The 228,712-nt window shown below is 33.4% G+C and overlaps 2 protein-coding genes across 5 annotated transcripts; one reads left to right on the forward strand and one right to left on the reverse strand.

Moving 5' to 3' along the window:
* The first annotated feature begins 11,169 nt into the window (after positions 1 to 11,169).
* LOC143232333 (putative glutamate receptor) lies at positions 11,170 to 46,513 on the forward strand. The gene is made up of 11 exons (XM_076467622.1): positions 11,170 to 11,295; positions 18,459 to 18,599; positions 20,391 to 20,455; positions 22,871 to 22,961; positions 23,122 to 23,280; positions 32,225 to 32,387; positions 33,742 to 33,956; positions 34,235 to 34,503; positions 38,234 to 38,457; positions 45,121 to 45,268; positions 46,366 to 46,513. The coding sequence occupies exons 1-11, from the start codon at positions 11,233 to 11,235 to the stop codon at positions 46,511 to 46,513; spliced, it is 1,686 nt and encodes a 561-aa protein (XP_076323737.1). The 5' UTR covers positions 11,170 to 11,232.
* A 9,699-nt stretch (positions 46,514 to 56,212) lies between these two features.
* Positions 56,213 to 175,581, reverse strand: LOC143245754 (protein phosphatase 1 regulatory subunit 12B-like). Of its 4 annotated transcripts, none has more exons than XM_076492024.1 (23): positions 175,253 to 175,581; positions 146,515 to 146,645; positions 130,465 to 130,583; positions 117,915 to 118,077; positions 116,400 to 116,544; positions 112,815 to 112,889; positions 106,760 to 106,946; positions 103,911 to 103,991; positions 103,357 to 103,433; positions 102,811 to 102,975; positions 101,159 to 101,205; positions 99,913 to 100,029; positions 99,517 to 99,607; positions 96,614 to 96,820; positions 93,429 to 93,618; positions 93,095 to 93,204; positions 86,938 to 87,033; positions 77,662 to 77,823; positions 77,217 to 77,324; positions 70,882 to 70,920; positions 68,522 to 68,572; positions 62,434 to 62,520; positions 56,213 to 58,759 (listed from the first exon to the last, which is right to left on the reverse strand). In XM_076492024.1, the coding sequence occupies exons 1-22, from the start codon at positions 175,505 to 175,507 to the stop codon at positions 62,434 to 62,436; spliced, it is 2,703 nt and encodes a 900-aa protein (XP_076348139.1). In that variant the 5' UTR covers positions 175,508 to 175,581; the 3' UTR covers positions 56,213 to 58,759. The 4 variants fall into 4 exon arrangements, with proteins under 4 accessions (XP_076348139.1, XP_076348146.1, XP_076348140.1 ...); XM_076492031.1 differs by lacking the exon at positions 175,253 to 175,581 and adding an exon at positions 153,454 to 153,609; XM_076492025.1 differs by lacking the exon at positions 62,434 to 62,520.
* Positions 175,582 to 228,712: the final 53,131 nt, after the last annotated feature.

Here is a 228,712-nt window from a genome sequence, read left to right on the forward strand (position 1 = left end):
TTTAATTTTGCGCAAAACTACACAAGGGCTATCTGCGCTAGCCATCCCTAATTTTGCAGTTTGAGACTAGAGGGAAGCCACCTAGTCATCACCACACACAGCCAACTCTTGGGCTACTCTTTTATCAACGAATGATGGGATTGACCGTCACATTATAACGACCTCACGGCTGAAAGGGCGGACATGTTTGGTGAGACGGGGTTTTTAACCCGCAACCCTTGGATTACGAGTCGAACGCTTCAACCTACCTAGCCATGCCAGACCGCTTGTTCAGCAACTATTTATATCATACAAGTTGTTTATTAACCCAGTTTATCTCAACAGAAATGTTTCATAATAAACTTCAGTTTGCCTTAAAAATTAAGAATAACAATAATACACCATTAGTGACTCGTTATAAGGGCAACAAATGATATACTGTCCAAAATCACCAGTCAATTATTGCTTCATTCTAGCCCCCACTCCTCTGTTTTCAGTTTTAGTAAAATATTATTAATTAGTGCTGTCATATATTATATTTAGCCTAAATTACCGGTCATTCCTTCCAGTCTTAAAAGTTTAACATTTCACTCATGATTTTGATTTCATTTTAAGCATCAATAATCTTTATCTGACTTATTATTATTGTTGTAACTGAACAATGTTTCAGCCTTACAGTACATGCAGTTTCATCTTCTAGGTCTTTTTGCCTATACAGGTCAATGCTAGTCGTATGGATATGAAGGACATGTGCTGATTTTGGAGACGATTATATATATACGAGTAATAATTAACTTAATAGAATAATTAGCCACACTTACCCAATAATGTGTCACTGAATATCAGATAGCAAACAGGATTGTATCTTCAAGTGTTTGCAAGATTACAATAAATAAATAAAGAATGCACTTGTCTAACTTCATCACAAAATTAGCTTATGATGCTCATAAGATTTCTGATGTGTAGTACTTCTCGAATAATTTTTCACCTCCTGTGATTATATATTTTTAGCACTATTACTGTCCTTTCTCGCAACGCAAGTCTGCAGCTCTTCATCTGTGAGAAACTTTAATCTTTCTCCATATTAATACATTCATTTTATGAGTTTGAGCAAATTATATATTTAGACCTAAATCAGTCAGCGTGTTTTCACTAATCTACAAAAATTGTTGTTTATAAAACTCTGCTGCAACATTCATGAGTTTTGACTGACTTTTCAAGGCAATATCTACAATATTTCATGTCATGTTTCTTCTCTCATTTTGTCCTACTTCACTAAGATGACAAAGATGAGTGGGCTAGAGCTAAGAGCACTTATCCGACTGTTTATGAGGAAGATGAGGGAACAATAGATACAGAAGCGATATTCAGCTCCAACGGTCCATTGTTAATGCACAGTATTGTGCAAAAGTTTGAGGACAAGATAATGTTTTGTCATTCTTTCCATTTTATAAGACTAATTCTTCTATGTCATTACAGAATGTAAATTTTAACACTACGGAAATGTTTCACTGATCCATGTTGTCATCCAAATGAGCCAGTGTGAGAATTCTTATTATTCTTTAGAATTTCAACATACTTGTACTGATGACATGTCGTTAGGGTTCTGCTTGAATGTACCTACGGATCAAATTTTGGGTTTGAAATAATTGTCATGGTATCCCATGCAGTGTTTTAAATATATAAAAAGAAGCTAGAATATGGTACTCGTATATGCTAGAATAAATCAATTTAACAGCACCCCACATATAAACCTTGATACAAACAATGTTTAACACTATATAATAAGTTTTGTTGTCATAATAAAACTCGTAGAGAATCTAAATTATGGATGGCTAGCGCAGATAGCCCTCTCATAGCTTTCCACGGGCCCGGCATGGCCAGGTGGGTTAAGGCGTCCGACTCGTAATCTGAGGGTCGCGGGTTCGAATCCCGGTAGTACCAAACATGCTCGCTTTTTCAGTCGTGGGGGCGTTATAATGTGACGATCAATCCCACTACTGGTTGGTAAAAGAGTAACCCCAGAGTTGGCGGTGGGTGGTGATGACTAGCTACCTTCCCTCTAGTCTTACACTACTAAATTAGGAACGGCTAACGCAGACAGCCCTAGAGTAGTTTTGCGCGAAATTCAAAAAACAAACAGCTTTGCGCAAAATTAAAAAACAAACATATAAAGTTTAGGGTCGGATTTGATACATTGTTCTTGTAAAGTCTAAAAAACACAGAGCAGAGTTTTGTTTTCTAATGTGAATAGTTTGCTAACGTTTTTCTTTTTTTCATTTTATAATGTAACAAGAGAGTAATGTCTACAATATAGCTGTGCATACCACTACTGCACATTGAGTGATGTTTTCTGTGTTCTTGAGTCCTATCTCGGGAAACAAGGTGAATATCTTATTCACAACATTTACTCTAATATTACTTCTCCACTGAAGGAGAAGAAAATTTCTCGATATATTTTTTTCAATGTTAACATTATTGGGAAACCAATACGAGTGTTTATAGAAAAAAAAGCACCGTGTATGAAACCTTTAAATCCACACATCATCAACAACAAATACCTAGAACCAGAAAGTGTTTATAATTCGAATCACATTTGACACATGCACCCCCTTTCAACAATTTAAACAGTGAATAAAAATGGCCCTGAAAGAAAAGAAAATAATCAGTGAAACCAAGACAAAGAAACCATGATACATTTGATCTAAAAAAAGCCATGATACATTTGATCTAAAAAAAACCATGATACATTTGATCTAAAAAAACACATAAGACAATAAACAAACAAAACTTGATGACAAACATCCACAGCTTGGTTGTTGGTTACTCTTCTGGAGTTGTCGGAATACCGCTAAATTCACCTGTACGGTGAACAAAGTGTGAAATTGTTTATTGAACACATTAGCGACACTCTTGTTGGCATATGGAAACGTCTCATCTAAAACACGACATTAACATAAACTCTTTAATCATACAAAATATTGGTATAAAATAAAGAATATTCTTGGAAATTATTCCAAGAAAAAGGACAACAGAAGATAATACATCAAATCAAATGCGACACATATGAATGATTTATATTGGTGAAAACTGTAAGAGAACTGAACACATATATTAAGTAACACTATAATTGATTGTCCTAGAATTTTTGAACGTTTAAAAGAAGCAAAATACTCTATATCTCCCTTCTAAAAACACTATTAAGTTATAGGAATAAAACTGATATAAACAGAAGAAAAAATTCAGAGATTATAATGATTAAAAAGTGAATGAATATTGCGAATATTTTCTCTATTTGTTTTTAGTGATTATCACATAATGCCAAACTAATTCGATACTTTTATATATGTTTTGTGTTCGAGTCAAAGGTTAAAATACATTTTTAGCCCGCTACCAAGCATCTCGAATCTTCTATATACAACGACCATAAATATTTCCCATATAAAGAAGATTTTTCACATTTCTGTATAGAATACTTTGCAAATAACCTTTCTTAGTACACCTGAAGTAATAATAGTATCCTTGGTAAAAAATAACTCTTAATTTTGACATATGTAGAGTAATAACATAGTTATATTTAAGTTGAAGCGTTAATTAGTTTATTTTTCTAGTAAATATTATTAAATACACAAATTTTTGAGTAACGATATAAATATTGGTAAGTAAAAGTAAAATAAAACCTATTTTTTGTCACATGATAATAAAGGGCACTTATTTTAAGAATGCATTTCATTTTTTGAAACCGTTCGATAAGATATAAAAAGAGGAAACTCCAATGGGTTATTAAATAGAGGGTATAAGAAAGTTACATTGCTATAGAACTAATTTATCAGAAAAGTAACAGTCTTCAGAAGTTCGCGTGTCTGGCTGTAGATTAAAGGATTACAAGTTGGAGTTATTATGCCGCTGTATAATCTCCCCACTTTCATCTCTAAGCGAATTATAGAAGTGAAAGTTAATCTCGTTATTCGGTTGAGAGACTGGACAACTTTCCCATGACAGTGAGAGCTGTAGTCCGGCTGCCCCACCTTTGGTCAAAATGAGGGACGTCTGTATCCGAATTATAGGTGTATTTGAACTGAGCACTTTGAAATGATACGCATAAGGTTCTGTTCAGATTGAAAATTCATATGTGTGGTAATAGTGGATTCTCACTTGTAACAAGACGCTATACTGAGGTACGACTTCTTGCAGGTCTTTTTTTTCAGTGGTTCTATTAACTAAAATTGATCCATTCAGATTGAAAATTCATATGAGTAGTTTTCTGCGTCACATTCACACATCCATTTTCATCTTTGATTTTAATTTTAGAAGTAGGTCTTGCTAGCACATTTATTTATCAATACAGAATTCCTCATAAAAATAACAAACAAACAGCAAATCGGTTAGTTTGTTTGTTTTTCTATAGCTCAAAGCTACGCAAAGAGGTTTCTAAACAATGTTTAGAACTGGAAATGGAATCCAGATTTTCATAATATTGTATGTCTTTAAAATTACTGCTGATCATTGAGAGACAAAACGGTCAGTAAAAAATTAAGCTTAATGTGACACTTGGCAGTGATTTTAGTTGATCATTTGTTTGATTGTCATTAATCTTCTATGATCAAAATATTTTTACATTTTACGTTATTTTTAACTCATTGTTAAAGTAGAAAAAATAGTAACATTAAGAAGAAATATTGAGGATATAATGTATTTTATAGCTAACAAATGTTGCCTTCTTTATTATGTGGTAATATCAACAAACTAACAAGTTATTGCAAAGCTTTAAGTATAGCATTAGCTCTAAAATTGCGTGTTCTTTCTTTGCACGACATATTTGACAGCATATGATTTTAATTCATAAGTGAAATATCAGATATGGGTTTTCGTTGTTCACAATACGTTAGCAGATTGCCTAAATACACACCTATACTGACGGAAATGCGTTTTCTATAAAATATGCTTCATATATTATTTGTCTGTCAACAATATTCAATCTGAGGCAAGATTCAACCAAGCAAAACTCTACAGTTTTGTTGACGGTGAAACTATTGCTAACCAAAACTATTGGATCTAATTGACTGACTTTAGAGAACTCTTATTGGGCGACTCAGAGCAAGTGCGGCTGCTCTCTATATAGCTTTAATTCAAATGTAAGGCATAGGTTTAGCCATGCTGAAGAAACTCGTCTTAGCGTATTTCTTAAGTGTCTATGTGTACTCGTGTTCTGCGAAGTCCACAGAATATGCTAGTCCAACATGTCATCCTCATTATATATTAAGTGAGGTTATTAGAGATATTGTGAAGCGGCTTAATCTTCGACATATTGATGTTATTTATTCTAGAAAAGATAAGTGTAACCTCTTGGTTGTTTCATATTTATTAGTATTTCAGCTTTAAAATCTTAAGTTTAATTTATTTTTTTTTCCTCGTAGAATTCTTGATAAATTTTAAGAGTATAAAATTAAAAATAGAATGTAGAATTATGGGCTACTGAAAATGAAGTGTGATATAATTCGTCACTAGTTTTTAAGATAACTTTATATCACAATTCCTGTTCTGTTTATGAGTAGAGTTTGTGATTGGTAAGTCTGCATAGTGAATTTTTTGAGAGAGGAGGTTTGAAAATGTTTATAGTAGTCTGTGACATCAAAGATACTGCCTTAAAGGAATAAGCTTGCAGCTTTCTTTATAAAAGTTTAATTTACTTGCATGTGTAAGGGCTGGTTGGTAATAGATTTAAGTTGCATTGATGCAGTATGAAATATTACATAGTTTAAACGTGGGAACTATTTCGTAAGGCAAATTCATCAAAAAGAAACATTAGAAGAACAACAATCTATCAAAATTAAATGCTTAAAAACTGTTTTCAAGATTTTGTATAAGTAGTGGAAAGAAGTTAACATGTTTTTATCACTATTTTTTATTATGGTAATTTTTTTCCACGTGAACAAGAAACATTATTATGTTCTCTCCTGTTTATTTGTTTCATTTGAGAAGACTTAAGAAAATGCAATTTTATCATTCTAGGTTAATATAACATAGAATATTTTCTTTTTTTAATGTTAGAAAACTCGTTTGGAAACTAAAGTTCTATGTAAATATAAAATAGAATATTTTTGTGTCATAAGAATTGTTTATAAATTAATTTCTGATATAATGTGTAAAACAACTATAACCATGCAACAGAACAATATTAAATTCCTTTAGTTTATTATTAGTCTGGGTTCTACTGAGAATGTAACACTGACATGCATCTTTCTTCACACTGAGCCCATCACTTGCCCAAAAGATGAAACGCAATATTTATGAAACGGTTTCTAGTTGAAGTATAGTTAAATATGATTCCAGAGTGCAATAGTTTTCAATATACTCATAACTTTTAAAAAATGTCTCCGAAGCTGTACGTTTTTAACACAAAAGCAACGCGCTTTAAAAATGAAGTTATGAACAACTAATATTTTGATATACGAATTTTACTAGTTTAGACATTTGTTCACCTCTGTTCGGAAAAATACAATGCTGTGAATGACTTTGCACTAAGCCTATACAATATATGTATGTGATTTATAAGAAAACCAAACTGAGCTGTGTTCACCCCGAGGAATCGAACCTCATATTTTAGCATTATAAGCCCGTAGCCTAAACGCTCTCTCACCAGGGAACTACAGGTAGGATTAAAATGCAATGAACTGAACGTAAAGTGTTTTGTTTATAGTGTCATTAAAGTGTGTTACATGAATTATGTTTACATTGCAGCTAACAGATGTCTCATAATTTCTCATAATTTGACATGCACTTGAGAAAACGAGTATGAAACAGCGGGGTTTCTCATTTTTCCTTTTCATATAATAAATATAAAATGTTAAAGAATAATAGATAAAAAACATGTTAATGGATTTGTAACAAGAAAGTCGTTTATATTATTCCATCGTACATACTTAGAAATATTTAATTTATATCTTAAAAATGTATATCAGTGGATTAGCATATTTCTTTGATAAATGCGATACATTATACCTCAATGAAAGAGAAAAAATATTATTTTTAATGTAAATAAAAATAAGACATTGGTTTTAAAACATAATTAAGATGCAAAAAATTCCCTATAATATTAAGAAATATTTGATCACATTTATTTCTAAATGGGCATCCACCCGGGTCAATTTGGCTGTTTCTAGTAAATGAAGCAGATATTATATCTTTTAAAAATCAGTAATGTTTCACACTATACGCAAGATAGCTATCTTTAGGAATGAAATACCATGAAAATATGCTTGCTTCACTAAATATGAATGTTAACAAAAAGAAAATATAAGTATTCACGAAACTTTATTTTCAGGCAATTAATATGAAAGAAAATTATGTGGTAAATTGAGGATTATACTACTTTATGACAAAATTCTCCAAGTCGTATTAAAGTGTAATCACATTTAAAATAGAAGAATGTTGTTTATTTCTAAAGCACAAAATAATATTATAAAACTGAAGAATTTTTTACAAATAACGAAAGTAATAAAAGCCGATAAAAAAGATAAATAAAGTAAATAATGATTTTGAAAAGGTACTAATATTTTCCTACCTAAATTAAGCCTAGCAAACAAAATTTTGGCAATATCCTAAGATTTACTTTAATTTGGAAATATTATTACGCCTAAGAATATAACCCTGTTACCTTCAGCATGATTGGAAAACTAGAAAATTCTAAGGTGCAGAAAAATGCCAGTTTCGACTTTTAAATTTTAATTTTTAACTGATAATTTAAAGCTGAATTAATTTTTCTTTTAAAAATTTTAGTTACTTCAGATAATTCGGTAACAAAATATTTTTAAAAAGGAAATATAATGGTGTTGTTTTTCGGCACTTTTTAAGGTAATAACCTATTTTCTATAAACAAAAAAACTTACTCATGCCAGAAACTGGCCAACCTAGCCTTAGACAGACCAAGAGGTCTGAGTAACTTACAACGTTTTGATATCATAGAGGAAACTGTCGGAGAGTTAAATCGTTTCTTCTAGCATCTACTCGTATACAAGTATAATATAATTTCATGTCTACTGTAATGACACTTTTAAATATATCCATTACGATGGTATAAAGATTTGTAGTCAGAAAAATAGCACAAGTTTATTTATAAGTTTAATTTAATGTCTCACCTGCTTCAATTTGAAGCCTTTTTTTCCTCCAGATTTAAACACTTACAAAATTAATACCAAAAAAGCTTTAAAAATAGTTTTTTTAAGAATCTAAGAAAGCTGGGTTTTCTTATAAAGAGCCTTAAAATAAATCATGAAATATATATATATATATATTGATAAGACGGAGGTTAATAAATGGATTTTTCTGCAACACAAGTAACTGAGCTTGTAATACAAAAACTTCATGAAGCAGGAGTGACGACATCGTTCTTCACCTTGAATTTTTCCGATTCTCTGATTCCACCTCAACACTCTGGTCTCTATCTGCCGAGTAAGAAAGTAGTTCTGGGAATGTTTGACAGTATAACAAATTATGAAGCCTTGAAAGAGGTAAAAATGTTTCGAAACGTTTAACAGTATGAAAATGCATTAATGTTTATAATCAAGATATTTAGAAATTAAGAAACACCCATTTTCCTGGAAAATGCATTCATTGTTAGCATATTTACATATTTACATGTATATCACACACTCAAAATTCTGAAAAAAATATTTAATACTCTAGGATGTTAGAAAACACAAAACGTGAACACACTAGAAAATAATAATATGTATTAGAACATATTAAAAACTGGAAAATACGCTACATAAAATATATTAGAATATATTAAATTCTTCAGGTTGGAAGTTGGATGATATATTACAGTCAACAAACTAAGAGTTAAAATAATAAAGCTAGAAAACATATTAAATGCAACCCACTAACAGTTGTAAACATTTTACAGTCAGTGGTATAACATATTACATTCAGCACGATAAAAGCTGAAAAATCGTAGAGAGTAAATTAGAAATTTTGAAAACATTACAGTAACTACAAGAATATTGGAAAACACAATACTGAAAGGTAAATTACACGCAATGTTCAAAACATAGCAAAAATATATTACCGTTAATGGAGTAAAATATATTACATTTATCGTGTTATTTTTAGTACAACGACATTAAAAAAATTCACAGTCCATAAGCTGAAAGTTGTATATTCCAATACTTAAGAAAAGTACGAAAAGTTTGTTGTTTGTTGTTGAAGTTCGTGCAAAACTGCACGAGGTCTAGCTGCGCTAGCTGTACCTCGCTTAGCAGTATAAGTCTAGAGAGAAGGCAGCCAGTTATCACCACCCACCGCCAACTCTTGAGCGATTCGTTTACCAACGAATAGAGAAATTTACTGCAACATTATAAAGCCCCCATGGCTGAAACGTTAAGCATGTTTGCTGTGATGGATTTTCGAATCTGTGACCATCAGGTTGTGAGTAAAGCGCCCTAACCACCTGGCCATGCCGGGCCAGAATGAAATGAAAACCCTAAATTTGTGTTTTGAAGCATACGATTTTTATTCTGTGTATCAAATCATCTTGTGTAAGTTTATGAAGATAAGTCACTTCATTGTTAATGTTAATTTAATTGTTTCTTCTTATTTTACACAAACAAAAAATAATACCACGAGTGAGTCGAAGAAAAATTAATAATTTCTCGAACACCCCGGTATTAAACCTAAATATTTATCATCAAAATTGGAATTGGATAATTAATGTACTTCAAAAACTTCAGTTAAATATAACCAATTTATGAACTTATTGAATGTTTGACTCTGTAAAATAATTGCTTCAGTAAATTTGATAGTATGATGTTTTCCTTTATTATTTATACACAAAGGCTTCATTACAATACATGAGACCTAATTAAATTTCTTATGCAAACGAAAAATTAGCAGTCTTTCTGAATTTATTGATTAGCATTATCTAGCAATGAATTTCCAAACATTTATAGATTATTACTGATTTTAAAAAAATGAAGAAAATTGCATATTTGTACACTAAAGTCTCTATCGAAACGTTTATTGTGTTTCTAGTTTGTTTGTTTTTTACCTGCGGTAAAGATTATATTAATTTCCAGAAGATCAGCGATTGGTCTGTCGTACAAATAACTTCCAACTATAACACAGACGAATCTTTCGGCTCTTATTTTGTAAAATCATCGTTCCACTCGCCAATACTGTCTTAAACTAAATTGTTCATCTAAGTTCAAAAACTCTTGAGTGTGAAAAGAACGGTCAAGTGTTTAGCATGCCGGTCTGTGTATTTAAGATTTTGCAGTCAGCGTCTTGATAAAAAATTGAATAAATAAAATCATGCTCCGTGTTTAGGAGCTGGGATGCGTCATGAGAGGGATGATCAAATCTTGCTATTCTATTAGAGTAACCCACGGGTTAGCAGTGTAGTGACTTCAAAATTAGAGATAATGCATATGTCAACAACCATTTAGCTAAATCAGCTATGGGAATACGCGTTAAAAGCTCCGTTGTGAAATATCGTAACAGACTTCATAATTTCGATATTTAACAATTTGGCCTGGCATGGCCAAGCGCGTAAGGCGTGCGACTCGTAATCTGAGGGTCGCGGATTCGCGCCCGCGTCGCGCTAAACATGCTCGCCTTCCCAGCCGTGGGGGGTGTATAATGTGACGGTCAATCCCACTATTCGTTGGTAAAAGAGTAGCCCAAGAGTTGGCGGTGGGTGGTGATGACTAGCTGCCTTCCCTCTAGTCTTACACTGCTAAATTAGGGACGGCTAGCACAGATAGCCCTCGAGTAGCTTTGTGCGAAATTCCAAAACAAACAAACAAACAATTTAACAATTTATAGGACCGGTATGGCAAAGTGGCTAGGGCGCTCGATTCACAATCTGAAATTCGCGGGTTCGGGTCCCTCTCATACCAAACATGCTCGTTCTTTTAGCTATGAAATCGTTATAATATGACGGTCAATCCCACTATTTGTTGGTAAAAAAGGAGCTCAAGAGTGGGCGGTGGATGGTGATGACTAGCTACCCTCTCTCCAGCCTTACACTGCTAAATTTTCTCAAAATTTAAATTAAACCAAACGATTTAGATCTCAAGATAGGTGTTATTAGGACTACAAGTTAAACTTACAAAATATGGACTTATATATTTATATCTATAATGACTCAGTTTTCCCTTCCTGTAAATTAATTTTAACAGCTGAAAAAAAAAATCCATCTTTTCGGTTAAAACAAAGCTGGTGCTCGTTGGAACAGAAGATTTAAGGAAGGACATCATGGACATTGTAACAGAAGGAGACCAGCTTGTGTTGATAACAGAAGAATCACAAAATAGATCAGTAAGTGAATGAAACATTCTCAGTTTTCATTTTTTTTTAAATAAAATCACAGCCACCACAATTTGTTGTTACGCACAAAGCTACACAATGTGCTATCCATGTTATGACCACCACGGGTATCGAGTCCAGTTTTTAACGTACAGTTGAGTCACTGGGGACACCTTCATAAAGAACATCTCAATATTTACCCCAAGCACAACTGATAAACTCATATATCTTTACTGGTCTAGTGCTGGGTAAGCCACAGAAGAAACATAATATCTTGATTTCTAATTACGAGTGTATTATCTCTTATGCTATGATCTCCTTTAAACCGAGGTGCACATATGACACGACAAAATAGTTTCCTTGTTTCTGGACGTTATCATGACAAAAACAATAATTATAGCAATGTAATTTGTCTTATTCACCAGTATTTATTTATCAGTACAATGGGTTTTATCAATATTATAATGGAATCTGAATGTTTCTTGTAGTTTTAAGATTTATACTTACAGATGCTGTTTCTTTTTAAATTGCTCATTTTAAAACTCAAACACTTTATCATGTTTCACACACTTATGTATCTCTGTATATTTCAGGTGCATGTCTGGTACTCAGAGCACAATTTTTGTGTCACGTGACCAAAATCCGGCGCTGAACGTGCTCTTCTTTTCAGTTTTGAGGTTTTATTATATGGCGAATAATCTCACTATTCGTTGGAATAGGAAAGCCCAAGAGTTAGCGGTGGGTGTTACCTGTCGGATACTTCTCATGTGATCGATGATTCAAAATCGCCTTATCAGATTTCCAATAAACAAACAAACAAACATGTTTACTTAAACCCAGGTTTTCTAGTGAAAAATTAAACTTAATTAAATATATTCAGGTTTCTAATTTACCGTTGTGTCTTCAAAACCAGAGAGAAAAAGGCATTTAGTGTTACACTACACATAATGATTTGACACCATTTAATTTCTCACATTTGTAATATGGCCCAGTATGGTCGAGTGGTTAAGGTACTTTACTTGTAATCCGAGGGCTGCGTGTTTGAATCCCCGTCACACCAAACATGCTCACCTTTTCAGCCGTGAATGTGTTATAATGTTACGGTCAATCCCACTTTTCGTTGGTAAAAGAGTAGCCCAAGAGTTGACGGTGGGTGGTGATGACTAGCTGGCTTTCCTCTAGTCTTGCACTTTTAAATTAGTGACGGCTAGCGCGGATAGTCCTCGTGAAGTTTTGCGACGAAATTCAGAAACAGACGAACAAACATTTGTAAAACTGTATAGAGAAAACTGAATAAGTGTAATAAAATATAACATTATAAATATTGCACTAACGTTAAAAGACTGTCTGCAGTGTCCACCGAGGGGAATCAAACATCTTATTTTAGCATTGTAAATCCGTAGACTTACTGCTATCCACGTATGGCTTCGCTAACGTCAGAACTAAGGTAAATGAAACAAATTTAAAATGCTTAAAACCATTCCTATTGTAATACCTTAAAATGGCATAGGTTATGACATCTAGTTTGTAACTGTCATCAAACAAAATGAAACGAATTATATTATCTACGTGTTAAAGAACAATAAAAATTTTATAGTTTTATATGGTCACTTATCACTGTTCACCGATAGTGGTAATTATTCACTTTGTATAATATATTTCTTTGATGGCGCGGTGGTGTTTCTAGGCAGAAGCGAGAGAGAGTAAGAAGAATCAAAGTAATTTTGGGGCAGTAAGCCCCACTGTAAAAATAAATAAATATTTTCATATCAGTGGGTGTCAGAGTGTAGAGGGGATCTAAATATATTATAGGATTAAATCTGACATCTCACCTATCTCATCACAGCTCGGGCATGGACAGGTGGTTAGGGCGCTCGAGTCGTAACCTGAGGGTTTCGGGTTTGAAACTCGTCACACCAAACATGCTCTCCCTTTCAGCCGTAGGGGTGTTAAATTGTTACGGAAAATCCCACTATTCCCTGATAAAATAGTAGCTCAAGAGTTGGCGGTAGGTGATGATGACTAGTTGCCTTTACTCTAGTCTTTCATTAATAAATTAGTGACGGCTAGCACAAATAGCGCTCGTATAGCTTTTCGCGAAATTCAAAAACGAACAAACAAACTGTCCCCCCACCATCTCGGTGGAAACGCTCCTGTACCAGTGAGTGCTTGTGTAATGTATTTCAGACTTAAGAAATGCTAATTTCACATATATTCGAGCAAATGCTATAACATTGTGCATGCTAATTGTTTAGCAATTTAAGAGCACGTATGTGTTCTATAGTTTGCATGAAAGGTGTCACGCAATAGTTGTTAGTGTGTAAAGCGAGTTTCGATCTGGTATTAGAAGTATCGAACATGTCATAAAATACTTTATTACATATTAGTTTATAAGGTGAATACTCGTATGCCGAATTAAGTATGAACTTTACTATTTCAAATAATAATATGCGCTGTAAACATTAATTATATAAATCAATCATTTCTATCACAACCAATTTCAACATTCACATAAAAGTTGCATTGTTCTAATTTCTTTTTCACAGGTATAAATCTTATATATAAATAAAAGGCTCTTTTTTATTGTTACTTCTTTAATATAATATTGATATTTTTAGAAAGATTTAAATTGCTGGAGATTTATTACTCAACTCTGTTTCGATTTATTGATGGTTGACGTTTATTTAGTTTGTTGGTTTGTTTGTTTTTGAATTTCGCGCAAGGTCAAACGAGGGCTATCTGCACTAGCCATCCCCAATTTAGGAGTGTAAGACTAGAGGGAAGGTAGCTAGTCATCATCACCCACCGTTAACTCTTGGGCTACTCTTTTGCCAACGAATAGTGGGATTGACCGTAACATGATAACGCCCCCACGGCTGAAAGGGCGAACATGCGACGGGGATTCGAACCCGCGACCCTTAGATTACGAGTCGAACGCCTTAACCCACCTGGCCATGCCGGGCCCGTTTATTTGGTCATAGTTCTTTGTTCGTTGTCGAAATTATACATTATTTCGATGTTATTTTCATCTACAGTCTCGTCTCATTCTTGATCTAGTGATGACCAATATTATTGCATTGGCTTCTGTATGTTTTTACAAGACAGAGCAGTGTGTAAGTGTTAGAAATAGTATAAAACAATTAAGGACAATTTGTGGTCTAAGCTGACTCATATTTCAGTCATTCAAACACGTATAACCATCTTTATTAACAAATAATTGACATATATGAAAATGTTTTTTTAAGGATGAAAACATAGATTTAAAGATAAAGCCATTAATTTATTGTAGTGGGCAAAAGTAGCCACAGAGTCTGTCTCTTGCATTTTATTACCCGTTACCTCACAGCATTTTTTTACTAGAATGGGGTTCTTGGCTGTTGGTTGATTTATTCTCTGTAAGATTGTCTTTCCCCTTAAGCAGTTAAATGAAACCTAAGTTGTCGTTTTTATGCACATAGACAGAAATTTTCTTTTTTATTTCAGTTCTACTGCCTAGAATTCATGGACATTAAAACCCCTTTTTCGCTATGGAACAGAATTATCTTGGAATGTCCACTGGTCAACTTCATGCAAATTATCTCCAATTGTTAGATTAAACAGAGAGTCGAGTATCTCGATGTACTTGTCGACGTTAACAGTGCCATTCGCAAAATGCAGGCGTCCTACACCCCCATCGCTTGACCATAAAGATGCTACATGGTTGCATTAAAACATACTAGTTTGAACATGTATCCATATCTATGTCGTACAAAGTGCTTCCAATCAGACTCGTGCAGATTGAATTTTAATTCGTCTGAGAAGACCATTTTGGACAACATTTTTTCATTCTGATCAGCATGCTCTTTGGCCTAATTGAGCCTCATCATATTGGTAAGAATGACTTTCTTTCTTGGTCATACTGCTGGAAGACTGGCCAAATAATGCACATAATGACAGTGACTTCTGAAGTTTCTTGCTATGCTCTTTTAACGTACAAACATCACAACAACAGTGACAACTAGTTTCTCAGTAAGAGAGAGTAAACAAAATATCTCGTATCCAATGCTGTGTCTTCAGTGAATTTTAAATCCTGTGGCCCACTTTTACGGCCTGCTGCAAACTAAAACATAACTTTTGCTGCTTTACACACCCAGTCCTTCTATATCATTGCACCCAGTGGCTCACAGTAGACTGGTTGAATATAATTTTTCTAGCAATCTGCCTTAATCTTTATACTTTGTTCTTTATTGGAACTATATATTATTTCAAAGTTATTTTCGTTTAGAGTCTCATCATAGTCTTGGTATAGTGGTAGAAAATATATGATGTCATCAACTTTTCTCAAACTTTTCTTGCTTTCTGTAGTTACTCCTGTTATCAATGAAAATATAACTTTTCTTTGTCTAGTTTTTTTTTCATTCTTGCAGGAAAAATAGCTTGTGGTATCTCATTTTTCACTGTTTTCTCTATCAGCGAATCTGGAAGTGGTTTAGCTGCCTTCCCTCTAGTCATTACTTCTCATCGCCAACTCTTGGACTACTCCTTTACGAGCGAATAGTTGAACTGACCGTCACATTAAAACGCCCCCATGGCTGAAAGGGCGAGCATGTTTGGTGTGACGGAGATTCGAACCCGCGACTCTCAGATTGTGTTTTGAGTGCCTTAACCATCTGACCATGGCTGTCCCAGAGCAGAGTAGAGCTAGGGCAGGTATTTTGGTTTAAATTTAAACGACTCCAAGCTGAAGTGTAGGGGTACACATAAGTGGGGGCGCTCAGAAGTTTCGTTTATTTTCATTCTGCTCATGATTAAAATGTCCTTGTGAGCGTAATATTAACAAAAATTGCAGAAAAAAATACAAAAATTTAAAAACAAGGATGAGACTAAGATAAAATTGTAAACGGGAATAGTATTAATATAATATAATAATAATATAATACTAATATTAGCTTGAAGCAAACAAATAAAGATGGAAAAAACCGACCACAAAATCAACAATTGATGTGGGACTTAAGGTTCTTCAGAGCGACTAGGGATCTGTAGATCCTATGTCAAGAACTGGATGTGGGGAGAAATGTAAGGAACTTGAGAAAACCCACTTTCACTAACTGACATCCATACTGCTGGGTAGTGCTCTGTGAAACCTGACGTGGAATAGAAGGAAGGACTTAATGACTGGACGTGTTGTTGTATTTTTAATTTATTGTGATGTACAAGTCTCTAAATCGAGGTTTAGAATAAGTGGTGCAGTGAACTATGTTGTTCTCTTCACAATCAACGGTCGTGGGCTGATAACTGGAAAACTTGATGTTTGGTTACACTGAGTTGTTGGGTGTTGACAGAAGCTGTAGACATGGAGAGGACTTTAACTGTTGCAATATGTTGGTTGTCGGGATGGAAGTAGTCAGGAATTTTAACATGGAAGAAACGAAGGCTGGATGTCGAGGAATTTGGAAGTATGAATGGATTTTTACCTACGATATGGTTTGGTCTGCGTGGATTGTATGACGAGGGTGTAGACGTCGGTTATTGTTGATGAGTCTGAGGTTGATGGGGTTTCGATTTGGGTAGACTGGTTAGAAAATGAAGTTTACTTGGAGGTTGGAAATCGTGCTGTTAACGTGGAGAAGCTGACTAGAGATGATGGTATGTGACTGGTTGTTAGAATTGTTCAATTAGATTGGCTTGTGGGTCTGGGGTACAGCGTCTTATATCTTAAATACAGTGATCAAAGGTCACGTGGACGATAATTAATCATTCCGTGAACGAACTGGTTATTTGTGTATTATTGCTGTTTTGTAGTTGAAACCAGTACTTTTTGTTAAATAATTTTTTTAAGATTTCGCAACTTCAGACTTTACTTACCTGTAAAGTTTCGTTATTGTTAACTTAGTAGAGTTAATGTTAATCTTTAGTTTAACTTTATTTCAGACTTACAGGGAGGGCTCACACTGGATTAGTAAGAAGATTTATCAACATGTTCCGATTTCTCTTGCCAGTTGAACACACTTCTGAAAAAAACAACACTTGCCCTTATTTTATTTATAGTGTATTTTATTTCTCTGTGATTGTGTTTTGTGATTTAGGATTGTTGTGCGTTACTTAACTTCTTATCACAAACTTTGTCATAGTTCAAAGCAGAAGAAAAACACAAACACATCGGTATTGTGGTATTTTTCGAACCAAATTAAACCTTTATTTAGCTGACCATAAATACCCTCTCACCGGGTCATCCGTGTGGTCATATGCCTTGTGTAATATTTCATAGAATATAGTATTGTGATACAGGAGGGACTTATATGACTAGATTGAGAAAACAAAAAATATTAAATTAGCATTATTACTAAAACGTCCAATAAGCATTCGCGTTTATTTAGTCTCACAACGTTGAAAATAATATGAATTACAGGTTTAAAACAAAGTTTGATTGAATTAGACCAACAATATAGTTAAACAAACGTTCAATGCTATGAGTGTTGTGGAGTGAACATTTGTTTAACTTATATTGTTGGCCTAATTCAGTCAAAACTATATTCTAAGACTGTAACTGGTCTAACTCTTGGCTTCAAGCTTATATTGTTATTAGTTTTAAATATAAAAATTTATAATTTTCTTGTGACAACTGAAGCTGAGAAAAGCAAGGGACTTCTTCACCCAAGGAAGATTACAAAGGTTGTGTTTACATCACGTTTTCGAGATATCACATAATTTTAGATCACTCTTGGCATTCATCATTTTGATTATATATTTTTCGAAGAAATTAACTTCTAGTTGGTGCAATCCTCTGCACCACTTCTTCACTTGAATGTCACCCAAATCCCCAGAGATATGTGATGCAGAGGTTATGTACCAGAGTAGCTATTCAAAAACAGCTCTTGCTCTTTTTAATGGCTACTGTGGTATGTAGCATTAATATAAGGAAACAATTAAGGCAAGTTTAAACTATTACATTATGTTCAAAGGGAAGTTAGCAAACTGCAGAACATCTACAAAACTTCGTCAACATACATGTGTAAAAGTGTATTATTTTTCTAGTTATAGATATAAAAAAATCCATCAGATTTTACTAAGTACAATGATTCAGAAAGTTTAAGTTTTGTTCTTTCTCGTTGCATTGGTACTCTGGTAGCATTTACATTAGTCTAAGGTTTAATAACCTTAACTTCCTACAGTTCAACTTCTTTTTTTCGTTCTAGAATTGTGGTAGTTTTCTCATCGAATCCCTGATTTGGAAAAACGACGGAAGCGCTACCTTTACAAATGCTCAAGATCGTAAAATTATTTTTCCACCATCTCAAAAAAACTTTGGAGGGCGTACTTTTCGTGCCACGCTTTTAGTAAGTTATCAACCGATGTTAGAATACACGTACTGCGCACATTAAGAATATTCATTCCTATTGTTTCATTGTCGTGGAAGGAATTAAAGCAGTAACGTATTATTTTTATATAATTTGTTCATTTGTTTGTTTTTTTGAATTTCGCACAAAGCTACTCGAGGGCTATCTGTGCTAGCCGTCCCTAATTTAGCAGTGTAAGACTAGAGAGAAGGCAGCTAGTCATCACCACCCACCGCCAACTCTTGGGCTACTATTTTACCAACGAATAGTGGGACTGACCATCACATTATAAAGCCCCAATGGCTGAAAGGGCGAGCATGTTTGGCGCGACGGAAATGCGAACCCGCGACCCTCAGATTACGAGTCGCACGCCTTAACACGCTTGGCTATGCCGGGCCTTTTTAAATAATATCAAGAGAGTTTCTCTAACAAAAGCATATGAATTATCAATGCCCCCTCTTCCAGTAGCATAGCAGTTTGTCTGCGGACTCACAACGCTAGAAACGGGGTTTTGATACCCATGGTGGGCAGCGCACAGATAGCCCATTGTGTCGCTTTGTGCTTAACCATGAAATAAAAAAACAATAAAGTAAGAGCATTAAAATAATTATTTTTTGTATGCCATGGCTGGTGACGATATTTGTTTGTTTGTATCTGTGTATAATCCTGACTGATTTTGAATAAACAGAACAGACGAAAGATAATTAGTCAACAGTACCTAAAATATTTACATATTAGGATTTTATTATAACGATAGTGGAACAACCTTGTTCTTATTGTGTTTTAGCGCAAAGATACACAATAGGTTACCTGCTCTCTGTCCACCACAGGTAATCGATCCCCGGAGACAAACTAGTTGTTAATATGTTAAAGTTTATTCTTTTTTAAAGCAGATTTCAGTGGTATACGTTCATTTTTAATTTGAGTAGTAAACTCTGATTTGTATATTTTAACTTTCATATTTCAGTAATACGGCCATTTTTAACGTGAGCTTTATTTATTCGATAAGAAACGTTTGTTCACTTAAACGACATCTTATATGCACAATAAACTAAGCAGCAAAGTCAGAGATGCCTATTGTGCAGGCATAACAGTCCCTATTTCAGAACTGTAAACCAAAGGAAATGCAACCATTTAGCAACATCTAGCGTCTGAAGCGGCAACTCCTAACTGAATAGCAACATGGATTGTCACTCTTATAACAGATAGCTGGAAGCAGGAAAAGTGTTTTATAGTATCACGACTTGAACAAAAGACCCTCCGATCCATACATTTGGGAAACGTTTGAAATAAGAACATTGTACCTCCTGATTAGAGGCCTTTTCAGAAGTGCAGAGAAGATCGAGCCACTTTTATCTTTTAGAGACCCTGACTAAAATTTAAAAAAAATGATGACACATGCAAAGAAAATAAGACAATAATTAATTCCCCTCAAGAAGTGGACCCATAATTTGAATATTTAACTTATACGTATAATTTGCAGCTCTAAGTTGAGAGTGTATATTACATTTGAGTCTGATTAGGAAGCACATAAAAACAAGTTGCGACATTTAAAAAATGCAAAACAGACCAAATATTTAAAGATTAAGTCCTCTTTCAGCTTGAAACCCAGACAAACTGACCTTCCTGCCTCATTCTCTCATCTAATTGGACCTACTGCTAATATGTAACTTTCAGATAAATATTTTAAGTTTAATCTAACTGATATTTAAACGTTAAAAATTATGAGTAATAACAGATATACGTAATTATTAAACTTATTTTGTTTCGTTTCTGTGTTTTCTTTTACAGAAAAAGAACAATGACAGACTAGCGATTAAGGTACTTGATGTTTTATCACAGGTTCTGAACTTCAGGTGAGTATTCACTTTTTTAATTATAATTAGAAATATATTTACAAAATGTGTGACAAACGTTTAAGTTTAAACAAACTGATAGCTTATAGATGTTGAACACTGTGGATGAAAATACCCATACTTAGTCACAGAATTCCTTTAATTGTACTGAGTAGATTTGACTCTGATGATTTGATCTGAGAGTACTCTGATATAAACTGGAATCCCATTTCTTAAAGCCTCGTATACTTCTGATAATGAACTTGTAACTCTGTTGTGATTCTTGCAACGCCGTGTGAGTGAACGGAAGACGTCTTGCTTCTATTATGTTTATAATTACTTTACGTTGTCTCGCATTACGACCATGTAAGTTATTTTTTTTTTATTTGGGGTGAGTTATGTCCTACTAATCTCTCAGTTAGTGTATAGGTAATTGCATAACTGAAAACAACGGAAGAAAATAAGTACTAAACAAGTCTGTGAAACGTAACAGGTTTTACTCCATGTTCACGTTGTGTTGACTGTATTCGTAATTCGTTTTACATCTAACTATAACGTGCGAAGAACTTAAAAAAAAAGGAACATAGCAGTAAAAAATTACTCTAAAGTCAGGCACAAACGAACAAGTGGTACTTAAAACTCATTCTATGAATTAATTAGAAGCAAATGACGTACCGTGGGTTGCGTTTCTCTATTTTCTGTGCTGAAAGTAAGGGAACATATAGATAAAACCCCATGAAGCTTTTCACGTAACCCTCGAAGTTCTGACATTTTAAGCATGAAGATGGTACAAGAAATCTTGTGGAAGAGGCTTATTGCTTTTATTCACTCAGAATGGCATCCAAACTGTTCCTGAATGTTATTGTTGATTGTGTCTACCTCACAATACCTGAGAGATAGGAACTATATAAAAAAAAAGAACAATCTGACACAACTGTATTATTTCAAGCTTGTTTTACAACAGTAACATTTGTTATCTTCCTTGGTCAACACTGTCAATCTAACTGAGCCTGTTTCAGGTGAACCGGAAGGCACATTTCTCAATATAATTTTTAGCCGACGTATAATGCCAACTTCCAAATCTATATTTCTCTACAAGTGTGATATGATACAGAATCGCCTTGAGAGGTTTATTCCAAGACCAATATAGATAACCATCCAAGAGAAAGATAGTCTATTAGGCAACTGTGCTGACAAAGTGAACAGTCATTATATAACATTATGTAACAAAATTTTTACTTTTTCTTGTTCCTGGGCAGAAAGTGTAATTTTCCAATTGTTTATGCCTGAAGTAAATGGAAAAGACCTATTTTTATCTTCAAACTTTGCTTTTGTGACCTGAGATCGTATGACGGAAACATGATGGGAGACTATATTTGGGAGCTGATACATGAAAGTGATTTACATTACAGTCGCAAATTTCGAAAAACTACTCAACTCTAAGTATTTTTGTTCATTTTTGTATAACTTTAGTTTAAGTAGATGTACATTTTGATTCATATGTTGTTTTATTCAGACTTTATGCAAATGAAAATGTGCAAATTTGTCCGTTTTTACATAAAAAACAGGTTAATTTCTAAATTTCATTATCCAAGTCACAAAAGCAAAGTTTGAAGGAATAATGGGCATTTTCTGTACTTTTACAACATAAGCAATTAAGAAATAACACATACTATCCAGGAACAAAATTTGTGTTACATAGTGTAATTTACCATGAAGCCTGTAATACACCTGCCGTATAAGTTTTGCAATCTACTCTTTCATTTACAAACACCCCCGCTTGTATAGAGGTAAGTCTACGGATTTACAACACTAAAATTAGGGGTTCGATTTCCCTCGGTGGGCTCAGCAGATAGCCCAATGTGGCTTTGCTATAACACAAACATACATTTACAAAGAAGCCTTGTACAAAGTAATAAATATGACAAGTAGTTTTCGAAACGTTTTACGTAAATAATTCTTATCTTGCCATCGTGTAACCTTTGTTTCTTATAATGAACTAATACATGTTAAAACTAGAACTTAAGCGCTGGATTTAACTGAAGTTCTAAAACATTTTCGGAGTATCAAGGAAATTCTTATTAATTTTACTATACTATTTAGTTGACGTAAGTATACTTGTAATAGAAATTAAATTTCCTCAGATGTCTGATATTTACTATTTTTAAACTTTTTTTTTGTTTTCGTAATTGACGTTTCAAAACTCCTTTTTTATATGAATGCGCATCACGAGCTGCCTTTCACTTGAAATTAAAATGTAAATTTCGAAGATTCCTTTAAGATTTCTCTAGTTTCTATAATATTTTTATGTAAACCATGTTATCTGTTTTTCTCATAAAGTAAGAATAGGTAAGCAAAAAAATTCGTCTCTCAGTTTATATTTTTGTGTGATGAAGAACAATCCTAAAACTGATGAACACGTTTCACTGTTCACAGCCTCACATTCCCAGATCCACCGGCTGATTCCTACGGAACTAGAGATGAAGCAGGTGAATGGGGAGGAGCAGTTGGTGAATTAGCTCGCAAGGTAAAGAAGAAGAGATCCTTTACTTTCAGTCAACCACTGAGAGGTATTAAATGTATGAATTCCTTTTACAAGGACCTGCTCATTGTTTAGGTAGTATCGAAACATACTGTTCTATTTGTATGTGTGTTATAATACGATTTAATCTTTTGTTCTATATAAGGAACGAGACGTTGCCGCTATTCAGTTGTCCTGGACTTCAGAACGAAACGCTGTCATCGATTTTGTCGAGTTTTATCAGCTTGCTGCGTTGATGTTCAGTACCAGAACCCCACGCCAGTTCCCACGTTCTGGCGCTCTCTTCCGGCTGTTCGGTGTAGAAGTAATTAACCCTAATTTCTCACAATGAAATAACTGATCCAATAATAAAACACACGGAGATATGACAATTAGATTAAAATTTTTCACAAAATTATGTTTACTCAAATTTTTATCAAACTTTATTCTTAATAATTTAAAAATAAATAAACGAACGTGATTAAAAAATAGGTTTAAGACACTGGTAAAAATCTATTGTATTCGTGAAGTGTGTTCGCTTTTAAGTATAATCGAAAATTAAAAATATGTTTATTGCGAGATGCAGTGAATATTACGCACTGTTATAATCTTTAAAGGTGTGTGTTTAACAGTATACGTAAAGGTGACTTTTGTTGCAACAAATATTACGGTATTTCTTTCTTATAAACTTTATTCTAAGATTTTTAGGTTTTCTTAGCCGGTTGAATATATATTTCAACGATACTAGTACAGGACAGTTCAAAAATATGTTATCTATTTAAAGTTCAAAAATTAAATAAATAAGGAAATAAAACCAAGCAATTTTCAACATTTTGTAGCCTAACTTTAACAGTTTTTAATGGCATGTCTTCGGACTTGTACACCATTTGTGGGTATCAGCACATCTAACTGACATTTGATTCAAGTCCACGTTCGTTGTAACATGTTCACAGTTACATTTGCAATGTCGTCGGTTACCTCGGTCTTTAGCTTCGTGACGTTTGTTGTAGGTGTACAATGCACGATATCCTTAACATATTCCCCCAAGAAAAGATATCTGGCAAACACGAAGGTTTCAGAACTGTCACACCCCGACCGCAGAACTGTAAGATCTAGGAAGTGTCTGTCCAACAAACTCCAGTAAATGTCTGATGTAGGAGGTGTAGGTGTATCGAACTCCATAGAACACTATTTTGCTCAATGATTATCAGTGATGTATTTCCTACACAAATTATTCTGACAACTTTACCTGTCATAAAATACCTTATCGTCAACAATACAAGGGGCCCGGCATAGCCAGGAAGGACCAGTAATCCCGGGTTTGAATCCCTGTCACACCAAACATGTTCGCTCTCTCAGCCATGGGGGAGTTATAATGTGACGGCCAGTCCCATTATTCGTTGGTAAAAGAGTAGCCCAAGAATTGGCGGTGGGTGGTGAGGACTAGCTGTCTTTCCTATAGTCTTACACTGCTAAATTAAAGAAAGCTAGTGCAGATAGCTCTCGTGTAGCTTTGCGCGAAATTCAAAAAACAAAGAAGCAATAAACGAACAAGAACTACGCTGCCTTCATCTATGCTATCCACGAGGTTCTTCGCAAAAGTATTGCACTGTGGTCTGTCATCTGGTTGCAATGCCTATACCCACTGAAGTGTGTAGATGTGAAGAATATCTCATTTATGAATGACACGGAGCCGGGGTGTTTTGGTATGTTAAGTTCTCGTGAAGCACATTGAAGCGATTTTCGTAGGATATGCTTAAACGATTCTCGTACTTCTTCGATACATTCATCACTGACAGAGGGCCTTCCAGCAAAGGCATACGGTCCAAGGAAGCAAGGGAAGCAGTGTCTCCCCCATATATGTCAAAAAAATTAATTTTAAAATATAAGCTAAATATGACGTTATGAACTTGCAATTGATTCATACGGAAGCACTCTACTCTACCGTATATAAACAGTAACCACCTTCTACGGGAGAAAACATTGTTGGCAAAAGTCTGGGCTGCAACTCGCAAAATATTTCCTTTTTGAGTTGATTTTAGCTCTTTTCTTACTAGAAAAGGCTTTATTTCTAACTAAATTTTTCTATGACCTAATATATTATTTAAACTATAAAATGTTTCTTACATGAATAATTTTTTGAATAAAATATTTCAAATTCGTATTTGTATTTTAAAAAGCAAAACAAACATATCTTGAATATTATTTTGGCCTCTTCTGTGCCACGAAGGAAAGAATGACCAGTTCATCTTATTTCAAAATAGACGCAAAATTGGAACTTATTGACAATCTAAAGTCTATATATTAAATTATTTAAATCACTAAAAACTTTAAGTGAAATAAATAATTTATAAATAAGTTAGCGTATCACAAATACTATTTTATAAATTAAAATGTACAATAAACAAATTAAATATAATAAGAAAAAATAATAATTTATAGTTATTTTTCTTGCGATATTTGGAAACTTGTTATTTCACGACCTGCACCACGCGCTTGTGGTTGCTTGTTCCCTCCATGATGTCAAGTGATGTGCATGTGCTTCGGGCTTTGTGTTAAATTATACTGTTATTTTTTCTATGCATAAAGTTTTTTGTGAAGTGTCACCCTTCAGATTTGAATATGTATTCAAAATATAATAGGAAAAAAATTGTAACTGTATAACTGAAAGCTTATTAGTGAACATGTTTGGTACAAAGAGTTTTAGTGATAAAGAAAGCATCATCAGAAATGGTAGCCTCGCACCAACTGTAAGCCTGACTGTAAGAACAAAGCAGTGCGTTTGAAAATTTAATGTAAACCAATATGATAGGGCATCTTGGTTAACTTCTTGTCCTAGCTTGCAGAAGCTTTTTTGCCGCCCGTATTTATTATTAAACAGTGAATTTGGAACATGGAACTGAAGTGGCTTTGACGATTTAAATAATAGGAAAAAATTGTAACTGTATAACTGAAAGCTTATTAGTGAACATGTTTGGTACAAAGAGTTTTAGTGATAAAGAAAGCATCATCAGAAATGGTAGCCTCGCACCAACTGTAAGCCTGACTGTAAGAACAAAGCAGTGCGTTTGAAAATTTAATGTAAACCAATATGATAGGGCATCTTGGTTAACTTCTTGTCCTAGCTTGCAGAAGCTTTTCTGCCGCCCGTGTTTATTATTAAACAGTGAATTTGGAACATGGAACTGAAGTGGCTTTGACGATTTAAATAATATACATGAAAATCCCTCTAGTCATATATTTTCAAAACTAGGCCTAGCTAGATTTGAAAAATCACGGATTGAATTTTCCAACTAAATAGCCAACATAAAATACATGTAAAAAATTCACAATGAAAAGCTGAAGGATAATAGAGGCATTGTGAAAACATTAATCGACGTAATACGCTATTTGGGTGAACAACAGTTAGGATTTAGAAGTCATCATGAGTCACCAGAGTCTGTTAACCGTGGCAATTATGTGAAATTGGTAAATTTGTACAAGAAATATGATCCATTATTGAAATCCCGTTTAGAAAAATAGAGTATTTTTTTCTGACCTGTCAAATAGAATCCAGAATGACCTCATTAATTGTATAGAGGAAGTATTGTTGAATAAAATGAAAAGCGAAATAAGTGATTATCCGTTTGTGGTTCTTATCTTAGATGAAACAACTTATGCAAGAACCATTTTTCAACTTTCAGGTGCTGTGCGATATGCGACTAAAGATTATGAAATTTGCGATGGATTTCTGGAGTTTACAAATGTTTCTGTAGACAGAACAGATGTAGATATATCCAAGATAGTGTTTAATTTAGTCCATGGTTTACTTATTGGGTCAAGATTTGTTGCACAAACCTGTGATGGGGCAAACGTCATGTCCAGTAAACTGAATGGGTTTCTAAAGGAAGTAAGATATAAATATCCAAAAGACGTTTTCATCCATTGTATGGATTGAATTTAGTGTTATCGCAATCCACGACGAAGATAAAGTTATGTGACAAATTCTTTGCGAAACTTAAATCATTCTCTCTGTTTTTGGCAAAATCAACAAAGCGTGTGCACCTTTTAGATACCGAAGTGAAGAATAGATTACCGAAAGTGGACCCGACTATTTAGAATTATAACCATTGTCTTGTTAAAACTGTCCTGGAATACAAGGAAGAACTCGTTGACTTACTTCAAAATATTGTTGAAACTTTTAGCAACTGCGATACTGAAACCTTTACCTGTGCTCAAGCACTTTCATCGAATCTCAGAGATTTTGAGTTCAATTTCTTGTTAAATATATTTGACAGTATTTTTTCATATAAAATCTTATATCTGATGTTCTATAGAATAGGATATTCAACATATCCTACTTTATGAATAAAGTAAATGAAATGATGACTTTTCTGCAAAAAAAGAAACAATTTCGATGTATTTTGGGCAACAGTCGATGGATTATACCTCCCTACTAAGCGAATAATGTGTTTGTGAGTTTTTCTTTCAACAAAGCCATACAAAGCTATCTGCTATGTCCACCAAGGGAAATCGAACCCCCGATTTTAGCATTGTAAATCCGCAGACTTCCAGCTGTTCCAGAGAGAGACACTAAGCGGTTTGTTTGGTTTGGTTTGGTTTGTTTTAAATTTTGCGCAAAACTACTCGAGGGCTGTCTGCGCGAGCCGTCCCTAATTTATCAGTGTAAGACTAGAGGAAGGCAGTTAGTCATCACCACCTACCACTGTCAGTCAACTGAAGTTGGTCTTTCCAGTCCTGGTTCAAAGTTATTTGACGTTATGGCCATTTTAAAATAGTAAAGTAATAAAAGATTTAAAAGACTTGTAGCAAAATTTTAATAATAACTCACCAGGATGATTAACGGGTAGTTCAAACAGCAGCGTTAGTCACCTGATATTGGCCTTTCCAGTCCTGGTTCCGAGGAATTTGACGTTATGGCCATTGTCAAAAAATGTGCGTGTGTGTGTGTGTTTTCTTATAGCAAAGCCACATCGGGCTATCTGCTCAGCCCACCGAGGGTAATCGAACCCCTGATTTTATCTTAGCGTTGTAAATCCGGAGACATACCGCTGTACTAGCGGGGGACATTGTCAAAAAGTAAAGTAATAAAAGTTCGAAAAGACTTGTCGCAAAATTTTATTAATAACTCGCCAGGATGACTAACGGGTAGTTCAAACAGTGGCGTTACTCACCTGAAATTGACCTTTCCAGTCCTGGTTCCAAGTTATTTGACGTTACGGCTATTTTCTAATTTCAAATCGAACTAGATGGACTTTGATTTTAAAAGGGAATCACATTAAAAAAGGTCTAATGTATAAACTTAAACACTTAAAATGCATTAAAAAGAGTAATGGCCTTTAAAAAACTAAAAAATTTCCAAGGTAGACAGTGTCACCATAACCAATAATACTGTCTAACGTTATGGATAAACCTTGGGAAAGAACATGTTTAAAATGGTGCCGTTGTTGTGAGTCATAACGACGGCAAGACAGTAGAATGTAGCTTATTGTGATCTGAGTGTCACACAGACTACATATTGGTGCATCAGTTCCAGATAAAAGAAAACGTTCAGTTAAAAAACTGTGACAAATGCGCAGTATAGTTAAAACAACTTCCTCTTTCCAATCCTTACGGTAGCAAGACGGCCAAAGTTCAATATCGGGTTTTATTTGGAAAAGCTTGTTTTCACGTTGCTCACTCCAAGTCGACTGCTAGCTGGCATGGAGCCGAGCCTTGAATACAGGACCATAGTCCATGTTTGGAATAAGGCACAGCAATGAAAGTGTCAGAGCAGATAGATTTAGCTGCGTTGTCGGTGAGCTTGTTCCCGCGAATGCCAACGTGGCTCGGTATCCAGAAAAACTGGATAGAAGTAGATGTTAAAGAGAAATGGAGCAGTTGGTTTTGAATATCGGCGAGAACAGGGTATGAACTAATGTGAAGCGATTCCATGGTCAGTAGAGGACTAAGCGAGTCAGTATAAATAGTGCAGTTTGAGTACTGCTCAGTTTCTATGTGATCCAGGGCAAGAGAAATGGCGTATAGTTTAGTAGTGAATACAGAATCTATAGAGGGGATTTTGCGCACAACCACTAAACTAGAACAAACCATGGCAGAGCCATAAAAAAAGTCGCCTGATTTCGAACCATCTGTATAAATAGGAATGGAAGGATGGTTGAAAGCTGTTCAGCAAATAACAGACAGTATTTTCAATTGTAACTATCTGCTTTTCTCAAATGACTTAAAGATAGGTCACATCTGGGGAGTGTAATAAGCCAAGGTGGAATGGGCTAACCAGTGAATACAGCAGTGTATCCAAGGACAGACCCAATTCATTCAACTGTGCCAGGATACGAAGACCAACAGGAGCAATGGCAGATCATATGTTCTGAAAAATCATGGCCCACCAAGGATGGAAGCACAACCCAAGATGGAATGCTTTGGTAAGGAACGAAGTTTCGAAGCATACAGTAAAGACAGTTGGAAACGGCAAAGGTTCAAAGAAGGTTCACAAGACTTCATGTATAAGCTTTGAACTGGGGAAGTGTAGAAAGCCCAAGTGCAAAGCCAAAGTTCTTGATGATGAATGGGGTCCAGAATCTTTAAGGCCGAGGTCCTGGCAGAGCCATACACCAGTGATCCATAGTTGAGTTTCGATCGAATAAGAGCATGATATTTCTTTAGCATAGAACATCGATCTGCTTCCCAAGTGGTGGAAGAGAGGACATGGATGATGTTCAGTGCTCTTGTACATTTGACCCATAGCTGCTTGATGTGTGGTATGAAGGACAGCTTACGGTCAAAGATAAGCCCCAAGAACTTTGTCTCAGGGACCACAGGCAGCACAATTTTACCAATACGGAGTTAAAGATCAGGGTGAATATCCCGTTAGCGGCAAAAGTGCATGCAAACAGTTTTAGAGAGAGAGAAGTTAAAGCCGTTTGCTGTAGTCCACTTCAGTAAATGGTTGAGGGCAGTCTGTAGCTGCCATTCAATATACCTCTTGTTTGACGACTGACGTGAGATGTGAAAGTTGTCGACATAGAGCCTGTTTGCAACAGTTAGAGGGAGTTGTTCAGTGATGGCATTAATCTTTATACTGAAAAGTGTGACACTCAAAACACAGCCCTGAGGGACTCCAAGTTCCTGTACAAAAGAAAAGAAAAGTGCCGAACCCACACGAACTTGGAATCTCCTGCCCATTAAAAATTGTTTAATAAAAATGGGCAAATGGCCATGTAACCCATATAAATGGATGTCTCATAAGATGCCATACCTCCATGTTGTATCATAAGCCTTTTCAACATCAAAGATAATTGATGCAATATGTTGTCGTTTGAGAAAGGCTTCTCTGATTGACGTTTCAAGTCGAATCATGTGGATGAAATATTTTTTTGCAAAATGCCAAATTAGATACAGCCTTGCAACAACTTATAAAGTTGTGTGAGTTAACCTTGACTCTTCCAGCCACCAGCACCTCAGCTGAGCGTTTTTCTCTCATTTAAAAGAATACACAGTTACATCAGAAATGCGTTGTTTGTGTGTTATCGTATAGCAAAGCCACATGGGGCTATCTGCTGAGCCCACTGAGGAGAATCGAACTCCTGATTTTAGCGATGTAAGTTCGTAGACTTACTGCTGCACCAACGAGGGGCACCAAAAATGCACAACGATAAAAAAATTGCAAGTTTAGTGTTAATCGTGATTTAGAAAAAGCTTCTTAAGGAAATAAAGATGATAGCTTCTTTGAAGATGTAATAAATGTATTCAATGAAAAGGAAAGGAGGATTGACTTTATATAAAAACAAAGTAAATAGCTGACTATGTCTTGTTTTTATCTTTAAATGTAAGTACTTAGTTTTATATATGATTAATGACAAGAGGTAATTAATTTTATCTTTAGTACCCACACTGTACATTTTTTTTTTAATTTTATAATGCAATCCACCTTTTTTTACTTTTCCTTCCTCATCAGGACAAATCACCACACGTCCCTGCCTTTCAGCTGCCGGTTGTTCTAACACAATTCTCTTTCCGAAAGCTTCTTCATTCACTGCTGAATAGTTGGTTTTGATGGTGTGTGTATTTTCTTTCTTGTATTGGAGGTTATAATTATGGTACTCCACAATCACTGATTTGGTGCCTCACTCCCGGGCCCTGCATGGCCAGGTTTGTTAAGACGTTCGACTCGTAATCTGAGGGTCGCGGGTTCGAATTCCCGTTGCATAAAACATGTTCGCCTTTTCAGCCATGGAGGCGTTATAGTGTAACAATCAATCCCACTATTCGTTGGTAAAATAGTAGCCCAAGAGTAGGCGGTGGGTGGTGATGACTACCTGCCTTCCCTCCAGTCTTACACTGCTAAATTAGAGATGGCTAGACCAGATTACCTTCGTGTAGCTTTGCGCGAAATTCAAAACAAACAAACTTACTCCCCATTGGCGCAGCGCTGTGTCTGCTGACTAACAACGCTATAAATTGGGTTTCGATACCCGTGATGAATTGATCAGAGATAGTCCATTGTGCTCCGGCACGGCCAAGTGCTGAGGTCACTCCACTCGTATTCCGAGGTTCTCGAGTTTGAATTCCCGTCATACCAAACATGCTAGCCCTTTCAGCCGTGGGAGCATTATAATGTGACGGTCATTCCCACTATTCGTTGATAGAAAGAGTAACTCAAAGGACGGTTAGCGCAGAAAAAAATGCCATTGTGTAGCTTTGCGCAAATTTCAAAAGTACATCAGAAACAAATAGTTCACTGTGTATCTTTGTGCTTAATTCCAAACAAACAAGATTTGGTCTTTGCAAGCCAAACGACACATTGAGAATTTTCTTGCATAGTTACTATTTTAAAGAGTAACACTATTCACTGGGGTGAAAAACAAAACACAAAAAAATAAACTGTTTAAGTTGGGTTAAAAGATGGTAAAAATTCACGGTTGTATTTCAGTAGCTCTTTTACTGTTAAATGTTAAAATACCAAAGATAATCTTGAACTACTTTGGCGAGAGATATATGAGAACTTATGTATACCAAATAAACCATACTTCCCTTCATCAACTTTCTTTAAAAGTGCTCTTAATTTGCAACTATTTAGTCTTATAACTACAACGTTATCAAAGTCGTGAAATAGTAAATAAAGAAAAAGAGTAAAGGAATACGAAATTCAGTTATATGTAAATTACGAAGGGGCTTTATCGATTTAACTTTTATCGTTTATCGTGATTGGTTTGAGTTGTATATATATATATAAAAAAATTTTCAACGTCCTGTAATGCCTTTTCTAGGTCTGGATAGCTTACTTTTTTGCCAGTTTATTATCGGGAGGAATAGTAGCAGCAACTTGGATATTCTATTCATTTACAATTAATCCAAAGGATGGCGCTACTTCACCGTTTTCAATTCTTAAATTATCATTAGAAGCTACACTGAAGATTTCTCTTTGGCAAGGTGATAATACTTTTCCGTAAGTTATCTTTATTAATATGTTGACAAACAACGATTTATAACTGTGATAAAGTGATTTATTTTGATAGGAACATACTTCGTATTTCTGCAGAACAATTCTTTAGGCATAGACAACAACCTAAAGGCAGAACAAGAAAGACAGGCTAAAGCTCTGACAAAACATGTAGTATATTCCCATAAAAATAAATCACTGTTTTATGTTTATAAATCATTGTGTGCCAACTTATTATTACATTAGCAAAATATGTTTTCTTACTCAAGAATAGGCTATTTTTGCCATCATTTGAAATATTTTAATAAATATTCGTAATATCTGTTACTACACTGCGGTGAAGTTGAGTGATTTGTTCAATACGCCTACATGACACTTTATTATGCTTTCGTTATGCAGTCTTTCCGCTGCACGACTTTCAGTTAAGCTCGAAGATTAGTTTTGTTTGTTTCTGTTTGGACCTGACTTTAAAAAACAACAACAACTACGAACTCGATAAAGTATACATATACTTGCGTGTGATCTCAAATACGTATGCGTTTAAGATCTGCATTTATTGTTTTATGTAATACATTCAGTTTTTATCATTCATAAGGTAATATGTGTTTGTTTGTAGTTAGGCAGAAGAATCATAACGATTATCGAAACCCGGATTTTAGCGGCGTGAGCCTTTAGGTTTACTGCTGAGCTACTGGGGAGGATTATAATGAAAAACAATCTTTTTCAAAATATAACAGAAAGGAGTCATTTATCAGTTTCGTTATATAGTCACTATTTTAGTATAAACCTATTATATTGTGGTTATGAAAGAAATCTAGTAAGCTATTTATTATTATGATAAAACTGTGTGTCGTTTTGAGGTTTCCGATGTAAACTTTTGTTTGGCAAATTTATACTTCATATTAGTCGTTAAATTATATTTCAAATATTTCTTTTGAATTATATATGGTCATTTTCTCCAGCAGAGGGATTCTGAGTGAATAGCCAAGTTTATTACTTACTTTCATTCTTATTACTAATTCATTTCTGCAGAATATCAAATGTAACGGAAAGGAAGATAATAAGGTTGAAATAAACATTCCTATCTTTTTGTACACACATTTATTTGTCAGGCTTCAACTGCGACACCTGTTTGTTGTTACTAGAAGTTTTATCTAGAAGAAGAAAACAGTTTAAGTATGTGAAATTCCAATTTTAAATGTTGTAGCTTTGGTGCAAATGAAAAATGGAAAATAAAGTTGATTTCAAATGCAGTCAGAGTTACTGTCTGAATCAATATTACAAATTTGTATGAACAACAAGGTTTGCATTATTAATATTACAATCTGTGTTATTATTTTACAGGAGTAGAGAAACTTCCTAAAAATATTGGATCAAGAATTGTTTTTACCATATGGGCTGTTGCATGTCTAATTGTTCTGAGTGTATATTGTGGAAACATCCGGGCATTTCTAAGCATCAAAGAAACTGAGAAGCCATTGGATACAGTTGATGACGTCTTGGAAAACAACGTTCCAGCGTATTATTATCCTGGTACCTCAACTGAATCATTTTTGAGGGTAAAATATTTATTCGTATATAAGCCTTAAATTGCGTCATTTCTTAATTTCTTAAACATTGTATATTTCTATACAAGCTCTTCATGTACTAATTTATCTAATGACCAACAGATCGAGAAACTTGCAGCACATTAGCGATTATTAACGTCACCATGTGAAATGTATCTTTCTCAATCCTTTAAATAAATTATATTACGAAAAAATATCGACACATATGTACCTTAATTTAAACATGTTTCCACTTACGTATATTTAAATTTTTGACTGTACTTGTATAGGAAACATCGTTTAGTCTCGTTCATGAACTGTGGAAGAAGAATAAACATAATAATAAAGAAAGGATGAATCCTAACCAATACTTGGATCTTATGACCAATGGAGGCATTTTACTTGCAACAAACGTTAACCTGGAAAAGATCTTTCAGCAACATAATGGAAGTTCTAGAATGTCCTGCCCATTTCGTCTTGCAAAGCAACGATTAAAGGAGGACTATCTGTGTCTTGGACTTCAGAAAAATAGTCCATTTCTGGAACCAATGAGCTATAGGTGGGTATGAAGAGAGACGTGAGAATAATTTGAGGCACTGATACGTTTCACACAGCAAAATTATTTCATATTTAAGTTTGTATTGAATACGGGGGATATTTTCTGAATTATTTATCATCAAACAAAAGCTGCGTAGTTTCCTGTATCTCGTTATCTCAGTTACTCTTACATATCATTCTCTTTTACTCTAATACAGTGGTTCTTAATCTTGTTGGAGATACTGAACCCCGGAAGTTTTGTATTTGCATTCACTAAACCCTTTGTAATTGGAAAATTAAAATATATATTTTTTTCAAATTCAAAACATAAGTAGATATTTTATTAGTGCAACTGATGCAACAAAACCAACAAAACATGAATTTGACACAAAAACAATAACATATCTCAATGAATATTTACTGCAAATCAATGTGACTTTTGCTGTTGCCTTTCAGAGACAAGTTCAGAAATGTGCGGCTTCACCTTGGCAAGTGCCACTCTCATATCATTTTCACAAGAAAGTCTGTTCCTTTTCTTCGTTTTTACGTCTACCATCCTTGAAAAAGATTGCTCGCAAAGATATGTTGTAACAAACGGTGTGAGTACCTCAAGGGCTTTCTTAGCAATAAGAGGGTACGTTACGATTTGGTGACACCAAAACGTTGAGAGCGTTGTTGTTCTGAAAAGTTGATGTTGAGCCTGGCTCTGCTGAAGTTCAATGATTTTGTTGAGGTATTCATCGTTGACAACTGCTGTCGCAACGCTAAACGTGAACGGCTGTCTCACTCATGCTGGATATAATTCTCTGGTGGCGAAGTATCCGTCGAGAGAACTTGCAAGCTCATCTAAGTTCATGGCAATTGCTTGCTTCAGTTCCCGGGGTAAAGAAATGTCTCCGACTTCAGACACATCTTCAATCTTACTTATACAGTCGTCCAGCAGGGGAACGTTTGCGAAGTTATCATTCTCTGTTCGTCGTTTCCATTACGGTAGCTTTTTTTGAAAAATCGTCAGGTTTTTTTCCGCTTCGATGATGTTGACTCCACCGCCCTGCATCTGTTGATTGAGATGACTGAGAGCATTGAAGATATCGGCCATGTACGCCAAAATGAGAATGAACTCAGATTTTTCGAAGCAATCTGCATGACAATGTTGGTGCTCTCGCAAAAACAGAGCTAATTCCACAAGCATGGCAAAAACACGATTCAGCTCCTTTCCCCGAGATAACCACCGAATGTTAGAATGGTACAGAAGTACCTTGAATTCAGAGACCATTTCGTTACACAGCTCTTTGAAGATGCGTTGCTTCAGGGCACTATTTCGCACAAAGTTCACGCATTCCACTACAATTTTTAATACTTCTGCCAATTTTGAAGGCAAGGTTTTTGTTGCCAACGCATGCCTGTGCAAAACACAGTGCGTTACAATGATGTGTGGTGCATCGGCTTTCACCAGAGCACCACAACCAGAGTTTCGTCCAAGCATAACTGGAGCTCCGTCAGAACAAACTGCAGAAACCATATCCCACAAAAGATCGTTGTTTCTCAAGAAGTCATCCACATGTTTCTTCAGGTCAGCTGCCTTAGTTGTTGTTGTAAGAGGCTTACAAAATAAAAAAAAATCTTCTTTTATCTCGTCGTTCTTACAAAGCGCACGAATACAACAAGCTGGCTTAGATTGGAAACGTCGGTGGTCTCGTCGAGTTGAAGCTTGAATTTTGGTGGGCTTGAAATCAGATCTGCAACTACTTGAGGCAAGATGTCATCGCTCATATCATCTATTCTGCTGCTGATGGTGTTATATGAAAGAGGAATTTGAGATAACTTATTTTCAGCAGCTTTTCCCAGCATTATATTGTTTGTTTGTTTTTTTTTTTTGAATGTCGCACAAAGCTACTCGAGGGCTATCTGTGCTAGCCGTTCCTAATTTAGCAGTGTAAGACTAGAGGGAAAGCAGCTAGTCATCACCACCCACCGCCAATTCTTGGGCTACTCTTTTACCAACGAATAGTGGGATTGACCGTACCATTATAACGCCCCCACGGCTGAAAGAGCGAGCATGTTTGGCGCGAAGGGGATGCGAACCCGCGACCCTTAGATTACGAGTCGCACGCCTTAACACGCTTGGCCATGTCGGGCCCGCAAGATATTCGCCATCTTCAACGCAGCTGGTTTTATGAGTGCTTCACCAATGGTGTGTGGTTTGCCCTGCTTTGCGATCAAGTACGCAACTTCGTACGATGCTGTGAGGATCGGTTTGTCGATGGGTACAAAGCCGAGAACAGGCAAAGTAGCCTTTTCATCGAACCTGACTCTCTTTACCTTGAATTCAGCAAGCGTTGTGCGTTTGTATTTTCCATCTCCATGCAGTTTTAGGAGTGTTCTCTTAGTTTTGTCGGAGCTAGACTAGAATTGCTCAATTTGGTATTGCAAATCATGCAGTGAGGATGCTAACTCCCATCATGTTCCGTTATACACGTGAATCCATATTGTACGTATTCGTCCGACTACTTTCTGTTTTTGTTCGACATAGTTAGTATGAAGGGATTGGAAGATTAGGAAAAAAATCACAAATGATGCACGATTACTACAGTCACAAGTCGACTGCTGAGCGCATGAAGTTCCCTGCAGCACAGATATTAAGGCCAAATGATGTGACATGATCAGCCGCAGCCAATGACGGCTAAGTGGAGCATGACGTCACGAATCATAAGAGTGGGGTGAACGGAATGGACACACACACAGTGTATGTGTCTTGACTTCCGCCGAACGCCTGAGACTAACTCACCGAACCCCTGTGGTTCGATTGAACCCAGGTTAAGAACCACTGCTCTAATATATATGAGTAAAATGCTGTTTGTAAGTAGACGAATTTTATTTTTTACTACACCGCACGACATACAATGTTTCAAATGTTAATTTGTGTGATACTAAATGCCTCTTGACTTGTTCCTTTTTAAACCTTACGATTATCTGAGTATCAAACCTTCAGAACAAAAAGTAAATGAAAGTTTCCACAGTTTACAGATTACCTATTTGTATAAAATACATTATAAAGATACTTTTGTTGACCTCTCCAGGAATAGGTAATGATATTTAGTCTCTCCAGTTTCAACTAATTAACATTTACCATGTTCACGCCCTCAAGTAACCTCGTGATTGCTCAGTGGACAATTCTGTTTGGAAATGAAAGCTGTGCTTTTATATCATTTCTTGTTGAATTTACAGCTAGAGAATCAAACATTACATACCTTGTCATGATTATTGGCCCGGCATAGCCAGGTGGGTTAAGGCGTTCGACTCGTAATCTGAGGGTCGCGGGTTCGAATCCCCGTTGCATCCAAAATGCTCGTCCTTTCAGCCGTGGGGACGCTATAATGTCACGGTCAATCCCACTATTCGTTACTAAAAGAGTAGTCCAAGAGTTGGTGGTGGGTGATTATGACTAGCTGCCTTTCCTCTAGTCTTACACTGCTAAATTAAGGACGGCTAGCGCAGATAGTCCTCGAGTAGCTTTGCGCGAAATTCAAACCAAACCAAAGCCATGATTAATTATAAGAAATAAATAGATTTAACGAGCATTAATTTGAACGTAAAAATTAATTGCTGTCTATAGCCCTATTAAAGCATATACAAGTATCAAGAGTTGTTTTGTGTTAGTTTATTATACTCTAAAGATTAGTATTATGTGGCCATCTTCTTCGTCAAACTACACATTGTTGATTGAATAAATTTTAATTTTGCTTTTGTAGAATTCGAGACTTTAAGAGAGGAGGAATAATCCAGTTTTGGCAAAAGAGGATCATAGAAGAACAGGTAATAAAAGAGGGATCATGTGATCCAAGACTTAGAAGTAACAAAGATCAGACAAATTATCTGTTGTCCCTTTCTCTGAATGACGTAGTTGTGTCATTTAAGCTCCTTTTGTCAGGTTATGTTATGTCGACAGTTATTTTCTGTGCAGAATACCTTATTGGTAGTTTTAAAAAGAATAAAAATGTACTTAAATAAGAACATGTCATGCATACATACAAAAATAGTTTTATTGTTTACGTACATGCATTTTTAGTTTATATAGTTCTAATGTATATGCTTACAATGAACGTAAACTATTATATCTACATAAAACATAGAAGAAATTTATTGACAATGTGTTAGAAAAAGTGTAAACGAAAAATTTATACATAATACTTTTTTAAAATTACTTTCATTAAACATTATTTTATTTGTACTACCCGAAAGAATATTAGTAGATGTTAACCTTTGTCTGGCGTTTGGAGCTAAAATAAAAATAATAGCAGCTGTTGTTCAATATAAAATCACGTAAAAAATGTTTTTTCAACTCAACAGCTTTACGTTGTGGTCCTGTATTAGGTAATGTTATCTGGTTAACTGTGGTTGTATTGTTACGTTAAAGTTCGTTTAGCTGTAAATCAGTTGTATTACTATTTCAGGTAAAGCTAATTCCATTAATGTTGGATTGCTTGGATCTATGTAAATCTATTCTACTAATGTATAAACTTAGCATCTAAACGTTGTAAAGTACTGGCGTTATTTTAAAGTATTATGAGCTTGGTTATGTACTAACTATGTAAGTTATGAAAATACAGATACTTTATAGTAAGTTAACGGTATTCAAATAAAATTTCAGTATGTACACAATTAACCTAGTATTCACACGCTGCACACAGTTTCACTTTTTAGGAATGTAAAACATAGTGTTCTTGTTACAAGCTTCAATTCAAAGTTATCTACCCAGTATAGTATTTATTAACTCAAATTCTGTGTAAAAATAAACTTTGATTTTTCAGCTATGTTAGATTCATTTTTGTTCATTGTATTAAAGCAAAGGCAATTACGCGTGACCATCAATAAGTATCTTCGTGTTTACAACAACACTGACATCAATATCATGTCTTTTAACGTGAAACTAAAACAACATGTTATACAGCTAAAAAAATATTCTTAAGAATGTAAAATTTACGTTAAATAAAACTTAAAGTAGTCTCAATATAAATAATGAGTTAACGATACATGTCGAACGTTTAGTATAACAAATAATACTCATTTAATCTATACATGCCGGCTATAGATTACGATTAAAAATGATCATTTATTTCTTTAAGATATTTAGTTTAACACCCTGCGGTAGGCCTGGCTTGGCCAGGTGGTTAAGACACTCGACTCGTAATCCAAGGGTTGCGGGTTCGAATTCCTGTCACACCAAACATGCTCGCCCTTTCAGCCGTAAGGGCATTATAATGTGACGGCCAGTCCCACTATTCGTTGGTAAAATAGTAGTCCAAAAGTTGGCGGTGGGTGATGATGACTAGCTGCCTTCCCTCTAGTCTTACACTGCTAAATTAGGAACGGCTAGCGCAGATAGCCCTCGTATAGCTTTGCGCAAAATTAAAAATAAAACCTTAACACTTTGCGTTTTACCATTTTATTAACTTATGACATGTTGTATTAATTTATGTGTGTATCTTTAAAATAATGATTATAACGGATAGAGGTGCTTTGATGGCTTATGATTTTTAGCTAGAGTTTAATTACATAACTTCAGTTTTTTTGAGGTTTTTTTTTGTCTAATATCTTATGGTGCTAATATCTCGCTAGCCCTATAGGACTTTAAACATCATGTAAACATATGTCATTGATCAATATATTGACAAGTGATCGTGCTATTAAAGAGTAAGACAAACTAAACCAACATGTCTTAATTTAAAAATAGTGATAAAACTTTAATCACACACCAACGAAAATAGTAGGAAAAGATTACGTAACTTCCATGATGATACAATTTATGTTTCAACGCCACAAGCTGACAAATGTCAGCTGTGCCGAAAATGATGAAACAGGTGTATTCACAAACGAGCATAGTGCTCATTACAACAATACAGAATAAAATAAAACTAATAACAAAAATCAGAAATTTAAAACACATAACAGCGTCTAACATAAAATGATCAACACGAAAAATAAAGGTAGCTAAAAAGCAACTATGTTAAGAACTGTACTAGAGAAAAATTAATTTGTTTAGTTCATAAAAATAGTACAATAACAAAACTAAAATCAACAGTTTAAAAACAGAAAATAAAAGCCAATAACATCTGCAAAGTTAAAAACAATATCAAGGTGGCTAGTGCCCTCATTCTCAATGAATATGACTAGGGTATAATTTACATTACAGGGGTTGGCAGAGAAGTGTGTGACTGTCAAATGAGCGTAATATTACTCATACATTGGTTGGCTATTTTCCAGGGTGAGAGATAAATACATAATAAACCACAGACAGAGAAGATCATTCCGAAAGCAGTTACTTTCTATGAAACCTGTAGACATTAAATGGCCAATATTCTTCCATTTCTTCAATATGTAAAATAAAATAGTTTGCTGTTTAGTTCAAAACTTTTTGCAACCTGAATGAAGCCATGTCTTAAGTGTAAGTTTAAAATACGTGTATGGAATGGGCAAAACAGAATGAACTGGCTGAAACATCAGTCAAAGAACCTCTTTTTTTTCCTTAAAGTGAACAGCAATCTAACTATCTGAACAACCTATAATAGTAACACTAACTAAATCAATCTGCCTAAGAATAATTGAACCAGTTTCTCGAGAAAACGAAATAAAACAGTATGTATACTAATGTAAAACAATTTCCAGGTCTCTAACGAGCTAACAAAGTCTGTATAGATAGTGCAGTGTCTGTACATCTTGGGTTCTGTGTAATCTGAAGTAAATGATATTGTACAGAACTCTGCAATGAAACAAAAGTCACTGTGGATTTTATAAGTAAATATAGAGATACAGGTGACCTTAGTGGGATTAACCAAATTCCATGATATGGATCCATTCGTAAACACGAGAAAAAGAATGAATAACACATTCACTGTTCTTCGAAAACAATAAGTTTGTGTTTCGAATCACACATATTTAATTTTTGCTGGAAAGGCTAAAACAGGTTACAGATGTACGTGGTAAGAACTGCATTAAAAGACCGAATCTTCCCACACACAATCTGTTTAAATATGAACATCAAATACAGTATCAAGCAGGATATTTCATTATAATTCAGAGAAAAGAAGATACTTCTGCACTGTTAAAGACCTGGCAGTATGTAGTTTGTTTATCAGAAGGATGACCAGGGTGACATTGAAACAAACGTTAATTATGTGCTGGTGAGAACACGATATGAAGAAGCCAAAAGATATAGATGCTGAGCAGTGTTCACACGCATGACAGAAAATGCGTGACAGAAAAGAAAGGAAAAACACAACATCCCGCCTTCTGAGCGCATTTGTGGCTGACGCGAAACTCTCAGTTTCTGTGGCTTTGTCATCTCTAGCTGGCTGAGATACAAACTCATCCCTCAAATGCTGTACCAGAAGAACCTGATGCATAGACAGTGATGCATCAACAGCATCACTGGTAACACAAGACACTTGTGTAAATGAATGCTTATAATTTATCATCTGAGAAGAATTATCGCCATCAACAAAAGATGAAAAGAAGCAGCGCAGTTCCACTAAATGAAGGACCTGAGGTCTTGATAAACCTAAAGGAAGCCCACTATAGCTGGCATTTGTAAATATATAAATTTTCTATAGATGTATTTGTAAGTGCATATATACATAAATATACTTGCTATATGTGTAGCGCCAAACATGCTCGCCCTCCCAGCCGTGGGGGCGTTATAATGTGACGATCAATCCCACTATTCGTAGGTAAAAGAGTAGCCCAAGAGTTGGCGGTGGGTGGTGATGACTAGCTGCCTTCCCTCTAGTCTTACACTGCTAAATTAGGGACGGCTGCACAGATAGCTCTCGAGTAGCTTTGTGCGAAATTCCAAAACAAACAAGCTATATGTGTATGTACATATATGCTAATATCTTTCTATTTATTTTAAGTAGTATATGCATCTTGTCTACTTTTGGGGTTTCGTATACTTCATTTGGATTTTTCTCATCCTCTGTTGGGCATTGTAACGTACAAATAACAAATACAACATTGTTGTTAAATTAATACACATACACGTAACAGACTAAGAATTATTTATGTTAGTTCCTCAGTTTAATAATATTAATTATAAGTTACGTACTCATGACTTACCAAAATATATTATACAAAAACATTCCTTTGCAGTATAGATCTATTTAAGGAAGAAATTAAAAGAAACATTTTCATCATATATTTATAATGCCTGTAGTAGATGATTAAAAAGGCTTGTGTTCTTTTTTTTGCTATATTATTCTAGATTTTGTAAATGTGTATATTTTTGTATTTTGATTTCGTTTCTACTTCATCTATTTTTAACGTTATTCTATGTTAGTCACATTAGTTTTATTTCTGTATTATTTTTCTTTAAAAGTCTGATTTTCGTAAACCCGTAACTTAAGTTTTAAAAAGCCATCATTTGATGTATTATTATTTAGTAATTTGCGTTTTAATAGTTTGAGACAAACTACACCAATCTTTCACAAGAGTGGGCACGCGTCTGAAAGAATCAAAACCTACTGAAGGAGTCTTGTTTGTGTCGCAAACACTGTTACTTCTGCTGATAATACAATCAAATAAATAAATACAAGTTGATCTTCAGTTGTCTCCACGTTGTAACTTCTTAGTTTTCATCACTCTACTATTCCGTTTCTTTTTTTTCAGGAAATAAAGTGTGTTTTGTATTCTGAGTTCAACGCCACGCCTTCTCTTTTTCATTTTATACATCTTTCCTTCTACATAATAAAGTATGGTATGGTACTTGATATAATCTCTAAAGGAATAAGAAAGGATACAAATAGCCAGAAAAAATCAACTTAAAGACTTTCTTGAACACATTATGCTAAAAGTGAACATAACTAGAATAATAATAATAAAAAATGTTCATAACTTGGCTTTAATTAAAATATTTTTAATTGTGTACCTATTTTAACGTTGTCTAGGAAGCTTTTTCACAAAGGTAATGTTTGAATAACTGACACTGAGGGGAATGAATAATGAAAAAAGTATTCACGTAAAAAAACCCCAAAAGAAAACAGATATGTTGTTAAACTTCCTTCAAACACTTTCACACCTTATCATCAAAAAATCCCTGTATATTAAACGACAATTATACCATCAGAGGTTGAAACTCTAGTCGCAAAAATAATAGAAGCGAAAGATAAACAAAATAATGTATTTAAAGCACAGCAGAACAAAATCCTGAAAACCCCAAACAAAAAGTCGTACACTATCATTTTTAGAGGTACGTTACAGTTAACTGGTAATCTCAAAAGAAGATTTTACCAAAGGTGAATCATCTCACTGAATGACCCAAAATTCCTCTTCAAATTATTTCTAGAATATTACCGGGGATGAGGCCACCAGTGGATTCCCTCGCCCAATTTAATTAATGACTGTAAAATCTACATTTGTACACTTGAAAATTAATGTTGTTAATTGTAGATAATTACTTTATTCTTAACCATGGAAATGTAATGAAGCATTGTGGAAAATAGTAAAATTGCGTATCAGCACTTTAATCCAGTGATTTAAATTAGGTTGAGTGCCTCATAAGTTGTGATCAATGTTTTTAGCCTAGGTTTTGTGAAAGTTGAAAACTTGAGTGCTTGGAAAACAAGGTTTAAAATAAATTTCATTTACAATTGATAATCGACAATAGCTACGTATTTCCTAACTGTGTAGCTAAATTGTATCAAGCATTACATTTATTTATTTAAAGAGTAATCATTTTACCAATTTACTCATTCACCAAGTTCATCAATGTTAACTATTGCAGAAGGAAGCCATTTCATGTATTACTATAAACACTGAAGTACACCTTTGCTGAACAGAGGTGTACGTCAGAACCATTGAGTTCTTTATTTATCGCCCACTGTTAAGCATGGTATAGTGATTAACGAGATGGTTCGTGAATCTCAGAGCTCATGATACAAAATACGATTTTGCACTTTAGAACCGTGAATTATAAGGGTATGGTCAAATTTGATTTACAGGAATAGCTTTTGCAGATAAACATTATATAGTTTGCTCGAATACATAAAATATGCAATTTATTGTACAAACATCACGAGATTCATAGAATAATCAGTCGCGTTTGCTTAGCATCATCATAATATAAAGTAAGTTCTCATTTCAGTCAGTTTGGTCAAATTTTACAAACTTGACAATCATGTAGTTGACAGTCTGAACCCGTTTTCAACCAAACTATCAGACTAAGAACGATTTGGTGAAGTGAATGCTTTCACAATATTCAATACTAAAAACAAACAACTGTACGTACACACAATTTATTAACTTATTCATGTAGACCTCTCTAGGTGCTCTGAATCATGTTCAACAACACGTGTTGTCATATGGATAAGTTTTTTGGCACTTGGTGAAGAAATTACAAAATCACCGTGCACCAATTACATCTCTGCTCTAAACAGAAAACGAGCTTACACTTAAGACGATTCTCTCTAGAGGGAAACCTACAACTTTCAACATGACCTTAGAGTATTATCTTGCACTATACCAACTGAATAGTCTCCTGGCCATCCATAAGAATTACAGGGAAATATTAGGATGCCAATTGCTTGCTTGGCTTTAATCTTTTTGCGGCAAACTTCAATGATCATATGCATCTTACTACTATCCTTAGTGACCCCAGATTGTATCTACTATTACGTGGGCTGGTTAACAAAAACTCAAAGTTCATATCTAGACCACCTCAAGGAATCTCTGAAGAGCGAGGTTTATCATCATAACCATGACCCATCTTTACCGCCTTATTTTCCTGTTTATAGGAGGTAATTATTCTAGATGAAGTTTCAGTATCCAAGCTTTTCCTCTAGTCAAATAAAAACCTTTCAGTCTTGAGAAGAACTGAGAATAATTTCTCTTGCGTTGAGCTATGGGCTGCTCTCAGCCAATAAAGGTAGCTGATGGATATTAGGGAATCACATTTTTTATAGATGTAGCAATAACATCTTCATGGATCATAAGACATTACATTTAATGTTGCTGTCGCATCTGATGCAGTGACTGGTGATTTTCTTGAAAACAAAAGCAGCCAATATACGCTGTATTTATATACAAGTTTGTGCCATTATTTATTTGCTATTATATTTTGCCTTTTAAAATATGCTAGGGTAAAAACTGTAATCAGAAGTTTAGTGCTGCCGGAGCTTACTTGATCGTCACTCCAGCACTTGAAATTTGTGTGGAAAAATTCTTAAGTTTCATTAAACTATGCAGAAATGAAATTAGAGAAAGGGAAGTACCAATGAAGTCACCATACACGTAAGACGGGTGAGGGTTGATAGTAACATTTATTGCAAGTGGAAAGTTATTTGGAAAATATATATTTGTCATTCCTCAGAGCTATGCCGGACAAATATTTATGTGTTAAGGTTTAATGTGTGGATTTCTTTATTTGTTTATAAACGTTTACCACCATACTGTTTGATTTTATTCATTTTCCCCAATACCCATAGTTGGAAAATGTTACTAGTTCTGATTTCTCTTACTAGATACGTTGATCGGTTTGTTTGTTTTTTTGTGTGGTCATTCAGATCAAAGTGTTAATTGTACCAGAAGTGTTTGGTAGGTGTCACATGTTGTGATATAGGTTTAATCCACTTATGTTTAACCTCGCATTGTCCCTGCGAGGCCATTAGATATTTACAGATTTCTATGTACCTAACATTATACGTGAAGTAAAAACCCTGTAATGTTAATCCGAGTGCTTTCAAAAAGTCCACCTTTCGAAAGCGTTCGGATTATAAGATGTTTTATTTCTTTTCTATGAAAAGATAGAACATACGTCTTTTTCTAACATCATGAATGTACCACCATGTGAGGGATATGAACCTAATTCAGGAAAGTATACTCTTTTATTTTCTAGCATAAACATTTCAGGTGATTCAATGCTTAAGTACCTAGACGAACAATTAACCTTTATTAATGGACACCTCATCCTCTTAAAGTCCGTTACCGGAGCTAAAATAAACGATGCCATAGACATGACCAGTTCTCTTCCCGAATCTGTCTGATTTCTCATAAGTCATTTTTGTACTAATGACCTGAAACAATCCGATAAGAATGCTGAAGGCTGTTTTTCATCACTTAAAAATACAGTAACATATTTTCAGCCTCAGGCCACACATTAAACTGGCTATTTGTAGTGTAGTCTATAGACATGTTAACAGACACATGTTCACTGATTACAACGTACAAAACAGCACAATAATTAATCAACTCAACAATAAAGTTTAACATTTTAATGAGTTAACCAAACATCTATGCAGACTTAACCTTAATCTAGCCTTCATTAACTACACAAACTCAATACCACTCACTAATTTTCTTGCACGATATGGACTTCACTTCAATTTTTTTGGTATTTTTACCCTGACTTCAAACTTCAAGTACTTTATTTCCTGTAACCCTCACCCACTGTTGTCGTCTTCTTCTCAGTTACCCTAATCATCTCATATTCCTACTTCTAATAATCCTTCTACACTTCCCTGTTTAAATGGTATATTTCTCCCTATCTCAGCAGCTACCAAAGTCTCTCACAATAATGATCTATCACTCTCTCTACCCCATCAAGAAACTCATTTACTCTCTCACAGTGATCCTACAAGTTTCGCTCCAAAAAATAAACACAAATCACACTTTCCCCAAAACATCACATTCCACAAATAGCAACATTTGGTTTTCTTATGCTTCCGTTGTTCATTCTTGTTTACCCACAAACCCTTTCACTCAATTATTTCCAAGACCACACCAAACCACTGCCAACGTAAACGTCATATGTTTCACGCTACAATGTTCAACAGTCGATCAAATTTTTTATAGATTGTTTGTTTTAAATTTCACGCAAAGCTACACGAGGATTATCTGAGCTAGCCGTCCCTAATTTAGAAGTGTAAGACTAGTGGGAAGGAAGCTGGTCATCACCACTTACCATTAGCTCTTGGGCTATTGTTTTACCAATGTATAGTATATGACCGTCACATTATAAAGTCCCCATGGCTCAAAAGGCAAGCGTGTTTGGTGGAACAGAGATACGAACTCGCGACCCTCAGATTACGAGTCGGGCACCCTAATCACCGAGCCATGCCGAGCTATCTCTTGTAGAATTACCTTCATTAGTACACAGTAGTCTTTCATCTGTTAGTGGCCCGGCATGGCCAGATGGTTAAGGCACTCGACTCGTACTCTGAGTGTCGCGGATTCGAATTCCCATCAAACCAAACATGCTTGCTCTTTCAGCCGTGGAGGGTTATAATATGACAGTCAATCCCACCTATTCGTTGGTAAAAGAGTAGCCCAAGAGTTGGCGTTGGGTGGTGATGAGTAGCTGCCTTCCCTCGAGTCTTACACTACTAACTTAAGGACGGCTAACGCAGATATCTCTTGAATGGCTTTGCGCGAAATTCAAAATAAACAAACCTTCATCTGCTGGAATAAATTCTCAGAACGACCAGCAGTGCATTTCATACTCTGAAGAAGATAGTTACTTCCGTCTTCCATCCTTAAACTTAATCATCTTCTATCTCACGATCACAACTTCATCACACAAATATCTGTCAACATTCAACATGAATCATTTAGTTATATCAAAAAACAACTATTTCAAAAACTTGGAAATTTCACTGAGAAACAAATGAAACATTATAAACATTCCAAGTCGCTAGTATATAACATAAAAAAACAGAAACGTACCTTAATCTCTCGCATTAAAAGCACCGATAACAATAGGAACACATGATCAGTACTTCTGCAAGAAATGGAAACAAATCCTTGAAAACACCTCCCTAGAACTCATGAATATCATTAAAATCTTCTGTCAAAATTCTGTCGATATTCTAGATAAAAAAAAACTTCCCACTATTATTACCTTTACAATCATTCGCTGGAAGGAAAAGATCTAAAAAAATTAGAAACTGATGCATTCCTTCTTTAAAATATTAGCAAAAATTAACTTTCTACTAATAACACCAATTCACAATTCATCAGTTCACCAAATAATACACCATTCATTTTTGTCATAAATAAACTACCATAACATTGAGCAGTCTACCAGAAACAATAAAGTTCCTTTATCTCATAACGTTTGTTTGTTTGTTTTGAGTTTCGCGCAAAGCTACACGAGGGCTATCTGCGCTAGCCGTCCCTAATTTAGCAGTGTAAGACTAGAGGGAAGGCAGCTAGTCATCACCACCCTTCGCCAACTCTTGGGCTACTCTTTTAGCAACGAATAGTGGGATTGAGCACGTTATAACGCCCCCACGAGTGAAAGGGCGAGCATGTTTGGTGTGATGGGTCGAACCCGCAACCCTCAGATTACAAGTCGAACGCCTTAACCACCAGACGATGCCGGGCCATCTCACAACAAATACCTTAAAAAAACGTTAAAAAACACTTTATACTCTAATACGAATAAGCCTTCTCAAACAAACAAATCTATCGAAAATAACAGTGATCTTATGAAACGTACAGATAACGATGAACACTTCCGACACACCTCTAACATTGTTAATCTTGCAAACATAACTCAGTCTCCTTGGTAAAGGTCTCAACTTCTACCCAAATAGCAGCAATGTTAATTTGCCCGAACTACTTTCTGACCTTTATCAATTCTCTAGAACAGTGGCGGCGCCAGGAAGGGGGGGGGGTTGAGCCTCCCAAATGAGCCAGGCCTTTCCAGTCCCCTAATATTGTTACCTACATATGTTTTGAAATAATATTGACTATAAACACAACATGATGAAAGATAGCTAGCGTGATAGTGACCTTACTTTTCCTCAAAGTGTATTAACTTCATATGGGATAATTCGTTTCTGCTATGTAAACTATATCTTTATATTATATTTCTTTTGATTTGTAGTTTTACTCTTAATGGTATATTAAATGTTCAATCTAAACTAATCTTGATTTTCTTTATAATTATGTATTACCTTGGGTGGAATTTAGGTGAGCTTCCTCTTTTACATATACACATATTTTCTTAAACAGATTATTTCTACTTTGTAATAATGAATTATTAATCAGAGTATGAGTTTCCAATGAAAACTGCATTGAAAACACAGTTCAAAATAGCACACCTTTCTGTAATGTATCTTGGTATTTACATTATTATAATTTATCATCCATACTTCATATTGATGGCATTTTGGGAAACAACTCCACAGTTTACCTCAGCCCCACAATAAACGTTTTTGTGAATACCTCCACCAAATAGAGAACCGCATTAAGAGAGTTATATTAAAACCGTAAAAATGTAACATAATACACAGATTAAAATCTTCCAAAAGAGACTCCCAGTTCGTCCCTAAGGTTTGTTTGTTTTTGAATTTCGCACAAAGTTACTCGAGGGCTATCTGTGCTAGCCGTCCCTAATTTAGCAATGTAAGACTAGAGGGAAGGCAGCTAGTCATCACCACCCACCGCCAACTCTTGGGCTACTCTTTTACCAACGAATAGTGGGATTGACCGTAACATTATAACGCCCCCACGGCTGAAAGAGCGAGCATGTTTGGCGCGACAGGGATGCGAACCCACGACTCTCAGATTACGAGTCGCACGCCTTAACGCGCTTGACCATGCCGGGCCTCGTCCCTAAGGAACAAAGGTCCACATTTTGAAAGCGCTCGTGTGATAGAGTTTTTATTTCATTTCTGTCGAAACTTCTGGAACCTGCGTGTTTTTCTAAGACCAATAATATCATACGAGACAAATGTACAAAGTTAATTGATTTACATTCAAATACCAAATACCACAATCAAAACATGTTTCGTGCGAGAAATACGAGTTTCCCTTCTCATATACAACGAAAGTTTTTGTTTGTTTTTAGTTATTCGTGTTTGCAGACTAATGTCCTAAAACTGTAATTGAAGGAAACTGAGTATATAGGATACATGTATGTGGTACTCAGATAAACATATTTTCTATGCTGCCTAATTTAAACAAATCTGAGTTGATTTGCGTGTGTTTTCTGAGCAATATATCCGTAACAAAGTTAATAATCAATCACATAAGCAATCTCAAACATTTAGCGCTGCATTCCTTTCACTCTTTGAAATGAGGTCACAAAAATTAAACTTAAGTTTTGAATAACGAGATCTTTAATCTGATAGTGACGTCGCACGTCTGATAAATTTTGGTAAAACGCCGACACTATAAAATATAGCACTAAGCTACTGACTATAGCTAAAGCAAAACAACCTCTGTAATAAAAGTCTATTTATTGACAGAATGAGACCAGAGCCAGAGAAATTCAACTATGAGTTATTGCCGAAATTAATTGATATAACAAGAAATTCAATCAACATAATAAATACACCGTTTTATTCTATCATAATGATTGGTTTAGTTTGTTTTGAATTTCGCGCAAAGCTACACAAGTGTTATCTGCGCTAGCCATCCATAATTTAGCAGTGTAAGACTAGAGGAAAGGCACCTAGTCATCACTCTCTACCGCCAACTTTCGGGCTACTCTTTAATGAACATAGATTGACTATAAGTTTATAACGCCCCCACGGCTGAAAGGACGAGCATGTTTGGCGCGAAGGGGATTCGAACCCACGACCCTCAGATTACAAGTCGAACGCATTAACCCACCTGGCCATGAATTGATTTGTTTTAATGGTCATTTTATTAAAGCTTTAGACCAACTTCAGTTATTTAATTTATCGCCTTAAAATTTTCTGTCCTCTAAATGGAAAACCTGCTTTATCCAGTACCATAACCAATAAAGAACTATTTCAACTCTCTCTTGTAAAGCTAGATCAATGATAATGACTTATACCGATTTGGAATCAGCTTACTTGGTGTTAGGTGTCAGACACATAGCTTTGTATAAATACTGTTAACGTTCAAACAAACACTTTTTTATTGTATTCTGTACCATGATAAACAAACTTCGAGTAATAACTACAGTTACAAAGTTATGTAGCCTCAAATTAGGTTTTTCTGTTAAAGTGTGCTTTGAACAAAATCTACTTTAAGTAACCTGCCACACATATAACTCATTTCAATATTCTTTACACTATAATTTAGCGAACTGATGAGAACTAATATGACTGTAGTATTCAGGCGATCACGGTTTGCGATTTGTTATTCAACATTAGCGATACATTTTATCTTCCAATCTATTACCTCCAACCTTTATTTCTAAATAAAGTGATTAACAGTGAATACTTCAATTGGCATAAGGACATCGACACAACGTTATTGAATATGATGCGCTTTTCAAATGTTTTAATATCCCTTTTTCTACATTTAAAATAATGTTCCAGGTTAATCCTGATCAAAACAGAAAATATGTTTTGTTCGAGTTCCATTAGAGGTTCCTAAATATCGTTCAGGCGGTCAATCAGTAATGTTTTTTGATATCATATTTGTTTACCTGTGGCGCATATCTCTAATCAGACTGATCAACAAATTTTAAATTTTAAATTATTGATAGGGTCCAAATTTTTGTCTAAACTGTTTACACACTAAATTGCCTTTGAGTGGATCATTACAACATATGAGGCAAAAAACCGTTTGTAAACAAAACTAACATTAAAATTGCAACCAATTATATTGATTAATATAGGGGACCTCTATGTACTTTACATAGAAAAACCGAGTAATTTTATTGTATTTTATTATCTTCTTCACATTAAGTGTTAAAACATGTAATACCTAAATTTTAGTGATGTCGAGAAAATCCACTTCTAGAGAGAAATATATATGTAAAAACGACTCGTTTGGGTTGAGAAATTTTTTTACGTAGAAATAAAATTTTTATTTTTTCGACCTTTTTCGATCATCATCAGGTTTACAAAGAAAGAAAGGGTTTGAAAAGGGTTGTGTAACTGAGTGTCGGAATGTAGAGGGCGCGCGTAGATTTTTCAATATATAATTTTATGTTATTTACAATTATTATTTATTATTTTATTTTTAATATAGGTTTAAAGGTGTTCCTTTGTATTGGTTTATTTTAGGCTTGATTTGTTGTATAAGTAAGGCTTCTTTAATTTTGCGTTTGTCTCTTTATTTAGTATTTGAGTGTTTTCTATGGTTATATTGTGTTTATTTGACTTGCAGTGTTCGAAAACGTGTGAAGATGACTTTTTATGTTCTTTGAATCTGGTTTCTATTTTTCTACTTATTTCTCCAATATAGAAGTCGTGGCAGTTATCACATTGTATTTTATAAATAATGTTGGTGTGGTGTTTGTCAGTGTAGTTTTTACATAGTACAGACCTCATTTTTGCGTCTGGTTTTTGAATAAATTTGGTATTAACTGGAATGTCATATTTTGTTACTAGTTTTTGCCAAATGTTGGTTATGTTTTTTGCTGATGTCGGGAATATATGTTATGCAGCAGTATTTGGTTTCGTGATTTTTTGATTCGTGAGATATATTTACTTTTCATGGTTGATTTTGCTTTGTGTCTAGGTGTGTGCGTATAATATTTTCTACGGTTTGTGGAGGAAACTTATTGATGTTGATGAAGTATTGTTTTATTTGTCTAATTCATCATTAATTTTATCTGGTAAGCATAGTTTTATGGCTGTGTTTATTTGGTTTCTTAGTATGTTGAGATTTTATGTTGTTTCATGTGCCGAGTCCCAAGGAATGTATAATCCAGTATGGGTGATTTTTCGGTGGATTTCTGTTTAAATTGTGTATCTGTTCTTGTAATTTTGAGGTTAAGGAATGATATTTGATTGCTTTCTACTTGTTCACATGTAAAGTTGATGTTGGGATGTATAGCGTTAATGTGATTGAAAAAATTAAGTGTGGGTTCTGTAGATGTGAATCCTGCAACCGTGTCATCTACATATCTGTACCAGTATAGTGGTGGATGTAATGTTGTGTTAATTGCTTGTGTTTCAATTTGTGTCATAAAAATATTGGCTAGAACTGGTGATACCGGGTTGCCCATGCTTAGGCCATTTGTTTGTATATAGTTTTGGTTGTTGAACATGAAATTTGTTTTCATCGTGGTGAATTCTATGAGGGTTGCTGAGAATGTCTATAGATGGGTTAGGGTCTCTGGTTCTAAGACTCTCTTGCAGGCTTCAGTAGTTGGAACTTCTGTAAAGAGGAATATAACATCGAAACTGGCCATTAAGGCTTCATGATCAAGTTGATTAAAATTAGACTTGAAATTAAAAGTCTTTGATGAATGAGCTGGCTGATGTTACATATTTGGAGAATGCCCATGCTATCTATTTACCAAGATTGTAATTAATCGATTCATATGTGGACATTATTGGTCGTAATGGGCAATCTGGTTTATGAGGTTTGGAGATGCCGTATATTTGTGGTGTGCGAGAGTCGGTTTTACATAGGTAGGAATAAAGTGTTTGTGAAATTGTGTTGGTTTTTTCCTTTTTAGTAGTATTTTGTTTAGTTGCGTTTCATGTGTCTTTATTAGATGTGTGTGTATTGGTTTAAATTTGTTAGTGTCTGATAGGATGTTTTTCATTTTTTGGATGTATTCATTCGTGTTCATTATGACTATAGCGTTTCCTTTATCTGGTTTCAGAATTTTTATGTTTTTGTCTTGTTTTAGGTTTTTTATGGAAATTAATATCTCTTTTTGTAAGACTGTTTTTCAGCTTTCTGTTTTGTGAAATTATGTTGATGGTTTTGTGATAAAATTCTTTGAAAAAATCGTTTAAGATGTTGTTTCTAAGTGTTTATGGAAAATATAAATTTTTAATTTTTCCTGGGAAGTTTGGCTGTTAATAAAATTGTCTAAGTCGTCCTCTTTCTGTTGGTTGTTTTTCTTTTCTGTGGAAAGTATCACAAGTCTCCTGGCTAGATCTTCTAAACATGTTTTGATTTCTTAGGTTGGAATGTACCTAGGTGCTATTGCAAAGTTGAGTCCTTTGTTAAGTAGATATATCTCGTCTGTGCTTAATTGTCGGTCGGATCTGTTAATTATGAGGTTAGTCAACGGTTTGTCTTGGTGTCTTTTCTGTTGTTTTCATCTTAGTTTTTCTAGTTTTTTGTTGTGCCAGTTATTTTTGTTTTTATCTCTCATAGTGTTGATTTGGTTTATATTTCGTTGTATAAGTCCGTAAATCTCTGGTTTAATGCAGCATGTCATTTGATGGTATATGTTCATTTTTTGTTTTTGTAAGACATGTAGTTCTTTGTATTTCGTGTTCAACATGGCTTTAAGTACATTTTCTGTAAATTTTGGATAATGCTTGTGTATTTATTAAAAATTTTTGACAGTTTTACCTTTACAAAATTAGAGGTTTGTTGTTCCTTTCTACATTGTTGAATGAAATAGATGTCATTTCTTCTGTTGGCAATTCTTTGGTTTAAATGTCTTAGTTTCTTAACGATCGTATGAGCATGTACTGTTGATAGTGGTGTAAGGTATGTTAGTTCAGATATAATGGTAACAGATAAGTGCAAATACACAAAGATTTACACTTCTCGTACAATCGCCGTGATGAAATAATAATCAGTGATGTCGAGAAAACCCACTTGTAGAGAAAAACATACGTGTAAAAACGACTTGTTTGGGTTAAGAAAATTTTTTACGTAGAGCAGTGAAGAACGTTTCGACCTTCTTCGGTCATCGTCAGGTTCACAAAGAAAGAAAGAGGGAACTGACCGGAAGCTGACATTCTGAATTGAAATTTGAATTCCTTGCGCTTCCTGTAATTTGAATTTCCTCGCAGTTCACACGTTTCCAGGTTTTGAGGGAGTAAAACCCATACCTTCATCCAAATTTCCACACACATTGTGCAACACAAGAATTGGTTTCTGAGATCTAAAAAGCGTTTTCTCCCTGTGATTTTTACATGTTTTGTCAATAGAAACGGCCGAGAAAATCTCAGTTAAGTTCCCTTGTCACTCTGGCCGAATATGAATTCTATTTCGTATAAGATAAACACAATCCCATAAGTTCTACACATTTGTGACAGAACTATATTTTGTTTCACTGAAGTATATTTTTGTATTTAAAAGATAGACTTTTTTAACATACTGTTTTTTTTTAACTTGAATACCAAAACCCATAATATCCTATGCAGTACACGCAAATTCGTCTTTATTATTTGTTTCCGATACAACAAAATACAAAGGATATTCCTGTACTGAAAATACCAAATCTCCTAAACGAAAATATCTTTATGATATAAATGCATAAAGATTGCGTGTCCAAAAAGCTCTTACTCTTCTATAAAAAAAAGAAAAGAAAAGCAATCAATTTTCTGTGGCGTACTCAAAGTCGTTTCAACATAAAATACTCAGCCCTTCCTAGTCACGAAAACCATGAAGTTAATAATTACACATATTCCCAGATTTTTAAGAGACCAACAAAATTTTAAAAACAAAATTATTCGACTTTCTTGTTTGACTGGATTAATAATTACTACTTATTTGAATCTCCTGATGCCTTATCAATCAAGTGCTTGGTACCATGTTATTTTACGAATATTGAAAACAAAATGAAAAATTTGATTTTAGATTTCAGCCCTATGAAGTTTCCAAAATACTTGTTATCCACATTAAATCATTGCATGAGAAAAATATACAAATAATCTATGCTGTAAATGTAAAATGAAGGAACTTTAACAAAACCAAATGTGACATTATTCCATACTTCAAATTACCCTTCTTTCCAAAAAGATTAGTGTGATCAGAGACTATTTAACATAATGACTACAATATATTTATGATATTACACAACTTTAAATTTGTAAACTATCAGACACACCCAAAGGTCAAATGTAAAGATATTTATTTAAGATGTTCTACACACTGTTCTGTACATGTGATAATACTTTTGTTTAGAGATTACAAAATATAATAAATACTAAAATTTTTCATACAACAATGCAAACATGACAAAAGCACTAATTTCTATAGAGAGGTTCCAAGCTTTGATAACAATGTATTGAGCTAATATTGTTGTTAAATGAATCCTGAAGCAATAAAAATGAGTAAATTCTCAATGAATAATTCTTAGTTTTCTTTTTTTTTTTGTAAATAAAAAAACTTGTGATATAAGGCACCTTACCTGATACAACAATGATGATTCAAGTTTATTATATGAAGTTAAAAAGATTTCCTTTACTGTACAGGATGTCTTGATTTGACAAATGCAGGCTGTGTGATTACAGCATCATGATCACAACATTTGCAACTAGTAAAATCATATTAAACACAGTAGCTTCAATTAAATTACGTTTAGATGTAAAAAGTAAAACCAGTTAGAAAAATGGATCTGTTACTTATCCTTCCTCTCATAATTTTAATAATGGCTACAAACAAGTTTCTAAAACTGACAAATTTATAATAATCACCATTTATACATAGTTAAAGAGTGGAGTGTCAGAACTTTGTTCTGCTAGCAGAATGAATAAAAACAAATCCATACAAGATAACTTTATTAATATTTTTAAACTACGTAAAGTCCCTTTCACAATCGTTAATTCACATAATACTACACATACAGATATAAGTACCTTGGAAGTATCTTTAAGATACTGGCATATTACCTTTTTAAAGGTGCTGTTATCATCAAATGTTATGGTAGCTTTTGTGTATAAAAAGATTGACACCTATACAGTATCATCATAAAAAAAAAATGACATTTTACTTATTTGTTGTTAACAAATCAAATTTTGTTAGCTTTTATTTTTTCTGATCAATAGAGAGCATTAGTTCATCCCTCAATAATGTAAGATAAAACATACAAAAATGATGTACTAGTTGACAGCAGGTCAACATAAAGATAACTTTAAAATATTTGTGTATATACATATATAAATGTATATATATTTAAAAGTATCCACAGATCCTCACTGTATAAACAGAAGTAACAAGGTATTAAGATCATTTCTTTTACACTTTCCTTAACAATAACTTTCTTTCTACTATAAAATGTACATATAACAAATAGCTCTTTCAGCCTTGAAATCTATTTAAATTTTCTTCTAACTTACTTATGAAACATGCACACAATTTGTTTCTTAGAACTAATTACATTCTATTGTGGGCATTCAACTCAGTAGCACACCTGTACAAAAAAATTTGGAACTATTTGGTGCAAACTTCAAATCTCAACTCACATTTTGCTCAAGTCCAAAAATAACTACTACAGAATACATTCTTCTTCAAACTTTAAATCTTAAGAAAACAAAATCATAATCACAGTTTACTCAATTTAGACACAATATAAAATTAGCTTTCACTGTTTGCTTCATGTGATAAAAGTTTTAAAAAACTGATGCATCTCAGATTCTACATTAATAATAACTTCTGAATGTTGGCATTGCTTATTTAAAAAAAAAGAAGAAGAAATTAATTATTAAATAAAAATATTTTTTCCTTTTTAAGCTATATTACATTTAAGCTTCATTATTCATTAATAAGATTTAAGTTAGAAAAGTACTAAATATCAGGAAATGACTATTGTATAGAGATGTTTGTTTTACCACAACTGTTTCTTTTTTGTAAAAAAACGTAAGTGAAAAGAAAGTCAAGGATAACAAAGATTATTTTCATGTATACAATTTTCTTAAGGTACTTGGGAAAGTTTAGTCACAAAACAAGAATGGCCTTTTCTTTATTCTTTTGATACTTATATGTTTAACAGTCCTCTAAACGCTAAAAATGTTAGGAGCTGAATTTTCTCATCACTCCTTTTAGATAACTTTGAAAAATGCATACGATTTTGATACAAGAGCTTTCTATGAACTGTCCTCATAAAAGCTAAATGTTGAAACACAGAACCAAACTTGGAACTTGTACAACCATTTCTCATGCAAATGTGTGGCACTCATGGTGTAACATGTTTTTTCTTTCTTTGTTAAGAAAATACAAATTGAGACTCTTAAAATCAAATATTTAAAGGTAGAAGAAATAATGTAAATGCACTCATGAACACACATGGATGACTGTAAACATACCGAAGGTTTGAGAGGTTAAATTAAAGATGGAATCATACAGACTAGATGACAGTAACAAAATGCTGACTAAAGTTCATTATTCAACTGAAACCACAGTAAAAAAAAAAAAACTAATTAAAAAAGCTAAAATTGTAGATTTAAACTAAGGTGAGAAGTGTATCATCACAACAATGTTCATCACACTCTAGAAAGTGGTATTTTTTGGAGTTAGATGCGATTTTGGTTCTACTCCTCTGCTGGAAGACATGTAAACCCAAACTTTGTTTACTTCTATTTTGACAATTTACTGATGACTCTGATGAGGGCACCATTCTCATCTCGTAACCGCTGGTTCTCAGCCTTCACCTGTTCAAGTTGCTAGAAGAATGAAATCAATATTTTAGTATATAAAACACTAAGAAAAATAGTTAGTTAAAATCAGAAAAGATACTTAACTTGAAACATTCATATAGACAATTCTCTCAGATTTCAGATTTGCATATAAATTGTGCTAATGCAATCCTAAATAACTTGACAAACTCTTTCAAGAAACTTGACTTACTGATAGAATTTTAAGCATTTGTTTACACTACAAAAATACATCTAAAATTAAAAACCTAATTCTTCATTAGTAAACTAAGATAGTTGTCTTCAAAGCTATAGAGAATCAGACATGAAATTTGATATTTTATAAGGTAATATCATCAATGCAGTATTCTGCATTATTGTACACTTCCACAGAGAAGTTTTAAAGTTGAGCTAAATAATTATTACGTACATGTAATTGTCTAAATTACTTTTAAAACTGTATCCAGTACAAATGAAACTTGATTCATTATCCAATCTTTGGAAAGATATTCTGAAGATATTTGTTTCACTTGGCACCATTTTAATATGTAAACAATATAGTTAAATGGATTCAGTGGCAATCAGTGGAATTTTCTAACTGAATCACTAATTATATTCAACTAATTGATTACAATCATGAGACTAATCTTTCTACTTTCAGATTCTTGCTCTTTTAAAGAGATTTAAGATATTTTCATTTTGTATGATAGACATCTTCAAGTACAACAATTTAGGGACTAAGATTCATCTATAATCCTAAACAGTTTATGTGAAAGATATAAACACAATGTAGAACAAATCCAGTAACAAGTAGAAACTGCAGTTAATTATTATTCAGTGTCTTTCTCCTTGCACATTTTCACAAGACTACTAAAATCAATGAATTTTTGTTGATAAGAACAAACTTTACTTTGTGACATCAATTATAACTCTGAAAAAAAAAATCAAACATAATAGTGAGTAGTGAGATTACTGTTACGTACAGGCTAAAAAAATATATATGTTATGTTTACTTTTGGAGATCAAGCTTTTGATTTTATACCAACTATACACCTATATCAAGGTGATAAATCATGGTGGTGAAGAGAATATACACAATTACACCTAGATAAATAAGCATCAGATTCTTCAGGTGCATCTCCTCTGTACATATGGACAATAAACTTATTAGAATATGCCATTTATCTTGTCAAAGACTGGAATGATTATCATAGTAATTATTTTGTACACAACAATATTTCAGTGTAAAGAAAGTTGAAAATTTATTTTAAATCAGTAAAATGTCAATTAGACACACCTCTATTCTTATGTTATTTGTTATTGTAAATGATAAAGACTACATTAAAGTTGATGTACTTTACACAGACAACCAATCGTGAAATAGATTTTAATAATATTACCATAAATGGTATAAAATACAACATTGATTAAGACGTATATATGTTATATTTTCATTTTGTTACCATATATAAAATGATTGATACTTGCAAATTTTAATGCAATATTAACTTATTGATTTTGTTACTGTTTACTGAAAATTGCTTGGTATGTCTACGTGTATAATTTATGGTGATTCAGGAGCCATGGATTCGTGTTTCCATGAAACATGTTTATCCTTTAAGCTGTAGTGGCAATATATTTGCTTATTTTATTCCAAGTTATGGCAAAGTTACTAAAGCTACCTGTCTTTGTACCCAATTTTAAAATCATGATCAAACAGAAGGGAACAGACCAATGACACCCACCAACAACTCTTGGGCTACTCTTTACCAATGAAAGGGATTGACTTTTACATTGTAACATCTCTGGACTGACAAAGTACTATATGGTTAATGTAATAATTTATTTAACTGTAAAGTTACAGATGTGATACTCCATACCACTATATATTTTCATCCTTTCAGCCATATGGATGTTATAATATCACTTCAATTCCACTACCTGTTGGTACAAGAATAGCACAATATTTACCAGTGGGTGCTTTTGGCAGCTTGTATGCCCTCTGGTTAGCAGCTACAAATTGAAGTCAGTAGTAGATAACTTCAGTAGTTGTTCCATGATTCAAAACCAAAAACATAAATACAATGCCTCCAAATCTGAAAGACAGAGCACCTTAAGTAGCAAAGCCCAGAAATTGAGCCCATGACTCTTGAATCATGAGGTAGCATCTTATTCACTGGACCATGCCCTCACCTGAAGCTCAAAAAAGTATATAGTCAAAAACAGTAACAACTAGAAATATAAATTTTCATTAATTAATTATTTTCATGGTATTAATATATTTAACTATCATTTCAACTAACTAATAGTTCTCTTTGACACTAACACTAATCAATTAATCACCAATCTGTTTCTCAGTAATTATTTCAAACCTATTTAATAAATCAGTGCTTCCCCAAAAATGTGTAGTAAAATATCTTACTTTCTTAGAATAACAGTTTAGGCTTTAATGATCACTGTCTATTTCTAAGGTGTTTGCAAGTGTGTGCTTTATTCAAACTTTATAATTACTGATTTGTCATTTTGTCTTTAGTGACTCCAGATGTATCTTGTAGGGATACACAAACATTACATATTTTCAGTATAACATTAGGTGTTCTGATCTGAAATTAAAAATTAATACCTTTAAAATGAACTCTAATATAAATGTGCTTTATTCAAGACACTTATTTAAACTTTTTTTCATTTCTGGCATACTTTAAACTAGAATGTCCTTAGTTGTTGTTTTTTTTCACAAAGCTAGCTTTTAGTTATATAATTAAATTTTAATTTTAATTTGATAATACCATCTGCAATTTGTATAAAACACTTTGATCTTAGATAGTCTCTTAAAAAACTGTCAACAAATTTATCAAAGAAAATGTCATTACTCAGCCACTCATTCTGAATTACTTATAAAACCTACTTAGAATTTCAAAAAGTCTATTGATCTACATATCTATGTAATTAAATACTTTATTTATCAGCAACTGTAAAATCTGTTGAAGTTACTCTTGAAGTTTGTTTCTAAATCCAAGTTACTCTTGTATACAATTTACATATCTTGGAGAGAATAAAAACTCATTGATTAATCAAATTTATTATTATACACATATTAGGTGCAAATAAATATTTTTTAGAACTTTGGAAATAAAACTACAGTAGATAATTACAACTCAAGAATATTAAGCATTAAATATTGTGAAAAGTGTTACATGTTTAGTTCATTTATGATTCAACATGAATTACTAACAACCACTTGAAAACTAATACCATTAAGTATGGAGTATATATACTACACACCAACAGTATTTAATTCATTTATATCAATTTTAACTTACTTGAAATATAAAAACCTTGATATATACGTTTCCTCAGTAAAATACAAAGCTTATTCATAGATTTTCAAAAAGATAAAAGTACTGATGAAGAACAGTATTAACAGGTCAGCTTCAAACAAGATTCAGCACAGGTGAATGAATAACTTACAAAAATTTCTGAATGTTCCCACTGGACAGCTATATTTCACAGTTAAACTAAATATTCTGACTTACTCCAAACTCACATTTTATTATACAAGCAGTTTCCAACAGAAAAATCACTGATGCTCTTCTTTAGAACTTCAGAAAATCTCACTAATTCCAACACACAATATAATGGAAAACTTGCTGATTTCTACTTAAGGTGACTAATGGCATGCACATTTCATATACCAGAGAGATTACCTATTTGGATAATTTTGAAACCACTCGGGTGAGAGCTCTGTTTTCAGCTTTAAGCTTTTCATTCTCTGTCTTAATTTTGGCCATGTTCTGCAAGTAAACACAGTAACAGTACAGGCATTTGTAAAGGTTAACCATCAGCTAATTGGTAGCAACTGTGGTCCAAACACTCATAACATTAGATGATAATGATTTTCATCATTCAACTCTACTAACTGTGTCTTCATGAAACAGAATTGAGGACTTGTGACATTTGTACAAAAGTACTGATGCTAATTAGAAATAACAAAAAGAAATGCAAACATTTAAAAATGTCCTTTTTTACTGACATCCTGAACTTTCTTTACACAAAATTTTTGAATAGACTTATTATAATGATTTTCTTAGTAATTTCTGTAAAAACATTTACACACTTTTGTTCTTCAGTATAATACTCTTGAGTCTTGAAGAGATTTGTTTCACTTGGCACCATTTTAGTAAGTGAACAAGAGTTAAATGGATTAAGTTTGCACATTTTTACCTTGTCAATAAATCTTACTTTGTACAGGTTATTACTTAATACAAGTAATAAATTCTAACTGTTAAAAGTTATTGTTTAAACACTGAAAGCTGGCAAAGTATTAGAAGCCAAAATCCCTAAATATTATTATAACAGATGAAAAACAAAACATGAACAGTTAAAGTTGATTTTTTATAACAAATTCTAATCATGTTTGTTACATGTGTCCACAGACGTACAACACAAAATATTACAATTAAACTTTCGTTATCTGTAGATGTGTTGAAATTTTGTTGTATGATTAATTATTTACCTACATCCTGCAGACTGATGATTTTACTAATTGCTACAGAATCTTGTCATTATTTGTAATTATATCTTTGAAACTTATTTTAATTATATGAATGCTACATCAGAATCTAAGTAGTCTTTACAAAAATCTTTAAAAGGACAGATAAATACAGGTATCTGTTTCTTCTTTTTTTGTATGTGTTTTTTTTACATAATACCTTAAAATGTTGTTGTTTTAATGGGAAGAAGAAGAAAATAGCCATCGTAAGTATCAGTAAGAGAGGATTTTACAAGTTAGAAGTACTCTTTGTCACAAAATTATATGAGAGAAGTTTATGAAAATAATGTTATTGTTAACAAAACTATTAACAAACAGTTAATACATAAAAACACAACTTTACTGGCTTGTGAAAATTGCATGCCATTATCATCAACAAAAACTAAGTGCATACACAAAAATTCTAAAAACAGTGCACATAAAACAAGTACAGGAGCTAAAATCAAATGATTTGACACTTGTACTCTTTTGATTTATATCAGTGATTCTCTTCATGATTTTAACAAGAGAATAGTATAGTTGATTATCAAGTCATGTTATACGAATATTTAATCCTGTAAACAAAACTGTTTGTTTTTGAATTTCGCACAAAGCTACACAAGGGTTATCTGCTCTAGCTGACCCTAATTTTGCAGGGTAAAACTAGAGGGAAGACAGCTAGTCATCACCACCCACCGCCAACTCTTGGGCTACTCTTTTGCCAATGAATAGTGGGATTGACAATAACATTATATGTCCCCATGGTTGAAAAAGCAAGCATGTTTGGCACGACGGGGATTCGGACCCACAACTCTCGGATTATGAGTCGAACACCTAAACCCACCTGGCCACAAAACAGTGAACAATGATGGAATTACTCTTATTGATAAGGATAGTTATGTTAAAATTAGTGAAACTGATTATTTAACCAAATGAACATCCTTCAAGAGAAAAAAATGTAACGTACCCACGAGACTGCATATAATTGCTGTTTTTTCAACACAGATTTGCAGCCAATTAAAAGAGACCAAACAAAAAACTTTGAAAGATTTTCAAATTTTCCTGAAATTTAATAACTAATTACAATAAAAAATTGAAAAGCTGTTCTACTGAAACCCTCTTATAAATGTGTGGGGGGTGAAAAGTGGTTAATCAGTGTTTTAAAAGTATGGCACAATAATTGGCTGTACATACTAAAAACATTTAGATACAAGTCAATGGATAGTTGATCTAGAATACAACAAGCATTATGTGAGTAAAACACTACAACCAATGCAAAGTAATCACTAAAACTCAGGATATCATAAATCCTCTACTTTAAAGGAACAACATTAATTTAAAAAGAACAAAAAAAAAAAACAATGATGAAAAAGTCAATATTTTTTTTATTTTGAATATTTATTTACAATAGTTACCTCTTCTCACACAAAGCTATCCTGATTTTCTATCTGCTACCTAAGCATTGCTAAAATTTATTGTACTCGGTGCACCAGGATATGTGCCCCATCAAGTTCATGCCATTTTTGAACATACAGATATCATATGACTATTCTCCACCAATAGTATTGTGCCACCTATACTAACTCTCTTTGTTATTCCTGCTCAATCTTCACTTTCAAGAAATGCAGTCTATAAAAGAAGGAAATCAGTCATGGGGAGAAAGTGTGTGAAAGGAGGCAAGTACCTATTGGAAATACATTTTTAGTATAAGAAAAGTGTTAGCTTCCCATATTATCTTACCTCACACACACAATACTAGAATTCCACAGTGCAAAAGTGGAGAGGCTTGTTTTCGCACATTACATTCAAAGCAAGTAAAAAGCAATCACCTGGAATGAACTGGTGTGTTTAAAAATGAAAATAAAGCACACTACTTTTCACCTATGAAGTAGAAAATAAATCTGAAATGGGCAGAGAAAAAAAGTCAGTAATAAAGTTTGTTTCAAGAAGTGCAATCCATAGGAAAATATAAACAGAATTAGCTATGTACATGCACAAACCTAAATGAAAATATACGGTTTTATAACTCATCCTCAATATTAGGAGTTAAAAAAAAAAAAAACAAAAAAAACTGTAACATAAACATGGTAGCTAGGATATGTGAGCCATGCTACATACACTCAACAACCCTAACTGTAAGTAAACGGCATCATATGTCAAGCAACAGGAATTATGAGGCAAAAGGTAGCTTCTGGCTGAAACCAGACAAATTCCCAAAACAATCATAGATGCAAGAAGTACAACAAACCAAATCTAGCATTACGGGGTTGAGGTGTTGCCTTGACTCAACCATAACAATGTGGCAATCCCTGTAAACCATATTACAAGCAGAAATTGGTCATGTATAAATGCAAAGAAGAGATATTTTACATCTGGAATCAGGAGGATAACATGGAATACTTGCAAAACATTAATAACAGTGTAATCACATGCCGTTTCCAGCATTACGAGACAGACGAAGTCCCCCAAACTCAACCACAAGAGCAGGGAAAAAAAAGCCTCCTGAAAATGAAAGTAAGGAGAGGGACCGTTACTACACACAATTATAAGAAAAAGGTGTAGTCATCTAAACCCTGGTATTACAAGAAGAATCCCACATAGGCTGGATCTGATTTATCCAACAGTTGTTCAATGGTAAAAACATCCAAGGAAAATGTGAAAAAACATGTCTAAACAATGTTGTGCCAATAGAGAATGTTAAGGATTGAGAAAAAGTACTAGAGGAATCTAGATGCACAAATACAGATGGTTCAATACTATTGGTGGAAAGTAGTCAAGTTAAATGTACATGTTTAAAAATGGCACAAAATTGATGGGGTACATAAGACTGGTGTGTTAAGTGTGAAAAGTTTTATCAATGCATAGAGAGAAGATTGAAATAGCTTTATTTCAGAATGTGAGACTGTTTTGGAAGCTTTAATTTTGCTTAACCAAGGTTGCAACTCTTCTTTAAAAACAGACTGAGAGCAAAAAACATTAGACTTTCATTTAAGAAATAGCAAACATTAATACTGCATTCTAAGAGGTCTATAGTTGTCAATCATAGAAGTGCTCATACACTGAAGGAGAGCAATATGTTTTAGATCTTATTTCTGTCACAAAACTGTTCTTACTACATCAAGAAAACTGGTCATCAGTCTAAAAACTTCAAAAATAATAAGTGGGTTAATCATAACAATATGATACCAAGTCATGCAAACCATGTCATCAATTATTAATCTACTCCACACAATAATTCTTACAGCCAAAAAAGTTTAAAAGAAAGAAACAAGAAACAAAGAAAAAGCAAGAACAATTCTTTTGTATTATTAACATATATATACACACACAGACACACTATGTCACTATAAAAAGAAAATGCTGATGAAAATACACATCTTAAGTTTAATGTTTACAAAATACAAAAAACTGCAATTCTTACATTTAAATGTTTACATATGTATATTTTTTAATATTACAGCATAAAAGTTATAATATTGTACTTGTCACTCATATATGTACAAAACTAATGTTTATAAAGTATTAAAGTAAAATATCATTTTTTTCCACATGATATACAGAATGTTTTTCATTTTTAATGATATAAAAGTTCTTTAAAATATCTGTAAATTACAAATATAAATGTCCAATATTTTTGAAAGTTTAATAAATCTAGTTTTAATAATGTTTCCTCAAATGTTTTATAAATATTTTTTACACTGTGGTACAAATATACTGCACTGGCTCCATGTGCTAAATTAAAGAATTATTTACAAGCATTTAAAAAAGTATAACATAATAACAATATTCATCACATTTACCTTTTATTCCCCTATTATTCCATGAAGATAAGATTTCAATTCTAGTCCTTAATATAATTTTAATTTATTAAGGATGAAAATCAACAATACAAGGTGTTTACACTGAAAGTTTGCCTAGATTACTTTTAATTTTATTCAGTTTTACTTCTGCTTTGTAGCAGTAATTTTTCTTTTCTATTTCTTTTATAAAAGTTTCACATTAATCTAGATGTGTATTTGATTTATAATTTCTTCTTAAGGCATTTTAAGTCACACTTAGACAAAAATTAAAAGAGGCTTTTTGTTTCCTTTTTATTTTTAACCTGTGTAATAAAGGTTTCTAAAAGTAGTTTTCCTAACGTTGCTAGGCAAATGTAATAAGTGTACTTTGAAGTTAAAAGACGTAAAAATAATGAAGAAGCTTCCACGGCTTCCATGCATTATATAAAACACTCAGTATCTAAGATTCATCCAGTGATAACATATTTTAATATAACACAAATTTTAAAAGTGTTTGTTTTGTCCAATTTTGCACAAAGCTATTCAAGGATTACCTGGCACTAGGCATCTGTAACTTTGAAGTGACAGACTAGAAAGAAGGCTGTCAAGCTATCTGATTAGTGCTTTACAGTCAGATTTGAATTGTTCTATACTTACTAGGCTTTAATACACTTATAATTTAACCTTTTTTATTATTTTATTATTTAGTACCACCATATTGCACACAGTACATATACAGTGGGATGTTTTTTCATTCAAATTAAAGCTTTTCAGAATGCTAATTCTGATAGTGTATTCTCAGTTGTTAATTGTTTTACATTACCCATAAACTTGGGTGTGAACAATTAATATCTTGCATTTTTTATTGTTTTATTAGTTAAACATGTTAATGAGTCAAATTTTAATGATGTTATATAACTCTCATGCCTAGAAATTGTTTTTAAGGAGATGAAGAGATAAAAACTCTTAATATCAATAAGATTTCAACTATGCAACTTCAGTTAGGGATAATTATATTATAACAGATGTTATTTTCATAAATCATGCATCTTCACAGATTTTCTATACCTACCAATGCACACGTTTTATAATGGTAAAAACTAAAAATTTTATTTTACCTACAACACTGCATAACAAACCTAAACTAACATGTACTAAAATCAGCAGAAGTAAAATACAGCTATAAATTAGTCAACAAAATTATATTGTAATACTGTCACTCAAAATTCCATGCCTAACTACAAATATCAATGAAACAGTGACTTTAATGTCAAATTAAATGTGAAATTGTCTGCTTATTCATACAAAGTTTATTATAGCATTATAGCTCAATGTACCCAATGTATTTATATCAAGGAAATATGAGATTTTGATACCTAAATAACAAAAAATTGCCAGTTTATGTAGTTTGTTCAGTGTGGTATTTGAATTCCTCAATATTTTAAACATCAAATGAATAACAAGCTGAATTTTTAGCTGTCCTACCTTTAACTCTTCCTCCATTTCTGCCAGCTTTCTTTCTAATGTTCTTCTCTCCTAAGATATCATCAGTACCAAATGAATACTTAAAAACAAAAATATCTTACCAAGCTGCAACTTTCAACATAGCAACCCACTTTAAGAATATACACAGTACTCAATGTAAAACTATAATGAGAATGGTATTTATTATACATAGTACTAGTGTAAAACTATAATCAGAACAGTATTTATTATACATAGTACTCAAGTGTAAAACTATAATCAGAACAGTATTTATTATACATAGTACTCAAGTGTAAAACTATAATCAGAACAGTATTTATTATACATAGTACTCAAGTGTAAAACTATATTGAGAATGGTATTTATTATACATAGTACTAGTGTAAAACTATAATCAGAACAGTATTTATTATACATAGTACTCAAGTGTAAAACTATAATCAGAACAGTATTTATTATACATAGTACTCAAGTGTAAAACTATAATCAGAACAGTATTTATTATACATAGTACTCAAGTGTAAAACTATATTGAGAATGGTATTTATTATACATAGTACTAGTGTAAAGCTGTAATCAGAACAGTATTTATTATACATAGTACTCAAGTGTAAAACTATATTGAGAATGGTATTTATTATACATAGTACTCAAGTGTGAAACTATATTGAGAATGGTATTTATTATACATAGTATTCAAGTGTAAAGCTGTAATCAGAACAGTATTTATTATACATAGTACTCAAGTGTAAAACTATATTGAGAATGGTATTTATTATACATAGTACTCAAGTGTAAAACTATATTGAGAATGGTATTTATTATACATAGTACTAGTGTAAAGCTGTAATCAGAACAGTATTTATTATACATAGTACTCAAGTGTAAAACTATATTGAGAATGGTATTTATTATACATAATACTCAAGTGTGAAACTATATTGAGAATGGTATTTATTATACATAGTATTCAAGTGTAAAGCTGTAATCAGAACAGTATTTATTATACATAGTACTCAAGTGTAAAACTATAATCAGAACAGTATTTATTATACATAGTACTCAAGTGTAAAACTATAATCAGAACAGTATTTATTATACATAGTACTAGTGTAAAGCTGTAATCAGAACAGCATTTATTATACATTGTAATCAAGTGTAAAACTTTTAACTTTTATCAAAATAGTATTTATATACGTAGTAATCAACTGTAGAACTATAATCAGAATAGTATTTATTATACATAGTAATCAAGTGTAAGACTATTATCAGAACAGTATTTATTCTACATACTTCAGTCAAGAAGATTAGTTTCATTATGTAAGGTTTGATGAAAATTTAGGTGAAAATGATTTTCCTTAGAGTAATGTAATAAGGTTTGCTCAGTAACAGAAGAATAGACAAGATATTTATTACAGAGAAATTCCACAGTTCTCTAAAACTGACTGAGTTTGTAAGAACAAAACAAAGAAACATAATAAAAATGTAAAATGCATTAATGTAATTTTTACCAAGAGTGACTGGCACTACCCATATGACTTATTTTCATTCAAACTTAAGGGGTATTGTAACTTGAAACATCAACTGACGTACCATTAAAGAACATACTAAACCATTAAATCAATTTACAAATTACAGCATTACAACCAATATCCCACAAGCAGAACAGGTGATTCATCAATAGAATGATAAAGAACAAAAGCAGATAGAATAAAAACAAAATGAAACTTTCTTTATCAATTATGTGAAAATTGTACATACATACATGGGGTATGAATTATCAACTGTAAATCACAGGATTTTGTACAGTACTGTAACAGTTTCATTTTTATTTCTGTGCATGTAACTTCACTGCATTGCATGAAGCACTTTATTAAAAACAATAAAATACAGCCGTATATATACATGTTTCAATATAGATACACACTACATAAATGCATTTATTATACAGGGTGTTTGGAAAGTCACTGTGCAGTTTTGTAATCATATTTTATTCAGTCTATTTCAAGCCAGCAACTGATAGCAGTGTTTAGAAACAAAATAGGAAGGATCCAGGCCTGTATTAATGCCAATGGGGGTCACTTTCAACATTGTTTATAATTGTTATTCATATTTACCTCCTGTATTCTATATTGAAACATGTCTGTTAATAAATATACAGTGACTTTCCGAATACCCTGCACAATATTTACACTGAGATTCAATAACTTAGAAAACTATAATCATAATCACTTTCTGATCTAATACCTTGGAAAATAAATGAAAACTACAAGTAAAGAATTATTGATGGAATGATGAAAATTTTCATCCATTTACATAATAAATGTGCTAGAAGTGAACAAAATATAATGCCTACTTACCCTCTTTTCAGCCTCACTGATTGAATTTCTAGTGTGATTCTAATTGGAAAGAATATTAGACATTATAAAGTTGTTCAACTAATGAACTATTAGTTTTATTTAAACTCATACTTTCTACATGTTATGTAAAATGAAAAAAAGTTACCAAAATTATAGACAGTCATTTTGCTGAATGTAATATTTATGTACATAAATAAGACAGGTATAATAAACTACTTCATATACAGAAAAATGCAAAACCTATTTTAAGAAGAACCTATAAAAGTAAAAACCATCTCAGTGATGGGATAATATGAACAATTAAACTGTATGACTTTGAAAGTTTTACATTAAGAAAAAGTTTAATAAACAGAAAAAGAGAAAAAGTTGTTTGTTCCATCTTCCAACACTAAATCTACCATTTAATTAATAAGGTAATGGTTTGGAGAATTTGATCCTAATGAAATGGAGTTTGGTTTGATTATTAATAACTGCAAAACTAGAGAACTAGATATCTTTGCTGTACCTCCCATGGGTATTGAAAACAAACCAGTTTTTTCAAGTTGTAAGTCTTCAGAATTACCACTTAACAATCATGTAGAAAAATAAATTCTAAATATCAGACTAAGGATGAGGCACTGTGAGCTGGAGCACCAAAGCTTTAAAATATCAGACTAAGGATGAGGCACTGTGAGCTGGAGCACCAAAGCTTTAAAATATCAGACTAAGGATGAGGCACTGTGAGCTGGAGCACCAAAGCTTTAAAATATCAGACTAAGGATGAGGCACTGTGAGCTGGAGCACCAAAGCTTTACCGCTATATAAAATTTTAAGTTCTATGTCATTCAACATTTGTGGTTTGTGAACAAAACTTAAATCTGATAGTTGAGGTATCACCATTACTGTATGGTCTCTATTTTTTTAATTAGTAGACTAGGCTTTATGATCTCAACCTACAACTTTTTATAGTATTTTGTTTGATGTCTTACATATGAAATACTATTTTTATAGGCCTAATTTATGAATATAAATGAAAGAAAGAAAATAAAGTTTGCACAAGTTATTCAACAGACATTTTCTGAAAATGGTCATAGGTTTGTTTTTTTAATCAAATTTGTAAGTATATGCAATATAAACACCCCAATTATCTTAACAACAAATTCAATCTATGAAAAGTATAGTAGTTAAGGAGGTTACACTTAATGTAAGAAAAATATGTTTATTATTAATAAATCAAATAAAAATTATTTTTCAAATAATAGATTAAAATCATGAGAACACAATAACAGACTAGATATGTGCAAAAAAAACCAGAATAAAGTCAAGTTGTGACGTGGAAAATTAATCAAAATTAGTGAAGGTCATTATGAGATTTAACAGTAAAAAATATAAAAATCAAATATATCAAGTACTTTTATTCAAAAATTTATTTCACTTTTAAAATAATACAAACAAAAAAGTGACAATGTTATACAAGTTAAATATATTCAAACTGACCTATTTTTGAAGTTTTGAGTTAATGTGGTAACACATTATTCTATTGTTTTAAACTGTTAATCAGTACAAAAGCTTTTCTTTATTTGGCAGCTTTGATATATTTGATATATTCATGTGATTACTGTTTCTGAAAAATAAAAAACCTCATCTAGATATATTAAAAGATAAAAGTGCAAATATCATAAATGTTTACAATGTAACAGATTTAATATTATATTTATTTTAATATCTATGTTTGCTTCAGTTTAACTTATATTTAGCAATGAACATAATGAATATTGTTAAATATATACTGCAAAAGTCCCACCTGTTCTCCAATTTGTAAATATTTTTTTTAACATATTGTCAGTAGTGCTGTGGCTGAAATTGAGAATCTAACCTAATAATTATAAAAGGTAGCCATCACAACATGTGGGGAGACAGTTGAATAATACTGTTGGTTTGGTACAGTCAGTATATTATAAACCTAAGAAGCTATAATTGTGATAAATGCTTATTAATCAAAAACTACAGATATTTGACCAATAATGTTTATAGATTTTGAACATTATAAACCATTTAATTTCACTGAATTAATTTCAGATGTATTTCTACAAGGACATTAGATATCTTCATCAGAGAAAAGTCAACTTGTAAATGGAGTGAGGCAAGCTATTAAGCTAAGTGTGAGAATATGAACATAGATTTCACCCCTTGTAAACCTTCAATAAAATATTCAGTTCCTGCCCAAACAGAAGACTCAGTATTGTTTGTATCTTTGTAAGAAAATTTTGTATATAAATTATTATTCAATTTAATTATTTGTAATAATTGATATTATAATTGTATTGTTGTTTGTACATTAAAATATATTTGTGTTAAGAAAGAAAATTGTATATATAAATCTTGTTGATATATATCATTAATCTGATATATATTGACATTTAATTAACTTTGACTTCAAATGTCAGGTTATTTGAAATCGTAATATGTTAACATAATAAATTGGAGACTCATCCAAGTTAAATTACAATACGTATCAAGAGGTACATTAAAACATTTAACTTAACTAATTATTATCATTATATACTAATATACTAGTTATCAAAACACTGATAACAAATGAAATTTAATATGAGTTCTAATTCTATAACATAGAAATGAAATATTTCAATGTATTCAAAATCTCCATTGTCCATGTAATGTGCCTTTGTTTGCTCAAGATTGCTCACTTTCCATTTTTTTTAACACCCCCTGTGATATCTCTAATTTAAAGTAAATTATTCATTACAATACCTTCTTTATTTATGGAAATATAAACCAGAATGTCAAACCCACTTGCCATACCCTTCATGTTCTTTCTTTCACAAATTGTCAATAATTCTCTCTCTCTCTCTCTCTGACATTTGCTATTATATAAGTTATATGATCAATAAAAAGAGAAAGTTTCAATCTTACAGAAATATACATAGTATTAATTTGTTTTCAGTTGAGATTTTAGTTATGTCAATAACAGGTTAAAAATTACTATTTCTGAGTTCATAACAAATAGCTAAAGGGAATATTTTAAGGTACTTGTGCATTTGTTAGAAAGACAGTTACATTAAAATAGTTACAGAACATTAACTGCTCTGTGTGTGCTATTATTTTGTGTTTTTAAGTGCACATTCTAAATATGTAAAAACTATTTTAATAACTAGTACTATTGTTACAAGGAACTAGGAGTAAGTTTCATCAGAGAGTTGAAAGGAAAAAACAAGAGACAAGTTTAATAAAGAAATAAAGTAAATAAATATAAACTGTTATTGGTCTTCAGATATTTAAGGTAACATTTTTTTCCTAAACTGAAAACGTATATCCAATTATATGTACTTCCACTGACAGCCTAGCTGTTCTTTAACATCAGTTTTGCCAATCTAGGCATTTGTCTTGTATACTCTAGTCTTTTATATCCCATTTAAATGCCATTAGCAATACCTAATTTGCAAATTTCTACACCTTTGTCAATGCATCTCCCTATCCTGGTATCATATATAATATAATTACTTTTCCAAGATTTATACCAGCTTTTAATAGGGAGACACAGCAGGAAAGTGCCAGCAGAGATACATTTTCAGTTTAGAAAAATGCTAACTTCCAAAACACACTTACTATCCACTGATATTATAGCTAGAATCCTACACTAAGAAAGTGGAGGAGCTGGTGTGGACAGAAAGCATCTGCTTAGAACAGTGGTGTACCAAGGTAAAAGTGGTACACAATTTGAAGAATTACACTATCTTCAGAACAGGTATGTTCTTTGTTGAGAACCGAGTTCCTGTATTAAGCATGGAATAGTCCACAAGTAATCATTATAAGCTAGCCCCAACCATTTAGCTGAGGTTCACAACTTGGGGTTGGAATTAAGGATTCCAATATTCCACATTGGTGGCTAAAGGTATTGGCCTCAATCATATATGTACGTACTTTCAATTGGATCTCAAGCAGCTAGCCATAAAATAATGCATTTCACACCACTGGAATCACAACAAAAAAGTAAGCAACAACAAAGTAGACAAACTTTCCCCTCCACCTGAAGAAGTCCAAAAGGCAACACTCGAGGCTTGGAATGATGGGATTTTGTATACATTACTGAACCAAAGGAACAGGACTCATATAGTCTGGAATTATGAGCACTCATCCTCACTCCCCATCCAAGTGGGAAAGGAGTATTCTGTTTGCCCATATAAATATGGAGAAAACATAGAACTGTTCAACCAAGGACCTAGGATAGGACTACTTTCTGTTCAGAATTATGGGAGATAGTGAACCTTTATCCATGAACAACAACAGTAATAATAACCAAATTAATTGCTAGTGCAGACTGATAGAAGCACACCTGTCTGAGCAACACTCATCACAAAGTGAGATTCAGTGAAAGCAAGATATAAGGGACCCTGGAAAATAAGACAATGAGAGTGTACAAAAAAAAACCTTCCTCCTCATAATCCAAATGCTGTTAAAAATGGCCATGGAGGAGGGTTCAACTCCAAGAAGAAAGATGCCTGAGTATGTAAGGGATGCAAGAGAAAAGCATTGGGAGAAGTCTGGACAATGGCCTGTAAAAAGTCTCTCACTGGATAAATAAAATGGCCAGCAAAAACCAAATCTTGTTGAATCTGCTGAGATGTAACTCAGAAGATACCTCACTTATAAAGGCCAAAATAAGTAAAATGGATATTTGGAAATCCACTTCTAAGAAAATGGGGAAATTCAAGGGAAGTTGAAGGATCCCAATGAAAACATAGTCAAGATGATCACCACAAGAGAAGGTAAAGTGAGTCACATAACACCTCCAGGCTTGACAGGCCAAAACAAACTACCAGATTACAATCAACTGCAGAGGTGAGAAATATATGGCAAAAAAATTGCAGAGGTGGGTGTACCTCTTCCCAAGTTGTCAGAGACTTATATAGAAGAGACCTATCAGGATATAGCAGAACCTAAGGAGAGAAAATCTAACAAACATGCCAACAACTCCCACTTACAACATCAACATGTCAGCAGAAAAAACAACAAAACATCAAGAGGTGGAAAAACAAGGCAAGCAAAGAGGCAAGGAGGATACAAGGCCTATTTATCCTATTGTGTAACAAAACAGTAAATCTCCCAGTTTGAACCACAAAATTCAAGGAGAAGAAACTAAATAATTTCCCTTCCACCAAGAGGGAATAGTATGATTAACAGGGACAAGTAAAAGCTCCATAATCTCATGAATCTAAAGAATTGATAAGAGAAAAGGAGTAGGATCCCAATTGGACTTGTGAGAAGCTGATATAGGAAACAAAAGTGTTAGGAAACAGAATCCAAATTCTCTCCAGAATCAACAAAAAGGCAACTTAAGAAGCTCTAGAAGCAAAACACTCCTGGCCAAATGAATGTCTCCATCTCTCAGTGGATAAAAACATGGTCAGCTCCAACTGAAAACAACCACCCTACCATACAGAGGTGCCACAAAACAAAGAGGAATAGCCACACAGATGACAATAGTAATACAGAAATTCATACCTGCAAGTATCACACATAATTTAATTTTTTAACATTTTTCTTAAAATTATAATTGTAGTGAAACCCATGAAGATCACAATCCATAATGGAATGACATTTAACACTTCACCAGAGAAATCCTTAACCAATATTATGTTGAGAGAAAATTATAATATCATCTAAGTGAGGTACTTACAAGCAATACATGCATAGAGGGCACATTAATGAGGGTGGTGAAAGTTGCAAATTAAATATTGCCAAGGGCATTTGTGTAGGGTATAAAATACTGGAACATGCGAGACCAATGCTTATAGAGGCAAAGTTGACGTCAAAAACATAACTATGTTGTCAGCAGATGGTATGTTTTGGAATTGTAATTTTACATTAAAATCTGCAGTAATTTTAGAAAGAAAACACTAAGTTATGAAACCTGATATTTTCATTGATAAAAGACTTGTAAAGTTTACCAGAAGCCTGCCAAATTTTAAGATACACCTACTGTATTAAAAGTTATAGTGTGTACATTTTCATGGTTACCTATTGGCTGTGAGGAGGTTAGTCAAAACAAACACACTGTATACATAGAGTTAACAGTTAACAGTTATACATGAATGTACTATCATTAACTATGATTACTTTAGTTAACTGAATAAGGAATACATAAATTTAGTCAACTATATTTGAAATCCCACATCATGTGGTGACTCACATATCTCTTAAGTATAAATAGAAATGTAAAAACAAAGCCAACAAATGATTCATTTATATCACCAGTGTGTAAAGGCTATATTCTGAACTGCAAATTACTGCAGCTTTCCTAAATTATAAACTATTATAATAAAACAAAATTTAACCTGTAGAAGAGCTTTTTCTAGCTGACGTTTCCTATTGACAAGCTCTTCTTCTGTTTTCTTGAGTTTTTCTTTCAACCTTTCATTTTCTGTTTTTAGTGTTTCACACATCTGCAAATAAAAAAATAAAAAATAAAATACTGTGGCTAGTCTTTTGAATTGAAAAGACAATATTCTTTAATATTTTTGGTTTACAAATGTAATAATGATAAACTATCCAGTTTTCATCTAAGTTTACTGGCATGACATGAAGGCAGTTAAATATTTATGGAAACAGAACTTACGTGCTTATAATACTCCAATCAGAAAATTATCTGAAGTACAGCAAACACTATTTTAAAATTTCATGATAATGTATTATGCAACCTTAGATGACAAAGAAACTTTGAAAAAGTTAAAAGTAAGTGACCTGAGGATCTTTACCCAATAAGGAAAATTTTGAATGTACCTTCTTGTAATCTTGGTCTTCTTCCTCTGCTACACTTCCAGTGCTGCTGTTGAGAGAATTACGGTTCAACTGGTCTGACTGTTGTGACAATGTCTCTGAATGTCCACTGTCATGTTGAGAACCTGCTGACTCATAACGTGACCTCCGAGGTTCAGGTGAAGACTGAAAAGGAAGTAATACTCAAGCTGGTTTTTAAACTATCATAGGTGTGTTATACAAACCTTTAGTGATGAAATACATGCAGTAAAGCTTGTACTTAAAATGTTTTGTAAATTATTATTGTTGAAGTACATGTATTAACCTCCGAGGTTCAGGTGAAGACTGAAAAGGAAGAAATACTCAAGCTGGTTTTTAAACTATCATAGGTGTGTTATACAAACCCTTAGTGATGAAATACATGCAGTAAAGCTTGTACTTAAAATGTTTTATAAATTATTATTGTTGAAGTACATGTATTAAAGTCTACGAGTGACATAATAGCATTTTACAAACTATTAACGCTGAGTTACAACCAGTAAATGTTATGGTTAAAATGGCTAACATGTTATGAATATTCAGGTATTTAGAGAAAATTCCATGATTAGATTATTTTAGTTTGTGAGTATTTTAATTTCCAAACCTTTGATTTTGAATTACGAAAAATGTTTAATAAATGATTTTAAAGAGCTGTATAAAGTACACGAAAAAAACAGTGTAAACTATGAATGTTGGACTAAGCAAAGTAAAATGGGGGAATTAAAATTATGAATAATCTTTTAATTATCAGCTTCTTGAAGTAACATTAATAAGCCACTTTATTAACATGCTCTCAATGGTGAACTGCACATACCAAAGTACAGTGTTAGTGAGTCAATTATGAGCATATATTTTGTAGAGATGAGACAAATTAATTAGTATATTAATGATAAATTTTATATCCTAAAATATACAACTGCACTAGGTTACAAACTCCTCAGAGAATGTACAAAATGCATGATAAAAGCACCAGAACTTATAAAATGTAAAGAGCACCTGGGGCCATGTACTCTTCTTGTTCTAAAAATATCTGGACTTGGACCAATACTGATATATTCAGCTTATTTTACTTTGGTGTTCTGAGAAGGATGGTGTCCCAACCTGTTTCTAAAAATGGAAACTAATCTAAAGTCTTCCTAAATTTAACCTTTAACAAAATGTAGACACACACCAACACTTTATATTGTTTACATATGGCACTCACTGCAACATCTTAATCTGTCAATAAACATGATATTTTGGCATTGAGTTTGTAACTGAAACAACAAACATTTCTATTGAAATGAGTTTCAAACTATCTGTAAGATATGTAGCAGTTGATAAAAGTTCATTAACAATGTTTTAAAACACATTCTTTAATCAATATTTTGAACTGGATTAGAAAAGTTATAACTCACGAAACATCATAAACTCTATGAAATAAATTTTTTACAATTTATATTAATAACTCAGGCTTTGTTTCTTAGGTATTAAAAAAATGGAATCACTTTGACGTTACAATTATTTCTGCAACCATTTTTTACATATTTTAAAATACCAAATGTATTCATAATGTATGACTGTACTTCTTAACTCTACATTGTTTTATATTAAAGAATTAACATTAGAACTGGAAGACAAACCTAGGATGGTAAAGTAATAAATCAGGTACAAGATAAGTTTGAAGCATAAACTTAAAGGTCAATGGAAGTATTTACAACAAAAGCAAGATAAAATAAAACTGCTTTTCATGATAAACAGGATGATAAAGAATTTTCACATATAAGTAGTTATAAATACTAATGAAGCAGTTTTATCAGCTAGAGCTGAGAAAATAAACATTCTCCATTATATGATAAAAAAGCAAATTTAAATCACTCAGTAATTGGCTAGATGGGTGAATTTTGAAATAAGTTAAGATTCTCTATTTAAAATATTAAACGATTTGAATTTTCACTTTCCAACTTATAATGGGCAACATTCCAAAAGTCACATGAAGCAGTCTTTCACAATCAGAATTTATTTGTAGCTCTTGAAAGATCAGCTAAAACTTCTTCAGTGTAGGTGGATGTATAGTGTACAGAACCAGGAGGAAAAAAAACAAACATTATAAGAAATTACAGAGAATTCCACCCACATAAAATTCTAAAATTTCTCTTCTTGAAATAGCTCAAATCAGTTACCTATCTCTCCAGAGCTTAACTCTGTATTGTATGCAGAATGTTTTATATAAAACCTGACTTTGATATTTCATGAAATAAAAACATCAGAAAAACTCGTATAAGCCACGTAAAATAAAATATCCACTATAAACAAGATGTGGCATAAAAAAAACCACAGAAGGAAGTCTGGAATTATTTTAAAAATTACTTACAGAGTACAATTAACAATATTTTGAAGTGCAAGATTCTTCCAGGAACAGAAAGAAACCTGCTATGTTTTACTGAAAACTTGAGGGAGAATAAAATCTCAGTGATGCTAAACTATGTCACTGCTATTTAGTGTGCCTGTTTCTTTACATAAGAAGAAATGCAAAAGCCAGATAACTTATTTGAGATATGAAAGAGAAAATATGGAATGGGGTAAGAATTGATATTTAGAGCTAATAATGAAATGTTTCATTGATCTTTTCTTTCTAATTGCAGTTAAATTGCTGTAACTAGAAAAAAATCTAAACACTGATTCTGAAAAATACCATACAATTTTCTGTTACCTTTTTTTTAAATAGAGAAATCTAAATGAGAATAGAAAAAATTGAGCTAGTAACATCTGAATAACACTAAACATCAAGCATAACTGTCATAATATTTTATATGTATCACAACAGTTTACTAAATGACACTGATGAGCTTACACAAGAAACAAATTTTGCAGTGTAAGACTGGAGGGAAGGCAGCTAGTCATCACCACCCACTGCCAACTGTTGGGCTACTCTTTTATCAATGAATAGTGGGTTTGACCATCACATTATAATGCCCCCATAGTTGAAAGGGCAAGCACGTTTGGTGTGATGGGGATAAATATGAACTTTGAAAAATGCATCAAATGTTTTTGCACATACACTACCACAAAACACAAATCAGCAAATACCTATATGAAAAACATAGGAACACTACATGTTACAATGGTGTTTCAAAACCATATCATTAAATGAAAGACATTACTGATGGTTTTAAGCATCTTGAAGTAGAAATTGAACTGAAGAACTACATGAAACAATAAGTATCACCATAAGAGAATTCTGTTTGTTTACTTTTCTGCAACTATATGTAATTAAATAAGTAAAAAAATAGTTCACTGGTTCAACAACATATTCAGAAAGTCAATGTACAGTTTTGTAATCATATTTTATTCAGTGTATTTCAAGCCAGCAACTGATAGCAATGTTCAGAAACAAAATAAAAAAGATCCAGGCCTGTATTGATGCCAACGGAGGTCACTTTCAACATTGTTTATAATTGTCATTCATATTTACCTCCTGTATTCTACATTAAAACATGTCTGTTAATAAATATATAAGTGCACAATGACTTTCCAAACACCCTGTATAAACAATGCTATCATATGATAGTTTTCTTGTTTAATTATTTTATGTACCTAAATGAAGAACATTAAGTGTGGTACCCAACTGATGAACCAATCAATGCACTCTAACATTTATAAATAAGAACTGTATTTTTAAACAATCATACTCATTAATAGGGACAGTTGGTTTTGTTACCAAATTAATTGATTTAATCATAATTGCAATTACTGGATATTTAGAATAATTGGAAATGCTAGGTTGTTATTTTTGTGATATTAACCAATTTAATTACAATTTCAAATAGCCAATCATATTACATGGCACTAATCAATGTAATTGAGGCAACTGCCCAGTTCTGTTACTGGATTTATTTTTAATTATAATCTAAGTACATAGCTTATTACACCTGGAAAAAAAATTAGAAATTTCAAGTAAAAGAAAAATAAGAGTACTGAAGTACCATTAGGTACACAAGTTTTATTTTTTGTATTTCTTATTGTTTCATTATCTAAATTACATCAGAAGATTATATTTTATATTCATAGTTTCTATTTTTCAGAGAAACTAGTAGAAAAAGCATAATTATTCAAAACTAATATTCTTAACTGTTAAAATTTGTGAAAACCAATAACTGAAGACAAATTATCTTTATAAAATAACGTTAATAATGCCTATAGATTACTGCATTATGAACATATTACAAACCATAATGTTTTATATATATATATATAAAGAGTTAAAATATTTATTTAGCTTTCTAATTATTTCAGAAAAAGACTCAGTGGTTGGTACAGACAATCTAAACTTATAATTCCAGATTTTGGTTTGCTCATGCCCAATAAACAAAATTATTTTATTTATTAAACAAACCAGTTGTATAGATTTTTAAGACTAAGCCATTTTCAAGGGTTGTTAAATTATTATTTGGTACTTAGATTTTTACTTTAGTTTTATTGAAGGTTACTTTTAACTTTTCTAGTTGCTAATGTTACTTGAATACACTATGATGCAAGTAATCTACACAACACATGTTCAAATCCTCATTTTGTTAAACTATGATAAACATTAACTTATATTTCACACAGATATAGTTTAAGCTATGCTAAAACTGATTAAAATCTTAAAATCAGAATGCACATAAAAATAACAATAATTCTATTTATTTTATAAAACAAACTATCAAACACTGGCAAAGAAGTTTGTATTAAGGCAACTATACAAAAAGTTGAAAAGAGCATACTTTATATCCACCATAGCTATCTGAACTTGAAGCATAACCACCAGATAATGAATCTGAAGACTTGGAGCTAGAGAGAGAGTAACCTCGAGATGGTGAAACAGATCGACGTGGAGATGCCGAATGTGGAACTGATAATGTTTTATTCCCTCTCCTTGAACGGCTAGAAAACTTTGGAGAAGCTGGAGTGGTTGACCATGAAGCATAAGTTGAATCATTTCCTCCATAGGAAGGAACAGTCAAGGATCCTGCATATGAACCAGCTGAAGAATCATGAGAAGGTGAGTAAAATGAGGAAGAAGATACAGCAGATCTTCTAGCAGGACTTTTAGTTCGTGGACTGCTTGGACAATAAGAGCCTGAATCTCTCCGATATGATTGTCGAGCAGAAGGTGAAGATGGAGTAAAACTATTGTAGCTTGTTGTAACTATTGCACCTCCATAATTTGGAGAGTAACTTGAACCAGTTCCATAAGATGGATAGGAGGTGTAGCCTGTGGCTGAAGAGCCAGATGATGGCTTAGTTAAATTAAAGGAAGAACTACCCTGTCCATAACGTCCATTACCTCTTCCATAGGAACCATAAGACATATTTAGACAAATTATTTTCAAACTAAGAGCCAATATCAGAGGAAGAAATATTTAAATAATGATAGTTACATGGCAGAACTTTTCTGAAGAATATGAAACACTTCTTTTTCCCTTGTTATATAAAAAACTTTAAATAAATGAGATAGAAGACTTCAATTATCAATAACTATCAAACAAAATTTTCTTAACAGCTTGGTATTTACACTTGATAAAAACCTCACTTATATAACTTTCAATACAGCAGTTACATTTTTCAGTATTAAATTAAACTTATGAAATACATTTAAAGTCTCAATCTGAACTGCTCACCAATCACCAGCACAAAAGAGCTTATTTGATAGAAGCATTAGAGTCTTTATCATATCTGTTGAAGACACACTTAACATACTAAAGTGTGGCTCCAGCATTTCCCACTTCTTCTCCCAGGTTATTTTTAGCACATTACATACACCCGTTGTATAGAACTTTCAACACTGCCAGGCTGTCTGAGTCACTTCCCTAAAGTCAAAGTTAGCAAACAACATACATGTTTCACCCCCGCCAGGTATATTCACCAGGTTTAGTGTGAATAACTATAAATAGTCTCTGGAAAAGGGCATTTATTTTTTTACTAAAGTAAAGATAAAAAAGTGTGAATAAACTAAAATTCCATCCATGTCACAAACACACGAAAAGAAAAAAAAGAAAAGAAAGCTTAATATGTCCAACAAGTCTATTACTCTTCTATATACTTGTTTCACCATCTCTGGAATTTGACATGAATAATAGAATGCATTGAACACCACGTAACTCTTTTGAAAGGTTACATTGTCCAGAACTTTATGGCATCTTTCGTGCCAATCTATGTTGCTATACTACATGTTTTGAGAGTATAAATATTTACTAAAATGGTACGTTTTTGCTTAAAATACATATTCATATATATATAAAGGGTGAATCCAAAATATAAAACAAAACATTTAAGAAATTTTCATTTATCATAAATAAAACCTATTAATAGTTACTGGAAAAAACATACTAACAGAAAGTTATATAATTGCTTAATGTTTTCTTCAGTGAATGATTTACACAACCAACTCACTTAACATATCAGATGGAAACACAATCACAAGTTGTTGACACGCTGCTCTTAATATCTGTATTTCACATACAACACTAATGTCTCAAATTATGAAGCAAACTTATTTCCACAAAAAGAACCTTAAAAGTTTAAAATAAGGAGAGATAAAAACAGTGTTTATGCATTGTGTACAGTTTAACTAGAATTCGATTAAAAAAAGAGAACATTACTAGAGAGAAAAAGCTCATTCATTTTTGTATACAATGATCAATAAGTATTTTGGATAAGAGTTTTCTTATGCTGAATTTAAAAAATTATGCACTTGATACAAAAAACTTAAATCTGATGTTCAGGATATTATTTATAGAATTTGGATTTTTGTTTGTTTCATTAATTTAAACTAGGAGTAAAATAAATGCATTAAATAATTATTTGAAATAAAAATTACTAAACAAAAGAAGTATCTTCATTGAATATTAGGGAATTACAAAATATTTACAATATATTTCATGCACTTTCCCTGAAGTTTACTTATTGTATAATTTTCACACACACCAATTAAGTTATATTTTCTTGCACATATGTATTGGATTGATAAATCATGGTCTATTTGAAAACATTTTACCTGGTCAGACAAGCAACATTATGTAGATGCAACTTTATTTAATCACATTACATGTAAAGAAAACAAAGTATAGTAATGGTGTTTATAATAGTGTATGACACAATTGTAAAACCTGAAACAAAGAAACTTGTAAAAGCAAAAAATAAAACCCATAGTAAAGAAACAAGTAACTAAAACATGTTTAGTAGATAATGAAATGAAACTCAATCATTGCAAAGTAAAATACATACAAAGTTGTAATGAAGGCAAACATAGCTGAATATGCAGAAACTTCTAAGTGCTTGTTCACAAAGTGAACCTAAATAAATAATCCAAGAAAGCCTATAGTAACTGTATTTATTATAATGTTCATATTATTCTTAGGAAATTACACAAAGCTTAAGTGTGAAATACTTTGCAAATTAAAAAAATTAAACATGAAATCAAAGACAGTCATTGTGTTATGATGACACTGTGCCATAGTGTAGCACACTTATTGTACTAAAAAGTTTGAGCAAAAAACAGGTAACGTGATTCTGAATGGAAAAGTCAATGTGCATTACAGACTCCTTGAACAAATGGCTATATAATGATATAATATTGTAGCATTAGAACAAGAAATTTGCAAGAAAAGTTCTAGAGAGACAAAAACAAGTGTACTATTTATATAGACACTAGATGATTACCTTTTTAGTGCACAGTTATATAATGGGCTATCTGTGCCCTGTCTAATGTGAAGAGCTAAACTCCAGACATTAGCATTGTATGTCTGTATGTAAAAGATAGGAATCCATTTGTAAAATAACAACAAACTTTTATTATTCAAAAGAAACTGTTTATTAAAAACTCATGCCCATGAAAGAAAAAAGTTTTTCTTTCTTTGACATATGTATTAAGAAACATAATTGTCTTGTCTATTTTGTCTAATAAGATATGAATTCACTACTTCAGGAAACTGTTATGATAAAGAAAAGATGAAATACAAAGATATTTCACAGGAGCAGGAGAGAGGTAAATAAGTTAAATGTGCAGAAACAATAATATGAAATATGGCAAGAATTAAAGTATAAGAGACTAGGAATAACATGATGAATAAGTAAAATTTAATGGTGAATCAGGAGAAATACCGTAATGGAATAATGGAGTGTAAAAGCTAAGATGATGGAAGAATGATGAGATCACAGAATAATTTGAAAAAAAACAGGTGAAGTAATGCAAAATAATAGAAAGATAAAAAATGAGAGATCACATGAAGAAGTAAGAATATAAAATTATAAAAATTAAGAGAGATAATACAAAATATAAATAGTAGACAAAAAATGAGAAATAACAATGTAGTAAAAGAGATAAGAAAAAGTTTGAGGGGAATATAGGATGGAACAGAAAAGACAAGTTGGCAGAACAGGATTGATGACAAAGAGAAATGAAAGAAGACACAATGCACTAAAATGGCTAGATGAATTAAAGTATATAACAAAATGCACTACAGTGTACTACAGTGAAAAAATGAAAGAAGAAAAAATTATGTGAGAAAATAAATATTAAAAGAAATGATGAAAAGAAAAGATGGCAACATACAGTGGAAATGAAAGCACACAACCTGAGACACAGAATGCACTGTTGTTAGGCGATAAAATGCATTGAAAAAGTATTTGCTTTTATTGCCAAGCTTCTAAGCACATTTAGTACTGTCCCATACTTTGAACAACTGATCAGCAGCACCATAACACTTACCATCCTAACAAAGGTACAGTCTGCCCCTGAAGAAGAAAGGCCCACCTTCCAATAGTGCTTGTGTTATAGAATTTTTTTATCATTTTGTATCAATATTTATTGAACCTATATGTTTTGTTGATGTCATAAAGGTACTTACTGTTGACTGTCACTCTTATAATACCCTACAGAAATATAGGAATATTTCTGTATTCAAGAATTAAAATGCTGAAGTAGAAAAAATAGTATGAGAAAAGAAATTTTTGCAAGTGAAAGGACAGAATCAGACATATATAAAATCTTTATATCTTAATAAACTCACAATTACTTCTACTTGAGGTTACAATAAAATTTATAAGAGATGGCCAAGTTACAATTTATAAGATATCTATTGTTAGCAACACACTCATAAACAGGCTTCAATTCCACTAAAATAAAACATGATGACAGCTACTCAACATAAATTGATGTAATATAATACAATAAAGAGATACTATAAAAAAAGAACTAAAAAATGCACAATTATAAATAATTTTGTAATGAACTCTAACCTTTACATCATTTTCTGATTCCTGAGACTCCTCACCTCCTTTATCATTTTCTGGCTGCAGTTCCTGGTCTGAACAAGTCTGTTGCTGACCTTTGTCCTTAAAAGAAAAAAAATCATTAAAAACCCTCACTGTTCTAAATTTAGCATCAAATGCAAATTATTTGAACTAAGAAACATAAGTTTTGTAGATGACATAACAAAACTACTATCATAGGATATACTATGATTTTTTTTAAATTTAAATTCTTGTACTGTTTCTAGGCTAGAGGATGTTAAGTAGATGTGGGTGGGATTCTTTAAGGTAGGTGTCTATGACTTGTTGGTGATAAAATTTGACAAGCAACAGACAGCACACAATCCACTTGTTTTAAAATAAGATATGCAAAACAAGTCAAACATATGCACAAAAATTCTTTATGCTACTATTTAGTTTTGGATACAACTGTGAATAATTTTCTTTTCTTGCCAAAGGTCCCCACAAGCTGATTAAATTACTTTAAAATCCAACAGACAAGACATTACTTTTCTCTACTCTTGTCTTATTTTTGTCAAAGTCCATACAGGCATGTTCAATTACTTTATAAAACCATCTGTCAAAACAAATTATTCTCCTTATCTCCATTAAGCTGTGAAACTCACTTTAAAATATCTTCCGTTAAGGCTTAACGAACAATCAAGCAATATAACTTCACCTTCACTAACTTAAGTTTTACTTACTTATCCTCCCTTAACTTGTTTTATCTTATTATTATTATTATTGTGTGTGTGTTAAAAATACAAACAGGCTATTCAGTTACTTTCAAACACAGTTGACATGAAAAATTATTTTTCCTATCTTTTATTACAATACAGCTGTGAAACACATAAATTTGTAAAATCACCCATTAATCACTTTTAATACACACACACACACACACTTGTTCAATGAGGCACTGAACTTTCTATGACCTATATTAAAATTAACCATAAATCATTCATATGTTGGCTAATATTTTTGTGACTGAACTTCATTTTACTGTTCACTGAGAGATCAAACTTTCCATAAACTATGTGACCCTATAATGGAACAATACTCACTTAAGGTAATGAGAAAAATAGTATTGAAGATTCAAATAATATGTCAACAAAATTTCTAAGGTCTAGTACAATAATCTAACTACACACACAATATATGACTCTTATTTTGTTATGTAACAAAATTTGTCATAGCTATCACCTTTAAAATAATTACTTTTAATAATTTTGTCACAAAAACTAAATATTAATCAAATATTAAATCCTTAAATAAATATAAACAATAACTATGAGCTCTGTAGTCTTGTATATCCCTCAAAAAGATGCATATTACCTATCTTCCTAGCAGAATTTCAAAAGATATTTGTATGTCACTAGCTTCTGCAACTCCCACATAATTCACATGATCTTACATGAATTTTGTCATTGTACATTCACTAATAGGAAGACAACATACCTTCTTATGCACTAACTCCCTTATGCATTTGACTTGTAAATTTTCATTTTGATGTGACAAATAAAAAATATATACTGTAAGAATGAGAAGGGAATGTGTGAAGAAGAGAGTATCTATCAGAAATACATTTTTAGATGAGGCAAACATTAACTTCTGAGATAATAACTTACCTCTACACACACAGATTAGCTAAAATCCCATGTTGTTATGGTAGAAGGACCCGTACAAAACTTATCTAGATGATCACCCTGCAGAAAGCATCTGAATAATTTGCACTGGGTGTCATACCCAACTGCAGAGGCTTCATACAGAGAGCACATCTATCACTTCTCATTCAGAATGTATGTTTTGCCCATATAAGAAAAAGGAAGAGGCACAGAAGCCAAATTTGTGCAAATTTAAACAGAATTAGTACATGGCTGCCTAAATACCTGCACCCAAGTTAGCCAGCCAATATACATAATGTGATTAGGATTCATTCAGACTGTACCATGTGTGCTCGTTTCAACGCTATCTGACTTGACAAATCAAAACCAGTTGTGGAGAGGAGGGTACTTGTGATAAGTACCTGTGCTCAACTCATCTCCAACATCCGACTCTACAAATCAAAACCAGTTGTGGAGAGGAGGGTACTTGTGATAAGTACCTGTGCTCAACTCATCTCCAACATCCGACTCTACAAATCAAAACCAGTTGTGGAGAGGATGGTACTTGTGATAAGTACCTGTGCTCAACTCATCTCCAACATCCGACTCTACAAATCAAAACCAGTTGTGGAGAGGAGGGTACTTGTGATAAGTACCTGTGCTCAACTCATCTCCAACATCCGACTCTACAAATCAAAACCAGTTGTGGAGAGGATGGTACTTGTGATAAGTACCTGTGCTCAACTCATCTCCAACATCCGACTCTACAAATCAAAACCAGTTGTGGAGAGGAGGGTACTTGTGATAAGTACCTGTACTCAACTCATCTCCAACATCCGACTCTACAAATCAAAACCAGTTGTAGAGAGGAGGGTACTTGTGATAAGTACCTGTGCTCAACTCATCTCCAACATCCGACTCTACAAATCAAAACCAGTTGTAGAGAGGAGGGTACTGTGTGATAAGTACCTGTGCTCAACTCATCTCCAACATCCTCTACAAATCAAAACCAGACTCTACAAATCAAAACCAGTTGTGGAGAGGAGGGTACTTGTGATAAGTACCTGTACTCAACTCATCTCCAACATCCGACTCTACAAATCAAAACCAGTTGTGGAGAGGAGGGTACTTGTGATAAGTACCTGTGCTCAACTCATCTCCAACATCTGACTCTACAAAATGAATACCAGCAGCAGAATAAGGACACTTTATATTATATAATATACACCTTAATTCAACCATTAGTCTCTATGGATCCAATGCTAGCCAGCTACAGAAGAAAGGTATGTAAGAGATACATCACGGAGGAGGAGGAGAACACATTTGTAGTAAAAGCCAGTATACAGCATGGTCATTTCAACTCTATCAAACAGACAGTAGCTGTAAGACGAGGACAAGTGATATACATTTATTTATCTATTTGTTTTGTGTAGTGACTGCTCTCCTCTACTCAAATAAGCAAATTTTATGGAATAAACCATCTGCAGTAGGATGACACTATTATACAGGATTGGTTCATGTGAGTGTGTGCACACACACACCAGCTCTATAAACAACAGGTTTAGGCCACAAGTGGAAGGCGTGTGTAGCATGAATGTTGAATCTGAGTTGTATGTGAAGTGAACCACGCAACACATCCACTGCCCCATTTTTCAATGTACTGTTGCCTCTTGTTCTAGTCTCAGCAGTTAGTTCCTAACTGGTCCCTAAGGGGAAGGCTGAATATTACACAGACAAAGACTGAGGCAGTCAAAGAGGCACCAATAACAGGGACTAAGAAAGAGACCCAGAAAAGAACACAAATTAGGGAGGTAAAACCAAATCTGGCTGAGAAATCTACAGCCAGATCCTGAGAACAAACAATAGATGACTATATCAGAGAAAGCCTGCAGTTTAAAAGGATGGTTAAAATTTTTCAAGACTGGTTGCCCAACTAAGGGTAAACCTAGGGAAAATTTGGGAGAGTAGACACTATTCTACTGATAGAATATGGAGTTACTGAGAGAAGTGGCCTGTCAACAATACTGAAGCTTTTGGCATAGGATGTGAATGGGCTCAAAAGTGTACAGTTAACATTCAAATTAAACACAATCCACAAGGACAAATTGTGCAAGAAAAGATCACAGAATAGGCTGAATATAGCACAACCAAATGAATCACCAACAGGTGCATGAATGAAAAGATGCCTGAAAAAGTGTCAGCTGAGCACACTGATGTAAACTCTTGTCTAACATCCAAGTGTCCTTGTACAAGCAAGAGCTTAAAATTTATTTTAAAAGTAGACCTCTTGCTATCAGCAGGTCCGAGTGAATGTCACAATGTTTTAGAGTTACATTCAAAATATATATAAACTACTTTCAAATCACTGTATGTGAAAAATCATGGCATCAAAACATAGTTAATAAATCAAACCTTAAGAGTTTATAGTTCTTAATGTTACAAGAAAATATTTTAAAAATCCTCAATCTCCACAAGTAAGAGAATTGTGTGTCTCTTTTATAATTTATTTATGTCACCTCCAAGACATAAAATTTAATACAAGTTACTCATTAAAATATGAATATTACTCAGATAAAACAAACTTTTATGTCATTCAATAGTATTTGTCATAATCATAATTTATAAGCCAAAGTCACAATATATCAAATTACATGTTATGTTGTTTTCTATACAGAGAATTATCTATTTCCTGGTTCAGTTTCAACTTTGTTCTCACAAGAACTGCATCCACTAGTTTAGTTGAATTTTTAAAGGTTCTTTATAGATAATTAGAAAGCCAGAAAAATTATAATTGCTATAGTGTATAGTTCGTCTTTTGTTTGTCATCATTCTGTGTCTTTGCTGTTCGTTAAGTGCACAATTTAACTACGGGACACTCAGTAAAGCACATACCTCTGTAACACAGTGCTGTTCATATTCAGCTCTCAAAATTATACGAAAATGTCTCTGTACGTCTATCATACACAGACAGACCATCTTCATTAGGACAATGAAGAATAATATTCTAAGTATGCATTCTAAGGATGTCTGGTATGAGTGTTAAAACTTTAATTAAAATAATTTATTTTATTTAAAGTTTTAATATCCACACCAGGCATCTTTAAAACACATTGTTACTTCAAGTGAGTTTCTCATCATCAGGAATATTCTATATATTCCTACAATGTTTCATTAGAATCTGACTGAATTATAGAGCAAAATTAAAGTGAAAAAATGGTCTCCATTTTAACAGATATGGATATTTTTTGGGTTTTGTGACCTTTACTTTTGACCCTCACAAAACTAAGCACTTCTAAGCTGTGTCATAGTCAAAATATATATCCATTTTTGTTCAAATCCATTTAGACAGAAATTTTGCTTACAAATACAGAGGTGAAAACAACCTCCACCCACCTTTAATGGCAGAGATCATTAAATATTTTTTTTAGTCTAGTAGTACCATTAGAATAAAGAAGTAGGCTTAAGTGTAATCAACAGTTGACAAAAAAAAAATAAAGCCAGGGTAGTACTATATTTTTTGTTTTTTTATGTGTATTCTTTATTTTTCATTATAAAAGTACTTAAGATGTAAGAATTGTAAACTTATGAGGTGAGATAAGGCTAGATTAGATAAGATGAAGAAAAATAAATTATTCACAAAGCATGCTCTCAAGTAGCATGTGCATTATATAATTCAATACAGTAATGTAAGCTGCCCATTTGCTGAGTAATTTACAACTTGTGTGGTGGAATGTAGTTAAATGTGGTTCAAAGGACAATAGAACAAAAAACAAACTAGAACAGATATAAACCATTATGAGTTTCAAGTTATTTACGATAAACAACTGTAGTTTTCTGTTATAATTTGCAGTCATTCTAGAAAGTGAAAAAATTATAATTTATATCTATTTTTATTTTTTTTATTGTGTTTATGAGGCCAGTCAAACTGATTGAATGCACACACAGTTATGATAGAAAAAATAAAATTATAAAGTTTGAATGAAGAAAAATATTTGATATTTATTTAGGTGGCTTTAGAGATTATCCAAATGAAATGTGACAATTTTCAGATAAAGTGTTCTAGATTTTAGCATGAAAATCACTCTGCACTCAGAGCAGTCAACACTTTGACTCAAATATTCATGGAAAAATGCTTAATTAAAAAACACACGATGTTTTGTTGTAATGTTTATTTAAAGCTTTAAATTTCATAAAGATACATAAAATCACATTAAAGATTAAAGTATAGAAACAGCAGTGGTCACTTTAGGGTCACAAACTCAGTTAAATCAATTAAGCTCACAGTGAGAGTTTACCATGTTTTAATGCTAAATTTGCTTGTATACATTTAGAATAAAGTATTTTAACTAAATGTTGAATGTAATTATAAAAGGTCATGAAATGCACACTCTAGCCTACTAAAGGGTTAAAAACCATGTCTAGATCTGACCTAAAGTAAAATTTCTACCTGTAAACATGAGCATACTAAAATAGGTTACATTACTTCTACCCCTGTTCAAACAGTTCACTGATCTCAAACTATTTATAAATTCTTAGCTTACCTCACCATCCCAATAAACAACTCCCGTGGACCTTCTCTTTGGTCTTCTCTTCCTCTGTATTGCTGCCTGAGTACCTTGGGCATTTTTATTTTCATGATCTCTATCTGGATCTAGTAAAAAACACATTTAAGAAACTTGTTCATAATACAATAATGTTATACAAAAACAATTTACTTCTAATTGTTCTATTTTTGTTAGCTGTAATTGAATAATTTTCATTACACAAAGTAATATAACAAGAATAAATTATTTTATGAAATAAAATAAAACAAAGTCCCAAAAATATTTACTTGGAATAGTAAAGAGACCAACAGAGAAGAAATGTTGTCCTCACCTTCATTTTGGGCAGGTCGTGAGCGAAGTGGAAAGGTAACAGAATGAGTAACTTCAGGACTATCAGGTCCAATACAGACTTTTGGTTCTTGGTTTGTACAAATTGTAGCAGAAGTGTTTGTGTCACTACCTATTATTACAACAGGACTGCTTGTGGTGGAAGGTATGTCTTGAGGCTGAACATCTGGTGTCTGTTCAACAAACACATGATAAATTTAACTTTCAGCATTAATTACAGAAATAAATTTTTTATAATGTATCATTCATAATTTGACAAGCTGCTGAATAAAAAGTGTATTAGAGAGAACTTATTGAAAATGTTTATACTAATAACTAATCAACCCAAAACTAACCACTAATACTGTTTAATTAACCCACTAATATAACAGCAATGACGCAAAGTACGTATATGGAATATGTGAAATAATAAAAGTATTTCACAGTAACCTGTATATAAAAATTCATAAACTCTTTAATTAACGTGCAAATTAGCAAAGAGGGGTCTGGATGGATATTATCAGCTTATAAAACCAAACTGCTTGTAGATTCATGTCTTTCTTATTGTATCTCTCTCTGATGTATGATACACACAGAAAATGTAAAAATAATATGAATAAAAAACTAATCCTCCAATGTGAAATCACTGTTTGTTTTTTACTCAGGAAGTGAAGTATGTTATCGAATTCTTTTATGTTTGTTTCTTTATATTGTTTATGATGACTAACAAAATTATACAGTTCAGTACTTAATATGAAGTAACTTTTGAACCCTACCAAAAATATCAAATACATCAGTAATTTGAGGAGTTAAAGCATAATTTAATTATGATCTTGATAAGTTGTGCATTTGAGCTTAACATATTGTATAATAAATGCTATATGTAAACATCACTAAACAACTAAAATATGTTTTAAAATAGCCTCTATCAGTCATACATTACCTCATTCTCATAAACAAGCTTTGTATTTAAAACAAACTGTATGTTAAAGATCGCTTACAAAGACTACTGAAACTGATTCAAGAGGTATACAGCCCGAGTGTCAATTATAAAACTTTTTTGTAGGTTGAAGGACAGTATTTTGTATTTTAAACCAACTAATGTCTTAATTACCCTCTATGTTTTATTCAATTGGCCACTAGATGGATTCAAGTTCATTGTAAGGTTGATTTTTAGATATGCTCCAAGTAAGAAGCTTGCTCTAATGAGAAGTAAATGTAAAAACAGTCATTTTTATGGATGAATGTGATTTTCTTGCATATCATTTTAACATATTAATTAAATTGAATGAGACTGCAGCTGAGAATAATCATGTAAAATAACTAGCTAGTTTACCGAGTGCTTGTTTGGGTGGAAATTATTTTAAAAATTAAACTGGAATTTAACAAAATTATTTATTTTGCACCCTTATAAACTGATTACTATTATTATTACAAAAACAAATTATCACATATGTAATAAATTTACTATAGCACATACAGTTTGGTTCTATATCTACATTGGATATATCTACATAAAATTAATAAAATAATGCTCAGAGTAACCAAAAAAGTGAAAAACTATAAAACTACATTCTTATATTTTCAAAACATACATATATTCTGTGATGTGAAACTAATATTTTAAATTGTTTCACAATCTATTCTTATAACTAAAAAATAATTACTTAGTAAATGCTTAGATAGATGTTCAAAGATAAAGTTAAATACAAAAATAAAGAACTCCAAACTCAAAGAAAATGACAGACTGTTTCCAAACAACAAAATTAAATCATGAATTTTTAATACTTCAAACACAACAGTGAAAACTTCTTAGAAAATTCCTTTCACAATAAAATTTTTAAACATTGTCATCAATATAATTTGAATGAAGCATAAGTGGAGCAAAAAAATTAGAAAAACTATGATACAAAAACACACATTAAAAACAGCTAATTAAATAATTATAGTACATTGATTCTTTTTAATATACTAGATTCAGTAAGAAAATTGCTTAAGCTACAATTTCTAATTACTATAAATGTATAAGTTTATGATAACTCACATTCAACATATTCTTGAAACAATCAATTTTCAACTTAAATAATATTTGCTGTTTTATCATTCACTCATTTTTTGTCAGTATGGATATCGTTTTTTTAAAAAAACCTTTCAATCTATAACAATTCAAACATTGACCTTAAATGATAACTTATCTGTGAACATCATGGAACACAACAAATATATAAAAAGTTTTGCACAACTTGATTTGAATCATCACTTACATGTTTTGTTTATTTTCAGTTTTCCTAATCCTGAGATCCCCCCAAAAAATTTCACCTGTTAATGACCCACTAGAGAAATTTTGAAAATGTAAATGTGGATATATATTTTGCAAAGAGTCCCTTTAAATATTCATATCAACTTTTGTACAAATTCCTTTATCCAGTCCTGATAGTTTCCTCAAATCTTTGATATCCTTCAAATGGTAACTAAATTTTTATAATGTTTTCAAAATGTGAATTTAAATTATTGTTTTGGAAAGCTTATATATTAATACGAATTTTCAGTAAACCCATTCTGTCAATTTCAAGTGCATTATAAAATTTAACACTCCACAATTCTCACATCTACTCATGACTCTCTCTCTTTTTTTTTTTTTTTTTTGTGGACATCAAAAGTCTAGATGGAAAATTTGAAGTAATTTTGTGGAACACGTTGAAAGAAGTTTAAAAACAGACCTAAATACACCCATAACTAATTATAATAAAACATTATTATATTGTAAATATATATACTGTTATTTATTTTATTAATAAAGACTTTAAAAATTTCAAATGCTAGTTCAACAACCTGACACATTCATCGACAATGCTTATGCACTTAACATAAAAATGTACTCTTCTTAAGTTTTAGATTATTTACATACTTAAAGATATGTTCAAAATGTATAGAAATTTTATTCATTTTCAATTAACCAATAAAATATTTGTTGTATTACACATAAAATAAACTGGCATTTACTTTAGTCACTTAGATTTCTTTTTCTAAAATACACTTGTAGAATTTTAAAAAATGAGTTAGATTTTAAAAAATTTTAATGAATGAATATAGAAATGCTGATGTTTATAATACAATGGAAAGAAAATAGAATCACTTCCAGTTAAAGCTATACACAAGATTTATAAAACTGGTTTTATAAATATCAACCTTTTCTTCCCCTTCTGTAGGTATTCTGCAAGACTCTTGCCTGTCTAATGTTGTGCCCAATGTACTACTAGTAGTATTAGTGGTGTATGCTGTTAGTGGTGTTGAAGCAACTGGCTCTGTACTGTCTTTTTCTTTTTGTTCATCTTCCTCTTGTTGCTTACGTAATAACTGTTGTTCAGCTGATTTCAGGTCTTCTAATGTGACGCCCTACAGAAATGTATCATAAAACATTAAAATAACATACAAAAATACCCCCATATATTTCGGTATTTGTTTATATGTTTACATTAAGAAACAAAACTTGAACATTTGCTCAACAAAATACTTTAGGCTATGTAAATAGTAAAATATTCATTTCTTTTGGTAATGAAATTTTTATTTTAAATAACTAAAACCAAATTACTTTCATCACTAGATAATGCACAGATTTAAAATTAAAGCTCTCATGAAGCTTATTTATAAAACATACTGCTAAAGTAGACATGATTAACTCTTTCATTAGTGGTTGGGTGAAATTCATCCAGGTCATAACCATGAAAATATCTGTAAGAGTAATTATACTATAATTTTTGATAATGTGGGCATACTTTTACAAATTTTTGTAGGTTATTGGTAAACATTACAACTTTTGTATACAAAATATCAGATTTTTGAATAAAGTATTAAGAATTCTTTCTTAATTTAAGATTTTCTCTTAAAAATGCTTCTTTCAGAATCTTGACTATCCAACATGCAGAGTTTTATGGAATTATTTTTTATGCATTAAAAAATTATTCAAATTTTACATAATTTCAGATAATAAATTTTTTTTCAGGAAAACTTTATATTTTATCTTATCTTCACTATGAAATCGAAATATCTGTACGTGTTTGGTTGACTTGATTGATTTCATAACTACGATGAAATAAAATTGGAAATTACATATAAATTATGCTTTTTTTGTTCTAGAATGACCACAAATTATAATTCAAAACCACAAACGTTAAGTCTAAATAGCTTAAATCCATAACATTATATATTTATTATTTTCATTATACTGGTCTTTCAGCTATTGCTGGCCAACATCACAGAAGTTATAATGATGCATTGCTTGTGCACTCATGTTGCCTATCCAATAATATAAAACTGACCTATCTTTGCTGTGTTTTAGAGTATTTTGTAAAATACAGTCACATTTCAATTATTATATATGTAAATAGATTATTACTATTTACAAACATTTTCTTTATTTTTTATTAAAACAGAGAATAGTAAATGAAGTAGAGCATATAATTCTCTTCTTGTTTTGACTTTTGTACTTAAGTTGCTGCTTCTTGTACTTTGCTAAACCTTAATAAATTTCACAGATGAAAATGTGAAACAAAATTTATATACATACATTTGAATAACTAAAAAATCATAAATTACTACACTGATACCACAGAATTTCATTATAATCATTGTGTTTAACTACATGAATGATATATCAACAAATAAAAAAGATAGAAGGTTCTTATTTTATATTCTAGCTTGTCAATCTTGATACTGTGAGTTCTTAATATATACAAAACTACAGACTTTGTATTTTGACATCACAAACGTCTAATTTGAACCAGTGCAGCATTCAATATACCACAACATACAAAAATCAATGTTAAAGTTTTTTAAACATTTACTTTTAAGTTAAAACTTGACTAATGTATAATACTAAAATTTAAATTATAATATACAGTTTGATTAAAACCTTATTGACATAAATTCATAAAATAGTAGTTCAATAAAATTGTGAATGCAACTCAACAAACACAATTACATGGCTTTTGACCTGCAACCCACAACAACATGATTGTGACAAAACAATAGTTATTTTTTCTTAATGTTTACTAAAGTATATTTGTCACTTATCCATTTTAAACATGTTTTATGACTACTTTATGATAACTGCTTTCTTCTTATTTACAGACAAGACTTCTCAGGGTTACCACCTAATTATACTAACAATCTGTTATAAACTTTTTCCCTTTATAGTTTATCAAATTTTGGAAATTTTCAGTTAGTATGTTAGTGAAAAAGTATTCTTTTATTCAGTTTATTTCTACTATTATGCGAAAATGATCATGCAAAGAGTTGAGTATGTGACAAACACCCCCCACTTCACCCATACAAGTTTATGGTGGAATGGACTGTACAAAAAATAAATTTTCTTTTACATGTAATGTAATACAAAAAATGAAGTTTAAAATCTTTCAAAATAAATTTTTCTGAAATTAAGAAGTTAAACTTAAATAACAAAAACTTGAGTTATAAATTACATCTTGATGTCATTTTTATTACTATACATTGATAGTATTGCTTAACTAAATTTTAAATATGAAACTATGAAAGGTCATGACAAATACATCTTTACTCAGTCATACAGAAGGAATTAATCAGTGTTAGAATACCCAAGTTCTGTTCCAAGCTTTTATAATAGCATGATGCTTGAAGCTTTTTTTAACGAATGCATTACTTCCCAGCAATTACTTTTGTGAGTACCTCTGTTAATAGACTTTACTGTGTACCTGCCATTATGTTTTATTTGCCATTTTCAAACTTAACTGGTGCTTATATTTATCAGCAATAAGAAAGCTGTAGTAATTATATCCTATTGATATAATTAAGGAAAAATAAGGGTTCAACACTGACCTTCTGGCATTCCAAAACAGCTCCATATTCCAGCTTACTTAATAATAACTTTTTGCTTACTCTCAGGTCAGTTGCTTTACAACATAATTAACTAGACTTCCTACAAATCATACCAATGTGGTTTTCTTAGCATCTCTTCTATAACTTGCATTTTGTAGGTTAAATGGTGTCAGTAGCTTCTTCTTTTAGTTGTTCACCACGTTTATTACCACAAAAAATAAAAATAAACTTGAACCTACTGTAGTGGAACGACGCGTTTCTCTCACACGTTTGGCATGGGCTTTCCTCCTGGTTTCTGACTCTTCATCTCGTACCGGAGGCACAAAAGACCTATATACCAATAAGTCACTTGTTAGTTTATATTAAGGTGGCTGAACTTAATCTTAATTAGAAATATAGAAATACTACAGATAAATTTTTTGTCAATGAAAGTGATCAACTTCTAATGTTACTAAAAATAATTCTCACACACTATATTAATTACTGCATTGTATAAATAAATATATAAATATTTCTTTGTAAAATATTCCTGAAACACAATAAACTTGGATGAATAACTTCACTGATCTTTACATAAATTATGATATTATTCTATCACATATATAATTACATTGTTATATATGTAGTAAATGTACCTTCTAATTTGTCCATCTAATGGTGGTGTTGTAACACCTATGGGTGGAGTGCTTTGAGTAGAAGGTGTGGTAGCACAAGTTCTTTCATATGTGAGGTTTTCTTCGGGACTAAGCTCTCTATATTAAAATAGCATATTCTTAAAAGTTAAAAAAGAACTTAATATTCATAGCTGAGTTAGACAATAATATAATGCATAGTAATAATACTTCTCTTCATTCACTCTAGAAATCGAGTTGAAGTTTGAGTAATATATTACTCATGGTGGGAAACACGTAAGGAATGCATTTTTTAAATTAAAAATAAATATCAAAAGTAGCAACTGTAAACTAGAAAAATAGTTGAGTGACTGAATATGTTTAAAAAATTAATTATTGATTTCCAAAAAACAGTTGATGAAACATTCTATTGAAGCTGAACTGTAAGGATATAAAATAACTTAGAATGTTTTTAATACAATATATTTAACAAGAACAGAATCCAAGTAAAAGTAATATTAATAAATGATGATATTTGAAATCAGTGTGGAACTAATATTAAGAAACAAAATAATTTTTTTATTTTAATATTTCATCAGTACTTAAGTGAAGTAAAATGCCATGGGAATTGTGTACAGTTAACTATTTACCACTATCACACAAACTGTGATGAACTAAATACATTTTTTCACACTTAACATTCCAATTGCAAATAAACAGGTTTCTAACTGACATACAAACAATAATTTATATATTAAACTATATTTACTTGATTTGCTTTTGGTTTACTTGAAATTTTGCACAAAGCTACATGAGGATTATATGTGCCATCCATCTCTAATTTAGCAGTGAATGACTAGAGGAAAGGGTAGCTAGCAATCAGCATCCACTACCAACTCTTGGGCCACTCTTTTACCAATAAATAATGAGATTAACAATCACTTTACAATGACCCCACATCTGAAAGGGTAAGTATGCTTGGTGTGACAGGTATTAGAGCCTGCAACTCTCAGATTGCAAGTCAAGCACCCTAACCACCTGGCCATGGTAGTCCCATCTACTTACTAGGAAAATAAAGTTTTCACACACATTTATACTTACTATAAAGATCAATCATGTAACAAACTTTAATATTAATTTAGTGTATAGTCATTAATTGTCATACTTTACTATGCACCATTTTATAATATACACTTTGACATTTATGTGTCAGTTTTTTTAATTTTTAGAACTACTTTTCATATTAAACATACAAACATTTGTTTCTCACCTCTGTTCTATAATGCCTTCAGGTGTGGGGCCATTAGCCTTTAGATCCTGTTGAGAAATAAAATTATGTAAATGATATTATAAAAAAGCTTTGTATACCCAGTGATCACACATGCACTCTAAAATAAACCTGAAAAAAAAATAAAGCTTTCTAGTAACTTGACCCTTTTAGATTACAACAAATTTAAATAACTACAACTTGTTCATTTACACAAACAGAAAAAGAAATACTTGTAAAAAAGTTTTAAAAGACAGTTATGATGGTTTAAACCTAATAAAAAATGTTTGGAAATGTCCCAATGTATTTATATTAACTGAATAATAAAACATTCTTTATCTAAATATTCATTACTGATGACTGGTATCTTAAAATGTGTCAGAAATAATATGCATGCTGTTGTTCAAATTATCACTAATCTTTATATACAAAACAAAAATTCTATATTTCCAGAGCATTAGAATTTTATAAAAATGCCCGTGGAAATAAAACAAACTTACTGACATGTGTTGACATCAATAACCTTTTCACTGGATCATATACTGATGTCCAATTTCAAAGAAAGTGTGTTTTTTTTAAAGATTATACACCAGCAGGTCACTTATTAACCACTCTTTATACCTCCATGGTGTTTACAGGATGTACACAAACACTTCTTATGTAACACTTAGTGTACTAAGAATAGGAGCAAAACAAATATTACATCTACACTACAAAAAATGTATTTAAATTATAAAACACTTTGATTACTACTACTTCTCCAATGAAATATTTCTTGGATTAAGGCACATTTTTAGAAGGGATACATAGTGGTAAAGCAAAGGCAAAAAAGTTTTGATTTGAATATCTTTCTTTGATTTATTATATGAAAATAATATAAGAAATTCAAAAACTGTTTTTTCAAGTGTCTTAGGAGACAAAATATTTATACAGTTAAATATTAAACTTTAAGTTATTTTAAGATGCAATACCAGGTACAATTTATTGACTACGTACTTGTATCAGTATGGAAAAAAGTGGGCTAAATCTATTGCTGTGGTACACCTGTTAATTATTTTTCCCTATAATTACTAGATTATCCATTTAATTTTTGAACTCAAGAAAATTACATTTAGAAAACTTTTAACATATATTGCATTTTTTTTGTCACAAACCAAGTGCTGGAAATTCTAATAAAGGTACTAACTCTACAAAATCACAGTAGAGTTTTGGCTTTAATGGATTGTTCCTGCTGGTTTCTGGAGTAAAACATTTTAGTTTCTATACCAAAGCATTTTTCAGGTACTTCAATCTGAAGGTCTCAATACAGAAATCAAAGTCTTGTCCCACTTTAAAAACAGGTGATATTCCATTAAAGCCAAAACTAACTCTGCTTAAAGCACTCTTGAAGAAATGTGCATAAAATAACATTCAAATAATAGAAAATAATCATGAAAAAAAAACTCATTATAAAGTTTGAAAACTGCAAACTAATATGAAATAATCAGAAACACAAGTTCTCTTTTTGTCTTCACAAAACAGTGTGCAATCATCAATTCTGAATTCATCACCTAGAGTAGAATTTCTGTTTACATAAACATGCAGAGGTAAGTGTTTTACACATTATATGACCATTAACTGTATGTATACATGTGAAAAGAAAATTTCAAACATACATCTACTTCTTGTTGGACTTCTTGGGGTTTTCTTGATACAACTAATGGCTCTTTTACTTTGTCTTGTATGTTTGAAGGAGTATGTGTTTCAATTTTTCTCCTCCAAGGAGCCACATCGTTTTCTAATTCCTGTAGTTTATCATTGGCAGATTTTAATATAGGTGGCTAGAGAAAACATAAATCTTCTTTAATTCAAGAGAAAATTATGACCATAATTTACAGTTATCAATTTTGAAAGATCATTTTACAAGGTTAACACTGAAATATACCAATACAACAAAGATACAACTTTTTTTTGTTTATAACTGAAACAAACATAACATGTTAAAAAATATAAATGTGTTACTTTTACTACATACTTCTCAGAATTGTTTTTTGAACTACTGCAGCTTTAGTTCTCAGGTAAAATAAACAAATAGTCTTGATCTTCTGTTTTATAATACAGAATGCATGTTATTCCATATATTTCTTTTTTTCATTAAATGTATTTTGGTCTCTGTGATAATTATGAAAATTTAAGCTATAAAAACCAGAAACTGTATTTACCCAATCTTCTTTGGTATTGTCTGGAGAAGGGATGATTTCTGAGAGACTATCATCAATGTTGGCTTCATTTCTTTTTACTGAATTAAAAGTCAAGATAACAAGTGATGAAATGAGAAAACAAACACTGTGCTTACAAAAATTAATACAAAATCATAGTAACATTTTAATGTCTGACTGAAATAACTATAATAAATACGAAATATTTCAGTAATATTTTATATTCTGTTTAAATGGTCAAAAATGTATGCCAAAATTATTGATTTGACAAACATATATTAATAAATAAATAAACAAGATCCTATCCTATTTCCACACCTGACAACAGATTTATAAAAATCAATGTGTTGAAAGGATTTTCATAAAGACTACATTACTTTCTCAATAAAATTACAAAGTACTAAAATTGTTTGAAGTATACAATAGTTAACTGATTCTCATTTTATCAAATAATTTCTAAGTCTTTGTTTAGTATAAAAAAGGTATTATTTATTGGTTCTTATAGGTAGGTTTCACATTAAAAAGTAAGAACAATGCCAAAATGGATAAGACCTTACCTATGTTTAGATCTTCTTTATTAATTTTGGATTTAAAAGGAGGTTCTTCAACAATTTCATTTGTTATTGCAATTTTACTTTCTGTAAACAGAAAAGAAATCAAGATCATTAGAAGCCCTACTATTATAAAAATATCACACAACCTACATTACCATTTTGTACATTTTATTGTTTAGGAGAAAATATAATCATAACAAAATTTTTAACATGCACATTTCAGAGTAACTCTTTACCTATTTTTGTTATGACAAATGATTTTAAAAGTTTTAGTTCAATATATGGAAAGAATCCCTATTTGATTCTGATAACTTTTGTTTACGTTTTGATCATCCAAATAATTCTTAAGAATATAAATAATTCAATAAATGGTTCTTAACATTTCTCGTTTTAATTATATTTAACACTGTTTAAGGCAACACTTTTTTTTATTTATAAATTACACAAATAACTATCACCCTCAGAATATTCCCATATTACTAATAATTTGTTTATAACAAGGTTCATTAGGTTTAATATAGGAAATTCTTGAGCAGTAAAAGTTAAAAGAATGATGCCTAAATAAACATTTACTCCATAGAGGATTTTTTTTGTATGGAATAAACCATTTGAATCAAATTAACTCATTCTGTTTGTTTATAAAATCTCACACAGAGCAACACAAGAAGTGTCTCAGCATAAGGCAGATAAACTTAGAGAAGGCAACTATTCAACTGCAGTTATTGCTATATCATAGGCTACTCTTATCCGATACCACTTGTGGTATTTGATTTTCACTCATAATAGCACATCCACAGCCTCAAGTAAGTTGTATGAATTATATTTTTATGGCAATGGAAAATGAACTGTGAACCTTAAGATTAATTATACAAGCATGCTTACCACTAAGCTACACCTGGCTCAATCTCATTCTAAAATGCATAATTGGCAAACTTTTTCTTGTAATGTTTCTAGACTTTTTTTTATATATATATATGTTTACCAATTTTTTGTAACAACATTTTCAATGTTTCTAAAATTTATTAACATTCAGGTAATATTACTATTGATAGGCTTTACAATAAGATATATGTTTTTCTTTTATCTTTACATAAGGAAGTTTTAGGATCTAATTATACTACAGCTGCATTTACATTTTAACCATGTTATGAATATTTAAAATTGCTACTTTTGCTGATAATAAACTATGAGCTCAGTCAAATCTGCTGAGTCTGTGAGAACAAAATTAAAATTTATAATTTGTATATGATAATTTCTTGTACATCTCATGTATCTTAACAAAAGTTCACAAGTTTTCAGTAATCATTAAGAGTGATTTGTAGACAAAAAATCAGAATTTTTAAGTATTTTCACTAAAAATATTTTCATGAATATATATAGCCATAGTATTAACTGTTTTGAGTGCAAAGTGATTTTTCATGTTAAAATTAAAAATACTTTTCTCCATCTGAAAAATCTCAAACTCATTTGCTTTATATCTAAAATCTCCTAAATAAATTGTAAATGTTTTCTTTTCAGTAAGTCTCCATACCTTATCTGTTATTTTCTCCATCTTAATTCTATTAGGTTGGTCAATTTAAATGACTTTGTAACTACTACAAAAAAAAAAAAAAAGGAAATAAATATAAATTACTTCCCCCTCTTTCGAGAATGACTTCAAACAATAACATGAAACAATATCTGTTTATTATAAATAGCTTAAAACTTTTAACAGTATATATCTATTTGTTTAAACTAAAATTGTATAATTTTATTGCCTTTCGTGCCAGGTTCTAATTAATATTCTTACCATAAAATTTGTAAATCACTTGAGAAATGTGATCTCAGGTTATCCTATCACACTACATAATGCACAGGGTACTCACGAGCTGCTAAAAGTGTAGTTTGAAAAAAAATTATAATTCTTTATTTTGCCTAATGTAAACTTATCTAATTTAAAGTTTCTACTATTTTGCATTTTAGTTACTTTTACGGTAATAAATTAGAATACACATGAAAAAAAATATATATATAAAAATAAAGTGCATATCTGGGTCTTCTTTGTGCCTATCAATGACACTTAACCCTACTTTTTCTATACTAATGGTACTACTGCTCTAAATAATTTTCTATTTAACTGAATAATGCACCAAAGAACACAGAATAGCAACATGCAAAAAGCAGACAATGTTCCATAATTACCACACTTTTCTTGGCTTTCTAAATATGCAATAAGAACAGTTAAAAATTTAGAGAAGCTTGTATGTTTCCCATTAGAATAAAATTTGAACTGGAAGTGAAACAGACAATTCTCTGTATGAAAAACAATGCAAAAAAAAGTTATAAACCTTGGCTTTATATTGGTTATAAATAATATAGTATTAAATGTCAGAGAAAACTATTGGCAATTTCTGAAAGAGAGGATGTAACAAGTGGGCATGTTAAGAGAGGTCTGGGTTTTCTAACTTATTGAACTGTAACATAATATGATTAAAGGCTATAAAAATTATACTTCACCTGAATGACATTATAATGAGTAATTTACATTAAATACTTATGTCTTGGAGGGGTGATAAATAAATCACAGAAGGAATGCCTAGAAAACGTGTCACAATTCTCAAACTAGGGAGAATTCATGTTTTTTTCAACATTACCTTAACAAAATTAAGAATTTAAAACTTGTATAATATTCAATTTTGGATTATTAGTTAGGATTTGAGATCAAGAGTATTAACATCCCATGAGAAGAAAGTAGCTTAATTAACCTAAACCTCATTATGTGCAGAAAGAAATGCACATACTACGAGTGTTAATAAATTATACAGTTTGTTGAGAAAACAATGTGCTCAAAACATGGAAACTAATACTTTTACCTTCTTCTATTTCTTCTTCAGGTAGTTGTAACTGAGCTTCAATTTGTGCTCTTTCAGCATAGGTATCTTTTATAACTACATTGCTTTTATCTGTACCACTCATTCGAGTTACAGAAGTTCTTCTTTTTAATGGAGGTGGGGCTTTTCTTCTTAGTATCTCTCCAAGTTCCGGACGCTCCTTTTGAAGCTACAGTGGAATGAAACATACTTAATCAGATTATAACATTTAATAAACCTTAAGTGTATTTTTGTAGATTTCTCACAAAATAACGTGTATGTAGATTGCTAACAGCACGAAAAGTAGCAATGGCACTTGGCTAACTGTAGCCACATTTAAAAAAAAATGTTATACCTGTGTTTATGTTTTGCTACTTTCTTGCCAACTTATATTAAATTATATTCTACTTCCCACACAGTTTGATAAATTTCATAGCAAAAATGGAAAGGTAACATAAACAAAATTATGTGAAACTGTTATAAATATAATTCTGTTAATAACCATTTTGGAAAACACATGCAATTACTTTCAATTTCATGAACTTTTACTTGAAACTTTCAGCTCTTTGCTCCTAAAATGTCTGTTTTTTTCATTTATGCCTTTTACAAAATTTTAAATGTTAAGTATATAGATTGATACTGGTAAAGATGTGTTGTGACAACACTACAAGAAATGTGTACATGTGTCGACTGTTAGAAATTGGTTAATATATTAGCAAAGTAATATAAAAAAAGATCTAATTACTGTGTTCTGTAGAAATTTGACAATTATTTTTGTTGGTCATCAATAAGAGTATGCTTTTCAATATTTCTAAAATGTCAGTCTGTTCTTCAGTACAAACACTTCTTAGAATTAGTAACACAAAGATGTTTTATATGTTTATAAAACCACTATCCAGTTTAAATAAATGTAAGTCTGATTTCTTTTTTTGTTTGTATGTGTTGATGTTCATAAATAAATATACATTTTTTTTCTTCCTTTCTCTATATACATAAGGTATGTGTTTAGGAATTCCCGAGTCACCATAATCCAACTTGGATAACTAGGTTATTATAACAATAAATTTACATAATTTTGAAATGATAGATTACGGAAAAGTAGCTTATCATCAGGACCCATCACCACCACCTTTTTTCTAACCAAATAGTGAAATCTAGCCATCCAGTTAATATCACATCCATGGCATTGAAGTGGTAGAATATGTTTGTAACAATGACATGCATACCATGAACTCTCAAAATCAAAGTATTAGCAAACTAACCACTTGGTCAAACATTCTTAGTAAAGTTCCTTTACTAAATGAACTTTAATTTAATGAAAATTTTGAATTAGGACTGTTTTTAACAATTTCATTTGTATTAGATTAAATTTAGAAGTTTCTTAATAGTACTTAAAATAATTTTTATTAATAATCTAATACTATAGAACAGTTTGAACCAGTCTGTCTGTCTCTCGGTCATGCACTAATGTGATAGCAACTTATTACTTAAGTAGTTTAGTTTCCAGTTAAATAGAAGCAAGTAGTCTATGATTTGTCAAAAATTAGATATATTTGGACTAAAATGTACATAAATATTGCACAATTTTTTAAATTTGAAAATGTATTTTTGCAAGTAGTATTTTAAAATATCTACTTTAAATATTACCTAGTTTACGTATGTCCTAAAAATGTATGTGCACCTTGCAATCTAAATGCACATGTGCACCACATTTCAATGGATGTAAACAAGTTTTGTGTAAGCATGCCGTAGTAGACATTTTGTATAACAACATATTAATTAAAAGCTTAAAGTTTTAAGAAGATCTAACGTTGGATCATAGCATAGTATTACAAGTTTATATACTAACTGTAATAAGCAAGGTAAAGTTTAGCTGTAACTAAATTAAATTGAGAAATGTACACAAGTTAGTGATATCTCTTATCAAATATAGGTTGCACTTAAAGACTTAATTAATGTTAAGTCTATGACAAGTGGACTTACAGATTTTACAATCTGTGATTAGAATTATTTTAAATTATTCTAGAAATCCTGTAGTTGAAAAAGTACTATTGTAATAAAGATACTGATTTGACCCAAAACAATAGGCACAGTGCCATTAAGGGTAGATCTTTTCTTTCTACATATTTTTTCTCTTATTTTTAACTGAAGCAAGTCTTGCAATACTGTTACAGGGTTGCAGAGCAGCCAGTGAAATGAAGTTTATAACTGTGTAGTTTGGTTTTGTCTCTACTGAATTTTATGCAAAGCTACACAAAGATATCTACAATAGTAGTCTCTAATTTAGCAGTGAAACACTAGAGGGAAGGTAGCTAGTCATTACCATCTACTGCCAATTATTGGGTTACTTTTTTACCAATGAAGAGTAGGATTGACTGTTACAGTATAATGCCCTCATGGATGAAATTGCAAGCAAACTTGGTAGGACATGGATTTGAATCTGCAACCCTCTAATTGTGAGTCAATTAACTGTACAGAAGTTCCTCTGCTTCCTGGAGTTAAAATGGATGAAAATTTTCTAATAGTTCCTGGAGATGAGAAGGAAGACATTTCAATGAGTGAGCTGATGGCACATGTCACAGAAAAACTAGAAATGAAAGTTCTTACTGCTGTACAGTTTGTAAACTAGGACAAAGATTTCTCCAGAGATTGGAAACAAATTGCAGGTGACACTGCAGGAAAGCCTTCAGAAATTAATGACACCACTTTGGGTAATGAGAAGCCAACTACTTTGCCTGAGCTCAAACCACCATCCACAATTATCAAGTCATTAATGCAAGCACAACAATGGACTTTTGACCTAAAAACAATATGGACTTCAACAACCTTTGCCAGATATTTCAAACACTGTCATTACTCTCAACAGTCTGTTGTAATACCATCAGGGAAAATGTGACAATTATCTATTAAAGACTTCTTTTTTACACAAGTAAACACACAACCAAAAGTAAATAATAAATGTATAAGTATGCCACACATATATTTGTGCTAATGATCTCGTGTGTGATGCACAATGCATGATAACTTTTTATATGCATGTGTATTTTCATGCCTATGAAAAATATATAAATTTAAAAACACAGATTTCTTTGCTCCATTTATTTAATATTTTTTACAATATACACAAAAAGACTGATTGCTTATGTACAACAAAAATAAGTTTAAATGCATACATCAAACAAAATGGGGAAGGGGGAATTCAGAAATTTAGTATGGTCAACATGGAATCCAGCTTTGAGTAGCTCATTTTTAAAGGCACCTTGGTACAGTTGGAAGTGTACCCTTAATGTTAAGGTTCTACTGCATTTGTTTTAAACCTGAGACTAGTCTGATAGGTCTTCCTGCAGTCACAGGTCAAAGTCCATGTCATCACATTTGTAAACTTACATTCAAAATTTTATTGAACTACTATTTCATATATCAATATGTTTGGTATCAAATTGTAGATTATACTTCAAATCTTACTATTATGTATTAATTAATTTAAAAGTAAATTAAAAAAACAAAAAACCTAAATATCAATTTTTGTGTATCAAGTGATTTTCTAAATGCAGCACTGATTCAGACGAGGTGTTTAAGATATCCTAGTACAAAAATCTATAGTTTCTTGCAAAAAAGGAACTCAAATTACTGATATTCACAGGTTAGAATGCTAAACCAGTACCTCCTGTCTTTTCTACTTGCTAAGATATTGATACATTTAGTGAATAAAACACAGTGGTTCTTCTCACCCCATTCCATTTTTGGAAATGCTTACATACATGTACTTTTGTCTATGATGTGTGAAAAATCAATCAAATGCTCAATGCCTCTCCACATTGTTCTCAGTGGAATTTTGTGGTATTTATATTGTAATTTGATTTTTTTTAATTTCAAAGTGCATGTATAAAACATGCAAAATTTGATAAGTTTTAGCAAAGTTCATAACTAGAAGAGGTAACTGTTTTCTACACTTCTTTATTTATAGAAAGTTATAATCTTATTTGTAAATAGTAATAATGTATATGCATATATAATGTACTGTAACCAAAATATGACTGCATTTTACAAAATACTAGTCTACTAGAACATAACCATTACAGGTCACTTTATAAAGGCCAGTTTTATACTATTGGATACGTCAACATGAATGCACATGCGCCGTGTCATTCAACTTCTGTTGAAAGGTCAATAAATTAAAATTTTTATGTATATGCATAAATATTATGAAATTTTAGCTATTCAGACTGGACACCTGTGATTTTGTGTTATAATCTGTTATTATTCTGGAAGGGAAAAAAACCTTTTATTTTTTTTCCCTTTCTTTTTATTCTGGTTACAAGGTTGGTAGAATTGGTCAAACTTACACACAAAAATTATACAATAACATAAAGAATGGATAAAATATAAAGTTTTTTCTAAAGAAAACATTTGATAATTATCTGGAGGATATCAGAATGTTATATAGATGAGAAATTTGACAATATTTCTGATGCACAAAAGTATTTCTAATCTTAAAAATCAAAATTACTTCCCACGATGAACAGTCAATGTTTGAAAATAAAAATGCACAAGCAAATAAATGATTCAAAATGTTAAAAAGTAATTAAAAAATCTGATACTTTGTGCATGAATTCCTTGTAATGTTTAATAATAGTCTGCAAACTTGTGAAGATACATGTACATTATAAAAAGTTACAGTATAACTATTTTATGGTTGCTTTTGGGAATACAGAATGGATAAAATCCACCCACTGTATTAAATAAGTTAAATGAGTGAAAAGTGTGGCAAGATAATAATACTATTAGCCTTCACATTAGAAATTATAATCCAATTTTAACAGTAATTTCATGCCAAAGTTTCTTCAGACAGTAAGTGGATTAATGTGAATTCTATAGAGTCTTTCAAATCGTATTCATCTATTGATAAATTTTACTTTTTTGATTGTTGTACTAACCACTTCCAGCTTTCAAATCATACAAAACATAAAAAATGAACAGCTATTTATCAGTGACCTAGGACTTGACCATTAAAAATAGTATCACATTACATATGTCAAGCTAGGTGACAACATTTCTGTTGTCAGAAATATTCTAGATTGAGGTAAATTTAAGTCTAATAAATAGTTTTATTTCAATAAACTGAACAATGTTTAGTGCATAAGAAGTTGAATCACTTGTATTCCTTGCTTTCATCTATTGTGTTCATTAAACCTAAGTTTACTCGATGTCAAAAAAAAAAAATCCACTGGTTTTCAAACAGATATAATTTAACATAACAATATTTTTTTTAGAATGTAAATGATGTCTAAAGAAACTATACCAATATCTCCAGATCTGTGGTTTGTCCCAAAGTCTTCTAAACTTCCTATAAGACTCCTTCATTTATCATTAAAGAACCTTTAGGTATTTACTTTACCAAGAAACCATGAATTATTGTTCACACCACTTTACTAATCTCTATTGATGTAAGCAGTATAAACTGCTATACAAAATGTTGTACATAGCCATTTTCAAAGTTGTGATTCATTTGTAATTGTTCAGAGTATGTACTGTGATATTACATAGCATAGTAATAAAAGGCTGTAGTAATAAATCCACTAAAAAAGAAGGAATATCATGATGAAGAAAATACAGATAATTATATTCTCAAGGAGTGGTATCTGCTTAGAAATATTAACTTGTGCCTTGGGATGGATAGAATTTTTTTTTTAACATCAATAATTGTACTGCTTGCAGAGTTGAACAGAAAAGAAAATTTATTTTTTTATTTTCTTTGCATACTAAACTGAACACGTATTATTAAATTAGGAAATATTACTTACAAAATATTTTTGAGTAAAACATTTCTAAATGAGAGTTAAAACTACTATCTTTAATTAAAATTTGATTTGCAAATGTCTATCAGGCACCTGAAAGATGGTCTACGGTCCATATAGGGTTAAATATACCTAAGATTATATTTAAGCATAACTTGAAAAAAAGAAAAATGTCTTGCACTTAGTAAGCAGATGCCAATCATAGAAAAAGAGAAAACAAAATTATGAGCATAAAAAAAAAAGTTTCCACTGCTACTCACATTATTTTGTTTATTCTTTAAATCTTGTAACACATTAACCAAGTCAGGATCAGCCACATCAAAGCACGTTTGCCCCTGGAAAACAACTGTATTTTAAAAAACATCCAAAATTAAACACAATAAAGAAGTAAAATGCTACTTGCATAATAGTTAATGATGGTCTTTCTGATAATAAAATGTAAGTATCACAAAAATGAAATCACTACATATTAAAAATTATACCTAAAATACAGTTCTATGAACAAAAATACCTTATTTGTCATCTGTGTATAGCTGTCTTGTAATAAAACAACTTTAAAATCTGAATACAGATAATTTTACTTACCACTTACCAAATAATGGTAGTATGTGAATTACATTAAAATGAATCTTTGGTCTCAAGCACATATGAAACTTTCAAAGTAACCACATAACAAACTAAAGACATACTTAATTTCATATTAAAATCTTAAAAATTCCATCCATAGTTTGTTATGATTTTTAAATGTGTCAATGCATTATAAAAAAACACTTTAGGTTATTGAGTTTTCTATGTAAATGTAGTAGAAGTGATGAGAGTTGGCACTGCTCAAATATTCAGTTTTTAACTGGTTACAGTATGGTGTTTACAACTAACATAAGTCAAAAATACTTTCATTTTACAACTCCTACATCTTTCCTCTTCATTCTTGAAAAAACAAAAGTGAATATAAAATGCTACTGTAACACAGGTACATTATCCAGGTAGACAATTCCTTCCCTATTTCCTATTGAGTAGAATAGAAACTGATGTTTTTTTGTTGTTTTTCTATAAAGAGGAGAGAATGAATTGTTCAAATTGTAATACAACTATGAAACTTGACATAGATGTTCTTACTGAGATATAGTTTATGAAAAACACATTAATCTGCAAACCTGAGATGACCAACAATTTCTCCTACAAATGTCAACTCTAGACTTAAATTGATACACAGATGAGTGGCTTCAGTAACTATTTATATTTTTGGAGCTTGCTGAAACTAAATATAATACTTCAAAACCATATTCCTGGATGAACAACCAGCAAATGGATGAATATTTGAATGTCAATCCACACTGGTTATAACACTGCTGTGCAATGTAGCAAAGAGTTCAATGTCATCTAAATATACAAATAATTTAGTTTATCAAATTCTACTCAACCAACTCTATTGGTTATGTAACCAATCAACAGAATGTGATAACATAGGAGAGATGAGCCAAATTTAACATGATTTTAGTTAGCCTAGGGGTATAGATGACATGGAACTAAATTTTTGGCAAAAGCATGAACTTAGCTGAATCCCATACTGCAATGTACATATGATAAAAGGATACCTTCAACCTTAAACTAGGTAACTGACTAGCATCTAAAAACGACTATGCCTACCAGTTCTAAAATCAAACTGACTGCAGTAAATGTTTCCTTTGTCAACAGGACAAGAAAAAAAGATATCCTGTCACCACCAGGTTCCTACAGAAGAGAACAAGATAACTACACCAACACATCGCAACAAACATTTCTTTGTACCATGGGATCAATAATTAACTAATCATATTAAACCCAGACAGACTAGATAAAGGTAGTGGCATGGAGGTTACATTAACAAAATATAAAGCAAATTATCATCAAAGCTGCAGACCTCTATTTGAAAATACAAAGTTATAAATGGATATTAAAAGAATGTTTAAAACTGCAAATAATATGGAGGAAAACCAAAACACGATGCAAAGAATGTTTTCATTGTTAAACATATCAGAATTCTTTCTACGTAAGAGAGGTTACAAGATTTGCTTAATACAAACAAGGACCGTTAAACTAAATGACAAAAATTAACCCACGTGCTGACTCAGCCAATGAAAGTCCCATTATAATAATATGAGTACAGTACTCAATAGTTGGCTAAGAAGTAAGGAGGTGAATCCAACTGCCACCGGCAATAATATAAATCAGTTATATTCAAATTAAGGAACTAATGACATTCTATAAGCAATGTTTTTAATAGATGTAGGTTAAAGGGTTAATTACTGTCACATATGCCTCTGCTAGTTCTTCATTAAGGATGGATGTACTATTGGCCTTCCAGAATGATTTGGGATTGGTTTCTGCACAAACATATGAACACAGTGAGACTCTTCATTTTGCCAAACATGTTGAAATCATATGTAGAGAGATGCTTTATCACAAGACAATTTGTGGTGACAAGTAACATGAAGAAAGTGTTGAACAAGTCATCCGATAAGTACTTGTTAAAACATCATCCAATTAGTATTTATTAAATTTGTGCATATGATTGAAGACAATGCAAATACAAATCACAATTTAGAAGTTGTTGTGTCTAAATGAGATTTTGCTATGAAAAAATTTGCAGTATAATTGCTCCACAAAGTACAAAGGAGTGAAAAAAATCTTGTAAGCAACAAACAAATCATGAGATTCCATTTGGTGTATACATGATCACATTAGTGTTTGCTAAAATCAGAGAAAGACAATTAACTGACTTCTTCCATGGCAATTCATGTGAAAAATGGTGACCATTTAAACTGTGAGGATTATTTGACAGGTGTAACAGTAGTAACACTAGTTTCATTTGCACCATAAACTACTCAAAATTAGTACTACATACTGGAGGGTTTACACATTTTGATAAAATGGTTAGAAAACAAATGATATTTATAATCCAGATATTTATAAAGATTTTGCTTAAACTTACATTTCAAATTTCTGGTTTCTTCAAGATTAATACATATAATTGTTTGATATTAGAATATTTGTTATATTACAAAGCAGTTTTACAATTTCTGATTATTCTAGTATCAAACAATTGTATGTACTAACCCTTAAGAATACACAAAAGCAAAATGTTGATTAAAATAAAAGTTATTTTACAATTATCTGCAGTATAAAAGTAATTATTTTCTAACATTTTTAGCAAAATATATAAACTACTCAACTTTGATACTTCAGTTTAGAAATTTAACACCTAACTAAACTGGTGTATTGAAAAAAAAATGGTGGCCATCCTGAATCATAAGATGGCAAAAGTTTTATGTATAAAACTGATTCAATTCGGACATACATGCCAAGTTTCACACTTGAATCTCTATTTTTTAATAATTATACATATCTGATCTATTGAAACAACAGAGATAAAAAATTATAAGTAAAGAATATAAACAAAAAAAGACAACCATAAACAAGTAACTTATTTTATTTAAATAATGTTTTATGTACATATTCTGAATATACAACTAAAACAAAAGCACTTCTCCAGCAGACTTCCCCAAACAAGAAAATATTTTATTACTTATTCTTATTACCTTGATGTCAATCACTAGCACTGAAATTTCATTTGTGACAAATGTGTTTTTCATTACTACATTTCAAAAGACAAATATGCATTTACAGATTAAGTTTCTACAATTTCTGAAATAAATGTTACAAATCAAAAATATAAACTCAAAATTAAAACTACACTTCGAATAATTGTACTGACCATCTATTTCTGCATGTATATATTTAACAAATATATATACACAGAATTTTTTTCAAGTCATTTTACCTTATATGACAGAAAAATAACTTACAACAAAATTTTGAATATCCATATTTGCAAGGTTGTCAGCTAAGAGTTCACAAGCTTCTTTCTGGGCCCAATGTGCAGCAGCATGAAGAGGGGTCCATCCATCATTGTCCTGGATGTTCAAATCCAAGCCAGCTTTGATCAGTAAGCTGTGGCCAAATGTGAAGAGTTTTACAGATTAAAAGTTGATGCTTAAATTTCTATTGACCAGTTAAAAAATTACGTGCATAAAATATGTGCCATATAGAGCCACTTCAAATCAAAATAAGACCACTTAAGAAGACATAGACCTAAAGATTTATGGATATTATTAGAAAAGATATTTGTAATATTTCAAAAAATACCTGATATATCTTTCTCTTTTACCTCAAAAGGTGAACACTTCTTGTTCACCAACATTTCTGAAAGTTTCTAAGTAAAATATTAGTGCTGTCCTTTGTTTGATGTACACATATCTGCTGAAATATATTTGTGTCTATGTTTAATAATACATTTTGTTTTCATTACACTGCCAACTTCTTTCTAGTCTATTCCTTTAGGTCATTCAGGATATAAACTACATTTTATTCTCCTTGGCCTCAAGTTATTATGGCTATGACTTGTACGTGAGAATATCTCAAATTTTGCTCAAGATTCCTTAATAGAAAACAGAAGGTAACTTAGTTAAAATGTTATTTGAGTGCTTGTTGCAGAAGTTATAAGCTTATTTAAGACACTGTTATTATTGTAAATTTCAGCATTTAATAGAAGGCATTCCAATCATTGAAGTAAAACAAAAGTATTTTTATTTCTAAGTAATATTTAACAAATTAATGATGTTTAAGATTATATTCTTACGAGAACATAAATTAATAGAAAATTGGTTTTTCATGTAGTAACCGTAGGAATATTTAATTTTTGGTTAAAATTTTCTAGTTTTATTCAAATTTCAGCTGTAAGCAATGTTAAATACTCATAATTTAATGTAAAAAAATTTATATGATTGTAAAACTAATATTTTGTGTGTGAAAGAAGAACAGTCTGTTTCATACTGTTTGTCAAAATTGCAACATAATCTTTACTTTCTATATGTTGACAAAAAATACATTTTAAGATTGACTTCATCTAACCCCCTACCAAAAAAGATTAATTTTAAGTTGATAAAGCAAACCATGTACACATATAGATCACTTGGCTACTTATATATCTTCTCTATATATTAGAGTCATGATAGAAGTTTTTCACTTCTGTTATTTTAAGTGCACAAAAACTGGCAAAAAATGTGCATTTACATACAAAAAATATTATGAAAGTGACACAGAAAACTCACCAATTCAAAAGTACCCAAGTTTTGGGTCTCTTTTGAAATTCATTATGAGTAAATTAAACAGTAAACAAGAAAAAGCAGTCCTTTATTTTAAATTTATCTAATAAGCAAGATAACTTTGAAATCAAATGTTAAGTTGGTTGATATTTCAAAAATTTAGTTAAAAAATACAAACATCTAAAGCAATGTCTAATGACACACATCTTGAGTTACCTCAATACTTTAATATAGCCTTTTGCAGCAGCTACATGGAGAGCTGTTGCTCCAGTCTTTGGATGAATTTTATCATTAAAATTTTGATTTTTTACAAGAAAGTCTTGAGCATCCTGCAACATAAGTCGTTCTTCTTCAGTCCGTGCAGCATCACAGTCAATTCCTAAAACACAACATTAATTGCAGATGAGCTAATCAAGAATCAGGAATTCAGAAAACAGATTACATTAATAGATTTATATTACTTATGTATATATAATTCCTATTTATATTGCTAAACCCAAAATGTATTTCCAATAATACCTAACTTCTCTCACACTTATAGCTGTCATTAAACCACCAGTTTCTCCCTTTACCCATCTAAGTATTAGCTATTTTTTTTCTCACTTGCTCCAGTCTATCATATCCCTCTCAGGTGCCTTTGGTACTGTACATAAGCACTTCATTCAGATAATATTATCTAAACTAACTCAATCTCAGCCTTAATACTGCTCTTGGTGGGGAGGAAGGGGAGAGTGTAGGAGGTAGGTATTACTGGAAATACATTTTTGATGTAAGAAAATTAACTTCTAAAACTTGCATGTCTCCCCTCACACTACAGCTAGAATTTCACACTGAGAAGGTGAGAACATTATTAATGCATCAAACACCTCCACAGATCATGGGGGTTTCAACAGAAGATTGGCATCTTAGAGGGGAAGTTGTACTATCAGGTCATCCCTCAAGTAATGTCCAATTTTAGGTTCAGAAAAAGAGAAAGGATTTAAAATGATTTTAATGTTATTTAATCAATAATATATGTTTCATTATTATTAATTACTTCCTGCCAATGATCCACAAGCTTCTGAATGCCATTTCTATAAAATTCTTGGGGTTTTGAGGAAAAGAATGGAGAGAGGGTAGTTTTGATATCTTCATGTATTCCAAGCTCTTTTCCATCAAGATAGTTCTGCAAATGATAATTAGATAGGGCAAGGTCTGGAGAATAATGAGGATGTGGATGTTTTCCCCAGTTTAGCTCTTCAATCTTTGCAGATGTAATCCTTGCTGTATGGGGCCATACATTATCATGGTGTAACACAACACTTTTACAAATGATCAAAAGAGGCCTCTTTTCTTTCAGTGCAACATTCAAGCACTATAACTGTTGACAATAGAAGTCTCATTTAATCATTACATTGAGTGGTAGCAACTCAAAGTGGATCACACCAACAATATCCCACCAAATGCTTAACAAGACTCTCCTAGGATGGAGATCCATTTTGGGCTGTGCTTTAGCCAGTTTACCTGCACCGAGCCATTGTTTGCAGTGCTTAATATTTTTTATAAAATATCCATTTTTCATCTCTGGTTACTAACTTGTCCAAAAAAAAGTGAGTTACATTCACGAGAGTGCAAATGTCCACTCTTGCTCTAAGGTTAGCTTCTGTCAAATCATGGTGGACCCATTTTCCAAGTTTTGATGCCTTTCCAACATGTTGCAGATGACAATGAACTGTTGAATAGGGGTTAAACTAAGCTTTTGTGCTAGTTCTTCAACTGTTACAGCACCATCTTCATTAAGTGTAGCCAGCAGCAAGTCATCATTAAACTCAACAGGATGAACTGAACATTGCACATCACTTAAGCTGTAGTCACCTGATCTGAACTTCTGAAACCATCTTTGACATTTTCCTTCATTGGGAGACTCTGCACCATAATCACTTTGAATGTTTTGTGTAGTTTCTGCTGTACTATTGTCTTTTTTAAAGACAATAAAGCCTTCTACAAATACAGAAATGATGATGCACTTTCTGTATTAAATTTTCAGACATTTTTTATGGGATGACCTGATATATCCAGAACAGGTATGCTCTTCACTTTGAACTTATTTTCTGTATAATGCGTGGAATTGTATACAAGTGACCATCACTATCATCCAATCACAACCAGTAGCTGAGGTTCTACTAGTTGGAGTTGGAATAAAGAAATCTTGGTACCCATATCCCAAGTTGGTTGTTGGGGCAATTGAACCACAACATTACAAGATATATGGGTCATTCCATGCCAACTCACCCAGAAAAAGATACTTTTCCCAGTTCATGTCATAGATTTCCTTGAAAAGAAATTTAAGCAAACAACTTCATTTTAATTTATTCAGGCATGCAGTACAGGTTTAGGATTTTGCATGGCTGAATAAATCAAACAAAGTTTTTGCTTGAATTCTTTTCAAGAAAAATATATGACATAAACTGGGGAAAAGTTCTTTTTTTCTGGGTGAGTTTGCATGAAATGACCCACATATACAAGTGAATCCCAACATGTAACTATTGTGATGCATTTCAAGCCACTAGAATCACAATGAGAAACTACACAACATCAAAGAAGATAAACCTTCTCCTCCACCTGAGAAAGTTCTAAAGGCAACACCGCAGGTTTGAAATGACAGGATCATACAAGTCTTACTCATCCACAAGAAACAGAACTCATCTAGTATAAAAATATGAACATACATCTTTATTCCCAAACTGTGTGAATATGGTACATTTCTAGTTGAACCTGAAATTATGAAGAGGGTGTTTAATAACAGTGTTCAACCAAAGACACAGGGATGGAGCACTCTGTGTTCAAAATTATGAGATCATGAACTCCCTTTTATGAACAATGTACCAAATCTATACTGATCAAAAACAAAGTCTAAGCACACCCCAACCAGACAGCTAAGCATCAAATTTGAACTGGTATTATGAGTAGAATCTCACATAAGTTGATGCTGTTCCTACTAACATCTGGAAAAAAACAGAGATACAGGATGGAGGGACTCAGCTTCACCCTGTTTTCCATGAGTGGAGGAATTTACTCTAACATTCTGGAGGAAAAGTCTTTGTCTATCACCCCAGTAACTGGAAACCAAGTGTGGTAAGAGCTCCCTTGCTCCATCAGTAGAATCTAGGGGGAGGTGAACATTGGGAATTTCTGAGGAACAGTGCAATAGGTGAACCAAGTTCCCTAAATTTCTGAGAGCAAACTGGCCTCAATTTAATCAATCCAAAGATCAGAAGGAATGGGGAGGATTCCCTTATGCTTTACTCATGATAATCCATGATTGGCAGTCCAACATAGAATAATATCACCTGGTTAGCTCCTTGGTGGTCTCATATAGAATACCTAATTTCTACAAACCTGGTTGCAGCTTATATAAAGTATACTGAGTTAGTGGTTGCTAGAGTGGAATTAGTTTAACAAAAGCACACCTGGCTGGACAACACTCACCATAAAGTAGGATCTCGTGAAGACAATGTGAGAGACTCTAAAAGGTAGAAATAAAAATACTCACCTCTCTGAATAATCTAGCAAAAATAGTTAAGATAACTACAGGAAGTAGGCAAAATTCCTCACATAAAGAGACTGCAAAATCAGGCAAATAACATAAGATGAGGGTACTGGGGGAGGCCCACACACTGGGTTGCTATAAACAAAGTGAAATCTGATTAGATGTGACTTGCAGAAGATATCTTGCCTTCAAAGACTGCCCAGAATAAAAGGCATTGTCTAGTTATTTCTGAAGTTATTAGTGCAGGCAACAAAACTTTCAATTGCCTCACTGAACATGACCAAGTTTAAAAGCTAATTGGATACCAAGTAATAGTAATCAGATAAATCAGACAGAAATAGTGAACTCCTTACCCAGCACACTATCAGATAGGAAAGGAGCTCAGTATTTCTGATGATGTAGAAAGGATGAGAAAGTGATCTGTCACCAAACAACTCAAACCACTCTAACTGGTGATATTTATAGGTCAGCAGCTATGAAAAATAAACATCCAGGTAAAAAAGAATACATGGCATAAAAGTCAGGTCCCAAACAGATGTTGTGAATGAACACATAATGTGACCTTAACAGATCTGATAGGTGACTGGAATGGTCATTTGAGACCAAGAACCCAAAGCAATATTAGAAATCTGAAGAGAACAGAGGATTCAAACAATATGTAGTTAAGGTAATTAAACTACAGTTGATAAGGCCAATTTAAATAAGATGATTGTGGTAGATGCAAAAACTTTTGCCAAAGAGCAAGATCAAAAAATAAGTTATGGCTGACACCACTGATTAAATAGGATTTAACTTCCTCTCAATATACTATTGCTAATATGCACTTCATTACCACTGATGAATGTGCCTTTTGGACTAAATGGAAACTGAGACAGGTATATGGCAACCTTAGAAATTAAACCCTGATACTATGTGAAAGAGGTCATAACCAACACGTCAGAGGCTTGAGCTTTTGGATAACCATGTGTACCATATCAAATCATGCTCGCCTCCATAGAGATAAACTAAAAAAGATGTGAAAAAGTTGGACATACTGGAAGTGACTACAGAAACAGAGACTCAGGTGTAGCAGCTAATCTAGTGCTAACAACAGGATATCAATAACATATGAAGTGGAGATAAGGCTTAGAGTTGTAATACCATACTGTTCTGATGGAATACATCTAATGCAAAAGTCTAAAGATGAGTTACTGGTGATCAAATTGTCAGAAGTTGTGTGAGTCAATGAGAGACCAACCCACCAATTAGGGTTGCAAAATGAGAGTCAATTCAGTGTCAGAGTGAAGCCTGATGATCTGCCCTTTAATAAGCCCAGATCAGGAAGGTGTGTTTGTTGAAAAGCAAGAAAGATAAAAACATTGTATAGGGAATCCTTCTTACCTGTGGATATACCCTGGAAATTTCTGAATGTTGATATATGCACCCAATCCTTGAAATAAAGCATCTGCAAAGAGATGGAACTCTCCACAAAAGTGACAGAAGAATAACTCAAATTGTACTACTGTCCCAATTTAACAACCCCTTAAGACCAAAGAATGATCCTGACTAAGGAAACTGGGGTATCAAGTGAATTGATGTTTATGATTCTTAGTCACATAAAGATCAATAAAAGTATGGCTTGTGTTCTTGTTGCAAAGGCATGAGGGATTTACATGATGACAACATTCCCAGATGATAAAGAACCATCCATGTAGTGGGAGAAGGTGAGGTGAATAAGAACACAGAGTCTTATATTACAGCATTCAGAAGAATGGGAATCAGTTGATCCTGAGTGAGTGACAAAATGAAAAATAAAAAATATGCAGACTGATGACACACATACTGAATTGGAACAAGAACAGTTCTGAAAGAGAAGCCTGCCTTTGTTGTTTATAAAAGTAGAAACAGGATACAATGGTCTGACAATTGATGAGACAGTACCAACACTAACTGCCTGTCCTTAAAATGGTATGTGCATGGTATGATGGAATGAAAGTGATGAGAGAAAAAAACAAAAAACGTATGATATGGCATAATCCATATGAAGCTGATGCAAGTCCCTAGAGAACTGTAGTATCTGACCCTTGTGCACCAGAAATGCCAATAATGGTAGGGTACTAGGATACAGGTTGCAATTGATATAGGTGAAGAGTATCATGAGTGAAGTATAAAAGACTGGAGTAAGCGAGAAAAAAAATCAGACCACTGCTTAAATGGTCAAAGGAACAAGCCATGGTGGTTGAATAACAGCTAAAGGTGGGAGAGGAGATATGCATTTATTTTAGTTATAACTTTTAAAATTATTTACCAAAAATCAACAAAACAATTTCATAAAATTTCTAGTTAAACAATGAATAAAAAAACATTGTGATTTAAATAAATAACTTCTGAGCTATAGAGTAATCAATCATCTGAACCAACACCTCAAAATGTTACATTAAGGAATCCTTTTTAAATCTATATATCGTGACAGGAAAGTAATGAAATAAATTTATGTATCACGAGAGGAAAGTAATGTATTAAATCTGTGTATCTTGAAAGGAAAGTAATGTATTAAATCTATATATCTGGAGAGGAAAGTAATATATTAAATCTATATACCAAGAAGGAAAGTAATATATTAAATCTATATACCATGACAGGAAAGTAATATATAAAATCTATAAACCAAGACAGGAAAGTAATATATAAAATCTATAAATCATGACAGGAAAGTAATATATAAAATCTATAAATCATGACAGGAAAGTAATATATTAAATCTATAAATCATGACAGGAAAGTAATATATTAAATCTATAAATCATGACAGTAAAGTAATATATAAAATCTATATATCATGACAGGAAAGTAGTATATTAAATCTTCATACTTTTTATTCTGCATTACTTAGTTTTATAAAAATGGTTTATCAACTAAAAATTAACCACCACAAACACAGTGCCAATAATTCACATTTTTTCAAAGTAGAAGAGAATCAAAATATTACATAATATTTTGAAAATATTTCATTTTCCATTTCTCAGGAATGTTGTTATAAACAATGATTTTAAAATTATTTATAGTAATATGTTTTTTACAAAAAATTATCAATATATACACACACACATAACATTTTATCTTAGCAATACCTGGTAGTAGCTTTGAGTTTCATGCATTTAGAATGATTTTGATTGTTTGAGTTCAGTAATCAATATTAAGCAGTTAAACTTCTCTACTTAAAACCAGTTTATGCTTTTGTTTGTAAGAAACATTATAATTATATTCTGTATTGTTTTTTTTTCATAAAACTATGAAATACACACAATTTTAACAATGAATATATATTTTCAAAAGACCAAACTACTTTTAGTAAATTATAAAGACCATCACTTTTGATTTGGTTAGTTTTACTGTCACATACAACAGTACTTGCACATTTAAAATCTGATTAAATATTTTAGTTACACCCACTTGACTAATTGGTTTTCACTACAACTGTCTACAGGCTTTCTAATTATATCACATATGAATAAAATAATTTATAGCACTGTCAAAGTTTAAGAATGGCTGTCATACTTTTATTAATTATTTATAGTGGTTGCATGAAAAAGGCAATATTACACAGTGCAGTATTACTAAACTTTAGCAATAATGAGAGAAGACTACCAGGTCACACTAAAAAGTGTGTTAGTAATACAGAAATCTTGCTAATGCACATACACAGTGAAACTTCTGCAATCAAGCTCATTAACAGCATTTAATATCATTTGTCTTAATAGTAACAACTGCAGTTGTCACACAGAAATGCCATTTTTGACTATTACTTTGCTTATAACACAACTAGAATAGTTATAAAGAAACAGGGATGGCTGCCATCAGTTGGAGAACCAAGACTATTGGGTTTCTAAAGCACAGTTACTATTCAAGGACTGATGCATATTTTGCCAAATGCCATACTCAAAGCTCTTCATGATGTTTTCACATTTAACACAAGAGAAGAGAAACAATAAATACTAGCAACAACTGAACAACAGAAGTCAACACAGATAGTCTGACTCAATGATCCTAGTGATATTGTGGCTTATATCATGAAGTATTGCTGGGTCTTTGTGCAGGGGGAAAGAGATAGGTAGATAGGAGTCAGAAATGTAAAGATGAATTACTTGAAGTCATCCAATGATGCTGGAAGTGTAATTGCAGACAGTTGCTGAATGTAGTGCAAGCTTGTCTAGAGAATCTCACTGCCCCCATAACAAACATAAATGATATACATACAAAATATATCTGGGGCGGCTTTAATGAGTGTCACAATGATGGAGAGTAAAATGTCATATCTTTGATATTGATGATGTGTCTAACAAACAAAGTTACTGTTGAATGAAGCATTATGAACAATAGCATATCCACATCTGTAAATCATGTTTTTCGTTTCTTACTTTACAGATACCTAAACCAATTTATTAACAGTAAATATTTTAAATCAACAACATTTTACCATTATATATAAATACCTGCAAATCAGTCTTACATATGTTTTAACTAGTTTTTTCTAGGAAGCATGTTAAATGTTCCTATTGTAGATATTTATTAAAGTTATTGCACTGCAATGTGTTAAAACTCAATAGAATAGTATACTTAGATGCCTCATACTAATTTTTTAAAAGAAAAAAAATTTTAGCAATTATGTAACAAAAACCCATTTTCTCCATCAAAACTTGTGTGAAAAAATGCCAACCCCTTTTTTTTCCCCTTATTATAATTTCTTTCTCTACAACATTCAGTCATAAGTTCAATGTTATAACTTCCCTACACTGAAAATGCATTTCCAATCAGTACATACCTCCATTCAAAATATTAATTATTCCCATTCAATGTTGCCCTCTGTATGCAAACTTATTTCTTTACTTGTGCCACAAGCCTTCCACTCCCTTCCTTGTGGGAATTGGAAAATTCCAATGTGTCTCTCATGCAAATAATAATGCATTACTAATTAACCAACAGGAACAGGAAATTCTCATTTGATGCATGTGGCTCCCTCTACACTCCTCTTACAAACCCTCAGTTTGAAGTTTGGCAGAAGGAGCAAGCACGAGAAAAAGTGGGGAAGAAGGGTGGGAAGTGTGAGAAAGGTAAGTGCCTATCGAAAATAATTTTCAGTGTATAAAAATTATAACTTCCAATACACTACTTACCTACTCTCACAAGAATAGATAGAATCCCACATTGAGAAGAAGAGCAACCAGTACAAAGGAGCACCCTCAAAAGCATCTGAAGGATACCAAAGATCATGAGAAAAAGAGATACAGAGACCAGATGGAGAGACACTACAACACTTCTGACCCAGGTCAGAATAATTTGGGAAAGAAAAGGGCAAACAATGTGAAGTGCAGTGTGTCTCAGGTGTGTTGGACCATACTCAGTTGATCAACTGCATCCAAAAGCCTCTCTGTGGGGAACTGTCATCCATCAAGGGTAGGATGAGAACCATACCATCAGAACAAACATAAAAAGTGAGGAATAAGATTCAACACCATCTGGGAACTACACAAGGACCAACACCTTACAGCAATTCAGGATTAGCAATTTGGTATTAAGGAGATGCATTTAACTTGTGCAAGGAATAAAGCAGACTGGTTCAGTCGGATATAAAATTTCCTCAATGGGGAGCCAAGATCCTATGTGGGTAGGATGAGGGTACTTAACCAAAGGGATGAACTGCTTGTGCAACAGCACATTTCAGGTTTTATGGAATGTATAACAATACATGTAAGTGAATAGTGTATGAAGGAAACTTTATCCAATTTGAGGTAGATCAACTCTTGTGAAAATGTAAATGGTATCATAAGGCCATGTAAATCTTTAACAAGATGGATGAACAGCACTGCCCCACTCTCAACTAAATGGTTAAAGCCAACTATTTTAGTGGCAACCATTCTGGAGGAAAAATCCATAGTCCACCACTCCAGTGGCAAGGACTCCCATACTCAACTTGAGGAGGAGAAGGTGGGGAGACATTGTGTTGGGAAGTCTGGATGATCATTACAGGAGACAGTGCAGTGGGAGACCACAAATCCCTGTTTTGAAGAGCAAACCACACCAAGTTATTCACTCAAGGTATGGCATAGTCTGGAATGGACATGCTTATGAAGCAGTAATTGTGAGGTAGAAAACCTTATGATCTTGTGGAACATTCATCTCAGTGGTGACTATATGGAGCCATGAATGAGTGAACATGACATACAGGGGAGATTTTGTTAATAAATAATACCTGGCCAGGCATCACTCACCACAGAATAGGATGCAAGAGATGAATTCAAAGCAAGGACCTATGTACGAAAATAAACTATTAATAAAGACTTGTCCAGTGTTATAGTTGCACTGAAGTGTGAAATATAGCTACAGGTGGTAAATGATACCTTAAGGATACAAAATCCACAATGTGATGGAGATAATGAGGGGTGAACATCAACATTGTGGTCAATCATAGAATCTCCTCCAAAGGCTGGCCAAGAGGAAAAGCAAGGGAAAAGATGATGAATAAAACTGTACATGAAGTAAAATGGAAGAACAGAAGATGGGAAGGGGACAAGAGGAATAAGCCAACAGGAAGAAATAATAAATCCAAATGAGAATGGATAAAGGGAGGAAGATCAGAGAAGAAGAGAGTAACCCAGGAATAATTAGTTGGTAACAGGAACCCTTGAAGGATACTGCATGGGAAATATAATTGTATGAGCATGCACTGGGATAGAATGCTATGCAGATTAAGATAAGGGTAAAATGAGAAAGAGCAGGAAGAAAAATGGAGGAGGTACCCTCACAAGCCATTGTGATGAAATGAAGAAAGAAATGATCAATAGAAAAAGAAGACAGGAAGGATGGTTCAATGTGTAAAGAACAGTTTTAGTGAATACACATTGAAGAAGCAAAATCAGTACACTGCCCCATGATGAATAAACTGAAAATAAGAATGAGAATGCTCAAGATAAGAATGTGCAGATAAGCATAGTAGACATCCAGCTTGATCAGTCGAAGAAGAAACAGGCAAAGGCAAAGAAGGGGCAGCTTAAGAGACAGGAATTGGTACCACAATCCACTACAACAGGGATAAATGGACTACTGGAAAAAAAAGGGTTGAGTGTTGTATAACAGAAGTGACAATTGAGTTCAAAGACCCCAGAATCATGTCAAACATAAATATTACAAAAAAGTGAAGCCACAGGAAGGACCTGAAGATAAGGGGTTGGAAGAATGTGTCCTTTAAAACAAGGCATCATGACTCCAAAAAATCTAACAACAAATTACCATTTGCAGGGACAGAACTAAAGACAATAAACAGACCAATGTGAAAGTGAAGTGGGAGAGGACAGCCACAAAATAAAACTTCAGGGATCCAGTGAAGAGCTCCTGACAGGAGATGGATTGGTACTGCATCAAAATCAGCATGGTAAAACAAAGATAAGAATGCAAAGCACCTGTGAGGTGTGTACAGGAAATTCAGAACCCCTGTCCCTAATGGGCAAAACTGAACCTAATAATAGTGATACTAATGCCATCACGTACAGAGGAGGCAAAATATACAAAATGAACTTGAATAATAGGGGATAGAAGAAAACCAATTACAGTTGGTGGACAGAATGATGTAAAAGAGCAGGATGTGGGTCCAAGATTTTGAAGCAACAGACAAAACATCACATACCTGAGGAATACAATCCAAAGAAACCACCAATGGCCAAACAGAATCCTTAAGCAGTGGATGGGAAGGAACAATGAACTCTGGGAAAAAAACTACTAAAATCATCATAAGCATTGTCAGGAACAAAAGGCATATGTGGAAAACAAATATTATCCATATAACATACAAACTCCCCACAAATAAGTGCTGAAAAATCTCCAAATGGATCACTTGTACCTGTAGGCTGAAGGAAGAGTTTAGACAAATTAGATGTACATGAAATGGTAATGTAAGATGCAGAATGCATGCCCTTGACATCCTTCAAATAAGTGAAAAATTTGGTAGCAAGACACGAGTAAGTAAATACTTTTAAAATGAAAGTGAAAAATGTTGGAAATTAAACTAAATAAACTGCAAGTTGAATGAAAATAAACCACTTCAAGTCTTAAATGGAACAAAAGAAAGACATCTAGTCTCGATCAGTACCACATGAGAAATGAGGGTTCAGTAGAGGGAGCCACATGCATCATGTGAGCATATCATGCTCCAACTGATTAATTAGTAATATATTATGATTTGCATGAGAGGCACACTACTATCTTCCAATTAGAACAGAGGGGGTGGAAGGTTTGTGGCATGCATGAAGAAAAAGTTCATATATAGAGGTCAGCGATGAAAGAGAATAGCTACCCTTGTGAGGGTAGGTAGGTACTGTATCAATAGTTGATATTTGAAACATATGAATTTACACTATAGCTTCCAACAACAAAATAAGATGGCATTAAAACGAAAGCTGATAACTCATAGTAGTTTCATAAAAACATGTTAACTTTACAAACTTTATATAATCCATTCATAAGCTATGTATACAGTTTGTATGTATTTAATAAAATCCACTTAACAACTGGTTCATTTTAGTTTCATTATCAGGACTAACTGGTGTATACCCATACCATGAACAGATGTTACATAAATTCATGATAAATAAAAGGTTACCTTACAATTACAGGTAATTCACATCACATATGCACTCTAAGAATGGAGAAAAATAAAATTCTCTGTGATGAGAAACAGAGGTGAAATGGAAAAATTGTGATCCCTATTGCAAATTTATGTGCACACAGGATAAAACTTTGCAAAGTAGTGTACTGTACATTGCATAAAAGTTTTTCCAGCATCATATAAATAAGAGTCACATTGTAGTATGATATAATGAAGGGAAATTGACACATTGTTCTACTTTACAAAACCCATACCAAAGTGTGTAAAATACATTTTAATGATAAATGGTTCCAATGTATAATAGATGTCTTTCTAGAAACACTAGCTTCAAAAAATAAATACAGTATTAGATGTAATAAAATTATGTTTAAAGCGGTGTTTTTGTTATCACTTTTTTTAAATGGTAGTTATGTATTTTGATATTCCATTATAGATGACACTTGAGAAATGTAATTTGAGATTTTGTGCATTGCCTCAATGTATGTAATTGCTTCCTTTTATAAGTTGTGATTGTAAGTTAACACTTATTGTTGGGTTACTCTCTCAAAAACAAATCCCTGTGAAAAAATAAACACTAACTTTTACAGAGGCACACAAACCTAATTTGTCAATTTCTGCTTGAAGAAGCTCTTCCATTTCTTCAGATTCAGCAATATCAATTGGCAATTCTCCATCATTGTTGACCATTGCTACTGAAGCACCATTTTCGAGCAGGTATCTAAGTTAAATAGATAACAATCTGGTAATAATATGAACATTTTCATAAAAATAGTCTTATTTTAAAGAGTTTATAACAACTAATATTACAGTATAGGTAAGCCTATCAGTATCATGTTTTACAAATTAAGTAACACTCAATGTCTACTTGCAACAATAAAACAACCATATAATTAGTTACAGGATAAAATACTTTATCAAACAGAAAGAAAAAAAAATGTATACATTGAGGTAGCTTAATTCAAAATTATCGAATAAAATTAACACATATAGCTTTCAACTGATTAGCATAAAAAAGTTGTAATTAATTCTATTTTTTATTATTCTTTTGTCCTTCACATCTAACAACAGTGATACATAAGTTACTCATGTTTCTTATCTGTAAAACTGAATGTTTGTGAAGAATTTAATTCAGAATTTGTATGAAGTTACATTTCTCAATATATTTCACATAATAACTTTCTGCAATTTGTGCTGCCCTCTATATGCATAATGTTTACTCACTAGTCTTAAGGATTCCACCTAATATCACATATCTACATGTGGTACAGCTATACTGTAACATACAACAACTCTCTCCACTTACAGTGTATCTTTCCTGGGCTAATTTTGAAGTGGATTACTCAATATAGAGAGAGTCAGCTGCACTAGGAAGATGTGTTGCACTCCTATTGACAGAGAGTCAATATCCACTCACATCCACCATTTCAGTATGAGATGCCCAATACAGAAGTTAACTAGATGAGTCCCTTGGGAAGAAAACCATAAAGAGTGATAACCTTCACCATGAAAAGGGTACAACAGGGGGATGAACATACCAGATGATGTACAGTGTCTAGGATATGTTACACAATACTCTTGGGGTAAACTCCAGCCCAAAACATAGCACCATCACAGCCCAATCCACAGTAGGAGGGTCCAAACCATTTTTACTTCTATACCAGGAAGTAGAAAGGAAAAGCTACTTCTATTCATGCAAACTAACAACTGGGCAGCCTGGTGTTAAATGTGTACCTCACCTGGACTACACACGTGTCCTGCCTAGTTTTGTCTAGTCCATGGTAGAGGGAGTGTCCCTATCAAGCACATACAAAAAGACTTATCTTGTCTGGTCTTGCACCATTCGAACATCAAGTTGTCCAGGAAACAATATCTAGGTGGCAGAAGGATGGGGTAAGCCAGTAAAAGGGGTGAATTACAAATACATTCAGTCCAAAGCCAGGTGGAATCAAGCATTGTTCATCTGGTCTTTGATAGAAAAAAGAGTATGCATCATCATCATCACTGGTCACAGTTTATTCAACTGGGACCAGAAGGAAAGGTAGCAATCCTGACACTGCTTTACCCAGGATAATCTATGAGTTAATATAGTCAGTAACAGACCTTATGAAGTATTAAAACAAACTCTAGAGCATTCTTGTGGGACACCCCATCTCATCAGTGGGCATTATACACCTTAAAGGTTGCATGGTGTAAATTTCAAGTTAACTTTGCCTTGGCAGGCATCTCTGGCTACTCAAGATAGCAAGAGGTATAAATGGGCCACTGTAAGAGATGCAGAAGATGGACTTACCTACTCAGAGCTCATAAGCTGTGTAGAATGGCAATAAAATTCAAATCCTGAAGGAAAAAAAGGCCAGATGATCAAGATATTGTGCAATGAAAGTATGTGGTGCATTTCCCATTTCAGCTCACATGATCTTCACCAATAAATGATGGCAGTGAGCAGAAACAGAGAGAGTAAGGTGTTGAATTTGGTGAGAGGAGACTCAAAAAAGTAGGTGTCAAACTACATTCAATGAAACACAAATTAAATGAATGAGCTTCTGTAACCCCCCAATGAAGGGATGGGAGAAATATTTTGGGGAGAAAAGGAACTTTATTAAATATATAGACAGCAGCATCAAACATGGAAAGGGGTAATGAAAGTCAAATAAAAATGAGATGAATGAGACAGAGAAAACAAACTGGATCAAAAAGAAAAAAGTGAAATGGAAGGAAGGGAAAAAGGAGAGAATGCTCTGTTTCACAAGCCACAGATGTTTTAAGGAGAAAAGAATATGTATGATAGAAAAGAAACTGGAAAACATCAATGACATAATATCAGATATTCTATGGCCACAGGCAAAAAGGAAGAAATAGAACTTAAGGAAAAAATGGTACAGGGAATGAGAGATTAAAGGGAAAAGAAGTAAAGGTGTGAAGAACAAGATTCAGGCTCCAATCAAGAAGAACTGCCACACAAAAAGAGGATAAAGGTTGCAAATAAGAGAAGGAACAGAAGAGGAGAATACATATTAACAATGGGAAAATCTAAAGGAATAGGTGAAGCTGTAATAGTTGAAATTAATAACTCTTGATTCAAGAGTCTTTTAAAACTTCTACAAGATCAAGATGTAGAGATAGAAGGACAGGAAGAGTAGAAATCATAACAAAGAGACCAATTACAAAATATGCACCATGTCTGTTGATAGATAAAGAATAAAAAAGAAAGAACAGACTGTGAAAAAAGGAAGAAAGCACAGAAAGTGTGTCTGGAAATCTTGCAAAGGAGAAGATAAAACCCACACAGGAAGCAAGAGTAATGACACTGCTGGGTGGAAGAGAGAAAAGTAAGGTTGAATGAGTAGTAGGGAGCATGACAGAGGATAAGAAGATGAGCAAAAGACCAGAAAATATACAAAACAAAAAATTACAGTCAAGTCAGTGAATGCAAAAGCAAGCAGGTGGAATCAAACTAGAATGACTAGAATGAGAGAAACAAAAAAGGGAGCAGACAAACAGGAGGTTAGACATGGAGAAAAAGGTTATACTAGTTATAACTGAAAAGGGGAAATACAGTATTGATATGAGTGCCAAAAAAGAGGCCAGAGTAACCATTCTATAGGTAGTACTTTGTTGAACCTGAAAAGACAGTCTACAAAAATAATCAAAGCACCCAGAATACAATAACCTTTCAGGCATATAGGTAAAGAAAATGATCAGTTAAAAAAGTGTGACCAATGCATAGTCCAGGTAGAACACCTTCCTTTCTCCGATCCTTACGGAAGCAAGACAGCCAAAGTCCAACGGAGGGTTTTAGTTGAAAATGCTCATTTTCACGTTGCTCACTCCAAGATGACTGCCAACTTGCATGATGCTGAGCTTTGAATACAAGACCATAGTCCATGTGTGGAACAGGCACAGCAATGAAAGTGCCAGAGCAGATAGATTTAGCTGCGGTGTCAGCAAGCTTGTTCCATTGAATACCAACGTGGCCTGGTATCCAGAAAAATTGGATAGAAGTAAATGTTAAAGAGAAATGAGCCAGTCAGTTTTGAATATTGGCAAGAACAGGGTGTGAACTAACATGAAGCAATTCCAGGGCCAGTAGAGAACTAAGCGAGTCAGTATAAACAGTGCAGTTTGAGTACTGCTTAGTTTCTATGTGATCCAGGGCAAGAGAATGGCGTGTCAGTTCAGTAGTGAACACAGATGCTACAGAGGAGATTCTGTGCACCAGCACCAAACACAACAAACCATGGCAGAGCCCATACAGTCACCTGATTTTGATCCATCTGTATAAACAGAAATGGAAGGATGGCTTGAAAGATGTTTAGCAAATAACAAACAGTATTTCCAATCAGGAGTATCTGCTTTTCTCAGAAACAACCCCAGATGGGATGCTTTGGTAAGGATTAAAGTTCTGAAGCATATAGTAAAGACAGTTGCAAATGGCAGAGGTTCAAAGAAGGTTCATGAGACTCTGTGTATAAGCTCTTAACTGGGGAAGCACAGAAAGCCCCAGTGCAAAGCCAAAGTCCTTGATGATGAATGGGATCCAGCATCTTTCAGGCTGAGGTACTGGCAGAGCCATAGACCAGTGATCCATAGTTGAGTTTCAATGAAATAACAGTATAATATATCTTTAGCATAGAATATCGATCTGCTCCCCAAGTGGTGGAAGACAGGACACAGAAGATGTTCAGTGCTCTTGTACATTTGACCCATAGCTGCTTGATGTGTGGTATAAAGGTCAGCTTATGGTCAAAGTTAAGCCCCAAGAACTTTATCTCAGGGACCACAGGCAGCACAACTTCACTGATATGAAGTTCAGGATCAGGGTGAATATCACATTGGTGGCAAAAGTGCATGCAAAGTTTTAGAGAGAGAGAGAAGGTAAAGCAATTTGTTGTGGTCCACTTTAGTAAGCAATGGAGGGCAGTCTGTAGTTGCCACTCAATATACCTCATGTTTGACAACTGACATGAGGTGTGAAAGTTGTCAACACAGAGCCTATTTACAACAGTGATGGTATTAATCTTTATACAGAAAAGTGTGACACTCAAAACACAGCCCTGAGGGACTCCAAATTCCTGTAGAAAAGAACAAGAAAGTGTTGAATCCACATGAACTTGGAATTACCTGTTCATTAAATTTTTTTAATAAACATGGGGAAATCGTCACATAACCAATATATATGGAGGTCTTGCAAAATGCCATACCTCCATGTTGTATCATAAGCTTTCTCAATGTCGAAATATATCAATACAAGATGTTGTTATTTGAGAAAGGCTACTCTGATTGATGTTTCAAGTCAAATCAGGGGGTGCTTAGTGGAGCTCTGTCGTCAGAACCCACACTGGGTGAGCAAGAGGAGGTTGTTTGATTCGAGGAATGAAATAAAAAAAGCATTAACCATCCTCTCTAAGGTCTTACCCAGACAGCTCATCAAAGCAATTGGATGGTAGTTTGAAGGAATCTTAGGATCCTTATGAGGCTTAGAGAAAGGTAGGACAATAGCCTAGCACCAAGCATCAAGAAGAACACTGTCCTGACAGATCCAGTTAAAAACAATAAGAAAAATAGCATGAGAAGCAGGAGATAGATGGTGCAGCATTTCATAGTGTACATCATAAGATCCAACCAACGTACTGCCAGATTGATGAAGGGCCAATATGAGTTCCACCAGTCTAAAGAAACAATTATAGTCAAAAAGACAATTAGCTTTTAAGGAAAGAGGTGAGTGCTCTGCCTGAGTTTTAATAGCTAAAAATATGGGGGAAGAAGTAAAAGTGCTAGATACCTGGCAAAAGCTTTCACCTAGAGCATAGGCAATGCTCTGGTTATCAGCTACTTCCTGGCCATCAGATATCTAGAACGAAAGGGGGACAGAATTATATTGCAGACTGACCTTTCAAATCTTGTCCCATATGATGTTGGAACTGGTGGTAGAAGGTATGCTGGTTGTGAATTTAATCCAAGAGTAGTTCTGGCTTTGACATCTCACCCACCGAGCACGTGCACAGGCCTGCTGGAAAATGATGCAGTGCAAAAGTGTAGAATACCTATGAAAAGTATCCCAGGCCCATTTTTGAGCCTTCTGTGCCACATGGCAGGCAGGATTCCACCACAGACAAGAATATTGTGTCAAAGTTATAGGAATACACTGAGCATCTACCTGTATAATACAGTTATTTGCTGCTAACACTTAGTTGTCTATTGATGGCTAATAGATGATGAGAGGATCAAGTTCTGTGAGAGCAGTGAAAGAGGGCCAGTTTACCTGATCCTGTGGGTCAGGTGGCATTGCTCACATCTGGTCTCTTTCAAAATTATAGAAAAATTATCACTGCTTTGCAGGTTATTGTCAACCCTCCATGAAAAGTGGGAGAATAGTGAAGGGGAACAAACTGAGAGATCAATAGCTGTAAAGGACTGACTAGATACATGAAAATAAGTATAAGAACCACTACTAAATAGAGAAAAGTTGTGATCTGATAGCATACACATTTTCAACAATATCAGCACTTCCCAAGAGGAGATGATGTCCATTAAAAAACCCCAGGAATAAAAAGGGAGATTGCAACTATTCAATAGAGCATCAAGGTCTGGTTGATAATAGGTCTCTCCAGGCAACATGTAAAGAGAACAAACAGTGATGGTACAACCCAAGAAAACACAGATGGCTATGGCCTTCAAGGGTGTGTTGAGTGGAAAAGACATGGTGGGCACATGCTGATCAACAAACAATGCCACTCCTCCATGCACTTGTTCATCACACAGTCTGTCATTTCTGTACAAAGAAAACTCCTGAAAGGTGACAGTGTTGGCAGGTTTCAGAAATGTCTCCTATAAAGAAATACATACAGGATGGTAAGAAGGAATGAGTGTTTGGATGTCATCCAGATTAGAACATAAACCTCAACAGTTCTATTGTATCAAGATGGCCATTTTTATTGTGTGTAGGCAAATTGGGTGGAGAGCCCTTCTGTTTACGACAAATGTCTTTTTTCTTTATTATCTTTATTCAAGGGAGGTCTGTCCATCTCTATGGATCCTGCCTTAGGTCAATTGAGCAGGTCTTCATTGTTGAAGAGGATTCTAGCGACTGATGATGTGAACGAATGACTGTTTTGCATCTTGAGGTGGGAGTAAAAGATGTATCCACAGAAATGCCCGTACCTGGAACCAAAGGAGATGGATCTTATGATATGCTGGAATGTATGTTAGGGATAGAGATGGGTGTTGATGTTGATTCATCAACTTTCTTAACCATGGAGGTCAAAATAGTTCTCATTTGGTTGGAGAATGATTCTTTTGGAGACACAGAGAGATCCCTCTGCACTCCCATTCTAGTAGTGGAATGAAACAAAGCAGCATACACCCAAAATGAAGTGGGGGACAGCAACTTTCAAACCTCAAGGTAAGGAATGCTTTGAATCATTTTCAAGTGCTGCACTTCTTTTTCTTCCAACCATTTAGGGCAAGAATGAAAGTAGGATGGGTGAGAGCAATTGCAAATGATGCAATGAGGGTCTCTTTCACATCATGGTCTTTGCCACTGCAAAGAGCACATATCAAGGAACCACAGCATGATGTTTTTGAGTATCCAAACTGCTGACATTGGAAACATCTGAGAGGGTTTGGAATAAATGGCCCTACCTTGCAATTAAAATAGCCTGTCTTAATGGTGGCAAGTAAAAGTGGTGATGTAATTGTTAAAATGAGGGCAAAGATTGGAATCATAATAATCTTCGCATGTGGAGATATGCCTCGCTGCAGAATTTCCTTCAGTGGAGAAGCCAGCGAGAATCTCCGACTCAGGGATGTTCTTCAAATCCCTTTCAACAATAACTCCTCATGATGAATTCAAAGTAGTGAGGCATAACTTCAATAGGTATATCCCAAACTGCCTTTGAATGCAAGAAGAGTTCACTGTGTTGAGATGTGAATGTTTTCACCACTATGTCACCAGGGCAAAGCTCCTTTACTGACTTTGGATAGCCAGCAAGTCCCTCTAGTCCCTTCTGAATAAAAGAAGAGAGACAACTGCCCTAAAGGTTTGAGAACATCCAACACTGGTACTTGGTTGACCCTAGCCCAAGTGGACCAGCCAATTAAAACTAAGGGGCCACTCCAAACCTATCCATTAACAGAAATTCAAGGCCAAAGTGGTGTGTTAGGATTGGATCCCTCAACCACCAGGATCCTCTCCTTCCCTTCAATGGTCACCATGCATGACAAACACATGGATGGATGTTTAGAACCCAGAAGAGGTATACTGAAAGAACAGAACCATCTCTGAGAGGTCCCCTTATCATGTACAGGAATCCACACCAATGGTAGAGGTCAACTGACAAATGTTTGTAAACCTAAGTAGTCAAGACCTACTGGTCCTAAACCTACAGGATAATACTGCCAGGACTAACAGTACTAAAGTCTACGAGTTGTGGGATGACAGATTTGGTCAGAGGAGTGGAAAGTAGTAAGAGAAAGAGAAGAGGAAGCAGAAGGTGTAAGAGAGGCAGAAACGGACATGTGAGAGATGGTAAACCAGTTAGGGTAAGAAACAACAATGGCATGGAGCCTCAACATACAACCTTAAAAAAAAAAAAGCAGTCCAGTAAAATCACACAGTCAGATGAAGTCATCTAAGAGAAAAGGGAGGCAAAAAAACACATATGAACCAGATATACTCTTCCCTGTGAAATATGACAATGTTGCTAAAGAAGCAGCAATAAAACAAATACAAGAATTAGCTATATATGCCCCAAGTATAAAGGAAACAGAACAATTCCATGTCCCTAAAAGTGATAGAGCCTTGGACATGTCAGTCTTTGTTATCCATAAGCCAGGAATAAACATCCATGCAATTGATTGATTGATTGATTGATTTAGTGTTTTATGAAAAGGTAAAAATAAATTAAATGTAGTAAAATACAGAAAAGGAAATGAAGGTAAAACAAAACATCATTGAAAAACAGAAAAAGCATAAAACCAATGTTGACACCTGGTTTACAATGGTAAGTGAGAAAGCAGAGTAAAAGAAGTTGTAAAGTACTTACTCTAGCAAAATGGTAATGATCATAACCCACCAGGAAGACTAACAGGTAAGTTCAAGAACCACCGTCAGTCATCTGAAGTTGGCCTTTCCAGTCCTTGTTCCGGGTTATGTGTCATAGCAGCCATTATCAAAATGTAAAATAATAGAAGCTTTAAAAGACATACAGCAAAATCGTAATAATGAGTAGCCAAATGTCCAGTAAAAAGGTAAAAGTAAAGTAAATGTAGTAAAATTTGTAAAAGTAAACAAAACAGCAATTAAAAACAGAAAATTGCATAAAACTGATGTTTACATCCAGTCTATAAAGTTGTAAAGGACTTCCTGTAGCAAAATGGTAATGATCACAACCTGCCAGGAAGACTAACAGGCAAGTACCAGAACCACTGTCAGTCACCTGAAGTTGGTCTTTCCAGTCCTGGTTCTGGGTTATGTGTGATTATGGCCAGTACCAAAGGGTAAAGCAATAAAAGTTTAAAAGACATGTAGCACAATTGGAATAACAACTCGCCAGGATGACTAACGGGTAGTTCAAACAGCAGTGTTAGTCACCTGAAGTTGGCCTTTCCAGTCCTGGTGTCGAGTTATTTAATGTTCTGGCCATTTTTCAATGTCAAATTGAACTAGAGAGAATGAAAATGTGAAAAGGGAACCACAATTAAAAAGGTGTAATGAATAAATATCCAACACTTAAATGAGATTAAAAAGATTAATGGCCATTAAAAAACTAAAAACTTTATCAAGGTGGACAGAGTCACCATCACCAATAACACTGTCCAATGTTACAGATAAACCCTGGGAAAAAACATGTTTAAAATATTGCCATCATAGAGAATTGTAACGATGGCAAGAAAGTAAAATGTGGCCGATAGTTATTTGAGTGTCACACAAACTACACACTTGTGCATCAGTTCTAGATAAAAGAAAACGATGAGTTAAAAAACTGTGACCAATGCATAGTTTTGTTAGAACAACTTCCTCATTCCGAACCTTACGGAAGCTAGATGGCCAAAGCCCAATATAGGGTTTTATCTGAAAAAGCTTGTTGTCCCGTTGCTCACTCCAAGTGGACTGCCAGTTGGCATGGAGCCGAGCCTTGAATACTAGACCATAGTCCATGTACGGAATAGGTACAGCGGTGATAGTGCCGAAGCAGATAGATTTAGCTGCCGTGTCTGCAAGCTCGTTCCTGCAAATACCTGCATGACCTGGTATCCAGAAACACTGGATAGAAGTAGCAGTTAATGAGAAATGGGCCAGTCAGTTTTGAATATCAGCGAGAACAGGGTGTGACCCAACGTGTAGCAATTCCAGGGCCAGTAGAGAACTAAGTGAGTCAGTATAAATAGTGCAGTTGGAGTACTGCTTAGCTTCAATATGATCCAGGGCAAGAGATATGGCATACAGTTTAGCAGTGAACACAGAAGCTGTAGAGGGGATTCTGCACGCAACCACCGAACCACAGCAAACCATAGCAGAGCCCACTGAATTACTTGATTTGGAACCATCTGTATAAATGGGAATGGAATGATTGTTTGAAAGATGTTCATTAAATAAATGACAGTACCTCCAATCTGAAGTATCTGCCTTTTTCAGATGACTGAAAGAAAGGTCACATTTGGGGGCTGTAATAAGCCATGGTGGGATGGGCTGACCTGTGGAATCTTCAATGTTATCCAAGAACAGACCCAAGTCCTGGATGAGAAGACCAAACGAAGCAATGGCAGATTGTCTGTTCCTAAAAAGTACAGCCCACTGAGGAAGGAAAACACATCCCCAGGTGAGATGCTTTGGTAAGGATCAAAGTTTTGAATAATATAGTAAAGATAGTTATAAATGGCAAAGGTGCAGAGAAGGTTCATGAGTTTCAACATATAAGCTTTGAACTGGAGAGGTGTGGAAAGCCCCAGTGTAGATTCGAAGTCCTTTATGATGAATGGGGTCTAGCATCTTTAAGGCCGAGGGTCTAGCAGAGCCATAGACCATTGATCCATAGTCGAGTTTTGATCAAATAAGAGCAGGATATACCTTTAACATAGAACATCGATCTGCTCCCCAACTGGTAGTAGAGAGGACACGGAGGATGTTCAGTGCTCTTGTGCATTTGACCCGTAGCTGCTTTAAGTGTGGTATAAAAGGTCAGCTTACAGTTAAAGATAAGCCCCAAGAACTTGGTCTCAGGAACCACTGGCAGCGAAACTTCACCGAGATGAAGTTCGGGATCAGGGTGAATACCCTGTTGGCAGCAAAAAGTGCATGCAAACGGTTTTAGATAGAGAGAAATTAAAACCATTCACCGTGGTACACTTCAGGATACAATTGAGGGCAGTTTGTAGTTGCCGCTCAATATATCTCATGTTCGACGACTGAAATGAGATGTAAAAGTCGTCGACATACAGCCCATTTGCAAAAGTGAGAGGGAGTTGTTGTGTGACACTCAAAACACAGCCCTTAGGGACTCCAAGTTCCTGTACAAAAGAACGGGAAAGTGACAAACCCACACGAACTCGGAATCTCCTGTCCATTAAAAATTTTTAATAAACATGGGTAAATGGCCACGTAACCCATATGTATGGAGGTCTCGCAAAACGCCATACCTCCATGTTGTGTCATAAGTTTTCTCAATGTCAAAGAATATTGATACAAGATGTTGGCGTTTGAGAAAGGCCTCTCTGATTGACGTTTCAAGTCGAATTAGGTGGTCTGTGGTGGAGAGCTGTCTTCGGAACCCACACTGGGTGGGCAAGAGGAGGCTGTTTGATTCGAGGAACCAAACAAGACGAGCATTAACCATCTTTTCCAAGGTCTTACAGAGACAGCTCGTCAAAGCAATTGGATGGTAGTTTGAAGGAATCTTGGGATCTTTCCCTGGCTTAGAGAAAGGTATAATAATAGCTGGCACCAAACATCAGGAAAAACATTCTCCTGTAAGATCCGGTTAAAGACAATTAGAAGGATATCAAGAGAAGCAGGAGATAGACGGTGCAGTATGTCATAGTGTACATCATCAGGTCCAACAGATGTACTGCCAGACCGATGAAGGGCCATTTTCAGTTCCACCAGTGTAGAGGGACAATTATAGTCAAAGAGACAGTCAGTTCAAAAGGAAAGAGGTGAACACTCTGCCCGAGTCTTGATGGCCAAGAAGGTGGAGATACTTGGCAAAAGCTTTCACCTAGAGTATCAGCGATGCTCCGGATGTCAGCCACCTCCTGACCATCAGAGAGTAAGATCGAGAGGGGAACAGAATTGTAGTGCCCACTGACCTTTCAAATCATGTCCCATATGGCCTTGGAACTGGTGGTAGAAGATATGCTAGTTGTGAACTTAATCCAAGATTCCTTCTGGCTTTGACGTCTTACCCATCTAGTATGTGTACAGGTTCGTTGGAAAGCGACGAGGTTCGAAAGTGTGGGATATCTACAAAAACTATCCCAGGCCCGTTTTTGAGCCTACCATGCTAAGTGGCAAGCAGGATTCCACCACAGATGAGGATATCGTGGAAAACGTGTAGAGGTTTTAGGAATACACTGAGCAGCTGCTTGTATAATACAGCCAGTTACCGCTGACACACAGTCGTCTATTGATGGCTGATTCACAATGGCAGGATCAAGTTCTGCAAGAGCAGTGAAAGTGGACCAGTCTGCCTGATCCAGCTTCCACCTGGGCATGCAGGTAGGGTGGCATCGACCACGGCCAGTCTCTCTCAAAAGTATAGGAAAATGATCACTGCCTAGCAGATAATTGTCAACCCTCAATGAAAAATGGGAGTATAATGAAGGGGAGCAAACTGAGAGATCAATAGTGGTAAAGGACTGACTAGGTGCATGAAAATAAGTGGAAGAACCAGTATTGCAAAGAGAAAGATTCTGATCAGAAAGCATACGCTCTACATAGCGAACCCTCCCACAATAACAGCACTACCCCAGAGGGGGTGATGTCCATTAAAGTCCCCCAGGAGTAGAAAGGGAGACGGCAACTGTTCAACAAGAGCATCAAGGTTGGATTGATCATATGTCTCTCCAGGGGACAAATAGAGAGAACAAACAGTGATGGTAGGAAACACGGATGGCTACGGCCTCCAAGGGTGTGTTGAGTGACAAAGACAGGGTGGGCACGTGCTGATCAACCAACAGTGTCATCCCTCCATGTACTCGTCCATCACGCAGCCTGTCTTTTCTGTACAGAGAAAACTGCTGAATGGTGACAGTATCAGCAGGTTTTAGAAATGTTTCTTGTAAGGAAAGACACACGAGATGGTAGGCAGCAATCAGTGTTTTGATATCATCCAGATTAGAACGTAAACCTCGACAGTTCCATTGTATCAAGGTGGCCATTTTTAATAACGGGTAGGCAAAGTGGCTGGAGAACCCTTCTGTGTATGACCATGTCTTTTTTCCTTACTGTCCTTAGTCGGAGGAGGTTTATCAACCTTCATGGATCCTGCCCTGGGTCGATTGGACAGGCCTTTGTTATTGGAAGAGGATTCCAGTGACTGAGGATGCAAACGAATGATTGTTTTGCCTCTTGGGATGGGAGAAAAAGATGTATCAGAAGAAATGCCTGTATTTGAAACTGAAGGAAGTGGATCTTGAGGTTTGTTGGAATGTATGGGAGGAACAGAGATGGGTGTGGAAGTCGATTCATCAACCTTTTTAACCATGGAGGTCAAAAGGCTTTTCATTTGTTTTGAAAACGATTCTCTTGGAGGCACAGAGAGATCTGTCTGCACTCCCACTGTAGTCGTGGAATGAAGTGCAGCAACATATGTCTGAGATGGAGTGGCGGGCAGCAATTTCCAAGCCTCAGGATAACTAATGTTATGAGTTGTTTTCAAACGCTGCACCTCTTTTTCCTTCCACCATTTTGGGCAAGAACGAAAGTAGGGAGGGTGAGAACCATTGCAGTTGACGCAATGTGGGTCCATGTCACATTCATAGGCATCGTGGTCCTTGCCACCTCAATGAGCACATGTCAGGGAACCACAACATGATGTCTTTGAGTGGCCAAACCTCTGACATTGGAAACATCGAAGAGGGTTTGGAATGTATAGCCATACCCTGCAAATTAGATAACCTACCTTAATGGTGGCAGGTGCACGTGGTGATGTAAATGTCAAAACGAGGGTATTTGTTGGCAGTGTAACTCCATCTTTGCGAGTGGAGAAGCGCCTCACTGCAGAAACTCCTTGAGTGGAGAGACCAGCAAGAATCTCTGACTCGGGGACATTCTTCAAATCCCTCTCAACAATAACTCCTCGTGATGAATTCAAGGTAGTATGAGAGGTAACCTCAATAGGTATATCCCCAATTGCCGTTGAATTCAAGAGGAGTTCACTGTGGTAGGTTGTGGATGTTGCAACTAATATGTCTACAGATTGAAGCTTCTTTACTGACTTTGGAGAGCTAGCAAGACCCTCTAGTCCCTTCTGAATAAAAAAGGGAAATAATTGCCCTAAAGGTTTTTCTGAAAGAGAATGTAATATAAGAAAATGAGGTACGTGTGTTACAGATGTCGAAGAACGCTGCTCAGAGTCTTCAAGATGTGGTCGCTTACCAATTGACTGTTTTTTCACTATTTTATTGAAATGTTTTGAAGAAGGATCCATAGGAAAAAAGAAAAATTTCAGTACCCACTGACCCCACCCACCATGAAGCCCTACGAGGGGATGCACTACAATGTCATGCAAGGACAATGCAGCAACACCAGGGTTTTGTGAACACTATACCCAAACACCAGCATCAGGCACAATGTCCACAACACCCATTGAGAACTTCCAAAACTGGTATTTGGTTGACTCTAGCCCAAGTGGGCCAGCCGATTAACCCAAGGGGGGCCACCCAAAGGCCGCCCGTCTACAGGAATTCAAGGCCAAAGTGATGTGTTAGGGTTGGACCCCTCAACCACCAGGATCCTCTCCTCCCCTTCACGGGTCGCCACGCATGGCAAACACGTGGGTGGATGTTTAGATCTCAGAGAAGGTAACCAGACAGAACAGAACCTTCCCTGGGAGGTCCCCTCACCACGTACAGGAATCCACACCGAGGGGAACATCCATGCAAGCGACAGTGATGACTCCATGGTAAACAGAGGAAAGTCTACATAGCACTTCAGGTGGGAAAGGTTGATGATCAACTGCCAGACCCCGTCTTTCTGAGGACACCAAACAACTGGGAATAGAACCCTCAAAAAGACTGAGCTACAGGCCCTATAGCACTTTGGAAATATTCAACATAAACTCTAATGCTAGGAGATTGAGGAAAAAACAAAACATTTGGGAGTTGGTCAGTCAATTAGCAAGGAATGAGAGAAGAGATACAAGACTGGGGATAAGGACAAAATATAACAAACCTGTGTTACCAAATTGAGAAAATATGATGAAGGTTAACATCAATCCCAGCTGACAAAGACTGCACAGCAAAAGGAAAAGGCTGTATAAGACCTTATCCTCCTGTCCAGATCTGCAGGTGTAGGAAGGAACTGGTTGATGGTCAGGAAAGATTCCAGCTTTAATGAATGACTCCATTTCCTGGTTGACAAGAGCTAAAACTTTCTCTACCAATAACATCACACTATAGTCATAGTAATTAGATGGTTGAATTACTGTAGTGGTAGCATCTGAAGTTGCTGTGACAATAAACTGTGAATTCTTCACAGAAATTCATAACTAGTTCAAAAATTAAGTACAAATTTTGAAATCTTTCAAAATTTAAAGACATCAAATAAAACATGTAAACACACAAATACCAAATCAAGAAGTAAGGTTATGAAGTAAGAATAGTGATGAACAAAAAAATTGAGTATACAGAGGGCAACATTAATTGAGAAAAGCTATTATGAGGTAAAATATTGAATCAGAAATCTAACAATAAACATTTCCACAACAGGAAAGGTCTTTGGAAATAGATCCATACAAAAAAAATGTTCATCTGAAATGTTCATGATTGACAAAAAAAAAAAAGACATTATTACATGAGTGTCAAATTAAGAAGTAATGACTGTGCTCAATAGTATATAGGTGGTCAGCTGTGCTGAGAGATTATGGAGAATTGTCATATGCTCAACTGCCTGCTACAATGCAGCTATACTAGATGTAAATATGTTATGTTAGGCTAGTGGCAAGTGAAAATTGCACATTTCAAGAGTAGCACAAATCGAGGAAAGCTATTATGTGGGAAGAGGTAAGGTATTCTATATATATATATAAATCAAACAAAGAATATGGTCTACATACAAATGTTATTTTTGTTTAAGAACACAGCAGCCAAGAAAAACTAGCCCACACAAATAAATTCTTTCCAATAATGACAATATCCAATATATTAAATCAGCAAGCAGTAGTAATCTTTTTACACAGGAAAACTATATTATGTAAAATGTATGAAACTTTACAACTGAATAGCTTGCATTTGTATTTTACTTCCTTAAATTCAAGTCTTTAGACATGTTTTGTAATAAACATGCAAAAATATCACTTAATTTTTTTCATATGACAACCAAATCTGAAAATACTTAAGTATTTAAAACAACAAACAAGCAAAACAATTTTCATAATAAAATCATTTTTCTACTTAAACTGATGACAGATAACCCATTATTTGAACCCTACTTGGCAATGCTAAGGAAACCACAGGAGGCAGTAGCATGCAGTGGAGTCCACCCTTCATTGTCCCCTTGATTCACGTCACATCCATGTTCAACCAGAAATTCTACCATTTTTAAGTTATCATCAATGCAGGCCTGTAGAAAACACAAATCTGAGTACAAGAACACAATATCTAGAGATAGTCTCTAAAACTTCAAAGCATTTTAAGATCTTCAAACTAAGTACTCATCATTTCTGACATTCACTACAACTTTAATCGAACAATATATGAATTTTGAATGTGTGGTACATTTAAAATAATTGAATGATACATGATAAAAGATTATCAAAATGAACTGTGTCTTCACAGTTTCCTCAAAATGGCTCTTGTCTTGATCCACCTATAATCAAAAATTTCTGAAAAAAATAAGAGAAAGACAAAAATGTTACTTTCAGAATTTATTCTTCTTGAACTTCTGTCAATACAACTATCCCAAAACATTTTATGTCCCTCAAGACAGAACCAAATTATTTCATTCATTACCCATACAAACTTTAGTAGCTTCCATACTACAGTCATTGATCAGACATCTCTAGATGTACAAGTAATTTTAAAATGGAGAGGTACAAAGAAATATATATTTATGATGTTATAGAATGAGGAGTTGAGGGCCTACTCTGTGACAATATCATTAAAATCATTCAAGGTTATGACCTTCCAAACTTTTATCAATAAGCATTTATTCACCAAAATCATCAGTTGAAGATATAGACATAAACAGAAAATTAAAAAAATATTGATTCAACAAAAACAGTTACAGGCATAAACAGAGACCTCTTACTAGTATTATGCAACAGTGGTAAACAATCAATAACTGTTAGAATGTAAAATAAGAAACTTAAGAATGGGAAAAAAAAAATTTATTATAAAGACAGTTCAACCTTTTAACCCACATGTAACCATCTTCCACTACATACATAAAACAGTAACTTAAAAATTAAAATACACTTTGAATGAGGAAAGTTTTAAACACTAACATTTATCATAAATCCCATAAAAATATAGAAAAGCTTATTAATCCAAAAACTTTATAGGAATTTAATTGTCAAAAAAAATTTTTTTTATACATATATGTAAAACAAGACAAAATTTAAAACAGCAGAATTAAGGAACATCATAACCCCCTCCCTACACACATACACACACTCATGAACATTTCACACAACAGTTCCAAGTAAATATTTTTAAAATCATACACAGTGAAAGTAATTAATGAAAGAAAAACAATTATACATGAATTAAAAGGAAATAGAAATTTCAATGTAGGTATTTACATATATATTTGGGTAAGATTTATCCTATCTAAGTTGTTGTTTGATATCTCTATTTTAATGGTTATATGAGAATAGCTACATGTATGGTCAAATTGTTGTATTATCTTTCTAATAAATGAAATGAAAAGGTTTCTGCTCTCTAAGCTGTTCCAATTGTAACTGTTGTTTATGATTAGATCCTCTCCAGTATCATAATTAATATCTGTGTTCCGAGTTTAGTTGAGTGATTAACAGAATTTGATAATTGATTAATCAGACTCATTAATTAAATGATTGCATTCAACTAAATAACTATTCTCATATGAAATTAATCTTCCATTTTCAACTTGTCTTAGAATTATAACATTCTAGAACTATTCTAAACTGTTGTACAAAACATGTTACAAGTTGAACATTAGAACTAATACTGTTACACAGATTTCTCCTTTTAAATATTTAGAAAACTACTGAGACTAAATAAATTCATTATTTGTCAAAAATAATTGTACTTATTTTGCATGTGATAAAACTAGTAAATTTTCTTGCCAATGTGTAATAAATAATACATAATTAAATGAAAACATATTTACTCCATTCCTAGAAAAGCAAGGACACTGCAGTATTTCCAATTTGGCAAGAAGACTTGTATAATTACTAGTTGAACTCTTTGCAGAGATCAAAATTAACAGGTTTATAAGTATAAAACATAATACAGCTTCTGAGCATAAACTTGTTGATATAGATAGAAGTTTAGATTAACAACATTTAAATGATTAATGTATATCCAAGATGGCTGGTATTAATATTAAAACTTTAATTAAAATAAAGTACTGAACAATGTTTCAACCTAAGATTGAAATGTTTTTATGTACTTTATATTCTTTAGAATTTTAATAACCATACCTGCTGTCTTTGAAAAAAAGATTTTTACTTCAAGTGGGATTCTTGTCATCATGAATTAAATGATTAATATTTTTACATTATACAGTACAGGAAGAATTTGTAGAAACATAAATACACACTGAGAAATCAGGAAATCAAACTTAAAGCAATAGTAGGTGAGCAGTGTTTAAGAGGCACATAAAAACATTAAGACTTTCATTTTACCCTTTTCAGTGCTTCCTGTCTTGCTATAGCTAGTTATAATTAAACAATGTCCCACTTGTTAAATCCATTTATGACTTAACAGTGATTATCTATATTGTTAGGCTGCAACCAATCCAAGTCTAGTCATTATTGACAATTTAAAGGAACAAATTATTCAAAAATTAAATTTCTGCTTGAATAATAAAGAATAATGCATAGTAACTTGTAACTTCTTTTTAGTAAAATAATCTTACTCAAACAATGCTGGTTACCTTCTTACCTTGTTTGTTTTTACAGATGAAACTTTTTCAACAAAATGATGAATACATAATAACAATAGAGTTACTCCAGAAGTTTGAGTATTTTTTTGAGGTAGGTAATTCACATTTCTCTTTAATGTGAAAATAATGAAAATAGATGTGTAAACAAATAAACAATCTTTATTTTAACAATATAAAGAAAACTAATCTGTGTAACTACTCTTGATAAACAGACATTTCCTTATAATATTTATTATTATTTCCTTCTCTATCTCCCAGACTGAGAGCCAAAGAACCAACCATGGTGATTTTCTACTGAAATCAGGTCCTTCCCATTACTCGACTAGTAAAAACTGAACAAAGAAAGTGTGCTCAAAATCTAGAATGTAAACTTGCTTTCTTTATCCAGTGGATGGTATCACTTTTTGATCTCTATTCTCCCACAGCTTTGGTTGAATTTTACTTTCAGTCAACATTATAATCAGCAAACAAAGGATATTTCAGTTCTAACCCAACCACCTCAACTGTTTCATCTAAATGCTGAAATATCTTTGAAGGAAAAGAAGATGTAAACTACTAAATACGTAATAAGCCCACATATCTTATAATAAGTAAAAAATATATTAAGGTAAACACAAACAACAGACATCACTGTTGCTGGTAATGTAATCTGTAGCCATCTCCTATTCATCATTTGGTTAAATATTATTACACATAATTGCAGCAACAGATGTGGTACTAGCTATCATCTTTTGTATGAATTCAGTTCATATGCATCTAGGGCCTACTTGTTGGTAGAGAGTAACTTAGTAGATGGTAGTAGGTAATGCCAGCTGGTTGCTCTCCCTCTAGCCAGCAATTCAAAATTGGAAAAATGGTAAATAGCCTTAGTAGTTTTGCTGTAGCTCAAAGAAACAAATTTAATGTATTCATGGTTAAAAGAGGTGAGCATAATTAGTGGCAACAAGAATTAAACCCTCGATTTTAGACAACCACCCTAACCAGCTGAGAATTCTGGCTCAAAGTTCAATAAAGTTGAATCAATCAAAAATATAGGATATCATAATGGCAATATTTTAGTCAGATAGTTGAAATAATTTGAATTAATAAATTAAGGTTGCACTGATTATAATTTTTATGGTTGGTACCAACAGCCTATAATTACTTAATCATATTAGTTGATTGATACTTAATATTAAACACACATAAGGCACTTTAAACTACTGAGACAAAATAAAATGTAACTTGTATATAATTTCTTTCTACTTTAATTTATACAAAATATCAAACAGTATTTACTTATTTCAGAAGATGAATTTAAAAAAGAATAAAAGCTGTAAAAAGTTAGACAAATATTTTAAATTGTAACAATTTTCATTAATTCATAGTAGAAACATTATACACCTAAATGTTATTAAAATGTTTCTGCTTTCATTTCTTTCAGATTTGTCAGTAATATGTGTAGCAAGCATCTTTTTGTAAGCATTGCAAAAGTACATTCCTTTGCACTATCTTGGAATTATCAGGGTTGCAATATAGAAAGAGTTTGGCTTAATTTTACAAAAACAGATTTTCACAACCTACAGCAAAGTGACTTTTCCAAGTTTTAACTTCATAGTGAATGTGTAACTATACTCAAAAATCTTTTTAAAGCTGCTATAGATAAAATAACATCATAATCAAGGCCATAAAGGAATTTATTTCATGCATTAGTTCTTTAAAAGATGCTAAGGCTATTACTACTCTCTGTTAACTTCCATTGATCCACAATGAGTATTGAAGGGGCTTTACAGTCAACAGAACTGGTTCAAAGAGTATGTGTCTTTTCAAAAATGCAGTAAATTCTGCTTCACCTTGTCTTTAAACATCCTGCTGAACCTACTTAAAAAGCATTTCACACTTAGTTTGCTTCCTTGTACATATGAATAAGTCAGAGAATGTTTGAAGTGCCAGCAATTTTTCATCCAATAAGCAGTGTATTAGATATGCTATGCTAACACATTCATTCACAAGGTGAAGTGTGTTTTATACAAAGCAAGTTTGGCAAATTGGAATCTAGAAATGTCTTTACAGTATTTATTACATTATCTCTAATAATCACAAATTTCTTGCATTACCTCTTATAATCATGAGTTTTGGTACTCAGAATTTTCCTAATTGTAAACAGTCTGTCAAAGGCTACTGAAACAGTTTGTCATCTGGAAACCACAGAACACATGAATTTGTAGTACTGTTTACTGTAAGTCGTAATTCATGTCTATCCATCCTACAAATAAACTCAATACATGAAAGCTCTGAATATCAGTCATAAAACTCAGAGCTGATACATGATCATTTTCAAGCAGAATCTACTCACATTTTAAAATGATACTAAACAGTTCTACCAGCACAGTGTTTAAGATAAATTTTATGTTGGGCAGTGTATAATGAAGCTCTAAATATTTAATGAGACAACAGAATCCAGTAATTTCTACAACTAAAAATAACCAATCCTCCAGAGCAATAAATTACATTAAACAGTCAGTAAATTCTTTTGTCCCAATATCTTCATCATCTAATTTCTTTAAATGTTGAAGCAATGACAGTTGCTGTGGTATGTTTTTTTGTTTTTTTTTCCTCCCCTCTGGTCATGCCTCTGTCTTTTCCTTAGCTATCTTTAGGAAAGCACAATGAATTCAGTTGTGGACATACTTTAAGATGATGTAATAAACTACCAGGTTAAAATCATTACTGATGTTGCACCCCTCCCTGTCATGAACTATTTGTAGTACCTACTTTGTCAGTGTTGTTTTGAGGCATACTTACAGTGGAAAGATTGCATATTGATCAGTACAACAAATACACCATTATCTCAACTGTTTATGCACCTCAACCTTGCTAGCAAAAAAGTATATTATCAGCTACAAAAATAAAAATGGATAACAGATAATAATGCAGTTTTTCATAACACAGGTGTAAAACATTTATGCTAGCTGAACACTGCTGTTCAGTAAAAACAAACCAAAGATAAAATTAACTTCAAGGGTACCTACACATACAATGTAATCTACCAATTAAAACCTTTAGTTTTTTTGCATATTAATTTACAAAATGCAGTATTTATAATCAGTAAAATAGTAGATTTATATTAATACACATTATTTTAACTTTAGGGCAGCTTACTTTTGATCAAATGTTATAATTCACAATGAGGAGAAACCCACATGAAGTTGAAATGTATTCTAATGATGGCTGGTATAAATATTAAAAACTTTAATTAAAATAAAGGACAGACAATGTTTTGACCTTCTTTGGTCATCTTCAGGTTGACAAAGACTTTGTTATTGTTGTTGTCAACCTAAAAGTGACCTAAGAAGGTTGAATGTTGTTCTGTACTTTATTATAATTAAAAGTTTTTAATACCCATACCAGCCATCTTTAGAATAAAAATGTTATAATGTTCATTCCTTAGTCACTTTCATGAAATTTCTATTAAGAAGTTTCATTATAATCACCGAAGAAGGTCAAACTGTAATGCCTTTCCGAATTACACTATCAATATCTAAAGAATTCAATATATACAGTCTAAAGGTAACAAACAGGTAACATGAATGTCTCAAATAGCATGAGAGGCAAAACAATGCACCATGCCTGTCATTTATAAAATATGTCATGCTATAGTACATAGTACAAGTTTTATTTGGAACCCCACATATACAAACAATGTTTTTCAAATGTGTGCCACATTACCAATTATTTAATTTGTTTTATGTCAGTAAACTTAACAACCAGTTTCACAAAACATTACATAAACATGTTAATTATATAAAAAAAATATCAATCCTAATGTTTCTACAAACATTTTTGTCATAGTCAAATACTTCATTTTTATAGTCACTACAACTGTAAAATTGTGAATATTTGTTGTTCTTTTTCTGTAGTTTTTCTTTTAGAGGTGTAGGATGTAATTAAGTTATATAAGAGTACACATGTTAGAAATTTTAATATTACAAATATATTTTGTAGCCCATGTATATAAACTTATAGTTTACTATATATATAAGGACTTATTCATAAATGCACATACATTCTACTACCTTCTCAATCAACTTAATTTTCATTTAACAACCTCACTCAAACATCAGATATCATCTATGAGTATTTATAAATAACCTCATCTACAAAGAAAAGACATTCTAAGATAGCCTGGATAATATGAACTTAAAGATATCTTTTAACACTATATGAATGACCTAATCAAAAAATTCTCACATCACTACGAGCATACAGAGGTTACAACGTGAATATTCTCTGCTGTACCTACCAATAGACTGCCATATGTTACTTCAGCAAACGTAGCATTATTGGTAAAACAAAACAATACCTCCATTAATTTATTATATTAAATGCCCTGCTTAAATGACATTTTAGAAAACAATATTTGTAGATGAGCATAAACCCCCTAAGGAGATATATGACCTACCACCACCCACACTTCTCGAAACAGATTTTGATCAAGCTCCATGTGGCCAGAGCTGCAAGCTGTGCCAGAGACTCTGATATTCACGAACAGATTCCATGACTAAATTTAGTCACTGGACTCTTATGTGTATACAGCCTCGTTGTGGAACACCCTCGACGGAGGCCGGCGGCGCGATTATTCTATACAAACCGGCTTTTGTTTCATCTCTAGACATTTTCCAATAATGACAGCACTCTTGAATTATGATCATCCATAAGCGATATAACTTGGCTTTGATAACTCTTGAAATACTCAAGTAAATCGCCTACACGAAATAGACATATTTAAACAAAGTAACAATACACAAATTAATTCATTGCAACCTTGTACCTCATCATCTTACTGCAGGCAACTAACTTCCTTAGTAAGTAAAGTTTACTTACGCAAGTAACAATCGTAGTTACTTTGATTTTTATTACTACATATAATTATACGAATATTTACTTCCTGTTCACGCTGGTCAGAAGACATTTTAGGTACTGCCTAAAGCACAATGTTCCATCACTCGTAAGTTAATTCAGCAATTCCCATCAGAAAATGAAACATTCGTAAAGCAACGTCCACAATTATACAAGTCACGAACTACAAGACAGCAAACATACCCAGCATTATCCCAAATACTGACGATATTTAGAAGCGCCATCCTATAATTTTTTTTTCTCCGAACGATATAAATTATTTCGAAACAACCCATAATGCATTTAGTGAAAAAAAGTCATTAATCAGTAATGTGACTTTCATCTTTGATCTTACTCCATCAACACTTGACAAATCAAAGCCGGCAGCGAACGTTCCAAGTAAAACAATAAAAATATTCTGTTTATCTTCTGTTGCAAAAAATGCGTGATAAAAGAATATTTTGCCAACTGCTTTGAATATGCTATACAAATCCTGACGTAAAACGAAAATGGAACGGATTAAAATAAGGTCACCATCAAGTGTATTTTATCTTCTATTCATTCTACTTTAAAAATATAAATAGCGTCGAAGAGATGACACCAGCAGGTAGTAATAAATAACAGACATGCTCCTATAAACAGATAACTGTAGGTTAGTGTATTGATGTACACACAGTAGAAACATCCTAAGTGCTATAAATGGTTCCTCCTCAAGATTAACTAACGCCCCCTACAACATTTTACATAATAGGGTTCTTCACCTACGCCCCTTACACGAGTCATTCAACTGATGAAGAGACCAATCACCCGAATATGAGTCTTTTAAATGATGATCAAAAGAGTCATAACTAATAAAGGTGGATGACAGATTAAGATACACTGAAGTAGTTAAAAATAAGGTTGTAAAAATAAAATTCGCTCTTGGAATATTTCTTGAAGTCATAACTTTTAGGTAAAATTTTGTAGGATAACGAAACCTTTTACATTTCTCTAACAGAGACAATTGTAGCACAACTGTACACGCTATGTAGTTACTTAAGCACTTTACCATTTTAATAATTAAAGATATATCCTACTTCTATCAAATTACAGAAATATAGCTTACAAAAATAACTAACTCAACTTATGCCTGTTTTTGTTTTTATGTATAAATGAAGAGGTAAGCGAAAGGCTTGTGAATATTAGTGCGAGCTTTATTAACCTTCTAAAAGACTAGGAGTTATTTTGTTGTGAAGCGAAAGCTATACAACAAGCAACCTGTTTTATTCGCCATCACGAATTTCAAAGATCGATTTTTAGCGTTATAAGCCTTTCGAATTACAACTGGTTTATCAAAGTCGTCACGCTTTGTGATACTTTCATGTGTGTCCTTTCCTACAAGTTAAAAGAAAAAACAAATTAACGAAATCCATAATTACAGTTCATTAGAGATCTCGTACCGCTCTATATTAGTGTTCTCAGCTAGTTATGGTCTTGACACATACAACCAATTTCATCAGAAGAGAAATAAATTCATCTCTTTCTATCTATACACGAAAAAATCCTCACTCTCATTATGAAAAAGTATATAATTTTATGTTTCAAAAAATTACAAGTTTGCTTATACATTTGGTTAAAAAAAACACTTCACTGGGTGATCGACTTTCATGAACTAAGAAAAAATGATTTTGCTATTGTTACCTAACGTGAATTATCCATAAATTTAATTTATATGTAAGCTATATTTGCGCTGTTTTGATTTACATGTTTATTACAAGGCGCATAACGTTAAAAGTGGAGGATTTTATAACACGTTGAAACAAGGGTATGCTTTAAGATTGGTGCTAGTCAGAGTCAGAAAAGTTAGTTTTAAGATGAAATAATTATCGTGTTTATTCTGAAGTTCAGATACTCGGTTTATCAATCAGTTAATTTTGAGAGGAGATAGGTGAACGTCTTGCAATCTATATTGAGAAGTATTTTAAATTGAGCCTATATCTGAACGTGGCTGTAGCAAATATTCAACAGAGAAATAAGATAAAGCGCTATCGTTATGTGGACTGGACTTGGAATCATGTTTATCAAATAATCCGAAAGAAAACGCCCAACGATAGAATATATCATACCAATACTTATAAATAAATGAAACTGGATAGCTTTAATATGCAACGTAACTATAAAGTACAATTTAAAATAATAGTTCATTAATGTGTTATTCAGTTCAGTCACAAGAATCCTTTAACCTGAAACTCAGTTTAAGAGCTTTTCAAGGTCTTAAGCTATATTAATAGTTCCATAAGAAAACTTCGTCTTTTAACTTTTAAAAAAATATCCTGCTTCTGTTTCATAACATTATAAGAGTGACGTATGTGACACTGCGCACAAATACGATTTTGGTCTTAACCTGGTAACATTTCTTAGAACCAGTAATGAGTTTTTCGTTTTATTTTTGTGCTAATCGCGATTGCATATGTTTTTGAATCAACTGAGACTTAATTCGATGTTATGATTATATATGCTGTTTAATATGTATCGCTTCCAGTGAACAATGATACTTTTAATTTGTTTATTTTTTTGCATATTTATAGATTTCATTTCGCACAATTAATTTTATTAAGGTTAAGCTTAATAGTTGACTTTGGCATCCTCCAACTGGTAGAAAGCCAAAATAAGGACGTTGAGTCACATTTGACCTTATTATTCTGCAGGGTGACACAAAAGTAGCGCGTAAACGTATTTTCAAATCTTCCTTTAACACATTTTTGTTTAAAGTCATGTTTGTGTTTCACTATCTCTTATTCTATTGGACTATAACTGATTGGGATGTTACAAGATTTGCAAGAATGTATAGACGAGATAATGTTGTGACATTGTGTCGTGATATTATCGTTGCACATATAAAAACAAAATTAGTGGTTTTGGGTTTGTTTTGAATTTCGCGCAAATCTACAGGAGGGCTATCTGCGCTATCCGTCCTTAATTTAGCAGTGTAAGACTAGAGGGAAGGCAGCTAGTCATCACCACCCACCGCCAACTCTTGGGCTACTCTTTTACCAACGAATAATGGGACTGACAGTCACCTTTATAACGCCTACACGGCTGAAAGTGCGAGCATGTTTGGTGTTACGGAGATTCGATGCCGCAACTCTCGGATTACAAGTTGAGTACATTAACCGCCTGGCCATGTCAGGCCTACAAGATTAGTGATATAACATGATAAAAATCATGGTGATATGCAACTATTACTTTGTGTATCACGGAATTCCAGCTAAGCAAAATATTCTTTGTCTGGTAAACTGTGGCCGACAATTTCGTCAATTTGGATTTATTTTTCAGTACAGTGATTTTTTAAAAACTATACATTAGCAAAAAAACAAAAAAAATATATCTGAATTCGTCGTTACACAGCTTCAAGAACTCGAAAGTTGAATATTTAAAACTTCATACCCCTAAACCATTCCAGTAACTTCTAATCTACATCGATTGTTTGATTTTATTAAGTTCGCCCACACAAAACTGACGCTTTTTGACTTCCTTAGCTTGCTTTTATAACACGGCATTTGTAATTGCATGTTTCAGCCTTCTGTACACATTAAATTAAAATTTGTAATATTTCACCAATAAACAAAATTTGACATCTTAAATAGACACGTACTTTGGAAAGTTATTTTTATTTTCGCACAAAGCTACACGAGGGCTAACTGCGCTACCCGTACCTAATTTAGCAGTGTAAAACCAGAAGGAAGGCAGCTAATCATCACCACTTACAGCCAACTCTCAAGCTTCTCTTTTATCAACGAATAATGAGACTGGCCATATCATTGTAACGCTCAGTGCGAGCATGTTTGGTGTGAAGTGGATTCGAATCCGCGACCCTCAAATAAGTCAAACGCCCTAAACACCTGGCCATGCCTAGCCTTATATTTTGGACAGACGTCAGCGTCACACGTTGCAAAAGAAATATATTAGTGTTATTTATGACCTAAGTTTCTGTTCACATTTTGATTTCGAAGTAAATGTCAATGCCCATGTTAAGAAAACTTTGTTTGAAATAATCACTGTCTAAAGAGTTAATCCATCAAGCAGGTTTAATATAAAAACATAGCATGAATTACATATGCTTTGATATACATCATATTAACAAAAAGTTATAATTAGTCATGAATTCCTCATTTTTAATGCTAACAGACAAGACTGAGTAATTTAACACTTAATAAGCACTCAAAGAATTGCAGCACAAAATGTAAGCACCTGTCTCATATCCAGAAAATCTATTAACTATAGGCAAAACCTACTCATTTCCGCCTATAGATATAGAAATACTACACTGTTAACTGGTACTAATCATTATACAACAGGCCTTCATCATTTACATATACAATTTGTGTAATCAGTAGGTGGTCATAACCTGAAATGATACATTACTTTATACTGTGCTATTACAGAGGATTAATTGCCGGTTATAAGAGCGATATACCTATGGTGGCACATACGAGCCATGGTCCCATGGGCGACATATCTAGCATATTACGTACATACTGTATTTGGTTAGGAGTGAACTCCTGGCATTCGACACCAGGTGTTTATTGTTCACTGTTCCCTTAGTGCAAAGGTACGCAAACTGAATACCCACAGATTTTAGTGTTGTAAGTCTGTAAACTTACCGTTGACCCTCCAAAGTAATTGACGGTCTAATACAGCCATGGATCGAATTAAATAAAAAAATAGAACACTTCAAAAGAAGTTTTCAGTATTGCAATGGACTGAAAGAAATGCTTCAGGAATTCTTACCCTGTTATAACTGCTACAAATGCAATATGACAACATATAAAGTATGTAGTTGTTCGGCGATTATAAAGAAAAGTGCTCTAATTCAGTTTGCCATAACCACAACAATCCTGTGTAAACTTACGAATTCACATGTTGAGCAAAATTATATATATGGTTGGTTTGTTGGTACTTTAATTCGTAAAAAGGAATCATATTTATAAAAGGTCTAATTTATAAATTAAAACTTAAATAACGTTACAAAGGTCAATAGCCTTTAAAAACTAAAAACATTTGTATGGTGGACAGTTTTATTGTCGATGGTGACACTGCCCAAAGTTATGGATAAACCTTGTGACAAAACGTGTCTGAAATGGTGCTGTCGTTACGACTCTCAACGACGGTAAGACAGTAAAATGTGGCTTATTGTGACTTGAGTGTCACACAAACAACACATTGGTTCATCAGTCCCAGATTAAGGAAAACGAGTTAAAATACTGTGACCAATGCGTAGTCCAGTTAGAACAACCTCCTCTTTCCGATCCTTACGGAAGCAAAGTCCAATAGAAGGTTTTATTTGGAAAAGCTTATTTTCACGTTGCTCACTCCAAGTCGAATACCAGCTGACACAGAGCCGATTCTTGAATACAGGTCCACAGTGATTGCACCAAAGTAGGCAGATATAACTGCGATGTTGGTGAACCCGTTCCCACGAATACCCACGTGGCCTGATATCCAGAAAAACTGGATAGAGAAAGATGTTTAAAAGAAATGGGCCAGTCGGTTTTGAATATCGGCGAGAACAGGGTGTGAACTAATATGAAGTGATTCCAGGGCCAGTAGAGAACTGAGTCAGTATAAATAGTGCAATTTAAGTACTGCTTAGCTTCTATGTGATTCAGGGCAAGAGAAATGGCATACAGTTCATTATATATTTAAAAACGGCTGGTATGGATAGAGAAAGCACTAGGAGCGAACAACGTTTCGACCTTCTTTGGTCATCGCCAGGTTCACAAAGAAAGAAAGGGTTACTGACCGATAACTAACCACATGTTTGAAGGTGGTTGTGTAACTGAGTGTAGGAATGTAGAGGGCGTGCTTAGATATTGGATATATTTAAATATAACCTCAAAATTACAAGAACCGATACACAATTTAAAACAGGAATCCACAGAAAAATCACCCATACTGGGCTATACATTCCTTGGGACTCAACACATGAAACAAAACAAAAACTCAACATACTAAGAAACCAAATAAACACAGCCATAAAACTATGATCACCAGATAAAAATTAACGACGAATTAAAACAAAACAATATTTCATCAACATCAACAATTTTCCTCCATAAACCGTAGAAAACATTATACGCACACACCTGGACAAAAAAGTCAACTAACAAAAGTAAATATACCCCATGATTTAAAAAATCACGAAACCATATATGGCTGTGCATACCATATATTTCCGACATCAGCAAAAAAATAACCAGCATTTGGCAAAAACTAGTAACAATATACGACATTCCAGTTAATACCATATTTATTCAAAAACCAGGCACAAAACAAAGGTCTACACTATGTAAACACTACACTGACAAACACAACACCAACATTATTTATAAAATATGTGATAACTGCCACGACTTCTATATTGGAGAAACAAGTAGAAAAATGGAAACCAGATTCAAAGAACACAAAAGTCACCTTCACACGTTTTCATACACTGCAAATCAAATAAACATAAGATAACCATAGAAAACACTCAAATACTAAATAAAGAAACAAATGCAAAATTAAAGAAGCCTTACTTATACAACAAATCAAGCCCAAAATAAACCAATACAAAAAAACACCTTTATACCTATATCAATAAATATCTCCAATATCTAAACACGCCCTCTACATTTCTACACTCAATTACACAACTGCTTTCAAACATGTGGTCAGCTACTGGTCAGTAACCGTTTCTTTCTTGTAAACCTGACGATGACCGAGGAAGGTTGAAATGTTTGCTCCTCAACTAGTGCTTTTTCTACCCATACCAGCCATTTCTAAATATATATTTTTCTCTACAAGTGGGTTTTCTCGTCATCAACGCATATTGTTCAGCAGTGAATGCAGAAGCTGTAGATTTTGCGAGCAACCACCAAACCACATGAAACCATGGCAGAGCTTACACAGTCACCTGATTTTGAACCATCTGTAGAAATAGGAATGGAAGGATGGTTCGAAAGATGTTCAGCATATAACAGACAGTATTTTCAATTGGGAGTATCTGCTTTTCTCAGATGACTTAAAGATAGGTCACATTTGGGGACTGTAAGAAGTTATGGTGGGATGGGCTGACCAGTGTATACAGCAATGTTATCCAAGGACAGACCCAATTCATCCAACTGTGCCTGGATACGAAGGCCAAAAGGAGCAATGGTAGATCATCTGTTCTGAAAAAGAATGGCCCACCAAGGAAGAAAACACAACCCCAGGTGGGATGCTTTGGTAAGGAACCTAGTTTCGAAGCATATAGTAGAGACAGTTGGAAACAGCAGAGGTGCAAAGAAGGCTCATGAGACTTCATGTATAAGCTTTGAACTGGGAAAGTGCAGAAAACTCCAGTACAAAGCCAAAGTCCTTGATGAATAGGATCCAGCATCTTTAAGGCCGAGGTCCTGGCAGGGCAATAGACCAGTGATCTATAGTCGAGTTTTAATCAAATAAGAGCAAGATATATCATCAGCATAGAACATCGATCCACTCCTCAAGTTGTGGAAGAGAGGACACGGAAAATGTTCAGTGCTCTTGTACATTTGACCCAAAGCTGCTTGATGTGTGGTATAAAGGTTAGCTTACAGTCAAAGATAAGACCCAAGAACTTTGTCTTAGAAACCACAGGCAGCACAACTTCACCAATACAGAGTTTAGGATTAGGATGAATAGCCTGCTGGCAACAAAAGTGCATGTCAATCTTTTTAGATAAAGTTAAAGCCGTTTGCTATGATCCAATTCAGTGAACAATTGAGGACCGTCTGTAGCTACTGCTCTATAAACCTTGTGTTCGACGACTGACATGAGATGTGAAAGTCGTCGACATAGAGTCCGTTTGCAACAGTTATAGGGAGTTGTTCAGTGATGGTATTAATCTTTATACTGAAAAGTGTGACACTCAAAACACAGTCCTGAGAGACTCCAGTTACTGTAGAAAAGAACTGGAAATTGCCGAACCCACACAAACTTGGAATCTCCTGCTCATTAAATATTTTTAATAAAAATGGACAAATGGCCACGTAACCCATATATATGGAGGTCTTGCAATATACCATACCTCCATGTTGTATCATAAGCCTTCCCACTGTCAAAGAATATTGATACAAGATGTTGTCGTTTGAGAAAGGCTTCTCTGATTGACGTTTCAAGACGATTCAGGTGGTCCATGGTGGAGTGAGCAAGAGGAGGTTGTTTGATTCTAGGAATTAAACAAGAGCATTAGCCATCCTCTCTAAGGTCTTACACAGACAGCTCATCAAAGTAATTGGACAGTAGTTTGAAAGAATCTTAAGATCCTTCCCAGGCTTAGAGAAAGGGAAGACAATAGCCTGGTGCCAGGCATCAGGAAAAATTTTCTCCTGTCAGATCCAGTTAAAACAATATAAAAAACAGCAAGAGAAGCAGGAAATAGATGGCACAGCCAGACTGATGAAGGACCAGTTTTGAGTTCCACCAGTGTAAAGGGACGATTATTGTTATATAGACAATCAGCTCAAAAGGAAAGATTTATTCGCTCTGCCCGAGTCTTGATAGCTAAACAGGTGGAGGAAGAAGCAGAAGTGCTAGATACCCAGTAAAAGCTTTCACCTAGAGTATCAGCGATGCTCCAGGTATCAGCTACTTCTTGGCTATCAGAGAGCAAGATAGAGAGGGGAACAAAATTATATTGCCCACTGACATTTCGAATCTTGTCCCATATGACTTTGGAACTGGTGGTGGTAGATATGTTGGTTGTGAACTTAAATCAAGATTCTTTCTGGCTTTAACGTCTTACCCACCGAGCATGTGCATGAACCTGCTGGAAAGCAATGCTGTGCGACAGTGTAGGATACTTACGAAAAGTATCCTAGGCCCGTTTTTGAGCTTTCTGTACCATGTGGCAGGCAGGATTCCACCAAGGACAAGGATATCGACGTTTTAGTAATACATTGAGCAGCTGCTTCTATAATGCAGTCAGCTACTGCTGCCACACAGTCGTCTATTGATGGCTTACAGATGATGGCAGGATCAAGTTCTGTGAAAACAGAGAAAGAGAACCAGTTTGCTTGATCTAGCTTCCACTGGGCCACTCGGATCAGATGGCATGAACCCCGGCCAGTCTCTCTCAAAATTAGAAAAATATGATCACTGCCTCGTGAATTATTGTCAACCCTCCAAGAAAAATGGAGAATAGTGAAGGAGAGCAAACTCAGAGATCAATGGCAGTAAAGGACTGACTAGGTGCATGAAAATAAGTAAAAGAACCAGTATTCAAAAGAGAAAGGTTGTGATCAGAGACCATATGCTCTACAGAGCGACCCCTCCCATCAATATCAGCACTTCCCCAGAGAGGATGATGTCCATTAAAGTCACCAGGATTAAAAAGGGAGACAGCAACTGTTCAATGAGAGCATCAAGGTCTGATTGATGATAGGTCTCCCAGGCGACAGGCAGAGAGAAAAGTGATGATATGACCCAAAGGAACATGGATAGCTATGGCCTCCATGGTTGTGTCGAATGGCAAAAACATGGTGGACACATGCTGATCAACCAATAGTGCCACCCCTCCATGCACTTGTCCATCACACAGCCTGTTATTTCTGTCCAAAGAAAACCACTGAAAGGTGATTGTTTCGGCAGGTTTCAGAAATGTTTCCTGTAACATACAGGATAGTAGGAAACAATCAGTGCTTTGATGTCATTCAGATTAGAACGTAAACCTCGACAGTTCCATTGTATCAAGGTGGCTATTTTTATTTATGTGTAGGCAGATTGAGTGGAGAACCCTTCTCTTTACAACCACATCTTTTTTCTTTACTGTCTTTATTCAAGGGAGGTCTATCAATCTCCATGGATCCTGCCCTGGGTAGATTGGGCAGGTCTTTGCTGTTGGAATTGGATTCCAGAGACTGTGGAGGTGAATGAATGATCGTTTTGCATCTTGAGGAGGGAGTAGAAGATGTATCCGTGGAAATGCCTGTACCCAGAACCAAAGACAGTGGGTCTTGATATTTGTTGGAATGTATGTTAGGGATAGAGATGGGTGTTGAAGTTGATTCATCAACTTTTTACCCATGGAGGTCAAAAGACTTTTCATTTGGTTTGAGAATGATTCTTTTGGAGGCACAGAGAGATCCGTCTGCACTACCAGTGTAGTAGTGGAACGAAGTGCATCAACATACTTCCAAGATGAAATGGTGGACAGCAACATTCGAGCCTCAAGATAAGTAATGATATGAATCGCTTTCAAATGCTGCACCTCTTTTTCTTCCAACCATTTAGGGCAAAAATGAAAGTAGGACAGGTGAGAGCCATTGTAAATGGTGCAATGAGGGTCTGTTTCACAATCCTATACATCATAGTCCTTGCCACTGTAAAGAGCAAACGTCAAGGAACCACGACATGATGTCTTCAAGTGAGTGAACCTCTGAATCTGAGAGAGTTTGGAATGTATGGTCGTACCCTGCAATTAAAATAACCTGCCTTGATGGTGGCAGGTGGACGTGTTGATGTAAATGTTAAAATGCTGACATTGGTCGGCATCATAATTCCATCTTTGCGATTGAAGATATGCCTCACTTCAGAAACTCTTTGGGTGGAGAAATCAGTGAGAATCTCCGACTCACGGATATTCTTCAAATCCTACTCAACAATAACTCCTTATGACGAATTGAAAATAGCATATGGCATAACCTCAATGGGTATATCCCCAATAACCTTTGAATGTAAGAGGAATTCACTGTGTTTAGGCGTGGATGTTTCCACCAACTTGTCTCCAGAGTGAAGCATTCTGACTGACTTTGAAGATCCACCAAGTCCCTCTTTTCTATTTTGAATAAAAAGAGAGACATCTGCTCTAAAGGTTTGTCTGAAAGAGAATGTAATATAAGAAAATGAAATACAGGTGTTACAGATGTTGAAGATTGCTGCTCAGAATCTTCAAGACTGTTTTTCTTCACTATTTAAGTTTTTATTTGGGGGTCCATAATAAAGAAAGAATGCTTTGGTGCCCACTGACCCCATCCACCATGGAGTCCTACGAGGGGACGCACTGCAGTGCCAAACAAAGACACTACAGCAACGCCAGCCTAGCCCAAATGGACCAGCCGATTGACCCTAGGAGGACCCCAAGGCAGCCAGTCTACAGGAATTCAAGGCCAAAGTGGTGAGTTAAGGTTGGACCCCCTCAACAACCAGGATCCTTTCCTCTCCTTCTCAGGTCGCCACCTACGGTAAACACGTGGGTAGATATTTAGATCCAGGAAGAAGTAAACTGAAACAAAACCTTCTGCGGGAGATTGCGTCACCACGTACAGGAATTGACACCGAGATGTGTATATATGAACGTTAAGGGCTCTTTACCAGAGTTTCTCAACCTTTCGGATACCAGAGATCGGTTTACTGCTTCCTAAACTCTCTGGGTATAACCATAAATCCTTTAAAAATTTACATGTTAATACTTGGCCAGTTTTGTGTTCTTGTTTGTTTGTTTTTGTGAATTCACAAAACCTTCAAGGTGGTTGAGACAGATAAGTGGTTGGTAAAACACTTCTATACGCTACTGCTTACATGAATGGTTACCCAAATAGACCTACATGTCATATGGTAATTTACACGTTGTAAAAACTATCTAACCTGTCTGTGTTTATCGAAATAAAGTGATATTTCGAGTAATTTGAAACATTTTATCAACAAAGAGCAGCATTTCTTATTGGATTACATGTTATAGTAATTATGTAATCTGTCAGTGTCCATCAAGAGAATAGAGCAGTACTTCCAGTATTACTGAAAAAGATTTATGTTACAGATTTACAGTTGTTAATAACGAGTAATGTTCTATAACTCGTTATTATTGTTGTTAATAACGAGTAATGTTCTATAACTCGTTATTATTGTACATCTTACAGATTTACAGTTGTTAATACCGAGTAATGTTCTATAACTCGTTATTATTGTACATGTTACAGATTTACAGGTGTTTAATAACGAGTAATGTTCTATAACTCGTTATTATTGTACATCTTACAGATTTACAGTTGTTAATACCGAGTAATGTTCTATAACTCGTTATTATTGTACATGTTACAGATTTACAGTATTTAATAACGAGTAATGTTCTATAACTCGTTATTATTGTACATGTTACAGATTTACAGTTGTTAATCACGAGTAATGTTCTATAACTCGTTATCATTGTACATGTTACAGATTTACAGTTGTTAATCACGAGTAATGTTCTATAACTCGTTATTATTGTACATGTTACAGATTTACAGTTGTTAATCACGAGTAATGTTCTATAACTCGTTATTATTGTACATGTTACAGATTTACAGTTGTTAATCACGAGTAATGTTCTATAACTCGTTATTATTGTACATGTTACAGATTTACAGGTGTTAATAACGAGTAATGTTCCATAACTCGTTATTATTGTACATGTTACAGATTTACAGGTGTTAATAACGAGTAATGTTCTATAACTCGTTATTATTGTACATGTTACAGATTTACAGTTGTTAATCACGAGTAATGTTCTATAACTCGTTATTATTGTACATGTTACAGATTAACAGGTGATAATAACGAGTTATGCTCTAGAACTTTTCGTCATTATTGTAACATACCTAGATGAAACTGCGGGTTTACCGATTGCACAAATCAATTAGTCTTAACGAATGTAGAGGTAATTTCTGAATGTTTCTAATGTATGAAGAGTACACAGTTCTTTAGGTCAAAAAATAGTTGTTTTATTTAATGATTCATTTATGCTTTTTCACACATCCTACTGAAAATGAATTGACCTCTATCCATAAAGTAAACTCTGAAACTTGTTCCAAACAAATTTGGGTTTGTGTTCATCTTTGGAAGCGTGTTTATTTGAAGTACAAAACGGGAACCATTGCTTAAATGAATTTATCAGAGTATTGTAAGTTTAAAGAAATCAATGAACATAGCTCATTGTGTGTAATTCCGGTGACTAAAGAACTAGAACCAACACAACATGTTAACAAATATCCGGTCTATTATTTTATAGCAATTTAGTTAAAATCAGTCAATTTTACTAAAAAGTAGAACACATACATAATAACACATATTAAGTAGAAACATGTGAATGTGATAAAAAAAATAAAGAAATTAGACCTTTAAATAAAAATCACCTTTAAGCACTATGGTAGTAATTTATTTACTTGGCGGCGTTTCGAAAATACGTTCTTTTTGAAGCCCGAATCAAGCCTATCGATTTATGACACTTTTTTTTTTTAAACTGACAAGCTTTTTCTGGCGTCACCAAGTAAATAAATTACTACCATAGTTTGTAAATGTAATTTTTCCCTAAAAGTATCATTTATTCATATATAGCATTATACTGATAGTGCAAAACTGATACATTAAAATTATATATATTATATAAACACTCAAAATTATCTATGAAGTCTTTCATTATAGAAACTAAAATTATATCATATAAAATACTGTTCCTATCACTGAAATCGAATTCATAATTTTAGTGCTATAAGCAGTCAAGCACACTGCTGAGCCACCAGAAAGAGGGGAGAGGTGTTATCTTGATTGTCAAGTACCTTGTTAACTTTATCGAAAATGTCAATAACAATGGTTATGTTCCTTTAATTGAAAGTAAAATATGGAATTCTTAAAACAAGTTTCTACTGCAGACTTATTCCTTTAAATAATACAGTTACTAATACCAGACAACGAACAGCCCTGAAAAAACCTCCCCCAAAAACTTAGAAGTGTAAAGTGGTAGTTTGTGAGTTAGTGATTAAGAGACGGGTGAATCACATAACCAGCTGTATTCATCCACTTGAGGACACTGTTAACATGCCGAATATACACTTGTAACTTCTGGTATGTATAGCTGATGTAAGCAGATCTCTGTTTATCATAACTTGTGTTGTTTCAGTTTGAGCTGAAATCAATCCCTCTATTCACTAATTAATTCGTATGCAAGAAGTATATTTTTTTTAAAAAGAAAAAAGTATAAGGTATCATTTAGTCTAATGGTGATCCGCCATGTCTTAGACTCCAGTAATATATAATGATATAGAAACAAAGCATCTACTTATCCAGTTTTTTTACACTGACCACAAGCCACTACTGCGTTATACTAACGACTTAAAAACTAGAGGAAACTAGCACTTGTGTAATAGGGTTCAAAACTTTGACCTTCTGAATTAAAGCATATTAATTAAATTTTAAGACATTAAAGCCACACTATTAAAACAATTCACTCTGTAGCATGTGTTCATTGTCATGGTTAAAAGTCTATCTTTAACAAGTAAATAATAACCGAGAACTAGACACTTATTACTAACTACTTATTAAAAAGCAGTTATTAATAATTACACTTATGTAATTCGATTGGCTAATAATTGATACTAACTTCCATAGCAAGTTGCCATAGCCTCAGCGTTAAGTACTTACAGATAACCAATTCGAAATTTTCGAGTAACCGAGCACGCTAGCCCTTTCAGCCATCATGGAGTCGTCGGTTAAGTGTAGTTTGAGTTGGCGGCGAGTGTTTTTGACCAGCTGCCTTCTCTCTAGTCTATCAATTCAAAATTAGGGAAGGCTAAAGCAAATAGCCCTTGAAAATCTTTGTGCAAAATTCAACAAAACAAACTTGCAGATTATGAGATACATATAGATGTCACTGCCTAAACTTTTTGTCAGTTAAAACTCTGCAAAACTGTTGGTTCAGTACGAAAAATGTAACAATCTTAAGACACTTCAAGGAGAAACAATCTAAAGCCAGAGAAACTTAAAAGTTTTTTGTACATACAGGAAAAAAAATTGTTTTAAAATTATAACATGAAGTCCTGTCCATTTCTATACAAACAAAGTACACCTCATTCCTTCTGAATATATATATGTAGAGAGAGAGATTTGACCGTAAGCCATAAAAGCACACGCTTGTTTTGATAGAAACTTGAACCACTTCCAATAAATAGCCAAGCCTGTAAATTGAACTTGCAAATCGCATGCAACCTCATTCCCAGGTGCCTAAAATATGTGTGCATTCAAATAGTAGTTATTCCTACTCTACCTAATTCTGAATACTATGCATTCTAGGAAGGATCTAACATACTTTGAAAGAAAGAAAGAAAGACACCAGATTGCTAATGTCTTCAGAGAAAAATCCTCCGAAGGAATGTTTATTTCAGCATTCACTTAAACTAATAAAAATTCAAAAACAGATCAAAGCACATCACCCCTCCCAAATAACGTTTTCCACAATCTAACTAGTACACTAGGACGGGGATTTTCAGTAGCTGGTTTCAACAACAGACTATCCTATAAAAACGCTAAATTTTGACAGATGTCTTTATATGGAATAGCATGAAAAACATGCTTCGTTCTTCAGCTGCTTGAGGTATGCGATGATTGAACAAGGGGGATGATCTGAAGCCTTATCTTGGTGAACCCATACTTTGAGGGACCCGTTACCGTACAAAAATAGTTTTTCTGTATAACACAAAGGGCACTGATGTTAGTCTAATAGCAACTAGAGTGCATCTTGACCTTTGTACCCTCTATCCTAATCCTTAATTCGCTCCTTCCAGCCGATCCAGAAATGGCCAAGAATCTCTCTGAATGTTTTCTGACATGCCGTGTACTATTTTGGGAAATCTTTTACTCCACTGGTCAGTATAAAATTGCACGAGACCAACTACAGTTAAGGTTTGCATACAGTTTATCAAGTGTATCCATATATTTTCATCCACACCCCTAGTTAAATACCGGGCATACTGTTTTAAAATCTGGATATGTCGTGGAAGCAATTTATTTAGTAGTGACCCGTGTCGCTTTTCCAGATGGAGATCATTCTTTATTGTGTTTTATACTGTTGTTTGTTGCACTAAGAGAGCTTTTGAAACTGCTTTATTTATTATACGTGGATTTTCACTTGTTACGAGATGCCGCAACTTCCGTACCATGGTTAGGGTACGATTTGTTACAGGCATCTTTCTGTATCGTCCTGATGTCGAGTTGGTCCAAATTATTTTGTTTTCCAATGCCATTAATTGATATCCCGACCCGAACAGTTGATTTTAGAATAATGATTTGGTTTTCATCGACTGAATGAATAAATTGCGCCGAAACAATGTTAATACCCTTCCTAATAGTGATCAATTTTCGATGACATTACACTACTTACGAACGTCAACTGATCTCAAAATAGTTCTGATACATCCTAATCCGCCGCGAATTTATATTGCCTGTGGTTGTCAGATGAGTCTGATCTGCATATTTAAAGTAATTTTAATATAACTTATGTTTTATACCTTTTCGAACAAATGTTCTCATGTTTCTGTTCACCGATGGCTCCTATGACGTAGTCTCTATCAACTGTAGAACTACTTTTAACCCTTCGTCTGCGACTTGTGTAAATCTGCCTACCCACCCCATGCGCAAATTTCGCGAACATTTGTGGCGGGCCATTTAAAATGTGCGCATCATATGATGCCAACTGTAATTGAAGGAATACTTGTATGTACATACATACATAATTCTATCAAGTAGAGTTTACAATCTAGTATACGCATGCCATTATAATATTAAAGCGTCGTCAGTTACACAGGTGCAGACTCTTTCCAACGAAGTAGAAGATTCATAAATTACATATGAAATTTAAAAATCATTGTTAAATCTACCGTCTTACACTTCTGCTATAACTGTGACATCAAATGTAAAAAGTATGTTTTTGTTGCTGTTATATAGCAGGATATTTGTTTCTTTTACTAACTTTCTAGCTATACATATGAAACGTATTTAATATTTTGCACGTACATTAAACAAACCACTATATGTACATTTCTTTTTACTGCGAAAGTGTTTTAGTAACTTAGTTGGGTACTAATGCACTGTCCTGATATAAACCATATAGGTATTTAGAATTGCAGGGTTTTCCCGCTACTCAGTGATAAAGCTTAGGTCGTATAACACTGAAATTCAGGGTTCAATTTCCTGCGCACGGAACAGAGCAAATAACTTGTAATTACGCGTTTAAAACAAACAAGAATAAATAAAGAAAATTGCTTGTACAAGCATTTAAATAAACCCAATAAGTAATAGGGCACTACTTAAGGATATATTAAGCTACATACATTTCTCTCTCATTCAAATATTAGTAGTCACAACTGTTTGTATCTAAAGAAATCATTAGGCAATCTCACAACGTTACAGCCTGAACAGAAAACTGAACTTTTATATAAAGTCTCAGTGTAACTTCCTTTTATCGATGTAGAAAATAGTATATAAATGAAAACGCATTAGACATGTGCAGTAAATTACGCAATTTATTTATAAATATTTCCACCTCATATCAGAAGACTTTGTTATAACATTTGAGGGAAGAGAAAAGAAAAATAAACACAAGTTCGAAGAATAACACGCACATAATTACAAAGACACTGTCAAACTTATAAAATATTCGAATTAAAATTAATACACTTTGGTCGTAGACGGTAATTCTAAACATGGAAATCGTAACTATGTGGGCCCAATAAAATAGTGCTTAATTATGAGCTGAGGTATTGCTTTCACATATAATGTTTATGTTTCACTTATTACTAACAATATACAAGTTTTATTTTTATTCATCACACACCAATCCCTGTGAGAATATAACACTAAATTCCTGCATCTAATAAAATGCTGAGAAGTAATTATTAAGAAAAATTACTAAAAAGTGGAAAATTTTATTCTCTACAAGTACAATTCTCATTAAGCTTAGGGGAAAGAGGCTTCTTGGAAATATACAATGCTAATGTGCTACAATACACATATAGAACACAAATCACTGCTACATAATTTGGCAGGATCAGCTTTGTTAGTGTTTACTTAGAAAAGACCTAAAACATTGCACGATTTTCTGGAAAAAATGTATCAATAAAAATGGTATAAGCTGCTCTAATTTGGAAGTAATATTTACTAGCTATCAAACTGGCTGGATCTTTAATAGACATTACTTACTATTAACTATTTTTCACATAGATACAAACATTCTTAAACTTTGAAATTCATCACTTGCATGCATTTCTCACAGAATAAAATTATTATACACTTGTACTGTTTTACTTATTGCTATATATATAACTAACAACTAATAAGTTGAGTAAAAGAAACATATACATATCTTACTAATTTTATTGACAAGTTTTAAAACAAGTCATATTACAAGTAACCTCCCTAACCCCATGAATAAAAAAAACAAAAAACAATTACATCAAAGAATAGTTCATAATAGATATTTTAATCCTTTAAAACTTATTTTAATTTATTCTAAGTACTTAAATGACACCAATTATTTAAAATGCTTTATTAGTTACATGTAACAATTATTAGAGATTTATTTGCGACTTAAATGCCTAATAACCTTAAATAACATACAAATACTTTTTGATATTTTTATTTATCAGAAACAATGTAAAAAAACTTTACAGATAAACCATTTGTCCTAAAACATAAACAGCAGAAATAAAATATTGTTTCTGTTTAGTACTTTATACCAGAAAAACAAACCAAATTAACCATCACATCACATAGTTGAGATTCACTTAAAAATGAAGGTAACTAATCATTAGATACTTCTGTGCATCATATTTTCTATCAGTAAAATGCATGAAATGTTCTTATGAACATACATACAGATACTGATAATATTTAATACTTTTCAAGTTTAGTTTCAGTTCTGTTAAAATATTAAGAAAAAAATTCAATAGTATCCCATTAAGTCAAAATAGGTAATCATCTCTCTCTACAAATCACTATGGGAAATCTCATGGAATATTATGTACAATTTTTGCCTTCTTAACTAAAAAAAGGACAATGGCTTATTGGGAAAGGTTCAGAGGAGGTCTAGTAGGATGTTTCATGGGATGGATGGGTTATCTTACAGAAATATTTGTTTTAACTTCTTTTCTCTTGAAACAAAATGAGTAAGAAATGATATTATTGAACCTTACAAGATTATCAATTGCAAACTAAGATAAAGGCCTCTTATTCTTTACCATTACATTCTGTAAGTACAGGATGAAGGGACACAAATTCAAAATTTGGAAAAGACATACTACACTATTTAAAACACTCATTTTATTAACAGGGTGCTTGTTTTATTGAATGAGTTGCCTTTTGCATCAGTAGAGACAATCAAGAGAAGATATGAAAACTTCCTGAAAAATTAAGACTGGTTTTAAATTTTTACTTTTAAAGATGGATGTACAAAGAGTCTTAAAGAATCAAATGATTACTTTTTTGTATGTTAAAAAAGTATTCCATCAAGAGAATGTAAAAACTTAAAATCTATTATAATAGTATTCCAAATATTATAATAATGCCATAAATAAGCCAAACATTTATGCTTCATAACAAAATTACAGAACAGCAAATACATTTTACTCATTACATCTTTTCCCCATCTCTGTGTTCAGTTTCTTGCAATACAAATACTTTAGCCTATGATTTAAATGTAAGGTTTCAACCTTTATATGCAGTATCTCTATTTTTCAATTTTCAAGGTGCTGTCTTTTACAAACTGTGAAGATTCAAGCAATTTAGTTTAAACAGCAGTTAAGTAACACTATAACTTCTCTTGACCTTACATAGTTATAAAACCTGATTATGTGAGGATCAGTTATTTAGTAATATATATGTTCAGAAAGTTTAATCTCATATTACAAGATCTTAGTTTCTACAGAATTTAAGTGTCACATAGTCACCTAAAAATGGTTATTAATCTGGTATAATAAAACACTCATTACATTCTAATACAAGAAAAAATTAAAATATTTACATTTTGGGTACTCCTAATTAAGATGAACTAGAAAGTAGATCATGATGTAGAAAAGTATTATGTCAGTGGTATTTACTAAACTTTTTTTATTTTTGATCAAGAGCTCTGATAATAAGAACATTTCATTAATACAAACATAATCTTATAAAAAAACAACTAGAAACACAAAATTCGTAACTGTATAGAGATTTGTTTTATAGTACTTAAAAACAATGAAGTCCAGATTAGTAAATGTTACTACAGACTATAATGAAATTATGTAATGGCTAGTAAAATGATTCTACTTCCACCAGAATATATTTCAATAACATTATTTTTGGATCTAGGCACATAATCCACAACTATTTTTCTTACTAATTTCTATCATTAGATGATGAATTTTTAACAGCTACAGAGAAAAATAGTGTTATTTATCAGAAAACCTTCTTTGCCCACAAGGGCATGGTTTGTGCAATAAAAGTAATACTCATTAAAAAGAAAACTTGCCCCAATTATAACCACAAGTTTTACCATGCTATCAAAAATAGCATGTTTTTCAAACCTTTTCAACTTCATTTCAAAGTAATGATTTGCAAAAGTCTTAACACAATGTTACATCATAAAGATATGAAGATGGCTCAACTTAGTGTGAACATTAATCATGTGATTATACACATTGTAAATCACAACACAGTTACTAGAAAAATTACATTAATATCCACTGTTGTAACACTAATTAAAAACATCACAAATTTATCAAACTATTAAGTTGGTTGGTGTGATATTTTCATTCACAAATATCTCAGTACCACATAATATGAATAAATGTAAATTTACAGTAATAATAACAAATGCTTAAAAATATGTTCATATTTCATAAAACAAAATGCTACAAAACTTTTAACACACTAAGAATGTACTAATTTGAAAAAAAACTGAAGTTTTCATTTTATAAATTTTAATAGTAATACATTATAATCTTTATCCTATTAATTTTTCTTTTTTGTACACCTCTTAAAAAATATGAACATAGAACTCTAATTTGATATTTGTGTTTCAAACACTGTAAATTTCTTTTATGACTCTCATTTTCCATATTACTGAAATTTTATTTACGTTTGAACGTTATGATTATAATACTTGGCCCTGTATCAAAGTTGTGGTGAATACGACCGTGTGTGGTGAACTTAAAAGTTCCAAAGAGTTATGAATACGACTCTCACGAGCGGTATGACTACATGAGTACAATTCTATAATACAGTAGTCAGTTAGGGTTAGCCTATAGTTTAAAAAAATAAGCTAAAAAAAAACATGTATTCTGGTTTATCCAATAACAAACTTATAAATATAATTGTTTGTACTTGCTTATATTTTGTATTGATTTCCAATAAATGCTTAAATACTTTCGAAGACATACCTGGTGTAAAGCGGTGAGACCATCGACATTGGCAGTATTGATATCCGCACCTTTCTCAAGCAGACGCTCAACTTCTTCTGTGTCACCAGAAGCACAAGCAGCAAGGAACACGCAACCATCTGTAAATTTTACCTTTTGAGTTCCATTATTTCGTTTTAATACAACTGATTCTTTACTGGTATCAGAATCTTCCCATCTTTTCAACTGTTCAGCTCTCTTAAATAGAGCACTATTAGAGCGAGTTTCTATCGGCATTTCGAACACTCCCCTAGACCTAGAGTTGATTCACATGCCGTCCCCTCCCTACCTCTCGATATCCTAGTTTATTTAGCAAAACAAGCGATAGGTGGCAGCGGAGTTCGTATGAAATATTTATTTCAAGCTTGTGAATGAATTTTCGTGTTTGTAATAAGATTACTATTAATTTATAAAATTAATGACAATTAAAGTAAGATTATAAAATCAAGAATCAGTTTAATTATAGCCTTCAAAATGTTATAACGACGAAAAATTGTATTCACTTTCAGTGAAGTTCGGTGTTATATTTTGTTGTTGAATTTTGTTTTGTTTTGTTTTGTCGATATTTGAGAGGAATAGATGCAATCTATTGTCAACCGTTTACTGAAATAGGTGAAAACATACGTCTGCTTATTTTATACCAATTGTTTTGAGTGTACAAAAGCTAATTTCCTAAAGTTCGTCTTAATATGAATCTCACTGAAAGTCAAGATGGTGCCAACGTGTGTGTATATATATATATATACATATATTCTGCAGAGAAACAATTCGAATCTATTACACTAAATATAAAAAATTAGCTTATAGTTCGGAGATAATTTTCAACTTTATTTGTAGCGTTCTGCTATATGTTTATGTTGCTTCCAGCAAAAAGCTGTTTATCTTTTTTCATTACTTGCTAGCAAAGTGCGAGTGATAGCTGGTTATGAAATAGCCAATATTCTTATATATTTCTTTCTAGTTAATCTCAAACTTTTCATTGCTTTACTGATATTATTTAGTACCGCAAATGTCTCTTTCTTTGAAATACTCAATTTTCGTACTTTTAATTCTTTTATACTAGCGGAATAGGAGAACTTTTCGCAGTAAAACCATGTAACTCTTTCAGAATTGGTTTTGTTTGTTTCGAATTTCGCGCAAAGCTACACGAGAGCTATCTGCGCTAGCCGTCCCTAATTTGGCAGTGTAAGACTAAAGGAAATGTAGCTAGTCATTACCACCCACCGTTAACTCTTGGGCTACTCTTTCACTATTGAACAGTGGGATTGACCGTCGAATTATAATGCTCCCACGGCTGAAAGAGATAGTATGTTTGGTGCGACGGGAATTCGAACCCGCGACCCTCGGACTACGAGTCTAGTGCCTTAACCACCTGGTCATGCCGGACTCTTCAAAATTGGTCAATTTTAAATTGTATTTGAAATTGCAAAGCACCACAATTTAACTGATTTGCATTATTTGGAGAAGATAATGCTTTTCACCTGTTCAGTAACAAACAATTGGGATGGTCAAAGTTAATATATAGTAAACAATCACATGTATACCGTAATAATAATGCTAAAGTACAGTGTCTTGCAAAAATATTAACCCCCTCTGCATAGTTTTCATATTTTACCACCCTCGGAGCTTGTAATAATGAAACTTTTTAATTAGAATCAGTTTAAAATTTTAATTTTAATTATAAATTGTTATTTATAATCTAGAAAATCTATTCTAAACAATGGAAAGCTAATAAAATGCTGATATTATATAAGTGAGTTAGATTGTTTTAAAAAGAAAATTAGAATATTTCCAGCTGTATAAGTATTCAACCCATTTTTATAAGGTAACTCTAAATTAGTTCAGTTGTAAAAAATTAGTTTTAAAGGTCACAAAATTAGTGTAATGGTATCTGTCTGTTTGTAATTATAGTAGTTTAGCTCGACTACTGAGTAAATAGGTCTGTTCAATCCACAACTCACATAATGATACGACAAACCAAACATGAAGACAAACGAGCTTTTTTAAAAAAGAAGTCAGGGGCAAAGCGACAGAGAAGCACAGATAAGGTGGCTACAATAATATATCAAAGTCACTGATTATTCCTTTGAGTACGATGAAGTCCATCACCAAGAAGTGGAATGTGCTCTTTATCACCTAGTCACTACCCAATTCAGCTCGCCATCCAAACTAAACAGCTGGACAAGCAGAAAACTGATTATGGATGCTACTGTGGAGTCAACAGTGAGTTTGGAAGATTTCAAAAGTTCTATATTTGACATGAGAGTCCATACATCGACAATATCCCGATCTCCACACAAAGCTTGCCTGTATAGGCTTGTGGCAAAATATAAGCCGTTACTGAAAGAGCATCACCTTAAATCTTGTATGATGTTTGCGACAAAGTATGTAAATGATACTGCAGACATGTGGTAGAAGGGTTTTTAGCCAGACGAGACAAATATCGAGCTTTTTGGTCCAATTTCGAAGTCTGGCACAAGTCCAACACAGCACATCACTTCAATTGTCAAGCATAATAGTGGCAGCATCATGTTATGGAGATAATTCTCATTAGCTGGGACTGGAAGCTTGTCATTATTGAGAGGAAGATGTTTGGGGCAAAGTATAGGTTTATTCCATAGGATAACCTATTTCAATCAGCCAAGAATCTAAAATTGGGTCCAAAATTTACGTTTCAGTAGGACAACAACTTGATGCTCAAGACCAAAGCCACATTGGAGTGGTTTAAAAAGAAGAAAGTGAATGTTATGGAGAGGCCAGTGAACGAATTGACTTAATTCTAATAGAAAATTTATGATGAATTTTGAAGATTGCTTTCCGTCAAAGATCCTTCAATGAATTTGTCATAATTAGGGCAATTTTGCTAGGAAGAATGGACAAACATTACTCTATCCCATTGTACAAAGCTGGTATAGACCTATACAAAAAAGACACTAATTGTTGCCAAAGGTGTTTCAGCCAAGTATAATTTGTATATTTTCTTTGTAGGATTTATTGACATTCTACCTCTTTCACAAATAACAGTGTTATGCTTGATCATTAGAGTTTTGAATAAAAACAAGTTCATTAAAAATTGTTTACATTATTTATATTTCACCAAAATGTGAAATTACTGGTTGGAAGTGAAAACTTTTGTTAGGCACTGTAGTTTATTCATTTGTACATAGTTCTTCAGTAGTTTCATTGTCACTTTCTCGGTATCTGAATTATTAGATTTTTCACTATAACTAAACTTTCATTTTATAGTGTATTTATGTGCGTATGTGTATTGGGCTGGGTGATGTGAAAAATGATGGAAGTAAATAAGCGTATGTGTGTTTGAAGAAGGTGTCAAAAGGTTGACAGTGTGATTTTAATTTTCAATTACTATATTGAGAACTGATTGCTTCATTTTTTCATGGCTAGTAAACTTGATCATTTCTCTTCTGATATGAGTGATACGGATAGGTTTTTGTGTCAGTGTTTTTATAAACTCCCTTGTTTCTTAGTATAATAAAACTCTTTGTATTCTATTAGTTTTTAAAATATATTAAATGTATTTTATTAGTTTTAAGTTAATGAATTTTGCTGTTTATAAGTCGTGTCATTAACATTCGTTATAATCATTTCATAAAATTTATGAAGTCTTTAAAACCTTCTATAATTCTGGTTTTTGTCTTTTTTTATCGTTAAGCTCAAAGCCACACAATAGGCTACATGTGCTGCGCGAAACATAGTTTTCAGCCGACAGATTTGTCGCTAGGTTATTGTCTGTTGGGTTGTTGTTTGTTTGTTATTAAGCACAAAGCTACACAGAGAGCTATCTGTGCTGAAAACCTATTTTCTCATACACTAGATAGATTATGGAATGTCTGCAGGAGGAAAATGTGCTTTATCGACATGACGCCCTTATTGGGGATCCTTATACAATGGAAACTAAACTGCAGATTTGGTGTCAAAATACAACGGTTTAGATGGAATATGGCCTGACGCCGTGAAGCACCAAAATCGTTTTAATATAACGTGCTCAACCTATTTATTTTATATACCATCAATAGATGTTTCGAAGTAAATAAAATTCGTCATAGTGATACAAATAAATATATAAAAGGAAACAAAGCATGGTGTGTGAATATTTGAGAATACGTATTTAATGAAAATCGAAAAAAATACTGACAATTTAGCATGTTTAAGGTAATAAAAATCGAAATGAATATTTAAACAGGTAGTATTAGGGTATGGCATTAGCCTTGAAATTAAGCGAGATATTTGCATTTTGTATTCATGTCAAAGCCACTAGGGCTAGATGTCGCTTTGGTTTGTTTGATTGTTGTTCAGCACAAGGCTGCGAAACTAGCTATTTTTAGCATTATAATTCTACAGAGTTACCGATGAGCCGTTAAAGGGCGCTATTTACTACCGTCCTTAATCTTGAATTATTAATCAAAGGGAAGACAGCTAGTCAGTAGCACCCTATCTCTCATCATTCATACTAAAATAACTAAATGCTTGGCTGTCACTCTTAAAACGGGAAATATTTTGTAATATCAAACAGATTCGAACTCTGGACTTTAGAGCTCTACTTCAGGACTAACCTATGCAGTGAGAGCAATATAATAATGTAATTTAATAGTCTAACAACAAAAAAAGAACAAGAATTTTGCCAAAATTAGTGTATGCATTAAATACTAAAAGTCAAATGAAATATGAAAAGTTTAGAATGATGTAATAGAATGTTATATTTGAATAATAATATCATTGAAGATTAGGGGCAAAACTGGGTTGAAAGAGACCAAGGTGGAAAGAATTGGTAATGCTGTTTAGCAAAGGAATAATTTAACAAGAACAGTTTTTGTTATTAACAGTTCTTCACCTGAGTCACCCGTGACAAAAAAATGTAACTGTCATTGAAAATGAATTATTTAGCACAAAGTTTAGTGGGCAAAACTTTAATTTGTCTTCGAGATGACATGGTTTATGATTTGGTAATGTAAAAGGTTAGCAGAAACACAACGATTACATTTTTTCTTGTCTTGCATTCATAGTAATCTATGTACAGTGTTCACATAGCGTGTATATTTGCCGAAATGTATATTCCAGCCACTAACACACGTGTAAGTATAAAATATCCATGAATGCAACACAATAGGTATTGTATCCTTGAAATATAAGATTTGCAAACTACTTTAACTTGGATCTGGGATAAAACAATTTCATAAGGCTAGCCATTCTTATTTATTTATTTTTACAATCAAGCTTTGACTTTTTATTAAAGGTAGTGCTGATAGTGGAACGCTGTTGATATTTTAAACATTGAAAAAACTTTCGAGATGTTCTATAAGCAGTCACTTCTCTGGTGTAGGCATTGATAGCAAAAACATATTTTAGTGGTTTGGTCTAAGACACAAGGTTTATTTTGTAAATATGATTAAAAAAGTTTCAAACAGTAGGAATGAGCCAGTAAAAATATTCTCATGATAGATGTTAAGAAACACGAGATGCTACGAATAAGATAGGTATAAAAAAAGAAACAAAAGATGGTTTTGCTCAAGTTTAAAGGTTACAGTGATATACGTGACAGGAATGTATAGGTATTCAAGTATATGTAAAACGTGTTTTTTCTCTTTTTGGAACTTGGAAAACAACAAAACAATCGCCTCCATCCTACTGAAATCAGCAAAGCGGTTGTCTAAGTCTCTTGGATTAAATCTTATATCACAACTCTTTATAACTCCTCACTCATAATATCCTCTCAAAAACTGTTTTTCTAAGATTTCACTAATAAATACCAATCGTTTTCATGTTAAGAGCTCATACGATCACCTAAGTCTATCTATTAACCAGTAAAAGTTTTAACAAAGACATACTTGTCGTTTACTAGTTCTATTCTTCGTTTCGGCTGCTAATCTGCTGCTGTCATCTTGGAAATCCTGAGAACCTGAGAGAGTTATTTCTGTGTTGGTAGGCATCAGGATTCGATCTTGGATATTCTTGTGAGAAGTCTTATGCGTCATCAAGATGATGAATAGGACAGCCCATACTTTACTGATGGTTAATTAGTTACAGTCGGTTCAGTAGGCTACTAGGTGGTGTAACGCTGGATATGCGACAGGCAAACATTTACCCCACGTACTTGATAAGTGCTAACAACGGCCTACTTTTATTAGCACTGTTCGTAAATATTGTACGAGCCTAACACTTCCTTTTTTGAAAAAGAAAACACAACAAAAACCAGAAAAATAATTTAATGATGAAGGAATATAATATACTAACTGATAAAAGTAATTCCATCCGCAAAATATTTTTAAGTGTGTATTTTTTCTTATAGCAGAGCCATATTTGGGTGTCTGCTGAATCCATCTAGAGAAAGTGAACCCCAGATTTTAGGGTTGTAAATCCGTAGACTTGTCGCTTTAACAGCAGGGAACTAATTTTTAAGTTCTCTTACTTCACTTAAGACGTTTTAAAGGATGGGACTGCTTATAGCTTATATATGTGGTTGCTGTCAAGATACCTACAAGAAGAAACAAACAGAAACAATAAAAATATTCTGTTATCTGTTTATTTGTTTTTTTCAATTTATCGCAAAGCTACACGAGAGCTATCTGCGCTAGTTGTATCTAATTTAGCAGTGTAAGACTACAAGGAAAGCACCTAGTCATCACCACCCACCACCAACTCTTAGGCTACTCTTTTACCAACAAATAGTGTGATTGACCGTCACATTACACATGCCCCCACTACTCAAAGGGCGAGCATGTTTGAGCGACGGAGATTCTAACCTGCGATCCTCAGGTTACGATCGAACTTCTGAACCACCTGGCCATGCAAGGCTGTGTTGTCATTATGAAAATATAAACCACTTCAACATTTTAGTCACAGTCCACTTAAATGTAAACTTTCAGTTATAAGAAACTACGTATTAAAGAAATAAAGAAAATATTCTTTCTTTAAACGTTCAGCTTTGATGTATTAATCCTTACTGCTGTTTATTTTGTCTTACGTCTAATTTTCTTACTATCACAGTCTAATTTTGCGTGCTATATTTTACTTCCAAGCTTTTTATCGCCATTAATATTCTATTTTAATTGCTCTGTTATACGCTACATCTATTTTTTTATTATCTACTTTAATTTTTTTCGCATTTGTTTGTCTTTTCTGACATCATATCCTTAATATAATCTAAAAATGAATTTTTAGTTTTATAATATCAAACATTTCCTTTTTGTTAATTTTCTCTTTACATCACTTCGCTCTCCAGTGGTTCAGAGGTTTGTTTTTGTTTTGTTTTATCAATTTCGCGCAAAGTTACACGAGGGCTATCTGTGCTAGCTGTCCTTAATTTAGCAGTGTAAGACTAGAGGGAAAGCAGCTAGTCATCACCACCAACCTCCAACTCTTTTCTCAACAAATAGTGAGGTACAGAGGTAACTTGGAAGACCTACAATGTTGAAAATAGTGATTCGATACTCGTGATGACAGAATAAAGATATCCCCTTGTATGTCTTTACACTTAACAACAACCAAATTCTTCACGTTAACTATATCTTCCTTTAAAACATTAATGCTTATTATGCTTTCCTATCCTTTCATGTATTTGTTTTTTGTTTGTTTGTTTTTGAATTTCGTGAAAAGCTACTCGAGGACTATCTGCGCTAGCCGTCCCTAATTTAGCAGTGTAAGACTAGAGGGAAGACAGCTAGTCATCACCACCCACCGCCAACTCTTGAGCTACTCTTTTACCAACAAGTAGTAGGATTGACTGTAACATTATAACGTCCCCATGGCTAAAAGGGGCGAGCATGTTTGGCGCGACCCTTGGATTACGAGCCGAACGCCTTAATAAGCTTGGCTATGCTGAGCCGTACTTGTTTTTACCAATGATGAAATTTATTCGTTCTTAAAGGTATTTTAATTGTATCTTGAATATTTTATTCCTCGTCTATGGCTCTTGTAAATAACAGATAAACATATTATTCAATTAACCTGTAGAGTTTCGTTTTCTCATAAAATCAAGCCTTCTTTGTGCCCAATGAAACTGTTCAAAGTTTGTGAATACTTTGAAAAATGGCTGACCTACATTTCTGAGACGATGAAAACCCCCGAGGAATCAGGGCACTCGGGAAATGGTTTGAAATGTTATAGATACTACTTGCTTCCACACAAAGTGAAGAAAGGAGAACCTTTGAACCTATTTACATTGACCTATTTCTTAAGATTTTTTGCGTTTATTTTATGTTTTAAATATTACTAAATTTTGTCTAAAAAGTGTATATATATACCTGAGAGTGTTTTAAAGATTTCAGGAAATATATTAAACCACATATTTGAAATTCGAAGCTTTAGGGATATCCACTTGCAACGTTTTAGAGAGTTTACTATTCTTTGTTCCAATCACTCCTAAAATATTGTGTGGTTGTTTAAGTATTACAGTAACACTAAGATATGAAACAGGTACATATTGTTAAAAACAATTGTGTGTGTGTTGTGTTTTTTGAATTTCACACAAAATTAGTGATGTCGAGAAAACCCACTTGTAGAGAAATATATATGCAAAAACGGCTCGTTTGGGGGCGTTATAATGTTTCGGTGAATCCCACTATTTGTCGCTAAAATAGTAGCTCAAGGGTTGGCAGCGGGGGGTGATAACCAGCTGCTTTCCCTTTAGTCTCACACTGCTAAATTAGGGACTGCTAGTACAGATAGCCCTCGTGTAGCTTTGCGCGGAATACCAAAAACAAACTAAAGATTTGTGATGACTTAGCTTTGGATCAATAATAAAACAAACACTAATGAATTAGAACATAATTCCCTTATTTAGTATATTTGCAGAGTCTTCATAAGATTTTCTTCCAGTTTTCCAGATATATGCTACATTAAATGTCTTTCTTTTTCCAATATTTTATACTTGCTGTCATTTAAAACTGCGTGTCATTGCGCTATTTGTTTCAAACTGAATACAAGTTATTCATCATTTCAATATAAATAGAAATATTCTTCATTACTGAAAACAAAAAAATTGTATTCCTAATTTCTATGTTCGCGAAGATTTTGCATGATCTGTTTGTTTGTTTTTAGATTTCCCACAAAGTTACACGAGGGCTATGTGCGCTAGCTGCTCCTAATTTAGCAGTCTAGGATTAGAGGAAAGGCTAAAGATTGAACGCTCCTACGGCTGAAAGGACGAGCATATGACGGGGATTCGAACCCGCGACTCCTATACTGCGAAACAAGCGTTCTAATCACCCTCCCATCCCTAGCCTAGCATGATATAGTAGCTAGGCCACTCGGCGCGCAATATGTGAGTCGTGGGTTTGAATCCCTGTCACCGGACATGCTCGCTCTCTAAACCGTGAAGACATTATAAAGTTACAATCAATCTCAATTTTTGTTGGTAAAGAGTAACCCAAGAGTTAGGGGTTGATTTATTGACCAGTTGTTTACCACTTCGAAATTATTTACGGCTGTCACAGATAGTCCTCTACTAGTTTAGTGTGAAATTCAACAAACAAAATAATCTATATTCTTCCATTCTAAGTTCTTAGGATGATTTCTTGAATCGTAAATTGCTATTATATGCTAAAATTTTCGTATTTTTTATTGTCTTTACTGTAATATTTCGTCATGTTTGATTTGATAAAAAGTGTTAAGTATGGCAGTTTACATGTTAGTTGTATTTTTAAGGAAGATAAATTAGTAACGCAACAAAATCTCCAACTATATGTTCAACACTTCAAACATTGAACGAAGCATTCCTTTTCTTCCTTTGAATGAATATATAATTATTAATTCAAGGTGAGTATCCAAGCGCATAGCAGTACAAAATCATTCTTTTTTAACGTGAACTTCAAATAGACATTTTTTAAACGGAAGACTGATGTTACATGAGGTGGGTTTTTAATCTTCTAACTTGTTTATAACACAGCTCTACCTTTTTAACTACGAACAACGTTGTATTGTTGAGTATAGGAATCTTAATATTGAATACTGACGTTTAGTTCCCCAATAATCTTTCCTTCTGACATGTTCTATTTTGTTTTCTCTCCTTTAAGTCCCACGCTGGAACAGCGGTAAGTTTTCGAATTTACAACGATAAAATCAGGGGTTCGTTTCCCCTCGGTGGACACAGCAGATAGCTCAATGTGGCTTTGCTATAAGAAAACACACACACTCTCTCTCCTTTAAAATTGACTTTTATTTAAAGTTTTATTACATCTTTGACCCAATTCTTGGAATGATCCTGCTTGCGAGCTGATAAATTTTGTTTTGAATTTCGCGCAAAACTACACGAGGACTGTCTACTAGCCGTCCTTAATTTAACAGTGAAATGTTACAGGGAAAGTAGCTAGTCATCACCACCCAACACCAACTCTTGGGCTATTCTTCTTAGCAACAAATAGTGGGACTGACCAAACATTGCAATGCCCTCACGGCTGAAAAGGCGAACATGTTTGGAGGGACATGACCCACAGAATACGGTTCAAGATCCCTATCCACCCGGCCAGAAGTTTACAAGTAACTAACACTAAAATTTGTTTTTAGGTACCTATTGATTTTGCATCTTCGACATTCCTAGAGACATGGAAGCAAAAAATCATGGGATTATGAGTACTTGATAATAAACAAAAACAGATCGACAGCCAGATAGATACAATGTTTTAAATTTTATAAAACTACAACTCTTGTCAAGTAACATGCTTAAAAAATCAACATTATACATAAATGAACTGCGACACCTTTTCACACTGTATAATGAATATGTTTCGTAAATATATTTAACAACACATTTGTAATTTTCTACAAATTTTATAACCACATAAATGAGAAACATAATAAATGTTAAAAGGTCTTCCTTATCAATTATAATGCTCTTATAAATCCATGAAACAGTACATGACAAAACTAAAATAAATTAGGACATACACAGTTAGAACAATAAGATATCTTGGTTATACTGTTGATATTAGGTTAAATACGTCATTACTTAATGAATCAATAGCTGAAACTTAAAACCTTACGTCAAACAACGTTTTCTTTGCTTTTAGATATTCGCGCAAGGCTTCTCAAAAGCTATTTGCGTTAGCCATCCCTAATTTTGAACTGATACACTAGAAGAAGGATAACTAGTCAACAGTACCCACCACCAACAATAGTGTTGTTTAACTGAATGGTTTTCTTCTTCGTTTCGTTTGCGGTAACAGGACGAAAAACCTGATCCACAGAACCAAAGACCAAGATGTTAACCTCGTTACATCCTAAAACAATAGAAAAGCTTGATAATCAATTATACTTGTCAAAATATATTAGTATTATACTTACTGTATTTTTAACACTGCATTTGTTATCTAGTATAGTTTAGATTAAACAAAGAATGCAGTATTAAAAATGTAATAAGCCTAATATAATTATAATCATACTTAGCCAGCTTAGGAAAGGAGTGTACACTATAATAATTGTTGTTATAACAAAAAGGCTAATATATATAAATAGTGTCCCGAACACTACAGTGTTTGTTGTGTCAAAGCCGGCTGATGAATTCTAGTATAAGCGAAATGCGTCTTCGGCAATAGCTTTGGCTAACTTAGTGTGGTACTCATACTATTATCATACACTCTTCTAACTCTTAAAATCCCTAAGGATGTATTTGTTTAATGCGAAGTCTCTTTGGGCTGTCTGCAGTGCCCTCCACGAAGAATCTAACCATGGAGTTTAGTGTTGTAAGCCTTTAAAGTTACCGCTATCTCATCGGGGGACATTTCTAAGGCTCTAGATAAAGAAAATAAGGCCTAATACTGACGTCTAAAGTAAAATATATTTTTTTTATAAAAATGTTTTGCCAGCTTGAAACAGGCATTCCCTCCTTAACAATGGAAAGCTTCTCAATCACATAGTTTTCATTTGAATACCTTAACACAGGACAATGATGTGCAAAATGTTTTGAATAAACTTTACTAAAGACGTAATTTGTTGGGGCCTGAATGTATCAAAGAAGAAAAATGATGGAATTATGAAATCACCTTAAATATTCACATGTAACAAGCTAAAAAGCAGAAGGATTTGATATTTCAGATAAAATACACAATAATATAAGAGTTGTTGTTTGATGAAACTTTGTAGAATGGACGGCAACTGCCTGTTGTGGAGACACAAATGTAGAGGACGAAAGGCGGAAGATTTTCGAAACGTTTTCTACACTTGTGTCTCCACAACAGGCAGTTGCTATCCATTTTACAAAGTTTCATCATGAATACTCTGCCTAAACAATCTATCAAAGTTATTGTTTGGTTATACGTGTTTAAACACAGTACTGTACAATAAGCTATCTAGTCTGTCTCCAGCGCAGTGACAGATACCCAGATTTGTAGCGTTCTAATTGATAAACACAAAATATCTGTGTTGGACAACATCTTTCCTGATCATGTTTCTTTAACGGATCACTGATTAGCAAATTGTAGAAGTTTAGAAAATGAATAACATTGCGATAACGTAACTTGTATAAATGTTAACACGTAGCACCCACCAAAAAAACAACTAGAATATGTGTTTTGGATATGACATTACAAAACAATGATCTTTACCGTCCAGCTAATAATAGCAGAACACTTTTTATTTGATTGAGTCATTGTTTCACTATAGCTAATTTATCAGGACTACTATTTCAACAACTATTTGATTTCTTTTTAATTTTATTGTAAAAATCTCTAACTTCATCCGGTATGTTGTTTGTTACTAAAAACAAAGCTACACAAAGGATTATATGTACTCTGCCTAATACACGTATCGGAAACCGATTTATAGCGTTATAAGTCCTCAGACATACCGTTGTGCCACTGAGGGGATTCGCTCATTGATAAAAAAAACTTTTGTCGACTTTGCAAATTTCGGAAAAATCACTTGGTGCTTTATTAAAAATATTAACTAAATACTGATGTCATAATTGTAGGCCCCTGGAAACGGACACTGGGGGATGTTTTAAATATCGGCTAGTTTTATCACATTCATTTATTTGGTGTATTATTTCAGTAACTCAAGTATTTTTTATATTTTTCTTATTTTGACGACTAATTCATATGCAACAGTACATTTATCATTCAATGAGCCCATAATGTTTTTCTTTAATTGAAAAATAAATAAAATTATTTACGTAAAATCTATATAGCTAACCATATTTACGTCTTACATTTAACTTTTATATTTCTTTCAATAACATTTTAAAAGACAGAGGACAGTTTAGTCGTTATGTTAAACACGTCGGAGTTGTTTCTTTCTGTGAATAGTTTGATTATATTTAATTTTACCTTCTTGCGTGTTTACTTTGGTTTGCAATATTTAAATATTTCTTCTTTATTTGGTTTTAAAATAAATAATAAAAAGAGGTTGTTTTTTATTTACTTTTTAGTTTGTTTGTTTAGAATTAATCACAAAGCTGTATAATAGGTTATTTGTACTCTACCCGCCTCTAGTATCGAAATCCGGTTTTAAATGGTGTGAGTAGCTCCTGGTGGCACAGCGATATAAGTGAAAAATAAGTGGGTTATAATGCAATATCACTTACTTTTTTTTTTGAGTGACATGTATATGTGACTCCGCACATATAACGTGTAATATGTTAAAAGTTATTTAGTTATTGCATATTGTATGAAGTATATATGATAATGTTGAATAAAAAGTAAAACATATAAGCATTCTGACATTCAATAAAGCAGTGTAAAGATACTTTATTTGAAACTTTTGATTATTAAATACCCAGGTGTATCGAATAGAGTAAGAGATGCAACGAGAACTGCATATATCGAGTTACAGAATGAACTAGGATTATATTTAGCTGGCACAGTGGTATGAAACTAAACTATCTGATAGACTTGAACAAGATATATATTTGATCAAAAATCGTGTGGCATTCAGAAACTAGTCAACTAAGTGTGTGATCTGCTCGATCCCTCGAAAAACTTTCTGATGTGTCATGAACAAAAAGAAGTTATTATATCCACTGTTAGAGCGTGAAGTATCTAAGTTTCATCAAGTATTGGTATATGTATGCGAGAGGACAGTTAACAGTAGCAGTCTTCTTTAGTTTTCAGTACAATGATAAGCAAATGCTAATGTGAAACTGCTCACTGATTAAGCAAATGGTAATGTGAAACTGTTTAGAAGATCTGCATGCCAGAAATATCAGCTATACTTAGTTTCTCACAACTAATTTGTTAATAAAATTAATTTTGAATGTTATTAAAATGCTTAAAATAAAAACGATGCTTGTTAACTTAATGTATATGTCCTACTTAATCAAGTAAAAGTCTATAATAAAAACACGTGGAGTGATGTGTTTTCTATAGGAAAAACGTGAGATTTAATTTATCAGCTTTATATCAATAATATGCGTTATGTCAATGTGTGTTTTCTTATAGCAAAGCCACGTGGGGCTATCTGCTGAACCCACCGAAGGGAATCGAACCCCTGATCTTGCGTTGTAAATCCGAAGACATACCGCTGTACTAGCGGGGGGCACGGTATGTCAATACGTTAGGTCTCAGCATAACCAAATTTTAGACTGTATCTCACGTCGGGCCCAGCATAGGCAGGTGGGTTAAGAAGTGCGACTCGTAATCCGTGGGTCGCGGGTTCGCATCCCCGTCGCGCCAAACATGCTCGCCCTTTTAGCCGTGGGGGCGTTATAATGTGACGGTCAATCCCACTATTCGTTGGTAAAAGAGTAGCCCAAGAGTTGGCGGTGGGTGGTGATGACTAGCTGCCTTCCCTCTAGTCTTACACTGCTAAATTAGGGATGTCTAGCGCAGATAACCCTCGAGTAGCTTTGCGCGAAATTCAAAAAACAAACTCATGACGGCTGGTATGGATATTAACACTTTTACTAATAAAGCAGAGAATAACGTTTCGAGCTTCTTGGGTCATCTTAAGGCTAACCGAATTAGATACATTTTTACTTCACGTAGGTTTCTCTTCATCACGAATAAATTTTACACTCTGGAGGCATGTCTTCCAAGTTGACACGGAAAACGTTGTTATATAGAGGACCTTAAGCGCAACATACTTTCCCATATATACAAGAGATGAGAAACAATAATAATACCGTCGTTACTCCATTAGATCGTGCGTTTCAGTAATATCTGTATATTTTATTATACTTGATTTTGTGTCATAATATGCATGTGAAAACGAAAAGCGTTTTAGTTCCCATTTTTATAATTTTCCAAACTGAGATACTAGTCTTCTTCATGTATGAATACTGCGTTTATATATTTTTAGATTATTTGCGCTTAACCTATCTTTCTTTGCATGTGGCATTCTATCTAAAGAGTATATGCACATAGGTAAATACATCCGCGAAAACAAAAAAGTTCCAGACGGTTTGTTTAGTAGAAGTTAATAAAACTTGCGCTGTCGAAACGCAGAGATCCAAGCTGTGTGCCTACGTGTAACGAAAACGTTTTATTTGTTGAACAAAACAGAAACAACAACACACGCAAACTAATTACGAATACAAAAGTAGGACTAATCTGAATTCCAAGACTGTGACTTTGCACCATATATAAATATATATTTAGTAAAACCCAGGATAAAAGCACTGGTGGTCTATTGCATATAGAATGCTTTTTTTATTTTCAGTACTTCGCTGTTGGAACAGACACAACAAGAGAGTTCTTTCAGTTAAGCGTGTAATACTGACATGAAAAGCTGTCATATCATCAAGTGTCAACAATCACAACAACTAAACAAAGTTTGGGACATTTATATCTTCCCACATTATCGTTTGATCATAAAAAAATCCACAAACTCTATGTTAAATAATCACAAAATTGAGAAACCTGTGTGGAAGGACAAAAATTGTCTGCATTGGAATCTATCTTAAATGTGACAAACCCTATATGAATAAAATTGTAACAGATCAAAACTGGTCACACTGCTTTGACAAAGTACTATATTTAAAACATTAATGCATGAAATGAATATACCTCTTGCGATCTATTTTAGCTATTTATCTATACTAGCCGGGGTACCTGTACCATAGACGAAAGTTATGTAAATTCATAATTAATAAAAAGTTATCGTAGGATATGAAAAATTGTTTCCTTTATATATAATTAAAGAAAATCAAACTAAAACGCTCATAAAAAGAGCAAAACACAAAACGTGAAACCGTAAATTTCCATGTATCTTCTCGCGGACCCAAGAAACCTCCATGCCAATTTGATGAAAATCCATCAAGTGGAGCGAAGTAGTGGTAAAAAAAACAACAACTTGCAAAACACAGATAAAAATCGCAAAATATAAATTTGAAAATTTGTGTGTATTTTCTCACGGATCTAATGAGCTTTATACCAATTTTGGTGAAGATCTATCCACACCCTACGAAGTATTTACATGGACAGATAACAGACAGTACCATTATATTTGTATAGATGGCGTCAGTGAATTAGATCTGTGTGTGATGTAATCATGACGTCATATCTGCATCTTGAAAATGGAGAAAAATTAAGTTATCCGTGATAGGAAACAGAAGCGAAACGGGAAAATTGGAACCTCTATTGCAAATCTACATGTACACAAGATAAAAATATTGTGAAGGTAGGGGTTGCACATCGCGTAATAAAAACGTTTTTCGGGTATCATTCAAGCAAGAGTTCCAAGATTCGGTATATCTGTGTCACGACTTCTCCTAAACCGTTGGTGGCATTGTATTCTAGGTGGTACCAAATGAATCGTCTCTGTCACGAGGTTTGCAGAATGGTAAAACTTTTCACCCCACCCCTTAGGGAACACGATAATTTCGCTAAAGCCCCTTCTAAACTGCTGGATCCACTAACTTATAAATGGTGGAAACGAATCGTCTTGGCACCTACATTTTCACAAATATAAACAAATGTTTCGCCTAATCCCTCAGGGAACCTAGATGTTTCAAGAAAACATTTTTACGGAAGTTACCTTAAAGCACGTGAATAAGTACGCCTACTAATTACTGTTCGTAGCTTGGTTAAAGAAATTAAAATTGTTAAAGTGGCAATGATCATTAGACTGAAAAATTGCAAGACAGTAGTTCAACCATTAAAGTTGCATTATAGCAGCTCTGTAAATGTGGTTCATAGACCTACAGGTTCAATAATTCAAAGTTTTATTTAATTGTGAATAGGCCTATAGCCTACATTTACAGACCTGTTATAATGCAAATTTAATGATTGAACTACCATTTTGCAATTTTTCTTTAATTAAAGATATATTAACATAAAGTTTATTTTTTGAATTTCGCGCAAAGCTATGTGAGGGCTACCTGCACCGGCCGCCTCTAATCTAGCAGTGTGAGACTAGAAAAAAGACAGCTAGTCACCACCCACCGCCATCTCGTTAGCTACTCTTTTATCAACGAATAGTGGAATTGATCGTCATATAATAATGCCCCCAAAGATGAAACGGCGAGCATATTTGGTGTGACAAGGTTTCGAACCCGCGACCCGCAACTTGAGCGTGGAGCGCTTAACCACTAGGCCATGCTGAGCCTAATATAAAGTTAAATAACTATCATCTCACCAATACGTTGGTCAAAAACAGAAACAATATATGAAGTATGTAATGATGCTACTCATTGCATTTTGTCATCAGTATATGTGTGAATAGATATATTTTAAGTTTAGTAATTCTTAGGTTATATACTTGGTTTGTATGAATGGAAGGTTGTAAGAATATATTTGATTTAACGCAATTCAGTTGTTAAGCATGTTATTTCCATAATAAAACTTAAACAGCTTATCAATGTAATTTTCTGTATCATACTCGTCTACATACTCTACCTAAACAACATGCCATATACCGATCTTGGCCTTCGTTATTAACGTACTAACAGCGTTAGAAAAATAAACAAACGGCTTGAAATATAAAAGTAAGCTACAGATACGTTTTATCACATAATTTCAATGTTTTTAGTTTATGAAAATACGTCGAAAGAACAATGCTTTGAAAGACATAATGATGTGCAATCTTTCCATTTGTTTCTCAGCAAGACATTTTTAATCACGGAAGACATATAGAATTTGCTCTAAGTACCATTTACAATATTTGATGCTGTGATAGCAAGACATAAAATTACCGTGAAGCATTTTAACCTTAAGGTACGGAATGATTGATTGAGTGGTTGTTTGCTTTAGATTAAGGCCGCATTGAGCTTGTTTTGTTTTGTAATGAAGCACAACGCTATACAATGGGCTATCTATGCTCTGTCCACCAAGGGAATGGAAATCCGGTTTCTAGTGTTGTATGTCACATTGAGGTACTGCTATGTTCACCTCAGGGAATCGAATTCCGCATTTCAGCGTTGTAAGTCTATAAAATTAACGTTGTCCAATCGGAAGACAATGCAGAGTGACCAGTGTGTTTACAACAAATTTGCACGCACACCAAATTATGTTCAGCAGTGGCAGTCATAAAATCTTCAAGCATAGCAAGTTTATTCCTTTCCACTAGAATGAAATACCCATGTTGCTCATGATTCGCAGAGCTTCTAATCAGAATGGCTCTTACCTACATAGAAAGAAAACAAGAAACGTTTGGACACGCCCATCGTACTTCATCACATGCGCTAAGTTTAGTTCCGTTGGATTGTAAGTGAGGATACGAACACAGTTTCATACGTAGCATCATACAGATAAAGCATCTTCGACTCACCAAGGGTCTGCCTGTCAAGTATGATCCTGTTATTTCCAAAACTGTGGGAAGGGTTAGTTGGATTAAGGTACAGAAATGCATACAAAGCTGAATATGACATCTTCGAGATCCTAAAGAGAGACAGAAACAAAATTCAAAGCTATGTTCGAGCTCAGAAATCCCAAAAATTTACTATTAGAACTCCATTACTTCTGAGTGGCTTTCCATAGACGTTTTAGCCTCTTTTGTATCCCTTTATTAAGAGGATGACACTCCGAGTTCTTCTAGCAACTTTTGCTAGCCCCAAAAGGATGAGATAGTAAAGCATACATACGTACAAGGATATAAACTGAATTAACATAGGATAGAATATTCTAAAAGAATGCATTACTGGTGATGAAAGTTACAAAATAGACTTGTTGCTGTTAGTCGATATGATGCGCTTACTTTGAAAAGTCTCTCACCACTCAATGGCTCAGCAGTCAATTTAAAGGCTTATAAAGATAAGAAACTGTTTGATACTCGTGGATAACATAGTACAACCAACTCAGTGTGTAGTTTTGTGCTTAACAATAAAGAAACAAAATACTTTTAAACATTAAAAATAAAACGAAAATCTGCCACTAGTATAAAAAATCACAGGAAATGGCAATTTTTCTCTTACATACAACAGGATCTCTTTATATATATATATGAATTATATTGTAAAGATTCTTTGTTTGTTTTTGAATTTCGCGTAAAGCTACACGAGGGCTATTTACGTTAGCCGTCCCTAATTTAATAGTGTAATACTAAAGGAAAGGTAGCTACTAATCACCATCCACCGTCAACTCTTGCACTACTCTTTTACCAACGAATAGCGGGATTGACCTTCACATTACAACGCCCTCACGGCTGAAAGGGCAAGCATGTTTTGTGCAACGGGGATTCGAACCCGCGACTCTCAAATTACGAGTCAAACACCTTAACCCACCTGGCCATGCACTGCCAATTGTAAAAATATAAAATCATTTGTACGTGTGAGAAGGAAGTCACCTGAGACAGTTGTGCTAATGCAGGATTAAGATGTATATTCTTTGATATCACTTTAAAGTAATCAAACAAATTATATCTATTATGTTTCTTTACTCATTTCGAGAAGCAGCGCTAATATCTTTACATTACGAAACCTAATACTGTTCTATTATTATTAGACAGGTGTTAGCACTGCCTGTAGTATGAATGGCTTGGAATGTTCATCGAAATAGTGTTTTAAATCTATCCTCAATAAGTCTTCATAACTTTACGATGCTATACAGTGTTTCCTTTTATAACAATAACTATGTAATGACTGAATCACAAGTTCTGGGAATATCTGTAAATATTATAGCAGAAGGTTTGAATACCTTGTTCTTTTTCTGATTCTTTATTATCACATATTAACACAAAAACCAAAACAGTTGTGTCAACCAAGAACACTGAGGTGGAATAGTTTCAAACATATTATCAGTTTTTATATATATTATTAATAACTAGTAGTAATTTAAAAAATCATAATGTTAGTGTAAACGATCTTATCATTACCTTGAAGTTAGCTTTCTTATAGAAATATGGTATTTCTATAAAGCGCATAACTACAGGGTGAAACAGGAATAAACAGCCAGTAACATATAAACAATATATACTACAGTTAGAACCTCATTGTACTCAGTATTTTGTTATGAGTAGAATCTTTCTATGTCTAATTGAAATACTACGATAAAAACAATCAAACAAATATGCATTTTTTTTCAAAATAGGAATTAACTGTAGGGATGGCTAATATTAGTACTTAAAAAAAAGCATTGTTTGTTTCTTTTTAATTTCGCACAAAGCAACTCGAGGGTTATCTGTGCTAGCCGTCCCTAGTTCAGCAGTGTAAGACTAGAGGAAAGGCAGCTAGTCATCACCACCCACCGCCAACTCTTGGGCTACTCTTTTACCAACGAATAGTTGGATTAAGTGACACACTATACCGCCCACACAGCTGAACGGATGAGCATGTCTGGTATGAAGGGGATTCTAACCCGCGGTCCACAGATTGCGAGTCGAGCGCCGTAACCACGTCATGCCGGGCGTTGAAAAATAATGCAAACAAGATAGTAGGGATGACACTTGCATCATTCCTACGTAACAGCATAGGAAGGCAGTGTTGTAGAATGTTAACAAACAAAAACAGGATAAATTAAACTCAGTCACAGTTGTTAATTGTTGCCGGTGTTATTATGTAAAGATGATCCAGATGCTATCCCTACTATCGTGTTTACATTATTTTTTACAATGCTAAAGTGAGAGGTACGGTTCTCGTCGGTGGACACAGCAGATAGCTCGATGTGACTTTGCTATAAGGAAACCACATACATTGTTTTTGGAGGAGTGATGTTAGCCATTCTTAGATTTACTTTTTAAAAAAGTTATTCTATACTTGATGAACATAAATCATTCGAAGATAAACGTTCAATAACACTTTTACTTTTTGTGGGCTTGATTTTGTTATCAATATGACTCATCAATTAAAATATAAACTTAGTTGGAAGGAATAAAAACGTTCCATAAATGTACTATTTTAATAATTCTGAATTAGCAAATACTTTACTTCTCACAATTTGTAGGCCTAACCTTGATTATGGTTAGTTTCTGAACTGCACTTGATTTATTTGAAGTTAAGCGCAAAGCGTCACAATGGGCTATCTGCGCTTTGCCAACCATGGGTATCGAAACGCAGATTCTGGCGTGGTAAATCCACAGATATGTCGCTATGCCATTGGGAGGTGGGCACTGAACTGTAGATCTAAGAGTTCAATGTTCTCGTTCCGTTCTCGCATAATTAACTTCTTATTTTACGGACGTGAATGCGTTATGTGATTGATGGTCAATTCTCGAAATTCGATGAAAATAGTCTGAGATCAGCTTTCTTTCTTCTTGTCAATCAGCTCAATATTAGGGACGGCTAGCACAGTTAAAAGGTTATATAAACGTTATCAAAATGTGTATAAATCTTCTTTAACGACTGAAATTTGTATTTCTAAGATTTAAACACACGATTAAGCAGAATTAAATAAATTATTTCTTCAACTACAAATAGTATTTCTAAGATTAAAGCTAACATGTTTTTTTGCGTAAATTATAATACTAAACAATGTTAACAATCAATTCATTTATCACTAAAACAAAAAATAGCAAATTTTTGCTTATTTGGAATTTTAATAAATTTATATGTCCCTATAACAAAATATTTAAGTAAGTATGAAAATTTAAAAATTAATAAATAGACTAATCTTGTTAGGATTAAGACATTCGTAACACCCCCCTTCACTAGCACGGTGAATTACGACCGGGTTTCGATACGCGTGATGGGCAGAGCACAGATAACTCGTTGTGTATCATTGTGCGTGACTACAAACAAGTAATAACAATATTATTTTGACTTTTAAGTCTGTACTGTGTTAGATAGTCGTAGAGTTTAAACACCGTACTATTAATACGCATGCTGTTACTTCTCTGAAACCAAATTTTTTATGAAGGGGTGTTTACTTTCTATTCTAACTTCAAGCAGTAAATATAACTTCATAACATGTTATTATTATTTAACATATGATTAAAAGTTTCAAATTACTTAAATTTTAAGATTATACAGAGGTTGGGTACGTTATAATAAAATAGTCTTGGAGCCTTACAACGTAGTCGCAGTCAACAGCATCACTTCTAGTCATGCTCTATCTGACGATCATGCGTCTTGACCGTAGCCCTGTGGCTGATTTTTCGATGCAAAAGGCTCCATCATAAAGCAGTTCATATGAAAAGTACTCTTCTTCGTCTCTGAAGATGCCCCTAGTGGCACAACGGTATGTTTGCGGGCACACTCCGCTAGAAACCGGGTTTCTATATCCGTGATGGGAAGAGCACAGATAGCTTATTGTGTAGCTTTGTGCTTAATTTCACACAAAGAAACAAATGTCTCTGAAGACTTTCCATAAGTCATCTACTCTCTGAAAACAACAGTCTTCCAGTACTACTTTCAACAGACTTATCAAAGATAAGTCTAAAAGTGCTATGTTTCTCAATGTTTACCTTTTTTAAAGAACAGCCATTAATTTATGTTTGTATTTAACCAGTTGGAGGAAGCTAACTTAAAACGTTATAAATTGCTTTGAAACGAATTTGGTGTCGTTAGAAGTAGTGTAATAAAAATATGTATTGTCACATAACTTTGTTTGGGTAAAGTTAAGCACCACTGGTATCAAAACCAGTTTCTAGCATTGTAAGTTTAAAGACATACTACCGTGCAGCTAAGGGTAAAGGCTGTCATATAGCAATCAAAGTACTAGAAAGCCAGTCAAACCAGCAAACGGCAAAATACAGTACCAAGATTAAAGAGTGCTGATTTCCTGATCGTGATACCTATTGCAAATCTACATACATGCAGGATAAAAATTTCGTGAAGCTGGAGGTTGCACATCTCGTAATAAAAACGTTTTCCAATATCATATAAGCAAGAGTTCCATTATTGTATGATTTAGCTACACAGTCTTTTGTTGGAATTGTCCAAGGCACACTAAGTATAAATAAATAAAACTATTGGTACTACTAGGTTTTCTTCTATCATCATGTATCTCAGAGTAAAGACAGATGTCAGCACGTCTGTGATTGCAAGATAATGAATTGTGGAGCTATATACAATCAACACAGTAGCGAAAAATACTGATGTAGTTGTTTGAATATGTTAAAGTGTTTGTGAGCCAGACAGTCAGTTGAGTTGGATAACTGTAATCCACCATCAAATAAACACGAGTAACACACATTATTTGACAATCACTGCATAGATTTTGTAGGAGTATCAGAGATATAGCCAGTGCTGAAGTATATTTGATATTAAAGATTGGAGCCTTACAACTTTTAGGAAGCACATGGTCGTTTCGAGTAATTGTTCCAAGAAACTTTATAGTAATTATTCACATTATTCACAGTAATTGTACTGTGTTGATTGCAGACAAAATAAAATGTAGTTTATGTCAAAGCCCTTTTGTTCCAATGGACAAATGAATATATGGAAAGTAATAAGATCATAACAACAACATATATTGGAATTTAAAATGTGTATGGTACGCTCAGTTTATTTAGATAGTATCCATACATTGGTAAATATTCTTTGATTATTGAATTATCTGTGCTCTACCCACCACAGGTATCGAAACTCGGTTTCTAGTAGTTTAAGTCCACAGACATACAACTGTACAGCTTGATTGTTATAAATCACTTACGTAGTGTACTTCAAAGATTATACCTATATAGACATGAGGCGTGTTTTATATTTACTTTTTGTCTTGAACAATATTCGTAGTTTTAAGAACTATATTTTTGCATTAGAATTTTAAAATGTAGTTTGTTGTTTATTTGTTTGTTTTAGAGAAACGGCACATTGTGTCATTTTCTGTTTCCACATAGTGGAATCAAAATCTAGATTTTAGCGTTGTAAGTCCACAAAGATAAAGCTGTTTCATCGAGGGACAAATGAAGCTGATTCATTTATTTGTCCCTGATGTCAGCAAGGCCATATTATTTCTGTCAGACCTCAACAAGGATGAATATCAATAGAGCCTATATGTTAAACAAAACTTGCTTATTCGGAAACTGAGGTTAGAAATGAGCACGTATTCCATTAATAAGCTACTTATAATTTTATAAAATGCTTTGGTCTATTTAAATGTCATAGCTACTACTTGTATAGTTGAACAATCACCACTTATGTGGACTATGATTTGCTAAAGGGGCTCATGAATTTTTAAAATATGGAAGATATTACTGCATATATTTTAGTATAACATTGTAACAGTATGATTTTGTTGTGTCCCCCAGTGGGAAAGTGTTATGTTTATGGAGTTAGAGTGTTAAGATCAGGATTAGATTCCACAGCAGATAATCTGAAATGGCTTTGATCCCAAATAAACAAACAAGGAATTTGTCGCACATTATTGGCCAGTTTTACAAAATGAAAACTCCAATGGATTGTCTTCTCATGTACAAATGAATATATAGCAAAGTAATAACAATAGAATATTGCCAACCAAAAACATAAAATCATACAATAGGAAATTCCACTACTGGTTGAATATCATAACTAACGCTCTTGGCAAAGAAATTGTGGGAGTAAGATCTAGTATGGACACTCCTTTTCATGAAGCTAGATAACTCATGGCTAATGCACGATGAGAAATGTAATACAGATGCAATTTAACTTCGAAACTTCGATAAACAGTCACAGTTACGACAGAAAGTGTTCGTACCCCTGCGTCGTGAGTAGTGTTTTCCTCATAACTTAAAAAATATCATGATTAGGATAATGAAAGTAGAGTATATTATAAATATCACGTTAACACACATCTACATAAATTTGTATTAAATTGAACAACAAATAAACTGTTTATAAACAAATAACTATACACAGGAGGGGCAGAAAGTGTTCGTGCATCTACTTTAATGGTCAGTTGTGTAACCTTTCAGGTAAATTACCTGGCGCATTCTCTCCTCGTAACTTTCCATGATCATTTGATCTTGCAAGTTTTTCGGATGACGCTGATGAGCCCTGGTCTTCAACTCATGCCAAACGTTTTCAAACGTTGGTTGAGATCGGATGACTGCGATGGCCACTCCAGAACGCTTATATGGTTCCTCTGCAACCAGAATTGTACATATTTCGATGTGTGCTTAGGGTCATTGTCATGCTGGAAGATCCAACGATGCCCAAGCCGCAAGTTCCGAGCATCATTCTTGATATAAGTGTCTAATATATCAACGTACTCTTCTTTTTTCATGATTTCGTTGACGCGGTGAAGGCTGCCTACACCAGAAGAGCTAAAGGAACCCCATAGCATGATCGAGCGACCACCGTGTTTAACTGTAGGAACGATGTTTAACTGAAGGGAAGATTTCGTTCCCCCTTTTTATGGAAAATATAGCGAACATCATTGTGGCCGAAAAGCTCGATTTTAGTCTCGTCTGACCAAAGAATACTCTTCCAACAGGTAAAGAGTTTATCTATATGCTTTCTTGCATACCTCAATCGTAATTCTAAATGAACAGGCTTTAAATATGGAGTTCTCCGAGGACGGCATGCTTTGAACCCAGAAAAGCGTAACGTGTTCGTAACTGTAGAGGTTCTTACGTCAACCCCAGTTTCCCTTACCAACTTCTGTATGTCATTACGTGTTAAACGAGGGTTCCTACTAACTTCTCTGATAACCTTCCTCTTGGTTCTCTCTGGAATTTTTGGTGGGGCGTCCGGAACGAGGTAGGTTAGCAGTTGATCCTGTAAGCTTAAACTTGGCAATTATGCTTTGAACAGTAGATTTTGGCACATTAAGTTGTGTAGCAATACCGGAAAGAGACACACGAGATTGTATTTTACAATAATTCGTTTTTTTTAATCACTGGACATTTGTTTCCTGTTCGCCATAATGACTAAGCAGATTATGACGGAGACGGCGCTAAACTGCCGGAAGTACAGTTTTTGCTGGCTAAATTCCAATAATTATGAACCCAGTGTCTAGTTCTGGAATGGTATAATGTAGTTTATTCGCCAAATTAAACAAAATTTTTACGGGAATATCAGTTTTTTACACGTTCTGAACTGTATAAACACTTTCTGCTCCTCCTATTTTTGGTTATTTGTTTATAGACAGTTTATCTGTCATTTAATTTACATACAAATTTATGTAGATGTGTGTTAGTATAATATTTATAATATATTTTACGTCAATTAGCCTAATCGTGATACTTTTTAAGTTATGAGCAAAAAACCACTCGGGACGCAGGGGTACGAACACTTTCTGTCGTAACTGTAGTTTCCTGTAGATATGATACATAGTCTGCTCCTAGAGTATTTATATTATAACATATATAAAAATATGTGGTATGGTTAAAGTCTACTTTAACTGTTAGTTGTATGTTATACCTGAAAAAGTGAAGAAAAAGCACTGTCAAAACATGTAACATGATGTCTACAGTAACTATCACTGTTTTTACAAATTGTTGTTTGTAAATTTACTATTAAATCGATCTAACGTTGTGTTTGTTGCAGGGTCAAAATGCACATATCATTATCTCTTATAGAGTTATATTCAGACGATAATTAAACACCTTTTTTGTATGTCAATAAGTCTGTCATCAGAACGTAGTTTACAATTCAAATTTCTTAATTTCAAAAGGAAATGTTTAGAGAAACTATGAGTCTTTTCTTGCCTGTGTCGCGCGAAGTCCTTGCATGTAGAAATGTCCAACTTAAATTTTCTTTTTATTTTTTCATGGATTTTAGAGTGTCCAACTAATTGCAGTCTCACATTATAGTTTTTGACAAACAAGAACATAAATTAGAGTTTCCAATCCTTTTTTTCTCAAATAAGAAATAAAAAAATGTTAAACCTCCATGACACATTCCTCTTGTACCATCATGTTTATCATAAAATGTCAATAATTCTTGCTGAAAGTTATGTAACCAATAGAAAAGACAACTCTTTCTTTACAAGAATACCTTATGCATGTTATTCTGTTTGATATTTGAATTTTATTGTTTGTGATCGTGCTGCTCAGATTCAAGTACTTAATAATAATTTTAGACTATTTATATCTTAGTTAAATAGCTGGTTACATTTTTGTGGTTTTGCGACATTTTATTATGGTGTCTGATGTATTTTTTTGTTACCTACAATGCACATATAAAATAAAGGTCCTTAATGACAAAAGGCTTGAGTTCATCATAAATAATAATTTTTAATAAATATTTTTGTTTATTATTATAAAAGTAACTAAAATATACAAATTAAAAATGTATCAAGTTAGATAAGAAACCTTTATTGTGATACTTTCATTCGTTTATGGTACATCTAAGTAACCATATGCACACAGCATGGCATGATCATAATTGGATCATTTGCTTACAAAAAGCTGTCCCATTGTAATAAATGATTTAGGTAGTCTGAGCTGATCTTAGTACAGCTGAAAGTTAATAAATCTGAGTGAAATCAGATGTCAATAAAATAAAACTCTGATGAAAAGTTTTGGTATTCATTTAGAATATTCTATAGACTGTACAGAAAGTTTGTGTTTAATTAAGCACAAAGCTACATAATGGGTTATGTGTGCTCTGCCCACCATGAGTATCGAAATCCAGTTTCCAGTGTTTTAAGTCCTCATACATACCACTGTGTCACTGGGTGGCCGAAAATAAGTAGTTCTATCATTATCAAAAGTCACCTTTCACCTTTACACTAAAGGCTTTGGAAATTTGTAGATAAATCTTTATGTAAAATGGTTCGTTAAAAATTCAAATTTATTTCTATGCAATAGAGTTTTAATGATTACTGAATGCTCACCAAATTTCGTCAAACTACTTATAGTAAATTAAAAAAATATAGTAAAAATTAGCTCTACAATACGGTGTTGATTCAATGAACCAATCACCAGAAACAGAGTGATAATATGCTTCACTACATAATGCCAAAAGTTAGGAAATACTGGTATGTAACAGTAGAATGATTATGACAATAAATTTAAAAAAAATTAGAATTTAAACGTCGTAACAGATTTACTAATGTATATTTAATTTAATACTGAGTTTTATTTCAGTTAAATATATATTCAGAAATATACGTAATTTATGTTGTTAAATGTGTATTGCGAAGTCCCACCTATTCTATAAATCCGTAGAATATTCTCGAGTGTAAGAATTAACTACGCACGATGTATGTAAAATACTTGTGATTGCTGATATTGTTGTCAATTGAACTTTCTAAACCTCTTTTTAAATGATATAAACCGAAGCGCCAAGAGACAGAATAATATTATTTCGTCGCTGCAGTTAGTATACTATAAGTCTTGGATACAGCGGTATGTCTCCGGATTTACAACGCTAAAATCAGGGGTTCGATTCCTCTCGGTGGGCTGAGCAGATAGCCCTTTGTGGCTTTGCTATACGAAAAACACACACACACACACAGTCTTGGAAGATATAATTGTAACAAACGCTAATTAATCGGAAAACTTTTTAACCAGGAACGTTTGTAGATTTTGAGCATTGCAAACCGTTCAACTTCGGAAGCAGATACTGTCAGTGAAAAACTTACGTGTGTTTGAAGCCGTTAAGAGAAGTGTACCTGTGTATCAAGATAGAATTAATTTGTTCTTCGTGAACTTCCATAAAAAATTTAATATCCCACCAAATAGAAGATTCAGTATTGTTTGTAAGTTTGTAAAACTTTGGTATATAAATTATGATTAGTAATAACTATATATAATAACTGTTATTATAAATTCTATTGTTGTTTGTACGTTAAAATATATTTGTGTTAAGAAAGAAAATTGTGTGTATCAATCTTGTTGGCAAACATCATAAATTTGATACATATTAACACGTAATTAGCTTCTAAGGTCATATTTAAATATCTGACTATTTGAAATCTTAATACATAGTGTACGTAACATAAGAAATCGGAAAGTCATCTGAGATGAATTATATATAATACGCGACAATATGGTGAGTTAAATTTAAATTTAAGTATTTTGTGAGTATGCAATTTTGTTTAATGCATTTCATCAATTGTTTCATTAGAAATTCACTAAAACTTATGCTAGTATAACGTTAAAGTTTATAGCGCGAAACGTATTCCGACATGGAGCACAAATCAGAAAGTAATACCTTCACGAGACTGTTTTAAATTCACTATAGCATGCAATAAACTTGTATATGGAAGAAGTGTACTTGAAGTGAAATATCTGTGCTAATGGATTTCCATGGTCAGGCTAAAAGTTGGTGCTTGTACAGTGGATATTCTGTGTAGCATCCACTGGTTATAGTTTCATCTGTCTCTCCTCTAAGTGACCCAGGCCCTATTACTGCAACAACCAGACAATAGACAAAAGCCCCTATGTAGGAAACAGGTACCTTTTCCCATGGCAACTGTGAGAAGTATGTTTATATGCTGGTGAACTGATGGACTCTAATGGCGTTTGGAAGACCAGAATATTTGAAATTACAAGAAGAAGATACTTTTATTATTAAGGCAATACGCTAACCTGAGTACACATATGCCTACAGAAACAACATTTTAACAAGTAAATAGTTTTACAGTCTATGTCTAAAATTTTCTTCTAGGTATACCATAATTGGAAATAGTCCATTATAATTCTGAAGCTTGCTCTTCTGGCTCAGCTTCTAATTAATCAAAGATCAGTTGACCACATATTTTTAATCCTAATTTTTCTTCATAAGTTCAAATCTTTAAACGTGACTAATTTTATTACTTACTACTTATATATTTTTTAAAGTGCATTGTGAGCAGGTGATATATTATGCGTAATCGATGACGTGTTTTAAATGTTAAACACTTTCCTTTGCCAAAGGTTATCACTTCCAATACGGATCTGAAACAACAACAAAAAATTTAGATTACCATTTTTAAAAACATTAACATTGCCTATATAGTACCACAACTGAACTGCAAAATTGTTTCTATTAAATATTTAAAAAATTTTGTTGTCACATTATGCATATCACTATTATGGAGTGTTTTATGAATGTTATAAAAATTCATTGACGTTCTTGGAGGCTATTGTATACGTCATTATATTTCAATATTAAGAGAGGTTTATTTTGATTATTTGGAATTGCGTCTTTTTAAAAGGGTTTTTCTTGGGTGTTTTATGAAGATGTCGTGCTGGGTAGGTATTTTGTCAGGTCCAAAAACAGAGAACATGTCTGACTCATGATGTTTCATTTTATGTATATGTATATGCACATATATTTTAATGAATTTGAACTTTAGGGGCCGTGGAGGACGGACTGAAACAAGAGAGAGAGAGAAAGAGAGCGATGCTCAGAAAGTACCAAAGATTCCATCTTTACGTATTCCGTAAAGCACAGATGTACATAGTTCTTGTATTGAATGAAATTTTTATAATGTTTCATAAATTTATTTTAGAAGACGTACAGAAATTCACACATAGGAAATTCTCCTTTTTGCAGTACTGACCTTTGTTCATGTACCAGCTACACATGGTCAAGGTGTGTGACAAGTTTAGGTATTTTAGGGTTTTCTCACTAGAGACGTTGTAGACCTAGTTTTGAGCTTATATCTATTTCTTTAGTGACATCATAATATCTAAATTTAGAAATGTTTATACGGTATGTCTTGCTATATCTTGGGACAATTAGCAACGTGAATAGTGTTCAAATACTGTGAGGTACGGTATTACTGTTTTCATGTATGTAACGTGATGCCCTCTTTGTGTAGAGCAGAATAATATTTAAAAATTCAGACCTCTCTTTCTGTCAGTTAGAAGCACTGTCTGTTTACAAATGTACTTCTTAATTTTGATTTTTGTTGTTCGTCAATAAATATATTTATTCACATAATTTTTGCATTACGTATGATCTCGATCTTTAGCTCAGTCAAGAGGTATATAATTAATATATGACTTCATATGATGTCTAATAGATAATCAGAAGAGAAGAAAGGTTACGTCATCTAATAACTGAAAATTCTTGGATCTTGGGTTTTGAGTGGTATTTCTCCACGAAGTGTGACAGTTGAGTCACAAAAAAAAAAAGACAAGACACATGCTTGCAAAAATAAGAAATATTTAATGACACTAATAATTTACAATACAATACACAGTGAGCTCCACAGTACAATAGAATGAACAATGAACCCTACAATACCATAGAATAAACAATAGAAACTACAATATAATAAAATAAACAATGTGAATGATTTTGTTTGTGCTTCAAATTAAAAGGTGCATGACTAGCAAAAGTAACTTTGAAAATTTCAAGAAAAGAACTTACTGTTGCAAGTACATGTTCTTTCTATACAAACACTAAAGAAAGTATTGAATGAAAGTGTCCTCCAGTTAACTGTATATCAATAAATTAACTTTCACTTAAATTCTAAGAAATTCAAGTTGAAACTTGAAATTAACCAGAACCAATTTATTTTAGAAATGTTTTACTATCTCATACTCCACATTATTTGCTTATGGAAAATGCAAACAATTAAACACTGAAGCAACACTGGGATCGTTATTGCACTCACTTTCAGTTTTTTCAGAAGATACAATTATCACACGATGTAAGAATTTCAGTTTTTGTACAATAAAACGAAAGAAATGGCAAAACGCTTTTGTGCAAAAAGCGACTGGAAGAACTTTAGAAGCTTACTCGTGAGCTTAAAGGAAGCTGAAAATCAGGCAAAATCTAAGCTCCCAAAATCAAACATTACCTTAGATAAGGCCCGGCATGGCCAAGCGTGTTAAGACGTGCGACTCGTAATCTGAGGGTCGCGGGTTCGCATCCCCGTCGCGCAAAACATGCTCGCCCTTTCAGCCGTGGGGGCGTTATAATGTGATGGTCAATCCCACTATTCGTTGATAAAAGTGTAGCCCAAGAGTTGGCGGTGGGTGGTGATGACTAGCTGCCTTTCCTCTAGTCTTACACTGCTAAATTAGAGACGGCTAGCACAGATAGCCCTCGAGTAGCTTTGTGCGAAATTCAAAACAAACAAACAAACAAATACCTTAGATCAAAGTAAATAAGCCTTTAGGTCAGCTCAGCTGTCCTTCACTCAAGAATTGTTAAATCAAACTTTACTCACCTAGTACTCAAGAAGTTGAAACAACTTATTTATCCCTTATAAAATATTTTACCTAATGACTGTTAACTCTAACAAGGCAATAAAAAAGTACGATAAATGCATCACAATTCACACCAACCTATTTTAGAAGGAGTGGTCTAAAAATCACGCTAACAAACTGAACAAAATACATGAAAAAAAACTTTAATAATGAAAGTACTTTGCATAACGAAACATTTTAACAATGAACATGTCAAATCAATGGCCCTTTAACAAATAAAACCCACCCCATTAAAAAGGGAAGGTCTAAAGATAAGCATCAAAACTTAAATACAAATCCTTTAACACTGATCACCTACCATCTTCATGGAAAAGTAGTCTAACAGGTTATGCATAATATAAAATACAAATATACTCCTAAAACACCAAAAAACATCATATAATAAAATTACCCTTTTAAAATAATTACACATACAACGAAGCTTTTGAACTTAATCTAAAAATACATGTATGCACTAGACATATATAGAAAATTCTTAATTTTTGTAATACTACTTTCATAGGTACACTACATGAATAAAGACAAATCTTAAACCTAAACTTTAAACCTAAGCACATACACAATAATAACAGCAAATTAAACTAAAACACACACATGCACATAAATATAGAATAGAGTTGGAAAAAGGTATTGCAACATGCTTAAAGTAGCTTCAACAACAATGCAGTAAAGGACTTCAGGTGTACCATTATGTTCTGGCAAATGATTACTTTAGTTCTACTAGAGCATTATAATTTTGTACCAGCTTCTCTCGACATTGATGCATCTATTTTTCTTACTCTATTTACAGCTCTTGTTTCTTTAGCAGATGTTCTTACAATTATAAGTGCTCAGGCCTTTGCCCATCTGGATGCATCATCTAGACAGCAACTTTTATAAACACCATCTGTTGCAGTGTGAGTCACTGTTTTATCTCAGTTAAGGGTATTATGGGTAATTCGACCCTCTCCAGGAGTCAAGGTTAGGAATGCCACAAGTGGAGTTTTGGAGGTTGATGCCCTAGTACTGAACATGAAAAATGATGCCCTTTCCAATGTTTTCTCAACTACAACTGTTTCTATTGGCAAAGAGATAAAAATAGTGGAGGTGGCTGAAAGAGTGGCTGTATTTAGATTTGATTTCCGTTTCAATTGCGAAACTTTTTGGAATTTCTTATTTTGTTGCATAATTTTATGAACTTGCTGAAGACGTGTTCACACTCCATGACAAGCATCTCCCTTTCTCTAAAACATCCTCTGATGGAACTTTTTATTCCTTTCCTACAGTGCTCTGACTTGTTTTTTTCATATTTTTACATTTCTGGTCACCTTTTTGTTTTGGTATGCATCGTTTCTGTTTTATTACCTAGGTTTTTAAGCATTGTGTGCACATCTGAATTCATTTTCTTTTTGCTCTTTGGATTCTATATTTAGTAGATCTACCAGTGTTGAAGTGGCCTTAGTTAGTTTAGGACACTTTAAATTCCAGAGGACCTATACCACAGCTTCTGCATTTATGTCCTGCACATAAAATGTTCCAAACATATGAAAATAGTGTTAATCTCAGGCATGGAAGGTAGCACTTTTAACTTTGCACCACTAAGCTAAATGAGAGGAGACTTGCTGTTAGTTCCTTCTTTTCAACGATTTGGCTAGGTATCTGTAACTTCGGAACACTAGAACAGTTGGTAAAAGAATAGCCCAAGAGTTGGCGGTGAATGGTGATGACTAGCTATATTCCCTCTAGTCTTACATTGCTCTATTAGAGACGGCGAGCGCAAGGAGCCCTCGTATAGCTTTGCGCGAAATGAAAAACAAACAATGAAACTCATTGTGTTGGAAAACACAAATGAATGATTTTTTGCATACTTTCATACATGTGAACCACTTTATATATTTTCAGACATTTAAGCATTCAAAGCACTCATATAGTCATTACGATACTAACTTCTGAGAGACTATCTCAAGCAAATACGCCATTACCATAGTAAACAACTTTAGCTATATCGTTAAATTATCTTCAGACAGGACAGTCGAGTAGGGTGCTGCCATCTCTGAGTAGTGGTACTTAACAAACTTTACTAGATTGTAAAGAGACTTATCTGAATTGCCATTCAATCACAATTCCCTATATTAGGTTAAAAGTTTCATTTAATCACTACTTTCTTTATCAATACTCTTTTTGCAAATACAGTCACTTTTCTTAACACGGAAGAACTACACCCACAGTAAAACCTTTGCTCTCTGAATAATTCCAGAGTTTGTTCGGACGAACTGTCACTACTCTGGTAAGTATGTCACTCATTACTCACAAAGGAACTTATTGGAATGACAAGGGAGGAATAACAGTTCTTTCATTTGCTGGCACTTCAACTAAACAATTGTTTTGTCATTTCTATGGTAATTATACAACGTGATGCAATATACAGTATCTTCACACTACCACTCAGATGCTCGGAAAGTAAGTGTTGATAAGACCTTTCAATCACTGGAACCTCGAACAATGATTATCTTAACTGCAAAAGAGAAATTCCACAGCAGATTTAGCACTACAACTAAGATAAGGGTTTACAGAAGAAAACCCCCATCAAGTTTGCAAGAATTATCACTACTCCAGTAAGGGTGGCACAATGTGAAACTCTGTGAACATTTGGATGAACTACTTCTACTTTTTTTTCTAGGAGAGAAGTGTTCACAACACTCTTTCAGTGATTTTTGTTACAGCCACATTATCATCCTAGCTGAATCTTTAACTCAATCGAGATATCAGGAAGTTAACAACTGGTACCTCGACCAATCACTCCAATAATGAATATCCTCTTCTTTTGCTGGTCTAGATTCTGGTACACTACTGTGTGCCTCCAAATATACTTATTCCAGTCAGTGCACCATCCAGAGACATACAAGACATATTCAAACCCATCAGCAGCTTCTCCTTTGCCCACTGACAGAAAGTTTAGCTTAATCTCCACTGTAGGCTTGCATGATTTAGATGCATAACTTTCTTTGGTGAATTCATTGTACTTTGTGAATTGAAGATTCCGAGTGAATGGGAAAGTCTCTGACGTCTCGGGTTCTAGGACATTCAGGGTTGCTGGGCAGTGAGACAAAGACCATATTTAGCACTATGTTCTGCCAAACTACTGCTCACCTTACAAGTTTTAGTTGCCTTGGAAACTGTCTTATTCTCTCAAATAGGGTATCTTTTTTTCTTCCACTTGAGTGAGTTGTTTTAACCACAGGAAAAACAACATCTGATGCAGATTTCATTCACCAAAGGTGCTTGTGACTTATTTTCGGTTTGACTATTGGTTATTTCTCTCTAACAGGTTTTCTAGCTCACCAGTTATCAATTTCAGCATCAGCAAGCACATACTGTCTCTCCTGGTAGCAAACTATCTTGCCGTTCATGAGCTCATTCATTATTGACTCCCAAGAGAAGCAGAAATCATGAACATGTTTATGGTTATCTGGCTGATATTTGCCCAAATTGGAACAATTTCGTGGGATGTATTTACATAATTATGCATATAGTGTGCAATAATATCAAATCAGTATGAGAAATGAATCTGATATATTTTATTAATTGATCACATTATATTAAAATACAATAAAACAATTCGATAACAGAGTTTAGAGGTTGACTATATATGTTGATTTCCCTATAAAAATCAAAATACAAGAAAGTATATAAATGATTTTTGACCGTTAGATAAAAATCATTCAAATACTAACCGTTACTAAACAAAGAGAGCCTGTAATTAATTAGCCATCCTGATTCTACTCTTTTCTTAATAAAGAGAAAAGGCTCGGCATGGCCATGTGGTTAAGGCACTCGACTCGTAATCTGAGGGTCGCGGGTTCGAATTCCCGTCGCACCAAATATGTTCGCCTCTTTCAGCCGTGGGGGTGTTATAATGTGACGGTCAATCCTACTATTCGTTGGTAAAAGAGTAGCCCAAGAGTTGGCGGTGGGTGGTGATGATTAGCTGTCTTCCCTCTAGTCTTACACTGCTAAATTATGGACGGCTAGCGCAGACAGCTGTCGTCTAGCTTTGAGCGAAATTAAGAAACAAACAAACAGTGAAGAAAAAACACGAATTGCTTAATTTGTTATAGTAGCCCAAGCTTATCAACTCCAACATCAACGATCTTATTGGTAAGTTCATTGCTTTAACTTGTTAATCTCTTGCTATCTGTTTTATACCTACTAGCAGAGGTTTACTCGGAATTAAGTTCGTTATCTTTATGGAGCAGGTGGGACAGCGAGCGTATTCATTATTTGCCGACAGAAATAAGGGAGATAAATGACTGTCAAAATTTCAGGAGTCCAAAAGTTGCTAAATGTGCGTTACAGACACGCGGGCACAATTTCTGTGTAGCATACATGTAAGTACAATATTCAATAATGATTATATTATTAATATCTTATCGAAAAGCAATTTCCAGCTTCGAAGCGTTGCTCACAACATCACTCGCTCTTTAATGTTTCAACAGCTAACATAGTAAAACTACGTCAAGCGCATCCAGGTCTAATTATATCTGTAATTAATAAACTACTACCCCAAAGAGCGGAACACTACACATGAAATCTGTCCTTACTGGAAAAACGGGTTGTTTTTTTTTTTATCTATGGGTATATTTAACATCTACGATCTACAATAACACCTCAGACTATTTAATTTTATCGTTTTTTATTTATATGATAAATAGACTGTGATTCTGAAATATAATTCTTTCGAAATATAACAGATTGAGCTTGAATAAATTAAAGGACTTGTGTGTGTGTAAGAGAGAGATTGAAGTGAAATCAAATTTTTCGAAACGTTATTAGAGTCCATCAATTAACTGACATGTATATAAATATCTTCCACAGTTGCCATGACAAGAGGTAACTTTCTCATACATATGAGCTTTCGTCTGTTGATTGTTGTTGCAATAACAGAGCCTGGGTTCAAAGGAAAAGAAAGAGATAAATGTATAACCACTGGGTCCTAATGATTTTAACAGGAACTCTTTAATTTGATATCCAGTACTAAAAGGTTTCAATATTGGTTTGTGTGGTGTGTATTAAACCAATGATGAAGCTGCCCTTGGTGCCTAATTCAAAAACACAAATAACTCATTTATTTTGTCTGATATAAGTAAACCTTTGAAAAATTTTGTATTGATGAGGATCTTTCGTGATCTTTGCAAAATTCTATAGCATTAAACCTTATTTTATAAAATAATTTGTTGTCTTTGAGAAATGTCATTCTCCAGTATCTTTTGCTAGGAATGCAAATGCATAACAAATAGTGTGCATAAAAATATCAATATATACAAGAAAATGTTATGTTCAGGTGTTTTTTGTGATTATTGCAAACCTGCAGCGCTAAGTTCTGGAAGGTTTCTTTGGTTTGATTTGTTTTTGAATTTCGCGCAAAGCTACACGAGAGCTATCTGCGCTAGCCGTTCCTAATTTAGCAGTGTAAGACAAGAGAGAAGGCAGCTAGTCATCACCACCTACCGCCAACTCTTGGGCTACTCTTTTACCAACAAATAGTGGGATTCACCGTCACACTATAACGCCCTCATGGTTGAAAGTGCGAGCATATTTGGTGTGATGGGGATTCTAACCCGTGACCTTCGGATTACGAGTCGATTGCCTTAACCACCTGGCCATGCCGGGCTTGTGGAAGGAGTTTCTGGCTTGTTTGAAGTTGAGCACAAAGTTACACAACAGGAATTTTGCGCTCTGCCCACCAGAAGTATCGAAACTCGATTTATAGCGTTGTAACTCGGGAAACTTACTGCTGTGCCGCTTGTGTAGGAGTTTTTGAAAAACAGCTCTCATTCAACTCTAAAGATAGGTTGGTACATACACGCTAATTTAAAAGTTTTATTTCATAATTTTTAATCACTATTCATAGTGTATAGTATTAAATTATTTGGTAAAACTATGTTAGTACAAGCTGTGTGAAATTCATTACAAGTTACTTGTACAAGTGTTTAACAGAAGCCTTACTCCACAGTTAAACGCATATGATATATTCAGTCCACACGATCAGGGGCGGATTGGCCATGTGGTACAGTTCTGATTTCAGATCTTGTAAGCCAGATTAAATATTCTTCTCACTTTATGCTCTGGATTTATTATAATAGTGACAGCCATTCAATCAAAAAATATTTCGGGCGGCACGGTACTACTGACTGGTTACTTTCTTTCTGGTCAGTTGTTGAAAATTACTGTAGCCTTTGTAGTTTTGTCAGCAATAGAAAATGCAATGTAGTACCTTAAGAAAAGCATGAGGATTGAAAAACTGTGTTGTGATACTGTTACATTGTTATATACAGAATTTACAACAAAAGTTGGCAACTATATGGCCACTGGCCACATGTGGCCAGCTCGAGTTTAGGAATCAACTTTTTCCATCATTTATTTTTCATCTCAAATTTGGCAATTAGCAACTGCACTGCCCACGTCATCGCTAACGTCGCGCGCTTCATCACTGCCACAGACTCCGCCCATTTTGTAACGTCAGTTTGGTTAAGATGTTTTTCGTCGAGTGTGCATTGTTTTGCATGCGCTTACAAAGATATTTTTATTGCGCAATTTTCAAGTGTTTAAATATATTTTATTTTTAATTCCATAATATTGATAATTGGATAATTCGAAAACGAAAGAATCCAGATGATGGTGAACACTTACAAAATAAAGACAATTTAACTGATTCTGGCATAACTGCCGAAAAGAGAATGACGAATGACTTGAAAAACATGAAACGACAATTTTATGAAGCTAGGACTTTGAAACTTGTAGTGATTGAAGCAAATAATAAGTCAGTGTGTCTTTTGTGTAACAAAGTTTTTAGGAGTAATAAAGTATACAACCTTAAGCAACACTAACAATTTTCACAAGGAATTTGAAGTAAACCTTCCAGTTGATAGCAAAAATCGTATGAATGAAATTAACTGTCTAAAAGTACAACTTCATGAACAAAAGGGAGGCCTAAAATATTTTTATCATCGATAGAACTAGTTACGTAAGCTAGTTATAAAGTAGCTTGGATTCTAGCTAAAAAAAATCATTTTCTGATGCTGAACTAGTAAAAGAAATATTGAGTGTGGTCATTGAAACTCTGTTGAAGAATTACGATTCAAAAATAAAAGATGAGACTCTTCAAAACATAAATAATTTGCAATTAAGTCGAAAAACAATTATCTGAAGAATGCTAGAGTTAGCGAAAGGCATAAAAAATCAGTTGCTTGAACAACTAAAAAGACAGTTTGTATTTTTCTTAAGCAATAGATGAGTCAACAGATATGTCTAAAGGTGTAACCTCAGACCATTTAAGTCCTTTAGAGTTTAGATGACATTTTATATTTATCTGCAGTTTGCTTATGGTAGTGCACATTTCCTGATAAAAACATTTTAAACAAGTCATCACCAAACATTATACTTCTCACAGCAGCAATAATTACAGCTTCATATGGAGTTATAGTGATCCTTGGAATTCCTTCAAACGTTTTTAAGTTTGGTGGAATATCTATTTCTGATCAGTTATCACAACGAGAAACAAACTATAAGCAGGAACATTTGTATAATAATAGTCATTACTTTCTAATTCAGAATCAGTTGAGAATACAACAACTTTATGTATCTTTATAGGACTAACAACATCACTGTAGCTTGAGTCACTGTCAGAATAATCCACAAACACATCCATATCAGAATCTTCACTTTCAGTTGAAAGATCGGCTCGACATGGCCAGGTGAATTAAGGCATTCGACTCGTAATCTGAGGGTCGCGGGCTCGAATCCCCGTCGCACCAAACATGCTCGCCCTTTCAGCCGTGGGGGGTTATAACGTGACGGTCAATCCTACTATTCGTTGGTAAAAGAGTAGCTCAAGAGTTGGCTGTGGGTGGTGATAACTAGCTGCCTTTTCTCTAGTCTTACACTGCTAAATTAGGGACGGCTAGTGCAGATAGCCTCTAGTAGCTTTGCGCGAAATTAAAAAAAAAAGTTGGAAGATCTGACAAATTATCATCAAATAGTTCAGTAATTATCTCATTTTCGTCCAACACGCTACGTTTTCTACGAGAAGCCGTAAATAAAAATACGGGCATTGTAAGTAAATATCAGTAAAATAGTAACTGTGCAGAATAAAATAAAACGTGTTCGACTTCTTTAACGTTCAGCACGAAACACGAGTGAACTTTAACCCTTCCGCAATGTTTTAAGTTTAAAACTATCTTGAACTTCTTCAAATAGTTGACAATTACACAATACTTAGTTCTGTTTATGAAAGAGTATAAACAACAGCCCTCAAGTAATTTACATATTAGTTTGAGTATTCTTTACTTGCTATCAACGATGCCATTTTAGCATTTAGCATTCTGAGGTTGGGGAGTGAAGCTTAACCCTAATTTCTATAGAATGCAGGAACTGTTGATGACGTATCATGTTTTGAAGTTCATATCTCAACTATAATAACCGAGAATTAAAATGTTTGTTTGTTTCTAAGCACAAACTTACACATGTGCCTGCCACAAATATCGAAACCCAGTTTTTAGCGGTGTGAGCGTCCAGACTTACCATTGAGACACTAGGGAGCAAGTGGGAGTATGAAACGTTTGACTCTCTCTACATTAATATCAGCAATTGTCTATAAACGTAATCCATTACATAAACGTTTCACATTTTTCAGAAAGAAAAAACACGTGTGTGGCTGTCACACCACCCCACCACTGATGCCACTGTACATTATAGTAGTTTTATTATAGTATTTTTAAAGTAATATTTATTATAATTAAGGATATTTCAGCAACTTTTGGGGTTCGTTATAACAGTGTTACTATTTTAGCCTTTTTTATATTTAGTTTTCAGAAGTTTGACCTTACTGAAATCAAGAAAGTCAAGCTTAGGTTTGGTTGTTTTATTAACAAAAGAATGATTTCAAAAGTAGCACATACAAACACACATATGCATAAATATACTGTAATGAACATGCTTAGAGCCTCAGTAAGGAAGCAACACCCCAAATGCTCTTCCCAGAGGTCATAATGTTTTTTTTAAGGCTCTAGTAAATAAGTTTACTTTTTAAAGGTTATAGGTCAACATGTCGCTTCTTAATAAATTGTTAAGTCTTTCCCATATCTCCAGTAATTTTTATGGATATGGCTAAGTTACTTGAGGAAATATATGTTTAAATGGATAAAATAACGAATTGTTCGAGAAATCTTGATATGTATTATTTTATATGACAATTTAAGGGATTGTATGCGTATAAAACCCCCTCAGTCGCAGAGTAATAATTATGTGGACCTATACGATAAAAACCGAGTTTCGATACCCTTGATGGTTACGGCACAGATAACGTTTGTGTAGATTTAGGTTTGACTGAAAAAACAATATGAATAAATGTTTTTTAAACTGCGTTTAAAAAAAATGTCTCGTTATTTACGAACGACAAGCAAGTCGATAACTGTTATGTAGACGTATTGATCCACATTTCATAAAAACCAAAATATAAGGTTTTGCACTTGCTTACAACACGAGTGGGTAAAATATTTAATATTGTTTATTTAAAAGGTCACACACCCTTTTTATCCAAAATATTTTAGGTAATATGTCATAAATACATGACCAGGTAATATGCCGTTTTTGAAAATTTGTGAGATTGAAAAGGCGCTTTTAAATACCCAAGATTGCATATTCGCCAAAAAATTACATGAAGGTTCAATACATACCATTTGCTGCAATGATTTGTTGAAGTAGCAACAAATAAAAACACAAAAATAAAAATACGTTAGCAATGGTAATTTAAAAGGAATTTGTTCGTAAAATTTGGTGGTGCCTGCGTTTTCAGTAATCACATTTATTAGACATTATTTTATTACATGTATGGCAAGTATTTTGATTATTATGTTCACCTGACAAACATCCATGTCTTTAGAATATGGATATTTTCTTTATAACATGCCCCCAACGGAAATTGCGGAACATGTTCAGTGTCATTGCGTTTTGAGCTCCAGACCTCACGATCCACAGCCCAGCATGCTAAATACTGGGCTACGCTATTATATTATGTAAAGAAATATTTAAATAGGCATAGCCATACAATGCGTCTATATTAGAATATATCCTCAATATATATAAAAGAAATCCGATTTACTGTTTTTAGACTGTTTAAAAGTTGCCTTTTTTATATATTAAATACTTCAAACATAAGTAGTCCTCAGGGAGAAGGCGTTGCGAAATCTTACTTAAGATGCTCTTACGAGAAAGGTTTACTGAAATTTCCCTTACAGGAATATCCCTAACAGAACTGCGATGTGTCTCATTCTTAAAATAATAACCATGTTTTTATGCAGTAATTTTTGTTTATGTGTGTGTGTGTGAGAATATAAATACATACACTCACTTAAAAATAATTAGACTAAAATGTAATGTTAAAATAGCCTACTGCCTGCTGTTATATACCTACAAATTTATGTTATCTGTTGTTACTTGAACATTTATAATAGTACTTTGTGAAATTAGATAGCTTGTATGACTATAATAGAAAGCCGATAATGAGAGGTGATAATAACGCAATCCTATCAGGAAGATTCCTGCAAAGGGATTTCGCAGTCTTGTCCGAGCACTCACGCTACCTCTCAATCAGAAATAGTGTTCATGTGAACTCGTGACTAAGGATACAAGTGTTTTGGCACAAGTCCACTTGGACGTTTTTCAGTTGTGCGCTTTTCAACTGTCTTTGTAACTGGTTTAATTTTAACTACACGTTTTGTGGATTATTTTTTCAACTTTTGTACCTGATCTAGCATCTTGGTGTACAATGTGTGCTCTAGCGATGAGTCATATTAAAAATCACTATATTTCACACGTTATCACAAAACCGGTGAAATATGTTAGTTAAATTACATTCGAAAATGAATTAATATTAAGAAAAAGTTTTATAATTGTAAAACATTTCATTACATTTATTTTTCACAACTTTTACTTCTTCTGAATGTCTATTTCGCAAACCGACAGTGATGTTTACCATTACTCGGATCCACCAGCGGTACAGCGGTATATCAGCGGACTCATACCGCTATAACCCGGATTTCGATGCCCATGGTGGGTAGAGCACAGACAGCCCATTGTATAGGTTTGTTCCTGGTTCCAAACAAACAATCAGTCGTTTCAGTCATACTGTGTCTATAAACTATAATATCAGGTATATAACGAAGTAAATAACTACGTTTTGAAAAATTATATTTATACAAACATGATTTCAAAGACAATTATTTTATCTTTTAACGAGGTAAGAAAATGTTTTTTATGTAATGATTTTAAATCAAAAGAAATCATTATTTTTATATTTCATTCTTCTGTGTATCTTTTATTTTTATCTTCCATACTCTCTATGGATTTTGGAATATTTCGATTTTCAGGAGATATTTTAGTGATATATATACATGTATATATTTTACAAAAGGACAATTTTAGAGCAAAGATATTGTGACGTGATTATATATGTATGTATTTGTCATTTCCAACAGTTTACCAATAATTAGCATACAAAATATTAGTTTTTAACATCTGAAACACTTAAGTTATGAATGTTTATTTTATTATACAACCAACTCCATTAAGGTTTTACTTTTTACATCTGTGAAAATGTGTATGGTACTAATGATAAAGATTTAAAACGTGATAATGATGAAATTACTTTAAAACGTTTTCGGAGAACAGAAAATTTAGAGAGAGCCTTCTTAGAGTTGTTTGTTTCAGGAGCAGGTGCCCCTCATGGAGGAGTAACCAGTCCTATCCTCTTCATCATGTATGTTAACAATAGGGTAACAATATGCCTCTCAATGACCCAAATCATGGATACTCGTCACAGTTCGCTGATGATGTAGCAGTGTGGAAAAGTTTCCCCACAACTAGCGACCACAAATATACAACCCCAATTAAATAGAATAAGAAAATAGTGTCAAAAATATAAAATTAAACCCAACTAGTGGTTTTCACAAAATTAAACAAAAGAAAGAAAAAGCAACCAGAGTTATACATGAACGGAACACTTCTCCAAACTGTTACACCCGCCAAATTTCTAGGATTAACATAAGATTCAAAGTTAACATAGAGAAATAATTTAAATAATATTAGAGCAGAAATTTGGCAAAGAACAAACTATGCTAGGAACCCAACTGGTAAAATCAGTGGAAGAATAAGGGATAACATATTAAAAACATACACAAGACTCGTTATTGACTGTTCATTCCAAGCATGGGTAAACGTAACAAAACATTAGTACAAACTAAACTACAAACAATACAAAACACATTACTCACAACAGTATATAAATGTCCCTAGAACTACTTCCTCCGATTTTATGCACAAATGTTCAAACACAGAAACAATAACAGATAGACTCCTACATGTTACACTAAACTATTTCGATAAAAATTGGAAAGAAAATAATTTATTATGCGAAATAGACAGTATTACTTACATTATTATAATAGTCCTAACCACCTCTTCCCAGCAAATATATATATAAAAAAATAAAAAAAAAGCCACCTAACTTCTGTATAGAATCCTGCAACAGTTATTTCACATTAATGTACCGGAAAACAATACATGGATAATGCCCTGAGAGGGGCCGAAGTAAGTGTGGTTTTCTTTGCCTTTATGAAACACTTATAAATATATTTAATAGAGCTGTGTATCAACGTAGAGGATAAAAGAAGAGGTTAACATGAACGTGATCCTCCTGGATCTTCATAACCAAACCCCGATATAAGAGAAATAAATGATAAAGTAAACTACGAAACATATTAAACTTTTTGGAATCTTTAAAGTTCCATCTTCATTAACCAAAAGATCCATAACAAACACAGTGGGAATTACACTAGAAATATGATATAATTTTTAATAAATAATAAGTAAACAATTTTAATACAAAAAGTATAACATGAGAAACTGAAAGGTGTGTAGCGCGAATAAATTATTTAAATTAAAGTATATTTAAATCAAGTGAAGATTGTGTATTATTTAGGAGTAAAAGAAGAGTTTTCATGAATAATGTTTATTTTATTAGTTTGTTTTTGAATTTCACGCAAAGCTATACGAGGGCTATCTGCGTTATCCATCCCTAATTTAGCAGTGTAAGACTAGAAGGAAGGCAACTAGTCATCGCCACCCACCGCCAACGAATAGTGGGATTGAACGTCACATTATAACACCCCCACTACTGAGAGGGCGAATATGTTTGGTGCGAAGGGGATTCGAACCCGCGACCCTCTAATAACGAGTCGAACGCCTCAACTCACCTGGCTATGCCGGGCTCCCTTTTTATTAGAGGTTCAGTATAATGTTTGGCTGTTGAGAGAATTTTGAGAGAAATCAGATACCCGTTTCTGTATTGTGTTGATACATGGTGGAGCTGGGAGACTTTTAACTTTTCTTCCAATTGTTTCAATCTGTTCAAGTGCTCGTGTTTTAAGGTGACGAATAGTTTCATCAATACAGGAAGCCTTATAGTTTCCACACTTGTATAAGTACAGAAGATATGAGAATGATCAATCGACACATAATCTTTCTACTGAAAAATCTTTTTTTTTCCTTTGAAATTAGTCTTAGAAATAGCTTGCAATTCAATTTTAGGTGAGAGCAGTGAGAAAGTTACACATATTTTATTCAATGTGGATTAGCTATAGGATCTTCATCCCATACTTTAACAGTGTACTTATTCTACAGGTGAAGTGGGCTGGGGTGACGATTCATCAGGTAATTACCATAAATATTGTTATTTTTGTATCTTATGTTAATTACTTGCAATCAAATATTGCGTATAATAATCTTGTTTTTTCTGTAAACCTGTCAATAAAGATGTACGAAACACAGTATTTGAGTTTTTGTGATTTTATTTACCATAAGTATAGAGCTGATATTAATTGTGAATCTGGGAGATAATTCTTCAAGTGAACAATATGGGGCGATGATTCTTCAAGTTACAAAATTGTCTGAGCTGACGGTCTCGTGATAACTGAGTTATATCTTCCAAGATATGGTGCATAGAGATAGTTTGAGTACAGTAAGTACCTTAGGTGACTTGACAAATACATTAGTTAAGAATGTTTCAGTCATTTTCTCCAAGAAATGCTTATGATATCCGTTTTAAAAGAACATGGTTTGTATGAAAGATATTTCTTTGTAAAGGACGGAACACGAAGACGTGAAGGTGTGGGTGACGTTTAGTTGGTAGACTACAAGCTTACGTGGTTATGTTTTAACGAAAATGGTATAAATGTGTCAAACTGGGTGAAAAGTATTTTCTACCATAGAAGAAAGAAATAGTTATTCATCTCTATTTCGTGAGTGCAGTCTATAGAGATGTTGTAAATTAATATAGTGAAGAAAGAGCTGGATATGATTTTTATATTGTAAAAATAAAGAAAGTGTCTTCAACATATATTCTGTAGAGAACAGGCTTAAAGCTTAAAGGAGAGTTTTTAATTCAGTTGTTTCTACGATTTTTTCTGTCACCACGTACATATTGAAAGAGTAATAGGACATTTTCAATCAATGAGAAGGTAGGGGAACGCTTCCAGAATGCCAAGTTATCTGCGAATTTAGGGCCAAAACAAATAAATACACGAAGAATACTATAAAGCTAACTACTCTCAGGAAGAAATCTTCTGAGTAGCTGACCTATACGTTAACTCTAGATTTTCTATTTCCCAGAAAGCTAAAAAAACAACAAATAATATATCGCTGTAGTTCCTTTTGCGACATCTGGAACTTTAGACCATTGTGCCATACAGTGCCACAGAGTTTCTCATTATCAAGAAGGCTTGCGACAGTGCATCCGCTTTTATTAAAGCTGCATACTATGGTTTCAGTCAGTCCAACTAGATAATCAGTCATTTGCCCACATTTTCTGAAGCTATTCATTTATGTCGCTGTTTCTATTTATTCGAGATTTAGGTTCTTTGAGTGGAATTGAAAAGATCAGGTACAATATTGACCTCTTCCTCCTATTTACGCCATTGCAAAATAATTTGAACGTTTAAAAAGTTTGTCTCATATAGTGCCTCCCTCTAGTGCAATAACCAAGAAACAATTATACAATGGACGCGATGTAGAGTAAATACACGATGAATAAAACCAAGAAAAGTTTACAAATTTTACTATTATTCATTTAAAATAATTTATAATTAATAAATAAAACACAAATATAAAAAGAGAACAATCGATTCCGTATATTCAAGGACACTTTTAGTTTATATAGTCAGACAAGTTGTTTTTATAAGACCTGCATAAGAATGAAGAAACTCAGTTATGTTCCAAATAAGTAATATAAACTACCTTTAAAATAATTTAATAAATTATACTTACGTATATATACATGTATAAAACAACTTATGGACTCACTGATAGAGCTTTCAAGGCTATCAATGGTATTTACATAACACATGACGATTACTGAGATATGTGAAAGTATACCACCAAAACGTACGAGTCCATGAAGTTATTGATAAGACTCGATTAATCTAGAAATTGTTCAGTGAAAGTTATAGAGTAGATTCATATAATAAATTTGTTCTATAAACATAATGTATGTATTTATGTGATTGTACGCACATTACAGATAAACAATTCCTCTCGCAGTGGAGAATACTGATAAAATATTTCATATAATTACAACATTGCTGTTTTAAGGTAGCTAAACGATGGATTGTCTGTGCTCTGCCCACCAGGGGTATTGAAATGTGGTTTTGAATGGTGTAAGTCCGCCGACATACCGCTGTGCTACTGGGGCAATTTATAACGTCCTTAAAGATTAATTTTAGGAAATTCACATTATTATGAAAGCATGAAAATGTTTTTTGTGGGATGTATATTACATGTTTCAAAAATATTTATTTGTAGCAACATTCTCGTCTTAACTTTATACATGTCCTAGCCACAGAAACAGAGGACCCAAACTAGACAACATAAAAGTATTGTTTTTTTTTCTTTTCCAGCTGAAATAATCTGATATTTATAAATTTATCTACAGAATTTATATTTCTGTGGAACATAGTACGAGCTTGCAAGTTTGCTTTATGTGTGTTAAATACAATTCGAGGCTGTAAGATGTAATATTCAATGATTGGAAAGTAATATTTATTTGTCTTTTTGTATATTCTGGTATTGTTTCCTTAATAGTTTGCTTATATTTGGTTTGTTTTGAATTTTGCGTAAAGCTACACGAGGGCTATCTGCTCTAGCCGACTCTAATTTAGCAGTGTAAGACTAGAGGGAAGGCAAATAGTCATCACCACCCACCGCCAACTCTTGGACTACTCTTTTTCCAACGAATAATGGCATTATAACGCCACCACGACTAAAGAGCGAGCATGTTTGGTATTATAGGATTCGAGCCCGCGACCCTCAGATTACGAGTCGAGTGCCTTGACTACCTGGCCATGCCGTGGTTTGCTTGTATATTCCACAGTAACTTCACTTCCGAGTAAATACGATGCAAACAGCCATAAATTTGCCTTATCCGTCGCTTTGTGCTATGGTTACAAAATATTGACCATTTCATTGACCATTGTTCCTATAAGATGTGCCTTATACTCAAGTGATCAAACAAATCTTATCTTCCTAGTATTACAAAATTTAGTCTTACATTTAAATATCATGTAATAAGTTATCAAGTTACTTTTGGTGTCCTGATAAGAATTTATTTTCGCAAAATTTATTGTGAATCTGCTTCATTCTTTTGTTTGACTCTATGGTTATTATAGAATCTGCAATTTATGACCATGGAAGGTTATTGTTAAAACTACGTCAAATTTGCAGTCAAGAAGTGTGGATATGATCTGATTGTGAAATGAGAACTACTTATGCATTATTTACATGTTGAGGTGTATCCGTGGGAAGACTATGGATACCACAACTCAACCTTTACTTTTTGCTCCTATATGCAGAAATATAGACTGGCAAAAATGTGTCATCATGGGAAGCCTTAGGTATTTATTGACACTTCCAGCTATCACAATACCTTCTTCCAGATTCTTTTGATTATTGGGATAGACAGGAGCCTTTCAGGATAGAAAGATGCGCTGATCATTCTCTGAGACCATCTACTGTTGTTGCGGTTGATACAGAACGTATTGTTTAGGGACAACAAGGTACTAGTTGGTCACTTAAGCTGTCTGATCCTTTAAACTAAATTAAAAATATTAAAAAATAAACATTTAAACACAGCACTTATCAATCAATATTTTTAGATGAATAAAATAGTCTTAGCTGAAGATTACTCCTACCCTGCCAATATATATATATTTCTGTTCCATAGTCCCATTATTTTCACTGTAAAATACGAAACAAGGAAATACATCAATATTAACAATTCTCTTGCCAATCAGATACCCTCTAACTCTTCTGTTTTTAAGAAAAAACTTCAAAGATCTTAACCTATCCTCGTATAACAGCTCCTTCACCCAAGGCACCATTTTAAGTGCCCTACTTTTAACTCTTTCCATCAATCAATTATTATGTTATATTTTCAGTTGAGGGCACAATGTTGTGACGTAATTTGGGTATGTGTGTTAATCTAGTCTGACTAGAAACGTCTCACAGAAATTGCCATTTTTGGAGCGTTCTCAGTTTTGAGGGGAGCGACAGCCCCGTCGCACCCTTCTCCTACCCCCACAGAATGACGTCCTTTAAGGTAAACAATACTCAATACAAGTGCTCTGTCTCAAACTGAAACTACATACAGTTCAGTGTAAAATAATTTAACTAAGTCTACCTCATCTTGCTCAACTACAAAATGCATTTTCTTGTCATACTATAATATTATAATTCAAATGAAATATAAAACGATAGAACAATTATTTCACAAGCTTAACAATAGGGACTCCTTAGTAGCCGTGGTTCTAATTAGGTCTTAAATTGGTCAAGAGATGAAGCTATAAACTAAATGTTTGTACTTGAAAAACAAAAAAGAATCATCAGTAGCCGCAGCTGTAATTAGGTCTCAAATTGATAAAGAGGTGGAGATATGAGCTAAAAAATTGTACTTGGAAAAAACTTTAGAGATGTTCTGTAGGCCGTTATACCGTGACTAAAATTGAGAACAATAAAGCGAGAAGTTCACAAATTTCGTACCTTCTTTCTACATATTAAAAATCTAAGATTTTATCAGATTACTTCGACATTTACGCGAATATTCACTGAATAGAGATCTGCATTGACTTATACTGGCGAAAATAAATTTTTTAAAATTGTCTAAGTACATGTTTAGATTAGTAATCTATGGGTTTTCGTAGCTGAGATATAGATAACTACGTCGCAGCATGACTACCGAAACGGTGGAGCAGTATTTACTTAAAAATAAAAAACAACAACATGTTACAGGGTTATAAAAGCGCTACTTTCTTCAAATGTATTGTCAGTATTCTCCTAACCAAAATGCAACGTGATGCAACTCACAGCCCCAGAACTCTGAAGAAGGATTTACTTCGAACTCTACATAATGGAAGAAAGTGAATCAGGAAGTGTCACATACCATCAAGAATGTGTGGAAGCAGTTTGCTGGTTAAATGTACTCCATGATATTGAAAACCGATATAGACTATATATTATATGTATTGCCGATAGGGAGATCTGTTTATTTGAATGAGATATCTGGAAAACAGTCGCATGTTCTCCTTTACAGATAATCCTCTAGTTGTAACAGGTCCTATTCCAAAAAAAAACACGAAAAAATAATCTCTATTCTTGTTGTTATTTATGACATCATCAAATAAGCTGAATCGTATTCATTGGATGAGGCTTTATTAAATTCCTTCGCTAAATTGTTGTTTGAGTGATGGATAACGTGATTTAGAGAATCTGGAGAAATCCAACAGTTAGAAGTTTTCTAAATTATATGGTTTGATGTGGTGAAAACTTGCATTTAACAATAGCACCCTTCCCCAGCTTGATGATTTACATTATTGGTCGATACACACTACTATGTGGCTGCTTACTAAATTTCTAAGTTCGAAGGACTTAAGTGTGGTGATCTCTAACTGCACATAATTATGAAGTACTATGTGACTGAACAAAAATTGACCAGCTGTTTTCTGAATCTCCCGATGTTCTACGAAAACTACAGTTCCCAGTTGATTTGATGTATGGTTCTTCTCCCACTTCAGTTGCACCGCAACGCCAACAGAAGTGTTTATTTATCGCAAGAACTGATGCACATGAATATGGAAGCCAGAATTTAAGTAAAATGGCTGTTACATCATTTATAGCTCTGATATTTAAGTGTAGTATGTAAACAATTTGGTTTCGGTTGAACTCATTTGTATGTTGTATTCAGACAGTTTAATTTTTTTTTCGTGAGAAAACCACAATTGAATAGAGTTTAGTTGTGAATAACACTATCTTGTGAGAAAATAAGTTTTAAAGTAGTACTTTTATTTTTCTGTCTTTATGTAGCTTCAGTGATTAGTCAAGAAATTGGTTAAAACACACTCACTCAGATCGTTTCATAAAATTATCTAACTGCTATTATGTCAATAAATGAAAAGTAACATGAACTTCGTATTGGAACTGACCGTGACATTATGTAACGCCCTCATGGCTGAAAGGGCGAACATATTCAGTGACGAGGATTCAAACCCGCGTCTCTCAGAGTGAAAGTGTCTTAATCAACAAACAATGACAGGCTTTATATAAATGGAAAATTATTTTACATTGTATACACATATCCTTGTATGGTGTGGCATATGCTGAACAACATAATAAGGGGTTAAAAGTTGAAATTGAAAAAAACTATGTTTAGAATTGAAGGGTACTAGATTTTTGGTCGGACTATAGTTTTTTTTTTTTTCGCGCAAAGCTACTCGAGGCTATCTGTGCTAGCTGTCCCTAACTTAGAAGTGTAAGACTAGAGGGAAGACAGCTAGTCATCACTACCCACCGCCAACTCTTGGGCTTCTCTTTTACCAACGAATAGTGGGATTGACCGTAACATTATAACGCCCCTCGGCTGAAAGGGCGAGCATGTTTGAAGCGACGGGGATGCGAACCCGCGACCCTCGGATTACGAGTCGCACGCCTTAACACGCTTGGCCATGCCGGGCCTCGGACTATAGAATCAAGTATTTCACTATCTGGAGTTATAAACAAACGCAACAAAGTTTATTTTACAAAATAATTATTCAAGAGTCAAAGTTTGAACTGATTCTTCATAATTAGCGAAATAAATTAAATAAATTAGTAACTTGCCTGTCTTAGAATGAGAATGTTCGAAAATCCAGTTTGTATTACACACGTTTAAACACTTATACACATATATCAGTTTGTAGAAGTGGATCTAGAAAATGCGTTTTGATAAACAGGCTAGAAGATAATATATACATAGCATTCCTCTGGCCCAACATGGACAGGTGGTTAGGGCACTCTACTCATAATCTGAGGGTCCTGAGCTCGAATCCCCGTAATACCAAACATGTTCGCCCTTTCAGCAGTGGGAGCGTCATAATTTGACCATTTATCCCACTATTTGTTGGTAAACGAGTAGCCAACAGCTGGCGATGGTCTTATACTGCTAAATTACAGACGGTTAACACAGATAGCCCTCATGTAGCTTTGTGCAAAATCACAAACAAACAAGTATCCATCTGTCCCTCACTTCTAGCCCCTCTCTAGTATAGCGGTAAGTCTCCGGATTTACACCGCTAAAATCAGGGGTTCGATTCCCCTCGGTAAGCTCAGCAGATGGCCCGATGTGGCTTTGCTATAAGAAAAATACACTCACTTCTAAAATGGCTGTGGTAGAAAACTAAAGTATTGTTACTACTTCATTTTTTGTATGTACAAAATAAACAGTAATACGCTTTGCAACGATTAAGTTAGTATTGACCTTTTTAATATCTATTCTACAAAATCAACTAATAAATATACCTTACGAAATCACAATATATATAATATAAAGGAAACATTAATTTTAAAGCTGTGTCAGAACAAGAAATATCTTTCTACTGGTAAATGTTTATATAAAAGAGCTTAGAGAAATTTGCACAAAAGACTATTGATAAGTTTGTTTCTTATTTTGCTTAAACCACAATATATTATGTCCAAGTTGGAAACGAACAGCAT

The sequence above is a fragment of the Tachypleus tridentatus genome, chromosome 1, assembly GCF_004210375.1.
Source record: "Tachypleus tridentatus isolate NWPU-2018 chromosome 1, ASM421037v1, whole genome shotgun sequence".
NCBI lineage: Eukaryota > Metazoa > Arthropoda > Merostomata > Xiphosura > Limulidae > Tachypleus > Tachypleus tridentatus.

Coding starts and splice junctions, on each gene's coding strand:
- LOC143245754 (XM_076492025.1), bottom strand. CDS start 175,507: ATGCCGATAGAAACTCGCTCTAATAGTGCTCTATTTAAGAGAGCTGAA. Junction 116,545..117,914: donor GGCTATATTAAAGTATTGAG/GTAACTCAAGAT, acceptor ATTTGGCCACAG/CTTACTGATCAAAGCTGGCT. Junction 96,821..99,516: donor AAACGCGTCGTTCCACTACA/GTAGGTTCAAGT, acceptor ACATTTCTGTAG/GGCGTCACATTAGAAGACCT.
- LOC143232333 (XM_076467622.1), top strand. CDS start 11,233: ATGGACATTGTAACAGAAGGAGACCAGCTTGTGTTGATAACAGAAGAA. Junction 32,388..33,741: donor GAAGATTTCTCTTTGGCAAG/GTGATAATACTT, acceptor ATTATTTTACAG/GAGTAGAGAAACTTCCTAAA. Junction 34,504..38,233: donor CTGGAACCAATGAGCTATAG/GTGGGTATGAAG, acceptor TTGCTTTTGTAG/AATTCGAGACTTTAAGAGAG.